Genomic DNA, 268,703 nt, shown 5'->3' with positions numbered 1-268,703 from the left:
CAATCTAGTTTTAACCCATGGATTTGGCTGCTACCTTCTCATTCTGTTTAATGCTCCTGATATTCAACAGGTAAAATACTTTGAACACTTGTATTTGGATATCATGTGATACTGATTTTCTCAGTTGGAGAACAGGCAGGGATTACTAGCAGATTTACTGAAACTACAAAATATATCAATATCACTTCCAAACTGTGGCACATAAATAGCAGTGTCTTGTATCACAAGAATCAGTTTGGGGATGGGGGGATGGCGGTGGGCATGAGTTACTGTGCTATGTATCCTTCTACTCTGATGCAGTTCCAAACCAACCTAAAATAAAGATGTTTGTTTCTATTGTAACTAATCACATAGCACTGTGTGGCCGTGTACACTAATGCGCCTTTGAACACAGATGATTTTAACTGTTTTCTGATTAATATCTTCCAAAATCTTTTGTTATTAAAATACTACATTCCAAAAGGCTTTAGTTTGTCCTTTACCTTTTGGGCAGTAGAATGTTAATTGGATCTACTTTGAGTAAACTTTGTGGACAAAAGATGAAAGCCAGGGATAGCTGGGACGGGCTCTTACTGGACCACAAAAGTGAAGTGTAACACTTCAGGACCCCAGAGAGTCATTCCTTTACACAGGCAAAAACTATAGTCCCAATTCCATAAGCTCACTCTCATAACCACTATATTAAATGAAGTGTATAGTCAAATCCATCAATCCTTAATTGTTTTTCATAATCTCACAATTATTAATATAGTACTCACAGTAGAAGTCTCAATTTAAAAATAAACAACTTCTTCAACTTTGGTGTTCATTCACATTTTGGTACTGTGAGGTAAGCAAGTGAGAAGGCATAGAGCATTTCCCCCCTTGAATTATCCTTCCCCTAGAAGCCTGTGTTTGGCCTCTGTGACAGCATTGATTTTTTTTTTACCTTAACACTTCCTGTTCAAATGAACCCACTGTAACAATGCTCTGAAATGAAGGATATGTTCAGAGTAATCATTGAGGCCATGTAACATATGAGAGTAAAAATAGTACAGAGGTGAGGGTTTCAAACTGTGAACTGTGACTGTACATGACAAAGGGAGACATATCAAAAAGCTTAACTGTGAACATTTACACAGATATACAAACAGAACTAAAATATACCAGTCAGAGACTCATGAATTATGAGACACTTGGAATGCAGAATGTGAGGTCTGAAGACCCCTGATACAAAGGCACCTGGCCTCATGAAAATAATAGTGTCAAAGGGGCCATAGTCTCTTTCCTTCCTCCAATGTTTGTTGTATTTCCCTCTTGTCTTTCTTCTTCTTATGCCACAAACTTTATATTGTTGTTCATCCTTTGGGTTGCAGACACCTTCAGCTACTTGGGTTCTTTCTCTAGTTCCTTCATTAGGGGCACTGTGTTACATCCAATAGATGACTGTGAGCATCCACTTGTGTATTTGCCAGGCACTGGCATCGCCTCACAAGAGACAACTATATAAGGGTCCTGTCAGCAAAATCTTGCCAGCATATGCAATAGTGTAGTCAAGGAAGTTGTACACCTCCTCATACTCTTCCTCTAGATTTCGGTCTGGCCTACATCCCCAATTCTTCCAGACGTCTGTGAGAAGCAAAGTCTCCACTTTCATTCATTGCTCTTTATTCCAGTATGTCTACCACCAAGTGGCTTCCCAGTAACACACTTCATGAAGTTGTACTTTGTTGTTGTTTTGTTTTATTTGGTTTGGTTTTGTTTGATTTTGTGGTGTTTTGTCATCAGGGCCCGGCCTTCCTCTCCAGTCTCTCCAGCTGTGGAATTCTCCTCTGAGCTTATGACTGGAAGGCACCCACGCTCCAAATCTATACACACAAATGCTCTGAAGTCATCACCACGCCCTCTGTCCCTTTTAGACCATTCTTCTTATGCATGACCTCCCAGGTCTCCCCAGTTGACAGTGAACTGAGAATGTTGACCTGGGCTGGGAGTCATGACCACTTCCATTCCTTCTATTTGACATGATCTTGCACTCAGGTAAGACCTGGCCACCTTGGAGGCCTCAGTCTACTTGGGTGTTGTTGTTGTTGTTGTTGTGGCGATGGTGGTAGTTTTTTTTTCTTTTTTGTTTTGGGGTCAGACACTGGTCATTTGCTGTTGAGCAACTGGTGCTAACTGAAGATTCTCCTAGCAGCCCCTGGAATACCATCTCTTAAGTCAGAGTGAGGAAGTTAAGTGTCTGAGCCTAGATAGCTCAGTTTCAAAGTTCACAGGTATAACTAAATTACAACCCCTCCAACTCCTCAAGTCTCCCTACCTTGTGTTCCATGTCCAGGAAGATAGGTATTGGTCATTTTGCCACGCCTTTTTGGAGAGGCAGAAACAGGAGGAGGCAGAGGAGAGTTTCTCAGAGCCATCAGAGCCTCAGCAAACTCCAGCTTCCTCTTCCACTCTATGGCAGCAAAAACAGAATCCTGCTTGGTGGCATCAGGGACCTGCAAAGGAAATGACATTAGAGAATGACACCTTGTAAGCCATACCTCCTTCCACCTGCACAGGAGCCTCTTCAAGTGACCAGGTCCTCCAATCAACACACACCCCACCCCCAGCTTTCTGTTCGTGCCATCCACTAAACTCATTCCCTCCAGAGGACCTGGATCCCACCACTTTGTCAGGACCTGTGGCTGCAGTAGAAGAGGTTCAGGGACTGCACAGTTTTGCACGATCACACTTGAGTATCTGGAAACAAGGACAGGAGTGGTCAGGGGATTAAACCCTCTGATGGACAGCTCCTACCAGAACACTTGGAGGACCAGAGCTTTGGAAATCAAGCTGGGGAAATCTGAATAGCTTGAAAATGTTGGTCTTTTTTATCTAGGCGCCCTCTTAGCCTGCTTTCTTGTCAAACTTTTATATTTTTCTTGAGACACTAATTCATACCATATCCTTCCTCCCAGGGATACTTTGAAGATGATGAAGAATGCAAGGTGACTATATTCTAGTCTGCAAAGCATCTGGAGAGATAAGAGTACCCTCCCTTCTCAGGGACTGACTCTTGCTTCCATTTTGCCCAGTCCTCACTGGTTATGAAGGACAAGCCAGTATATTCTCTAGGAAGTTTTCTCTGCTGGCCTTCACCCTTCCTCTGGGTCTCTGTGGCCCATTCCCATCACGACTTCACATCCCAACAGGATCTTCTCCCATGTCCATCTATAGTCACATCGAATAAGAGGCCAAGCGTGATGAGGGCTTACTGTGTGGTAGGCCTTCTTCTAGTCCTGTTGTCAGTGTTGTAAATGTAACTGGTTTCCCAGAATGAGTACTGGAAACCATATTCTTGGGAAAATGAAATACTTATCCAAACTCTCAAGATTAGGACACCTAAGCACAGGAGTGGTCCTCCCTTCCCTTCTCCTTCTGAGGTGCTGCCTCTTTCACCTCTACATTTCTTCTTCCTTTTCCTCCTTCTTTCTCCTTCATCCACCTCCCGTGGCTTCAACCATACCATAGTTTCAGCATAGAGTACTATGAGACCCGTCTGGCTCTTAATCCTTACTCAACTCACCTTTTGGGCCTGGCAATGGGACCGAGGTTCTTTGCTGAATAAGAAATCACAGATTGCTGCTGCTGGGTCACTGGAGCATAAGGCAGAACGGAAGGTTCTTGTGGCTTGCTGCGCATCAGAGTGTCTTGGGAACTTCCCTGCAGGAGTAGAGACAACAGTAGGAATTTGGGTGTCAGGTCAAGCATGACTCAAGGAGAGATGGGAGTGTTGTAGGAGGAGCAGGGGAACCCAGGATGTCAGAACTTGAAGACCCTGAAGACCAGTGAGGCTTACCTTTAATTTTCAGTTCAAACTGAAAGGTAAGAAGATGTTAATCCCAAGGTCTTATGGGTAGTCATGGTAGATTTGGGGATGGAACTCATGTCATTAGGATACAGTACAGGGGCCTGGGAAGTAGCTTCTCAAAGCAACTCCCATAAGCAACAGGGTCTTCTTACCTCCCGTGGGGTTTTGGGGGGCCTGGTCTCATGCTTGTGCACAGTGCTCTCTTTCCAATCTGTAAAACACCAGGTACAGCTTAGATTTGCCTCACTGTCCCCATCTTTCCAAATATGATGCATATATGTGACAATGTACACTAAGAAGAATTAAAACAATCTTTAAATGCTGAAACACAATACTAAATATAAAGTCATTGAATAATATGTAAATGATTTAAGCTCTAAACACATTTATTTATGAGCAACAAAAATTATCTTAGTAGTATATATATATATTCATATATATCTGTGTGTGTTTCTCTACACATATATATACATATATGTGAGTATGTATATGTATGCACACATATATACATATATGTGAATATGTATGAAACTTAAGACTTATAGAAGGAATTCAAGTGGTACAGGAAAGCATGTAACAATGATGTAAGAAAAATATTTATGTATAAAATTCTCATTAAAATATTTTCAAAATAAAAAATAAAAATATTCTTCTAAAATTAAAGGTTTGAACTCTATGTGCTAATATAAAAATAATATATACTTCTATTTTTCACTAATAAAACTGTTAATGTAAAGATTGATTCTGCAGACATTAGGAAATAGTTTAAATAAGATGCAATCCTGACATCTGTAGTCCTTGCAGTTATGAAGGCAAAGAGATGATAGATTGAGTCCAGAGTTAAGACCAACATAGGCAATAACGGAAGCCCTATTGTCACATTAAACATGCACAAAGCAGGTATTAGTTGATAAATTTTTCAGAGTTAAAAATTATGTTTTTTATGTTATTATATTATGTCTTAGATATTGTTCTATCATCATGTCAAACCCACGACCAAGGCAACCTATAGAATGTAATTGGAGGGTTGCTCTCATTTTTTAGGTTAGGTTGGTGTGTTAACATTAGCATGGAGAATGTATCAGGAGATAGCAAGCATGGTGCTAGAGCAGTAGCTGAGCTCTTATATCCAAACTACAAATATTAAGCAGAGAAAGGGAGACTGGGTCTGGCATGGGCTATTGAAACATCAAAGCGGGTTCCCCACCTCCATGGCTCAGTAACACACCTTCTCTAAAAAGGCCTTAATTCTTCCTCAGTCCACCAACTGAAAACCAGACACTTAAAAATATATACCTATACGGTTCATTTTCACTCAAACCACCATAGATTATAATATCATCACCTTATTTCTCTCCTTACTTTCCTTCCCCTCCTTGGTCCTTTTCAAATTCATGACCTTTCTCTTTTCATTTTCCCAAAGAAGTCAACATCCTTTGTAAAATAAACATATTTATTAAGAGATCTAAATGGTGAAATTGAATGAAGAAAAGTCAAATCTTTTTATGGAACTCTGTAACTATGAGTGTGTGTGTGTGTGTGTGTGTGTGTGTGTGTGTGTGTGTTTGTGTAGTGTCCAACAGTGCATATATAGAAAAGAGGTAAAGTGCTAGTGAAAAACACTTCTTAATATTTTATTTTGTGACAATTTCATGTGAGTACTGTGTTAACACTGTTGACTTGGGGGACCGTGAAAGGTAGCCTGTTGCAGGTCGACCAGCGGCTTGCAAGGAACAGTAAGACTGAGATGGCAGCTCGAGCTGAAAGAAAAGAACTAGGCGGAGAGAAGAAAGAACGGAGCCAAGTCAAGGCAGATTCCGATCAAAGCTCAATTTTACTATTCCAACATGCAGTTATGAAGGAGGGGAAGGGGTATGATTCCCACCAAATAATCCTGGGGTCCGGTAACAGGGTGACCACGTGTATGGCTCCGGAACAGCAAAGTGGCGGGCTCCAGAATAGCAAAGTGGCAGGCTCCAGCAGTGGGCGTGGCAGAACGATTGAGCAGCAAGCTCCACCACCACCCCATGTAAACAGTGAAGCCTGAGCAGGCAGGTTTCAGGCTGGGGAGGGGGCGCTACATCTCCTCCCTGTTGTTAATAAAAAAAAAAAAAAAAAGAAAAGGCTGGCCTGAGGCATAAAATTTATTTATGCTCAATAGTTCTGCCTGAATTCTTAGGGCTAAAGAAAAAACCCATATCCGTGGGATTTCCTAACTTTTCTTATGGTAAACCGTAGCTGATAAGACTGTCCTTTTTGTCCTAGTAAACAACTAACAGATTAGCCCTGAGCTGTAGGCTCTGACTTTATAATGCTAATTAGTACTGAATAGGTAACTTCCTAGTTGAATTTTAAAGTAGTCAGCTACAGGCTGTTGGAACCCTGGTGAAGGTTGACTGTACAAATTGAAAGGCACTTTATTATGAATAACACTGAAGGAGAGTATGTGGATATTCCTCCACATTCTTGGATGACAGGTGGGGAACAGGGAGGAGGGGGTTACAACCGGCTCCATAGTACAAGGCAAATTGGCTTTTTTAGGGTGGGAAGCTGTGAAGGGCTTGCCTTTCCAACAGTACGGTCTCCAACCTCTCTCCCCACCTCTATTAATTAAGTTTAATAAGGCCACACTTAACTGAGGTGATCAAATGATTTTCTCATCTGTAGATGAGTGGGCTTTTAACCTTGGCTTGGGGGGAAATTGACCTGATTCCTCCCGTGGGTGCTGTCACAACCCACACTTGTGGCTCTTGGTATCTTTTGGGGAGGGGAGGCAGAGCCTTAGAAAGATATTTTTGGTTGTAACTGGAAATAGATATCAACCTCCATCCAAACCGGGTGTATCTCACAGAGAACCCAGAAATGGTTAAGCTGGACCTTCCCCTGCAGTAAATCTCTGCACCCAAGCGGTACCCATACTGTATTCCTATGATCATGAATCAGTATGCACAGTTCTGAGTACTGTGCAGCTCCTAAAGGAGAATTGTCAACCTCAGATTTTAGCAAGGCTTAGACAAGAATTATGTCATTAGTAACACCATGATTTGTGGCTAAAATAGGAGCTGGAAGTCATCCTCCTCATTTCTGTTATTCCCACAGCCTGAGGAACTAAGGGGACCTTGCAATAACAGCAAGGGTGGAAAACCAGAGGCCAGCTAAGACTAAGCCTGTCTATCAGAATAAAAACCAATCTCTTCTAGTATTAGAAATATCTGCCTTTCTAGCCCTAGTAGTAAACCTAAATCTCAAATCAGACCCAAGGCCACAAGACATGCTGGAATGTCCTTCAAATGAAAATAGCAGTCACCACCTGTACACTCTCGGGGTTGGGGATGCGCGCCCACTGCAGTCCAGCTGGAGGATGTTGATTGAGAAATTGAGATCTAGACAATGAGAAGGTAGCAATGCAAATCTTCTTTTGGGGAAGTCCAGGTACTTTATTCAGTTGCAAATTGTAAAGCTAAAGCTCAGAGTAGCAAGAAAACAGCTTTTCTGGGAGCCTGAGTTCCCAACTGAATTCTAAGCAAAAGAGGAATTTTAGTCCTCAGAGTGATACTTACAAGAAGATTCAGGATCTGTGTTCAACTGACGAATTAATCTCTCAGGCAACCACTGCGCTCCATCTTCTTCTCGTGAAAAAACACAAACTGAGCCCCTTCCCCGGATTAGAACCGGATCTGGACCCTTCCATTCGTTAGTTAATGGGTCCTTCCATTTTACCAATGCATAAGAATTAGAAGTAACTGGATGCCAGTGGTGATCCGCTGCAGACTGACCTTTAATATCAGTTTGCAAAAAAATTAGAACAAATAAAGTAAAGGCAAGATGTGCCTTTGGTGACCTTGGGGGATATAACTGCCCCTATTTTGTCTTAAAAAGCCAATTCTTTAAGGTTCAATGAGCACGTTCAATTATTCCTTGTCCCATGGGGTTATAAGGAATTCCAGGTTTATGTTTAATACCGAATTCCTTACAGAATGAAATAAAATTTTTACTAGAATAGGATGGCCCGTTATCTGTCTTAATAAGTTTAGGCAATCCCATGGCATTAAAGGCAATGATCAATTACGTTTTTAGAAGCCTCTCCTGTATGCAGAGAGGCAAAAAGAAATCCTGAACAAGTATCGATACAAACATGTATATATTTTAGTTTTCCAAATTCTGCTTAATGGGTTATATCCATTTGCCAAATATGATTAGGCATAAGGCCTCTAGGATTGACTCCTAAATGTGGCACTGGAGATAATGTAATACATTTAGGATATTGTTTTACAATCATTCTCGCTTGCTCCTTAGTGATCTTATGTTGGAGCCTTAGGGTATGGCTAGAGAGATGAAACCTTTTATGATCACGTTTGGCCAAAGCAACAGGATCTGAAATTAAGGCTTCTCCTATTAGAGCTCTGTCAATGCAATCATTGCCTTCAGCTAAAGGTCCAGGAAGACCAGAGTGAGATCGTATGTGGCCAATATAAAACGGATTTTTCCGGACGAGAATGATGTTTTGCAATTCTGAAAATAAAGATCCTGACGGTGTATTGATGTTAAACGTACCACGGGTCTCCAATAAGGGTACTGATTATGCAACATATGAACTGTCACTAAAGATATTAAAAGCCTCATGTACAGACTGAAAGACCTTTAGTACTGCTGTTAATTCGGCTGACTGAGCCAAAAGGCCAGGAGTCTCTATGATAACTTGTTGATTATTAATAAGATATCCAGTTCGCCCTTTAGAGGAGCCACCAGTAAAAATCAATAGAGCATTATATAAAGGCTGTAAGGAAGTCATTTTAGGAAATATCACATCATGTACATTTAAAATTTTTATCAACCTATCTTGGGAGTAGTGGCTATCTATAGTTCCGTTAAACCCTATTTGTTCAAGCAACCAATCTGTACTATGCTGTTTCAGCCAAGTGTCCTCACTTATGCTGTAAGGCTGAACAATGATATCTGGCTCTTTGCCGAAATAAGTTAATGCCTGCCTTCTTCCGGTGATAATCATCTGTGCCACTGCTTCATGATATGGCAAGATATTACGTTTAGGAGAAATCCTCGAATGTACCCACACTATAGGAAATTTTTGCCATAGTAGTCCTGTAGGCACATGAGTCGTATTAAAGATTAACAGATGCAGCACAAGAAGTAATCTATATAAGTGACAAATTGCTCTTCAATAGCTTTTTCCACTAGCTGTAAGGCCAGCAATCCTTCTGAGGTTAGGAATCTAGGGGAAGTGGGATGAGAACTCCCTTTAAGAATATCAAATAAAGGTTTCAACTCCCCTGTAGTAAGCTTTAAATAGGGGCGAAGCCAATTAATATCACTTAACAATTTTTGAAAACCATTTAAGGTCCTTAAGTTATCTCTATGAATAACAATCTTCTGGGGAAAAACAGCTTGATCAGTGAGTCTAAAACGCAAATAATTGTAAGGATCCTGAGTTTGTATCTTTTCAGAAGCAATTTGCAATCCCTTATCAGCTAAGACTTTTTGTAAGCCCTTGTAACACAAAAGCAAACCCTGGGGGTCCTTTCCCGCCATCAAGACATCATCTGTGAAATGAATGATGTAAATATTTGGCCATTGTTGCCTAACAGGCTGAATGGCTTGTGCCACAAACTTTTGGCATAACGTGGGACTATTACCCATCACCTGAGGGAGAACTGTCCATTGATATCTTTTCATGGGTTCCTTGGAATTTATAGAAGGAACACTAAAAGCAAATCTTTCACAATCCTTTGGATGCAAAGGAATGGTAAAGAAACAATCTTTCAAATATATAACAATCTTATAGTATCCCTTAGGAATGGCTACTGGGGAGGGAAGCCCCAGTTGTAAAGTTTCCATAAGTACCATGGTTTCATTAACTTTTCTTAAATCTTGTAACAGTCTCCATTTACCCGATTTCTTCCTGATAATGAAAATTGGTGTATTCCAAGGAGAATGAGACTCCACCAAATGTCCTGCTTCTAACTGCTCCTGCACTAGCAAAGAAGAGGCCTCTATTTTCTCTTTAGGTAAAGACCACTGATCTACTCACACCGGAATATCATTAAGCCATTGGATTTTTTCGGCGTGGGATGCAGGTAAGATAGTGGCCACTACTGAAAATACTTTAAACCTCTTGTGTTAGAGTGAGGCTTAGGATCCTCAAAATTCTTAATTCCCTGTCCCTTCTTTATTAGTCCATGACCATGCAGGGGTCCCTGCCTGAATGTCTGCTTAGTCACCATCTCCTTAGAACTGCACATAATAACTCCCATCATTACATCGGCCCCAGTATCTATTAATCCTTCAAAGCTTTTTCCATCAAACGTCAAATTAAGGTTAGGTCTCTGATTAGTAGACTAATAGATTGCACCCAATTTATGCCAGAGGAGTCAAAGTATTTTGTCCTCTCTCATTTTTAAAGAATTTATACAGTGACTGACATAAAGGGATCAAAGTAAGTTGAGCAATTCTCTGATTAGTGGGTACAGTTATAACACCATGAGGGGAAGCAGCTATGATTTTAATTTCTCCCTCATAATCATTTATAACACCTGGATAAATTTGTAGGCCTTTTACAATAGAACTGCTTCGTCCTAAAAGAAAGCCACAGGTTTCTTTTTTTTTTTAATTTATTTTTTTATTAGGTATTTTCCTCATTTACATTTCCAATGCTATCCCAAAAGTCCCCCATACTCACCCCTCCCCCCGATCACCTACCCTCCCACTCCCCCTTTTTGGCCCTGGCGTTCCCCTGTACTGGGGCATATAAAGTTTGTAAGTCCAAAGGGCCTCTCTTTCCAGTGATGGCTGATTAGGCCATCTTTTGATACATATGCAGCTAGAGACAAGAGCTCCGGGGTACTGGTTAGTTCATACTGTTGTTCCACCTATAGGGTTCCAGTTCCCCTTAGCTCCTTGGGTACTTTCTCTAGCTCTTCCATTGGGGGCCGTGTGACCCATCCACTAGCTGACTGTGAACATCCACTTCTGTGTTTGCTAGGCCCCGGCATAGTCTCACAAGACACAGCTATATCTGGGTCCTTTCAGCAATATCTTGCTAGTGTATGCAATGGTGTCAGCGTTTGGAAGCTGATTATGGGATGGATCCCTGCATATGGCAATCACTAGATGGCCCATCCTTTCGTCACAGCTCCAAATTTTGTCTCTGTAACTCCTTCCATGGGTGTTTTGTTCCCATTTCTAGGAAGGAGCAAAGTGTCCACACTTTGGTCTTCATTCTTCTTGAGTTTCATGAGTTTAACAAATTATATCTTATATCTTGTGTATCCAAAGTTTCTGGGCCAATATCCACTTATCAGTGAGTACATATTGTGCGAGTTCCTTTGTGATTGGGTTACCTCACTCAGGATGATACCCTCCAGGTCCATCCATTTGCCTAGGAATTTCATAAATTCATTTTTTTAATAGCTGAGTAGTATTCCATTGTGTAAATGTACCACATTTTCTGTATCCATTCCTCTGTTGGGGGGCATCTGGATTCTTTCCAGCTTCTGGCTATTATAAATAAGGCTGCTATGAACATAGTGGAGCATGTGTCCTTCTTACCGGTTGGGACATCTTCTGGATATATGCCCAGGAGAGGTATTGCGGGATCCTCCAGTAGTACTATGTCCAATTTTCTGAGGAACCGCCAGACTGATTTCCAGAGTGGTTGTACAAGCTTGCAATCCCACCAACAATGGAGGAGTGTTCCTCTTTCTCCACATCCTCGCCAGCATCTGCTGTCACCTGAATTTTTGATCTTAGCCATTCTGACTGGTGTGAGGTGGAATCTCAGGGTTGTTTTGATTTGCATTTCCCTGATGATTAAGGATGTTGAACATTTTTTCAGGTGCTTCTCTGCCATTCGGTATTCCTCAGGTGAGAATTCTTTGTTCAGCTCAGAGCCCCATTTTTTAATGGGGTTATTGGATTTTTCTGGAGCCCACCTTCTTGAGTTCTTTATATATATATTGGATATTAGTCCCCTATCCGATTTGGGATATGTAAAGATCTTTTCCCAATCTGTTGGTGGTCTTTTTGTCTTATTGACGGTGTCTTTTGCTTTGCAGAAGCTTTGCAATTTTATGAGGTCCCATTTATCGATTCTCGATCTTACAGCACAAGCCATTGCTGTTCTATTCAGGAATTTTTCCCCTGTACCCAAATCTTAGAGGCTTTTCCCTACTTTCTCCTCTATAAGTTTCAGTGTCTCCGGTTTTATGTGAAGTTCCTTGATCCACTTAGATTTGACCTTAGTACAAGGAAATAGGAATGGATCGATTCGCATTCTTCTACATGATAACAACCAGTTGTGCCAGCACCATTTGTTGAAAATGCTGTCTTTCTTCCACTGGATGGTTTTAGCTCCCTTGTCAAAGATCAAGTGACCATAGGTGTGAGGGTTCATTTCTGGGTCTTCAATTCTATTCCATTGGTCTACTTGTCTGTCACTATACCAGTACCATGCAGTTTTTATCACAATTGCTCTGTAGTACAGCTTTAGGTCAGGCATGGTGATTCCACCAGAGGTTCTTTTATCCTTGAGAAGAGTTTTTGCTATCCTAGGTTTTTTGTTATTCCAGATGAATTTGCAGATTGCCCTTTCTAATTCGTTGAAGAATTGAGTTGGAATTTTGATGGGGATTGCATTGAATCTTTAGATTGCTTTTGGCAAGATAGCCATTTTTACTATATTGATCCTGCCAATCCATGAGCATGGGAGATCTTTCCATCTTCCGAGATCTTCTTTAATTTCCTTCTTCAGAGACTTGAAGTTCTTATCATACAAATCTTTCACTGCCTTAGTTAGAGTCACGCCAAGGTATTTTATATTATTTGTGACTATTGAGAAGGGTGTTGTTTCCTTAACTTCTTTCTCAGCCTGTTTATTCTTTGTGTAGAGAAAGGCCATTGACTTGTTTGAGTTAATTTTATATCCAGCTACTTCACTGAAGCTGTTTATCAGGCTTAGGAGTTCTCTGGTGGAATTTTTAGGGTCACTTATATATACTATCATATCATCTGCAAAAAGTGATATTTTGACTTCTTCCTTTCCAATTTGTATCCCCTTGATCTCCTTTTGCTGTCTAATTGCTCTGGCTAGGACTTCAAGTACAATGTTGAATAGGTAGGGAGAGAGTGGACAGCCTTGTCTAGTCCCTGATTTTAGTGGGATTGCTCCCAGCTTCTCACCATTTACTTTGATGTTGGCTACTGGTTTGCTGTAGATTGCTTTTATCATGTTTAGGTATGGGCCTTGAATTCCTGATCTTTCCAAGACTTTTATCATGAATGGATGTTGGATTTTGTCAAATGCTTTCTCTGCATCTAACGAGATAATCATGTGGTTTTTGTCTTTGAGTTTGTTTATATACTGGATTACCTTGATGGATTTCCGTATATTGAACCATCCCTGCATCCCTGGGATGAAACCTACTTGGTCAGGATAAGCCACAGGTTTCTACAGGTAGCGGTCCAAAGACTCCAGTAGGCAGAGTTTGGACTCCCATTTCTGGGGCTAATACTGCGTGGATGGTGGAATAGAAGTCCAGTCTTACATTTCCTGGGTTTGACCTGACAAGCTCAAAAACTGATCTTGTTGGCTGGGCAGCAGATTTATTTAGCCCCATAAGCTGTTTTCTTTGAGTAAGTTGTGGTCTGGGGCTGACCCCTTCCCTCGTTTCCCGGCACCGGGTGGCTCAAAACGCCTGGTTTAGACTTGCATTCTCTTGCCCAGTGGCGCCACTTCCCACATCGGGGACAAATTCCTGGGACACAGCCTGCTTGTCTAACCTCAGCACCTTTGTTCTTAGGACAATTACTTTTAAAATGATCCAAACTTCCACATTTAAAACATGCATTATTCCCTCGTTTCTGCGAGAACATTGCTTGTAAGTGGGTCCCCTGTGAAATTGCGCAGTATGGCCCGATGTCTGCGCAAAGAGGGACATATCCCACCAAATCTGTCTATCCCTTATGCGGTTGAATCGCAGCTCGGCACATTGCGTTAGCATTCTCATAAGCCAATTGCATAACAAAAGGACTTCCCGTGTCCGAACTTCCAAGGATTCTACTAGCTGAAATCAATAGCCTGTCCACAAAGTTCTGATATGGTTCATCAGAACTCTGCCGAATGCTATCTAAACTTCCACCAATATCTCCTTTGACTGGCAACCGTCCCCAAGCATGGCCTGCAGCTGTAGCAATCTGCGTGTACACTGCAACGGGAAAATCAATCTGATTTGTCTGTCCCTCATATGGACCCTCTCCTAAAAGCATGTTGCTATCCCAGTCTAAATTACCAGCCTGAAATTAAAGCGGCAGTTTTATTACTGGTGTCTCGCCATTCAGAATCCCAAAGCAAAAAATCTCCTGACAGAGTAGCCTTACAAAGAGTCTTCCAATCTAAGGGAGTTAAGTGTGACTCCATGACTGTATCCAATAAAGCTTGAGTGAATGGGGCTGAAGGGCCATATTGCACAACAGCCGTTTTTAACTCTTTCATCAACTTGAAATCCAAAGTCTGGTAATGTCTAGCCCTAGTATCTTGCTGATCAACTGCCTCGACCACAGGAAAGGCTAGCGTATCAGACCTATTCTGTCCTCGCCCACAAGCCTGACTCACAGCTTTTTCTAGTGGCACCTGGTGAACTTCAGAAGAGTTACTCTTCTCCACATCTCTTTTAGCTCCCGAAGCTCATTAGTCAACCTCTGAAGCTTGATTTCAAACTCTAATTTGCTTAGTCACGTGTCCCTATGAGTAGCACCTCCCAAGTTGGGGAGCATAGGTGGAGCAGGAGACTCGAAAGAAAAGCAATTCTCATCAATATAATGGGCAGCTCCTCTATCTGAGTGATTTTTGTTAGAAATCAGTTCATTGTCAGAGTTTCCACATTTATCAATTTTTGAGGTAAGAGGACCCTTTTCTGAGGAAGCCCTCTCTGATAGGCACTCCTCCTGAGATTCTACAAGCTCTGCCTGGGTACAATTTAACCCTGGAGAAGTGGCATTTTTTTATAGCATCATTTACAAGTGCCCAGAGGCCTAAGGTAAAATTGTCTGCCTGAGTGATTTTTAAGGCCTCACCAACTTTCTCCCAGGTTCCGCAATCTACTGTTTCTTCTTCCTTGAACCATGGGCAACAGCTATCTATCCTACCTAAAAAATTTCTTACCAGTTGTACTTCAAGCCTTACTCCTCTGGCCTGAAACAGCTCCTGAAAACTACGGACAACCGCCTGATCCATAATTTTAAACCCTACCTTCTCCCGCCTGAAACAGCTCCTAAAATCTGTGAATGACCTCCTGATTCCAGTTTCTAGTTCCGATTAATATGCTGCTGACCAAAGCAGAACCAGCATTGGGTTAGCACCGATTCAAGCTTAGTTCGTATCCTACCACACTCTCAGCAACACTTTACAAAAATGAAATTTTAAGCTAGCGCTAGCATATGTACCTGTTCGTTGCTCCAGTGCCTGATATGAAGACCCTTTGCTTTTCCCGTGGACCTCCACACGGACAGCATTCTCTCGCGTCCTTCTGCCATTCTTCAGATCCCTGTTCTGGCACCAAACTGTTGCGGGCCAACAAGTGGCTCACAAGGAACTGTATGACTGAGATGGCAGCTCGAGCTGAAAGAAAAGAACTACACAGAGGGAAGAAAGAACAGAGCCAAGTCAAGGCAGATTCTGATCAAAGCTCAATTTTACTATTCCAACAGGCAGTTATGAAAGAGGGGAAGGGGCCCAATTCCCGCCAAATAATCCTGGAGTCCAGTAGCAGGGTGACCACGTGTATGGCTCCAGAACAGCAAAGCAGCAGGATCCAGTAGTGGGCGAGGCCGAATGATTGAGCAGCAAGCTCCACCCCTATGTAAACAGTGAAACCTGAGCAGGCAGGTTAAAGGCTGGGGAGGGGAGACTACAGTAGCCTTATTGCCACTTAAGCTAAAGCTGAAAACACCAGTGATCATGAAGGGACAGTAGGCCTGATTTCCAGGTACCAGGTCCCTGTCAGTAGCTGCATTTCCCCATGGATTTATGGCCTTCACTCCTGTAAGGAGAATGCCCCAAACCCCTCCACATGAGGTCACATAGGCTCAACAAAGATCTCTATTTTAATGAGGCCTGGAGACTTAGCCCATAAGCTTTCCTTCCCAGACACTCCTTCCTGCAAAAGGTATTTAACCTCAGGACTGCCCTGAGAAATACGGTTCAGTTTTATTCATCCAACTTTTCACCATGACAATAATGTCTTAAAACCACAGACTGCCTATTTTCACCGGGATCCACAGTGGGGATTCATGGAGAAGGCCTCTGCACTCCCACCCACCATCATGACTAAGAAAAGCCCAAGCCCAAACAAACCACTGCCAGGCCAAGAAATCACAAGCAGGAGACACCCCCTCCTTTTCCCCCTCTGTGTCAGGCCAGATCCAGCCTGAGGGCAGGGGCCCTCTGCTCTCAGCTCTTCTGCTGCTCCCAGAGGCACCTGGGTTTCTGAGATCCTGAGAACTAGATAGCCTGGTCTCCTTGCAGGCCTGGGGACACCTGAGCCAGCTCAAGCTGTCCTGGGCCTCAGACTGTGCTTCCTCATCACCATAGTGATGTCCTCAGGGCTGACCGGTGGCCCAACACCTGCCAGGCTGGCGCCAGAGTGGGGTAAGCACAGTAAACTTCCCCTGGAGCAGCCAAGCCCTGTGGCAGAGCGAATGTGAGACCCCATAACCCTACATTGCCTTCTTCCTTTTCACTCCTCCTGTGTTGCTTTCATTCCTCATCAAATTCATTAATTTATCTTCTTTAAATACAGTTGTTTCATATGTATGTGTGTGTTCATGTAAGTCTATGCACACAGCCTGCTGAGATCATTTAGTTTTGCTCATATGTGTTTGTGTTTAGGCCCTGGGAAAAACCAATTTTCCTTCTCTCAGCAACCATTAATTATCTGTATTTCTTCTTCTAGGGGCAAAGCCTTGTGAGAATATTCCCCCCATTTACATTCACATGTCAACCAGTGTTGCCATTTTTTATGTCTTGTTTACCAACCATACAGTTGAGGTGTTCTGTCACTCATAGAATACATTGTCTCACAATAGACATCCCTCCCTAGTCCCCTGACTCTTACAGTCTCTCCCTCCTCCACAATGTTCCCTAGGCCTTAGATGTGGGTTGTGTTATACATGTATCAATTAGGGCTGGCTATCCCACACTGCATTGTTCTTTATATTTTGACCAGTTATGGCTTTCTGTAATAGTCTTCATCTGCTGCAAAAGAAAATTGTTTGGTGAGGAGTCAGAGGTACTTATTTATGGATATGAGGATCCGTATTTAGAATGAAGTTAGAAACTATACTGGTTTAAGAAAGGGACAGTACTAGGTACTCCTCTAGAGTTCATGGCTTCACCAGCTAGGAGGAGTGGTCTAGGTTTAGAGTACAGAGCCTGTATTCCCACCTACTGAGTGGTTCTTAAGTCCATTTAGAGATCTTGTCATTCTGGTCATTGTTGGGGTTCATAGGCATTACAGCTGGGAGAAATTTGATTGCTTATCTCCTTTGTCAACATGCATAGCTCTTTCCAGTACTGTATGGGTTAGTCTTCAGGAAGGAGACTTTCATGTCAATTCTACCTCAATTCCTCCAAGTGGTCTGCCCAAAGTATATTGTGTAATAGGGTCAACCTTTTAACTTTGGGGAGGCAGCCAAGGCCAATGGCCATTGTTAACTTACAGGTGATTCTACTAGAAATCTCCCATGGGACTTCAAAATGCTTTCCATCATCATCTGACTGACACAAGCTGGTGCTTCATGTGTGTGCTACATGGCTCTGCTCCCATCTGTCTCTCTGCTTGTCTACATGTTCACTTATCTGCTTCTAACCCTTCTCCAGGTCCTTACCCTTCTTACCTTCGCCCATCAAACCTCTTTTATACCAGATCTATTGCATGGTGTAATTATTTAGGACCACACCTTGGCATGGGGCTGTCAGGTACCCCTCACCCCCATTTTTGCCTTCTCAATTAGGTCTCCCTGGGTTTCCTGGAATGCAGGGTAACATGCTTGGGACTTATTTATACCTTTTCCATCTTAACTGAGTCCAGCTACACCTAGCTTCTTAATTGATCAAACCAGGCCACAGTATACCACCCAACATGGAAAAATTCTCCATTCTTTATTCCTTGTGTCTTGTCTCCGTTCCCACACCACTTAAACTCTCGTCTGTAACTTACAACATGTCAGGGCCAGGTGGAACCACACACATCCCTCCAACAGCTGCTGCAAACCAAAATCACTCCTGAGGTATGCACAGATCATGTGTTCGGGAATTTGATTCCATACTCTACCTGAAGTCCAATTCCTCCACATGGCTCTGGCTCTTAGCCTCCCTACATGGGCTGTAGGCCCCACCTCCTCCTGCAGCAGCCCTGCACTAAGAATGCTCTCTTAGCTCTGCCAGTGCCTGACAAATACAGAAGTGGGTGCTCACAGCCATCCATAGGACAGAGCACAGGGTCCAATGAAGGAGCTAGAGAAAGGACCCAAGGAGCAGAAGGGGTTTGTAGCCCCGTAGGAGGAACAACAATATGAACTAACCAGTACCCCCAGAGCTCCCAGGGACTATCCCACCAACTATAGAGTACACGTGGTGGGACTCATGGCTCCATATACATATGTACCAGATGATGGCCTAGTCAGACATCAATGGGAGGAGAGGCCCCTGGTCCTGTAAAGGCTTTCTGCCCCAAGTGTGGGGGAATGCCAGGTCCAGGAAGCTGGAGTATGGGGGTTGGTAATCAGGGGGAGGAGGGACAGGATACAGGGAGGGAGCTTTTGGAGGGGAAACCAGGAAAGAAGATAGCATTTGAAATGTAAATAAAGAAAATATCTAATAAAAAACAATGCTATCTCTCCCTTCATTACAAATTGACACATCTGACTTGCAGATTCTCCCTGCCACACACAAATGATTCCCAGATTTCTGATTATGCAAACATAATCTGCTCTACACTTAAGGGTATACTCCCCCATTCTTAAAAGCTTTTATCCTCAATTTCTTTACATTCTGCTCTGAAATGAAAAAATAATATCATAAAAGTATGCTGTTAACTCTTATCTAAGAATTTATAAGTTCCTTGTCAGATATGGGTTAAAACCTGTATAATCTGCAACGATATTTGTCTTTTTTCAGTTCTTGTTAAGGACATATATATGTATATATGTAAACAAATTCAACTCTGTGTGTAAGTTGGGATGCACTCCATATAGGTATAGTTGCATATAATTTGGTGCAACTCTCATTGTGTGTGTGTGTGTGTGTGTGTGTGTGTGTGTGTGTGTGTGTATAAAAGGTTAAGCCAGTGGAGGAATATGAATATATATGTATATATGTGTGTAAATATGTGTATAAATATATATGTAAAAATATATATGTATTAATATATTCATATATATGTATATATATATATATGTATATATGTAAAGTGAGCTACATGGCTTGCAACCTGCCATGTGACTTCCCCATCTTAACATGACCACATGGTATACAGCAACAATTATAAAACTTCTTAGATGTTGAAATTACATCTGATTCTTTCTCCCAGTCCTATGTTCCCAAAAATAAGACTCATACTCAAAATATATTTACAAATACCTTGCCCATATAGCTAAGCTGTTCTCTGACTAGAATCATAACTTAAAGTAATCCATTTATTTTGATCTACATTCTGTCATGTGTCCGGTTACCCATGCTCAGGTACCATGCATCTGTCTTCTCACATTTCCCTGGGTGGATCTCCTGAATGGCTCTATCCCAGAATTCTGTCTGCCTTCTGGATGTTCTGTCTTCTATATTCTGCCTTAGCTATAGACTATCAGATTTATTATTGATGGGTGCCCTATCCATAAGACTAAGATATTCTCTCTACAATTCATTTTTTGAGCCCAATGAAGGACTTTTTTCTCAAATATTAACTGAATACAATAAAAAGCAATGGAGATAGTTATGAAAATTTTGCAGAAGATTTACATTTATAATGTCCAGTCCATTTATATTTGGCAACTTAATGTATTCTTACATTAATCCCATCTTGGCGAGTTTAGAGTTCTGTATCTAAATCATTTTCTATAGTAACTTGTACTACCATTCTAAAAACAACTTCTTAGCCCAGAACTTCTGACAGACCTTAAGTGAAGCAGGATTATGAACGATTTGCCTACACTGTCTTGGCACAGCTTGGCAGTCAAACTCACTGTCTCTGTTTGTCTTTTATGAACACCATTTTGTCTACAGATGAATTTAGGTGGTTAGCTTGCCACAGTTGAAGCAACTTCATATGGAGGCTTTTGATGCTCACTATCTTCTTTGAAGTACAATGTGGGTGCTGTCAGGAGCAAATGTGTCTCATAGTCCAAAGATATTTTAATAATGTCTCTCAGGTTCAAATGAAAATTATGTAGGCCTCTAACCATCGCTGGCATCCAAACCCACCACTGTTTATTCAAATACTGTTACGGCAACTATTTCACCCGTCCATTTCTATCCTTGTGTGATTCTGATACCTGAAACTGGGTGATTTGTGAATTAAAGACATTTATTTGGGCTTAAGTCCAGGAGTCTGTAAGACAGAGCTTGGGCGGTGACCTCTACTTGGGGGCTGAGCCACTTTTGGCACACTTAAGAATGCAAACACAAAGGGACACAGATAGAAGACACAAAGGCTCACTTCCCAGCAACCCACTCGTGATAAGTTTGCCTATTTCTTTCTCCTATCACCGAGTAATAATACAAGAAGCCCAGAGCTTCAGAAACAAAGAAAGAAGAAACAAACAAACAACCAAGACTGGAAGCCACCCCCATGTCCCAAACAAGAGGCAGGCCACAAGAGGGAGGCAATAGCCCGGGAAAGAACATCAGGCCTGGAGCCTCTAGGTGACCTTGCTTCCTATACTGTGGGCAGCACTGGTCTGCATTTCTTCAGAGAATCAGTAGAGGACTGAAGGTTTAGTGCAAAACCATCTGATGGGGTGGGGGGCAAGACACTGTCTCCTCCCAAGGTAAACTGGGGCAGTCTTAGCAGGGCCAGGGCAGGTCATCTTAGAGAGGCATCTCAATGGCTGGTACTCCTATCACCACACTGCCCACAGCAGCCACGCCCCAAGTATTTTGCATTGGTACCTCTGACTTTTGATGCCACAAGCTTATTTGGACCACACCTGTCCAGCACAGTTCCTCAAACAAGGTATTACTACAACATGTTGTGGTAGGTCATGAGACCACAACTTAAGACGGGATTCCTTGGTTTCTGTAAACGATGAGAATAATGAGGTATGCCATGGGTTGGATGCTGTTGACTAGTGAACAGTACCTTGTGATGGGCTTTTCGTGGTGAGTACTGTTGCTGACTTCCTCTTTGGCTAGATTTGGGGGTTTGCTTTTTGGTTAGTTTGGTTTGGTTTGGTTTCTGGGTTTGTTTGGTTTTTTTCTCTGAAAACCTTAGGTTCAGGAAGGCTTTGAGTCACCTCAGGGTCTGGTCTTCCTCTGATTATGTGAATCCTGCTGGACAGGTTTCCCACCTGTCCTCTGGATACTTTCCTGGTCAGGCCTGGCTCCTTGGGGTTTCTGTATTTTAGGTTTCTCCTCTTTCTTAGCTTCAGAGGAGGCCATACACGTTCTCACCTCTCACCTGGATGAGAGTCATCTTTCTTTAAGCAAGATGTTTTGAGTAAAAGGCTCCCTACATTAATTAATTTTTCTCAAGAAGCCAGGACACATGTGCAGGAAGCTATTCGAGATGCAGAATCCCGAAACATCTGCCTTCTTATAAGGTTAAAATGCTGTTGCCAGAGATAATTTCCCTCCCTATTCCTGCAAAGACTGGCGATTTTACTGGTTAATACACCATCCTGTAAACCTAGTCCTTTCTGCTTGTGGTCAAACAGCTCTTGCAGTCATTTCTGACGCGCATTACCGTATCATGACTTAACAATTTTTGTTTCTTGGGTTTCTGTGGCTTTTTGCTTCTTTGTTTGTTGTTTTGTTATTGTTGCTGTCCTTTCCTTAGTCATTTCAAAAAGGATGAAGCAGGTTCTGGGTGTCGGGGGGAAGCAAGCTTCTTTTCCATACCCTCCTCCTTTAAGCCAACTTAGACATAAAATTGTATTGGAAGATATGCATGTGTAATGGCTAGCAGTTTCCATGAACTTTGTAGAAGGATTGATTTCTTTGATAGGACTGTACTTGTTCATGAGACACACGGTTCCTTCTAAAATTGAGGTTAAAATACACAGGGCTGTGTTGGGTGTAAACAAATGGTTACAAAAACACAGTGCCAAACAACTTTTAAGTTGTGTCTGGTCAAAAGGTTTGCTGTTGTCACTCTAAAGTTGAAAAAGGTTTGCGTTTGGTGATGTATAGCAGGGAAGTCTAGAATGATAATCAGTGTGCACATTGAAAACCCAGTGACATACATAGCTGTGCATTAGTGGAATGTGATTCTTGCCACCATATGATTAGAGTTGCAGAAGGCTACATCCTAAGAGCAAAAGCAAGGTGTGGTTGAAAGTTTTGCAACACACCCTCAGACACAGTACTAACAGCTCTGAGGATGTGTTACTAGACACCCAGGCAGGAATGATATGCTTTCTGCCCAAGTCTCGACTGACTCTGCTTACGCATGTAGTCAACACAGAAATAGCATGGCACAAGGAAAATCCCTTTTTTGGAGGTCTCACAGGATCGAGTCAGTAAGCAAGGAAGGGGGCCATGCACGTCCAACAAAGCCTTCTACCCAAAGTCTGCCACTCTTTGTGCCTTAATAACTAACACACTGAATATATTATTAGACAGCTTAGGGCCAGAGAAAGAAAAGCTCTCTCCCCAATATCTGGCCTACATTTTCAAAGAAGCAGCCAATACTTCTCAGTGCTTTCCCACAGGGATACTTTATTCAGGCTCTCATGTACAGTATCCGAGGCACGGGTGAGCATCCTGATGTATCTAAAGGCATGGCTACACACAAGAATAGCCACGTATGCAAACCATGATGAGACAAAAGAAAATGAAAAAATAGAGAAGAAAAGAAATGCTGCCTTAGGAATAAGCTCAGATTCTTCTGAACAGACAGTTCAAAATATGCTATGTTGTGCAGCATTAATGACACCCAGAAAGATCCAAGTCTTCCAAAGGAAAAAAAATTAATGCAAGGTCTAGAGCATACAGCCACAGTTAGAACATTTTCCTACCTCGTGCTAAGGTGTTGAAGACCCTACAATGCAAAAGCATGAAGGAGGAGAATCTGATTTTGGCCAGGAACTACATTACAAGTTAAGAAACAGAAACAAAGCAGGCAGTCCTCCATGAGGCCACATTTTTGGCTCTCTTAGTGACAGACTGGGATGGGAACCTGATGACCAGTTGTCAGTCAGTGAAGCTGAGCTTGTGGCCTGAGGTGACAAGGACAGGCAGAATAGCCTCAGTCTTCACTCTCCATCAGGACCTGCAGACAGTAATGCAAAGGCCATGTCAGATCACAGATATGTCCTTACATGGCTCTGCAGGGGTAACATTGTGTTCCAAGCCAACTAAGATCTTCATTGTGACCAAGGACCACACCTGACCTACCTGAATTCCTTCTCTCTAATACTGGCTTCTCCAACAGTCCCAGCCATAAGTATCATTTTTTCAAGCCCAGGGTCCCTGAGTATGATAAAGGACTCTTTGCCTGGAGTCTGTTATTGTTTCACAATGGCAGACACACCACGTTCTGGCATAGCATACATTCCCCACCCAGATAGACCCCTGAGAGAAGCAAGTTTCCTGGCTCCACTCAGCATCCTTTGAACCAGGATATCCAACCAGAGTGGCTTGTCACTCACACAGTGCTACTCCTTGGCTGTTTTTACCGAGCAGCCTTCTTTCCAGCCTCCCTAGCTATGAGATTCTCCCCATCAACTCACAAAGTCCTTCCTTGATGGAGACCTGAGATCTGCTTGTAAAATTCAGCCTGGGAAGTTTTCACCATTCCATGTTCACATAGAGAGTGCCTTGAGCTGGCATGGAGATCTCTCTCCATCCCAGACCCTTTTGCCCTGTGCTTCTCCTCTGAGGCCTTCTCACTATGCTGAGGGCTGCTGCACACCTATGGGCTGGGAGTCATTTTACCTGGATCTCTCCATTTTCCTTCCACTTCATATGCTGCCCACCCTCCCACAATACTTTGCCAACTGGAGGGCCTCACAGTCTCCTGACTTCAGGGTACTTAATGGCCCACTGCTGTTGAGTAAAAACCTTGAAAACTGAAGATAGACTGAGCAGTCCCTGGTTGCTGCTTCTCAACCACACAGAAGAGCTGGAGGCTCTGGCCTCAGAGAAGAGAAAACCACCAACAGCAGTCACTCCTCTGGCAGCACAAGCCCTCCTGTTTGCCCACAATCTCCATCACCCCCTTGCCCCTTTTTCCTCATCCAAGGATCCAGGTATGTACCTGGGGTGGTGCTAGTCTCTTGCAGTGCCTCCTGGGAGTTATGCAGAATCAGGAGAGCCTCAGCAGCATCCATGACCTTCTGCCTGTGTTCCTCAGCAGATGTGCTGCCCTGGGTGGAGGTGACTGGGCCCTGGGTGTAGACTTCAGGGACCTGGTTGAACGTGTTACTCTGGGCCCAGATGACAGGGACCTGGTTAGCAGTGGCAGGGTGCTGGGAAGAGATGTTGGAGTCCTGAAAAGTAATAGAGTGAGAGAATGAATTCTAACAAAACACACTGCCCTCCCCCAAGATAACAGACCCTTCAGCCCCCATTTCTTCCCAACAAACACCCATCTCTAAGAGGTTCTTCTCTTTCCATCCCTTCCCTTCCAGAGACCTTGTCCCCGCTCATTTACCAGGACCTGTGCCAGCACAACAGGGGCGGCAGTGCTGGTACTGGGCTGCATGATCACATTAGGGAACCTGAGAAAGAGGAGAGTAGAAGCCAGGGTGTTAAACATTCTCGGTGGGCACAACTGCAAGTACTCATGAAGAGCCGGGGTCCCTGCAAGACCAGGCTCGGGACATGTGAATATCTGCAGACAGTAGGACAGATGGCACTGGCCTTTTGCGTTTGGAATGGATCCTCCCCTGGTTCGATCCCCATCTTCCTTCCAACCTCCTTCCATATCTCTTCTCGAGACACTACTCTCGAGAGTGAACTCTTTTCCACGCATACAAGGAAGATGGCCAAGGGCTGCTGGAATGTGCAATGCACCAGGAGGGAAATGAAGCAGTCGTCTTCAGAGTCTGACACTTGCCTCCACATTGCCACTGCCCACCAGTCATGAAGGATATGCTAAGCTCATGTGGCAGTACACACATTCTCCAAAGGCCTGCAACAGTTCCTCGGCCTCTGTGACCCTTCCGGTTGTGCCTCCAGATCTCAGCAGAACCTTTCCCCATGCCCATTCCCCTCAGTGTGGATCATTAGTTCAACGTGTTTGAAAGCCAACTGTGTGGTCTATGCACTGTGCTTGTCCTCTTTAAAGCCCCTGGGCAGACTACTTTCCACACATTCACACAGGGAGTAAACACCACAGAACGATATCTCCAAGTGTGTCACACAGGAAGTAGTAAATGTCTGAGGCCTATGTCCTTGCAAGGTAGGGTGCAATGCTACTTTGTTGTTCCACCATGATTTTCCTTTCTTTTCCTTTCCCTTCCCTTCCTTTCCTTTCTTTTCCTTTCCCTTCCCTTCCCTCCCTTCCCTTCCCTTCCCTTCCCTTCCCTTCCCTTCCCTTCCCTTCCCTTCCCTTCCCTTCCCTTCCCTTTCCTTTCCTTCCCTTTCCTTTCCAATTTTTCCTTTTCCTTTTCCTTTTCCTTTTCCTTTTCCTTTTCCTTTTTCTTTTCCTTTTTCCTTTTTCCTTTTTTCCTTTTCCTTTCCTCTCCTCTCCTCCCCTCCCTTCCTCTGCCCTCCCCTCCCCTCCCCTCTCCTCTCCTCTCCTCTCCTCTCCTCTCCTCTCCTCTCCTCTCCTCTCCTCTCCTGTCCTCTCTTCTCCTGACCTTCCTTCCTTTTTTCCTTCCATCACCCATTTCCTCAATCATTCTTTCTTTCCCTCCTCCTGCTTACCTCTCTGTACCCTTCCACTATGCTTCCTTTTTCTTGCTTCCCAGAGTTCTATAGCACCAAGAACAAGTGTTGACACACAGGGCCAGGACCAAAGCCACAGCTGACTCCGTGGTCTTTTTTGTTTTTTTAATACTCACAGACAGGGAATAGCCATGGGCTGGCTGGGATTCCATGGGAAAGAAGGGATCATTTGAAGGTTCAGAATCACCGGAATACAGGACATATTGATGACTGTTGTGGGCAAGCTCAACATCAGAGGCACTTGAGGCACTTGGAAGATTCCCTGAAAGGACAGACATCCCTTTTAAACATCAGATCTGATAACTGAGACAGAAAGATGGGAATGTTTTAAGGACATGAATGCCATGAACCACCACAGAGCTCTCTAAAACTTGGTGATCAAAATCTCGCTGCTTTGTTTGTCTGTTTGTTTGTTGCTGCTGTTTGTTTTTCTTTTGGGGGGGCTTTTTTTTGCTTCTTTTTCTGCATTTGGTGTTACTGAGGCCCAAATAGAAGTGAAGCCTTTCCAAAGCCTACAATGCAAGTACCAGACAGGATTGTTGTTGAATCTCAGAGTTGAGGACAGTTAAAACTCTCCAGAAAATGACTGCCTGCTTGGTGCCTCTCCATGTAGCAACGAATTTTCCTTACCTGTTGGGGATCTGTGTGAAGCAGGACTTCAGGCTGGTCAAGAGGATACAGGTGCTGATCTGTAATAGAACATAGAGAGCTTGGCTGAAACTCCCTTCCCACCACTCTGCTGAAAGCACTGCTCCCATTTGAAGCCTCGTGTTCCTGTCAATCTCTTTTCAATACCTCACACACAACATTTCTGTTTTCTGTAAACAGGAGACACTTCTCGCTGACGGGACCTCTTATACCTTGGACAGGTTAAGGGGGAGGAAGGTTTGCCTAAGTTCTAGTGGCGATTCTGTGGTCCTAATGGTGCCAGAAACCCTTGGGCTTACCACACCAGAATTGAGACCACCCCTACCTGGCCAGAGACACTCACCCATGACAGCTGAACTGGGGGGACACTGCAGGGCACTCATAGGAGTACTGAAGGCGTCAGCCATTCTTCTTGGGCCTCAAGCTTGATGCCTCTTTCTAGGTGTCCACTGCTCTTCTTCCCAAAACTTTCAGTGCACTAGGCTCTACCAGATTCTCTAACAGAGGAGATTGAAGGACTCATGTTAGTCACACATATGAGAAAGTGGCTCTTGTAGGTCTGGAAGATCTTGGCAGGAATGTGCTTCACCCCAGTTGTTTCTGATTCTCCCATCAGGGTGGCACTTTCAGAGCAAAGTACAGGTTCTCTGAGACCAAGTTTGCCCCCAACCCCACACCTGTCTTTGCTCATCTGGTCCCATACCCTCGATTCAGGTAGAGTCAGAATTCCAGGAGAAACAGATCATATCTGTATTTAGGTTTCAAATTCCATGGTTTAGAGTTAGGGGCAGTGACCAAAAATGGCCGCTGGAATTCCTTCCCCCAGTGTACTTACCCTACTGCCAGGCACCTCTATCTCTAGTGCCTACAAGTCTCCTGTGGTCCTTCCAGCACACTTGCAGAATCACTTCTCTGGAACACAGCCTTCTCCTAAGGAGCTGCTCTCCTAAGACCCACAACAATACCGCCTGATCCCGACTGTCCCTGCTCACCATCTCCTGCTCTTTCACTCACTCACTCACTTGCTCACATCAAGTCCCCGGTGAGGAGCCGACAGATGTCCCTGTATCTCCCTCAGCAATCACCACTCTCAGCTATCTTGCATCATCCTGTGCTCTGCCGACGCCAAAGGCTAGTCCTGCTTTTTCTGTGAACTTCTACCTGTCTCCCTAAAGTCCTGTATTCAGTGACTGCCCCCGTAGAAGTGAGTGAACTTAGTTGCTAGCTTCAGGGGAAACCATAAATCCCCATTCTAGCTGCATTAGTTTTATATTCAAGCCCAGCCTTAATCTTAATAATTCCGTTGATCCCCTTGGAAAGTGCTGACCACTTGCTCCTCCTCAGACCATGCTGTCATCTCCACAAAAAGCTTGGCCAATCCATGCCAGAAATACCAGTGCCTGGGAGGCTGAGGCAGGACAGTGGTGAGGTGGACAACAGCTCATAGCTCTGGCACAGCCTGTCACCCATAATAACCACATCAAAGACAATAATAATAATAATAATAATAATTATTATTATAATAAGACTACACTACTCTAGAATCTTGGACCACTTACATTTATGTATCTTCCTGCATCCTACATTTTCCTCATTTCACCAACTTCTCCAACTGAAAAAGGATTTTTGTCCCCGGGTGTAATGTTATGCCCTGTTTGAGCCAGGGGGGCCATAGCTAGGAGATAGAGCCTCCTCTGGGGGCTGTTTGTCTCAGGACAAATGCTATGCCCTGTTTAAGTCATGAGGAGATAGCTAGGAGATAGCTCCTCCTCAGCAGGCTGTTGTTCTCAGGGCAAGTGCTATGCCCTCCTTGTTCTCGCTAGGAGATAGCTAGGAGATAGCTCTTCCTCAAAAAGCCATTTAAGCTTTTTTACCTCTTCTAAAGACTCCCCTCTGTTTCTGTCTCTGTCTCTCTGTCTCTCTCTCTTTCTCTCTGTCTCTCTGTCTCTCTCTCTCTCTCCCTCTCTGTTTCTCTCTGTCTCTGGTCTGGAGACTTGGCTCAACTGTTAAGAGCTCTGGCTGCTCTTCCAGAACACCTGGGTTCAGTTCCCAACAACTCTATGTTGGCTCACAACTGTATTTATCTGAAGTTCCAAAGTTTCTGAAGCCATCACACATATAGGCACGCAAAAAAACAATGCATGTAAAATAACAATAAAAATAACCTTAAAAATGTAGTCTGTCTGGTGTCATGAAAACAGGTGCCACAGTCTTTGGTCAACCTTTTAGATGGTTCCCCACACTTCACTAATGGCACCTGAGCACATAACTTCTCCTCTTTCTTGGTAGTCCCTCCTTATGTCTGTAGTCCTGTGGCAGTTCAAAAGAGCACAGGTTCTCCTCAGGAAACCCAGTCATCCCTTTCGCCCCACCAGAGGCAAAAATAGCAATAGCTTCCCTCATGGTCACTCAGCTGCAACCCTTGGAGCCAGAGCCCCAGTGAGGGGGCAGGGTAGGCTAGGCAGTCCTGGGCTAACCTGCATCTCTGGCCTCGCCCTGTAGACCTGCTTGAGGAGGCTGAAGGATGAAGGAATTGGGTAGCCAGATATAGTGGGTAGGGTGGGGTAGGGTGAGACGGGAATCAGGACAGGGAATGTGCCCATCGTACTCTTGATGCCAATATTATTCTAATATAGTTACCTCAGTGTCCATTGCCTGAGAATCATGAAGTTGAGTTGTGAGGGAATATGCACTTCCTCCCGCTGCCACCTCAATTTGACACCAAGGAGCTGCCAGGGCTTCCTTTTCTCTCCTCTGCACCTGTTTCTAGACCAATGAGCTTGCTCCCCTCATACAACTTCCATGCCAACCTTGTGGTTCCTCTGTGACCCATACTGACCCCTCCACCCCAGTGACCCCTGTTCTTCCCTGTAAGAACCAAGTGACTCCCTCTAGAGGAAAACCAAGATTGCACCCTCTAGTGGCCTTTACCTGGGTTTCTGCCATTTTTGTGGTGCCAGCATTTTCAGGCCACCTACTTGCCACGCCCTGCTTGACCTCTCCAAAGTGCAGCAGTTCAGGGCTAAGGCCAGTGCCTTGCTATCAATTGTCCCTCATCCCAGTACAGGGTAGACAGAGGCAGTTGGAGCCAGAGTTTCACGCCACCTGCTTGTTCTACAGAGAGAGTTCCTGGAGAGCCAGGGCTGCACAGAGAAACCCTGTCTGCAAGAAAAGTCAGCAATATTTCAGGCTGTATATAATAACAGAATCCCAAAACACGGATAAAACTGCCTGTTGTGTAAGCAGAGACGTGTAATCCCAAGAATGGGGAGGCAGAGACATAAGGGTCCCTGGGGCTTGCTTTTCCATTTAAAAAAATCAGTGAGATCCAGGTTCAGGGAAATGGGTGCCTCAAGAAACCTGGAGAGGGCTGGGAAGTGTTGGCTCATCCCTTTAATCCCAGCACTTGGGAAGGCAGAGGCATGCAGATTTCTGAATTTGAGGACAGCCTAGTCTACAGAGTAAGTTCCAGGATAGCCAGCGCTACACAGAGAAACTATAAAAAGAAAAGAAAAGAAAAGAAAAAGTTGGGTGGGTGGGTGGGTTGGTGGAGAGGGATACAGCGACTGACTCAAAGTCCACCTCTGGAGCCATCAGAAATATGCAGAGAGGGGAGTGTGGATACACACACAGACACACATACACACACACAAACCACACACACACACACCACTTTCCTCTGTTTGGCGTGATATCATGCAAGTATGAATAGTTTTTATGCAGGCCCTATAAACTACCAGATATTTCATATCTATAGAGCAGTGATCCTAGATTATTGCCTAACCTCAGACTCATACTTGTAGGTTTTTAGGTTTCTGATTTTTCCTTTTCTTTTGTCATGTTTTCAAATTTATTTCAAGATTGACTGATTGATTTGTTGTGTCTAGGTGGTTTAAATGCATATGTGTCTGTGCACCACATGTGTGCAATTCCCTCAGGAACCCAAAGGGCTTTTGGACCCCCGGGATTCAATTTATTGTAGATGGTTAGTAGCTGTCATGTGGGTGTTGGGAACCAAGCCCAGATCCTCGGGAACAGCAGCCTGTGCTCTTAGCTGCCTAGCCATCTCTCTAGACCATAAACATTGTACTGAAACATGGTCTTACTATGTAACTCTGGATGGTCTCCAATGCACGGGTGATGCCCAGGCTGTACTTTAATCCCAGCTGTCTTCATGCCTCAGCCTTCTGTGTGCTGGGATTATAGAGAGGAGCCCCATGGCAAGCTCCCAGTGTTCTTTATTACACAGTGTTGAGCTCCATATTTGTAGTCTCAGATGAGGAGACCAGGCTTCAGATTCAGAATTTGACATTGGGAGGCTCTGTTCTCTCTACTGATGGTGGTGGTGTTTGTCGGTGGGGACGTCCTTACTGATCCAGTGGAAGAGAAAGGACAGTAGTTACCCACTTTCTGCTGCCTTAATACCTCGGGCAAATCTCCTTTCATGTATGCCTGTGCTCACCTTATTTCCCAGATGATTTCCAAGCACATTTCATTAAGAATGGTCATGTACAGCTTTAAATAAGAGCAACAGTCTGTCACCTTCACCTTCTTTAGCCTGAGAAGACACGGCTGATGACAAATACAGTGACCATCCCTTTATCTAAATCATGTACATGCATTGCTTTGTCTGTCTGGGTTATTACAGGAGTTGAAGCCTCACCTTGCCTTTTCAGAGTTTCAAGGACTTGCCTTCAATTGCCTTGGCATGTATCTTCTACAGACTGTATCCCATTCCTAGGAAAACACAATAACGTGATCTCACCAAGAAAGTCTGTTAAACTCAAGTAGCATCTAGGTTGCCAGACAGTCCGTATTTAAATTCTCTTACCTGCCCTGTTATATTTTCAGAGGAATTTTACCCTACTTCCTCTTTGTTGTTTTTAATGGGATCTTCCATAATGTTGCAAAGAATTTTGCTCCATGTGGACAGTAGCAGCATGTCTTTAATTATTTCCTTACCCTATAATTCTTCCATAATGCTACAATTCAGCATCAGTTTAGTTCCAGAAAATCAGCTAACTTTGTTTTTCATGTCCTCCAGTCAAGTAAGTCTGTTAGAAAAGAAATTCAGACCAAGAATGGAAAGAGAGACAAGTAGAAAAGCCAGGGCTACATATGGACAATCTCTCCTTGGAGTTCATCAAAATTTAGGCTCTGAAAATTCATCTCTGGTGTCCATACAAATACATTTTTGGTACACTGTAAATGCTGAGTTGCCAGGCATGGTGGCACAGCACGTCATTATCCTAGCACTAGGGAGGCAGAGGCAGGCGAATTTCTGTGTTCTCGGCCAGGCTGGTCTACAAAGTGAGTTCCTGGACAGCCAGGGCTATACAGAGAAACCCTGTCTCGAAAAACCAAGAAATAAATAAGTAAGTAAATAAATAAATGAATAAATACTGTTTAAAAGTCCATAATTGTCTATAACAACAACAAAAAAGTTCAGTTTGACAACAACAAACAAGAGGACACATAAGCTGGCCTAATGGTAAAAGTCAAGTTTTTAGTCATCTGCTCAAGAGTTGGCAAATTCCAGACCTACTTAAGATACTTAGTGAGTTCCTGGCTTGCAAGCTTCATGGAGAAATACTTTGTGCCTCAATGAAATAAACAGAGATTTCGATTGTGTTCTGCATTACAGTGCTTATCTTGCATGGGTACAGCTTTGGGGTTGAATACACAATCTCTCTGGTCCTCTAAAAATGTGTCCTTTCCAGAAACAGGTGACAGCAACTGTTTGTAAGTATACAGTAGGCAGTAGATTTTCCTGTACTGTTTCCAGTATTTTATAAGCAGTTATCATTTATTGTGCTCTCATTGTGAACAATAACTATTTTCCCAAGATCTATTCATATTATCCATGGGATTATGCCCTTGAAAGGCTTGAACATCTCACATCTCTATTTTCAGTTGTGAAAGTCTTCCAGGTCTGAGTGCCTGTCATTCCAGCAGTTTTGCCCTTAATGTTCTCAGATTCAACACGGGTAGCTTGACTCTCTCTTTTCTGCACAAAGGCGTTTATACCAAAGCACAAGTAGTGGCAGCTGTCCTTCACCCGATGCAACAGTTAATATTTCCCACCAACTTGATTACATTAAGAAGTGCCTAGGATGTGAACAGCTCATCCATGAATGTGTCTGTGAGGATGCTTCCAGAGAGGCTTCACTTAGGTTACAACATCTGTCCAGAACCTGGGTGTTCCCACCCCAAGGTCTGTGGTGACAGACATTAAAACAGCGGGAGTAGGGACAAAGTCATCAGAAAGGTACTCTCTTTTCCCTATACCCTGGTCAGAGCCACAGACCAAGTTCAGTGCCAGTCCCAGTGCTCGGCATGATGGAATATATTCCTTCAAACTCTCACCCCAAATAAACTGTTACACCCTCAAGTCATTTTTTGTCAGTTATTTGAAAAAAAATTACCAATAAAGTATACAGCAGAAAAACTCCCTTTTTCTCATAAGAATGCAAGCTATGCCCATTTGAGACTGTACACTGAGAGACAGTGACTACCTAGCTCCCTTGCACAGGCCCTGGGCTGCCTGGAACTTTTCTCCTCAGAATGTCTGAAGTCCTGCTCCAGCTCACACCCACACTGAGGGGGGGACTAGCTGGGTGTCCAGGGAAGACACACAGAGAGGCCAGTGAACTTAGGTCTTCAGTAAGAGACTTGAGCCAGGATCCATAGGGGGGCAGGATTTGATGTGAGTGGATTCTGTCACTAGACATTGGTTTTCTTCTAGCTAGGGGCCAGCATTCTCTCACCTCCACAGGTGGGTGTGTACCTTCCTCCTAGTCCTTTGGAGGTTGATTATTCTGGGACCTAACACCAACGTGTGTAACAGTGCCGATCTACATGTAAACCTCATCCACAGAGCTCTGATTGGAGGAACAACTCAAATGCACCCTCGTTCGTGCAGGAGCATAGAATTTGATGTGCCACACACCTCCAGCACTTCCAAGGTGCCATTCCTAATAATATGTACAAAGGTTAATCTAGGTGTCAGCAAAGTAATGAAGTAGCGTATATCACATTCGATTTTGGTTTTAAAAATAATTTGGGGTTAAAGTGGTTGTTAAATAAAGAAAAAATGAGGAAAAGTATCATGGGCAGAACTTTTCTACAAAACTATGAAAATGAACTCTCAAGAGATAATAGAAGGTGAGAAAGCAAGAGAGAGAGAGAGAGAGAGAGAGAGAGAGAGATGTATATATGTATCAAGATGGGGGAGCAGAAAGAAATGGAGAGAGGAGGGAGAAAGAGACGATTTCTAGGCATTAAGGAGGTATTAACTGCTTTCTTAGAGAACTCAGGTTCAATTACTAGCACTTACGTGCATCTAGCCAATGTCTCAAACTCCAGTTCCATTAGATCTGATAGCTTAGTCTGCCTCCTGTGGACATACATGAAAGAAAAACATGAATACACATGAAATAAAACAAGCCATAGTATTTCCAATCTCTATGAAACAATTATTTGGAGCACCACTAAAACAAAATGTTGATATTAACAAAAGACTATGGGAATAGACAGTGGTGCTTAAAATAATTGTTAATATTATCCAAAGACTGGGAATAGAAAGTGGTGCTATATATAGTTTTATATTGTGTAAGGGTGTGGTGTATGTGTGTTGATGTGTGTGTGTGTGTAGTGTCCAACAGTACATATATAGAAAAGAGGTAAGGTGTTAGTGAAAAAAACTTCTTAATATTATATTTTGTGACAATTTCATGTCAGTACTGTGTTAACACTGTTGACTTGGGGGACTGTGAAAAGTAGCCTCATTGCCAGTTAAGCTAAGGCTCAAAATCAGTGATCATGAAGGGACAGTAGGCCTTGTTCCCAGGTACCAGGTCCCTGTCAGTAGGTGAGTTTCCCCATGGATTTATGGCCGTCACTCATGTAAGGAGGATGCCCCAAACCCCTCCACATGAGGTCACATAGGCTCAACAAAGATCTCTATTTTAATGAGGCCTGGAGACTTAGCCCATAAGCTTTCCTTCCCAGACACTCCTTCCTGCAAAAGGTATTTAACTTCAGGACTTCCCCGAAAAATAAGGTTCAGTTTTATTCATCCAACTTTTCACCATGACAATAATGTCTTAAAACCACAGACTGCCTATTTTCACCGGGATCCACAGTAGGGATTCATGGAGAAGGCCTCTGCACTCCCAGCCACCATCATGACTAAGAACAGCCCAAGCCCAAACCACTGAGTCAAGTCAAAACCACCACCACCAAGCCAAGAAATCACAAGCAGGAGACACCCCCTCCTTTTCCCCCTCTGTGTCAGGCCAGATCCAGCCTGAGGGCAGGGGCCCTCTGCTCTCAGCTCTTCTGCTGCTCCCAGAGGCACCTGGGTTTCTGAGATCCTGAGAACTAGATAGCCTGGTCTCCTTGCAGGCCTGGGGACACCTGAGCCAGCTCAAGCTGTCCTGGGCCTCAGACTGTGCTTCCCCATCACCATAGTGATGTCCTCAGGGCTGACCGGTGGCCCAATACCTGCCAGGCTGGCGCCAGAGTGGGGTAAGCACAGTAAACTTCCCCTGGAGCAGCCAAGCCCTGTGGCAGAGCGAATGTGAGACCCCATAACCCTACATTGCCTTCTTCCTTTTCACTCCTCCTGTGTTGCTTTCATTCCTCATCAAATTCATTAATTTATCTTCTTTAAATACAGTTGTTTCATATGTATGTGTGTGTTCATGTAAGTCTATGCACACAGCCTGCTGAGATCATTTAGTTTTGCTCATATGTGTTTGTGTTTAGGCCCTGGGGAAAATCAATTTTCCTTCTCTCAGCAACCATTAATTATCTGTATTTCTTTTCTAGGGGTAAAGCCTTGTGAGAATCCCCCCCCCCATTTATATTCACATGTCAACCAGTGTTGCCATTTTTTATGTCTTGTTTACCAACCATACAGTTGAGGTTTTCTGTCACTCATAGAATACATTGTCTCACAATAGACATCCCTCCCTTGTCTCCTGACTCTTACAGTCTCTCCCTCCTCCACAATGTTCCCTAGGCCTTAGATGTGGGTTGTGTTATACATGTATCAATTAGGGCTGGCTATCCCACACTGCATTGTTCTTTATATTTTGACCAGTTATGGCTTTCTGTAATAGTCTTCATCTGCTGCAAAAGAAAATTGTTTGGTGAGGAGTCAGAGGTACTTATTTATGGATATGAGGATCCGTATTTAGAATGAAGTTAGAAACTATACTGGTTTAAGAAAGGGACAGTACTAGGTACTCCTCTAGAGTTCATGGCTTCACCAGCTAGGAGGAGTGGTCTAGGTTTAGAGTACAGAGCCTGTATTCCCACCTACTGAGTGGTTCTTAAGTCCATTTAGAGATCTTGTCATTCTGGTCATTGTTGGGGTTCATAGGCATTACAGCTGGGAGAAATTTGATTGCTTATCTCCTTTGTCAACATGCATAGCTCTTTCCAGTACTGTATGGGTTAGTCTTCAGGAAGGAGACTTTCATGTCAATTCTACCTCAATTCCTCCAAGTGGTCTGCCCAAAGTATATTGTGTAATAGGGTCAACCTTTTAACTTTGGGGAGGCAGCCAAGGCCAATGGCCATTGTTAACTTACAGGTGATTCTACTAGAAATCTCCCATGGGACTTCAAAATGCTTTCCATCATCATCTGACTGACACAAGCTGGTGCTTCATGTGTGTGCTACATGGCTCTGCTCCCATCTGTCTCTCTGCTTGTCTACATGTTCACTTATCTGCTTCTAACCCTTCTCCAGGTCCTTACCCTTCTTACCTTCGCCCATCAAACCTCTTTTATACCAGATCTATTTCATGGTGTAACTATTTAGGGCCACACCTTGGCAAGGGTCTGTCAGGTACCCCTCACCCCCATTGTTGCCTTCTCAATTAGGTCCCCCTGGGTTTCCTGGAATGCAGGGTACCATGCTTGGGACTTATTTATACCTTATCCATTTGAACTGAGTCAAGCTACACCTAGCCTCTTAATTTATCAAATCTGGCCACAGTATACCACCCAACATGGAAAAATTCTCCATTCTTTATTCCTTTGTGTCTTGTCTCCGTTCCCACACCACTTAAACTCTCGTCTGTAACTTACAACATGTCAGGGCCAGGTGGAACCACACACATCCCTCCAACAGCTGCTGCAAACCAAAATCACTCCTGAGGTATGCACAGATCATGTGTTCGGGAATTTGATTCCATACTCTACCTGAAGTCCAATTCCTCCACATGGCTCTGGCTCTTAGCCTCCCTACATGGGCTGTAGGCCCCACCTCCTCCTGCAGCAGCCCTGCACTAAGAATGCTCTCTTAGCTCTGCCAGTGCCTGACAAATACAGAAGTGGGTGCTCACAGCCATCCATAGGACAGAGCACAGGGTCCAATGAAGGAGCTAGAGAAAGGACCCAAGGAGCAGAAGGGGTTTGTAGCCCCGTAGGAGGAACAACAATATGAACTAACCAGTACCCCCAGAGCTCCCAGGGACTAACCCACCAACCATAGAGTACACGTGGTGGGACTCATGGCTCCATATACATATGTACCAGATGATGGCCTAGTCAGACATCAATGGGAGGAGAGGCCCCTGGTCCTGTAAAGGCTTTCTGCCCCAAGTGTGGGGGAATGCCAGGTCCAGGAAGCTGGAGTATGGGGGTTGGTAATCAGGGGGAGGAGGGACAGGATACAGGGAGGGAGCTTTTGGAGGGGAAACCAGGAAAGAAGATAGCATTTGAAATGTAAATAAAGAAAATATCTAATAAAAAACAATGCTATCTCTCCCTTCATGGATTACAAATTGACACATCTGACTTGCAGATTCTCCCTGCCACACACAAATGATTCCCAGATTTCTGTATATGCAAACATAATCTGCTCTACACTTAAGGGTATACTCCCCCATTCTTATAAGCTTTTATCCTCAATTTCTTTACATTCTGCTCTGAAATGAAAATAAAATATCATAAAAGTATGCTGTTAACTCTTATCTAAGAATTTATTTTTTTCCATTTTTTATTAGGTATTTAGCTCATTTACATTTCCAATGCTATACCAAAAGTCCCCCATACCCACCCACCCCCTCTCCCCTACCCACCCACTCCCCCTTTTTGGCCCTGGCGTTCCCCTGTACTGGGGCATATAAAGTTGTGTGTCCAATGGGCCTCTCTTTCCAGTGATTGCCAACTAGGCCATCTTTTGATACATATGCAGCTAGAGTTATCTAAGAATTTATAAGTTGCTTGTTGGATATGGGTTAAAACCTGTATAATCTGCAACAATATTTGTCTTTTTTCAGCTCTTATTAAGGACATATATATGTATATATGTAATCAAGTTCAACTCTGTGTGTAAGTTGGGTTTAACTCCATATAGGTATAGTTGCATATACTTTGGATGCAACTCTCAGTTTGTGTGTGTGTGTGTGTGTGTCTGTTTGTGTGTGTATAAAATGTTAAGCCAGTGGAGGAATATGAATATATATATATATATATATATATATATATATATATATATATATATACATATATATATATATATATATATATATATATATATATATATATCAAGTGAGCTACATGGCTTGCAACCTGCCATGTGACTTCCCCATCTTAATATGACCACGTGGTATACAGCAACAATTATAAAACTTCTTAGATGTTGAAATTACATCTGATTCTTTCTCCCAGTCCTATGTTCCCAAAAATAAGACTCATACTCAAAATATATTTACAAATACCTTGCCCCTATAGCTAAGCTGTTCTCTGACTAGAATCATAACTTAAAGTAATCCATTTATTTTGATCTACATTCTGTCATGTGTCCGGTTACCCATGCTCAGGTACCATGCATCTGTCTTCTCACATTTCCCTGGGTGGATCTCCTGAATGGCTCTATCCCAGAATTCTGTCTGCCTTCTGATTGTTCTGTCTTCTATATTCTGCCTAAGCCATAGGCTATCAGATTTATTATTGATGGGTGCCCTATCCATAAGACTAAGATATTCTCTCTACAATTCATTTTTTGAGCCCAATAAAGAGCTCTTTTCTCAAATATTAACTGAATACAATAAAAAGCAATGGAGATAGTTATGAAAATTTTGCAGAAGATTTACATTTATAATGTCCAGTCCATTTATATTTGGCAACTTAATGTATTCTTACATTAATCCCATCTTGGCGAGTTTAGAGTTCTGTATCTAAATCATTTTCTATAGTAACTTGTACTACCATTCTAAAAACAACTTCTTAGCCCAGAACTTCTGACAGACCTTAAGTGAAGCAGGATTATGAAGGATTTGCCTACACTGTCTTGGCACAGCTTGGCAGTCAAATTCACTGTCTCTGTTTGTCTTTTATGAACACCATTTTGTCTACAGATGAATTTAGGTGGTTAGCTTGCCACAGTTGAAGCAACTTCATATGGAGGCTTTTGATGCTCACTATCTTCTTTGAAGTACAATGTGGGTGCTGTCAGGAGCAAATGTGTCTCATAGTCCAAAGATATTTTAATAAAGTCTCTCAGGTTCAAATGAAAATTATGTAGGCCTCTAACCATCGCTGGCATCCAAACCCACCACTGTTTATTCAAATACTGTTACGGCAACTATTTCACCTGTCCATTTCTATCCTTGTGTGATTCTGATACCTGAAACTGGGTGATTTGTGAATTAAAGACATTTATTTGGGCTTAAGTCCAGGAGTCTGTAAAACAGAGCTTGGGCGATGACCTCTACTTGGGGGCTGCTGCCACATTTGGCACACTTAATAATGCAAACACAAAGGGACACAGATAGAAGACACAAAGGCTCACTTCCCAGCAACCCACTCGTGATAAGTTTGCCTATTTCTTTCTCCTATCACCGAGCAATAATACAAGAAACCCAGAGCTTCAGAAACAAACAAAGAAGAAACAAACAAACAACCAAGACTGGAAGCCACCCCCATGTCCCAAACAAGAGGCAGACCATAAGGGGGAGGCAATAACATGGGAAAGAACATCAGGCCCAGAGCCTTTAGGTGACCTTGCTTCCTATACTGTGGGCAGCACTGGTCTGCATTTCTTCAGAGAATCAGTAGAGGACTGAAGGTTTAGTGCAAAACTATCTGATGGGGTGGGGGGCGAGACACTGTCTCCTCCCAAGGTTCACTGGGGCAGTCTTAGCAGGGCCAGGGCAGGTCATCTTAGAGAGGCATCTCAATGGCTGGTACTCCTGTCATCACACTGCCCACAGCAGCCATGCCCCAAGTATTTTGCATTGGTACCACTGACTTCTGATGCCACAAGCTTATTTGGACCACACCTGTCCAGCACAGTTCCTCAAACAAGGTATTACTACAACATGTTGTGGTAGGTCATGAGACCACAACTTAAGACGGGATTCCTTGGTTTCTGTAAACGATGAGAATAATGAGGTATGCCATGGGTTGGATGCTGTTGACTAGTGAACAGTACCTTGTGATGGGCTTTTCGTGGTGAGTACTGTTGCTGACTTCCTCTTTGGCTAGATTTGGGGGTTTGCTTTTTGGTTAGTTTGGTTTGGTTTGGTTTCTGGGTTTGTTTGGTTTTTTTCTCTGAAAACCTTAGGTTCAGGAAGGCTTTGAGTCACCTCAGGGTCTGGTCTTCCTCTGATTATGTGAATCCTGCTGGACAGGTTTCCCACCTGTCCTCTGGATACTTTCCTGGTCAGGCCTGGCTCCTTGGGGTTTCTGTATTTTAGGTTTCTCCTCTTTCTTAGCTTCAGAGGAGGCCATACACGTTCTCACCTCTCACCTGGATGAGAGTCATCTTTCTTTAAGCAAGATGTTTCGAGTAAAAAGCTCCCTACATTAATTAATTTTTCTCAAGAAGCCAGGACACATGTGCAGGAAGCTATTCGAGATGCAGAATCCCGAAACATCTGCCTTCTTATAAGGTTAAAATGCTGTTGCCAGAGATAATTCCCCTCCCTATTCCTGCAAAGACTGGCGATTTTACTGGTTAATACACCATCCTGTAAACCTAGTCCTTTCTGCTTGTGGTCAAACAGCTCTTGCAGTCATTTCTGACGCGCATTACCGTATCATGACTTAACAATTTTTGTTTCTTGGGTTTCTGTGGCTTTTTGCTTCTTTGTTTGTTGTTTTGTTATTGTTGCTGTCCTTTCCTTAGTCATTTCAAAAAGGATGAAGCAGGTTCTGGGTGTCGGGGGGAAGCAAGCTTCTTTTCCATACCCTCCTCCTTTAAGCCAACTTAGACATAAAATTGTATTGGAAGATATGCATGTGTAATGGCTAGCAGTTTCCATGAACTTTGTAGAAGGATTGATTTCTTTGATAGGACTGTACTTGTTCATGAGACACACGGTTCCTTCTAAAATTGAGGTTAAAATACACAGGGCTGTGTTGGGTGTAAACAAATGGTTACAAAAACACAGTGCCAAACAACTTTTAAGTTGTGTCTGGTCAAAAGGTTTGCTGTTGTCACTCTAAAGTTGAAAAAGGTTTGCGTTTGGTGATGTATAGCAGGGAAGTCTAGAATGATAATCAGTGTGCACATTGAAAACCCAGTGACATACATAGCTGTGCATTAGTGGAATGTGATTCTTGCCACCATATGATTAGAGTTGCAGAAGGCTACATCCTAAGAGCAAAAGCAAGGTGTGGTTGAAAGTTTTGCAACACACCCTCAGACACAGTACTAACAGCTCTGAGGATGTGTTACTAGACACCCAGGCAGGAATGATATGCTTTCTGCCCAAGTCTCGACTGACTCTGCTTACGCATGTAGTCAACACAGAAATAGCATGGCACAAGGAAAATCCCTTTTTTGGAGGTCTCACAGGATCGAGTCAGTAAGCAAGGAAGGGGGCCATGCACGTCCAACAAAGCCTTCTACCCAAAGTCTGCCACTCTTTGTGCCTTAATAACTAACACACTGAATATATTATTAGACAGCTTAGGGCCAGAGAAAGAAAAGCTCTCTCCCCAATATCTGGCCTACATTTTCAAAGAAGCAGCCAATACTTCTCAGTGCTTTCCCACAGGGATACTTTATTCAGGCTCTCATGTACAGTATCCGAGGCACGGGTGAGCATCCTGATGTATCTAAAGGCATGGCTACACACAAGAATAGCCACATATGCAAACCATGATGAGACAATAAAAAAAAGAAAAATAGAGAAGAAAAGAAATGCTGCCTTAGGAATAACCTCAGAACATTGTGAACAGACAGTTCAAAATATGCTACGTGGTGCAGCATTAATGACACCCAGAAAGATCCAAGTTTTCCAAGGAAAAAAATTATTGCAAGGTCTAGAGCATACAGCCACAGTTAGAACATTTTCCTACCTCGTGCTAAGGTGTTGAAGACCCTAAAATGCAAAAGCATGAAGGAGGAGTTTCTGATTTTGGCCAGGAACTACATTACAAGTTAAGAAACAGAAACAAAGCAGGCAGTCCTCCGTGAGGCCACCTTTTTGGCTCTCTTTATGACAGAATGGGGTGCGAACCTGATGACCAGTTGTCGGTCAGTGAAGCTGAGCTTGTGGCCTGAGGTGACAAGGACAGTCAGGATAGCCTCAGTCTTCACTCTCCATCAGGACCTGCAGACAGTAATGCAAAGGCCATGTCAGATCACAGATATGTCCTTACATGGCTCTGCAGGGGTAACATTGTGTTCCAAGCCAACTAAGATCTTCATTGTGACCAACGACCACACCTGATCCTACCTGAATTCCTTCTCTCTAATACTGGCTTCTCCAACAGTCCCAGCCTTAAGTCCCATTTTTTCAAGCCCAGGGTCCCTGAGCACGATAAAGGACTCTTTGCCTGGAGTCTGTTATTGTTTCACAATGGCAGGCACCACACGTTCTGGCATAGCATACATTCCCCACCCAGATAGACCCCTGAGAGAAGCAAGTTTCCTGGCTCCACTCAGCATCCTTTGAACCAGGATATCCAACCAGAGTGGCTTGTCACTCACACAGTGCTACTCCTTGGCTGTTTTTACCGAGCAGCCTTCCTTCCAGCCTCCCTAGCTATGAGATTCTCCCCATCAACTCACAAAGCCCTTCCTTGATGGAGACCTGAGATCTGCTTGTAAAATTCAGCCTGGGAAGGCTTCACCATTCCACATTCACATGGAGAATGCCTTGAGCTGGCATGGAGATCTCTCTCCATCCCAGACCCTTTTGCCCTGTGCTTCTCCTCTGAGGCCTTCTCACTATGCTGAGGGCTGCTGCACACCTATGGGCTGGGAGTCATTTTACCTGGATCTCTCCATTTTCCTTCCACTTCATATGCTGCCCACCCTCCCACAATACTTTGCCAACTGGAGGGCCTCACAGTCTCCTGACTTCAGGGTACTTAATGGCCCACTGCTGTTGAGCAAAAGCCTTGAAAACTGAAGATAGACTGAGCAGTCCCTGGTTGCTGCTTCTCAACCACACAGAAGAGCTGGAGGCTCTGACCTCAGAGAAGAGAAAACCACCAACAGCAGTCACTCCTCTGTCAGCACAAGCCCTCCTGTTTGCCCACCCTCTCCAGCACCCCACCCTTGCCCCTTGTTCCTCATCCAAGGATCCAGGTATGTACCTGGGGTGGTGCTAGTCTCTTGCAGTGCCTCCTGGGAGTTATGCAGAATCAGGAGAGCCTCGGCAGCATCCATGACCTTCTGCCTGTGTTCCTCAGCAGATGAGCTGCCCTGGGTGGAGGTGACTGGGCCCTGGGTGTAGACTTCAGGGACCTGGTTGAACGTGTTACTCTGGGCCCAGATGACAGGGACCTGGTTAGCAGTGGCAGGGTGCTGGGAAGAGATGTTGGAGTCCTGAAAAGTAATAGAGTGAGAGAATGAATTCTAACAAAACACACTGCCCTCCCCCAAGATAACAGACCCTTCAGCCCCCATTCCTTCCCAACAAACACCCATCTCTAAGAGGTTCTTCTCTTTCCATCCCTTCCCTTCCAGAGACCTTGTCCCCGCTCATTTACCAGGACCTGTGCCAGCATAACAGGGGTGGCAGTGTTGGTACTGGGGTGCATGATCACATTAGGGAACCTGAGAAAGAGGAGAGTAGAAGCCAGGGTGTTAAACATTCTAGATGGCCACAACTGCAAGTACTCATGAAGAGCCGGGGTCCCTGCAAGACCAGGCTCGGGACATGTGAATATCTGCAGACAGTAGGACAGATGGCACTGGCTTTTTGCGTTTGGAATGGATCCTCCCCTGGTTCGATCCCCATCTTCCTTCCAACCTCCTTCCATATCCCTTCTCGAGACACTACTCTAGAGAGTGAACTCTTTTCCCCGGGTACAAGGAAGATAGCCAAGGGCTGTTGGAATGTGCAATGCACCAGGAGGGAAATGAAGCAGTCCTCTTCAGAGTCTGACACTTGCCTCCACATTGCCACTGCCCACCAGTCATGAAGGATATGCTAAGCTCATGTGGCAGTAGACATATTCTCCAAAGGCCTGGGACAGTTCCTCCCCCTCTGTGACCCTTCTGGTGATCCTTCCAGATCTCAGCAGAACCTTTCCCCATGGCCATTCCCCTCAGAGTGGATCAATAGTTCAAAATGTTTGAAAGCCAACTGTGTGGTCTATGCACTGTGCTTGTCCTCTTTAAAGCCCCTGGGCAGACTACTTTCCACACATTCACACAGGGAGTGAACACCACAGAAAGATATCTCCAAGTGTGTCACACAGGAAGTAGTAAATGTCTGAGGCCTATGACCTTGCAAGGTAGGGTGCAATGCTACTCTGTTGTTCCACCATGATTTTCCTTTTCCTTTCCTTTCCTTTCCTTTCCTTTCCTTTCCTTTCCTTTCCTTTCCTTTCCTTTCCTTCCCTTCCCTTCCCTTCCCTTCCCTTCCCTTCCCTTCCCTTCCCTTTCGTTTCCCATTTTTCCTTTTCCTTTTCCTTTTCCTTTTCCTTTTTCTTTTCCTTTTCCTTTTCCTTTTTCTTTTCCTATTTCTTTTCCTTTTTCTTTTCCTTTTTCCTTTTTTCCTTTTCCTTTCCTCTACTCTCCTCCCCTCCCTTCCTCTGCCCTCACCTCTCCTCTCCTCTCCTCTCTTCTCCTGACCTTCCTTCCTTTTTTCCTTCCATCACCCATTTCCTCAATCATTCTTTCTTTCCCTCCTCCTGCTTACCTCTCTGTACCCTTCCACTATGCTTCCTTTTTCTTGCTGCTTCCCAGAGTTCTATAGCACCAGGAACAAGTGTTGACACACAGGGCCAGGACCAAAGCCACAGCTGACTCCGTGGTCTTTTTTGTTTTTTTAATACTCACAGGCAGGGAATAGCCATGGGCTGGCTGGGACTCCATGGGAAAGAAGGGATCATTTGAAAGTTCAGAATCACCGGAATGCAGGACATATTGATGACTGTTGTGGGCAAGCTCAACATCAGAGGCACTTGAGGCACTTGGAAGATTCCCTGAAAGGACAGACATCCCTTTTAAACATCAGATCTGATAATTGAGACAGAAAGATGGGAATGTTTTAAGGACATGAATGCCATGAACCACCACAGAGCTCTCTAAAACTTGGTGATCAAAATCTCGCTGCTTTGTTTGTCTGTTTGTTTGTTGCTGCTGTTTGTTTTTCTTTTGGGGGGGCTTTTTTTGCTTCTTTTTCTGCATTTGGTGTTACTGAGGCCCAAATAGAAGTGAAGCCTTTCCAAAGCCTACAATGCAAGTACCAGACAGGATTGTTGTTGAATCTCAGAGTTGAGGACAGTTAAAACTCTCCAGAAAATGACTGCCTGCTTGGTGCCTCTCCATGTAGCAACGAATTTTCCTTACCTGTTGGGGATCTGTGTGAAGCAGGACTTCAGGCTGGTCAAGAGGATACAGGTGCTGATCTGTAATAGAACATAGAGAGCTTGGCTGAAACTCCCTTCCCACCACTCTGCTGAAAGCACTGCTCCCATTTGAGGCCTCATGTTCCAGTCAATTTCTTTTCAATACCTCACACACAACATTTCTGTTTTCTGTAAACAGGAGACACTTCTCGCTGACGGGACCTCTTATACCTTGGACAGGTTAAGGGGGAGGAAGGTTTGCCTAAGTTCTAGTGGCAATTCTGTGGTCCTAATGGTGCCAGAAACCCTTGGGCTTACCACATCAGAATTGATACCACCCCTACCTGGCCAGAGACACTCACCCATGACAGCTGAACTGGGGGGACACTGTTGGGCACTCATAGGAGTGCTGGAGGCGTCAGCCATTCTTCTTGGGCCTCAAGCTTGATGCCTCTTTCTAGGTGTCCACTGCTCTTCTTCCCAAAACTTTCAGTGCACTAGGCTCTACCAGATTCTCTAACAGAGGAGATTGAAGGACTCATGTTAGTTACACATATGAGAAGGTGGCTCTTGCAGGTCTGGAAGATCTTAGCAGCAATGTGCTTCACCCCAGTTGTTTCTGATTCTCCCATCAGGGTGGCACTTTCAGAGCAAAGTACAGGTTCCCTGAGACCAAGTTTGCCCCCAACCCCACACCTGTCTTTGATCATCTGGTCCCATACCCTCGATTTAGGTAGAGTCAGAATTCCAGGAGAAACAGATCATATCTGTATTTAGGTTTCAAATTCCATGGTTGTAGAGTTAGGGGTGGTGACCAAAAATGGCCGCTGGAATTCCTTCCCCCAGTGTACTTACCCTACTGCCAGGCACCTTGATCTCTAGTGCCTACAAGTCTCCTGTGGTCCTTCCAGCACACTGACAGAATCACTTCTCTGGAACACAGCCTTCTCCTAAGGAGCTGCTCTCCTAAGCCCCACAACAATACCGCCTGATCCCGACTGTCCCTGCTCACCATCTCCTGCTCTTTCACTCACTCACTCACTTGCTCACATCAAGTCCCCGGTGAGGAGCCGACAGATGTCCCTTTATCTCCCTCAGCAATCACCACTCTCAGCTATCTTGCATCATCCTGTGCTCTGCCAATGCCAAAGGCTAGTCCTGCTTTTTCTGTGAACTTCTACCTGTTTCCCTAAAGTCCTGTATTCAGTGACTGCCCCCGTAGAAGTGAGTGAACTTAGTCACTAGCTTCAGGGGAAACCATAAATCCCCATTCTAGCTGCATTAGTTTTATACTCAAGCCCAGCCTTAATCTTAATAATTCCGTTGATCCCCGTGGAAAGTGCTGACCACTTGCTCCTCCTCAGACCATGCTGTCATCTCCCCAATAAGCTTGGCCAATCCATGCCAGAAATACCAGTGCCTGGGAGGCTGAGGCAGGACAGTGGTGAGGTGGACAACAGCTCATAGCTCTGGCACAGCCTGTCACCCATAATAACCACATCAAAGACAATAATAATAATAATAATAATAATAATAATAATAATAATAATAAAGACTACACTACTCTAGAATCTTGGACCGCTTACATTTAGGTATCTTCCTGCATCCTACATTTTCCTCATTTTACCAACTTCTCCAACTGAAAAGGGTATTTTTGCCCCTGGTGAAACGCTATGCCCTGTATGAGCCGGGGGGCCATAGCTAGGAGATAGAGCCTCCTCTGGTCGCTGTTTGTCTCAGGACAAATGCTATGCCCTGTTTAAGTCATGAGGAGATAGCTAGGAGATAGCTCCTCCTCAGCAGGCTGTTGTTCTCAGGGCAAGTGCTATGCCCTCCTTGTTCTCACTAGGAGATACCTAGGAGATAGCTCTTCCTCAAAAAGCCATTTAAGCTTTTTTCTCTCTTCTAAAGACTCCCCTCTGTTTCTGTCTCTGTCTCTCTGTCTCTCTCTTTGTCTCTCTCTCTTTCTCTCTGTCTCTCTGTCTCTCTCTCTCTCTCCCTCTCTGTTTCTCTCTGTCTCTGGTCTGGAGAGTTGGCTCAACTGTTAAGAGCTCTGGCTGCTCTTCCAGAACACCTGGGTTCAGTTCCCAACAACTCTATGTTGGCTCACAACTGTATTTATCTGAAGTTCCAAAGTTTCTGAAGCCATCACACATATAGGCAGGGAAAACAACAATGCATGTAAAATAACAATAAAAATAAACTTAAAAATGTAGTCTGTCTGGTGTCATGAAAACAGGTGCCACAGTCTTTGGTCAACCTTTTAGATGGTTCCCCACACTTCACTAATGGCACCTGATCACATGACTTCTCCTCTTTCTTGGTAGTCCCTCCTTATGTCTGTAGTCCTGTGGCAGTTCAAAAGAGCACAGGTTCTCCTCAGGAAACCCAGTCATCCCTTTCGCCCCACCAGAGGCAAAAATAGCAATAGCTTCCCTCATGGTCACTCAGCTGCAACCCTTGGAGCCAGAGCCCCAGTGAGGGGGCAGGGTAGGCTAGGCAGTCCTGGGCTAAACTGAATCTCTGTCCTCGCCCCTCTGGACCTGCTTGAGGAGGCTGAAGGATGAAGGAATTGGGTAGCCAGATATAGTGGGTAGAGTGGGGTAGGGTGAGACGGGAATCAGGACAGGGAATGTGCCCATCGTACTCTTGATGCCAATATTATTCTAACATAGTTACCTCAGTGTCCAGCGGCTGAAAATCAGGAAGTTGAGTTGTGAGGGAAGATGCACTTCCTCCCGCTGCCACCTCAGTTTGCTGCCAAGGAGCTGCCAGGGCTTCCTTTTCTCTCCCCTGCACCTGTTTCTAGACCAATGATCTTGGTCCCCTCATACAATCTCCATCGCCACCTTATGGCTCCTCTGTGATCCAAACTGACACCCCTGACCCACCAGTGACCTCTGTAAGCACCCAGTGACTCCTGTGAGAGCAAAACCAAGATGGCGCTCTCTAGTGGCCTTTACATGGGTTGCCACCATTTTTGTGGTGCCAGCATTTTCAGGCTACCTACTTGACAAGCCTTGAAGCCCGAGCCCCACTGAAGGGGTAGGGTAGGCTAGGTGGTTGCAGGCTAAGCTGAATCTCTGGCCTCGCCCCCGTAGACCTGCTTGAGGAGGCTGAAGGATGAAGGAATTGGGTGCCCAGGGATAGGGGTGGAGTTGGGTATGGTTAGACAGGAATGAGGACAGGGAATGTGCAGATCTTATTTTTGATGCCAATATTATTCTAATATAGTTACTTCAGTATCTAGTGGCTGAGAATCATGAGTTGAGTTGTGAGGGAAGATGTACTTCCTCCCACTGCCACCTCAATTTGACGCCAAGGAGCTGCCAGGGCTTCCTTTTCTCTCCTCTGCACCTGTTTCTAGACCAATGAGCTTGCTCCCCTCATACAACTTCCATGCCAACCTTGTGGCTCCTCTGTGACCCATACTGACCCCTCCACCCCAGTGACCCCTATTCTTCCCTGTAATCACCCAGTGACTCCCTCTACAGGAAAACCAAGATTGCACCCTCTAGTGGCCTTTACCTGGGTTTCTGCCATTTTTGTGGTGCCAGCATTTTCAGGCCACCTACTTGCCACGCCCTGCTTGACCTCTCCAAAGTGCAGCAGTTCAGGGCTAAGGCCAGTGCCTTGCTATCAATTGTCTCTCATCCCAGTACTGGGTAGACAGAGGCAGTTGGAGCCCCAAGTTTGATGCCACCTGCGTGTTCTACAGAGAGAGTTCCAGGACAGCCAGGGCTGCACAGAGAAACCCTGTCTGCAAGAAAAGTCAGCAATATTTCAGGCTGTATATAATAACAGAATCCCGAAACACGGATAAAACTGCCTGTTGTGTAAGCAGAGATGTGTAATCCCAAAAATGGGGAGGCAGAGACATGAGGGTCCCTGGGGCTTGCTTTTCCATTTAAAAAAATCAGTGAGATCCAGGTTCAGGAAAATGGGTGCCTCAAGAAACCTGGAGAGGGCTGGGAAGTGTTGGCTCATCCCTTTAATCCCAGCACTTGGGAAGGCAGAGGCATGCAGATTTCTGAATTTGAGGACAGCCTAGTCTACAGAGTGAGTTCCAGGATAGCCAGCGCTACACAGAGAAACCATTAAAAAAAAAGAAAAGAAAAGAAAAGAAAAAGAAAAAGCTGGGTGGGTGGGTGGGTTGGTGGAGAGGGATACAGCGACTGACTCAAAGTCCACCTCTGGCTCCATCAGAAATATGCAGAGAGGGGAATGTGGCTACACACACACACGCACACACACACACAACATTTTTTCTGTTTGGCATGATATCATGCAAGTATGAATAGTTTTTTTGCAGGCCCTATAAAGTACCTGATCTTTCATTTCTGAAGAGCAGTGATCCTGTTATATTGCCTAACTTCAGACTCACCCTTGTAGGTTTTTAGGTTTCTGATTTTTCCTTTTCTTTTGTCATGTTTTCAAATTTATTTCAAGATTGACTGATTGATTTGTTGTGTCTAGGTGGTTTAAATGCATATGTGTCTGTGCACCACATGTGTGCAATTCCCTCAGGAACCCAAAGGGCTTTTGGACCCCCGGGATTCAATTTATTGTAGATGGTTAGTAGCTGTCATGTGGGTGTTGGGAACCAAGCCCAGATCCTCGGGAACAGCAGCCTGTGCTCTTAGCTGCCTAGCCATCTCTCTAGACCATAAACATTGTACTGAAACATGGTCTTACTATGTAACTCTGGATGGTCTCCAATGCACGGGTGATGCCCAGGCTGTACTTTAATCCCAGCTGTCTTCATGCCTCAGCCTTCTGTGTGCTGGGATTATAGAGAGGAGCCCCATGGCAAGCTCCCAGTGTTCTTTATTACACAGTGTTGAGCTCCATATTTGTAGTCTCAGATGAGGAGACCAGGCTTCAGATTCAGAATTTGACATTGGGAGGCTCTGTTCTCTCTACTGATGGTGGTGGTGTTTGTCGGTGGGGACGTCCTTACTGATCCAGTGGAAGAGAAAGGACAGTAGTTACCCACTTTCTGCTGCCTTAATACCTCGGGCAAATCTCCTTTCATGTATGCCTGTGCTCACCTTATTTCCCAGATGATTTCCAAGCACATTTCATTAAGAATGGTCATGTACAGCTTTAAATAAGAGCAACAGTCTGTCACCTTCACCTTCTTTAGCCTGAGAAGACACGGCTGATGACAAATACAGTGACCATCCCTTTATCTAAATCATGTACATGCATTGCTTTGTCTGTCTGGGTTATTACAGGAGTTGAAGCCTCACCTTGCCTTTTCAGAGTTTCAAGGACTTGCCTTCAATTGCCTTGGCATGTATCTTCTACAGACTGTATCCCATTCCTAGGAAAACACAATAACGTGATCTCACCAAGAAAGTCTGTTAAACTCAAGTAGCATCTAGGTTGCCAGACAGTCCGTATTTAAATTCTCTTACCTGCCCTGTTATATTTTCAGAGGAATTTTACCCTACTTCCTCTTTGTTGTTTTTAATGGGATCTTCCATAATGTTGCAAAGAATTTTGCTCCATGTGGACAGTAGCAGCATGTCTTTAATTATTTCCTTACCCTATAATTCTTCCATAATGCTACAATTCAGCATCAGTTTAGTTCCAGAAAATCAGCTAACTTTGTTTTTCATGTCCTCCAGTCAAGTAAGTCTGTTAGAAAAGAAATTCAGACCAAGAATGGAAAGAGAGACAAGTAGAAAAGCCAGGGCTACATATGGACAATCTCTCCTTGGAGTTCATCAAAATTTAGGCTCTGAAAATTCATCTCTGGTGTCCATACAAATACATTTTTGGTACACTGTAAATGCTGAGTTGCCAGGCATGGTGGCACAGCACGTCATTATCCTAGCACTAGGGAGGCAGAGGCAGGCGAATTTCTGTGTTCTCGGCCAGGCTGGTCTACAAAGTGAGTTCCTGGACAGCCAGGGCTATACAGAGAAACCCTGTCTCGAAAAACCAAGAAATAAATAAGTAAGTAAATAAATAAATGAATAAATACTGTTTAAAAGTCCATAATTGTCTATAACAACAACAAAAAAGTTCAGTTTGACAACAACAAACAAGAGGACACATAAGCTGGCCTAATGGTAAAAGTCAAGTTTTTAGTCATCTGCTCAAGAGTTGGCAAATTCCAGACCTACTTAAGATACTTAGTGAGTTCCTGGCTTGCAAGCTTCATGGAGAAATACTTTGTGCCTCAATGAAATAAACAGAGATTTCGATTGTGTTCTGCATTACAGTGCTTATCTTGCATGGGTACAGCTTTGGGGTTGAATACACAATCTCTCTGGTCCTCTAAAAATGTGTCCTTTCCAGAAACAGGTGACAGCAACTGTTTGTAAGTATACAGTAGGCAGTACATTTTCCTGTAGTGTTTTCTAGTATTTTATAAGCAGTTATCATTTATTGTGCTCTCGTTCTGAACAATAACTATTTTCCCAAGAGCTATTCATATTATTCATGGGATTATGCCCTTGAAAGGCTTGAACATCTCACATCTTTTTTTCAGTTTGGAAAGTCCTCGAGATCTGAGTGCCTGTCATTCCTGCAGCCTTAATGTTCTCAGATTCAACACGGGTAGCTTGACTCTCTCTTTTCTGCACAAAGGCGTTTATACCAAAGCACAAGTAGTGGCAGCTGTCCTTCACCCGATGCAACAGTTAATATTTCCCACCAACTTGATTACATTAAGAAGTGCCTAGGATGTGAACAGCTCATCCATGAATGTGTCTGTGAGGATGCTTCCAGAGAGGCTTCACTTAGGTTACAACATCTGTCCAGAACCTGGGTGTTCCCACCCCAAGGTCTGTGGTGACAGACATTAAAACAGCGGGAGTAGGGACAAAGTCATCAGAAAGGTACTCTCTTTTCCCTATACCCTGGTCAGAGCCACAGACCAAGTTCAGTGCCAGTCCCAGTGCTGGGCATGATGGAATATATTCCTTCAAACTCTCACCCCAAATAAACTGTTACACCCTCAAGTCATTTTTTGTCAGTTATTTGAAAAAAAATTACCAATAAAGTATACAGCAGGAAAACTCCCTTTTTCTCATAAGAATGCAAGCTATCCCTGTTTAAGACTGTGCACTGAGAGACAGTGACTACCCAGCTCCCTTGCACAGGCCCTGGGCTGCCTGGAACTTTTCTCCTCAGAATGTCTGAAGTCCTGCTCCAGCTCACACCCACACTGAGGGAGGGACTAGCTGGGTGTCCAGGGAAGACACACAGAGAGGCCAGTGAACTTAGGTCTTCAGTAAGAGACTTGAGCCAGGATCCATAGGGGGGCAGGAGCTGGCGAGGGTGGATTCTGTCACTAGACATTGGTTTTCTTCTAGCTAAGGGCTAACACTCTCTCGCCTCCACAGGTGGGTGTGTGTACCTTCCTCCTAGTCCTTGGAGGTTGATTATTCTGGGCCCTAACACCAAAGTGTGCACCAGTGCCGAGCTACATGTAAACCTCATCCACAGAGCTCTGATTGGAGGAACAACTCAAATGCACCCTCGTTCGTGCAGGAGCATAGAATTTGATGTGCCACACACCTCCAGCACTTCCAAGGTGCCATTCCTAATAATATGTACAAAGGTTAATCTAGGTGTCAGCAAAGTAATGAAGTAGCGTATATCACATTCGATTTTGGTTTTAAAAATAATTTGGGGTTAAAGTGGTTGTTAAATAAAGAAAAAATGAGGAAAAGTATCATGGGCAGAACTTTTCTACAAAACTATGAAAATGAACTCTCAAGAGATAATAGAAGGTGAGAAAGCAAGAGAGAGAGAGAGAGAGAGAGAGAGAGAGATATGTATATATGTATCAAGATGGGGGAGCAGAAAGAAATGGAGAGAGGAGGGAGAAAGAGAAGATTTCTAGGCATTAAGGAGGTATTAACTGCTTTCTTAGAGAACTCAGGTTCAATTACTAGCACTTACGTGCATCTAGCCAATGTCTCAAACTCAAGTTCCTTTAGATCTGATAGCTTCATCTGCCTCCTGTGGATATACATGAAAGAAAAACATGAATACACATGAAATAAAACAGGCCATAGTATTTCCAATCGCTATGAAACAATTAATTGGAGCACCATTAAAACAAATTGATATTAACAAAAAAACTATGGGAATGGAGAATAGTGCTTAAAATAATTGTTAATATTAAGGAAAGACTATGGTAATAGAAAGTGGTGCTATATATAGTTTTATATTGTGTAATGGTGTGGTGTATGTGTGTGTTTATGTGTGTGTGTGTGTGTGTGTAGCATATTGTGCTTTTATATGTGTGTATTATCAACCCTACAAGATCTATAATCACCCGTGATATAAGCCTGTGAGGGAGTTTCTTGAGTAGCATATTTTTAATAGGAAAGCCCACCTTGAATGTGGGCAGCTCTGTCTGCAAGCTGCCCAGATAGAAAGAAGGGAAAGGTTTGGATTTCAGTTGGCTTGCCTTTGTGTTCCTGGCACGTTTCTAGTGCTGACACTACTGGTGTGACCACTTATGTTATCATCATTGACTGACATTAGAACCCAGTTAATTCCACCTTTAGGAGTCCTCCAGGCCTTCAGTATCACGTACCAGTGGCTGGGGGCACCACAAGTTGAGGAACTTCATTAAGGGGCCACTTTATTAGGAAAGTTGGGAACCACTGGTCCAGGGCCTTAAAAGTTTAATTTATGTCTAATACTGAAAGTGAACCTCTATCAACATGAGCTAAATTCTGTTCAGTAAAACTATTACTTGCCGGTGTGACACAAATGTTAACATACCAATTCAAGCATGTAATAAAGAAATGTTATACATTGGACCTTTGAAAGGTCTGCCAAAATCTCATGACTTGAAAGGCTTGGTCTTCAAGGCAGCTGCCATCAGCGGTGGAACCTTTGGCAGGTGAATGACTTGGGAGGTCTCTGACATTGTGCATGAATTATTGTAGATTCCTATACAGTTGGCTAATGTTATCAACTGGACAGAATCTAAAATTCCCTGAGAAATGGCTTCTGGGCATGCCTCTGAGGGATTATCTTGATTGTGTTAATAGAGAGGAAATGTTCTGCCAACTGTGGGCAGCACCTTCCCCTGGCTAGCACCCTGGACTATATAAAGAGAGAAAAGTAAATAAGCAAGAGCCACCTGTCTATGCTCCCTAATAATGGATGTGGTGTGGTCAACTGTCCCAGGCTCCTGCTGCTGCTTTGACTTCTGTATCCTTGAGCTTGGACGTGAAATAAATCCTTTCTCCCCTGAGTTTCTTTGATCAGGATATTGCAGCACAGCAACGGGAAAAAGAAACCAAGGCAATACTTCGATGGTCTATAGGAAGGTAGTAGAAAGGGCTAAGGACGACTTGAGGGAAGTAGGCTATGAAAGGATGTCCTCAGCAGGTGCCTTGACTTTGCACCCTCTCCCTTCCTACCTACCATAATGAACCAGTTTGCTTCACTATGGGCTCCTCACCATGATACTCAAATTAGAAAACCTGTTTTTAAATTACTTGTAGCTTAGTACCAGGAGCACACAGCAGACCTCAGAGCAGAGGTTCCTGGGCATGTCTACGAACACTGTTTGTTTACCTTACTTAAATGTAAGAAGCTCCAGCTACCATAGCCTTCCTCGGCCATCAAGATCTCAAACAAGTGTAGCGAGGCTGAGAAAAAGGGAATATCCAGTCTCCTCGATCCTTTTTAGCTATACTCTTTGCACTACAGTCAGTGGCACAGGAAGAAGTGTCCAGACGACAATCCATAAACAACACAGAAAACTAGAAGACAGAAGACTAGAAGAAGACAGGGACTAGAGAGATCGTTCAGCATTTAAGAACACTTGTTGCTCATGGAGAGGGCCCAGTACAGTTTGCACCACACACACTGCAGTTTCTAATGATCTGTGACTCCAATTCCTGGGGCCGGGATTCCTTTTTCTAGCCTTTGCAGGGACCAGGCATGCATGAGGTGCACATGCATATGCACACACACACACACACACACACACACACACACACACACACACACTCAAGCAAATATTCATAGTAAAGTAACGTCTGCCTGGAAACACAGCTGTTCTCAAGGTTCACTCAGCAGGATAACTATATTCTGGCCCTTTTAGGCCACATCACAACGTGTCGAGTCCTTTTTTAAAAATGAAAATTCACATCTCATCAGAATAAAAATCTTTCAAGAAAACAAGCTAGTTCTACCAGAAAAATGATTATTGATATATTTTTATATTCTGATGTAGGTAAACGTGTTTCCCGATGTCTGTTTCATGCATATCTAGCTCTCTTGGACTGTTTGCACACACCGGCTTCTCTATCCCAATTCCTTGTCCCTCTTCCCACGTGTATACATGTTGATCTTAGAATCCCCCTTCCCGGTCAGTCCCTGCAGCTGCCACCGCAGGCCGCCCTCAGCCAGCAGCTCTGCACCACCACCGGTTGGCGTCTGAGGAGGGCTCGAAGAGGCGGCTGATGGGGAGGCGGCGGAGGGAGGACTGACGGATGGACGGGCGCTCCTCGGGGTTTGGCAGCGCCTCCATGGGTCAGGCCAGCTGGGCCACCGTGCTGTGAGTGTTTCCACCACTCCAAGGAGGCAGCATTCAGAGTTCTTGGCTAAGTCGACCTTGTGAGGAGCTGGCGATAATTTGATTCCATCTTCAGGTTTCCTGTCACATCGAGAACCATGAGCAGCTTTACTAAGGACGAGTTTGACTGCCACATCCTTGATGAAGGCTTTACTGCTAAGGACATTCTGGACCAAAAAATCAATGAAGTCTCTTCCTCTGACGATAAGGATGCGTTCTATGTTGCGGACCTCGGAGACATTCTAAAGAAGCAGCAGAGGTGGCTAAAAGCTCTTCCCCGCTTTACTCCCTTTTACGCAGTCAAGTGTAACGATAGCAGAGCCATAGTGAGCACCCTAGCTGCCATTGGGACAGGATTTGACTGTGCAAGCAAGACTGAAAAACAGTTGGTACAGGGGCCTGGGGTGCCTCCAGAGAGGATTATCTATGCAAATCCTTGTAAACAAGTCTCTCAAATCAAGTATGCTGCCAGTAACGGAGTCCAGATGATGACTTTTGACAGTGAAATTGAATTGATGAAAGTCGCCAGAGCACATCCAAAGGCAAAGTTGGTTCTGCGGATTGCCACTGATGATTCCAAAGCCGTCTGTCGCCTCAGTGTTAAGTTTGGTGCCACACTCAAAACCAGCAGGCTTCTCTTGGAACGGGCAAAAGAGCTAAATATTGACGTCATTGGTGTGAGCTTCCATGTGGGCAGTGGATGTACTGACCCCGATACCTTCGTGCAGGCAGTGTCGGATGCCCGCTGTGTGTTTGACATGGCAACAGAAGTTGGTTTCAGCATGCATCTGCTTGATATTGGTGGTGGCTTTCCTAGATCTGAAGATACAAAGCTTAAATTTGAAGAGATCACCAGTGTAATCACCCCAGCTCTGGACAAGTACTTCCCATCAGACTCTGGAGTGAGAATCAGAGCTGAGCCAGGCAAATACTATGTCGCATCAGCTTTCACGCTTGCAGTCAACATCATTGCAAAAAAAAAAAAAAAAAAACATGTGGAAGGAGCAGCCCGGCTCTGACGATGAAGATGAGTCAAATGAGCAAACCTTCATGTATTATGTGAATGATGGAGTGTACGGATCATTTAACTGCATTCTTTATGATCATGCCCATGTGAAGGCCCTGCTGCAGAAGAGACCCAAGCCAGATGAGAAGTATTACTCATCCAGCATCTGGGGGCCAACATGTGATGGCCTTGATCGGATTGTGGAGCGCTGTAACCTGCCTGAAATGCATGTGGGTGATTGAATGCTGTTTGAGAACATGGGTGCATACACCGTTGCTGCTGCTTCTACTTTCAATGGGTTCCAGAGGCCAAACTTCTACTATGTAATGTCACGGCCAATGTGGCAACTCATGAAACAGATCCAGAGCCATGGCTTCCCGCCGGAGGTGGAGGAGCAGGATGATGGCACTCTGCCCATGTCTTGTGCCAGGAGAGCGGGATGGGCCGTCACCCTGCAGCCTGTGCTTCTGCTAGGATCAATGTGTAGATGCCATTCTTGTAGCTCTTGCCTGCAAGTTTAGCTTGAATTAAGGCATTTGGGGGGACCATTTAACTTACTGCTAGTTTGGGATGTCTTTGTGAGAGTAGGGTTGGCACCAATGCAGTATGGAAGGCTAGGAGATGGGGGGTCACACTTACTGTGTTCCTATGGAAACTTTTAATATTTGTATTACATGGATTTTTATTCACTTTTCAGACATGATACTAACGTGTGCCCCTCAGCTGCTGAGCAAGCATTTGTAGCTTGTACATTGGCAGAATGGGCCAGAAGCTTATGTTGTGACCCATTGTGAAAATAAAGTATCTTGAAATAACTGGGCATCGGGGAATGTTTGCAAGTATCCTTAAAGAAGGCACCAACATCTGCACAGGCTGCTGTGTCATGGAGAGACCCACTGCCTGTGGATCTGAAGGTTGAGCTAGCCCCGCATAGCACAGAGGAGAGGTGGATGGCACAAGGCTGTGCCCTCTCTGTACAACATCAGTCTGCTTAGCTCATCCCAAGTGTGCAGTTGGCTGAGAATTTTGGTGCCCAGAGTCTGTTGGTGAGGAATGTCATCTGCCTAGTGACCAGTTGGCATGGCCACTTCCTAGGGAGGTCATCTGAAGTTCTTTGAACCTTCCTGCAGAAACCCTGACTGTTCCCTCAACCCTTGACTCCATTTGCATCACCACCTAGTAACAGTTGGAAGTATCATACAGCATCGGCAGTCAACTTCCTGTAATAAATTCAACAACAGCAAAAAAAAAAAAAAAAAAAAAAAGAATCCCCCTTCCACTTTCATGTCACAGATATGCTATTACCTTCTTTATCCTCTCCTTGAATATTCTTTTTCCCCCTCTAACGGGCTCTTTTCTAATTTTCTTATCTCTGCCTACACTCATGTGTGCATGTGTGTGTGCAAGTGCGTGTGCAAGTGTGAGTGTGTGTGTGGGTGTGTGTGTGTGTGTGTGTGTGTTAAAAGGATCCAATTATGAGATTAACCTGAAGTACTGTATATCTGACGTAGATTTCCTCAAAGTATAGTATTTTCCAATTCTTTCCATTTTCTGGTAAATTTCCCTTATAGCTGAACAAAATCTGATTTTGTGTCCTACTATATATTCACTACACATTAACCTGTTGATGGCCATCCACACTGGTTTCATTTCCTCATTACTGTAGAATTGAGTAACAGTTAGCATAGACATCCAGTTCTCTCAGAGATAGGAGATGGTGGCTACACACCTAGAAGTGACACAGCTGCCGTTTTTCATATGCAAACTTATAGTTTGAGCTCCTTGGGAAACCTGCACACTGATTCCCGCAGTGGCTGCATCAGCTTATATTTGCACTGACAGTGAGGGTGAGGTGATGCATAGATAGCAAGGTCTAGGTTTAGTGAGAGTCCCTTTAAAAAAATAACATGGAGGGGGTGAAGACATGGCTCAGGGGATAACAGCACTGGCTGCTCTTGCAGAGGACCCAGGTTCTCTTCCTAGCACACAAGTTGTAGTTGGTCACATCCAAAACTCCAGTTCCAGAGCATCCTAATGCTACTTCTGACTTCCAAGGGCACCAGAAACACACATGGTATATATATTCACACACACTTGCAAGCCAAACACTTATACACATAAAATGCAATATTTTAAGGTAGTATGTGATAGAAGTAAACACTCAACATACTTCCCTGGCCTACATCCACACACATAAACACATAGCCAGGCAAGACCATCCGTACACATGCAGACAACACATAAAGAGACAAATATACTCCTCATACAATGCATGCAACACACACACACACACACACACACACACACACACACACACACATACACATACACACATACACACATAGACACGAAAGCATCATCTTCTCGGTGCAGAGTTGGAAAGACTATGAAGACTTACATCACCGAAAGAACAGGATTTCTAGACAGTGGGTATTGTGGGTATTTCAGGCTTTGGTGGAAATTCATTAAAGACATTAATATGAATCAGACTTTAAGCCTCTTGGAGGCCTTCTCTGCATCATAGGAAGACTCCACAGTATCACCTGAAGGATTACTGAAATAGTGAGTGAAGAAAAGAACAAGAGAGCAGGCCCAACAATGTCATCCTCACCAGAGACAAGAGCTCACACATACTGCATGTGTAGATCCTATAGTAGTGACCATGGGATTCCAGAACTCCTATGGAGTGGGAAGGTGCTGAGAAATAGGGTTTGAGAAAGCAAGAGGGACCAGCGAGGCAGGACATACATCTGGATAACAGAGCAAAACTGCACAATTACTAGGACCCTAGAGATGACAGCAAGGGAGTGAAGAAAGAAGCTGAGTGAATTCTGGTTACTGTCTCGACCTTTGAGTAGTTAGGTAATTCCCTTACACATGAGCGTGAGTTTTCAGGGATAGGAAATGAACTACCCAACAGAGCTGCAGGGCTCATGGGCTTGCCTCTTACAGATTTGGTAGATGTGTAGGACTGTTTGCATCATCTATTCATCATGGGCTCTTTATACTTTTGGGATAAAGGTATAACTTTACATATTTGAAAAATATATGTTATTAAGTCTGTTTTTTCTCAACCCAACATTACCGTCTCAAGATTGCTTCAGACTTGGGAAAGTACAAATGTTTACAAATCCCGATTCTGAATTTGAATTGACAATTTATGTTATAGAGTTTTTGAAAGTGTAATCGGGTGAGAAGGAGGAGGGGGAGGGGATAGGGGATTTCAGAGGGGAAACCAGGGAAGGGGACAACATTTGAAATGTAAATAAAGTAAATGTCTCATAAAAATATGAATTGGACAAAAAAGCAAGTGTAAAGTGCACAAGTTCTTGAATGAGTAGTAGCAGATCAAAATATACACACATATAAATACTGTTAAAATTTTGCTAGTCTTTTTGATTCTCCAAGAGGATCTCTTCACCTGCTACTTCTTGCAGATGTAGGGCACCAGATCCTCACATTCACCTTAATGTGACATCAGAGAGTCCACAGAGATTCCCAATACTGCTGCAGGTTCAAATCAAATACCTACCATGAGACTGACATATGACTGTCTGTGCTTCTGCAAGACCTTGCCCATGCGGGTTCTCACCATTTGCTGGCAACTCTAGAAATGTCAGTGTCTTCATGTGTGGGTGACTTCACTAGGAATGATGATAGGAATTCCATAATCTACCAATTCTGGATGAAGAAGTCCAATTCAGAATTATTCTGTTGCTTCATTCCTGGGATCCTATGACTTGAGATGTGTAGTGAAGCCAGTCCCTGATTTGCTCCAGTGCCCTCTGCATCTCTGCCAGGGTTCTCCCTCTAGTCACCCATCTATCCCCCTTCAACCACATTATCCTTCTCCTCCCAGGGGTGTGCAAGTGTCTCAGGAATTTCCTGGCAGGGGTGCTGTTCCTGCTTTTGTGAACTCTGCATTACATGATGCAATCTAGTTTTAACCCATGGATTTGGCTGCTACCTTCTCATTCTGTTTAATGCTCCTGATTTTCAACAGGTAAACACTTTGAACACTTGTATTTGGATATCATGTGATACTGATTTTCTCAGTTGGAGAACAGGCAGGGATTACTAGCAGATTTACTGAAACTACAAAATATATCAATATCACTTCCAAACTGTGGCACATAAATAGCAGTGTCTTGTATCACAAGAATCAGTGTGGGAATGGGGGGTGGGGTGGGCATGAGTTACTGTGCTATGTATCCTTCTACTCTGATGCAGTTCCAAACCAACCTAAAATAAAGATGTTTGTTTCTATTGTAACTAATCACAAAGCACTGTGTGGCCGTGTACACTAATGTGCCTTTGAACATAGATGATTTTAACTATTTTCTGAAAAATATCTTCCAAAACCTTTTGTTATGAAAGTACTACATTCCAAAAGGCTTTAGTCTGTCCTTTGCCTTTTGGGCAGTAGAATGTTAATTGGATCTACTTTGAGTAAACTTTGTGGACAAAAGAGGAAAGCCGGGAACAGCTGGGACGGGCTCTTACTGGACCACAACAGTGAAATGTTACACTTCAGGACCCCAGAGAGTCATTCCTTTACACAGGCAAAAACTATATAGTCCCAATTCCATAAGCTCACTCTCATAACCACTATATTAAATGAAGTGTGTAGTCAAAATCCATCAATCCTTAATTGTTTTTCATAATCTCACGATTATTAATATAGTACTCACAGTAGCAGTCTGAATTAAAAAAAAAAAACAACTTCTTCAACTTTGATGTTCATTCACATTCTGGTACTGTAAGGTAAGCAAGTGAGAAGGCATAGAGCATTTCCCCCCTTGAACTACCCTTCCCCTAGAAGCCTGTGTTTGGCCTGTGACAGCATAGATTTTTTTTTTTACCTTAACACTTCCTGTTCAAATGATCCCACTGTAACAATGCTCTAAAATGAAGGATATATTCAGAATAATCATTGAGGCCATGTAACATATGAGAGTAAAAATAGTACAGAGGTGAGGGTTTCAAACTGTGAACTGTGACTCTACTTGAAAATGGGAGACATATCAAAAAGCTTAACAGTGAACATTTACACAGATATACAAAGAGAGCTAAAATATACTGGTCAGAGACTCATGAATTTTTAGATATTTGGAATGGAGAATGTCAGGTCTCAAGACTCCTGATACAAAGGCACCTGGCCTCATGAAAATAATAGAGTCCAGGTGCCTTAGTCTCTTTCCTACCTCCAATGTTTGTTGTATTTCCCTGTTGTCTTTCTTCTTCTTATGCCACGATCTTTTACCAAAAAACCTTTCCCCTTTTACTTAACTATGGAAACAAGGTGTGGCTTTGCCATCATAATACTGCAGGAACATGGGGGCATATTCATATATCACCAAAGGATGATAGACTTTGGGATTAAGGGAAGAAAGAAGGTATGTGATGGATGTCAGCCCAGCTTAATTCTCAAAATCCTCAGTGATTTATGTGCTCATTTCTCTGCCATTACAAGGGGAATATAAGAATGCTGACATCTCAGAGCCTCAGAAAATTAAGGAATTGTGAACATTGGATAGCATAGCATGAGACACGTGTCATTACAAATATGAGCAGGAAGCCAGACATTGTGAGGTATACCTATATGAGAGGCCAAGTTAGAAAGGTTATCATAGGATATTTGCCAGTGAACCTGAGGTAGGTACACAGTGAATTCAAGGCCAGCTGGCACTTCATAGTTAGATCCTGATTTTTTTTAATGAGGCAGTGAAGAAAGGAAGGAAGTCAAGGAACAACAAAAAAAGTCTACACCCAGCTAGTTTCTTAGCTGTCTGCCTGGTGGGGCCAGCAGTTGGAAAGTTAGCAGAAGTCTTGGAGTACTTGGGCTTTGAAACTGTTCCTATCAATCCTTGTACATGTTACCCTGGGTAGCAAATAAAGGGTGCTTTTGGGAAAGCCTTCTGACTGATGCCTGTTGTGCATAGCCCTGGGGCTAATTATATTTGATGCTAAATCTCTTCTCCTGTGAGGGGTTTTGAACAAGGAATGAGTCAGCACTCAGGTGATTTCCTGTAAACCTGCTTCCCACCTTAATTTGTAAAATAAAGGAGAGCTGATGAATAGGCAGATAAAAGGGAAGGTGGAGCAGAAGGTAAGAGAGAGAGAGAGAGAGAGAGAGAGAGAGAGAGAGAGAGAGAGAGAGAGAGAGAGAGAGAGAGGAAGGGAGGAAGGAAGGAAGGAAGGAAGGAAGGAAGGAAGGAAGGAAGGAAGGAAGGAGAAATGGAAAAGGGAGAGGATGCAGAGGAGAAGAAGAAGAAAAGCAGAGCAGAAGCACATGGCCTGGAGAAACCTCAAGTTCTAAGGGGTCTCATAAGCTATGGAAGATAGTAGTATAGCAGTAGATCTGCGCAATCTAGGCATGCAGCATGTAATCATATTAACTGTGTTGTGTTTTCATTGCTGGGGCATATTTGGGAGGAGAGTTACCGCAACAAAATGGTGCTCAATGTATTGATTTGAATTCAACTAACCTGAGATAAAAATTCACTGACCACCCCCCAACCCCTAAATTGGGCTTGGGCAGTGACCTAGGCTGTAGCAGTATGGATTTGAGGGTGACTAGATTTAAGGGGCCTACAGAGAACAGCAGAGAGTCATCTATGCCTGAGAGAGCCTTTCTGTGTTTGTTTCCCTGTATCTTTCACTCCCCACCCTGCCTCCCCCATCTCCAAACAGGGACATAGACAACTCGGATCTTTTTACACTCAGCTTCTCCCTGTGAATAAATAATTGGGAGACAAGGGTACAAAGGACTCCGGACCAGGTAATTCATTTCTATAAAGAGAGAAATATAACCATTTGATACTTGAAGAAGGTATAAAGATATAGTGTTCTAACAAGTCTCTCGGGATAGTCATATTCTGTCTAACATGGGCTCCACAGATTTTGGGTTTAAATCCTGGTTTGACAAGCTGCCTCTTATAAGTAGGTGTAGTACCTAAACATGGGAAATTTTACCTGCCGTTCAGAACCAGATAGGGAATATTAGTAGAGAGAGCAGTGATAATCACCTGCTATAAACAGGTATTAAGTAATAGAAGTCTGTGGCTCCAGGTAGAGAGCATAACAGATATAATAATGGGTATTAATTAAATAAATGTCTATGGCTCAAGGTACAGAGTGCCCTAATAAGTCTTACAGGATACTCATATTCTGTCTAACGTGGGCTCCACAGGAAATTTGGGTTTAAATCCTGGTTTGACAAGCTGCTTCTTATAAGCAGGTAGGAAAGGGAAAGGAAAGGGAAAGAAGGGAAAGGGAAAGAAGGGAAACGGAAAGGGAAACGGACACAGAAGTGTGAATTAATTGTTTTAAAGATGATATAATAAAGTCTGCAGGAGAGTTGTATTCTGTCTAACATGGGCTCCACAGAAATTTGGGGTTTAATTCCTGACATGACAAATTAGAAAGGCCTAAATAGACTAAAATATGTGTGATTTTGAGTATTGTGGTGGTTTTATTGTTCCTCTGGAACAGAGGGCAAGCTACAGGTTTTCCTGGTTATGGGCTGAAGGAGATGCTGATTTGGGGAAAAGGTTTTGTCTTTGTGTTTTTGGACAAGGTGATTAAGGTATTTACAACTTCCAGAGTTATATGGATCAGATTTGATAGGGGGAGACCCCCTGAGAACTAGATTCCAGAGAATGAAACAAAAAGTTTATCTTGATGATACTAAAATTTTGTTTTGAGATTTATATATTATATAATATACAGCCTTGGTGAATTTCATCATCAGATATGCTGAACTGACCTGCCTGAACCCCTGATGTCTTCGTTTTTCATCTGGATCCAGTCAGGATGCAGACATCAGAGACTAATACAATCATTGGTGTGGCCTTCTTAAAGCCAACTAACTCTCCCATTTTCTTACCTTTCCCCCTCCCTTTAAAATACCCCAAGCCCATATTCAGCTTGAAGAAGATATGAAGAGTCGTTGTCCCAGTTCCCTAGGTTTTGGGACTGGGGGTGGTTATTATAGGTTATCTTTGATACTAAAAATTTTGAAGTACAAGGCTTGAGGCCAGTCCTTCTATTACTGCTATTATAAACAGATTTGAGATGTTTAAGCCTGTGAGGTAAGGGCCCAATAGGAAATTCATGGCTCTCAGTTTATTGTTAGGGTGTTCTCAATTATTTTAATTAGAAGTGGCTGAGAGTAGTTAGAGAACAGTCAAGATTACATAGATAGTTGGTTTTCAAAAACATCAGAAGTCCACAGAATGTGCCGTTTAATGCTATTTATTCACTTGTTGTTGAGACCAGGCTGCTCCTGACAGCTTTCCCTGTCTTGAATTCAAAGAAGAAACTGAGCATCTTTGAGTTACTCCAGTTGTGGTGAAACAGACACTAGGCAAGAATTGCCTCATTCATCTACAGTCATAATACTGTACAAAGAAAGGACACAGTTACAGGTTAGGACAGCTTGATTCTGCCGAGACAGAGTAGGCTAGTCCTTGATATTCCTGTTTCTCTAAGTCCGTCGGATGACCCAGGCCAATAAGCTGAAGACCGATGCTCCAACATGCTGAAGTAAGGGGCTGTCCAGGTGATCAGTGGTCTCTATGGATTGGCTAAGTTTTGGAAGCTGTTTTAGGCTTCCTATATATTTTCAGTTAATATCAGTTGTTCTTGGATTTCTGGTGGGGATGAAAAACTACATAGTCTCCTAACCAACCCAGGCTTTTTATTTTGAGAGGAACAGTTTTGAGAGGATGGTTTTCAGATGGCATTCAATCTAAAGCCAAGACATAGGCAGATATAGGATTATAAGTCTTTTAAGTAAGGGTAGATGACAGAGGTTCTGTTTAATTAACAAACATGATGGACTGGGTGTTAGGTCTCTTGTACGTTATAGATTACAAAATAGTAATAGTTATGTTCAAATATGTCTGAGAGAAAATGGACTTTTAATTGGACAGAGAGGGGGAAATGTTGTGGATAGCCCTGGAGCTAATATATTTGATGTTAATTCTGTTCTCCTGTGACTGGCTGTGAACAAGTGATTTCCTGTAAACCTGCTTCCCAACTTAATTTGTAAAATAAAGGAGAGCTGATGATTGGGCAGATAAAAGGGAAGGTGGAGCAGAAGATGACAGAAGAAGGAGAAAATGGAGGAGAGAAAGGATGCAGAGGAGGAGGAAGAAGAAGAAGAAAAGCAGAGCAAAAGCACATAGCCTGGAGAAACCTAAGTTCTAAGGGGTCTCATAAGCTGTAGAAGATGGTAGTATAGCGGTAGATCTATGAAATCTAGGCACGCAGCATGTTCTCATATTAACTGTATTGTGTTTTCATTGCTGGGGCATATTTGGGAGGAGATTTACCACAACAGATGTCTGCTGCATCAACGTCTGAATTTTCATTCAATACACAATTAAAAAATAATAATAATGATTAGGTAACCTGAGGACTTGGTGGAAGCCAACAATCCTCCTTGATATTTTTCTTATGTAGTTTTCACAAACAACTCACATTTTTTAATGCCTACAGCACGTGTTTATTATTTGCACCCCCAAACATACGCACACCTAGACACAGTGACAAATCTTCATGATTCTACATGGATGATGGTATACAGGGGCATGACATTTTGTGTACAATCACAGGACAAATGAAAATGCTGGCATACAAACCCACTCGGAATCCCACTGATTGATCACATTAGGTCCTACAATACTGATTTTTTTACTAAGAGGGATAGCAAGAAATTATTCCAGAAGAGTACTAAATAGAGGTTAACATCAAACCTCAATCAAGTAAATGCCCTACACCATGAAAAGGGTTTGAAAGCTTACAAAACTCCTGAAAACTTAAAACTAATTAAAAAAAAAAAAGCCAGGCATGGTAGCACAGTCCTATAATCCCAGGACTTTAGAAGTGGAGAAAATCAGGAGTTCAAAGTCATGATTGGCTGTATACTGAAACCAAGGCCAGGCTGGCTACATGAGAACTCATCCCAAAAGTTAAAAAATTTTTAAAAACACTTTTCACTTTAGACATGAAACAGGATACCAAACAGGCAGTGCTGTAGTGAGACCTCCCACTCTGGTCTCTTAGGTGAAGAAGGACATGCAGTCCAGACTTCCAGTCAGTGAGGCAGAGTTGGCAGACCGTGGTGGCACATAGCGGCTAGGAGGCTGCTGCCCTCTCTTTCCAGCAGAACCTGAGAACAGAAAAGGAAAGGCCAGAGCCAAATCACATGTGTGTCACCACCCAGGTAACCCTTACACTTTGGTGTCCCACCCAGTCTAAGAGCTGTCCCTGAAAGCAGGGACAGACACACTCCCTTATCTGTGATCTGGGCTCCTCCATCTCTCGATCACAGTTGCCAAAATCCCACTTAGTCAAACCATGGGTCTAAGGTATGATCCTCACTGTGTCAGGGAAGTTGTGCACCTCCTCATACTCTTCCCCTAGATTTCGGTCTGGGCTACATCCCCAATTCTTCCAGACGTCTGTGAGAAGCAAAGTCTCCACTTTCATTCATTGCTCTTTATTCCAGTATGTCTACCACCAAGTGGCTTCCCAGTAACACACTTCATGAGGTTGTACTTTGTTGTTCTTTTGTTTTACTTTGGTTTGGTTTTGTTTGATTGTGTGGTGTTTGTCATCAGGGCCCGGCCTTCCTCTCCAGTCTCTCCGGCTTTGAAATTCTCCTCTGAGCTCATGACTGGAAGGCACCCAGGCTCCACATCTATACACACAAATGCTCTGAAGTCATCACCACGCCCTCTGTCCCTTTTAGACCATCCTTCCTATGCATGACCTCCCAGGCCTCCCAAGTTGACAGTGAACTGAGGATGTTGACCTGGGCTGGGAGTCATGACCACTTCTATTCCTTCTATTTGACATGCTCTTGCACTCAGGTAAGACCTGGCCACGTTGGGGGCCTCAGTCTACTGGGTTGTGGTTATTGTTGTTGTTGATGTTGTTGTTGTTGGTGGTGGTGGTGGTATTGTTGTTGTTGTGGCAATGGTGGTTTTGTTCTGTTTTGTTTTGGGGTCAGACACTGTCCATTTGCTGTTGAGCAACTGTTGCTAACTGAAGATTCCCCTAGCAGCCCCTGGAATATCATCTCTTAAGTCAGAGTGAGGAAGGTAAGTATCTGAGCCTAGACAGCTCAGTTTCAAAGTTCCCAGGTATAACTAAATTACAACTCCTCCAACTCCCCAACTCTCCCTACCTTGTGTTCCATGTCCAGGAAGATAGCTATTGGTCATTTTGCCATGCCTTTTTGGAGAGGCAGAAACAGGAGGAGGCAGAGGAGAGTTTCTCAGAGCCAACAGAGCCTCAGCAGCCTCCAGCTTCCTCTGCCACTCTACGGCAGCAGCAACAGAATCGTGCTTGGTGGCATTAGGGACCTGCAAAGGAAATGACATTAGAGAATGATACCTTGGAAGCGACACCTCCTCCCACCTGCACAGGAGCCCCTTCAAGTGCCCAGCTCCTCCAATCAACACCCCCCCCAGCTTTCTGTTCTTCCCATCCACTAAACTCATTCCCTCCAGGGGACCTGGATCCCACTACTTTGTCAGGACCTGTGGCTGCAGTAGAAGAGGATCAGTGACTGCATGGTTTTTCACGATCACACTTGAGTATCTGGAAACAAGGACAGGAGAGGCCAGGGGATTAAACCCTCTGGTGGACAGCTCCTACCAGAACACTTGGAGGACCAGAGATTTGGAAATCAGGCTGGGGAAATCTGAATAGCTTGAAAATGTTGGTCTTTTTGATCTAGGTGCCCTCTTAGCCTGCTTCCTTGTCAAACATACCAGATCTTTCCTCCCAGGGCTACCTTGAAGATGATGAAGAATCCAAGGTGACTATATTCTAGTCTGCAAAGCATCTGGAAAGATAAGAGTACCCTCCCTTCTCAGGGACTGACTCTTGCTTCCATTTTGCCCAGTCCTCACTGGTTATGAAGGACAAGCCAGGATCTTCTCTAGGAAGTTTTCTCTGCTGGCCTTCAGCCTCCTCTGGGTCTCTGTGGCCCATTCCCATCACGACTTCACATCCCAACAGGATCTTCTCCCATGTCCATCTATAGTCACATCGAATAAGAGGCCAAGCGTGATGAGGGCTTACTGTGTGGTAGGCCTTCTTCTAGTCCTGTTGTCAGTGTTGTAAATGTAACTGGTTTCCCAGAATGAGTACTGGAAACCATATTCTTGGGAAAATGAAATACTTATCCAAACTCTCAAGATTAGGACACCTAAGCACAGGAGTGGTCCTCCCTTCCCTTCTCCTTCTGAGGTGCTGCCTCTTTCACCTCTACATTTCTTCTTCCTTTTCCTCCTTCTTTCTCCTTCATCCACCTCCCGTGGCATCAACCATACCATAGTTTCAGCATAGAGTACTATGAGACCCGTCTGGCTCTTAATCCTTACTCAACTCACCTTTTGGGCCTGGCAATGGGACCGAGGTTCTTTGCTGAATAAGAAATCACAGATTGCTGCTGCTGGGTCACTGGAGCATAAGGCAGAACGGAAGGTTCTTGTGGCTTGCTGCGCATCAGAGTGCCTTGGGAACTTCCCTGCAGGAGTAGAGACAACAGTAGGAATTTGGGTGTCAGGTCAAGCATGACTCAAGGAGAGATGGGAGTGTTGTAGGAGGAGCAGGGGAACCCAGGATGTCAGAACTTGAAGACCCTGAAGACCAGTGAGGCTTACCTTTAATTTTCAGTTCAAACTGAAATGTAAGAAGATGTTAATCCCAAGGTCTTATGGGTAGTCATGGTAGATTTGGGGATGGAACTCATGTCATTAGGACACGGTACAGGGGGCCTGGGAAGTAGCTTCTCAAAGCAACTCCCATAAGCAACAGGGTCTTCTTACCTCCCGTGGGGTTTTGGGGGGCCTGGTCTCATGCTTGTGCATAGTGCTCTCTTTCCAATCTGTAAAACACCAGGTACAGTTTACATGAGCCTCACTGTCCCCATCTTTCCAAATATTCCACTCATGTTCTGGAGGTTTTTCTCTCACTATGTATCTTTCCTAGCTTTGGGATAACTTACTTTTTCTAGTGAATGGCCACAAGGTAGCCTATGCAGGAGGATCATTTGTATAAAAATACTTTGGGCTAACTAGCAAGATAGTGCCCCCAAAACAACAAACTTAACAACAAAACTCTACTTACATAAAGCCAAAACAAAGAACTTAAACAGATAGCTCTCTAAAGCATCTAATTCCTAATATTGATATGATACATGAGTACCAACTTTCATACTGCAATTTCAAAACAGGGAGGCTAACAGAATGCTCATGCTCCCTCCACCTAAACTTGGGTTCTTTCCCCAGACAAAGACACTCACTGGGTTTTTCTGCTTCAACAGCCAACCTCTTGCCATGCTTGTGAAATTTAGGAGTACAGGCCATATTCTTTATCACTCCTTGATCCAGGGGCCTCTTCAGCCTTGTGCCCTGCTCCTTTTTTGGGGCACTCACTGCAGGCAAGAGCCCATGCTGTTCCCTGAAGTGAAGGATTTAAGGCCCAAGGTTAGTAACATGTAAGAGGTCTGACGTTTACTTACCCTATCAGACATGATACTCACAAGAAGGTATTGCCACTGTGACATTTGTTGGCCTGAAAGAGGCAGAAATGTTTTTTAACCCCTGGTTTGGATAGTGATGCAATGGTTGTAGAAATTGTCATAGTGACCTACAGGTCTTCTCCAGCCGAATTCAAGGTCCCCCAGGGAGCTCTGATGTCTACTGTTGTATGTGGAGTCTGAATGGCAGCTGGGTACATCAGGTATGTTTGTGTTCCATGGCTTTAGGGTCTGTAGTGGAGGTCAAATTGCACCTAGATCCTCTTCTGGCCTTCATGGACACCAGCACACACATTCATAAAGCTCCACATACATACACATAAATAGTAATTCTAACAACAACAAAAATGGCAAGTAGTTGGAGAGGTAGAAAGTTCTGTAGGGAGATGGGGAGTTAGGAGTGGGTCTGGAAGGAATTAAGGGGAAAAGTTGAGGGCAAATGTGATCAAAATACATTGGATAAAATTCTATCAATAAAAAAACAATAAGAATTTTAAAAAGCACAAGAAATGTTACAAACCACCATTATTCATGAACATAGGACAAACCTCTCTCATGAAATTTTAGCAGTTTGAATCAGTATGTGAAAAACATTCATAACAAGCATAGTTTAGTCTAGAAATGCAAGGCCATTTTACCTTTATTTTTTCTTAGATTTAATTAATTTATTATTCATTTTTATAAGAGTGTGCATGTTCTACAAGAATGTATGTATGTGTATCCCATACCTAGAGCCTACAGATGTCAGAGCAGGGCATTATATTCCCTGGAACTGGAGTTGCAGGGAGTTATAAGCCACTATGGGAGTTCTAGGAAATGAACCCTGATCCCCTGCAAGAGTTCATTACTCCTGAGCTGTCACTCCAGCCCCTATTCTGACATTTAAATACCACAAATGAAGCTGGCCTGGTGGTGTATTCCTGTAATATTAGCACCCAGAGAGCTGTAGCAAGAGGATCCACATAGGCTGGAGGCCAGACTGGGCTGCACTGTGAGCTCCAGAACAGCATCTGCTACACAATAAGAACCTGGAGAGGGGAAGAGGGGGAGGGAGAGGGAGGGAGGGAGGGAGGGAGGGAGAGGGAGAGAGGAAGGAGGAAGAAGAGGGGAGGGGAAGGGAGGGGAGGGGAGGGGGGATGGAGGGGAGGGGGAAGGGGAAAGGGAGGGGAGGGGGAAGGGAGGGAAGGGGAAAAGAAGGGAAGGGAAGGGGAGAAGCCCATGGAAGTGTTTGGTTGTCTTAATGGGATAAAAGAAGAAGAGTAGTTAGTGAGATGTGTGACAGGAGATGATTTAATAACATAAAAAATCCACAGATGATAAAAATCAAATATGAAAGTGTGATAATTTGGGAATATAAGGGAATAGTCTCAATCCAATAATGTATAACTGCCAAAAGGAAAGCCTGCTGGAAATGCTTGATGCTAACAAGTGAAATTCGTTTCTAGTACTTGTTATGGTATCACTGCTAAGTTATTTCTATTTAACATGTAAAATGATGGCTATTATACCATGTTCACAAAGAAATACTATTTCACATTGCTCATATTCATCCCTCTTATGCTGTTGATCTCTCTCCATCCAGACCTCTTCCTCTGCATAAAAAGGTCTCCTTTGTACTTTCATGTCATATACACACTTATACACATTTACAGTTGAAAGTTGATTCCACATGAAAAAAACCATACATTTGTTGCTATTTTCCTGTTCCCTTTTAAAAAAAAACATTTACATTCCCTTCTTCCCTCTCACTTTTCTTGTCAATACCTTAAAAATATGGCAAAATATTTGTCTAGATACCCAAAATATGCACAAAGCACTATACTTTAGACTGTAACTGAGTCAACGATAGAGAAAAGTAAATAAAGGCATAAAGATTGAAAATGACATATTAAAATACTATATGTGGGAGGGGAAATCTGGGAGGTGTTGAGGTGGGGAAAGAATGTGATGATAAATAATTATGAAATTTGCATAGAATAAATTTTAATAATACTTTACATAGGAAACACTCCATACTTTAGAAGAGTCATCACCTGGTGGTCACAAATAATTTTAACAAAGCTGGAAAATATGACAGTATGCCATAAAAACCATATTAAGTCAATAAACTAGAAACAAGTAAATTAAAACAGAAATCTGTTAATGGAATCTTCAGTAACATTACAATAGACAAAGTATCTGTTGAGAATATTGACACAATCACTGAAAGACTCGATTAGAGAAATTATTAAAATCTGGCTAAGAAAAATTAAAATAAAAGGAAGTATGAAGCTCTTCAATCAAAAACATCAAAAGGTCAGGATTGTCACTCGCTGTAAACATTCACAAAAGGAAAAGTGGTTGCTCAGAGTTCGATGTCAATGTGTAGGATCCAAAATGGCTAACACCATGTGATGGAGGACAAAGATGGAAGAGTGAACTCCAGAAAAAAAAAAGTCAGTACACTTAGTCACCTTAAGACAGAACATACAGACCAGGGAATTCCAAGGAAGACCACAACCTACACTGCCAAATCTCTACATAAATTATATCAGGAAATAGCACAGGAAAAAAAAAAAACAGATCCCCTAATGAAATTTTTTTAAAAGCAAATAACCCTCAATGGTTATAACAACTGGCCATAGAGATAACACAAAATGAGACACAGATCTAAGTTTAAACTGGTAACTTTTTTTTTCTTTTTTAAAGATTTATTTATTTATTTATTTATTTATTTTGGTTTTTTTTTTAAATTAGGTATTTTCCTCATTTACATTTCCAATGCTATCCCAAAAGTCCCCCATACCCCCCACTCCCCTACCCACCCACTCCCACTTTTTGGCCCTGGCGTTCCCCTGTACTGGGGCATATAAAGTTTGCAAATCCAATGGGACTCTCTTTCCAGTGATGGCCAACTAGGCCATCTTTTGATACATATGCAGCTAAAGACAAGAGCTCCCGGGTACTGGTTAGTTCATAATGTTGTTCCACCTATAGGGTTGCAGATCCCTTTAGGTCCTTGGGTAATTTCTCTAGCTCCTCCATTAGGGGCCCTATGATCTGTGTCTAGCCCTTGCAACTGCGCTGCATATTATAGAAATGTACCTGGCCCCAAAATATTTTACCATCCACCAGAAGGTGTCACACAGGAGCAGTTATGTGCAAGACCTGCTGAGAGCAATCTCCTCAGGGAGGAAAGCTAGAAGAGGCCTCAGGGCGCCATGGCCCGCACAGACTCCGGCCTTGGAGAAAGCATTTGGACCCTGCACCTCCTGAGAGCCATGAGAAACATCACAGTCCTAACTGGACGGGGAGACCACAGACAGGCCTCAGGAGCACTTCTGTCTGTGGAAACCCCTCAGAAGGGCCACTCACCAGGAACCCGAAGACCGCTGCATTTTCAGTTCAGCCAGGGGACCTTGTGTTCAGGCTGCTGGGCTGTCCAGAGTGAGGACGAGCAGCAAAGACAGTAATAAGACAGTTCGGAGGGGCGGGAATTAGGACACAGGCCACTCAGAGAAATGTATCCACTGGTTGAGCACGCTGGACTAGGCTGAAACAGGGAGGAACCAGGTGATTGGGGCTGAGAGCTAAGGACGGGGCGGGGTTTGAGCAGTGCAGGGGCCAGGCTAGACACTCCACACCCAGCACGGTGGGCAGCTCAGCAGATCTGTGCAGAGAACTCCTGGAGTCAGCTGTCTGTCCCTGGAGCAATCACACAGGCTGTTGGGAGGATGAACTTAGTCCCCTACTTTCCGCCTTCTGGGCAGGTAAGTCTCTTACTATGTGGTCTGGAAGACCCTCCAGGGGGCTGGGGTTTGAACAGGGCAGGTGGCCCTTCTTGTCCTCAGCACCTCGACCAGCTGTGCAGATGCACATCACAGTAGCCAAATGGGGTCGTGGGCAACAGCCATGTTGGGACTGAGTACAGCCTTAACTCTCTTTTTCAGAATGTGAGAAACATAATACATTACACCCAGGACAGTGTGACCTTTGCTCACACCATGGAGAACTCATCCAGCAGCCCAAGAGAGACCAGGGAGCCTGCTCCTCCCACAAGGTCCTGGAGGGGCCGCTTGCAGAGAGCTCTGGCACGCTTGTCCAAGTTCTTCAGGTGAGGGCCCCAAGCCAGCCCCTGCCTCTCTCCACTCACAGCAAGCCAGGCTGTCCCACTTGTGCTCCCCCACACGGAAGCCGAACCCTATTCTCAGTTCCATGAGGCCTTCCAAGGGTCCACATGTCTGTCTGTTTCTCCCTTAGGAGGGGACGCTGTACGACCAGAGGCTGAGACCACAGGAATCCTAGACATGGGGGCCATGCGCAGTGATCAAGATCTATGGCAGCGCAGGCCCCTGCTCTCAAGGAATCTTGTCCAGTGATGTTGAAATAAATGCTGGCAGACTTTCAATTTTTCTTTGACTTCGTGAAAATTCTTTCCCATTGCATACTCACCTCAACTTAAGAAGTGCTGGAATGATGTTTTGCTGATGCGGGTGGGAATAGCTGGGAGGGGAGAGAGAGAATATTTCTGCCTACCCCCAAGACGACCAGGTTGCCTCCTTGAGAAAATGAGGCCTGCTCAGCGGGGTGGGGGTGTGGGGAGGCATGTGTTACAACGCAGTCTCCACTCAGGAGTGTTTTTTCTCACAGACTGCCATCCAGCCAGGACCCTTGTACTCTAAGCAAGCTTCAAAGCTGAAAACCTTAAACAGTGTTTGTGAAGGGGGTGGCGCCCACAGACAAGGAATCTATACTGACTCTAAAGGGGCTTTAGACTTCATGATCACTAACAGTATCCCTGCACACACAGCTCCTCAAGACAAGAGAACACCCCACACCCACACCCACACCCACCCCACCCACCCACCCACCTACCCCCATTCCCCCAAGAAGTAACCTTGTTTCCAGCTACACAAGGTTTCTCTCCATGTGATGAGGGTTTCTTGACTTCCTACTGTGACCTTGGGAGTTACTGAAACATAGTTTCCTCAGGGCAAACCTGCAAGGAAGGACAGAGCACAGCTGCTCTTTTACCCTAAGGTGGAAAAGCAGCCAGGCAGTTTCACTAAATTGTGAAATAGCCCTGTAAGAGAAGATAAACAGCCTATAGAACAACTCACAAGCCTTTCCCCCTTTAAGTAACATATTCTTCTGTATGCCACACATGAATAAAGTAAAAAACTGCTTGGTTGGGGCCAGCTGACCCTCCTCCTTTCTTCCTGGGGGGCAGGGTGTCTTCTCAGAGGTACTATACAAGCAGACAGCAGCATTTCATATCCCAAATCCTTGTTCTCAACTCCTGTAGAAGAGCCAGGGTGAAACTCAGAGGGAGAGACTAGTTGGAGCTCTTATTGCTCATGCACGTCATTGCTTTCAAAAATAGCTCACAAGGCCTGTATCTCAGCTCACTGAGTAAAATGTACAGTCCCAGGGCTGGAGAAATGGCTCAGAGGTTAAGAGCGCTGACTGCTCTTCCAGAGACCCTGATTTCAATTGCCAGCAACCACATGGTACACACAATCATCTGTAATGGGGTCCGATGCCTTCTTCTGGTGTGTCTGAAGACAGCCACAGTGTTCTCATATATTTGAAATAAATAAATTTCTATTTATTTTTCTTTAAAAAAAAAAAAAGCACAATACGGCCTGGAACTAGTGTGTGGTAGATCACGGTGGCAGGCACAGGGACCTTTCCCAGGTTTCACAACAGGGAAAAAATGGCCCCATAGAGAGGAGACAATGGCATTTCTGTTTCCTTTTTTTATTGAACCCTCAAATAAAATCCATGTAATGGCATAGCCCACACTCACAGACAGTCCACCTCTCCTTAGGAGCATTGTTCTGGAAATATCTTCATAGGCATATCCAGAGATACATCTTCCAGTTGATTCACAATACAGTCAGATCCACAGTGAAGATTGGCTATAACCATGTTTTTATCCAAGAGACTTAGATGCATTCTTTCTGTGGCACATTTGGTACTCTGAGCATCATCTGTCCTCACCAGTGCTTTGTCTACTGACTTGGGCTCCATGACACTTGGTTTCCTATTGTTGTGAATAGCACCATAGACCTAAATCAAGCTGGGGAGGAAAGGGCCTGTTTCATCCCACAATTTAGGATCCTATACTTAAATTGACTGGGGAAGACAGGAACTCAAGGCAGGAGCTGAAGCAGAGGCTACAGAGAAAGGCTGCTTGCTGCCTAGTTCTTGTTCTTCCTACTCTCTTACATAACCCAAGGCCACTGGCCTAGGGATTGCACTGCCCAGTGGACTGGGCCCTCCATTATCACTGGTTAATCAAGAAAATAAAGATACCAGTCTGACGGAATGATTACCCCAACTGAGGTTTCCTCTTGCCAGATGACCTTAGTTTGTCAAAAAGGTAACTAAAGCAGGCTGAACCTCAGTTGGGAAGCTGAGCTCTGTGCCACAACTTATCAAGTTCTAGTTGAACTTCACTCCAAGTGCTCAGCTCCACCAACCCAAAAGAGGAGAAGAAGTTTCAACTTCCAGAAAAGAGGTAGTCTGCCCAGTGGTTATGCCTTCTTAGTTTATAAATCTATGGATGTTCATGTGAGTGAGCATGTGTGGGTGTGTGTGTCTGTGTGTGTGTGTGTGTGTGTCTGTGTGTGTGTTTCTGTGTGTGTGTCTGTGTGTGTGTGTTTGTGTGTGTCTGTGTGTGTGTGTCTGTGTGTGTGTCTCTGTATGTGTGTGTGTGTGTGAGAGAGAGAGAGAGAGAGAACACTGGTGTCTATTGAAATATTTAGTGAAATGTAGTTTGATGCAGCAGCAACACTAGGAAGAGGAAGAACAAAGGCAGCTGGATTGACCCATGAGGAGCCTCCATAGGTGCTCCTCTTCTCATCCCATACCCAATCTGACTAGCACTCTCCAGGCTGACTCCTATCATGGCCACAGAACAATCTGCACACTGACCACAAGACACTCACTTGTATCATTCAACAGTACCCAGATATTTTTATCTCCCAAATATCCCACCTCTTACCACAATCACCCATCAAATCCTTCTAGGCCAGTGCTTCTCAACCTGTGGGTGGAGACCCCCATGGGGGTTGTATACCATGAATATCAGACACTTTCGCTATGGCTCATAACAGTAAAACCTTAAAGTTCTGAAGTGGCGATGAAATAATATCATGGTTGGGCATGTCCCTGCATTCAGAAGGTTGAGAACCACTGTACTAGGCTCTGAAGGACCTGTCTCTTCCCTCCCACTCTGTACAGAGCTACAAGTCATGGCTTCAAAGGAGAAGATACTTTTGTCTGCCATGCTGTGCTCACAAGTGATTCTCTGTACACTCACCAATAAGACTGCTCTTCTCCTAGCCTGAGACCCTGGACATGGTCCAGTGAAAGTGTTGGCTCTTCCCAGGGCTGAGAACATATGGAGATGTGTCCCTCGGTTCTCATTGCTGTATGGATGCATTTACACTAATATTCTCAAAGAAAGCTCAAAATAAAAATTGTGTGCAATTAAGGTTTACAAGTATATGAAATATTGTGAAATGACTATGATCAAGCTAAATAGCTCTTTGGTTCTCCCCCAGAGTAACCATTATTCCTTTGTGATGAAATCACTCAGACTTCCATCTTGATCGTTTCAAAGGAACAGTAAAGTCTTAAACAACAACAACAATTATATATATGTGTGTGTGTGTGTGTGTGTGTAACATAAGTATTTGATACAGATTTAACTTACAATTGTGTATCATGGAAGAACCCCAAGAAATAGATAAGGTTTATGTGTTTTAAAAGTTATAAGCAACTAAGGCAGCCTATTTATCATGTACTTCATAGATCACATACAGCACATATACAACCTATATCTGTGAATACTATTAACCACGACCACCAAAGTGTACATTATATTCATATGATAAAAAATATGTTTTGCCTGTATATGGTCCCCTTCCCATTTTCCATCTGTACCTCTCAGACACTGGCAACCACTGGCACTTTTCTCTACTTAGGAGATAGTAGGTAACACATTTGTCCATTTTTGTAAATCTCAGTGTAGCTTAGTATTACTTCATCCATGTTATTGAACAACAGCCAACTAAAAGGCATGACACGTTTTCTGTCTGTTTGTGACTAGACGATGGTCCATGTCTTTGTGCACATATGTCTCTGTGTGTGAGAATGGGTATTTTTTAAAGTTGCTGTGGACTGAACATCAGGCTTTTCACTTGGTAAGTAAACAGTCTCCCCCTTGGCCCATCCCCAGCCCATCTTAAAAGGTGAAAGAAATTTAACCGCATCTGCTGAGTTTCACCATGCTGTATTTAAACTTCTTCTCTAGCACACGCAAGTCTTCTACTTGTCATCCCTCTGAATCAGCTTCACAAGTCCCTGGAAATGGAGTCTTTGCCTTCCCACACTTAATTCCAGCTATATTGGTGATCTATTTGTCCACTAACAGACATTTAGATTATGTCTGCTCAAACAAGTATCACAGGTATTGCTTCACCCGGCCTGGGAATGCAGACATTTCTTGGAGTGATTGATTTTATTTCTCTTGGACACACCATCAGTACAGGTGCAGCTAGAAGGTATAGCAGTTCTAAATTTAATGATTTGGGAAACTTTCATGGTGTTTTCAATAGTTGTTGTGCCAATTCCCTCCTTAAGAGTGTTGTACAAGGGGTAATTTGCTCCTTGTTGGCACTAATTCCCGTCTCTGTTGATTTGTTAATGTAAACAAAGGTGAGTTGATGTCTCGCTTTGACTTTCATTCACCTTTTCCCGATGATTATGCTTGAGAACTTTTGTCTATATCGGTTGGCTTTATGTATATCTCCTTTCAACAATGTCTATTCAGGTCCTTAGTCCATTTGTGAACATGGGTATCTGTGGGTTTGTTCTGCTATTGAATTCTGTGCCTTCCAGATGTTTTTGATATTTATCACCCATTGATGCCGACATAAATTCCTGACAACATTGGCACTCTACAGGACAGAGACCTATCACTTTGAAGATTCTGTGCTGGCTAAGTAGTTGCCTGAGGGATGGCCAAAACTTTTCACCTCAGCTGAGACCACATGATTATCTGCCCCTCGTCCTTTGGGGCTGCAGTGAAAACCTTAGTCTCCTAGAGGGAAGGACCTGGAGAGGAAACTACTAAATAACAGTCAAGGCCAAAGGTGAATCTCTCCCTGCCTATTCCCCATACATCTTGAGGCTAAAACAGGGTCCTGTCCAGCACAACCCATTCTCGGGGCAATTCTGAGATGTTTTGTCTCATGGGATTTGGTGGAAGTCAGACACTTATAAGGATGTGAGGACAGTTGACTGGAGTTTTTATAATAGTGATCTAGGATTGTTGGCAGTTGATCCAGAGCTTTGGTTGGTTGTTTTCATGTGAGTTGGGAATGTTTCTGGGTTTTTTTTTTCTTTTACATAATTTCTCACTATATTCAGCAGGTATGGCCTTGTTGGAGTATGAGAGTCACTAGGAGTGGGCTTTGTGGTTTCAATAGCTCTCACCACCATAAGTGAGTGGCTCAGGCTTTCTCTGAACCCTGCTTATGGTCTCAATGTGTTAGCTCACAGCTACTGCTCCAGCACCATGCCTGCCTGCTGCCTGCTAAGCACGATGTCTGTCTGCCTGCTGCCTGCTCCCTGCCATGATTTTCATGACAACTTCTGAAATGGTAAGCAAACCCCCAGCAAAGCACTTCTTTCTTTGGTAAGTTCCATTGCTCATGGTGTCTCCTCATAACGTTAGAGAAGTAGATAAAACACTTGCTGTACATCATTCTAACCTCGAACTTCCAATGCTCCAGCCTTGGTCTCCTGTAATGAGATGGCAGGAATGTGCTCACATGCCAGGCTTATGTGAGTCAGCCTGTTACATGTGTTAGCCATCCACAGTTGAGAGGAAGTAGGTGTGGAGCAGAGGTAATAATGGGAACAATCTACATGGGCCAAGGCCCTTGCATACTACTTGGAGCACTCTCTCTCTCTCTCTCTCTCTCTCTCTCTCTCTCTCTCTCTCTCACACACACACACACACACACACACACACACACACACACACACACACACACAAACACTCTAAAATCAGTTGGCTGTCCCCATACACTTGTATAGATGATCTTGGGACAATGTTCAGCAAAGATTTCTCTACTTTAAAACTGTTTCCCTGTGGTGCAACTCCAAATTCTTTCTTCTCCTACTGAAGATCAAAATCATGCAGTTGGCTGTCTTGCTTCATGCTTGTATACTCAGTGATAATGAGGCTGAGGCAGAAAATTATGAGTTCAAGACCTGCCTGAGTTACATACGGTGACACTCTCCACAAGAGCTACAACAAAGAAAGCAGCTGCTTTGTACACCTATGTCATGGGTCTCCGTTGCCATGACCTCAGGAACAAGCATCATGTTCTAGCAACTTTTCACCAGCTCTGCTACATGCAAGGCCAAGGCACTCTCCCGGTCAGCACCATGGAGAGTTGCCCAGGAATTGGGGCCCTTTTCTAGACTCAAAACTAGATGTGGATCTTCTGCCAAAAGTGGTTAGTGAAGATTTTCTCCCATTCTGTATGCTGTCTCTTCAGTGGATTGGATGCTCTTTGCTGTTGGTATCATTGGTAAAGAAGGCCAAATCTTTATAGGAACTCCTTGTCTCTGGTGATATCTGACTCAAGCACTTTCAGAGTTTCAGGTCTGACATTAAGGCTAGTCAATACTTTGCCATGAATTTCTCCACAGACAGGTGTGGGCTAACATCAGTCTTCTGCAATTGGGGTGTACAATTTCATGTGAATTCAGTATGACAGGAAAAATCTTGCATGCTTTTTTCAACGTGAGGACCACGAGAATATATAGATACATAAAATCATGGGCGTGCTTCTATTAAAGTAGAAAGGAGGCAGTCTAGAAAGAACTTAGGGATTATCAAATGTGGGAGGGAAACAACTTGAGAGTAAGTGGTTGTGGTGGGCTTACTCATGCATGACACTGTCTGCATGAAACTCAGTTATGCAGACCACAAGGAGATACCACTTAAGAAACAAAATATCTACTAGCATGTTGAGCATGTCAAAGAGAAGAATGCTTTCAGGGAAAGGCTTCAGGGGTCTCTCTGAGACAGTTTCTGCCTGTGTGTTTCCCCGTGGTAACCCTTGGCTTCCACTAGTTCGTGGAGGAGAAACCTGGAGTTTGATTACAGATCTATCCTTGGTGGACATGGGGTGTTAAATATGGAGAGCTTATGGGCCGACTCCTAGACCAAGAAGAGCCTCTCTATATGGTCACTGAATTTCCCAACAAAAGGGTGGAAAAAATCTTGCATGTTTTTCAAATTGGGGACCACAAGAATATATAGATACATAAAATTGTGGAAGGGTCGATGCTTCTGTTAAATTAGAAAGGAAGCAATCTAGAAAGAACTTAGGGATTACCAAATGTGGGAGAGAAAAAAATTGAGAGTAAGTGGTTGTGGTGGGCTTACACATGCATGACACTGTCTGCATGAAACTCAGTTCTGTGAACCACAAAGAGATACCACTTAAGACACAAAATGTCTACTGGCATGTTGAGCATGTCAAAGAGAAGAATGCTTTCAGGGAAAGGCTTCACGAGGTCTCTCTGAGACAGTTTCTGCCTGTGTGTTTCCCCGTGGTAACCCTTGGCTTCCACCAGTTCATGGAGGAGAAACCTGGAGTTTGGTTACAGATCTATCCTTGGTGGACCTGGGGTGTTAAACAAGGAAAGTTTATGGGCCATCTCAGAGACCAGGAAGAGCCTCCCTGTATGTTCACTGCATTTGCCAACATAAGGATGGACCTGCAAACTAGAAATATACAAGTGACAAGTGAATGTGATGTGTTTCAGTAAATGCAATGTCAACCATGCAAAATTGCCTTTTCCCTAAGTCTTAAGCTAGACGATTTATAAGCACCACTCTGAATAAGTCACTTCATTGTGGGCCTTGGTGTACTGTGCTCGGAAGAAACTCTTGATTAGAATGGGCTTGGAGGAGAAAGGAGGGAAGGACAAGAAACAGATATGCAAGTTGGGGAGGAATTCCCATGGCTCAACCAAGTGAGGAGAATGTATCAAGTTCCTGGCCAGCATTTACTTATCTGCAGAAGGGGCTGTGGAAAACTGGGCCAGAGGCATGGGGATGAAAGTTTCATAGGGAACAGAACCTCAGCCTTCAAAACACAATGAGATGAATTGGTTTGTGTACCCGTGACACCAACTCCTTTCATATGCCCTATGAACATCACTCTTCTGGAAGGATCTGAATGAGTCTGCACACTGCTGTGGTTGAGACAAGACCTTCCTATATGAAGGAGGAAAACTGAGTCTCCCTGGAGACTCTCCCCATGCAACTGAAAGGGGGTGGGGGTCCTAGAATTAGAGGATAGGTGGCTGGATCTCCCTTCCTTCACCATGATGAGCAAATCAAAAACATGTGGGGTCAGTTTCCATTCAGTGTGAATGATTGGTTCCCACAAAAGGCTAGTGAGCCAGGTCTTTAAGTGTCAGTGCTGTGTAGAATGAATATAGGACTTGACTGACTGTGGTGGTAGGATAGGTTAAAGTCACACAGGCAGGCTGATCAGGAAGCTGAGCCCACTCTCTCTACAGAAAGCTCCCAATCAGGGAAGGCCAGAAGTATCAACACTAGGCCTGAGGATTAACCTGGCAAGGACTGGCTATGCTTAAAACATAGCACTTTCTCTTTTATTATTATTTTATTAATCAATTGTTTCATTTAATTACTTCCCAACTGTTGGTCACACCTCACAGAGTTTTTCAACAGTTCCCTTTCATCTGTGCCTCTGACTAGATGCTTTATCACAGCAACCTCCCTCACTGTGCCTACAAGTATCTACAGAATTAGGCGCATCCTCTCCCACTGAGGCCAGACAAAGCAGTGTTGTGCTACATGTGTACCAGGGGCCTCAGACCAGCCCAGTGTTTGCTCTTTGGCTGCAGTCTTAATCTCTGGGGTCTCCAAGGGGTCACAATTATCTGACACTGGTGGTCTTCCTATGGAGTTGCCATCCCCTTCAGTTCCTTAGTCATCAGGGAAATGCAAATCCAAATGATGCTGAGATTCCACCTTACGCCAATCAGAATGGAAAAGATCCAAGCCCCAAGTGACAGCATATGCTGGTGAGGATGTGCAGAAAGAGGAACACTTCTCCATTGCTGGTGGGATTGAAAGCTGGTACAACCACTCTGGAAATCAAACTGGTGGCTCGTCAGAAAATTGGAAGTAGTTCTTCCTGAACGTCCATCTATATCGCTCCTGCAACGCAAAAGATGCTCCACTATACAAGGACACATGTTCCAGTATGTTCACAGCAGCATTATTCACAATGGATAGAAAGTAGAAGCATTCCAGATGTCTGTCCCTCAACTGAAGCATGGATACAGAAAATGTGGTTCTTCTACACAATGGAATACTATTCAGCTATTAAAAACATGAACATCATGAATCTGTCAGGTAAATGGATAGAAACAGAAAATAATATCCTGAGTGAGGTAACTAAATCCCAAAAGGACATGAATGTTATGCACACACTGGTAAGTGAATGTTTGCCCAAAAGTGCAGAATATCCATGATACAACCCACGGGCCCTGAGAAATTAAACAAGAAGGAAGGCCCAATTGAAGATGCTTGAATCCCACTTAGAAGGGGGATCAAGATAAGCATGGGAGGCAGAGAGAGGAAGGAACCTAGGTGAGAGATGGGAAGGAGAAGGCAAAGAGAAAGCAGGATGTGGGAAGAGATAGGATGAGGCCCAGAGAGCCAGGAGAATGAATGGAAAATGCAGCCATGGGGAGAAGTGTGGGAGGTTGGGGGAACCTTAGGAAAGTCACAGAGACCTGGAATGGGGAGACTCCCAGGACTCAGTGAGGATGACATTAGCCGAAATGCCAATAGTGGGACTGTGGAACCTGAAGAGACCACCCCCAGTAGTTAGACAGTACCCCCAGTGGAGGGACGGTGACACCAACACACCTTCAAAATATTTGAACCAAAATTACTCTTGTCTTTAAAAATTCAGGGACATAAATGGAACAGCGACCAAAGGAATAGCCAAACAGTGACCTGCCCAATTTGGGATCCATCCCATGGGTAGGTACCAATCCCTGAAATTATTATAGATGTTATGGTGTGCTTACAGACAGAAGCCTAGCATGGCTTTCCTCTGAGAGGGTCTACCAGCAGCTGACTGAGACAGATACACACAACCTAGCATTGGACTGAGGTCCTGACCCCTATGGGGAATAGTTAGGAAGGCGGTTGAAACACTGTACTGTCTATCCCCGGGTCTCTCTCCCTCTCTCCTCTTATTTCTCCCTTTCCTGCCTTCATCTTTGTTACTAGCCAAGGTCTTAGTCATGTGCTGGCATATTCAACACTATCACGTCCTTGAGCTTCTGAACTTCCTGCTTCCACCTTCTAAGTTTTATTTATAAAATTTTAGATATGTGTGACCACACCTAGTTTATGGGGTGGCATGGATAAATCCTCTGGCCACATACATGCAAGGAGAGCCCTGTGGCAACAAAGCTATATCCCCAGACCCAATATGCCCTTTGATCAACACCAAAGTACATTTACATAAGCCATATTGGCTAAGGAAGCTCAATCTTTACCCAGAGTTTTGGTGGACTCCTTTAGGCAGTAGATAGATGATATCTGAGCTGGGGTGCATCATGCAGGCACCCAGCCAGTCCCTGCATCTCTCAAAGCACCAAGCCCAGCTTTCCATCTCACCAGGAGAACTCTAGCAAGGGCCACAAATTCTCCAATTGCTCAAGGATCACTTATCCCTCTATCCTCCTCCCCAAGGGAGGCAAATGAGGAACTCAGATAACAACAGAGCCACAAACATGGAGTCACAGGGGATGATCAAGTTCTGTCTGCTGCTCCCAGGCCCTTCCTTTCCAAGTTTCTCAACTGCTAAGCTCATTTCAGGGGTGTGGTTTTGGGATATTTGTTGTCCCGGCACACAGGACTGTCTAGCATCTTTGTATATGGTTTGTTTTCTCACTGTGGTTGAATAATATTCGTCATCCCTGCTCACGAGACTGTCTGCCTTCTGTTTAAATGGTTTGCATGTTTTGTAGGAGGTGACAGTAAGTGACCAAGACATTAAGGTTACCATAGTACTTCTTTCTGTTACTTTATTCTGAGTGGTTGATACCATCAGGGACTGAGGGACAGCTGTAGTGCTGAGCGAGATGACTGTGGGTGGAAGGTTACAGAGGTGGATCAATAGGAGCCATTCTGTCCCAGAAACCACATTAGGGCTTAGAGGGAAGTAGTAACTTATACCACCAACCTGACCAGAGATAGTTCCATACAGCAAGGTGTCACCCATCAGCTCTGGTTATTGATGTCACAATGTGTCACCCCGTCTGTTTCTGCCACTTGGAAGAATTCAGTAAAATAACAGCAGGGCATGGTTACAGGTGCTGAGAAAATTCAGAGGCACAAAACTGGATGTCAGAGGTTAAGGCTTTGATTGGGAATTTTGGCTTCCTGGATAATGGGAATCATGCCAAATGGATGTGTTGGGCTCATGTTACTGCCTCCAGCTCAAAATCCCCCCCTCATGAAGGTTCTAGTGCTGGAACGATGTGTACAGAAGCCATGGGAGCTCCCTTTGTCTTCTGTTTTCCATGTCTAGAATGTTCTCCACTGAAACACCCCCGTAAAAAAAAATCCCCAGAAAATCAAAAAGAACAAGAGGGCTACCCCACTGCTTGCGTAATTGTGTGTGGCTGTAAGGGCTACTGCATTCTTGTAACTGTCCCCTAGGTATTGGAAGTTGCTGAGTGCTCTCTCATCTATATTCCATGCTATGCTGAGCTCCACACCCACGCCCTGACTACATATTTCAAGTAGGTGCAGCAACACGAGTCTAAGAACTCTTCTAGAACAGCCCCCAGGGACAACCTCCTTGTGGGCACTAGTGACCCCATGAAATGGGCCCAACAATAGGCCTTGCTTCTGGCCATCAGGATTTGGAAATAAGACACTAAAACCTTCCCGCTCAAGAGCTGGCTATTTCAAGACTATGCCTTCCATCTTTAGGAAGATTTCCTCCCCCTGCACTAACTGCACACAGTCCTGGTGGAGATGGGCAGCTGCCACTGAGCTAGTGGCAGTATATGTCTAACAGCCAGAAACAAGCAGAGTCCCTCATGAGACTGCCCATGAGGAACTGGATCCTGCCAATAGTTGGTTCACCTTCAGTGCAGCCTATGGGATAGGCACCACTGTCTCTGGGCATTTGAGACCTTGATTGCAACGGGGTTTCAAAAAGGCTGAGAAGTGGAGGACCCACACAAGTCATGCGGAGTCCCTGATGCACCAAACTCTGAGAGGAAAAGTTTATGTTCTGTTAAGCTGTGATGTTTGGGGTGGTTTGCTACAGATCAGTTACTGATGTGGACGACCACAGGCTGGGCTTGGGACTGGGTGCAAGTAAGAGAAGGCCTGAGACAGCCTCAGAGGGTTTCCTTTGACCCAGGAGGCACAGAATGTCCCCAACTCTCAGACAGACTCCAGGTGGAGTCCCAGGTTTGCAGTGAGTCATCTGGGTGGCTGTCAACAAACTCTTGATGCTCCTTAACCTGTGTTAGTGCTTCAGTGAAATCAACTGAAAAGGACCTTTCAAGGCTTGGAAAGAATACACCAATTTAAATAGCTATGTTGATATGGAATCCTCCAGGCACTTAGGAAGTAGTAGGCTCTACTACTAAGGTAGATGACCCCGTTCCTTCCCACCATCCACCTCTCAGGACTTTTCCCATTGACGCAGAAGGCTCCTGGTGCTGAAAATGTATCTGCAGACAAAAGATTTCTCCAGTATGGCAAAAAAAAAAAAAAAAAAAAAAAAAGAAAGAAAGAAAGAAAGAAAGAAAGAAAGAAAGAAAGAAAGAAAGAAAGAAAGAAAGAAAGAAAGAAAGAAAGACAAACCTGTGTTCTTCTGTTCTTCTGGCAGGGAGGCAGATCAGAGAGGATACATTTCTATAGACAATTTTACTGTGAAGAAGAGAGCGCCAGAGTTATCAGAGCAGAGAATGAGGCCGTATGGTGTGGAGAGAGGTCAGATATGCTCCTTCCGTGGCCTCCGTGCCCTTTGCCTCTCCTGCATCCTCCCATCAGTCCCAGCTGAAATTGGCTGTTGGCCTCGACATACAGGTTCAGGGTCCTTCCTGGTCCCCTAATTCTGCCACTTGTCAAGCATTTCCTGTGTGTTGGGACCCTGTCCTTACTTTTGCAGCGAGGCTGAGACACCAATTAAGTCCTATCCATGTCCCAGTGCCATGGCCTCTCCCAGCTCCACCAAGCTTCAGAGGAGAGGTTCTGGGAGCTCGTGCAGACACACACATGCGCATCACTTTGGCATTTCAGCCAAGACTTGAGAGGGTTCATTAAGAAACCCCGCATATGCACTGCAGGAAATCCCGGGAAGTAGTCCTAACCAGCCTTGTCTATCAGACATTTCCAAATGAAAAGGTTTTGTAAGAGAATTTGCCTCTCTTTCATATGCCTTCCATATCCCCCACAGTCTCAGGATTCACCACAGTAGTCTCAACTCTGCCTTCACTCAACAAAGAGAACCTCCAATACTCCTTTCCCTGGGGCCTTCGCACTTAGAGCTCCTCTCTGGACCCACCATTCTTTACAGGGCGTTCATTTGCTTTCTGGGTCTGTGAGGCTGAAAATTAATTGCAGGCAAAAGATCTCCCCAGCACACACCACAAAAGCAATTGTTCTCCCAGAAAGGGGGCAGATCAGAGTGGATACTTTTTGAAGGAATTCCGGGATAGAGGAAGGGCCTTATCAAACCAGAATGGGGCCGTGACATCAATGCGGAGGGCAGAAGTTTTCTCTATCTCCTCTTAGAATCCTCTAGTCTTCCCTCCTTTCCCTTGCTGCTTGTCCCCCCATTCCATCCCAATCCCCTCCCCAACACGTTCCTTCTTGCTACATCACTGCAGGTTTGAGGACATTTTCTGTTTCTGCTCCAATGAATGCACACAAACCTGTACACACCCACTCACACGCAAGCAATGTACTCTTGTCCACATAGCTGTTGCACACTGACCTGTGGCCTCCAGGAGGGACATTGTTGAAATTGCCCATATTTAGACACTGCCCTAGGGAAGAGCTTTGCCTTTGTGACCTGGTAACCAGCAGCCCCTGTCTTAGGAATCTGGGAAAAGGGTACACACTTCCCTTTTGCTGGCCCCAACAAGAAACCCAGGCATCCATAGTGCAGAAGACAGACCAACTGTATGGTTGGAGAGAAACCTGATGAAAAGGCTTTGGAGAAATCCAGAAATGGCTGTGGAATGTTCAAATGAACACTGGGTAGTGCACGAGATAGAGTTTGAGGAGAGGGAGGCGAAGATAAAGAGTGACAGAGAGACAGAGGAGGAGAGAGATGAGGTTCTGATGCCTCTTGTTCCTGTCAGCTCTTCAGGACACTGCTGGAAGAAGACACTTTGGTGGGACTGTATCACTCTCCAACTCATAAGATGGCTAGGGAAGTGCTGAGACTTACCACAGCCCAAACCCAACAGGCCATGAAGGGATTTCATGGAGTGGGGGCTTCACGATAAAGTGCCCTCACCTCTCTCTCCCTGCCCAGCACACAGAGAAAGCCATATACAGAACCCCCATTCTCTACCCTGCAGAAACTGATGCCGAGCTATACCACCTCTCTCCTGATTGATTTGGCAGAAGGCTACTGCTTTTGGTGCCATACCTGACTGGCACAACCCCCCCTGATTGTCTGTTCCATGATGCACGCCTCATGGTCCCTTAGTTTCTTTACCCTGTCAGTTGCTTGGAGGCATGATTCTTTTGTCACCTCTAATTACAATCAGTGTTGTCACTTGGCTATCTTGCCAATGTTAGCTTCTATCTATTGTAACCATAAAGAAGGGGAAACTGTTTCCAGAACGGTTCCATTCCCTATCATCTCTGTACAGTGAAATCTTTCAGTGAGAGATCTATGAATTTCTGTGCAGCTGCACAGTCTTTGATTCCAAATCCCAGGGGACTAGTACAGGGCAGTGTGGTGGCAAACTTCATAAGGCCATCGCTATCAGAAAGGGCTGTCGCCAATTTGTAGCTCTCCATGTCCCCATCAGCAGTGACACTTTGTGTCACCCTGACTTGCTCCTATCGTCATGTCCAAATGGTCAATTTTCAAAGCCCAGTGCAAAAATATGGGTGGACTTAATAGCCTCAGTCAGACAGGTCCTTAGGGCACCATCACCCCTGAAGTCACAAGACAGACCTCCCGCATAGAGACCAGTCTGATCATTTCTGCAAATTTCTCAAGGGCCAAACACTGCTGAACAACCCTGCGCCAGAAATCAGTGTATCCATTTTACTTGAAGCTGGACTCTGCTAACTCCTGGTAGCCACGTTTAAATGCTGAAAACTCAAGGGAGAGAAAGCAGCAGCTGCTCATTTGTGGTTTCAAAGGTCACTGCAGCTGCCTGGTATTGTTCCTCCAGAGTTCTCCCCCCACAACCCCCTGCACCATAGAATCCCTATCCTCAACAGTGAGCCAATCCTCTGCAAAACATCCCTGAATCCATGACAACCGCCAAGGCTGAAGAGTTCTCTGACTGAGCTAGCAATCCCATGGTCCCTGAGCTTCTCGCACCCCCTCTGCTGTCTGTGTAGCTCTCTTGATCTCAGCCCAACACAGGTACTGGAGACCAGCTCTGAGTCCTTCCTGCCAGGAATGATCCCCCTGCCCCAGGAGCTCAGCTTGTGTCAAAGAGCCATTTTCTCAACATCTCTCATATGTCAGCCATCAAAGTGGCAAAATTTAAGGGTGCAGCATCAGCAAAATCAAGGCCGAAGGGCAAGAAACACCAAGGTGGGCCTGATCAATGAACAACTCCTCCATGGAGATACGCCCCTCAATGGTTTCTTGATGTTTTCATGTAACTTTACGGAGGCCTCCAAATTCTGTTTCCACATTTTTTTTCTAGAGAAACAGTCTCTGTATGCTTGAGAAGGTCGTGAAAATGTGAACTCTAAAGAGGCAGGAGAAAGGTCCTTCCATGTGGACACGAAGAAAGCTAGTATGTTGCTTGAGTGACAAACATGCAGGGCTTGAAACCCATGGGCACACAGCTTTCTATGGGTTGACTGGGAACTTCTCCCAGTCCTCAGGTAAAAGAAAATAAAATAAAAACAAAATTGCGTTCCATTGTGTGCAATGTGGCCGTATGTCAAGGAAAGGCAGACCCACGTGTCCCCGTGGGGCCACACCGAGGCTTTAAATGCATGTTTGCAGAAATCTCCAAGTCACACTGCAACCGAGTAACAGGACTGGTGATGGTGGAAGCCACGTAGAGGGACTATTCTTTCGTCTGTCAGCTCTCTGGTGTTCTTGGGTGAGAAGGTACAGAAGGACAATGTGTGAGCGAGACAAGATTTAAATCAGGACCATTGTCATGTGTCCTGTGGAAAGGACCAGTGAGCACTGTGATAAGCCAAGGGCCTCCGTCTTTCTAGGAGCTTCTGAGAAGCTGCTTGCCAGTCATGCAGCTTTACTGGGACCCTCCTGTGCACACAGTGCTTCCCACAAACAGTTACCTGTAATTCATCCGGTTCTTTCTCTGCGCTGACAGCATCCTGCTGACTTCTGCTCTCTGGAACAAACACTACAATGGAAAATTTGAACCCTCTCTTTCCTCCCTGTACCCTTTGCTATCGTGGCACATGATAAAGCCTAGGCTGCCCCCCCCCCCAACTGCTTTCTTCTTTTCACGTAGAATGTTTTAATAACTCAATGAAATTTCCAACATAGAGTAAACATTCCTACTCACAGTGGGAGAATCTCTTTAACATGACACAGCCTCTCCCACACCCCAGAGAACTCAGGGACCCTTCAAAGCAGCTGCGTGGAGATTGCTTTTGTTCTTCACGAGGCTCCTAAGGGGGAAAACACCCATGCTGCACACACAGCTTTGGTCTCCCGAAATGCAAGCTACCCGGTACTTATCCACGTGACCCCCAGGTTCATTCTTCAGAGAATCCCAACAATGGGAACATTGGTAAACTTTGTGGACTGACATGAAAATAGTGCCAAAGACAAGATGATTGGAACAACAGAGATTTATTTCCTGATGGTTCTGCAAGCTGGCAAGTCAAAGATCCAAGTGTTTCTCAGCTTGGCTTCTGTGGAACATTCTAGCTTAGTCTTCTTCTCACCGAGTCGTCACACGGCATCTCCTTCAAGCATCCGTGCATGTGCAGAGCATGTCCTCTGGTGTCTCCTCACATGATACCATTAATCCTTTTAAGTCAGCTAGCTTCCTACCTATGACTAAGGTCCATCTTAATTCCACACTAAAGGTTCCAAACCCATTAGGCTCTGGGTCAAGGCTTCAAAACAACAACAGCAAAAAATGTGAGGAGAAATCATTCAGTCTAAGGCAGACAGAGAAGTGTCCTGTGGCAGAAAATGACCTGACCTTCTGCTGTTCCTGAATCCATGGTGTCAAGTGACTGACACGGGTATACTACCTTGAGACAGTGACAGATACTACTTATCCTGCTTAGGCAGCCAAATTCCACATTGCCATGCTGGTAAGGCAATGGACCTGCAGGCCTCCCCATGGGAGTCAGTCCCTCAAGCATCACTGCAGATATTAGCACCTCCCAACCTGGCCCTGTCTTCAGGCAGTTTACAGGAAAAAATCTTGGCATGAGCCCTTAGCTTAGGACTGATTCCTGGCTCCTGGAAACCTCATCCAGATGCTGCATCAGAGACAGCTCAGGGGTTCTGTCTGAGACAGTTCTCCCATCTTGTTCTGCCCCCTAGTGGTAGCTCAGGATGTCAGCACGTGCAGGCCAAGGAACCTTTGGTTGCAGGACCAAAAGGTGGGCCTTTCTCCTCATTAGCATAGGAGTCTTTGCAGGAGGTTGGATCCATGGACAGGAAAGGGACAGACACGTGGAGGGCGAGGAAACACATTCACTTCGGAGGGGGAACCATGACAGTTGTGAGCTTTGGGCTAAAATGTACATGGTGATTTCTAAACTCCACTGCAGTGCTTGGGTAAAAAACGGATAGTACATATGAACACTCTGGGCTCACTGCCTCTTTGAATAGGCTCTGCTGACACCCTGCCCGCTAGGGCAGTGGGCACACCTGTTTGCACACCGCCCAGGACTGCTGGTCAGCACCTCAGAGACTAGAGATGGCCGATCTGGAGAGAAAGGCTTTTCTGGCAAATTTCACCTCCAGTCAGCTCCATGGCAAGCATCTCTCCAAATCTTCCCCCAAAGTCTCTCCCACTCCAGGTCCACCTTCAACTCTGTAGTGATGCCCCTGGGGACCATTGAAGAAAAGTGATGGCCTACGACCTCAGATACCTTTACACAGCAATTTAGTCAAAGGCCAAAGTCGCCGTTCTCCGTTTCCTCCACACTGTGAAGGTACAAACGCATTGAGTAGCCTTCCGTGCCACAAAAATGCCACAGCTTCATCATAAGCATCCCTCATGACTTCACCTACAAGATTTCACAACTCAGTGTGTGAAACCCAGCACAGACTCTATGGCGAGAGTTCTATGGTTGTGGCATCTGCTTGAGGCACAACATAAATTGTTTAAGTGGCCCTAGAACATTCTCTAGGACAAAGGAAAGAATCTAGGAAACCTGACTGGTGCACACTGGGACAAGGGAAGTCTACTGAGGTCACAGGATCAAGTAGTGTTACCCCAAGTGAGGTATGGCTAAAACATAGGCATGCTTTCTTCTCACAGTGGGACGCCTCAGTGCATCTCTGCTCAGGAAGAGTGCATGCTTGGAGCCTGCTAGTGGGACAGAAGAGGTGAAGAGCAGGGGTGGGGGGGGGTTGTGGGGGGTGTGCCATGCACACTCCAGTGAAGTCTGCTTGACAGTCTGGGATTCCTGGGAGCACTCACAAGGCATATAGTTTCAAAAAGAACTCACCTCCTGGAGCTTTGGCATTCTCACACCCATATACCCACACCCTATCCCTGTGTTAGTCTAGTGTATGGATCCACGTGCTCTCTTTTAGTATTATCTTATTATAAGTGCCCTTTAAGATTGAATTCTGACATAGCCAGAGCCTTCGCCAGTGTTCAAATATCCTAGAAAATGCTTGAAGTCGAGAAGCTTGGTAAAGACAGTGAATTGAATTAAGCATTAAAAAAGACAGAGCCAGCAGCTCAGGGCTGGTCTGCAGAGTGTTGACTAAAGATAGTAGCCAATCTCACCCAAAGAAGGAAATACCATGAAAGAGCCAGGGAATCCCACTAAGATAGAAATCTTCAGTACAGGCTACATTGCATATTAGAAGCAAGTTGGTGAATTCTTCTGACAAATGGAGATTCTACAGATACTTAAAAGTTACACTCATTTAAGAATTTAGCAAGGCCTAGGAAATAGGAGGGTTGTGGTATTGCATTATTCATGAGAAGGTCAGCTATGAGCAGAACCCCCAGTGCTAACCTTCACAAGGCTCAAAGGAATAGCACTAGGGTGTGAAATTCTTACCTGTCACTAAGCTGACCCTAGGCAGGACTGCTTTATCTTTACTGTAAACATTTACCTTGTTCCTTAAGTCCCTTTGTAGTCATTCCTTGTGTCAGGTAACTTCAATGTGCTTTGCCTGCTGTGACTTCATACCCCTTTTATTTTCTGTACTATATAAGACTGGTGTTCACTTTGTGACAATACATTCAGATTCTACACAATCTCCTGTGTGCATCTGTCTGTCATTTGCCAACTCCTTGCCCATCTGCACCCAGAGACCCGTCCAAGAACACAAAGGGACCCAGAGGGTCTGTGGCAGGGGGGGGAGAAAGAGAGAGACAGAGAGACAGAGGTGGGTGGGAAAGTCTAAGTGAGGTTGGAAGAGAACTTTGGGAGGAACAAAGAGGAGATTGAGATACAATGGGAATGGAAGGGAGGAAGGAACCTTGGAGAGGTGGGAGTGAGAAGCACAGGAAAAGAAAAGAGGTCACTTATCAAAACTGTATCCCCTGGTTGGGCTGAATGTACCCTACTGAAGTAGGCAGGAACCATGGGCAGGGGCAGAGTGGGCAGGCATGGGAAGTGGCAGAATGGGCAGGCACAGGGAGGGGCAGAGTGGAGAGCCCTGAACTGGGACAGAGTGGACAGGCGCAGGCCAGGTCAGAGTAGGCAGGCACTGTGACTGGGCGTGCTTAGCATTTATACTCAGCAGAGAGGTCAGCTCCACAGATCACTGCAAGAAGTCCTAGGAGTCACTCCAGCCGGAAGAGACACTCCGGGGAGCATGATCGTCATGCACTTGGTTGGGCATCCTCAGCTGGTAAGTCTCTTACTATGTGACCTGGAAGACCTTCCAGGGGGGATTGGGGTGTGAACAGGGCAGGTAGCCCCTCTTGTCGATCCTCCTTGGCACCTTGACCAGCTGTGCAGATGCACATCACAGTAGCCGAATGGGGTTGTGGGCAGCATCCATGTTGGGACTGAGTGAGGCCTTAACTCTCTTTTTCAGACTGGAACGGAAGGTGTGGCTACGGAAGGTGTGGCCACTGCTCACACCATGCTCACATCCAGGGGCCCAAGAGACACCAGGGAGCCTGCTCCTCCCACAAGGTCCTGGAGGAGCCGCTTCCAGAGAGCTCTGGCACGCGTGTCCAAGTTCTTCAGGTGAGGGCCCCAAGCCAGCCCCTGCCTCTCTCACCACTCACAGTAAGCCAGACTGTCCCCCTTGGGCCCCCCACACACACACACAGAACACGAACCCTCTTCTCAGTTCCATGAGGCCTTCTAAAGATCCACCTGTCTGTCTGTTTCTCCTTTAGGAGAGGACGCCGAACGGCCCGAGGCTGAGACCACTGGAACCCTAGACATGGGGGCCATGCGCAGTGATCAAGATCTATGGCAGCGCAGGCCCCTGCTTTCAAGGAATCTTGTCCAGTGATGTTGAAATAAATGCTGGCAGATTTTCAAATTTTCTTTGACTGTGTGAAATTTCCTTCACATTTCACAGTGATACTCACCTTAGAGGAATGACTGGGCTTTGAGGTTTGGTGACACTTAGGGCATTGTGGGTGTGAATGGCAGGAACTAGTGTCTTTCTTTGTTCAGGAATGCTACTCTTTTGGGTGCTTGCATGGTAATGGTGGCATCCTTGTTCAATTCAGAGACCAATCAACAAGGAATTTCCCACAGATCTGAACCCAAGGGGCACCCGCATGTTTCCAGCAACCTGTGGAGGAAATAGCATGTGTCTCTGCCCCCTTGCATTGCAAAAATATCCTCATATGGGAAGATCCTGGGCCTTCTTTATGAATTGCTCATGGAGGGGTATATGGGGGAGGACTACTGGGAGGAGTGGGCATGAACAGGGGGTGTGGGTTGGCACTTGTAGGAAGACTCTCTGGATCCTGTAACAGGGCTCTAGACTTCTGTGCTTGCAAACACTTCCCAGTCAACACACTGCTCATCTAGAGACAGCCTGCAAGAGAAAACCTTCTTGCCAACTACACATGTTTTTTCTTCCTGTGTGGGCATTTCTTGCCTTTCCTTGGTGACCTTGAATGGTAATGAAACATAGTTTCCCAGGGACAAGGCTCCAAGGGAAGACAGTGAACAGCTGAATCCTTAATCTCCTATGGAGGTGGCCAAGTTAGAAATTTCAACCCCTCAGTTGGACAGATGGCTCAATGGCTGAGAGGACCTGGGTATGATTCTCACAACGTAGACTATGGCTCAGAACTGAGCATAACTCCAAGTCCAAGAGACTGATGTCAACACCCTTTTGACCTCTGTGGGCACCAGGCACACACCAGGTGCATAGATGTATGCAATACAGTCATAAAGTGAAAATAAAAATAATAATGATAAATAAATTGCAAGACCAGGTAGAAGAGAATGGGGCAATAACATCCTAGACTTCAGGAACTATGGGGAGTTGGAATTCATGGGGGACTCTCAAAATACTTTGGTTTCTTTTCTGTATAAATGGGGGCCTAGATCACACAGTGCCACCCAGAGTGCTGTCTGGCCTTGTAGAAATGGGGGGAAATATTGTGTCCACTTGTTCAGGGGTGTTGAGAGCTGGTCCGTGGATCACATGGACGGGGTTTCACCTGGGAGGCAAGTTGGGGCTGAAAAGAAAGGGGAACTAGGTGGTCAAGGGAAAAATGGAGCTAAGTCAAGATTCCTGATCAAAGCTCAAATGTTTAATAGAAAACTGTGCTTATAAAGGTGGGGAGGCCCATCCCCGGATAATCCATTCTTGGAGCCTGGAAACAGCTGCAGGTGATGATGTGCAGGATAGGGTGTAGTCTCCTGAATAGCTCAGCGGCCTCTCAGCAGGTAGCAGTGTCTTGAAGGAGAACAGCAGCAGTGGCTGAACAATAGAGCCACCTAAGCAGGAAGGCTCCACCCTAGGTAATCTCCTTAGTGGCAGCAATGTCAAGGTCTGGATCAGCCTGCTTCAGGCTGGGGGGGGGGAATCTACACAGGCGAGAGCAGCACTCTGAGGGACCCCTTTTAACATAGGCTCAACCTTTTCCATTCTGATCCATCTGGCTTTCTCTTGCTTCTTTCCCATTTGGTGGAAATATATCTTGTTATATCTGGTGGGTTCTGTAACGGTAGTGTTCCTGCACCATTCCCACCGACACCGCAAAAAAAAAAAACAAACAAACAAACAAAAAAAAAAAAACAAAAAAAACCAGCCAGGTGAGATGGACTTGCTATTTGGAGACAGAGATCACTCAAGGATATATGCAAGTAGCAAGTGGATGAAAGACATCCTTAGTGCTTCACATAGGGCAGAATAGCTTGCTAAGGTACTTATTAGGATGGTGGGCTATAGATAGTGCATCTCCATGGTTATTGGTGGGGGGGGGAGAACTAATATAAATATATATGGTATCGACTACACAGTGTTCACCACTGACAAAGGGCTGTGTGCTGATAGGAGAATGGGGACGTCTGGCACACCAAAGAAAGGGCTTAGACTGACTTCCACGTATTCGCCCCCAAGAGCCCCACTTCAGGGAAAAACAGAGAACATTCCCACATTCCCCACTACACTCATACTCAGATTCTAGTATTATGGTCACCTCGACCCCACCTGCAGACACTTCTCCTCTATGTCTGTACAGAAGTGAAAGAATGGGGAATTTTAGATGCAATGCTTTCTGGACTCCTTATATCCCAGGGGAGGTCCCAGATCTGCTGATTGTTTTGTCTAGAGACCAGGAGGATTACAAGGCACAGCAGCACTCAAGAGAAAAGTGACCAGCAGCCTGTAAAGGTCGAAGTCAGCTCCAGGGCCAGCTATCACGCTCCTGATATCCACTGGAAGCTAGCCTAACTTAGCATAGGACACGTGGCTCCTTCAAATGCCATGCCAAGCAGGCCTTCATAACTGAGCAGGGCTATACTTTTGTCAGGTCCCTCTCTACCCAAAGAACTTCTGTAGCTCATCTACATGGGACTGGGCCTTGGTCTGGCGATCAAGGCACAAACTAGCTCTGCTCAGGCTAAGACACACTTGTCTCCACAGTGAGACAACACCACACAACACCAACAGAATCCTTTACAGCTGTTTACATGGGCTGTTGTCTTTCTGTTTTAATTCATGGACCTTCACTGGAATCCTACCAATGCCCTCATAAAGCACTGAGCTCTCGCTCTCCCAAGCCTTGAGAGACAACCTCTGCTTTGTGCCTTTGCTTCAGGGGACAATCTCTGTCCAGTGAATAGACACTTGCTCCCTTCCTGTTACTCCCTAGAAATGACAGATGAAAGGACCCAGAGTGTGTGGTGTACAAGCTGCACAGGTGCCAGAATCCAGAGCAGCTTCCATAGCCGCTAGAGGTAGACCTTCTCTCTGGCTCAACTCAGAGCCAAGAGTGCCCAATCCCTGTTGATTCTAACCTCTCTCTCCTCTTACAGGCACAACTAAAAGTTGTATCGTTTGTCTGTCCCTCACATCACCCCTCCAGTATCCTTCCAATCCTGTGGAAGCATGGAGACCTCCAGGTATCCCCAATATCCAAGAGGGATTGTTCAGCAGTTTACCCATCTCTAGTGCTGCAGGTCCCGGGTGCTGCTACCTGACTGCAATGAAGCCTGCTGCTCCCCAGATGCACCCATCCCACATTTCCATACCTTTCCCCTGGGCTCCCTGACCACCTGGTTCACATGATCACCCCGTTACAGCTGACTGCCACATCTACCTAAGTTATTCACACCGAGAGCCCCGACTAGACTCTCAGATGTGTGGCAGAGGCTAAGTCTGGTATATCTTCAGACTGGCAGTGCCCTGTAGAGTGCCTTGCATATGGTAACGAGTCACTAGATTCATGTTAAATAAATGAGTCCATGAGCAAGGTGTCTAATTCAATTTTATTTTTCCCTACATTCCAGAGCTCTGGGTTAACACAAATAAATGTCAGCTGGTTTTGCTGTGTGTCAGATTTTGGCCACATTTGTGCTTTTCCTCTTAATATCTGCAGCAAGGAATCACTGTGCTGGAAATTTCCATCAACATCTCAGAAAGAACCACTGACTCTGCTGTAGTATATTTCAGATCTAAAATGGCAGTGTGTCACAAGCGTTTTGTGTAAATGAACAAACCTCTCCTAAATAAGGAACAAGGAAACACTGCTGCAAGCCAACTGTGGAAGTAGATGCTCCTACTTAATCACATGCCTTAGAAAAGCAAGGATCGGGAAAGGATTTTAGGATGCCTTTACTTCCATGCTGCTCTGACACAGTTCAAGGCGAGTCCCCTTTCAACTGTTTTACTTTATGGTTCCTGGGATGGAGCCCATAGCCATCCCCAATCGAGAAAAGTCTTCCACCACTCAACCACATCCTCAGCCTTCATCACTCGATCCCTCCTAACTGTTTATCAACTGGAAAGGAGGTAGCCACAAAGCAAGCAGGACTTTGCAGTGTGCCGATTGAGCGCCAAGTCACCACCAAGCTCAGAACAGGAGTGCAATGCTATCCCTGCCCCTGCTCTGCCCCTGCACTCTTCATACAGCAGGGCCTCAGGGCCCACTGCTCCTGCATCCCTTGGACTACCACAACCAAAGCAAGGAAGTCTTAGCAGCAGCTATCTCTGGTGTCAGCAGAAGCCCTGACTCTGGCCTGAGATTGTGACTGGCACCAATACTGTCCCCAGTAAAATAAAAATAAAATTATACAAAAATAAAAGTATAGCTGAGTACAGACTTGTGTGAAGGTAACTTGGTACTGAGGTGACTCAAACTAAAGTGTCAGTTACATACTCTAAAATGCACAAATCCAGCTGGTAAGTCTAGAGAGAGCTGATTATTGCAAGATGCACTGGACCTTGTAGGAAAGCACAGATCAGAATACAGATAATGTCAGTCACTCCCAGGAAGTCCCCTGCGTTCCTTTCTAATCAGCACCCACTGCTTTGCTCAGGTACAGCTACCTTTATTCTTTGCATCAGCTTAGACTCGTTTTGCCCATTCCGTGCCTGTTTACGTACTGAACCATCAGATGTTCTTTTACCTGACTTCTTTTCTTAGTATGCTGACTTTGAGATTCATCCACACCACTTTCCCTATTTCATTTTTTTTATCCATAATAATACATTAATTTTATTCAATAACATTTTTTCAATATTTTATTAGGTATTTTCTTCATTTACATTTCAAATGCTATCTCGAAAGTCCCTCTATACCCTCCCCCCGCCCTGCTCCCCTACCCACCCACTCCCCTTTTTGGCCCTGGCGTTCCCCTGTACTGGGACATATAAAGTTTGCGTGTCTAATGGGCCTCTCTTTTCAGTGATGGCCGACTAGGCCATCTTTTGATACATATGCAGCTAGAATCAAGAGCTCCGGGGTACTGGTTAGTTCATATTGTTGTTCCACCTATAGGGTTGAAGATCCCTTTAGCTCCTTGGGTACTTTCTCTAGCTCCTCCATTGGGAGCCCTGTGATCCATCCATTAGCTGACTGTGAGCATCCACTTCTGTGTTTGCTAGGCCCCGGCATAGTCTCACAAGAGACAGCTACATCTAGGTCCTTTCGATAAAATCTTGGTAGTGTGTGTAATGGTGTCAGCGTTTGGATGCTGATTATGGGGTGGATCCCCGGGTGGGGTAGTCTCTGGATGGTCCATCCTTTCATCTTAAAGAACCCAGATGTCCCCCAACAGATGAATGGATACAGAAAATGTGGTACATTTACAAAATGGAGTACTACTCAGCTATTAAAAACAATGAATTTATGAAATTCTTGGGCAAATAGATATATCTGGAGGATATCACCAGGCCTGAGGTTTCCATGGTGGAAACTGGGGGATAGGAGCCTGTTCCTGCTCAAATATTCTACTGCTAGGATTTCTTTCATGTGTGGGGGAAAGAAAATATTCTGTAACCAGGAGAAACCAAATAACCATGTATATTTAGGTAGTGCCTGACACATACTCACAACAACGATGAAGGTGACTTGATCCTGAGAGCAGGTGGGAGGTCTGGCATTAGGAGATGCAGCTTCAGTGATGTTTACGTGTTGATTGGCACAGTTAGGCCTAAGCAGTAGCTTCTCCATGTGAGGTCCAAGGGGCAAGATGTAGTCCTACTGTTAATGAGGTTTCATTCCTAACATGGGAGTGAACATGCCACTTCCGGTGTGGTTTGCTGTTTGTGATTTGAACAACAGGATCAAAGAAGGTAGTCTTCCAAGAGCTTAGAGGAACAGCTAGAATATGGGTGTTTCTGAGCCATATCCACCAATTGGGATATAAAGGTTGGCTGGCTGTGAAATGGGCTGTAAAGGCCAATACAACTCTTGGGCCAGATGCAGGACACAGTCAAATCCAGAAAGTTTATCATCAACACTAATATGAAGATAAGTCAAAGCGTTACTACAAAACTGGACCAAGTTATTTCTTGTTCAGCCTGATGTTCAGCCTGATAGTGCCACAATGTGCCCTGCCTGTGGTAGTGTAGAGGAATAGCTATACCATAGTGACAGAGATACTGTTGAAGAGTCTAGGTGGGCTAGCGATTAGGAAAACCAGGCCCTAGATACAAGCCATAAAGCAGTGAGTACCACCAGGCCAGTGCTGGCTGTAAAGATCTGCATGAATAATTACAAAATTTTAGAGTTTGCTTAGAATCTTGGGGGTCTACCTAGAGCTATAGTGGCCTTCTGTATTTGGGGGCTATGAAAGACAGCACAGATTTAGGACTGTGGGTGTTGAATGAATAGCATCAGGCATGCTTATGAAATATTGACATCAGGGTCACGTTGGGGGCTGTTTTATGTCTCTGCAAGACTTGCATGCTGTTAGGCACTGCTATATGTACAAATATCAATACTTCCTGGGATCAAGGACTTGACATCAGTTAATCTTTAGACCCATCATAGCTGGTGAAAGTTTTAGAATAGTAGCACTTACTTCCTAGAGATTTACTGCCAGGTTTGTCCTGTTCCATCTGTGGGGAGGTTGCCCCAGTGTCCTACATACACTGGTACAAGTGTCGTGCCTTTCTGAATTAGGCTAGGATTGAGACAGAATACAAACTCCAGGAGGGCAATTATAGTATGGTGGTGCACAAGAGAGATGCCAGAGCATGGAGGCCCAAAATGTGTCTATTGGGGGTTCAAATTTTGCAAATGTGAAATATCCCACTCAGGTTCGTTTGGCTTGCCCAATAGTTGGCAGTGGATTTTTATTTACCATAGCTTCCTTCACATAGCATCAACTTGGGACCAAATTCTCAGTACAAGAGCCTTGCGAGGGGTAGGGGTGAGAATCACATCTAACCCATAACGGGTGTTGCTGAAGAATCTTACATGGCCTTTATCACTGGTGGTGCAAAAGGCATCCCCTGTTTGAATTTGGATGCATCCACAAAAATGCATGAGATTTGAAGATCTTTAAAAATTAATGCCAGAAAGTGTTGCACATAATGAAAGCTCCAATGGATCACCAAAGTTACAAAGGTCAAGTGACCCTAGGTGGCACATGAACTACTGAGGTCCCGTTCATTATGTAGAGAGATGGTATCACTGAGAAGTCTGGGGGAAGCTAGAATGGCTATGTGGTGGAAGACTATTTTGGAATTTATGTCCGATGCTTGTCCCAGAAAATAGGACTTGAAGATCGTCGGTTACCTCAATCAATGATGTACAACAAATGTAAAACAGGGTTTTCCTGGCACTAATGAGGCTGGAACAACCTCAATGTGTGGTATCCATTCTAAGAGCCAAAGGATTTTGGGGGATATATGGTGATCTGAGTTCTAAAAGTGATTATGTGTACCTCTTCAGAAACCCTTTTGTTTAAAGGGGCTACTTTGTGTTTGAGCTCAGCAAGCAGTTGAGTCCAGGACAGCCTCCTGGCTGGCCAACAAATAAAATCATCCAGGCGGTTCTTCCTTTACATTTGTACCAATGCAATGAAGTTTGAGGTCTGGTCTCACAAAATAGGCACGTTCTCTCTGCACTTAGCAGGCTTGCCTAAGATCAAAAGAACATTTATTCCACGTGTAGCAAATATCTCAAAGTATTGCAAATATTCCAAAGTAGCAAACTTCTTGGAACTACTAGATTTTGCAGAACTTTATTGTTCCTTCAAACCAAGCTCAGCTAACATCGATCCAAAATGAAGTGTCCCAGTGATCTGCTCACAAGTCTGTAAAACATAAATGTAGGAGGGAAAATTGGGTACTTGTCTGGGGACTACAGTGTTCTAGCAGGACCATTGCAAGAGATCAGAAGGGACAGTCACCAGCTCATTAACCAGGAGATCACAGGAAATACAATCTGATTCATTTTTAGAATGGGATAACTGTCACTCAAAAGTAGTGCTGAAAAGGAATAATAGCCCATCAGACCCCTTCCCTGGCTGAATGGAATATTTCAACATTATAATATTGAATTGCGATGATTAGAGAGTTGATCTTTTTTATTTTTACAAATAAATTTTATTATATATATATATATATATATATAAGCAAATTAAAAGAATTACCACACACCTAAATTATGCAGTCACAAGTTCTTCACAACTTAATGAACTTACAATCAGAACCAGCATCCAAAAGGGAATCTGTGAAGCATCACATTAAATCTTATACTTTTAGTATCATATACATTTTATCAAAATATCCAGAAATTATTGATATGTGTTGGCTAGTTTCATGTCAATTTCATACAACCTAGAGTCATTTTTGAAGAGGAAAACTTGATTGAGAAAATGCCCCATTATTTTGGCCTGTGATGCATTTCCTTGATTGATGGTTGATGTCAGAGTTCCCACCCCAGTGTGGATGAGGCCATTCCTGGACTGGTAGTCCTGAGTTCTACAGGAGAGCAGGCTGAGCAAGCCATGAGGAATAATCCATTAAACAACACCCCTCCTTGGCCTCTGTGTCAGCTCCTACCTCCAGGTTCTTGCCCTGTTTGATTGAATTCTTGTCCTAATTTTCTTTGATGATTGCCAGGGATATGGAAGTGGAAATAAAATAAACCATTTCCTCCCTGAGTTGTTTCTGGTCATGGTGTTTTGTCACAGCAATAGAAAAGCTAGCTAAGACACTATTGCCACACCCACTCCAGTGAAGTCTGAGCAGCAAGTCCAAAACTTGGCTGCAGTCATGAGGCAAAAAGTTTCATGGAAACTTAGTCTCCTGGAGAGTCTCTGGTGTCCCATAACCAGATTTGTCCCTGCGATAGAGTGGAGTGTCTTGCATGCATTCTTGCAGTATTTTACTGAATAAGAGATAAAAATCTCAGGGCTAGTTCAACAAAGTAAACTTAGAATAACAGCTGAGTTACTCCAATATGCAGGAATTTACAATGGTATAAGAAGAAAGAGGGTTGTGGTTTAAGGGGGAACTAGAGTATTGTATTGTTCATGAAAAGGTTAGCAGAACGGAACTTCCCTGGTGCATGCTTTTCACTAGGCCCAGAGGAATAGCATAATTAGGAATTTACTAAGGGACCCCTCATGTCCCTTAATAATAGACTAGTATTGCCCCTGGGCATATTAGCCCTTTAATCTGGCTCCTGTGAATATCTGATTTTAGATAAGGCTGATCTTATCTCAGTTGTAAACACTGCCTGGTTCCTGTTAGATTTTATGTATCCATTTTTCTCTGTTTTGTGTAAAGAGCCATTATGCATCTCAACATACCTTGGCTGATTTATCGCCTAGCTTCCTTGTCTTTCTTCTGTATTATAAGTCTGATGCTCACTTTGAGAAATTACATTCACATACATCACTTTCTCTAGTGTCTGTCTGTCATTTTCAGAGATTCTTCTGAGTTTTGAGGTACCAACTGATTCCAGTCCCCAGCAACTATGGCAAAATTAAGTCCAGAAGAGAAATTATCTTAATATCCTCCTTCATATTTAATGTGTGCACTCCTTCCTTATCCCCTAATACCATGCCTTTTTTGGTCTCCTTCCTTCACATTCTGCTCTACTGAACATGTCTGCTTTACTACCAGCTGTATTTTCTTTCCTGTTTTTATACCTTTTGAAATGAATGTATAAATAAAATAACTTGTCATGTGTATATATCTTATGATCATGAATACCAAGGGCAATGCAGGAATAAGGACAAATGCCATTAGAACTCTTGGAATCCAGCTCACTGTTTAGCACAATCAAGATGGGTATGCCTCGGTTGAGGCATGGCCCCAAAGACTAAGTGTTCTGAGGACATCATGCTATTATGGAGTTCTGCTCTGCTTGCTGTCCTCATCCCTCTTGATCCACTAATTGCATAAAAACTCTCAGGCGTCTTTAGCCCCTCACTGGGCAGTATCACAATTCACATAATAGTGCTTAGTCTGTTTCAGGCATTGCTGCTGGAGCTTAGACATGTAAATTGTCAGCAGTGAACAACACTCTTAGAAAGTATTTGGAAAAATAAAATTGTTAGTCAAGCTAGGTTAAGAAGTTTTGCTACTGGTTGTGATGTAGAAAATCTTAGGGAACAATGTGAAGTTCAGAAAGGCAAACTCTTCACTCCACCCCATCCTGCCCACACCCAGAGACAATTTGACCCCCAGAAGTTGTAACACCTCCAGGCTCACAGGTGAATTCCCAATGCCTAGCCTAACTGGGAATTCCCAGGACCCAAAGGACTCAGGACCTCCAGCCTTGCCAAAGACAACCCTTCCTTCTGGTTCTCAAGTGCCCACAGGACTAGATTTTGTACTCTAGCATCCTCCCCAACCTGCCGACAACCAGAGTCAGCTTGACTCCAAGAAGTTCTGCTACACCAGAATCACAGATCAGGTGTTCCAGAACCCCTCCCACACCCAGAGACAGCCTGACCCAAGGAGGCCCAACATAACCAGACTCACAGGAGGAACAGGCTCCAGTCAGAGACAACAAGGCCAGTTAACTCCAGAGATAACCAGAGAAGCAATTGAAAGAACATAAGCAACAGAATCCAATGTCACTTAGCAACATCAGAACCCAGTTCTCCCAGCACATCTAGTTCTAACACACCTGAAAAGCAAGAGTATGATCTAAAAATCCCATCTCATATAGATGATATAACTCCCTTAAAGAAATAGAGGAGACCCCAGAGCTGAGCCTGTGCCACAGCTCTCCATAACCAAATTCCTCCCGGAGAGAACTGCTCTCCCAGGAGTACTGACACACAGCCTTGCAGGAGGGAAAAGCCACAGTCAGAGACAGTAAGAACAATTAAAACCAGAGATAACCAGATGTCAAGAGGCAAGGGTAAGAACATAAGCAACAGAAACCAAGGCTACTTGGAATAATCAGAAACCAGTTCTCCCAGCACAGTGAGCCCTGGATACTCCAACATAAAAAAAAAAAAAAAAAAAAAAAGCAAAACTCTGATTTAAAATCACATCTCATGATGATGATAGAGGACTTTAAGGAGAACATAAATAATTCCTTTAAAGAAATACAGGAGAGCACAGGTAAACAGGTAGAAGCCCTTAAAGAGGAAACACATAAATCCCTTAAAATATTGCAGGAAAACACAAGCAAACAGGTGAAGGAATTGAACAAAACCATTCAAGATCTAACAATGGAAATACAAACAATCAAGAAATCACAAAGTGAGATAACCCTGGAGGTAGAAAACCTAGGAAAGAGATCAGGAGTTTTAGATGCAAACATCACCAACAGAATACAAGAGATAGAAGAGAGAATCTCAGGTGCAGAAGATACCATAGAATACATTGACACAACAGTCAAAGAAATTGCAAAAAACAAAGAACTTCTAACCTAAAATGTCCAGGAAATTCAGGACACAATGAAAAGACCAACCCTAAGAATAATAGGTAGAGAGTCAAGATTCCCAATTAAAAGGGCCTTCAACAAAATGGTAAAACAAAACTTCCCTAACCTAAAGAAATAGATGCCCATGAACATACAAAAAGCCTACAGAACTCCCAATAGACTGGGCCAGAAAAGAAATTCCTCCCATCACATAACAATCAAAACACCAAATGCCCTAAACAAAGGAAGAATATTAAAAGCAGTAAGGGAAAAAGGTCAAGTAACATATAAAGGCAGACCTATCAGAAGTACACCAGACTTCTCACCAGAGACTATGAAAGCCAAAAGATCCTGGAAAGATGTTATACAGACACTAAGAGAACACAAATGCCAGCCCAGACTACTATAACCAGCAAAACTGTCAATTACCATAGATGGAGAAACCAATATATTCCATGACAAAAACAAATTTAAACAATATATTTCCACTAAACCAGCCCTACAGAGAATGACAGAAGGAAAACTCCAACACAGGGAGGGAAACTACACCCAAGAAAAACTAAGAAATTAATTTTCTCACAACAAACCCAAAAGAAGAGAACCACATAAATATAGTTTCATCTATAAAAACAAAAATAACAGATAGCAACATTCATTGGTCTTTAATATCTCTCAACATCAATCGACTCAATTCCCCAATAAAAAGACATAGAATAACAGACTGGATATGTAAACAGAGCCCAGCAATTTCTGCATACAGGAAACATACCTCAGTGACAAAGACAGACACTATTTCAGAGTAAAAAGCTGGGAAAAAGCATTTCCAAGCAAATGGTCTCAAGAAACAATCTGGAGTAGCCATTTTAATATCCAAAAAAATAGACTTCCAACCAAAAGTTATCAAGAAAGATAAGGAGAGACATTTCATACTCATCAAAGGTAAAATCTACCAAGATGAACTCTCAATTCAGAACATCTATGCTCCAAATGCAAGGGCATCCACATTCATAAAAGAAATTTTACTAAAAGTCAAAGCACACATTGCACCTCACACAATAATAGGAGGAGACTTCAACATCCCACTCTCAACAGTCATGGAAACAGGATCTAAACAGACACAGTGAAACTAACAGAATGTATGAACCAAATGAATTTAACAGATATCTACAGAACATTTCACCATACAACAAAAGAATGTACCTTCTTCTCAGCAGCTCATGGTACCTTCTCCAAATCTGAGCATATAATCTGTCACAAATCAGACCTCAACAGATATAAGAAAATAGAAATAATCCTATGACTCATATCATATCTCTATGGATTAATTCTGGTCTTCAATAGCAACAAAATCAACATAAAGCCCATATACACATAGAAGTTGAACAATGCTCTGCTCAATGATAACTTTATCAGTAAAGAAATGAAGGAAGAAAGTAAAGACTTTTTAGAATTTAATGAAAATGAAGGTACAACATGCCCAAACTTTTGGGACACAATGAAAGCAGTGGTAAGAGGAAAACTTATAGCTCTAGGTGCTTTAAAAAGAAATTGGAGAGACCCTACATTATCAGCTTGACAGCACACCTGAAAGCTCTAGAACAAAGAGAAGCAAATACATCCCAGAGGAGTAGACAGCTGGAAATAACCAAACTCAGGGTTGAAATCAACCAAGTGGAAACAAAAAGAAGTATACAAAGTATCAACCAAACCAGGAGCTGGTTCTTTGAGAAAAATCAACAAGATAGATAAACCCTTAGCCAGAGTAACCAGAGAGCACAGTGTCAGTATCCAAATTAATAAAATCAGAAATGAAAAGGGAGACATAACAATAGAAAGTGAGGAAATTCAAAAAAATTGTCAGATACTACTACAAAAGCCTATACTCAACAAAACTGAAAAATCCAGATGAAATGGATGATTTTTGAGACAGATATCAGGTACCAAAGTTAAATCAGGATCAGGTGAACCATCTAAACAGTCCCATAGCCCTTAAGGAAATAGAAGCAGTCATTAAATGTCTCACAACCCAATAAATAAATAAATAAATAAATAAATAAATAAATAAATAAATGCCCAGGAGCAGATTGTTTTAGTGCAGAATTATAGCAGACCTACAAAGAAGACCTAATACCAACACTTCTCAAACTGTTCCACAAAATAGAAACAGAAGGAACACTACCTAATTCATTCTATGATGCCATAGTTACACAAAGACTCAACAAAGAAAGAGAAATCAGACCAATTTCCCTCATGGATAGCGATGCAAAAATACTCAATAAAATTCTCACAAACTGAATCCAAGAACACATCAAAACGATCATTCACCATGATCAAGTAGGCTTCATCCTAGGGATGCAGAGATGGTTCAATATAGGGAAGTCCTCAAAGTAATCCATTATATAAACAAACTCAAAGAAAAAAAAACACATGATAACCTCATTAGATGCTGAAAAAGTCTTTGAAAAAATACAACACCACTTCATGTTTTTAAAAGTCTTGGAAAGATCAGGAATTCAAGGCACATTCATAAACATAATAAAAGCAATATACAGCAAACTGATAGTGAACATCAAACTAAATGAAGAGACATTTGAAGCAATCCCACCAAACTCACAAGACAAGGCTGCCCACTCTTTCCCTATTCATTCAATATGCTACTCAAAAATCTAGCTAGAGCAATTAGACAACAAGAGGAGGACAAAGGGATACTTATTGGAAAGAAAGAAGTCAAGGTATCACTGTTTGCAGATGATATGGTCGTATACATAAATGACCCCAAAAATTCTACCAGCTAACTCCTACAGCTGATAAACAACTTTGGCTCAAACAAATTAGTAGCCTTCCTCTACACAAAGGAAAAATTTAGGGAAACAACACCCTTAAAAATAGGGGAAAATGAGGGAAACAACACCGTCAAAATAGTCACAATATAAAATATCTTGGTATGACTCTAAACAAGTGAATGATCTATATGACAAGAAGTCTCTGAAGAAAGAAATCAAAGAAGACCTCGGAAGAAAGAAAGATATCCCATGGTCATGAATTGGTGGGCTTTAAAAAAAAAGACTTATTTATTTTATGTATATGAGAACAGTGTAGCTGTAAAGATGGTTATGAGCCTTCATGTGGTTGTTGGGAATTGAATGTAGGGTCTCTGCTCCCTCAAGTCAGCTCCCAAAGATTTATTTATTATTATAAATAAGTACACTGTAGCTGTCTTTAGCACTAGAGGAGGGCGTCAGATATCATTAAGGGTGGTTGTGAACCATCATGTGGTTGCTAGGATTTGAAGTCAGGACCTTCAGAAGAGCAGTCAGTGTTCTTACCTGCTGAATCATCTCGCCAGCCTGGTTGGCAGGATTAATATAGTAAAAATGGCCATCTTGCTGAAAGCAATCTCCAGATTCAAGCAATTCCCCATCAAAATTCCAAACCAATTCTTTACAGAGATAGAAAAAGCAATTCTCAAATTTATCTGGAACAACAAAATCTCAGGATGGCAAAAAAATTTCTTAATAATAAAAGAACTTCTGGGCAGTCATGCCACCAGCTGTGGGAAGGGAAAATAGGCTACCCAGGCTATTGTTACCAGGTGCTCCGGTGTGTGCTGAATGGGCTCAGACCAGGGATCAGGAGTGCTTCTGGAAGCACAGGCACTTGGCAGTTGGGAGTTGAGGACCAGGTTGGTTGACTCACCCTGAGGGAAACACCCTCGCTGATCAGACTGCCTCTACAGAAGCATTCACAGCCTCTGTTGAGTAACCAGATCAATTTCAAACACACACACACACACACACACACACACACACACACACACACACACATGTAAAAGGGCTTGATACTCATTTCAATTTCACAGGATAATAAAAACATGCTCCTGCTGTGCATCCCTTATTACTACCTCAAATTTACAAACTATGGCCTCTAACCCCTAAGGTCTCAAATTCAATGCCCTTTGGTAAATTAATGTCACCCACATCCCCCAATTCAGCCACCAAAAACATGTCTTTATCACTGTTGGCACATACTCACATTTCATATGGACTGCAGCCCAAATGGGAGAAAGCTCAAAATGATTGATTTATAACATATCCTCCACGTTTGCTGTCATGGACATTCCTCAACAAATTAAAACTGATAAATGCCCTGTTTGTACTAGCTCCCAATTCAAGACCTTCTGTTCATAATAGGAGGTTGCCTATGACACTGGGATTCCTTACAGTCCCCAGAAGGGGACCAAGGAATCATAGAAATAACACATCAAACTCTAAAAGCCCAACTTAAAAACAAGGAAAGAACAATCACCTACCCCCTAACATACAAATAGCAATGGCCCTAGCAACTCTAAATATATTTAATATTTACAAAGACTGCAAATATCTTCTTATTTATCTCCACTGGCACACACCCGGAGTAACTCCTACCATCCTGGTATGATGGCCTGATCCCTTAGACAGAATATGGAAGGGACCAAAACCTCTCCTCATTACAAGAAGGGACTTTGCTTGTATCTTTCTACAGGACATGCTGAGGCCTATATGGGTCCCAGCCAGGAATGTCTGATATCAACCCCACCAACCAAGAAGTTGGCCAGTCTATCACTGACAGGTAAAGGACTCATGAGGTTGACAAAGACCCCACCCACAAAGGGACAATGAGATCTTCTCAAAGGACATCTATAACCCGGTGACCTAAGCTCAGGCCATGTGTCCCCCAAGAGGCCTCTCTTTCCTCCATTCTTATGGCTGTTTTATTATTATTCATAATAATAATCTTCTAATACCCACTACTGGAGTTTTTTGTTAGAGAAACCTATTACAGGTATAACAAAATTATAAGAAAGAGGATAGGACTCCAAAACAGTGCCAGGAACCTTTAAGAATCCCAATATATTCAGACTCTCTTGGCCTTTATCACCCCCTTGCCTGCTTCCAATATTAGTGATCAAACAGGGAAAAATGTCCCCAAGATGTTAACACCTATGGGAGTTGTCACTACTGGAATTGCAAAATAGATATATACTTGAACCAACAACCAAGCCCCCAGAAGCTATGTATCTCAGATCCCTGGAAGTAACATGGAAGGACAGGAGCATTCAGCAAATTAAAAAATGTGATTTGCACATTGCTTGACATTGTTCTGGCTCCACAACCAGCCCTAGTCTACGAATGAATTGTGAACCAGGAAATCAAAGTCACCGAGGAGTTCCAAACCACTCTTTCCTGGTTACAATACATCCAGTACATGGCTGACCTTCTTCCCCTAACAACTCACCCAATTCCTCCCAGTGCTTTTTTCTGTGCCTTTTTCCTGGTTATTGTTGCCAGCTGTTCCCATTAAAATCCCACTTCATGAACCCCATGGGCCCTCACAGTCACAAAAGTTACCAAACATTCCTTTTTTTAATCTATTCTTCTCCTTTTGCCTCCTAGGGCCCTCTTCCAGGTCCCGTTCTGTATATTCCCTTAACATCATCGACACCAAGCCTAGTGTGTTAGCCCCATCCCATACTCTTCTCTAGTTCAATAACATCATCAGTCCCTGTGCTAACTCCTCACTCCAAGGTATTTGCATCCCAGTAGTGATTACCCCACAGGTCTACCTGTGCATGTCTGAAGAAATAGCCGGCAGCTAGGAGGGGAACTGGAGAGAGAGAGAGAGAGAGAGAGAGAGAGAGAGAGAGAGAGAGAGAGAGAGAGAGAGAGATCCCCATGCCTGTCCTGGCCATCACAGCAGTAGTAGCTGTGGTGACCTTGGCACAGACACGACACCTGGCTGACAACTTCCAGGACAAGCGTGACCATGCCATGCATGACCTTATGAACAGGAGATGCTGGCAACTGAGCAAAAAGGGACTTATGTTGTAGTGGGGGGGGGGGGATCTTGTTTCTATTAATGAATCTGGCTTAGTAGAACAAAACATACCAGTACTTAAGGATCTCTGGGCCCACTATGCATCGGGCACCTCCACACCATGGTACTCAAACCTTCTGCTGGCTCCCTCCTGGTCCCCTGTTTCCAATTTTTAAAACAGCAACTAAGCAGAACTGCCAAAATCACTACTGACCAGGGTCTGGTTCAGTACCAAACCACTGCCAATTTGCCCTGAATAAAACTGAAAGGGGGAGATGTGATACTGGGAAGCCATGGGGCCATTAACAGCAGGACTGGAGCAAGAATGGAGTCAAGGCATGTTCAAATCCTGGAAATCTCCTGAGATTGGCAGGAGTAGGATTGCTCCCCCATTGTCTCAGGCCTGTGTGTCCCAGAGCACATAGACCTGTGCCCCAACTTTGCCCCACTGGAGAAGGTCACATAGCCAGATAGTCAGGATAAACTTCCTCTCCCCTTATAAGGCCATGTCCAGCACCACCTCAAATTCTTCCTTATGAAAATGAGGCATCTCTAGGACCCTGGCCCTGGTCAATGATGTACACTCACCCCATAGCCACTACTCAACCTCAAAGGTTTAAAGAGCCTTTGTTTCCCTCATTAAATGAGCTGTCTCACTGAAGCTGTCTCCCAAAAGACTATTCTCGTCACACTCACTCTTACCTAAAGTCGTTCAACCCTTAGGTGTTCCAGCCCTGCTCCCCAGCTCAGGATCCACCATTTGCAATCACAGGCTGATCATGATGCTGTGGGGTAGAGCCTGAATGGCAGTGTAGACTAAGCAGGTTATATTTATACAAGTGTATGTGTGTGTATGTAACAACAATTAATAAAAAAAGAGGCGATGAACATGGAAGAGAGCAAGGGAGCATTAAGGAGGGAGGAAGGTTTGGAAGGAGGAAAAAGAAAAGGGAAATGATGTAATTATACTCTCAAAAAAGTAATTTAAAAAAATCTCAACATGTGTATATGAATCAAAATCCTCTACATCAATCGAGTGCTAAATCAATGGTTAAGAGCACTGGCTGCTCTTTCATAAGACCCCAGTTCAATTTTCAGCACACACATGGATGCTTACAACCTTTTATAATTCAAGTTCCAGGGAACCAATACCTTGTCTGGCCTCCACAGACAATGCATGCAAGTGACACACAGACATACGTTCAGGCACAACACTCATACACATAAACAATGAAGAAAAATCTCAAAAATACCTACTCTGCAACAGAAGCACTTCTTTCAATGTGATAAAGGAAAGGTCAGAGGAAATATCTCATTAAAAAAATCAAAACTTATACTTCGTTGAAATTAAAACCTTCTTTCAGAGACCTTATTAAGAGAATGAAAAGTAAGGCATGTGGGTAGTAAATATTTTGGTGCATATACTTGATAAAGGGATTTCACTTAGAATATGTTCCAAACACTCATGGCTCAGATATAAGAAAGCTAGGAATCCACTTTTAAGAGTGGCAATTTATTTGAAGAGACATATTACCAAAGAAGATACTTGGATTTTAAGGTGTGCAAAAGACAAGATGCACATTATGGTAATGTAAGTTAAAACAACAGTATCACATTCCAGGATGAACACGGTCCAGAACTCCCTTAATGTAGAGGAATTTCAGTCTCTTGCTGCTGTGGCCAGGGATCACATCCAAACACCTAGGTCTGTGTGATTCAGCTGGAATGTGAATCACACATCCCACTGGCTGGAATATAAACACACCCTTAGTATACATCTTTAAGATAAAATTAGTTTGTAGAAGGAAGCAACCATGATTGAAAGTGACATCTAATTGAGAGACAGACATAGTGATAAATGAGAGAAAGGCTTGACAGGTGAGTCACAGATAGGGCAGGCCCAACCCTCCTGAGAGAGACAGGAAGAGCTAAAGGAGGCTATTTATGTGCAATACAGGAAGAGACGGGACTCACTGCAGTGAGTGCAATACAGTGGAATGGAGTTCCTGCAGGGAAGCAGAGACAGTTGAAGCCAGAGAATGAGAAGGAGCCAGAAGATGAGAGCAAATTGGCAAGTTAGTTTGAGTCCAAGCAGAGCTATTCAATGAAAAACTGAGAGGAGCCAGGTTGAATCACTCATCTTGGAGAGGACATTGAGCCAGGACAGCTGAGTTGAACCAGCCAGCCAGAGTTCAGAAAGAGCAAGAAAGGGTGAGTTTATTCAGCAGTACATGTCCAAGAAGACGATTCATCTGGTGAATGAAAGTTCCTTTTACACCTTACAAGGCTGGTGGGGTAACCACAGAGAATGTTGGCAGTACCTTCAGAATTAAGCATACACATACCACACCAATTAGTCATTCTCTTCCTATGTCTCTACCCATGAGAAATGAAAGCACGCACTTTTACCATCACTTCCCCACAAATGCTCATAGCTGTTCACTTGGAAAAGCTAAAGACCCAAAACAGGCTCCTACTGTGTTGCCCTAGTTTCCCACAGTTTCCTTTGTGGCAAGTGTGTTCTAAACTACACATGGCCTTCTGCTGACGTTGTGTAAAAGCAATTCACACAAAGGTAGTTTCCCAAGAGTCAGCAGGAGCACTCATTGTGTTGGCCTCCATAACAGGGTGCATACCCTAGTCCCCTTAGTCCCTGTATGTTGGTGGTGCATCTGATTCACGACTTGTGGAGATACATGCAGAATTCACCCGCAGTATTGTTGAATCTCTTCGATGTTGCTTTCATTTTTTTCAAAGGATTCAGGTTCCTTAGGATTTATTTGTGTGTGAAACCAGAATCGTGTTGTTCCATGTCAAATGCTTTTCTAGCTTCTAACAGCCACTCTTAGGTAGTTGGTGTCTTGAGTGGCATTTGTACATAAGATTAAATAGTTGGTCGGGTGAAAGGGGCAAACACCAGGTCAGTTCTATCCTCAAGGAAGCACTGTGCTGGGGAGCTGCAAGGACTCGCAAGGCAATGACTTTTGTTGCTCAAATAGCAATGACAAGCTCACCCAGACTTCTCTTGTCCTGTGTTGATGTTCAAAAAACTAATCAATTCACTTTCCCTCATCCAGAACCCAGTGTTTCTACCCCCACCTCAAGTCCTTAACCAGTGATAATTGGCCTTCTACCAAATTCCATAGGTACCAATTTACACAGGTACCATCCTGGCACAGTATCGGTCACATGGTGGCATATCATCTAAAGCTGCATTGCTTCCAGGACAAATACCTCTTTAGTTCCTGTATTCTTGTTACAAAGTTAACAAGTGCACCTATCCCTAATTTTTATGATCTCTCTAGAGAAGATTTTACATGGCTATGGTTTTCCTATGGGTGCTTCAACATGACACAAAATTTGTTTTTCAGAGACATCTTAAAACAAGAAGTAAATAAATCTTCACACAGAGGTTGTTCTTACTGTTTCTTCATAGGAGAGTTGACTTCACTAAATACAGGAGCAGTTCCTTCTTTATTTCTGTCCTTTTGGATGTTAATACCATTGGTAATTTGGCCGCCATGCTGTGTGACTAGCTCAGGGATAGGTAGCAGAGGTGGGGGTCGTACAGGCTACAGACACCTGAGCTTGCAGTCCCAGAACAGAAAAAGAACAGCTTTCACTCCTGCTGATCTTAAAATGAGATGGGGGTGTGTGGACACATCTGGGTCCCACTCTTTCTCTGCCCCTCCTCCTCTCTGGCTTGGTCACCCAGCTTACTTTCCCCACAGAAAGCAGCCTTGGCAACTAGTCTGACACTTAGGGTCATTGCTTATAGCTGAAGATATGATGTTTTCTGCCTAAACGAAGCAATCACACAGAGTACTCACATTAAACAAGGTCATAACAAAACCCCAAAATGAAAGCATCCCCCCTCTTTCTACCAGTATTGGTAACTACTATTTTTCCCATTGAGAGCTCTAGCCTGAAGTTCTTCTTCCTTCCTGCTAGATAAAAGTCATCATGAAGGGTTGTCTCAGCAGTTAAAGGCATTTGTTACTCTTGTAAGGGATCCAGGTTTGGTACCCAGCACCCACGTGGCAGCTCATAACTGTTTGTCACTCCAGTTCCAGAGGATCTGATTGCCTCCCCTGGCCTCCATAGATACCAGGCTTTCAAGTAGTACTTGTGTGCCTATGCAGGCAGAACATATGCATGTCATAAACATAAAAGTTGGATAGATGTTTAAAATTTACTATGATGCTTACTTATAAGATCTCCCTTGTTTTTAACAACATCCCATCATAAGTGAAGCCCAAGTTGACTCCAATAGTTAAGTCTTTTCTGATACCATTGTCCTCAGTTCCTGCTTTGCTCCCATGGGTGCATTTGATCTTGTTTCAGATACAGGCATTTGTGTGGTTTGAAAAAAATGGTCCCCATAGGCTCACAGGCAGCTGGCACTATTAGGAGGTGTGGCCTTGTTGGAGTAGGTGTGGCCTTGTTGAAGGAAGTGTGTCACTGGGGGATGGGCTTTAAGGTCTCAGATGCTGAAGTCAGGTCAGCAGCTCATGTTCTCTTCCCGCAGCCTGCAGATGCAGTTGTAGAATACTCAACACCTTCTCCAGCACCATGTCTGTCTGCATGTCGCCATGCTTCCTGTCATAACAATGAACTGAACCTCTGAACCTGTAAGCCAGCCCCAATTAAATGCTGTCCTTAATAAGAATTGCTGTGGTCCTAAAGTTTCTTCACAGCAATAGAAACCCAAACTAAGACAGGCATGCCCCTGGTACCAGTGCTGAGTGAGTATCTGATGGAGGATTAGCTGTATGGAAGGAAGGGTAACTATAAATGAGGAACAAATATGGGGATATGGAAAGGAAGAAAAGGAAAGAAACGGGAATGTAAGCGAAATATGGAGGGAAAAGAAGAGGAAGAGGATGAAGCAGCAATTCAGGTCTTTCTGCTCAGTCCCTTGGGCCAAGTAATTCTTGACACCTTTGTTCATTGCATCATTTCCAAAGGGACCCGCCACAGCTGTATGAGTATTATTATTATTATTATTATTATTATTATTATTATTATTATATTTTCTTTATTTACATTTCAAATGTTATCCCTTTTCCTGGTTTCCTCTCTGAAAATTCCCTATCCACTCCCCTCTCCCCCTGCTCCCCAACCCACCTACTCCTGCTTCCTGGTCCTAGCATTCCCCTATACTGGTGCATAGAACCTCCACAAGACCAAGGGCCTCTCTTCCCATTGATGCCTGACTAGGCCATCCTCTGCTACATATGCAGCTAGAGATATGAGTCTCACCATACATCTTCTTTGATTGGTGGTTTTGTCCCAGGGAGCTCTGAGGGGGTACTGGTTAGTTCATATTGTTGTTCCTCCTATAGAGTTGCTAACCCCTTCAGCTCCTTGGGTACTTTCTCTAGCTCATTCATTGGGGCCCCTGTAATCCATCCAATGGATGACTGTGAGCATCCATTTCTGTATTTGCCAGGCACTGGCAGAGCCTCACAGGAGACAGCTATATCAGGCTCCTGTCAGCAGGCTTTTGTTGGCATCTGCAATAGTGTCTGGGTTTGGTGGTTGTTTATGGGATAGATCCCTAGGTGGGGCAGCCTCTGGATGGTCATTCCTTCAGTCTCTGCACCGAACTTTGTCTCCATAACTCCTCCCATGGGTATTTTGTTCCCCCTTCTAAGAGGAATCGAAGTATCTATACTTTGGTCTTCCTTCTTGAGTTTCATGTGTTTTGCAAATTGTATCTTGGGTATTTTGAGCTTCTGGGCTAATATCCACTTATCAGTGAGTGCATAGCATGTGTGTTCTTTTGTGACTGGGTTACTTCGCTAAAGATGATATCCTCCAGATATCCTGAATTTCATGAATTCATTGTTTTTAATAGCTAAGTAGTACTCCATTGTGTAAATGTACAACATTTTCTTTGTCCATTCCTCTGTTGAGGGACATCTGGGTTCTTTCCATCTCCTGACTATTATAAATAAGGTTGCTATGAACATAGTGGAGCATGTGGCCTTATTACAAGTTGGAGCATCTTCTGGGTATATGCCCAGGATGGGTATTGCTGGATCTTCTGGTAATACTATGTCCAATTTTCTGAGGAACCGTCAGACTGATTTCTAGAGTGGTTGTACCAGCTTGCTATCCCACCAGCAATGGAGGAGTGTTCCGCTTTCTCCACATCCTCGCCAGCATCTGCTGTCACCTGAATTTTTTATCTTAGCCATTCTGACTGGTGTGAGGTGGAATCTCAGGATTGTTTTGATTTGCATTTTCCTGATGATTAAGGATGTTGAACATTTTTTTAGGTGCTTCTTGGCCATTCAGTATTCCTCAGTTAAGAATTATTTGTTTAGCTCTGTACCCCATTTTTGATAGGGTTCTTTGATTTTCAGGAGTTCAACTTCTGGATATATATATATTGGATATATATATATTGGATATTAGTCCCTATCTGATTTAGGATTGGTAAAGATCTTTTCCCAATCTGTTGGTTGCTCTTTTGTCTTATTGACAATGTCCTTTGCCTTACAGAAGCTTTGCAATTTTATGAGGTCCCATTTGTCAATTCTTGATCTTACAGCACAAGCCATTGGTGTTCTGTTCAGGAATTTTCCCCTGTACCCATATCTTCAAGGCTCTTCCCCTCTTTCTTCTCTATAAGTTTCAGTATCTCTGGTTTTATGTTGAGTTCCTTGATCCACTTAGACTTGAGCTTTGTAAAAGGAGATGATAAGAATGGATCAATTTGCATTCTTCTAAATGCTAACCGCCAGTTGAGCCAGCACCATTTGTTGAAAATGCTGGCTTTTTTTTCCACTGGATGGTTTTAGCTCCTTTGTCAAAGATCATGTGACCATAGGTGTGTGGGTTCATTTTTGGGTCTTCAATTCTATTCCATTGATCTACCTGTCTGCCGCTGTACCAGTACCATGCAGTTTTTACCACAATTGCTCTGTAGTACAGCTTGAGGTCAGGCATGGTGATTCCACCAGAGGCTCTTTTATTGTCAAGAAGAGCTTTTGCACTGGGCAGTGGTGGCACATGCCTTTAATCCTCAGAAAATTGGACATAGTACTACCGGAGGATCTAGCAATACCTCTCCTGGGCATATATCCAGAAGATGCCCCAACTGGTAAGAAGGACACATGCTCCACTATGTTCATAGCAGCCTTATTTATAATAGCCAGAAGCTGGAAAGAACCCAGATGCCCCTCAACAGAGGAATGGATACAGAAAATGTGGTACATCTACACAATGGAGTACTACTCAGCTATTAAAAAGAATGAATTTATGAAATTCCTAGGCAAATGGATGGACCTGGAGGGCATCATCCTGAGTGAGGTAACACATTCACAAAGGAACTCACACAATATGTACTCACTGATAAGTGGATATTAGCCCAAAACCTAGGATACCCAAGATATAAGATACAATTTCCTAAACACATGAAACTCAAGAAAAATGAAGACTGAAGTGTGGACACTATGCCCCTCCTTAGAAGTGGGAACAAAACACCCTTGGAAGGAGTTACAGAGACAAAGTTTGGAGCTGAGATGAAAGGATGGTCCATGTAGAGAGTTCCATATCCAGGGATCCACCCCATAATCAGCATCCAAACGCTGACATCATTGCATACACTAGCAAGATTTTATCGAAAGGACCCAGATGTAGCTGTCTCTTGTGAGACTATGCCAGGGCCTAGCAAACACAGAAGTGGATGCTCACAGTCAGCTAATGGATGGATCACAGGGCTCCCAATGGAGGAGCTAGAGAAAGTAGCCAAGGAGCTAAAGGGATCTGCAACCCTATAGGCGGAACAACATTATGAACTAACCAGTACCCCGGAGCTCTTGACTCTAGCTGCATATGTATCAAAAGATGGCCTAGTCGGCCATCACTGGAAAGAGAGGCCCATTGGACACGCAAACTTTATATGCCCCAGTACAGGGGAACGCCAGGGCTAAAAAGGGGGCGTGGGTGGGTAGGGGATTGGGGGTGGGTGGGTATGGGGGACTTTTGGTATAGCATTGGAAATGTAAATGAGCTAAATACCTAATAAAAATGGAAAAAAAAAGAAGAGAAAGTAGGAAATAATCTTGAACTCATTGGCACAGGAAAAGATTTTGTAAACAGAACACCATTAGAATAAAGAACTGAAAAAAAAACCCCACTGGACAACAAAAAAACAAAAACCCAATTTTCTTTTGTTAGTCTCTTGGAACCACAGCCTCTTTCCCAGGCACAGTTCTATATGCCTCTTTAAACCACATGATGGCGCTCAAGCGGAGAGAAATGAGGACATGGTTTTTCTAGTTCAGGTCTGGTCACTAGCCACATTCTGACTTCTGTTTTTTGTTGTTGTTGTTGTTGTTGTTGTTGTTGTTGTTGTTCTTACTACACAGCTCCTTAGTTGTATTCTAATGAGGCTTGTGGTTTCTGTCGTCATGAATTTTGTTCCTCAGAGGAGCAGTGGGTAGAGGAAAGATCAGTAGAAAGCAGCCACAACCATAGTAGTAACATAATTGTGGAGGGTTCCTAGCTGTTAGCACCAAAATTGAGACATGTTTTGTGTTACCTCATTTAAAGTTGATCCTCTCAACCAGTACCCCCAGAGCTCATGTCTCTAGCTGCATATGTAGCAGAAGACGGCCTAGTAGGCCATCATTGGGAAGAGAGGCCCCTTGGTCTTGCAAACTTTATATGCCTCAGTACAGGGGAACGCCAGGGCCAGGAAGCGGGAGTGGGTGGGTAAAGGAGCAGGGCGGGGGAAGGGTATACGGGACTTTCAGGATAGCATTTGAAATGTAAATGAAGAAAATATCTAGTAAAAAATTGAAAAAAGGAAATAAAGGTGTTAGAAAAAAATAAAGTTGATCCTCTCTTCAGGGAGACAGGCTTATTATCCTTACTTATATTAAGGACACAAGTTTACCAAGATTAATTTAATGGCTAATGTCACACAAATAGTGGAAATAGCCGATCTGAACCCAGATGTATTACCATAGCATTAGCTCTTAGCTTCAGTATTATAGCTAAGAAAATTATCTAGAAAAAGTTAAGGTAATGGTTTCTCTCCATCAGGTCTCCATAGGACAAGGGCTGGACCACAAAAGAACTATTTACTGGAAAACTCTGTAGAGGCATGGTGTCTATAGGTGAACTTAACCAAAATTAGAAATGAGATCTACCTATTTTTTTTATTATTCAGTAAGACCTAGAGCAACCACTAGAAACATAGCAGAGTTCATCAGAAGGATCTTTTAAAGCATTAAATTAAAGGGAAGATTACACTCAAAAAGAAGCCTAGAGGAAAAATAACCAGATAGTACTACATTTAGCCAATATCTGAGAGGAAGGAAGGCCTGAAGCTTGTTAGTATCTGGTAGTCTCAAGTTACCAAGCAGAAGAAACTCTGGTTAAAATTGGTCTGTGCTGGTGCAGCAATGTTCTGGAAGACTTTGGCAGCCTAGTGATTGTAAGTGGGTGGCTATAACAGAGGTCACTGCCCAGGGATCAAAAGTAAACTTTAGTGAAAAAATATGATTCTTCTATCTGTGAAAGAGCAGCAAGGTCATGGCATATGTTTCTTGCTCTACTGTTGCTGTTGTCTTAGGAGCATAGTACATACATATCATTCATATTTGGAGTGTCTCTGGAGCAAAGGCCTTAGCATTTGCTATAGTTCTCCAGTCAATATTGCTAAGAACCCATTTGTCATCCCATTCAGAGAGCTGGGAAATTGTAACCTTCCAAGGATTATAGAAATTTACCCTTTTGGCAAAGACAGGACATAGAACACTTAAGAGAAAATATAACACAAGAGACCACAGATCTCTGAGGGTAAATTGATATCTAGATGTAGGAAGGGGGAGCAGAATATGAGCATATTTTCTGGGTCATATTATTGCTTAAAAGCAGAATTTTTTAGGGATTCTAGTAAGATTAATCATGATTATTCCAGACAAAAAAGTCTAAAACTTAGAGTTGTTTATTATTATTATTATCATTATTATCACTATTATTATTATTTTCAAGACAGGTTTTTCTATGTAGGCCTGGCTATCCTGGAATTTGATTTGTACACTAGGTTGGCCTCAAGCTCTGCCTCTGCCTCTGCCTCTGCCTCTGCCTCTGCCTCTGCCTCTGCCTCTGCCTCTGCCTCTGCCTCTGCCTCTGCCTCTGCCTCTGCCTCTGCCTCTGCCTCTGCCTCTGCCTCTGCCTCTGCCTCTGCCTCTGCCTCTGCCTCTGCCTCTGCCTCTGCCTCTGCCTCTCAAGTTCTGGGATTAAAGCCTGCGTCTTCATGCCTGGGTTGTGCAAGCTTTTTTTTTTTCTTCTTCTTCTTCTGGGAGAATACTCCAGGGCAGCAACTAGACTGACATGGCAATAATATTGGCTCAAGACTCTCATTTGTTAAAATAAAATTGGAGTCTCTTCAAAAATATGGAAGATAAAGAGATTACAAATGGGGCTTGGTGTAATAGGCAGAGGCAGGTGGATCTCTGTGAGATGGAGGCCTAATCTACTGCAGTGAGTTCCAAAATAGTGAGCTACACAATGAGATGCTGTCTTAAAAAAAAAAAAAAAAAAAGATTAGGAGTATGAGCTTCCCAGAGACAGGACTTGACCAGATGGTCACTGACCAACTCTGTGCCTCAAAGAGGAAAAAAAAAATCAAATAAACATGGGTAAAGGAGATCTTTTTTTTTTTAGGTTGAGACAAGTTTATTTCAAGAAATAAAAATTTTATACATTTATCAAAACAGAAGGCATGGTGATTGCCATGGTATAATGGCAGACACAAGTTAGACAATTAATGACAAAACTACATGCTTTGCTGATTTCTTTTTTGAGATCTTAAGAAGCCAAAAGGCAAAGTGTCTTCATATGCATTGCTGTACAAATCTGTCAGGAGGAGCACAAGAATCAGTTCCAGATGCTTCCGTCAGATCCTTGGGGTTCTCTCTAAAAAATGCTCAGAAAGATGGAAGACCATGTCTGCTAAAGAAAAGGGGAAAATTGAAGACATGGAAATGTTATTGTGCAAACCTACACCCTTCCCCACACAGGAAACCAAACAAACAAACAAATAAAATCCCAGTGCACCCATGAGCCCTCCTTCAGCCTTCTTGTTCTGTTCTGAATACCATCCAACGATCAAAGGCGAGCATCCTGGCTTATCCATTGGTGATGTTGCAAAGAAACTAGGAGAGATGTGGAACAACACTGCAGCAGAAGACAAGCAGCCCTATGAGAAGAAGGCTGCCAAGCTGAAGTAGAAGTAAGAAAAGGATATTCCTGCCTAGAGAGCTAAGGGAAAACATGATGCAGTGAAAAAGGGGGTGGTCAAGGCTGAAAAGAGCAAGAAAAAGAAGGAAGAGGAAGATGATAAGAATTAAAAGGATGAGAAACAGGGGGAAGAGGAGGACAAGAATGAAGATGATTAAGTTGGTTCTAGAAGATTTTTCTTGTTTATAAAGAACCACTACTCACCCCCTTTAAAGAAAAAAGAACTGAAATGTAAGGCTGCATAGGGTTTTGTTTGTTTGTTTGTTTGTTTGTTTGTTTTAAACTGTACAGTGCCTTAACACACTACCCAATGTGTTTTTAGGTAGCCCTGTCATCATGGTATTTTCAATAGCCACTAACCTTGCCTTCTTTTGGTCTTTGTTTTTGTTTTGTTTTGTTTTGTTTTTCATCTTCAGTTATCTCTGGTGCAGCATATATATGAAGATAAATACCATTCAGTTAACCGAATACTACTCTACAATTGAAAAAAAAAACTCAGCTGTTTTGTAGAAATTCTGAATGCTTCTAAATAACCTTTTTTTTCACTTTATTCTTAAGTTTGTACTTTACAAAACCTCAAGGAAGAAGTCCCCGAGGGAAAGGTATGGAGATGGGAAGGGGATGAGGAACAAGCCCGCTCATCTGGGGTATCAGGCAGATGCTAGGTCCAGGCAGGCGCAGTAGGGCCTTGCATACTGGCTGCACAAAGGTCAGCTGAGTGGCCTGAAAGTGTTTCAGCCCTGAGACTGTTGTCATTTGATAGGCAGCCTCTGGACAAAGCTTCAAAGAACATGGACTTCTGCTAGGCCAGGGGGATGGCCAGCAGCAGGTAAGGCTACCCATCTAGGAGCTTCAGGATGCTTTCCCGCTCCTTCAGTGTCTTCCAGGCCTGGTCCTTTTCCTTCTTTGTAGGGGTGCACTTCTTCTGCCAGGCAGCCATGATCTTTCTGAAGGCATCCATGACCTCATTGTCTGCCATGTGGACCCGCTGCCTTAGCTCCTGCCGGCTCACCTCCTCCTTTGCCAGCCTCAGCGGGTCGTGTTTCTTGGTGCAGTTGTGTGCACTGAGTGCCTTCAGCTCAGACGGCTGTTTGTGCAGCTCAGCAAGGACCTCATCCTCTGAGTCCTCCGCGGCCGGTCCTCGAACTCCAGGAGGCCCTGGGCAATCAGCTCCTCCTTGATGCGGCTCTCAAGGGACTTGGTATGTGGCACACTGAAAGGTTTGTTCTGATTGCGGGGATTGGGGGGTGCTTGCTCCATCTGCCCCTGACTCTTTCCCAGATATGTCAGGAATAGGAGAGTCCTCCATAGGGGAAATAATATTTTCCTCCACTAGGACCTGCAGCAGGTGCTGTGTCAGGGCACCGAAGGGACACCCGTCTTCTGACTGTTCATGCTGGGCCTCAGACTTCTTCAGCAGAGCATCCACATCTTTTGTGTCCAGTTCTGTCAGTGGTCCCTTGAGGCCTTTCTTCTTGTCAGCCACAGCTGCTGCCCGAGCCCGTCCTTCTGCTCTAGCAGATCCTCTTGGGTCCAGCGCTGAGAGTAGTGTTTCCCTAGTGGGGGAATCTTATAATGTTCAGCTTCATCTTCTGGGGGCTTCAGGAGTTCCTCTAGTGTTCGTACCTCCTCATTGGTGATGTCGGCACAATAGGGCTCCACAGAGGCCCAGAACCTGTTGGGAGCATCATTCTTGGGGATCCAAGGCACGTCGATTGGGTCACCAGTAAATTCATATTCCTGGATCTTGGATTGAACGTTTTTGGATTTGGGTTGTCCTGGGCCAGGGACTGGCCATGTCCTGTCTTCCCTTCCAGTTTCTGCTTCTTGGGTTTCCCTTGGTTGGGGGGAGTACCAAGCTCATGGTCTCGACCTAGCTTCATGAATCGTCGGTCCCCTTTCTTATCCTGCCAGTCAGTGAGGATCTGGGTTCAACTTCCAGTTGCCTGCTTGCAGGGAGCACCAAGTTCATGGTCTCGACCTAGCTTCAGGAATCGTCGGTCCCCTTTCTTACCCTGCCAGTCAGTGAGGATCTGGGTTTCAGCTTCCAGTACATGCAGTTGCCTGCTTACAGAAGACAGCAGGGTCTCAAGCTCCAGCTGCAGGGTATCCAGCTCCTCAGTACCAATGCTATCGTCCTCAGAGTGGGCCAGCACTGCCGTGTAGTGGAGACAGACCTTCAGGTGGTCCACAGACTTGAAGTCATGAAACTGCAGTGGGCACTCCTTCAGCTCGCTCAAGGCCCAGAATGTGGGACCCTCCCTGGAATGTTCTGAGGATTAAGAGGTGATGCTCATCAAGTACCCTGTTCAATGCCTGGCACAGAAGTGGGCCTAAATAACTTTTTTAATTTAAAAAAAGGTTACAAAAGACAGAGAAGAGAACTGTCACTTATAAGAACAAAAGTGTTGTCTATTTCTTTTTCTTTTTCTTTGTATTACAATTAACATCATAAGAGAAAAGGACTGAAGCTAGGAAGAAAGCTCACTTTATGAAGTGTTTGTCCCATGTCTTAGTTAGGGTTTTACTGCTGTGAACAGACACCATGACCAAGGCAACTCTTATAAAGGACATTTAGTTGGAGCTGACTTACAGGTTCAGAGGTCCAGTCCATTATCATCTAGGCAGGCATGATGCAGGAGGAGCTGAGAGATCTACATCTTCATCTGAAGGCTGCTAGTGAAAGACTGGCCTCCAGGCAGCTAGAATGAGGGTCTTAAAGTAGACACCCATAGTGACACACCTACTCCAACATGGTCACACTTACCCCAACAGGGCCACACCTCCACTCCCTGCACCAAGCATATACAAACCATCACATCCCATAAACACGAGGATCTGAGTTTGATCCTCAGAATCAAACTAAATTTCAGGCACAATAGTATGGTTTGTGATCTCAGCTCAGGGAATATGGAGACAGGTGGATCCCTTGGGGCTCACAGATCAGCCAGTCTATGCTAATCAGAGAGCTCCAGGGTTGTCTCCGAAATCAAGATGTATAGCACCCGAAGAACATCTGGTACTCATGTACATGTGTACACCCATCCCACCATACATAGAAAAGAAAAATCATAAAAACTATTACACTAGCCAATTGGACCACAACTATATCTTTTTAAAATTAGTACAGAGGAAAAAAATCTTTGGTTAATTTTTAATAAAAACAAAGTAACAAGTTTCATATGACATTTTCATTTTCATACATAATTTTTTTTATCCTTTTTGCTCAATATGCTGACCCATCCCCTGCACTCTCTTGAATCATCCCACTCCAGGAATCCTCTTTCAGCTTTCAGGGTATTATTACCCTTTTTTTTTTTTTTTTTTTTTGGTATTTTGCCTGAATGTATGTATGTGTACCACATGCATTTGTGGTGTCCAAGGAGGTCAGAAGAGGGTATCTAATCCCCTGAAGCTGGAGTTAAAGATGTTTGTAAAACATCTCAGTTTAAGAATGTGAGTGCTTAGAACGAAACCCAGGCCCACTGTAAGAACAATGCATGCTGTGAGCCATCTCCCAGAAAACCTGCCCATTTTTTTTAAATTTGGTGTTATTTTTTGTTTTGTTTTTAAAGGCAAGGTTTTCTCTGTGAAGCCATGGCTGTCCTGGAACTTGCTCTGTGTACCAGGTTGACCTCAAACTTAGAGATCCACCTGCCTCTGCCACTTCTTAGCAATGTGTAGCCCAGGCTGGCCTCAAATGCGTGATGAACCCCCTACCTCCTCCTCCTTAAGCAAATCCTACCAGTGTGTCCCACTACAATCAGTTCTTTTTTATTTACTGATAATAAATGATACGGAATTTTAAAAAGATTTTATGTATATGAGTACACTGTAGCTATCCTCGGACACACCAGGAGAGGGCATCCGATCCCATGGATCCCATTGTGAGCCACCATGTGAGCCAGTTGATTGCTGGGAATTGAACTCAGAACATCTAGAAGAGCAACCAGTGCTCATAGCCACTGAGCCATCTCTCCATCCCCTGAGAAATTTATTTTAAGCCAACACTTTGATATTAATATGACTTATCATTTATTTTTCTATTTTTTCTTTTATTGAAAATAGATTTTTGCCTCATGTAATATATCCTGATTACTGTTTCCCCTTCTTCTATTCATCCCAGTCCTCATTTCCTGTACCATCCAGATCTTCTCCTTGTCTGTCTCTCATTAGAAAGCAGTCTTCTAAAGGATAATGATAAAATAAAATACAATAAGATAAAACAAAGAATTGAACCGAAGAAACAAATAGAAGAAAAGAGCCCAAGAGAAGGCACAAGAAATAGAGACTAACCCATTCACACAATCAGGAATGCCATCAGAACAGTTAACTGGAAACCATGATATATATATACACAGAGGACCTGGTGCAGACCCATGAGGGCCCTTACATGCTGCCTCAGTCTGCAAATTCATATGTCCTTTGATTACGTTCATTTAGAAGGCCTTGATTTTCTTTTATGTCCTCCATCTACTCTGGCTCTTAACACTTTCTGCCTTCTCTTATGTAGGGTTCCCTGAGACCTGAGGGGAATGATCTGCTGTAGACATCCTGTTTAGGACTAGGTGTTCTAACATCTCACTCTCTGCATTATGTTTGGCTGTGGGTCTTTGCATTTGTTCCTATCTGTTGCAGGAGGAAGCTTCTCTGTTGATGGCTGAGTAAGGCACTAATCTATGAGTACAACAGAATGTCACTAGGAGTCATTGCATTGCTCCTTTTTTTAGAACAGTAGTAGTACTTGGTCTTACCCTAACCCCTGGAGCTATCTAGTCCCATGTTCTTGGACACCCAAAGTTATTATTGATTACTCTCATAATATTTGTGCCACCATTGCTGTGGTGGCTATTCTCAGTTGCCAAGTTGACTGTATCTGGAATGAACTACAGTCCAGAAATTGAGAACACACCTGTGACCCAGATCTTGACGTGGGAATGACTCACACTTTTAATCTGGATCAACACACACCTTTAATTCAGATCTTGAGGCATGCCTTTAATCTGGGCCATGCCTTCTTCTGGAGGCCTATATAAGGACCATGGAAGAAGGAAGGGTTTATTCCTTCTTTGCCTGTTTGTACTTACTTTGCCAGCTTATCTGTTGGAGCCTACTTATACAGGATTCCTGCTTATACAGAAGACCGGTTGAAACACTCAGCTTCATGGGACTGAGCAACTAGTAGTTTCTTGGACTTTCCATTCACAGCTGCCCATTGTTGGGTTAGTTGGAATGCAGCCTGTAAATCATTCCAATAAATTCCCTTCATACACACACACACACACACACACACACACACACACACACACACATTCATTCCATAGTTCTGTGACTCTAGAAAGCCCTGGCTAATACAAGACACCATTGCCAATCAAAAGGTTTATTGGGTTGGTGTTTACATTTTTCTTTTGGAAGTGTGCAGAGAACCTTCCTCTACCAAAAACTCTAGAACACAGACCATAGTACATGTACACACTGTACTGGCTCAACTTCTCCATAGTCAGTAATTTGTGTAGATGTTGTATTCAGCAATAGGGCCTTGCTGACAGCTTGTGGAAAGCAACCTGTAGACTTGGTAGCAGCCTGGATTGTTTGAAGATTACAATGGGACACCCCATTGGCCAGCAACTCAATTAGATGTATGTGATCCTCCCTGTCCCCAGGGATTGTTATGCCTCAATCAAGAGACCACCAGGGACCACAACTCTGATGCAAGCACATGACAGTCTTTATTCAAGTTTGGTCTTGAGTCACAAACCTTCCTGATGCAACAAGTTAGGAAAGTTACACCCATGTCTAGGGACTTAGGGTTTATATAGGGAAAAAATTGGAAGCAGGGACTTCCAAGCCTTGGTATTACATGATTGGGTATGTGGGTAAAGGAATGTTGGCCTTTAAACTGATTGGTGCATAACATATGTTCAAACAAGGAGAGACCACACATCTAAAAGGGGCATCTTGACCTAGGAACAACTCATGTTTTCTTAACTCATCCTATTATTGTGACCAGATTATCCTGTTAGTGTAAGCTGACCACAGCTGGTATGTCTATTTTCAACTGCTGAAAACACTTTGTGGTCTCTTTCTCTAGGGGCCCAAGGGTGGGGGCCATGTCACTCTGTGGACAAGTAACTTAAAATGGAGTTTGGAGAGCAAGATGGAGTTTGTCCTGCTATTTTGATCTCTTCAGAATCATAATTAGCCCACAAGGGCAAAGGGAACAGAGACAATGGATGGAGGAGGGATGGTGGTCAGAAGTCCAGTGAGTACATAAGAAAAGTGACACCTGGACCAGGAAGAATAACTTTTCTGGGGGTGATTCAAGGCTTATATAATTTGGGGATGGGGGATCAGAATATTCAGGATGGACAGAATATTCAGGATTGGTTGAAGGCTTATGATACTCAAATGCATACAGAAGGATTTCAGGAATTTCAGGTGCTAGCCCAACAGGTTCTTTTGAGGAGAAAGTAAGTTGAACATGTAATCTTAACCAAGGCTATGTGACATTCTGCAGATAGAGATGTGTGGGATTTTTGAACTCCCCAGACAAGGTCAGAGAAGAGAAGCCCTGCCAATGAAAGTAGTCCTCCATTATACACCAAGTTCAAAATGTTATCCCGTCAGTGGTAGACTTCCACCTTAATTAGCAGGAGTTTCCCATAGATTTACCCCAATTCTGGCACTTGAAGCTTCTTGTGGTGGCAAAAGATGGTTTGGTCTCCCCCATTATTTGGTGATTTTATTTAGATCACTTTCATATGTGTTTGTATTTTAGGAAGCTTCTACTGTAATAGGTTTCCATACTACCCTTCCAATGTCCCTTAATTTTAGTGGTCTCTACCCGTCTTCACTCCCTAATTTTTCTCTCCCCTCCCCACTTGATCTTCCTATTTCATCCCCCATCCATTTATAGTTATTTCACTTTCTTAGACAGATTTGTCATCTCTAGTCCCTTACTCTACACCTAACTTCTGTGGTTCTATACAGACAGTATTTGGTTATCATTGACTTGACAGCTAATATCCACATATAAGCAATAACATACCATATTTGTTATTCTGGGACTAGGTTACCTCACTCAGGATATTATTTTCTAGTTCTGTCCATTTACCTGTGAACTTCATAATTTTATTTCTTTTAAAGGCTGAAATAATATTCAATTTTGTAAATATTCCACATTTTTCTTTATCCATTCTTTTGTTGTGGGACATTGTTAAGGCCTGGGTAATGCCTGCCTGTCTAGCCAGCCATCTTATGCTGTTACTAATGTTATAAGAAAACTTTCTCCTGTGCAATTACTAGGAAATTTTCTTATGCCCACGTTGGTTGCATATTCTGTTATACAGGTCAGTTAGAACTGCTCTGTATAGGTAGCTACAATAAGCTTGGACCCAAACCAACCACCCAACAGCACTTCCTGCACCTGTGTATGAGCTTTTATGGTTTTTGCCTTTATAAACTGACCCTGGGATGGACCTCAACATAAGAAAATATCTGTACCAATGTAAGAAGCCATCTGAAGTAAAATTTCCATTTTGACTAGAGGTTGAGAAAAGTTTTAAGTTCTGAAGAACTCCCTGGGAATTAACATCTTACTTGGCAGAAAGAGTTGTATATATGAAATCGTGGTTGGCAAGTTAAGATATGAATGTTAGGCAAGGTAAGTCCCCTGCCACAGTTGAAACTCTCAACTAGTGGGAACAGGATACGTATACAACAAAGACATGTTCCTAAAGTCTTCTATCCCTAAATCCTGATTGGTGAAATAACTTGGCACAGATGTTTGTGGATTTCAGGCTTAAAAGCCCTGTAGGATTCTGGCTCATAGTCAGTCACAGTCAGCTCCTGATTATAGTCTGCGGTCCAGGAGAGAATGCTCGATAACCTATCCCCGTGTGACTGAGATTGGTGTACGTGTGGTTTGTGGAGCAACTCCTGGACCCCAACAGACATCTAGGCTGTTTCTAATTTCTGGTTAATTTGAATAGAGCCACAATGAACATGTTTGATCAAATGTTTGTGGTGGTATAGGTGGATCTTGAGGTAGTTCAAATCCCATCTTTCAGAGGAAACAACACAGTGATTTCCATAGTGGCTGTACAAGTTTGTACTTTCACCAGCAATGAATGAATATTCCTCTCATTCCACATCCTTGGTAGCATAAACTGTCATTTGTTATATTGATCTTTGACATTCTGGGAGTAAGATGAAATCTTAAAGTAGTTTTGATTTGAATTTCCCTTATGTCTAAGGGTATTGACCATTTCTTTAAGTATCACTCTGTCATTTGAGTTTCTTGTTTTGGGAATTCTCTGTTTAGACCTGTACCCTATTTTTTAAATAGGTTATTTGTTTTATTGATGTCTAGGGTTTTTAGTTATTTTTATTTTACTTTATTTTTTAAAGTATATTTTGGATATTAGTCCTCTGTCAGATGTGGAGTTGGTAAAAATCTTTTACCATTCTATAGGCTGCCACTTTGTTCAAATGATGGTGTGATGGCTATTCCCAATTGCTAACTTGGCGGCTATATCTGGAATAAAGTACAATCCAGAAATTGAGGGCAAACCTGTGACTCAGATTTTGAGGCTGGAAGACACATGTGTTTGTTGTTGTGGTTGTTGTTTATTAGGTATTTTCTTCACTTACATTTCAAATGCTATACCAAAAGTCCCCCATACCCTCCCCCCCAACTCCCCTATACACCCACTCCCACTTCTTGTCCCTGGCGTTACCCTTTACTGAGGCATATAAAGTTTGCAAGACCAAGGGGCCTCTCTTCCCAGTGATGGCCGACTAGGCCATCTTCTGCTACATACGCAGCTAGAGACACGAGCTCCTGGGGTACTGGTTAGTTCATATTGTTGTTTCACCTATAGAATTGCAGACCCCTTTAGCTCCTTGGGTACTTTCTCTAGCTCCTCCATTGGGGGTTCTGTGTTCCATCCAATAGCTGACTGTGAGCATCCACTTCTGTGTTTGTTAGGCCCCTGCATAGTCTCACAAGAGACAGCTATATCAGGGTCCTTTCAGCAAAATCTTGCTGGTGTATGCAATGGTGTCAGCGTTTGGAGGCTGATTATGTGATGGATCCCCGGGTGTGGCAGTCTCTAGATGGTCCATCCTTTCATCTCAGCTCCAAACTTTGTCTCTGTAACTCCTTCCATGGGTGTTTTGTTCCCAACTCTAAGAAGGGGCAAAGTATACCCACTTTGGTCTTCGTTCTTCTTGAGTTTCATGTGTTTTGCAAATGACACATGTGCTTTTAACCAAGATCTTGAAGCACACCTTTAATCTGGGCCAAATCTTCTGCAAGAGGCCTGCATAAGGACACTGGAAGAAGAAAGGCTCACTCTTCTCTGCTTGCTGCACTTACTTGCCAGAACATCTGTTGGAGCCTACTTCTTCAGGATTCCAGCTTATAATAGAAGACCAGCTGAAACACCCAGCCTCATGGTTCTGAGCAACTACTAGTTTCTTGAACTTCACATTTATAGCTGCCTATTTTTTGATTAGTTGGCCTGAAGCCTGTAAGTCATTCATATATATATATATATATATATATATATATATATATATATATGAGCTCCTGAAACATCTCCACCCACCTCACTAAGTTCTCATTGGTGGGTCACTACCATGCCAGCCCCATGGTTCAAATCCCCCTGGCCTTTGTGATGCATAGCTGGCAAACCCACACTTTGCCTCTGTACCTTTCTCTCTTGAACCCAGTTGAACTGCTGTGTGAAGGAAAACACAACACAAACTTAGTTCAGAAATGACAGTAACAGCCAGGCATGGTGGTACACACCTTTAATCACAGCACTCGGGAGGCAGAGGCAGGTGGATTTCTGAGTTTGAGGCCAGCCTGATCTACAGAGTGAGTTCCAGGACAGCCAGGGTTATACAGAGAAACCCTGTCTCAAAAAAAAACAAAAACAAAAAACAAAAACAAACAAACAAACAACAACAAAAATGACAGTAACTCAATCGCTGGGTGCAGCAACTAAAATTCTAATCTTGTAAGCCTTATTAAATCTAAACCCTTTGGTGGCAAATCCTGACAGATCTATCACTGAAACTGGGAGACACTCATAGCTACATCTTGTCCTCACGCTATCCCTGTCCAAAAGGACCTAATTCTCTCCTGCTTCCTCTCTTCCTCCGACCAACCAGGAAGTCCCTCCTACTCTCCCAGTGATTGGCTCCTTTATTCATTAGGGGATTGGTTCACAAGAAGTCTCCTGAGTATGCTCCTTGTCTGCAACCCTTCCCAGGAGAGTGGAATTAGCATCAAAATACAAACAGCACCAGGTCCATCCACAACATTTCCATCTTCTGATATCTTCTCTAATTTCTCCTTCAATGTCTTAAAGTTTTTAAGTTTACAAGACTTTTACTTGTTTGATAGAGTTACCCCAAATAGTTTATATCATTTGAGGCTATTGTGAAGTATATTGTTTCCCTGGTTTCTTTCTTGGTTCATTTGTCATTTGTATATAATAGGAATACTAATTTTTCTGATTTAATTTTATATCTGACTACTTTGTGGGAAGTATTTATGAGCTGTAGGTGTTTCCTAGTGGAATTTTTAGGGTAACTATGTATACTATCATATCATCTACAAATAAAGATACTTTGACTTCTTTTCCTATTCGTATCCCTTTGATCTCCTGCAGTTGTCTTAATTCTCTAGCTAAGACTTTAAGTATTGTGTAAGTTTGAATTATCCTGGTCTACTTGGCGAGTTCCAGACCAGCCTGGTCTACATAGTGAGCTCCAGGCTATTCAAGAATGTAAAGAGACTCTGACTCAAACAAACAAACAAACAATTAAAAGAAAAGGGAAGAAAAAAGGAGTTCTGGGAGATGGCTCAGATATTCAGACCCCCTGAACCTATGTATAAGCTTGATGTGGCTGTGTTCAACTGTAACCCTAGCACTAGGGGGAAGGAAACAGGTGGATACTTGCTAGAAACCTAAAATAGTGAGTTCTAGCTTCAGTGAGAAAGCTCCTCTCAATACATAAGGTGGCAAGTGAAAGAAAAGGACAGCCACCTTCAACCTCTGGTTTATTTTTTTCTCTCTCTTCTCTCTCTCTCTCTCTCTCTCTCTCTCTCTCTCTCTCTGTCTCTCTTTCATCTCTCTCTTACACACACACACACACACAAGATGCACATGTACAGATGCATGTGTACAAATACAAACACACAAAATAAAGAAATAGCAAAATTTTAAAAATACAAACAAAGCAATAGTACATTTTATATGCATATTTCCAAATAAATATATTAAGAATCAACTTGAAAGGATACAAATCAATCCAATAATGGTGGCTACTTTCAGAAGGGGAACAAAGAAGACTATGGTAGAAGATATTAAACAGAGAGAACTGGATTTAACTTTATTTGTAATATTGAAACTCTTAGGAAGAGTTAACTTTCATATTATTTTGAACACTATACAACATGGACATGCATCAAAAACATCACACAGTATCCCATAAATATGTACAACTTTTACATGTTGATGATTTTAAAAAGAAGCAATGACTTCAGACTGACAACTATAATTTGATTTATAATTAGATATATCTAAAAAATAAGTGCCTGTGAGACCTGGAAACATATATAAAAGGAGTCAACGAAACCAACATGGAAGATCACACTTCCAACTAGTTAATTTTTATGTGTCTTCATTTCTCCACCTCTAAGATAGGTTTAATTATTAATACATTTCAATGAAACCCCCTATTTTGTACAACTAATATATATTAATCAGAAGTTTATCTACTTAACAGGGCCATTATATAAGGTATATAATAAAAATTCCAACTTATTAAAGGGAGAAAATGTAGTGTTCGGGTTAACATAAGCTGTTACAGTTTTGTTTCTCAATATCAAACAGCATCCTGGTTTTCATGCACCAAGCTCTTGTGAGGTAGTCAGCATGAGTCAGCCTCCTGGGTCTTACTGGTTCTGGGACACTGAGCAGATCAAGTTTCTAAGACTACAAGACTGAAAGTCTAAATTGGACCAAGGATAAAAGCACCAGGGCAATGCCAGCCAACAGGGTCTGCTGATAGCCAGCTAGCTATCATTCTTAGTGATGCCACACCTCTGCCATTCCTAATCCAGTCATGCTATCATGAGGTGAAGGGAGGTCTATGCATAAGGAATATAAAGAGTAGAAAGAAGATAGTGGTGTGGGGAATTATGATTTCAATATTTTATTTCACCTTTTTGTATTTTGCAATTTTTCTTTAATGATCATATACTACTTTAATGTTTGAAAATGTGCTTAAATATCAAGGTGAAGAAAAACTAGACGACAGACACTTGAAGGGGACCAGGGTAGAGAAAAAGGTTTCTGAGCCTATAGTCTGAGTGAGGGCAAGATATCAGGGAGTTAGGGGCATAGGCAGGAGGGTGTTCTCTCCAAACCGAACTCCCTTTCCCAGTGTACTAAGGACATGAAGTGCTGTACTGGCCAGCCATCGCATTTGCGTAGGTTGTGACTGCAATGGGAAACTATTTGCTGGAGAAGTCCGTGCCACTGTGTTGAACTGCATCATTGACTGGCTGTTCAACCTGAGCACTTGAGCACTCACCTTTCATCACCATTATCAGATATTCACTAGTCACCTTCCAAGGTGCCTGACTATACGCTATACTGCCTGAGGAAGAAGCTGCAGCAGAGACAAAGGTGGCAGTGGCGCAGAGGCAGCTTGTAAGAAGAGAAGAAACTTAGGAGAGGAAAAAAAAAATAGAACGAAAATGCAAAATCACTGTGGGCAGAGTGAGGTGGCCAAGGAAGGCTTAGATTTAGAACTTGAAAGGTCAAGAGACAGTCTTATTCTCTTACCCGGCAAATCAGAAAGCAGGTGGTACTCCTGCTGAGCCCAGAAGAAGTTTGGGAGGGCTATGAGTAAAGGTTAGGGGTTGGGACAGTAGAGCTCGGAAGCATAAGCCCTTTGGGGACCGCCTGCCAGAGGCAGATTCCTCAAGCTCCTCACTGTATCCTCGGCAGCCTTCTTCCCCAGCCCTCCTCAGTCACTTTAATTTCAGCTGAATGTTTGTTCTTTGGGCCTAGTCACCTATACTTTACGAGGAAGCTTTCCAAAGCAGATAACTCCCACTGTCAGCTGTCCCATCAAGAGCACCCTCAGCCACTGCTTGGCTCCCTATTCTGCTCTCAGCCTGCCTGACACTTGCTTCCTCAAAGCTCCCTAACCGCTGCGGATTCGCGCATCTTTAAGGAGGAGCTAAAGAACTCCTTAGGGAGCTGGGGGTTTTTGTTTGTGTGTTTATTTGGTTGGTTGGTTGGTTGGTTGGTTTCAGAGTGTGGCGCTTAATCCGACTTTTTGCTCCTGAAGATCCGGAAATGGAATCGTTCAGTCCCAGTCTCTCAGTTTTGAAGAGTTCCTGAGGGTTCCTAAAACTAGTCCTTCAGAAGTAAGAGCAACAGCCTGTGCGCACAACCGTGCAAAATTAAAATAGTCACTTGTAGTGTTTCGAAAATAACTCCCCCGGGGGGGCGGGGAGAGCACAGCGCCTCGGGCGACACATTCTGGGCGGAGGGTGGCGGGCTACTGGCCCGTGGGCGTAGCGCGCAGCTGCAGGACCCACGCCCCGCCCCCGCACGCTCGCCAAGGGAGGCGGCACCCGGGGCGCTGACCCGCTGCTGTCGCCGGCCTTCAGTCTCAGGGCCGCCCCGGTCTCCTTCAGTCAAGCGGAGGATGCCGGTGCGCCACCCGGGGACCACGGGAGACTGAGTGGAGACGGGGTCTTTGCCGGCCGAAGCCTAGACCGCGGGAGGCTGAGCCGCGGCCTGAAGTGGACTCTGAGGCCGCCGGAACCAGGTGACGCGCGGGAACCATTGGCCACACGAGCAAGGGAGCGTTTAGAAGGTTTCCGTAGGCCTGGCGTCCGAGCTTCCCGTGTGTGCAGTGGGGGATTAGGGACGTGGCACCATGAGGAGCCGCAGTAACTCGGGAGTCCGCCTGGACGGCTATGCTCGGCTGGTGCATCAGACCATCCTGTGCCATCAGGTAAGTGTAGGTAAGGGTGAAGTGTGAGCTCCGGACACTGACTCTGGGTGAACCCTGAACGCATTTGTCTCTGGAGAGACCTTAAAGGATCCCGAAGGAAAGTTGCATGTTGAACTTGGAGTAAAATCAAAGTGTGGCATGGAGAATCACAATCCCCCACCCTCGACCCCTCTGCAGTGATTCCAGAGTGATGGTTTCTGAGCTCAGACAGAATGCCACCCCTTCCCCCAACTCCCCACCCTCCCAACTATGGCAGGATTCCAGGGACAGAGTTTCAAGAAATAACACTTTTTTATTGCCCTCACCCCAGGTTTGGGCCATCTACTTCCACTCCACTTCCCCAAAGATGTATGAGAACATAGAGCATCCTAAGAGACCTTAGACTACTGTGAAGGTCAAGGCACTTTGTACATACTTTTAAACAGTTTTGCACAGTGGCTCAGGCTGGCCTTGAACTTGGGATTTTCCTGCCATAGCCTTCACAGTTTGGACAACAGACCACAAGCCAGTGGGTTTTTTTGTTTGTTTCCTAAGCCGTTGTTGTTTTATTTCTTCCTTTGTTGAGAGGATTTTACCTTGTAGCCCATGCTGACCTCAAACTCCCCATCCTCGAGCTTCATCTCCCCATTGCTGGGGTAACAGGTATGCGCCACTGCACCTGGTTTATATGTGCTCTTTGGAGTTGTTGGTTTTTGAAACCAAGTCTGTCTTTGTAGCCCACGATGGCCTGAAACTCACTATGTAGCTGGCCTCGAAGGAGCGTCAGTCTGGAGAATTATAGGCTATAAGGCACTGCACCTGGCTGTATATATTTCTAGATTTCTTTCCTACTCCTTTACTTCAGACTTTTCGTTGCTAGTTGAATTTAACTTTTATATTTATTTTTCTTTTAAAATGCACTTAGTGGCATCCTTAGTACTACATTTGATAATACCCCTAATAATGCCTTTATTTTAATAATACCTGTGTTTTGGACTTGTAAGCTTTCAGCCAGCTCTTTCCTTATTCTTAAGATAGTGCATGGAAATAGAAGAAACTTTCTCATCTCATATAAATATGTTCTGCAATGCTGATTAGCAGCAGTAGCAGCACACTGACTAGTCCATACTACTTTATTATATATATATATATAGTTGAAACTTGCTGAGAGAGGAGATCCCTCCTATCAAAAAGTGAGGTAATAGATGTATTAACTTGATTGTCATTTCACAGTACATTCATGTATGTATCAAATCGTCATGTTGTATACAGTAAATATGTACAGCTTTTATTGTCAGTTATAACTCAGTAAAGCTGGGGGATAGTATCTACCTGCAACTGGTTAAAAGAGAAGAAAGGTCGAAAATTTGAGAATGGGGAAGTAGGAGAAAGACTAAAGTTTCTAAGTAAAATATTCCCTAGATTTTGTTCCCTTTAACATTCTGAGGTTAGTTGCCTGTCCTCTCTCTCTCTTAATTGATCTTGCAGAATCCAGTGACAGGCTTGCTTCCAGCCAGCTATGATCAAAAAGATGCCTGGGTCCGAGATAATGTGTACAGTATCCTGGCTGTGTGGGGTTTGGGCCTGGCATATCGCAAAAATGCTGACCGTGATGAGGACAAGGCAAAGGCCTATGAACTGGAGCAGGTAATCAAAACAAAACTATACAGAGATGTGGGGCTCTGTGTGGGTGTAATGGGGGAGCAGGAATTGAAGGAAAAATAGCCCTTGTGCCACCTTGCTCAAATTGCATTCTATAAGGTTTTCCTACTATTGTATCTGCAGTGGGTTTGGTTTGGTCTGATGTGGTCTGCTCTGGTTTGGTTATTGTGGTGGAAACTTGAAAACTATAATTCAGGGAAGAGGGCTCAGACTATTTATTACTTTACTTTTGAAAATCCTACTTGGATATATTTCCCAAGATTAATAATTCTCTAAGTGTATTTTCAGGTTCTACCATTTTATTTTCATTGCAAGGAATATTTGGGAGCAAATGTGTATTATTTTATTTCTCTCTCTCTCTCTCTCTCTCTCTCTCTCTCTCTCTCTCTCTCTCTCTCTCTCCCTCCCTCCCTCCCTCCCTCCCCAAAGTGTACTATTTTATCTCCCCCCTCTCTCTTTTGAAAATAATTGTGGTATCTGTATGAGTGGACCTGACAGATCAACAGGTTTTCTTCATTAGACAAAAATAATGACTTCGTTGATCTTTATAACTATGACCACAATTTTAGAGAGCCTGTTGCCTGGGGTCAAATTGAGGTCAGAGTCAGCAGATGACTTTAAGCCAACTTTTAAGGCACCTTCCCCTCAATAAATTAGTATCCTTTCTAGAACTTCTGAACAGAAAGGAACTACTTCATCTTAAGTGTTTAAAAAGGCAATCATTTGGCATCATTTGAATTACACAAGACCTTTAATGATAAAGTACTATGCTAGTTGTAAGTATACGTAGATCTTTTCCCATTAGTGAGAAGGAGCCTTACCACAGCAGCTGTTTCTCCTATCGTCTTCCTTGAACTTAAGAAATCTGAGCTCCACTTCTGATTTACAAATCAGGTTATTGGGATCTGGTTATTTTTAAAAGCAGCAACATATTCAGAAGTTGTTCTTGGGAGTGGGACAAGTCTCACTGTATTATCTTCAGCATCAGTAGCCATTTGGAATTCCTTCAAGCCATTACTGAGAGATACAAAAGAGTTTTTGCTCTAGTGAAGCAAGTACAGACTTTTATAGAAATAATGCCATAATAGAAATTTGGAAGACATAGAGTGTATTTTTTTTTAAGAAAACCTCTCTAGTCCGATATCCTATCCTGAATGTTTTGCTGTTTTGATCTCAGTTGTTTGTTCCTTGTTTTGATTTGCTATACATTAATATCAGAATAACTTCAGTTATGTGCCTGATATAATTTGATCAAAAATTTTCAGTATTATAAGAATAAATCTGTTGTTCCATCATTCATTGGAATTACTTGGAAAGCTTTTCATCGATATCCTAACTGGATAGACCTCACTTTAAAACAGTTTAAGTAAGAATTTAAAAATTATATCCATGAGCACTGGTCTTTTTCAAATTACCTAGGTGATTCTGATAATGTGCTGAGATAATAACCGATGTAAAACTAGTAAGTGAACATAGATTAAGTCCAATACATCCACAGATTAAATTTCTACCTGCTGCCAACTTGCCATTACTGTGTGGATTTCCCCCAAAGCATTGTTAGTCATTTATATACCCTTTCTTCCAACTCTCGTTTTTGCTTCTCTTTCATAAAATCAGAAAACCAATAAGAATAGCAGATGGAAATAAGAAATGGGTTTAACTAACTTCCTTAATCTATATTGTAAATAGAATTATACACAAATATATATTTACAGATTCCCTCCTTTCTTGATCACATAGATAAAAAACAAGTCTCAGGGCTGGAGAGATGGCTCAGTGGTTAAGAGCACTGACTGCTCTTCCAGAGGTCCTGAGTTCAAATCCCAGCAACCACATGGTAGCTCACAACCATCCGTAATGAGATCTGATGTCCTCTTCTGGTTCATCTGAAGACAGCTACAGTGTACTTATTTATAATAATAAATAAAAGAATATTTAGGCCAGAGCAAGCAGGGCCAACTGGAGCAAGTGGGGTCGACCGGAGTGAGTGGGGTTGACTGGAACGAGCAGAGGTCCTAAAAAAATTCAATTCCCAGCAATCACATGAAGGCTCATAGCCATCTGTTCAGCTACAGTGTACACATATACATAAAATAAATAAATCTTTAAAAAATGTCTTATAGCTATAAAAATAAACACTCAGGCAGATCACCATCTCTTTGGCTGCCCCCACTTCTGGTTCTTAGTTTCTTCTCTTTGTATTGTCTCTCATCTGTTTCTCATGGGTTTTCCATTACCTTTTTAGGAATGATTTCCAGCTCTCTTCCTTTAGCTCTGACCTCAGTTGAGATCCAAATGCCAGTTTTTATGTCTCTTCTTACTAGTTTTCCCTGTGTGTCCTGTGGTTCTTTAAACTCTGTGTGCCTGAGAGCCCACCTTTCCAAGTAAAACACAATACAACACTGTACGAAACAGTAGTAACTTGCCACTGTGTTTCTCTTAACAGTGTTCTTAATTTACAGTCGCCCTCACAGTATTACTTGGAAAATTTTCTCATAGTATGGTCTGTGGAACACAAAGATGACTTAAGATCTTCTAGACTGTAAAACAGAAAGATTTGTAGAGAATTGGGGAAGCTGTTCCATGCTGTGATGTTCTAAAACATACTCCCTACTCATGCCAGGTGTGCATGAGATGTACACATATACATATAATCAAAACACTCATACAGATGGAATGAAAAAATGAGTCTTTAAAAATAAAATGAGATTTTAACTAAGAAGATGCCATCAAGGCTAGAGGGCATATACTGGCGGAGCCTTAGAGCCCGGGGAGTGAGCTAACTTGCGCCTTTTCTCTAGGTGGATTCTCAACTATTAGATGGTTGGCTCATTTTTAGGTAAAAGTGCCTTAGAGTTTTTATATTAGTACTTAAATTCAAGGGATCATAAAGCATGGCTTTTGATTTAACTTTTAGCTGCAGTCTGTTTTGTGTGCCTATAAAGTAAATGCCATGCAAGTAGAGCCCAGGATAGGGTTACTAGTTCTCAAAGGTCATGTACTGACCGAAGCTGCTGAATAAGTGTTCTTGTATCTCGGTATGTTTATAACCGTCTGGTTTCCATTTATTTTTGCAGAGTGTAGTGAAGTTAATGAGGGGACTGCTGCACTGCATGATCAGACAGGTATGGCACTGGTAACAACTTCTGATAAAACATAACATCTTAATGATGCTTATAACCTTTTATTCAGATTCACAAATTGTAGTCTCTAATTTTAGAAGGTTCAGAACTCTGGGATGGGCATGGTACACAGACCCTGTTACAACTAGAATTATTTCCTTTCAGTCTTTTTCCTCCCCTTATGAATGATTTTTCTCAAAAAGAATCATTATCCTATTTGCAGTTATGCGCACTAGATAAAGCATGATACAGGTTTTTTTTTTTTAATCTTATCTGAAACTTTTAGGCCCACATCCCTTCTAAAACTAATACATTTTCAGATTTTTAAAAAGATAAGCACACTGCACGTTATATAATTTCTCATGTCTTCAGTAGATAGAGAAAATACTCTAAGGAGCTGAAGTGGTTTGCAACTCCATAAGAAGAACAACAATACCAACCAACCAGACCCCCTCCCCAGATCTCCAAGGGACTAAACCACCAACCAAATAGGGAGCCTTGGCTCCAGCTGCATATGTAGTAGAGGATGGCCTTGACATGCATCAATGGGAGGAGAGGCCCTTGGTCCTGTGGAGGCTCAATGCACTAGTGTAGGGGGATGCCAGGGCAGTGAGGTGGGAGTTGGTGGGTGGTTGGGGGAGCACCTTCATAGAAGCAAGGGGGGATGAAATAGGGGGTTTCTGGAGGGGAAACTGGGAACATTTGAAATGTAAATAAATAAAATATCCAATTAAAAAATAAATAAATAAAGCTGTGTACCACCACACAAAAAAAGAAAATACTCTGAAATTAAAAAAAAAAAAAACTCTCTCTAGGAAAACATTCCTTACACACTAAATGGGATAAGGCCTATAAAGAACCAGATGTTGATTTGAATTTAGTGTTTACACCTAATTTAGTGTTTGAAGTTTGAATTTTGAGTTTTGATACAAAATTTACGTGGAAAAAATCATTCAAAGTATTCTCAATTTTAAGATTGGGGCAAAGGAATCTTGAACTTCAAATAATTGGTCTTCCCTGGCCTTGTGTGTAGCTAAACATCCTTTTATATGTGAATTGAAAATTTGCAGTTCCTTACTGGTGAATTACCTGCTAGAGCTTTGCCTCTTTGTAGGTTGTCTGTTTCTTGCTTATTGACTTCTTGTGTATTATGGATGTTAATCATTTGTACATTGCAAATATGTTTATAGTCTACCATTTACATTTTGAGTTTATGGCATTTTTCCACACAAAAGTATTTTACTAAGAAACCTATATTCTGAGATCTTAAAACATATTGAACCTGAGTTAATTAGAGCAAAGTAGAAAGGAACAGATCTCAACTTCTAAACTTCATGATTTTTAAATGAATATGAAGTTATTTATTGTATGTATCTCTTTACTAGTCTCACATATATCACTTTGTGTCTTTATACTTTATTTATATTTTAGATAGTTATGCTTTGTCCTGTTAAATAGATATAGTCACAAATTTCATGAACCATATTTAAGATTATCATACATCAGAGACATAAATAATCATATCTACATATCAGGAACTAGGTTAGAAACTAGTTGCCTGTTATCTAAGGTCTGGATTTCTGCTCTGTGTGTGTGTGTGTGTGTGTGTGTGTGTGTGTGTGTGTGTGTGTGTTAGGGATTGGACCCAGGGCCTTATGCATCCTCAGATTACAGTACCGCTGAGGTATATCCCCAGCTCCCAATGAGCCTCTTCTAATTAGTTTTCTATAATACCAGTTTTGTGACTCTATATGGCTCTCATTAACTCTTTTTATGGCATCTTCAAAATTTATCCTCTTGGGGTTAGAGAGATGGCTTAATGGTTAAGAGCACATATTGCTCTTGCAGAAGACCTGAGTTTGGTTCCTAATACTCACTTTTGTTGGGTGGCTTACAACTCTTATAACTTCAGCTCCAAAGAGTCGAATGCCCTCTTCTGGCCTCTGGGGGTACCCACACCCACAAACAACTATGCACAGGTACATTAATAAAAATACCCTCATCTGTCAATTTATCTGCACATTCCTACTTTAAATTCAAGAACAAATGTATAGCACTGCATTTTCTCACTAAACTGTTCTTATACATTTGAGCGTCCAGTTTCTCTACAATATGACAAAGTAACCATTTGAAAAGCATAGAAAAGAGGAAATGAACAAGAAATAGGTGGGTTTTTAAAAACTATTTCTTATTTTTTATTAAAAATGCTAGATTTCCCCAGTGTAGAAAAAAAGCAGGTAATAGTATATTTCCCATATTCACAATTTCCTGAAGGCAGAGTATGGTGATGTGTATGTCAGAGCCCTACAGATAGATGCATAGCATATAGGTTGATTTATCTGACTGGCCATTTTATACTGTTTCCTTGTCAGGTGGATAAAGTAGAGTCCTTCAAGTACAGTCAGAGTACTAAAGATAGCCTCCATGCCAAGTACAACACCAAAACTTGTGCCACTGTGGTGGGTGATGACCAGTGGGGACACCTGCAGTTGGATGCTACTTCTGTGTACCTGCTCTTCCTAGCACAAATGACTGCCTCAGGTCAGTACAAGAAGAGAATAACTGCATGCTTGTAAGTTTGGATCATCTCTGGTTCATCTACTTTCTCTGTAGGGATTGACTAGAAAATAAAGTATCTGTTTAGGGTACTCAATGAAGCAAATTGCAAATAACAATAGTTTGTAAGTTTGCTATAGCTAGATAACTTTTTTTGAGGTATAGGCAATATCTTATTTTATTGAGAAGCAAATTTGCAGTTCTAATTAATACTCTTTTGAAATGGGAACCCAGAAAAGTGGGCTAGATCTTTAGCTAGGTTTTTTATTATTATTTATTAATTCTCAGATGCCAGGAGATGGGAAGGAAGGGCAAAGGTTTGTTTTTTTTTTAATTTTCATATTCTACACCAGTATGCCTTTGGTCACTGTGGCTACAGAACCACCCAGTTTATATATTCTTTATTAGTATGATCTGAATCTAAATGTGTATGTTTCATTATTAAGCAGTATTCTATTTAAGTAGTTTTGTGATAATAGTTAGATGCCTGATATGTAAAAGAAAATTAAAAAAAATATAGTAGCTCACATCTCTCTGTATCCTAGCACTTGGGAGGCAGATATAGGCCAGCCCTAGTTTACATACTAACTTCTAGGTCATTCAAAACTACATAAAGTGATGCTTTATAGATGTAAAATTGGAGGTGAAAACAATTCTATTATATGGAGTTCCTAAACTTAATAAGAACATTTCCAGATCATTCAGAGTAAGTTAATGTATTTACAATACTATGTTTTCTGTGGTGTTGGGGTTTCAAAGAAGGGAATCATGCATGCCAAACAAGCACTCTACCACTAAGCTAAAATCTTTTTTTTAATTTCTTTCTTTTTTTTTTCCTTTTTTTAAAATTAGGTATTTTCCTCATTTACATTTCCCAATGCTATCCCCAAAGTCCCCCATACCCACCCCCCCACTCCTCTACCCACGAAGCTAAAATCTTAACCCTTTACATTTTTTTTGAGAGAGGATCTCACTAAATTGTCCAGGCCAGAGAGTTCCTTGATATTAAAGGAAACAAATCTCTCTCTCTCTCTCTCTCTCTCTCTCTCTCTCTCTCTCTCTCTCTGCCTCTCTGCAAATAAATGTTTGGTAATAAACTCCTTAACTTTTTTCTTTTTACACCCTAGAGTTTGAATAAGCTTTCTTTGAAATTATGAGTTGATCATCCAATTAATCTCCTTTTGGAGGAGAAATTTCTTCCACAACAAATTTAATTTTGTTTTATTTCTTTAAGTAGAATGGTAGTTATAATTTCACTTTGAATAATATTTTTATTTCAACTCTGAAAGCTGTTTACCATTTTTAATTTTTAAATTTAAAAAAATTGGGGTGGGTGGTATTTTGAGACAGGGTTTCTCTGTGTAGCTCTGGTTGCCTTGGAACTCACTCTGTAGACCAGGCTGGCTTCAAACTCGGAGATCTCCCTGCCTCTGCCTCCCGAGTACTGGGGATTAGAGGCATGTGGCACCACTGCCTGGCTCCCTTGGGTATTCGATGGCTAGTGTTTTTAAGCTCCCAAGTATTCTGACCTGATAGAGTTGTAAAGTAAGTATGACGTTGCCACCTTCACCTAGCTTTTTATTTTCTCTCTTTAAAGCAGGCACTGACTAAATATCCCTGATGGTTTTTAAATATGATTCCCCAAAATGGAAGCAAAGATAGATTAAAACATTTCATGAGGACTTCTATAGCATGCTAAATATTTTAGAATTATATTCTGCAACCAGTAGAGATGTTTGATGTGGATAATCAAGGGATGGTTCATTCTAGTAGCAGGAAGATAGGTTGCATGAGATAGATTAGATAAAGAACAAAATTAAGGTAGAAGACTAGTAAAGAAGTCAGTGAAATACTTTAGCAATAAATAATACAAATTTTGTATAATGCATTTGGATTGAAGTTAAAAAGCAACATTGTGGTGAAAAGAATATAATAAAAGATCTTCATAGAGAACTAGCAATAGCTTGAATGTTCTTGAATACTTAGTTATTGCCCGAGCTTTTGTTCCACCGGCAAGAACACGCTCAGAACAACCGGAATCTTCTGCGGCAAAAGCTTTATTGCTTACTTCTTCAGGAGGAAGAGAGAAAATGGCAAAACCCCGTCCCTTTTAAGGAGACTTATCCTCCGCCTAGGACGTGTCGCTCCCTGATTGGCTGCAGCCCATTGGCCGAGTTGTCGTCACAGGGAAGGCAGAGCACATGGAGTGAAAAACTACCCCTGGCACATGCGCAGATTATTTGTTTACTACTTAGAACACAGGATGTCAGCGCCATCTTGTAATGGCGAATGTGAGGGCAGCTCCCCACACTTAGTGAAGATAGATTTAGGCAGAAATTGAATGAAATTTATAGAATAGTAGCATGAAGAGCTCCAGCAAAACAGCCAAAGATGCTGGAAATTTAAGAACAAACCAATACTTTGAAATTGTCCATTGGATATTGTTCAAAAGGATTTGCAGTAAGTAGAGAAGCACTCAAAAAACCCCTAATTATTAAGAACATCAAGGGACTGAGGTATCTGGCCTCAGCTTAACCTCCTATCCCAACTCAGGATAATAGAAGCACTATTCCAGGCTGTATAGACAGAACACAGGCTTCCTCTCTCCTAAGCTCTAGTTTAGTGGTTCTCAACCTTCCTTTAACTTCTTTTTTTTTAAGATTCATTCATTCATTCATTCATTATATATAAGTACACTGTAGCTGTCTTCAGACACACCAGAAGAGGGCATCAGATCTTGTTACAGATGTTTGTGAGCCACCATGTGGTTGCTGGGATTTGAACTCAGGACCTTTGGAAGAGCAGTCAGTGCTCATAACCACTGAGCCATCTCTCCAGCCCTGGTTCTCAACCTTCCTAATGCTTGAGATCCTTTAATACAGTTCCTTATGTGGGAGTGACTCACAACCATAAACTAGTTTTTATGGCTACTTCATTTTGCGACTGTTATTAATCATAATGTAAACATCTGTGTTTTTAAATGGCCTTTGGGAGTCATGATCCCCATGTTGAGAATCACCATGTTGAGTTTAAGGTTCCTGAATGTCCCTCAGAAAACAAGCTGGCATCATTTATTACCCTTCCAAGCTCTGTATTGCAAGCCCTAGTCCAGGCAAGTACAGCTTTAGGATCCCCCATATCCCCAGACACTTAGGAAATAGGATCTCCCTTAGATAGAGCAGAGTGAGACCACTATGTCATCTACTTCTTGACTGAGGCAAACATCCTACACTGGAATATGCAAGCTGGGAAGATCAGAAGCTACCACTCTGTCCAGAGCTTAGTGTCTAAAACAGGAATGCCATTCCAAAAGAAATGGTCTGCAGCACTGGCATGAATATTCTCATGGAAGGTAGCAACACACTGTAAAAACAAAGCTCCTTAACTCTTCTGAAGAAAATTGCCTTTACAAATGAAGTGTGAGAAAATTAGATAATTACTTAGTAATTATGATGTAGGGCTGGAGAGGTGGCTACTCTTCTAGAGGATCTGGGCTTGATTCTCAACATCTACGTGATGGCTCACAACCGTTTGTAACTCTAGTTCCAGGGGGATTCCATGTCCCTTCTGGCCTCTGCAGGCATTGCACGTACATGGTACACAGATATCATACAGGAAAAACACCCACACACATCAAAGGTGGTCTTAGTAAAAACACATCTAAATAATTAAGATGAAGTTAATTGTTCAGTAACAGCAAGAAACTAAGAAAAAGATTAGCTAGAAATTTTTAAAAATCCAAAGAAAGCTAAGGAGTCCTTTTAAGTGTAAGAACAAGTATCAAAGACTTGACTCAAAGATTGTACCAGAAAGGACCTGAGTCTAATTGTTTAAAACGATAGAGAAATTTATTTTTGAGGATTCGACAAAATCATTAAACAATCAGTTGAAACCAGGGGTTGGGCCTTAGCTTCATACCAGCAGAGACAGCCATCTACTAGATCTTGGAAAGAATTTTTTGTTTGTTTGCTTTTTAGGTGAAGGATGTCCTTTTTTCTTTTTCTTTTTATTGAATATTTTATTTATTTACATTTCAAATGCTATCCCCTTTCCTGATTCCCCTCCCCTGAGGAACCCCCTATCCCATCCACCCTCCACCTGTTTCTATGAGTGTGCTCCCCCACTCACATCCTTGCCAACATGTGTTGTCACTTGATCTTAGCCATTTTTTTGATAGAACATGATTTTAATATTTTCAACTGTTAATATTCAACAAACAGAATAATTGTTTTAAGATATAGTTTGTTGTTATGTCTCCCTTTTCATTTCTGATTTTATTAATTTGGATACTGTCTTTGTGCCCTCTGGTTAGTCTGAAAAGGGTTTATCTATCTTGATTTTCTCAAAGAACCAGCTCCTCCTGGTTTTGTTGATTCTTTGTGTAGTTCTTTTTGTTTCCACTTGGTTGATTTCAGCCCTAAGTTTGATTATTTCCTGCCGCCTACTACTCTTGGGTGAATTTGCTTCCTTTTGTTTTAGAGCTTTTAGGTGTGCTGTCAGATTGCTAGTGTATGCTCTCTCCAGTTTCTTTTTGGAGGCACTCAGAGCTATGAGTTTTCCTCTTACCACTGCTTTCATTGTGTCCCATGAGTTTTGTTATGATGTATCTTCATTTTCATTAAATTCTAAAAAGTCTTTAATTTCTTTATTTCTTCCTTGACCAAGTTATCATTGAGTAGAACATTGTTCAGCTTTCACATGTATGTGTGCTTTCCATTGTTTTTGTTGGTATTTAAGACCAGCCGTAGTCTGAGCTGATCTGATAGGGTGCATGGGATTATTTCAGTTTTCTTGTATCTGTTGAGGCCTGTTTTGTGACCAGTTATATGGTGAACTTTGGAGAAGGTACTGTGAGGGGCTGAGAAGAAGGTATATTCTTTTGCTTTAGGATGAAATGTTCTATAAATATCTGTTAGATACATTTGGCTTATAACTTCTGTTAGTTTCACTGTGTCTCTGTTTAGTTTCTGTTCCCATGATCTGTCCATTGGTGAGTAGGATGTTGAAGTCTCCCACTCTTATTGAGTGGGGTGCAATGTGTGCTTTGAGCTTTAGTAAAGTTTCTTTTATGAATGTGGGTGCCCTTGCATTTGGAACATAGATATTCAGAATTGAGAGTTCCTCTTGGAGGATTTTACCTTTGATGAGTATGAAGTGCCCCTCCTTGTCTTTTTTGAGAACTTTAGGTTGAGAGTTGATTTTATTCGATATTAGAATGGCTACTCCAGCTTGTTTCTTGGGACCATTTGCTTGGAAAATTGTTTTCCAGCCTTTCACTCTAAAGTAGTGTCTGTCTTTGCCCCTGAGGTGGGTTTCCTATATGCACCAAAATGTTAGGTTCTGTTTACGTAACCAGTCAGTTAGTCTCTGCCTTTTTATTGGGTAATTGAGTCCATTGATTAAGAGATATTAAGGAAAAGTAATTGTTTCTTCCTGTTATTTTTGTTGTTAGAGTTGGAATTCTGTTCATGTGGCTATCTTCTTTAGGTTTGTTGAAAGATTACTTTCTTGCTTTTTCTCGAGTTTATTTTCCCTCTTTGTGTTGGTGTTTTCCATCTACTATCCTTTGTAGGGATGGATTTGTGGAAAGATAATGTGTAGATTTGGTTTTGTCATGGAATATCTTGGTTTCTCCATTTATGGTAATTGAGATTTTGCTCGGTATAGTAGCCTGGGCTGGCATTGTTGTTCTCTTAGGGTCTGTGTGACATCTGTCCAGGATCTTCTAGCTTTCATAGACTGTGGTGAGAAGTCTGGTGTAATTCTGATAGGCCTGCCTTTATATGTTACTTGACTTTTGCCCTCACTGCCTTTAATATTCTTTATTTACTGCATTTGGTGTTTTGATTATTATGTGATGAGAGGAATTTCTTTTCTGGTCCAGTCTATTTGGAGTTCTGTAGGCTTCTTTTATGTTCATGGGCATCTGTTTCTTTAGGTTAGGGAAGTTTTCTTCTATAATTTTGTTGAAGATATTAGCTGGCCCTTTAAGTTGGGAATCTTCACTCTTTTCTATACCTATTATCCTTAGGTTTGGTCTTCTCATTGTGTCCTGGATTTCCTGGATGTTTTTGGTTAGAAGTTTTTGCATTTTGCATTCTGCATTTTTTGTCTGTTGTGTCAATGTTTTCTATGGTATCCTCTGCACCTTAGATTCTCTCTTCCATCTCTTGTATTCTGTTGGTGATGTTTGCATCTATGACTCCTGATCTCTTTCCTAGGTTTTCTATCTCCAGGGTTGTCTCCCTTTGTGATTTCCTTATTGTGTTTGTTTTGAGTTTTAGATCCTGGATGATTTTGTTCATTTCCTTCACCTGTTTGATTGTGTTTTCCTGTAATTCTTTAAGGGACTTTTGTGTTTCCTCTTTAAGGGCTTTTAGCTGTTTACCTGTGTTCTCCTGTATTTCTTTAAGGGAGTTATTTATGACCTCCTTAAAGTCCTCTATCACCATCATGGGAGTAGTTTTAGATCCGAATCTTGTTTTTCCAGTGTGGTGGTGTATCCAGGACTTGCTGTGGTGGGAGAATTAGGTTCTGATGATATCAGGTAATCCTGGTCTCTGCTGCTTGTGTTCGTACACTTGCCTCCTGCCATCTGATTATCTCTAGTGCTACCTGCCCTCCGTATATCTGACAGGAGCCTGTTCTTCCTGTGATCCTGGTTGTGTCAGAGCTCCTCAGAGTTCAGCTGTCTCTGTGATCCTGTTATTATGGGATTCTGTGATCCTGAGATCCTGGGTGTGTCAGAGCTCCTGGGACTCAAGCTGCCTCTGAGACCTTGGGATCCTGGTGTGAGCAAGCTCCTGGGATCCTGTTATCCTGTGGTCTTGGGTGCGTTAGAGCGCTTGGGAATGGATCTTCCTCTGGGTGTTGTGGGAATGGCTCTCATCCTATGATCCTGTGTAGGGCTGTGGGTGTGTCGGAAGAGGGGAGTTGGAGAGAGTGCCTGCATCCCGCCCGAGTTCTGGTGTTCTGGGCAGGCAGATGAGCACATGCTTTCTATGCAGCCCCGGGTGGGCATCTGGCTGTTTGAAGCCACTGACCCCACAAGGCAGGGGTTGGACAAGGGGCAGCCCCCGGTACCAGATTCTCAGCCTCCAGCATCCCAAGCTGGATACTGCCGAGAAGCTGAGAACAGAATAGGGGCCCTGGGGTGGCACTTGGCCCCAGAGATACGGGGAGAGAGGGCAGGGGGAAAGAGGGGTGCTGGGTGGTTTCCACGCAGGTGAGAGTCCTTCAGAGACAGTCTATAGTTTTAGAGCTTTATTATAGAAAGGCAGGGAGAAAGAGAAAAGGTAGAAGGAGAGAGGGAGAGGCCAGCCATGGCCACGAGGAGAGAAGGGGGAAGAGAGAGAGAGAGAGAGAGAGAGAGAGAGAGAGAGAGAGAGAGAGAAGGCTAGAGAGTAAGAGAGGTAAAAGCTTAGAGAGTAAGAAAGCTTAGAGAGTGAGGAGGGGCCAAGCAGCCCCTCTTATAGTGGGCTTTGTTATCTTGCTGTTGCTAGGTAGCTGTGGAGGAGTCTAGCCAGAAGGCCATTGGGACATTGTCTACCTGACTAATAGCCACATGCCTCTCCTGTGGGGGCTATAGGGGCGGTAACTTCGACAGGAGCCAGGGGTCCAGGAGACATGAGGGAACGCCTACCATCCCATGTAGGTGGAAATTACCACACATAGGGTACCGCTGGGGTTCAATGGAGACCAGGCTGTCTGTCCTATAATCCTGGGATTGTTAGAGTGTCTGGATGTAGATCTTCCTCTGGGTGTTGTGGGACTGGCTCTGATCCTGGGTGTGTTAGAGTGCCTGGGGTGGATCTTCCTCTGGGTGTTGTGGGATTTGTGGTGGAGTTTGCACCCAATGTCTGACAGGAAGGAGCACATGCTACTGAATGGGCAGAATTCCTAGTTGCCTGGGTCCTGCTGGTCTCAGTTATTTCCAGTGTTGGGGCAGATGTGTCTTTCTCACCTCTGATCCTATGATCCTGGGAGTGTTAGAGCGCCTGGGAGTAGAGCTTCCTCCAGTGTTGTGGGACTGGCTGTGGAGTTTGCACCCAAGGTCTGCTCAGGGCAGTGGCCCAGACAGAAAAGAGGAAAGAAATTGTTAACGAGCTCCAATAACATCATCTTAGAGTGACAGTTCATGTTCCTAAGACTGTGTCTTCTGATGGCTACCAGAGGCTGCATGTTATGGGGGAATAGATTGTACTGAATTAGTTCAGTTAAACCTCTAAATAAATAGAAACAGTCTCCAGAGAATAGTCTCGGATCTTGCATTCTCACAACATACTAACATATAATACTACCCAGTTTTCAACCTAAAAATTTAGATGCAAAGGAACAAGAAAATAGAAATATATAGTGGTACACACCTATATCCTAGCACTCAGGAGGCAGAGAAAGGAGGATTATGAGTTTGATGCTACCTGGGATATATATCATGGCCCTGTCAAAGAAAGTGGGGAGAGGAAAAGAGAGAAAAGGTTGAAAAGAGTGGAAGAGGGAGGGTAGAAGGGAGGACAGGCGTGGGGGCACACACCTGTAATCCCAGTGCTTGAGAGGTAGACACAAGAGGATTGGGAATCCAAAGCCGGGGTTGGTTACATAGTGAGTTTAAAGCCATCTTTGGATACACGAGACTCTTCTCATAAAACAGAAACAATATAAATAAATAACAGCAAAGGGAAGCAGGAGTGAATGTTCTCTTGGATATGATGCCAAATGTATAAACAGCTAAAGAAGAAAATCGTAATTGCAATTTACCAAAATTAACATCAAGGACCCATCTAAGAAAGTAAAAAAGAATCTGTGTATAGTATGATGTCTGCTTGTAATCCGAGCACTTGGGAGGTGAGGGTGGGATCCAGAGTTGAAGTTCATCTTCAGCTAATAGCAAATTTGATGCTAACCTATGAGACCCTATTTATTTATTTATTTATTTATTTATTTATTTATTTATTTATGGAAGCAATGGTAATTCAATCTCTGGGTGCAACAACTAAAACCCAATTGTGTAAGCCTTTAATCTGACTCCTCCAGTGGCGAATCCTGATGGATTCACCATGATACCAGGAAACTCTAGCAGCTACATCTTGCCCTTATGCTATTCCTGTTCCAAAAAGCTGAGAACCCATTAAAAAAAAACACCCAGCCTTTCTCAGTGTGTGTGTGTGTATGTATGATATATGTATGTATGTATGTATGTGTATTGTGTGTAGTGTGTATGTATGTAAAATCAACCTATATAGAAGGAAATATTTGCAATCATATATAAGCTATTTATATTGAGTAGAAAGAATTCTCACAACTCATTGTTTAGAAAATATCAGAATAACTAAGTCAGATATGTTGGGGTGGTATATGCTTTTAAACCTAATAGAAGGCAAAGGTGTGAGGATCTCAAATTTAAGGTCATCCTATGATGACACTGTCTCAGAGAGAGAGAGAGAGAGAGAGAGAGAGAGAGAGAGAGAGAGAGAGAGAGAGAGAGAGGGAGGGAGGGAGAGAGAGAGAGGGAGAGAGAGAGAGAGAAATAGCCTCCTTTAAAATGGCTAGAGTGGGCTAGAGAGATGGGCTGCTCTTCTAGAGGACGTGGGTTCAATTCATGGCACCCACATGACAGGTCAGAACTATCTGTAACTCCAGTTCCAGGCAATATGATGTCTTCTTCTGGACTAAACAGACAGAGCATGCATGAAGCACACAGACATATATGTAGGCAAAAACACTCATACACCAAAAAGCTCAATTTATTTTATAAAAAGTGGCTAGAGGATATGAACTGGATTTTCCTCTATGGAGTTTGTAGAAATAACCATTAAGTACATTACAAAATGCTGTGCATCATCAGTCACTAGAGGAATACTGACCTGAATAACTGTAATGACCACTTCAGCCACAACAGAATGGCAGGAATCAAGATGACAGATTAAAAGGTGTTGCTGAAGATATTGAGAAGTTGGAACCTTTGTTCACTACTCTGGGAAATGTAAAATAAGAGCAAAGGATATGTCTCAGCAGGTATAAGTACTTGCTACTAAGTCTGACAACCTGAATGCAATACCTGGATCCATATGGTGGAGGGAGAGAACCAACTACCCTTAGTTGTCCTGACTTCCTTGTGTACCATGGCATGCACACACATAAATAAATAGATAAATAACTAAGTAAAGAAATTTAAGTTTTAATGTAAAATAATACAATCACTTTGAAGAGCAGTCTAGCAATGCCTCAGAGGCTTAAATATAGAGTTACCATATGATCCAGCAGTTTCTCTCCTAAGCGTGTGTGTATGCATATATGTGTATGTATGAATATGTATATATATGTATGTATGAAAAATATGTCCACATACACAAAAAGTATATATGAATATTTATAGCAGCATTATTTACGATAGCTACAAAGTAGAAACAACAACAAGGTCTATCACCTGATGATTGGATAATTTAAATATGGTGCGTTCACACAATTAATATTTTTTGGCAATAAAAGAAGTACTAATGCATCCCACAACACAAAGGGAGCTTCAAAATATTGTGTTCAGTAAACAAACACTGATAACATAATATACTTCTCAGTTTATATGAACGCCCAATGAGTAAAGAATTCCTTCTTGTGATGATGAATATGTCCCAGAATTGATGTAATAGATATATACTGTAATACAATAACAACCATTATATTATATGAATTACACGATAAGTTATATGAAAGGTCTATCTCAGTTTATAAAAATACATGTGCTGGTCAGGTCAGTAAAGGCAATTGAAGTGAAGTTGATTGAAGCAGAGTTCACTGAGTCATTTCCATTTTGGGGCAGGAGGCTGAAGTGATAACCAACTAACTGTCTTTTTCCCTCAGGACTCCATATCATCCACAGCCTAGACGAAGTCAATTTTATACAGAACCTCGTGTTTTACATTGAAGCTGCATATAAAACTGCTGTAAGTACTTACTTTAGAATGAACTTAAACATAGAATGTTTTTGTTTCCAAAACACCAAACAACTCACTTCTCCTTATAATGAACGAATCAAAAAGGCTCATGACAAAACCATTTTCAGTTTCTTTACTAAGACCTTCATTCCCCTGTTTGCCCTGTCGTCAATGTGTTACAGAGATAAATGCTGTGGTTTCAGTTCCTTCAAATCTTATTCTTCATAGTATGTGCTTGGCAATGGAACTAATTTGTAGTCATTTTATTATATTACTATTTTCATTTAATATATTTTATTAGAGCATCTCTAGGCTAGGCTCATCCTGAACTCAATACATGAAGGTGATCTTAAGCTTCTGATTCTTCCGTCTCTACCTCCCGAGTGTGTTGGAGTTATAGGCATAAGCTACCATGATCAGTTTTATGTGGTGATAGGATTTGAGCCCTAGCAAGCACTCAACCAACTGAGATCTGTCCCCAGCCTCTACTAGTCTTATTTTAACTGAAACCTTTAAAAGAAGCATGATAACTGAGTAATGTTATGGGCCATTTGGCTGTACACAAATAAAATTTATTCATGTTTTTGTTGTTGATCTAGTGTACAAAAAGTTTTTCCCCTTATGAACTACCATATGAAGTAGGTTCATATTAAATGTCATCAATAATATTTTCTCTGTATAAAATGTTGCATTGGACACTACAGAAATGCATTTTTCCTTTAGTCTAATATGAAGGGTTTTGTTGCTGTTGTTCATTGACACTTTCCTTATAATCTCCCAATCTTCAAATCATCCAAATGCCCAGGAACAAATACAAGGGATAAACAAATTGCAGTGTTCATGAAAGGTCATTTTGTTCAACAAGAAAAAAAATGAACTGTGAGCCATGCAAAAACGTGAATAAATCTAAAATGCATAATGGTTAGTAGAAGAAATTTCATAGAAAATGTACACAAGCCCGGGCATGGTGGTGTGTAAGCCTTTAATCTCAGCATTTGGGAGAGGCAGAGACAGGTGGATCTCTGTGAATTTGAGGCTAGCCTAGTCTGAATAGCAAGGCCCAAGCCAGCCAGAACTACATAGTAAGAGCCTCTCTTTAAATGTGTGTGTGTACATGTGTGCATACATGCTTGTATGTGTATTATATATATATATGTGTATGTATTATACACATACATACAAGATAATTACACTAACAAAATTCTAGACATCTGTAATGACAGTAAGCAGATTTGTGATTGCTTTATAACAGGGGCAGAGGAAGAAATGGATTTTGGAAGCCAGGAAGAGACTTTGGAAGTTTTTGAACCTATCTTTTATTGTGACAATAGATTCACATATATAAATATAATTAATTAATCACAGTGGTACCAGCTAGTTTGTTCAGTGGTTAAAGGTGTTCTCTGCCAAGACTGATGTTCTGAGCAAGATCTCTCTCTTCCTCTCTCTGTCTCTCTGTCTGTCTCTGTCTCTGTCTCTGTTTCTCTCTCTCACACACAACTGTACTAAACATTTTAAAAGAGGAATCATATAGTTTAACTATATTCCGGTTTAACTACACCATTATACATCAATAAAGATATAAAACTACTGTTGTGGAATGGATGAATACAATCACTCTAAGATTGGACAAATACTACACTTGTCTCTGATTGTGCTTTTAGTATGTGTCCATTGTTACTGACTAACCCCCTTGTATTTAACATACCTCTTTTCTTTTATTTTTTGTGGTGCTAGGATTAAACAAAAGTCCTTACACATGATTGGCAGATACTCTGAAACCGAACTCTATCTCCACTCAGAATTCTTTTTCACTTTCAAGTGTCATATTATTTTAAAAGATACTACTTTAAAATGCATTTATCACTTTTGATAATGTTCATTTCTCCATGCATATGTATATGTAACTTTACCCATTTCTTTTTTGATGGACATACAGTCTGCTTCTGTAACTTAACTTTTGTAAATAGTGCTATAGTAAATGTGGGTATGTACGTAATATGTGTGTGGTATGCTGGCTGATTAGATTCCATTGGCTCTATTTCTGGAAGTGGTATAGCTGGATCAGATGGCAGATCTATTTTTAGTTTTTAAAGGCACTCCCATACTGATTTTCATAGTGCTGGACTAATTTACATGCCCAACAGCAGTGTGTAACATTTTCTTACATTTGTTGTTAGTTATTTTTCTGATGATAGATATTCTGAATGGGGTGAGATGAAATCTCAATGTAGGTTAGGTTTGGTTTGGTTTGGCTTGGTTTGGTTTGGTTTTTTGAGACAGGGTTTCTCTGGATAGCCCTGGCTGTCCTAGAATTTGCTCTGCAGACCAGGATGACCTAGAACTTAAAGATCCATCTGCCTCTGACTCCCAAGTACTGGGGTTATAGGCATACTGCACCACTGCCTGCATGTGGATTCAGAGGTCTGCTTACTTCTTTCCCGTGAGTGCTGGGATTAAAAGTGTGTGCCATTACACCCGCCTAAATCCATAGTCAAGGTTGAGATTGAAGCATCTTGTAGTACTAAACACTCCAGAAGTATTCAGGGAGGAACAGGGAATGTCAAAAGTACACTAGAAAATGTCAGAACCAAGAGGCACAGGAGCCTACCAGTGGCTAGACCTGGAACAATTAACAATGTAGGCAGCAAAATAATGATAGCATTCCATAATAAACCAGCAAACATACACACACCAATAAATAAACAACTGAAAAAGAAAAAAAACAAGGAATAATGGACTGCCTTCCTTGGAGAAGGATTATAATTAATGACCATAGAGGTAGCAAGGAAAATAGATTAAAATTATCATCAAAACTATACTTATTGTAAGCAATTAAGGCAGAATGCTGAATTGGTGGATGGTTGTTTAAGGAGAAGCAAACTATTTACATGATCATCTTGTTTTTCTGAGATAGAGTCTCATCTCAGGTTTGCAACAAGGAGCAACCCCACCTAGTGATATATTTATATAATATTGAACAATCTCTCAAAGTATTTACTAATTAAAAAGAGAAAAGTAAAATGGAAAATGCCAATGCGAACCAAACTGTTTAGCTTTCAGTAGTTTTTACTTAGGATCAAGGTCACAAAGGATAAGATTTGAGAAAGCACTATTGATTGGAAGTCACTAAGGAGACATGGCAGGGATGAAATTGAATCTTGGAATATATAAAAAGCACCAGTCAGGCATGGTTGTGTACACTTACAATTCCAGCTCTTGGAAAGTATGGGCATGAAGTCCATAGTTAACTCAGTTGCTTAGTTGAGTTGAGTCCTTAGCTTTAGCAGTTGTCCTGTGGTTATGGTCAATGTTAACATTAGGCAAAACTAAGTCATAGGTGTTAGGGATTCATTGTACTATTTTTGCAATTTTGTGTAATTCTGAAGTTTTTTTTAAAAAAATAAAAAGTATTAAAATTAATTTTAAATATTTTATATTGCCTAGGGAATGTTTATAGCTATGGCTAGGAGTAGGTTTTGGTGTGAAATTCCTTAGAATGTACTCTGGATTCTGTCACTTACCAAGTATACAACCGTGGGTTAGTTACTTACTGTCATTCTTGTAATTTAGTTTCATCATCTGTAAAATGTAAAGATTAAGGGTAGAGAGATGGCTTGGTTAAGAGCACTTCCAGAGAACCCAGGTTCAATTCCCAGCACCCACACAGCAGCTCACAACTCTTTGTAACTCCTGTTCCAGGCATTCTGACACCTTTTTCAGATATACATGCAGGCATAGCATCAATATACATAGAATAAAAATAAAAAGCATATTTTTAAAAAGTAAGCATTAAGGTAGATAATGCATGTATTGTAAATTTTAAGAACCAAGAGATTAAGATAAGAATGTAAGTTTCACATAAAAATACCAACTGTTGCTTAGCCTCTATGTGTTAGACTTCATGGGAATCTCCTTTAGGGAAAACTTGAGAAGTGTTTCTAGATGATCTGATTAAGTGTTGAAGAGACTCACAACTTTTTAGAGGCCCCAATTTAACTTAGGTCATCATCTGCTCCTTAATAGCCTATACAGAGGCTATTAAGTGAGTGAGTATATGAGAGTGTATGTAAAAATTTGCTGCTATTAATATTTTTATTAAAGGATTATACATCTAATGAATGTTTAGTGGTTATAATTTGATTGTAATGAGTTATATCTTGATTATTTTTTGCTAGGACTTTGGGATATGGGAACGTGGCGATAAGACAAACCAAGGCATCTCGGAATTGAATGCGAGTTCAGTTGGAATGGCCAAGGTACATTTTCTTTCTTATTTTTACCAAGTCTTGTCAATGGAGTTTAGTTTATCTTTGTGATAGATAAAATCTTAATGTACATGTTGACCCATCAAATTGTTCTTTAAACCACAAACAAAATTTAGATTCCTCCATGAAACTATGAATATATAATTTGAAACTTTTTATAAGTTTCAAATTTGAATCATATGGCTTTTAAGGCATGTCTCTGCTTATATTTCCTATTAGAATAACAAATTTTAAACTGTACTCACCATTTTTGCCATTGCATAAACTAAGGGAAGCTCTTTCCCTTCCAACAGTCCAGTCACCCAAGCTCAGTATCAGATAGCCACCTCACGGTCCTCCATCCTCTGTACTCTCCTCAATCTCCCATATCACCAGCACCTTTCCACTTGGCCATATTTCTAGAAAGAGTAAGAATGTATAAAATAGGATAGCAGGAGAAAGTTCAAACATTATTATGTTAAATGTACATGGATCAGCCACTTGTACTAAACAGGAAAATGCAGATTTTTTTAAAAGAAGTATACTTCTTATATCATAATGATACTGAAAGTTTAAAACCAAGTTAGGAGAAGTAAAATATAGAGACTAAAAAGAAATGAAATAACGATTCAAGGCAAAAAATATTACATGGAATAAAGTGGACAAGAGGGTTATGATAGAATTTTGACATAACCTATAATGAGACAATATGGTCTGGAATGTAGTTCCAATTAATACAGAACACAATATATTTGAAATACAAGACAGATGTAGTTGCATAAAGAAATAACTTGCTGGACAGTGGTGGCACACGCCTTTAATCCCAGCACTTGGGAGGCAGAGGCAGGCAGATTTCTGAGTTCAAGGCCAGCCTGGTCTATAGAGTGAGTTCCAGGACAGCCAGGGCTAAACCCTGTCTCGAAAAAAAAAAAGAAAGAAAGAAAGAAAAGAAAGAAAAGGAAGAAAAGGAAGAAAAGGAAGAAAAGGAAGAAAGGAAGAAAGGAAGAAAGAAAGAAAGAAAGAAAGAAAGAAAGAAAGAAAGAAAGAAAAAATAATTTAACAGCAAGACTGTGATACATGTAGAAAACCCCAAACAAATCATAGAAAAGTTCTATACAAGTTTTCCACTGCTGAGTTCTATCTATTGCTCCTTCCTTTTTTATTTTGAAATAATTTTAAACTAAAGAAAACAATTTAAGAATGTTAGGGGGAAAATTCCATACATCATTCATGCAAGGTTTATTGATATTTGCTTTATCTTTCCGTCTACTGTGTTAGACATTCATACACATGCATGCTTGTGCACAAACACACACTTTTTCCTGAACTAGTTGAAAATACACAAACTATGGACATGATGAAGTACTACTACAACTCAACATTTCATTGTGCACTTCCTCAAAGACTGTTGTAACCATGGTATGATTATCAAAACCAGGAACTAAGTGATTACACATACCACAGGACCTATTCAGTTTTTTAAAATTATCCCAATAATGTTAATATAGGCTTTTGTAATAGAATCTGATGATTTTTTTTTGCATTTCCTCAGATTCTGTTGTTATGTCTCCCTTTTCATTTCTGATTTTTTAAATTAGGATGCTGTCCCTATACCCTCTAGTGAGTCTGGCTAAGGGTTTATCTATCTTGTTGATTTTCTCAAAGAACCAGCTCCTCGTTTGGTTAATTCTTTGAATATTTCTTGTTTCCACTTGGTTGATTTCACCCCTGAGTTTGATTATTTCCTGCTGTCTACTCCTCTTGGATGAATTTGCTTCCTTTTGTTCTAGAGCTTTTAGGTGTGTTGTCAAGCTGCTAATGTGTGCTCTCTCTAGTTTCTTTTTGGAGGCACTCAGAGCTATGAGTTTTCCTCTTAGAAATGCTTTCATTGTGTCCCATAAGTTTGGGTACGTTGTGGCTTCATTTTCATTAAACTCTAAAAATCTTTAATTTCTTTCTTTATTTTTTCCTTGACCAAGGTATAATTGAGTATAGTGTTGTTCAGATTCCATGTGTATTTGGGCTTTCTATTATTTATGTTGTTATTGAAAATCAGCCTTAGTCTGTGGTGATCTGATAGGATGCATGAGATAATTTCAATATTTTTGTATCTGTAGAGGCCTGTTTTTTTAATATTCACTTTCTCTTATTGTGGTACTGGTAACTGAATTCAGGATCTTGTGCGTGCTAGACAGGTACTTTACCACAGAGTTATACCCTCAGCCCAACACACCTACCATTTTAAAACAACAGGATGCTATGAAGTACACAATAACATCGCTATTTTTTTTAAGATTTATTTTTTATTAGATGTTTTCTTCATTTACATTTCAAATGCTATCCCCTTTCCTAGTTTGACCAATTATACGGTCAATTTTGGAGAAGGTACCATGAGGTGCTAAGAAGAAGCACTTCTTGTTTTGGATAAAATGTTCTATAGAGATCTGTACAATCTATTTAGGTCATAACTTCTGTTAGTTTCACTGTGTCTCTGTTTAGTTTCTGTTTCCAGGATCTGTCCATTGCTGAAAGTGGGGTGGTAAAGTCTCTCACTATTGTTGTGTGAGGTGCAATGTGTGCTTTGAGTTTTAGCAAAGTTTCTCTAATGAATGCGGATGCCCTTGCATTTGGAGCATAGATGAATTGAGAGTTCATCTTGGTAGATTTTACCTTTGATGCCACACTTTGGTTTTCCTTCTTGAGTTTCATGTGGTTTGTGTTTCATGTGGTTTGTGAATTGTATCTTGGGTATTCCGAGCTTCTAGGCTAATATCCACTTATCAGTGAGTGTATATCTTTCTAAATCTTGGAAGGTAAGAGTTCACCTGAATAGCGGCCTCTTTTTGTCAGTTGAGTCCACAAATACACTGAAATCTCACATGGCTGGTTGGCTTTATCTCTTGCCACTACTATGCCCCGTTCTTCTTCCCTGAGTCACGGGGATTCTCTTCCATTCCTCTTTTCATTCTAGCCTGCACAACTCTAAGTGTCCACCCCATGTCCAGCCATTGGCTGTTAGCATCTTTATTGATGGATCACAAACCAATTTGGGACAAGAACCTTCAGTGTTTGGCTGGACACGCAGATTCCAGATTGAATCAAAGCCTTAGAACCAGTCTCCAACAGGTATCCCTCATTGGATTGAAGAAATTTCTTTCTATTGTTGATTTTTAAAATTTGTAAACATGTATTGAATTTTATCCAGGGTTGACAGCAAGCTGTAAAATCCTTGCTTTTTTTCTTGTGACGGTTATCTAGTCTTGGAGCATACCTGTTCCATGTGTGTCCTCATGGTGAATCTTCCTGGTCCTTCTCTGCTTCCTCCTTTCTGCTTCTCTCCTTTTGTTTGGGACCAAGATACCTTATATTAAGAAGAATATTGTCATATACTGAGAGTGATGCATTATATTGATATAATATGCATAAAAAGCAATCTAGCATTGTATCTCAATAATCGTTCACATACTTTAAGCCACAGATTATCTACTTTAAGAAAGTAATGCTTGGGAGAACTGGCCATTTCTCTCGCCAGCCACAACACTCAGGAGAGGGGGCCTGCACCTTGCCTGAGCAGCAGAGTAGAACTGGCCCTGGTTGCTGGGGCTGCCTGTGATCTGGCCTGAGGGCATGAGAGCAGCTTGACTGGATAGTGATACAAACTCCATTTTAATTTTCCCTGGGCACTGTGGGAGGCAAAGTGCAAATCCCAAGCTCCTAGGAATAAGGAATGTTATTTTATTTTCTATTTCATTAAATATATTCAAAAGCAACATCATGTAACATTTATAAGATACTAAGAAGAAAATATGTATAATATATCTCATTCTTGATTTTCTTTCTTTTTTTTTTCAGTTCTGGGATTTGAACCCTGGGCCTTGCATATACTAAGCATGTGTTCTGCCACTGAAGTCCTCTCTTCCATTGCTTCTTACAGGCAGCCCTGGAAGCACTAGATGAATTAGACTTGTTTGGTGTGAAAGGTGGGCCACAATCAGTTATCCATGTCCTGGCTGATGAAGTCCAACACTGCCAGGTAAAGAAAGAATGGACCATATCATAGCAAGTCTTATTCTTGCTCAGAGTCAGACTTAGCATGAGATTTAGCTTAAAGAGAGCAACCCATCTTGTGACTATTACCATGTGATCAGAAATGTCTTTATCAAGCATTCTATAGTGAGATAAACCTGATATAGCATGAGCTATAATATAGATTATGGATATCTTAGTTAGGGTTTTACTGCTGTGAACAGACACCACGACCAAGGCAACTCTGATAAAGGACAACATTTAATTGGGGCTGGCTTACAGTTCAGAGGTTTAGTCCATTATCATGGTGGAAAGCATGGTAGTGTCCAGGCAGGCATCGTGCTTGAGAGGTAGGTGAGAGTTCTATATCTGGTAAAACTTCATTCTTAGTTTTGTTTATAATTGCTCCCTATATTGAAAGTTTCTTTTCTCTGGTATATGAAGTTTCTCCCTTTCTTCAAACCCTGATTATGTCCTATGATATCCCAGTGAATATAAATTAAACTTCTAATTTTGAAAATAGTTTTTGTGGATAAAGTATGTCATGGAAGAAGCAGGGAGAGCTTTTGTGGCTAGGAAGGAGGCTAGTGGGACTGCTGCGGGGGCAGGGAGAATTCTAGAGAGGAAATATGTGCAAAGTGCAATGAGACGTGGCTGCAAATAGAAAGAAGCCTAGTATTCCCCATACTTGATGAAAATTAATTTGAAAACATCTCAGAAGCATAGCGATCCTTCTCTAGTCTGCCCAACTGCTGTATTTTGTCTTAGTTTTATTATTTTAAAATTTTTATAATTTTTGTGTATGGAATTTTTCCCTGAATGTATACCTGCACCATATTCATTCATGGTGCTCATGAGGCCATAAAGAGATGTTGGCATTATGGATGGTTGTTAGCTACCCAATCCTCTAGAAGAATAGACAGTGCTCTTAACCACTGATTATGTTTCTAGCATCTCTCTCCCTCTCTCTCTCTCTTTTTTTTAACCTAGATGCTAGCAACCAACAGAACTGTGTGCATCCCACAGATGTTAGAGTCTTTATCTATGAACAGCAGCTCTGCAATCAGGATGGGGAAACACTGAAACAGGATTAAGAAAAGAGATGCTATACCAAGCAAACTACTTGTTTAAGAGTCTGGCTATTTAATAGAGTTTGGCTTATTCTTTCCGATATCTTTTGTTTCCACATCAATCATTTGGAACCAAAGTTTCACTTTAAAACCAAGGTATTTAGTAACAAACCCTATTTTGCTACTTTTCTCTTAGTCTATCCTGAATTCACTACTGCCCAGGGCTTCAACATCCAAAGAAGTTGATGCCAGTCTGCTCTCAGTGGTCTCTTTCCCAGCCTTTGCTGTAGAGGACAGCCATTTGGTGGAGCTCACCAAACAGGAGATCATCACCAAGCTTCAGGTATGGCCATGTGTGACTTTCTTCTCTTTAGGGCTGTGACTTGAAAGGGAGATTCTAGGGGCCATGAGTGTAAACTTATGCCAGGAACCTCCCCTCTTCCTAGGTTACACTCTCATAAGTATTTTTTTTGTTTGTTTGTTTGTTTTTACAAATTGTCAAAAGCTTCTGCAGTCGTTACAATTGTAAGTGGTATATCCACTTAGGAAAACAGTTGGTATATTCTTAGGAATTTAAACATATATGTAACATGTGATCCAACAAACATCCTATCTATGTACTGAGGTTATCCAGATCTTGATTTTTAAATAATAGTCTTGATAAATGGTTGATTTGAGGATCAAACTAGGGATGATACAAAGGATCCTGAAGCATCTGAAAATTTTAGAAGGTAAAAACTTCAAAAGGATTTGGGTGTGGCTAGGCTTGGTGGGACAAGCCTTTAATCCCAGCATCTGAGAGGCAGCATCTGTTAATTCAACAGCAGCCTGCAGAGTGAGTTCCTGGACAGCCAGGACAACACAGAGAGTCAGACCAACCCCAAAAGAAGACACTTAATGTCAAATTTCTTCTTGCTGTAGAAGTCAATTAACACAGAGACTCATAACTGGACAATGTGTAGAGAGTGAGAGCCTTTGTATTGCTCAGCCCTAAATAGGATGGTTTTGTCAAAGCCCTAAGCACATGACCCAGGAACCTATGTGGAAGAGGACATAGAAAGAGTTTAGGAGCCAGAGATGATGAGTGACTCAAAGAAAACAGTGACATCTAGACATGATAGGACTGATAGACACATGAGCTCACAGAAACTGTGACAGCACACACAAGACCTGCACAGGTTCAAACCAGACAAAATCCTAGCATGGAGAAGGGAAACTAGACACAAAATTCACATCCTTCATAGTTACAGTTTCTATTGCTGTGACAAATACCATGCACAAAAAGCAAGTTGGGGAGAAAAATGTTTATTTGGCTTACACTTCCAAAGCTGTGTTCTTCATTGAAGTAAGCCAGGACATGAATTCAAGCAGGGCAGGAATCCGGAGGCAGGAGCTGATGCAGAGGACATAGAGGAGTACTGCTTGCTGGACTGATTTGCATGGCTTTCTCAGCTTGCTTTCTTATAGAACCCAGGACCACTAGCTCAGTGATGGCCCCACCCACATGGGCTGGTCCCTCTCTTATAGATCACTAATTGAGAAAATGCCTTACAGCTGGATCTCATGGAGGCATTTCCTCAATGGCTCCTTCCTTTCTTATGACTCTAGCTTGTGTCAAGTTGACACACAAAACCAGCCAGCACACTGTTGTTAAACAAGAAGCTATTTGCAGCTGGTATCTGCTAGGAAAGGAACAATCAATTTTCTCCAATGGCGTGACAGGGGATATCTTCATCACACTCCAAGGCAGGTCCCATACCCAGTGTTGGGGTTTGGGAATTGACACTTAAACTAAATAAACATTGATCTCAGTTAAGTAAGAATAGTTTATTGAACACACACCATAAAACTGGACTTTCAGGACCTCAGAAGGACTCAGGGGCCTAATTGTAGTATTAGTCTGCTCTTCAGGGTAGACTTTTTATAGGAAAAACTAGGTTAAAAGTTCAAAAGGCAAGGAGGGGAGCAGTTGGCTTCTTAGACAAAATATCATCAGCTAACCTTTAATCTGATTGCTCCTGAGTAAGGGAAGGGTGGTGGTGGATGGGTGGTGAACAAGGGAATCAGAGCATTAGTATTGTAATCATAACTTTTTGGCTTATGAGTAACATTCTTCAGTGTCAGCCAGAAAAAAAACCCCACAGTGATACATAGGTGTAGGAAGTGCTGCCGGTGGCCAGCTCTGACTTAAGATAGTTTAGATATCGAGTTCATATTGACCTTCAATTTGATAGGTCCTATGTAAAACTTTGTGGAATTTCTTAAGATTAGCAAACCACATACAGAACATACAGAATAGACAGGGTATGTGCTCAGCATGTCCTTGAGCCAAGTCACTTCTGTGTTACTAACCTGTAGGCATGTTAAAGCAACAAGATGAAATAGCTAGCAGGTATGGAGCAAATGGCTACAGATATTCTGGGGGGAGGGAGGTCAGACCATAACACCAGGACAACACAAAATGGAGTTTTGGGGGGGTTTAGTACTTATTATTTTATTGCTTTTTAAAATTTTATTTTGATGTTCTTTTTTGTTTATTTTTCTTTCTTAGAGAGACAACATAAAGTTGGGTGGGTAATGAGGAGGTAGAGAGGATCTGGGAGGAGTTGGTGGACAGCAAAGAAAATGATCAAAATATACTATATTGAAAAAAATGCACCTGAAAAACTGCAAGAGCCAGAGGAACAGGGAGTTAGCTCTAAGATTCTGTTTTCTAGGAATATCAGAAGCTGCACTTATAAATTCTTACCAACATGTCTGCTTAAACATGACCCAAACCCGGGGAAAGCCTACAAGGCCTCTAAGTCACACAAAGAACTACAAGAAACTAAGGAATGGGAAAAACAGAAGATGTCTTCCCTAAGGAAGAGCAAACCAGTACCAAGTGCTCAGCCCTGAAAACACTCATATACACCATAGAGACTGAGCAGGTTGAATTTATAGATTTAAGAATACATGTTTGTGTGTGCTTGTGTATAATATGTATGTAAGTAACAATGATTAATGAAAAAAGAGACCATGAATTTGAAAGAGATCAAGGAGGAGTGTATGGAAGAGTTTGGAACAGGAAGGGGTATATTTATATTACTATCTAAAGAAAAGAAATTATTTTAAAAATAAAGTACCAAAAGATATTTGTAAACATTAATTATCAAAGTATTAAAACACATTATTAAATCAAATAAAGAGCAGTCTTTACCCAATTTGGGGGAATGATAAAATGAAATGAAAAGATGTGTAACTTTACTTTTTTCAAACCTTACTTTTAATGATGGTTCCTAAATGCTTTAACCTCCCTTGTAGCCCACCATACACCAGAGGGAATGGGAAAAAAAGGATACAGGGGAAGTGGAAGGGACCTATCATGCCCCCTGAAAGACCCAGCAAGCAGCTGAAAGAGTCAGATGCAGATATCTGCACCCAACCAATGGACAGAAGCAGCTGACCCCTGTTGTTGAATTAGGGAAGGCTGAAAGAAACTGAGGAGAAGGGCAATCCTGTAGGAGGACCAGCAGTCTCAATTAATCTGGACCCCCGAGATCTCTCAAACACTAGATCACCAAACAGACAGCATACACCAGCTGATATGAGGCCCCCAAAACACATACAGTAGAGGACTTCTGGGTCTCTGTTCATTCAGAGATGATGCACCTAACCCTCAAGAGACTGGAGGCCCCAGGAAGTTTAGATGGCAGGTGGGGTGGAGAGTGGGGACATCCACATAGAGACAGGGGGTGGGGAGGAGGTATGGGGTGTGGAACAGTCAGAGGGTAGATGGGTGGCAATAAAATGTGAAGTGTAAAAGATAAATTAATTTAAAAAAAATAAGAAATTAAAAAAAAAGAAAGGTTCTTTGAAGCAACTCCAGTCTGTGTTGTCTGGAAATCAGCAGTTCATTTCACAGGTTAGCGGGCAACTTGATCTGCTTGTAAACACTTCATGGCTACACCAGCAGTCCAGTTCACTAGAGTTGGGTTAACAAACAGGAATCAGCAGTGGTAGCATAACCTAGCAGAGATAGCCAGGCCTCAGCCTCAGCACAAGTCAGCAGGAGGGACCGGGAGGGACAGCAGGAGAAGTTCTCCTTGTGCCTCTCTCAGAAGAGAGATCAGTGAAGACTCGAAACCCAGAAGCATTGTACAGAAACACTGCTCTATAAGCAAGCCAAGCTCAGCCTCTATTACTCTGTAGAGACCCATTTATACCCTCCAAATAGCACGTGCCTTCAATCAGTGAGTCCACAGAAGTGGCAAGAAACTGCCCCACACCAACAGATGTTTTTTGGTGCATTTCTCTCTATGGAGTTCTGACAGATGCAGCTCAACTATGCAGCAGATGGCAGACCAATACATGCATGTCTTTAACAAAGAATTCTTCATCACATGTCCTTTCATATACTTGCCTTAGCAGAACATCCTCTCTCCTGTGTCTGCTTCAGGGAAATGTCCTTCAGGAGTCTGGCTTAGCCTTTCACAACTGTGTCCTCTTTAGCAAAGTGTTCCTTCCCGTGTTTGCCCATCCAACCAACTTTCCAAAGAACCCTTCTGTTTCCACTTCATAGATTAATTACTGATAAGTATGAGAAGAAAAGAAAGTAAGTAGAAGACAGAAAGAAGTCATTCTGGAATAGAGTGGCCCTTCTGACTTACACTGTGACTTATACATAACTTAGAATTGCTGCAAAAATGAGACAAACTTTTAGGAAAGAGAAAGGAATTTCCAAACAGCTTTAGTAGCTTTGCCACAACAATCCTCTGCCAAATCACAGCCCAAACAAGAAATTCTATTTCCTTTTGGTGCTCTCTCCTTTACCAGCAAATATTGCATTGTTTATGTGAAAACAAGCAGGCACACCCATTCGATCAGTTATAAACAGTCAAATGTAGAATAAAATTCTTTGTTTTTATCATTAAATACTAAACAGAAAAAAGGGATAGTTAAAGTCGAGGAGCCACAGAAACCAACTGGAAAGGAACCCTGATGCACAGAGTGAAGACAATTAAAAAAAACCACTTATAACTCAAGTCTTGTAACTCAAAGAAGAAATGAAGTTACCTCTGAGTCTATACAGAGAACAATAAATATAGTTACAAGAGTGAAAGTTATAGTGAAGAAATCTAGGATCTGCCACATTAAACAAATGATTAGGTTTAATATCACCATTAATAGGACAAGTGCCCTGTCAAACATCAACTAGATTCAGCTAGACTTGCCAGGAACCCCCAGGAATCCTCCCATTCCTGTCTCTCCAGCATTGGAATGATAAGAACTGCCACCACACCTGGCTTTCCACCTGGGTGCTGGAGATCTGAACTTAGGTTCTTACATTTGCACAGCAAACACATTACCCACTGGGACATCTCTTGAGTCCTGTAGTGTGGGGCTTTAAATTGGATCCTAGAACAGAATAATAAAGGACAGTGGTGGGAAACCCAGTGAAAGCTAAATAGGCTTTATAATTTAATTAATATTAGTATATTGTAACTATACTTTTGGCTACTTTATTGGGTTCTTATTCCTATTCCTCTTTCCATCCCAATCCCTTCCAAACCCCAACACTAGGTAGGTGAGAAAGAAGGTTAGAGGGAAAGGGGCTGTAGATCTCTTTAGACTACTTCCTGCCGGTTAGGAGTTCCTAGGGGCAAGTCAAATTTCCTTTGTCAGGATATCCAACTAGCAATCCAGCAAAACAGCAAAAGAGGCAGAGGCAGATGGAGCAGCAGGAGCAGCAGCCTCTGAGGGCTCTGCCATTTTTAATACTCTCTTAGGAGCTGCATTACTATGGAGTAGACTGTGCAGTAATTAGCTTGTTGCAGGTTTGGCCTGAGGTGGACAGCCATGGAAAAGATACTGCTGGCAATGCTGCTTTGAAGAAGAACCTATAACAACACATTTCTTGCTTGAAAGGGTATTGCTGGTGCTGCTGAGCTGTCTTTGAATACTATGCATTTGTGAGATGTTGATACATAAAGATGTTCGAGAATATTTCTTCTTAATTATAGAGTCACACAGATGTACAAGATTCAGGGCCTTTTTCTCTGTCCCCAGGGTCGTTATGGTTGCTGTCGTTTTCTGCGAGATGGATATAAAACTCCTAAAGAGGTATGTTTCTTTTCACCACAGGGAAATAGGGTGGAATTGTTCTTACTCTTTGTAGCTTTATTCAGAGATAACAGTTACGTCATTGATGGAATTTTTGCAGATCATTAAAAAATAATAAGTGATGTTTGCTGTATTTGTTGGGCTTTGCTGCCAAGTTCTAACATTGATGGTAAATAAACTAACAGTAAAATGTCAAAAAAATAAATATAAAAAGGAAAGGCATTCTTTTCTTTCAGCTGGTTAGTGTAAACACAAGTTTTAAACACAAACAGTGTTTACATAATCTCCAACCCCCACTCCAATATTTAATCAATACAAATGGAAAGGCATCTTTTCATCAGTACATCTTTTTAACTACCTGTCATAGTCCATTTTCTGTTATCAGTGACAAAGTACCAAAAACTGAGTATAGCTCAGTGCTTTGAGGGTCGCAATTCTATTGGCACAAAATGAAGGGGTCCACATCTGATGATTGCCTTCTTACTGACAGAGTCCCAAGTGTGGTTCAAGTACCTTATGGCAAAAGATAGGAATCACTAGTGCGCCTCTTCTGGTCTCTCTCCTGACAAAACCAGGGATTTAGTCTCCACTCTAATGGCCTCATTGAATCCTGAATGCTGCTTTGGGGAAGAACCTATAACACACTTCTTGCTTGAGTGAATATTGCTGCTACTGCTGAGCTGTTTTTGAGTACTATGTCTGTGTTGGTGAGAGATTGATAGATGTGGATGTCTGAGGATTTGGTTCTGCTTAATTACAGATTAGTTTATCAATGGACCTCATTATCCCCAAACTAGTAGTTAGAAGTTGCTTCATAGAGCACTTGCCAGGGGAGGGGAGTATGAGTATGTACTTACTGCCTTTCCTGATGCTGTCTTTGAAACAAATAGGCTGCTGTAAAACTCCTATTATAATACCTCTAAACTAAGGATATACGTCTAATCTCTGAGTGACAGGACAGCCTTTGTCTATTATATTTTTATTCAGGATCCCAATCGCCTATACTATGAACCAGCTGAGCTGAAGCTATTTGAAAACATTGAGTGCGAATGGCCATTGTTCTGGACATACTTTATCCTTGATGGGATCTTCAGTGGCAACGTAGAACAGGTAATGATCTGGGAGAAGAGCTCTTAGCAAGCTGCTCTTGTATTGTCTTTTGACTAATGGCTGTATGTTTTTACTGACTAAGTGGGAGTCTTCCTATGAGGGAAGAGATGGAGTTGTCTCCTAGATACTTATAGCTGATAGTAGTGAATTAAGAGTTGGGAGACTCAGATTGTTCTTTTCTTCAATCCTGACCATTGAGTAATCCAAGTATAGTCATTAAGTTCTTCAGTTTCAGTGTCTCTGTAGGTGAGGAAACATTTTATTTTTCATTAAAGATTATCAAGTAAGGATGTTAAAATAGGTACACCAATGTAACTATAAGCTGATGTCGTCTGGAAACTTAACTCTTTCTTACTGTTTTGTACTAATAAGTGCTGGTTTCTTATTTTGTAATGCTTACTATTTGTGCTTTAATAAGCACTGGCTTCTTACTATTTGTGTTTTAATAAGTGCCGGTTTCTTACTCTGTAACTTACTATTTGTGCTTTCATAAGTGTTGGTTTCTTACTCTACCTCTGTTGCTTAAGGACCTCTCTCTGGCCAGGCAAGAGGCTTCGATTCATTTAACTCTTCATGAACCAGGAAGAAAAGAAAGAAAATCTTTTACATAGGCAATATGCACAGATACACATGCACTCATACACACACAAATTTTGGTCGGGCCCAACCACATGTCCCATCAGCTTCATAAGTATTCATACATACACACATACCTACACATATATGTAAATAAATATATATAGGCAAACAGATATATGTACATTTGAATGGATGGGGCAGAGCCCACCAAGCTACCACCTTATTTCTTCTCTCTGGCCTATTTATATCTTTTTAGACAAAAGTTCTTTAGAAAATTACCTCATAGATAAAATGTTACAAAAAAGAGGAGTTACAGAAGGACATTGAAAGTCAGTACAAAGGAGTGTTTTCAATCTCTATCGTTTGTTTGTTTGTTTGTTTTTTGGTTTTTTGAGACAGGGTTTCTCTGTATAGCCCTGGCTGTCCTGGAACTCACTCTGTAGACCAGGCTGGCCTCGAACTCAAAGATCCACCTGCCTCTGCCTCCCAAGTGCTGGGATTAAAGGCATGCACCACCACCGCCAGGCTTTTTTTATTTTATTTATTTTTTATTTTTTTAAATCTCTATCATTATAAGTTCCAAGCAACAGTTTCACATGGTCTCACTTTATCATAGTATACACCTGTGGCTTCATCTTTCAATCTGACCTAGAATGAATGTTTTTCTTTGGTTACAAATTTGTCCCAAGCCCATTTCTCTCTTTAGTGTACTTGTGAAAGCTCATTGTATTCTTTATTATGTATCCTTTACTTACTATTTTATGAGGAGTGGGTATTTTTTATTCTTAATTCTAACTTTATTATATCTTTTTGGCAAAGCAATTAAAATAATCTCTTAAACCTTTCTTCCTAAAATTATTTTAATCAAATTAGAAATTCTATAAAAGCATTAATTCGTCTAGAAAGCATTAATTCATGAAACTTTATTTTTATGTTGATATGCAGGAAATCTGCTCAATAGGTGGAATTCTAGGAATCCTTAGGCTATGTAATAATGACAGGAGAGGCATATCAGTAGCAAGAAGCAATCCTGGAATGAAGTCTCCAACGACCCTGCTCACTCATTCTTAAAGCTCACCCATCATAGGCCATACAGAAATGTGAGCCACCTTCAGGAAACTCACCTGCTAGCCTTAACCTATCCTCAATGGATCCGGACAGGAGAAAAAGAAGGTTGGAGAAGAAAGAGAACATATATCTCTTTAGACTACTTCCTGCTGATTAGGGATATTAACTTCATTAGGACAAGTCAAATCTTTGTAGTCAGGATATCTCCAACTTGTTCCGGTCTCTCTGCTGTTTTTAATTAGGTATTTTCTTCATTTACATTTCCAATGCTATCCCAAAAGTCCCCCCATACCTTCCCCCCCCCACTACCCTTCCCCCTACTCCCACTTCTTGACCCTGGCGTTCCCCTGTACTGAGGCATATAAAGTTTGCAAGACCAATGGGCCTCTCTTTCCAATGATGGACGACTAGGCCATCTTCTGATACATATGCAGCTAGAGATACAAGCTCTGGGGGAGTACTGTTTGGTTCATATTGTTGTTCCACCTATAAGGTTGCAGACCCCTTTAGCTCCTTGGGTGCTTTCTCTAGCTCCTCCATTGGGGGACCTGTGTTCCATCCAATAGCTGACTGTGAGCATCCAATTCTGTATTTGCCAGGCACTGGCATAGCCTCACAAGAGGCAGCTATATCTGGGTCCTTTCAGCAAAATCTTGCTAGTGTATACAATGGTGTCAGCGTTTGGAGGCTGATTATGGGGTGGATCCCTGGATATGGCAGTCTTTACGTGGTCCATCCTTTCATCTCAGCTCCAAACTTTGTCTTTGTAACTCCTTCCATGGGTGTTTTGTTCTCAATTCTAAGAAGGGGCAAAGTGTCCACAATTTGGTCTTCGTTCTTCTTGAGTTTCATGTGTTTTGCAGATTGTATCTTGTATCTTGAGTATTCCAAGTTTATGGGCTAATATCCACTTATCAGTGAGTACATATCATGTGAGTTCTTTTATAATTGGGTTACCTCACTCAGGATGATGCCCTCCAGGTCGGGTCCAACAGAGTGGTTGTAAAAGCTTGCAATCCCACCAACAATGGAGGAGTGTTCCTCTTTCTCCACATCCTTGCCAGCATCTGCTGTCACCATTTGCCTAGGAATTTCATAAATTCATTCATTTTAATAGCTGAGTAGTACTCCATTGTGTAAATGTACCACATTTCTGTATCCATTCCTCTGTTGAGGGGCATCTGGGTTCTTTCCAGCTTCTGGCTATTAAATAAGGCTGCTATGAACATAGTGGAGCATGTGGCCTTCTTACAAGTTGGAACATCTTCTGGATATATGCCCAGGGGAGGTATTGCTGGATCCTCTAGTAGTACTATGTCCAATTTTCTGAGAAACTGCCAGACTGATTTCCAGAGTGGTTGTAAAAGCTTGCAATCCCACCAACAATGGAGGAGTGTTCCTCTTTCTCCACATCCTTGCCAGCATCTGCTGTCACCTGAATTTTTTATCTTAGCCATTCTGACTGGTGAGAGGTGGAATCTCGGGGTTGCTTTGATTTGCATTTCCCTGATGATTAAGGATGTTGAACATTTTTTCAGGTACTTCTCAGCCATTCGGTATTCCTCAGGTGAGAATTCTTTGTTTAGCTCTGAGCTCCATTTTTAATGGGGTTATTTGATTTACTGGGGTCCAGCTTCTTGAGTGCTTTGTATATATTGGATATTAGTCCCCTATTTGATTTAGGATAGGTAAAGATCCTTTACCAATCTGTTGGTGGCCTTTTTGTCTTATTGATAGTGTCTTTTGCCTTACAGAAGCTTTGCAATTTTATGAGGTCCCATTTGTCGATTCTCGATCTTACATACAGCACAAGCCATTGCTGTTCTATTCAGGAATTTTTCCCCTAAGCCCATATCTTCGAGGCTTTTCCCCACTTTCTCCTCTATAAGTTTCACTGTCTCTGGTTTTATGTGGAGTTCCTTGATCCACTTAGATTTGAACTTAGTACAAGGAGATAGGAATGGATCAATTCGCATACTTCTACATGATAACTGCCAGTTTGGCTGGGTATAGTAGCCTGGGCTGGCATTTGTGTTGTCTTAGTGTCTGTATAACATCTGTCCAGGATCTTCTGGCTTTCATAGTCTCTGGTGAAAATTCTGGTGTAATTCTGATAGCCCTACCTTTATATGTTACTTGACCCTTTTCCCTTACTGCTTTTAATATTCAATCTTTATTTAGTGTATTTGTTGTTCTGATTATTATGTGTTGGGAGGAATTTCTTTTCTGGTCCAGTCTATTTGGAGTTCTGTAGGCTTCTTGTAAGTTCATGGGCATCTCTTTCTTTAGTTTTCTTCTATAATTTTGTTGAAGATATTTATTAGCCCTTTGTTGAAATTTTTCATTCTCATCTACTCCTATTATCCATAGGTTTGGTCTTCTCATTGTATCCTGGATTTCCTGGATGTTTTGAGTTAGGATCTTTTTGCATTTTGCATTTTCTATGATTGTTGTGCTGATGTTCTCTATGGAATCTTCTGCACCTGAGATTCTCTCTTTTGTCTCTTGTATTCTTTTGCTGATGCTCACATCTATGGTTCCAGATCTTTCCTAGTTTTTCTCTCTCCAGTGTTGCCTCACTTTGGGTTTTCTTTATTGTGTCTTCTTCCCTTTTTAGGTCTAGTATTGTTTTGTTCATTTCCATCACCTGGTTGGATGTGTTTTCCTGTTTTTCTTTACGGACTTCTACCTGTTTGGTTGTGTTTTCCTATTTTTCTTTAAGGATTTGTAACTCTTTAGCAGTGTTCTCCTGTATTTCTTTAAGTGAGTTATTAAAGTTCTTCTTGATGTCCTCTATCATCATCATGAGATATGCTTTTAAATCCGGGTCTAGCTTTTCGGGTGTGTTGGGGTGCCCAGGTCTGGCTGAGGTGGGAGTGCTGCGTTCTGATGATGGTGAGTAGTCTTGGTTTCTGTTAGTAAGATTCTTACGTTTGCCTTTCGCCATCTGGTATTCGCTGGAGTTAGTTGTTATAGTTGTCTCTGGTTAGATAGAGATTGTTCCTCTCATGATTCTGTTAGCCTCTATCAGCAGACCTGGGAGACTAGCTCTATCCTCTGAGTTTCAGTGGTCAGAGGACTCTCTGCAGGCAAGCTCTCCTCTTACAGGGAAGGTGCACAGATATCTGGCATTCGGACCTCCCTCCTGGCAGAAGATGAAGGCCAGAAACGGGACCTGTCCCAGAAGCTGTGTTGCTTTGGCCTGTCACAGAAGCTGTTAGCTTCTGTAGTCCACACTCTCACCTGCACAGACTAGTCTCAGAGGGATCCGGGAATCAAGATGGCTCCCCCAGGTGCTCTGGCAAAGCCCTCCTAGGCAGGGCGGACACCTCTCCTCTGGCAGGGAAGGTGCCTGGATGTCTAGAGCCTGAAACGGGGTCTGTCTCAGAAGCTGTCCTCTAGGGACCTTGGTGTTGTCCGCCGACTCAGTGCCCAAGGTGACCAGGTGCTGGCACCTACCAGAAGGGACTTGTGACCCTGGTCAGGTTGGGTTTCCTGCTTTCCTAATGCTGTCTCAGGTCCCACGCGATTGGATTGGAACAGAAGTTGTGTTCCACTCACTGGTGGTCCTAAGATCATGTGGAGAGTCCTCTAGGGAACCTTGGGGGTGTCCACCTACTCCGCGCCCAAGGTGACCCGGTGCTGGCGCCTACCAGAAGGGACTTGTGACCCTGGTCAAGCCGGGTTTCCTGCTTTCCTAATGCTGTCTCAGGTCCCAGGCGATTGGATTGGAACAGAAGTTGTGTTCCATTCACCGGTGGTCCTAAGATTGCCTGGAGAGTCCTCTAGGGGACCTTGGGTGTCTGCCGACTCTGCGCCCAAGGTGACCCAGTGCTGGTGTCAACTGGAAGGACTTGTGACCCTGCCTGATCTCTCTGTTTACAAAACTTTGACAAACTGCAACAACAGCAGTCAGGAGCAGCAGCTGCCTCAGAGTGTCCCAGGCCATCTCAGAACTCTGGCATTTATATCCTCTGAAGAGTCCCCAGAATTCCAAATGTAAACTATCTGCAGCTGGCAAAACCATGTCACTGCTAATGCATGAGGCAAATCATAATCACTCGTGAAGCAGCCACTTCTCCCACACCTGGGATTAAAACAAAAACATATTCATGGAACATAAATAACCAGGTTTTTGAAGAAACCAAAACTCCCACTTACATTTCCCCCATTTAGTCCAAAATGGCTTTTTTCTAACATCAATAAACTATATGCAATAAGAACAATTATGAGAACTATCAAGTAAGAATTTTGTTTACAATGTCCAGTCTATATGTATTTGGCAGTCTTGAAGAAAGCACTGCACTATCTATCCTATCCTATTGAGTCTAAAGTTTTGAATCTAAATTACTTTCATAAATTTCTTCTATCAAACTATAAACATCTTTTTAAACCTTAAAGCATTTCCTTAGATTCTAAACAACTTAAGCTTTTCTGTGTTTAATCTTTAATAAGGAAGATTGTAAGACTGTTAACTATATAGTCTTCAACCCTGTCAGCGACCTGAGTAAGCAGGAAGTTCCAAGCAAGCAGCTTCCAAAACTGTAGAGGTTCTTCATGCCCAACATTTTCTTTGAAGAAGATTGGGGGGTGCTTCCAGGAGCAGATGTGTTGCTCTGTGAAAAAAACCCTTTTATTATTAAAAAATCTTTTTATTATTAAACCAACTTAAATGCCATATTCTCTAGATCTCTGAAGTGTTTGCAGACCACCTATTTATCCCAGTATATCTTAATAGCCAAACATTATTTGCTTCTAGCTATTTACTCTCTGTTTAACTTTGAAAACATATACAAGACTAAATAAAGCTTATTTCTGTAATTAACTGAACTAGTACCTAACAAGACAACAAAGTAAGATTATTTATAGGTGACTAACTACTTACTAACTTACATTTCTAATTATCCTAAACAGTTTGCAATAGTAGCTGTTATAAGACTAGAACTTTACATTACATTTTTAAGTGAGTTGTATATGTACAATACATTAAGCAAGATTTGAACAAAATAAGCTTAAATTTCTAACAACAATACAATAATTCATATCAATGTAAAATACTTGAGAGTAGTAGATTTAGTAATGTACCTTTTATCCTGTCATACTGTACTTCTTGCTGCTGAGCCTTGAGCTGGGGCCACAAAGCAAAATATTAATAGCAAAATATTATATAGTATATCCCTCCTGGCTGTAACAAAAGGATGGACCATCTAGAGACTGCCATATCCGGGGATCCATCTCATAATCAGCTTCCAAACACTGACACCATTGCATACACTAGCAAGATTTTGCTGAAAGGACCCAGATAGAGCTGTCTCTTGTGAGACTATGCTGGTGCCTAGCAAACACAGAAGTGGATGCTCAGAGTCAGCTATTGGATGGATCACAGGGCCCCCAATGGAGGAGCTAAAGGGATCTGCAACCCTATAGGTGGAACAACAATATGAACTAACCAGTACCCCGAAGCTCTTGACTCTAGCTACATATGTATCAAAAGATGGCCTAGTCGGCCATCACTGGAAAGAGAGGCCCATTGGACATACAAACTTTATCTGCCTCAGTACAGGGGAACGACAGGGCCAAGAAGTGGGAGTGGGGGGGGGGCGTGTGGGGGACTTTTGGGATAGCATTGGAAATGTAAATAAAATAAATACCCAATTAAAAAAAAAGTATATCCCTCCTGTCCCTGCACTCACTTGTTCAGTGGGAAGCATCTACAAACTCTGGGAAGCCTCAGCTTTCTTACTGAGGACACATTGCTCCCAGAAAGGGCTCATTAGTGTCTGTGGACAAAGTACTCTGTTTCTCAGAGTTAATACACAGGCTATTTTGATCTCTGAGACTTTTAGCGGCTTGGTTACAGTTTCTTTTCAAATGACCAAATTTACCACAGTTGAAGCACTGGGAAGGGTAGTGGTAGTAATCTCATAACCCCAGACTGCCGCTCTGGTGCAGTTGGTTAGAAAGATAAGCACTGGAGAAGCCAGGAAAAGTTAAACACACAGCTGGAGTCTCCTAAGGGAGAAGATATTTGGCTGTTCTCCCAGAAGTGCTGGGGAAAAATGTAGTTTACAGCCTGGTAATCCTTTGGTACCTGTTGAGCCAGTCTCCTCCCATATCACCCAGGATATTATGCTTGTTTATCCCAGACTCCTAAATCCTTGAGCATTACTTCTTGGCCATAAAACTTACCATTGTGAGAGATGTCATTTGTAATTTATAACAAGCTCAGTAACTTTTGTGTTGTATTATGTTCATTTCCATTACTCTCCTTAGACCCTTATCCTGAGCATTGTTTCTGAAGTCAAGAAGAAGTCATCTTACAGATAAAGCCCTATGTATGCCCTTTGTAAAGAACTTCAGTGTGAACACGTCTTAAGCTTTTAAACCCTGTATTCACAGGGCTGAGTTAATTGTTATTTGATTTTTTCCAAAATAGAGCTGTATTTAAATATGGCTAAAGTAAAATGAACTGGGTCAGACTCGAGAAGTCCTGGGCCAGGACTGGTTACCAAAATTGGGCTGATCCTAGTTTCATTCTTACTTTACCCTGATCATTTTTCACTGCTTGCCTTAAAGCCTCTAGGAACCCCTCCACAATACTCAAACCATGCCCCAATCTATTAAACACATTTGGACAAATTTGTGACTTTGTCAATATCCTATTTATACCATGAAGCAGCTTGGATGAAGCTATTGTGTTAAAGAACTATGTAATATGTTTTCTGCCATAAATTATAGGTGTGTGTTGTGTGTGTTCATTTTTGTTTTACTTCTTTTGAGCCCAAGGCCTTGTGTATGTATATACTAGGCCCACTGAGCTGTATCCTGACCCTTCCCTTTTATATAGTTTAATGTATTATTATGTTTCAGCAAATGCTAAGTAAATAACATAATCCTAACATAATAAATAACATAACAGCAGCCAAATCTAGAGAGGAGAGATGACAGGGGTAATGGGAAGGTATTTATAATCAAAGTATAGTGACATATACATATGAAATGTCATAACAAATTCCATTATTTTATATACTAATTAACAAAAGTAATTCATAAAAATGTAGGTTTAAAATCCTAGTCAATGGTCTGGAGAGATTTCTCAGTGGTTATAAACATTTGCTGCTCTTGCAGATGACCAAAGTTCAGATCCCAGCACCCACATCAGAAAGCTCAGAACCAGTTCCAGGGGATACTAGGCCTTCTTCTGACCTCAGCAGGTGTGTGCACATGCACATGTGCATATACATGCAAACACAAACACACACTCAGATGGATATACATGCATAAATAAAAATAAAACTTAAAAAGAAATGAAGTATGAGCCAAGTTAAGGACTTGTGAGATAGCTCCATGATTAAGAAGAGCACATAATGGTTTTCCAGAAGACCCAAGTCTAATTCTCAGCAAACTTTGTCATAAGGTTCACAACACTTGTAGGTGGTACAGTCACGCCTCCAAGGGTACATGTTCATATACTCACACAAAAACACATATGCATACATATTATTTTTAAAAAAATAATTTTTACCATGGATAGTGGCACATATCCTTAATCCTAATACATGGAAGGCAGAAGCAGACAGATCTCTGAGTCTAAGGCCAGCCTGGTCTACAGCATGAATTCCAGAACAGGCAGAGCTACATAGTATGACCCTGTTTTCAAAACAAAACAAAAGCAAACAAAAAGCATCATTTACAAGTATTTTTAATTGAAATAGAATTGTACCACATTCCCCACGTCCTTTCCTTCTTCATACCCCTCCCAGCTTCTGTCTTTCAAGCCTCACCCAACTTCTCTCAAGTTGATACCTTCTTTAAAACAATACATGTTTACAGACAAAAGTCAGGGGGCTGGAGAGATGGCTGCTCTTCCAGAGGACCTGTGTTCAATTTCCAGCACCCACATGGCAGCTCACAACTATCTGTAACTCCAGTTCCAGGAGATCTGACATGCCCTACACAGACATACATGCAAGCAAGACACCAATGCACATAAAAAATAAAATGTATCATTAAAATTTTTAATTCAAAAATTCTTAGTAAATTAAGTGCTTATTAGTAAACTACAGGTTTGGAACCTCTTTAAACATAATCCTTATGTTGATGGACTTCAATTGCAAATACCTACTACAATGAAATGCATATTAAATGCATTAAAATATGCACAATTTCCATGATACATTTAATGAGTACCTACCTTAGTTAGGATGCTACTGCTGTGAAAAAACCCCATGCCTAATGCAGCTTGGGGAGGAAAGGGTTTATTTCCATATCCTGAATTACAGTGCATGGAGGGAAGCCAAGGCAGGAACTCAAACCCATTAGGAACCTGGAGGCAGGCGCTGATGCAGAGGCCATAGAGGAGTACTGCTTACTGGCTTGCTCCTCATGCCTTGCTCAGCCTGTTTTCTCATAGAACCAGAGTAAGGGATCTTGGAATCAGGACAGAACACACCCAGACACCAAATTTTTCGCACAAAGGAACAGTTTGTGCAGGAGTGGTTTATAAAGAGAGAAAAGGGGAAGCCAGTGTTCGGATGAGTTGGTGTGCCCTGATTGGACATGTTAGCCAGTATAGCCAAATAATAGAATTTGATTGTTGGACCTTGTCATTTTGACTCTTGAACCTTGGTGATCAGTCTCAGGAATGAGTCAGTGACTAAATAAGGGAATGTACATTGGGAGCTAGCTTTCGGAAAGTAATCTAACAGTTTAGCAAGAGAGAGGGTAAGGGGAAGGCGAGGCCTGCCAGTGTCATGGTTGCAATGCTTGAGCCTGTTAAAAAGCTATTTACCCAGGACCACTAGCCCAGGGATGGCACCACTTGCAATGGGCTGGGCTTTCCCCCATCAATCGCTGACTAAGAAAGTGCTTTACAGGCTTGCCTGCAGCCTAATCTTATGGAGGCATTTTTATTTTCCACTGAGGGCCCCTCCTCTCAGATGATTCTAGTGTGTATCAAGTTGACACAGTACCATTCTCCCTTTCCTTTCCTTTTTACTTGGTTAAATAAGCTCTGTTGTAATTGTGCTTTTTTTTTCTTTATCCTTCTGCTCTGATTCCCATATAAAGTCTCTAAAATTTTGGTTTTCTACTTTTCTTTTCTTTTTCTGCAGGTTCAAGAATATAGAGAGGCTCTTGATGCAGTCCTCATCAAGGGCAAAAATGGAGTCCCTCTTCTTCCAGAGCTGTACAGTGTCCCTCCTGACAGGGTGAGTTGGATAGTGCTGGACCATTGACGGGAAAGGAACCATGTTTCTATGATACTGACTCATCTGAGTCACGGTGTTTGTGACTTTGTATCTTGGGACTTTAATATTCTAAGGTTTTGGTTTTCACAGTAGGACAACAGAAACAATTTCCTTCAGAAATAAATTGTTAAAACAGTCTCAATTATGGTGCTGTTGTACAATGAGATGTAAATGAAAGCAGATATAAATTCTGAGAATGATGTACAGATCAGTATGTGGAACCAGAGTGGTGTTCCGTGTCAGCTTGTTATCTTCTGAAGCCAGTAATCTTAAGATGGCTGGTGTAAATCAGACTTAGAAAAATCAGACTTCGCCATTGTGAAGGAGAATTAGACATGGTAGCAATACAGCCTTACATTCTGGTGGGGATTTGGAGAACATTTGCTAACAGCATCCAGTGTCACCTGAGAATTTATTACAAAAACTTTCATCCACACCTACCGTACCTATTCAGTCTGCATTTTCATAAGATTTTTGGGTGATCTGTTCATATATCACATCTTGAACACTGTCCTACTTAGCTTTTCAATCCATTGCCTATAAACTATAAATCAAACTAGACGCCAGTCTTTTATCGTCTAGTGTCTTAAGCTTTCCAGTATTGCCTCTCATTTGACCTCTTTATCTCGTCATTTAGGTTGATGAAGAGTATCAAAATCCCCACACTGTGGATCGAGTCCCTATGGGAAAATTGCCTCACATGTGGGGTCAGTCTCTATACATTTTAGGAAGCTTGATGGCAGAGGTAAGGGAAGATTTCAAAGCTATCCCACCTTTTATTGGTTTGTTTACCATAGTCACTATAATAATCAGATTTGCAATGAGCTGAAGTCAAAGGATTTCTTCATCCTTTTATACTTTGACTTAATTACAGCCTTTCCTCTAGCTTGTCTGCATGGGCTATGGCCATTGCTTGACAAAAAGTTCTTGCTCCCTGTCTGTTATGCTGCCCATAGCTCCCTACTTGGGCATTGTACTTGGTGCTGTTCAGGAATCAAGTTGTGCATCTTTCCCTTTCAAAACTCCCCTAGGTGACTTGCCTGGTGACTAAGCAATTACTGGTGATAGATTAAATGCCAACCTTCCTAAGCATCATAAGATTTTATTCCCTAATTGAATTAAGTGATCATTCGGGGCACTTTGACTTGCTTGGTAATAACAATGTGGTCTTTCTGTTTTGTTAGTTAATGGGTTTTTGTTGTTCTTATTGTGTTTTTGTTTGTTTGTTTTTGTTTTTTACTTTTTGGAATGGAACTTCCAATGTCAAACTCTGTTAAGACAGCTCTTAATGAAGCACAATTTTGTATCCAGTTTCTGGGGGTTGCATTTTGAGCCTACACAGAAGGCTATTTCTTCTAAAAAAGTTTTCTAGTCCTTTCTGAAAACTCTATTTTCAACACTGTAGGTTATGTTTAAGAGCCAAGGTCTTACTATGTAGCAGTAGTAGCTGGTCTTGAACTTGCCACATAGACCAGGCTGGCCTTGAACTTGCAGTGATTCTTCTGTGTTTGTTTCCTGAGTTCTGGGATTACAAGTGTGTTCTATCATGCCTAGCATGGCTGTTTTGATGTGAGAGACCCAAGTTCTTAGAGAATCTAGTTTGGAACTTAGCTGGCATTTCTGAGTAAGATATTTTCCTGTTTATATGGCCATTTATTTTCTACAGCTGTGTTTTTGTTTTGTTTTGTTTTGTTTTTTCCCTGTGGCCATGGCTGTTTGATAATCTTGAATTGACATGACTTTGGATTTAGCAATAATGGGCATAATGCTTCAAAGTAATCCGTGTCCAGTAACTTTCTTGTCTGACAATAAATGAAATGGGACAAAAAGGAAGGATTCAGTATTATCAAGGAAAAAGATGAGTGAGCTCATTTTATTTAACAACATATGGAAACTAAGTAAAAAGATTTCCACTAATCAAAATGTACAGCGGGCACATGGACAAACAAGCAAACAGTGCTTACTATCAATTTTTAAAAATATTTTTTATTATTACGTATTTTCCTCAATTACATTTAGAATGCTATCCCAAAAGTCCCCCATACCCTCCCCCCCACTCCCCTACCCACCCATTCCCATTTTTTGGCCCTGGTGTTTCCCTGTACTGGGGCATATAAAGTTTGCATGTCCAATGGGCCTCTCTTTCCAGTGATGGCCAACTAGGCCATCTTTTGATACATATGCAGCTAGAGTCAAGAGCTCCGGGTTACTGGTTAGTTCATAATGTTGTTGCACCTACAGGGTTGCAGATCTCTTTAGCTCCTTGGATACTTTCTCTAGCTCCTCCATTGGGGGCCCTGTGATCCATCCAATAGCTGACTGTGAGCATCCACTTCTGTGTTTGCTAGGCCCTGGCCTAGTCTCACAAGAGACAGCTATATCAGGGTCCTTTCAGCAAAATCTTGCTAGTGTATGCAATGGTGTCAGCGTTTGGAAACTGATTATGGGATGGATCTCTGGATATGGCAGTCTCTAGATGGTCCATTCTTTTGTCTCAGCTCCAAACTTTGTCTCTGTAACCCCTTCCGTGGGTGATTGTTTCTAATTCTAAGAAGGGGCAAAGTGTCCACACTTTGGTCTTCATTCTTCTTCAGTTACATGTGTTTTGCAAATTGTATCTTATATCTCGGGTATACTAAGTTTCTGGGCTAATATCCACTTATCAGTGAGTACATATCATTTGAATTCTTTTGTGATTGTGTTACCTCACTCAGGATGATGCCCTCCAGGTCCATTCATTTGCTTAGGAATTTCATAAATTCATTCTTTTTAATAGTTGAGTGGTACTCCATTGTGTAAATGTACCACATTTTTTTGTATCCATTCCTCTGTTGAGGGGCATCTGGGTTCTTTCCAGCTTCTGGCTATTATAAATAAGGCTGCTATGAACATAGTGGAGCATGCGTCCTTCTTACCGGTTGGGACATCTTCTGGATATATGCCCAGGATTTAACATATTTTGAGAATTCCATGTATGTGTGCTGCTTTTATATTATTTTCACTTCTTGCTCCTTTTCACATACAGAGACTGCCAAGTCCATTTAGTGGTACTTATATGTGTATTTAGGATTGACCACTTGGGACTGGATACCCTGTCAGGGGGCTCATTCCTGGAGAAGACTGGTTCTCCCTGTCTCAGCAGCCATTAATTGCCTATAGATCTTTGTCTAGAGTCCCTGAGATTTTTCTCCATTCATGTTGCCATGTCTATTGGTGGTGTCATTGTGGAGGCCTTACTTAGGTGACCGTGGTTTTTAAACTTTCATGCATGTATGCAGCTTCCCTGTCATATATAGGAAGTACAATATATTGCAGCAGAAGTCCTGGTCCCCTAGCTCTCAAAATCCTTCCACTTGCTCTTCCATTATGTTCCCTGAGCCTTAGGTATAGGGGTAATGTGCATTTTGTCTATAGGGGTTGGGTACCCCAAAGTCATTTGTTCTCTGCATTTTAACCACTTGTGGTTTTCTGTAATGGTCTCTGTCTGCTGCAAAGAAAAGCTTCTTTGATGAGTGGTGAGAGCTACATGTACCTGTGCGGATAAGGATGGGTACTTAGAATCCAGTTAGGAATTAATACTGGTTCAGGAAAGTGGCAGTAGTAGGTTCTCCTCTAAGTTCGTGACCCCAACAGCCAAGGGTAATTGGCTAGGTTTCCAGTATTAGACATGGGTTCCTTCCTATTGAGTAGTCCAATTCGACAACCATTGGTTGCCTCTATGAGATAAGTACAAATATTGGACCCTTGGGGCTATCTTACCATACTGGTCGTAATTGTGGTTCATAGGTTTCAAAACTGGCCAGGACTATTGATTGTTTTCCTCCCTTGGCAGTTTGTTTAGCACTTTTGGTCGTTAGAAGGCTAATTATGAGGTAGGAAGCTTTCTGGTCAGTTCCAGCTTAATTCCTTCCAGTCCTGTGTCTAAGGATATGGTGTCTTCAGCTATTAGATCTCACCTTAAAGTTCTGTGAGGCAACCAAGGAAAATAGCAGTAGCCTACATTTATACTGTGGAGCCTCTATCTCTCTCTCTGTCTGTCTCTGTCTGTATCTGTCTCTGTCTGTCTGTCTGTCTGTCTGTCTGTCTCTCTCTCTCTCTCATTCTCTCTCTCTCTGCTTAAAGAAATATAAAATGTTTCCCTTTGGCTCTTCCAAACATGTTTAGTATTATTTATCCCTTTGCCATCCTTCTCCCTTTCCAGTTAAATCTCCACCCCCTATTTTTCCCATTTCCCTCTTTTTAAAAAACATTACATTAGGTTGTTTTTCCCTCATTTATCTGTTATGCCATATAAACATATCCAGAAAAGATAGTGGAATAACCAGAAACTTCCTATTTATTTATAATTTATAACCTGCTTTTCTTCTAAAAAATAAGGATTTGTGGCACCCACTAAATATAAACCAGACAAAATTAATTTGGAGATGAATTCTGGGTTTTCAAGCATTTTTATACAGAGCAACTGTTTGTCTTTTGTCATTTCCCCCTAAAATACTAACTTTACTTTTTTTTTAACTATTTTTAAATTTTATTTTATTATTATTTTTATTTGCTTACTCTATGTGTGGATGCTTTTTATACTATGTACCATATGTGTATAGTGCCTGTGGAGGGAGAAGAGGCATCAGCTTACCTAAAACTGGTATTAGACAGTTGTGAGCTTCCAGGTGGGTGCTGGGAATGGAACTCAGGTCTTCTGGAATGCCAGTCTACATACAGGGTGCTATCTGAGGGGATCCAGGAGGCTCTGGCCCAGCCACAGCAGCCAGAGGGTTACAGCTCTCTGACAGGAAGCCAGAGTGTGGTGGGCTGCTGGGCCTCTTCTGTGGCCACAGCTTCCCTGGAGTTGGTGACAGACAGTGGAATACAGCAGACATCTAGGGGCCAAGGTCAGGGCCACCAAGCTTGTGGAAGTGGCTGTGGTCAGGTTCACACACCTGTCTGGTTGGGCTATGTCGAGGTCCAGCTTTGGGAGGGAAAGCTTTTCCCTGGAGTGTTATAGCTTGATAAAAGAGGCACTCTCAGATGATCTTTATTCCCTGTAGATAGGAACTTATAAACCTTTGGGGGTAGGTTGGGATCTAGAGGCAGATGCTTTCTAGTGGCTTGGTTTGAGATATTAGGAATGCCTCATCTGCTTGTGGAAGGACTTCAGGTATTGTCCCTTATGTGACTGATTGTGATGGTCCTCTCAATGGGGTGTCATGGTTATGTATGCCAGGACAGGAACCCGGTCAGGAATATATTTAAATGCCTACTAAACATGTACTGTTCTCAATGATGAGAATTGCAGGGGTTTCTGAATATGCTCTGCCTTACTTACATAGTCCACTGCCCCACACTGGAAGAGCAGCCAGTGTTCTTAACTGCAGGGCCATCTCTCCAGTGCCCCAGCTTTATTTTTGAGGCTTATTAATTTTGTTTTTATGGATTTCCTTCAGGGATTTTTAGCTCCTGGAGAAATTGATCCCCTGAATCGTAGGTTTTCTACTGTGCCAAAGCCAGATGTGGTGGTTCAAGGTATGTATTACTCTTAGCAACAGAAATATTGTACTAAAGGTCTGATTAGGCAAAGAGATTTGGGGGCTTTGTGTTGGGCTTCAAGTCTGTAACAAATTTGGTTTAGTTTGGTTTCAAAATTGCTGTTAATAATAAATCAATGAAAGATGATCTCAGAGGATTGTAAAATTCTTTTTGACATACCTCATTTCTGGGAATTATTTTCTCTAAAATTCCATGACATTTTATTCCACTGGTTACTGTTACATTCTTTTAAATCACATTTTCTGAGCTTTTGCTGCTAGTATACCTTTCTTTTCATAACCTCCTATGCATTAACATCCTGCCTGCATTAGGCTGTTAAGGCCTGTTTCCCTCATAGTACATTTGTTTCTAATCATTACTTACTAGGAAGTATATCTAAAAGTTTTCTGTTAAGAATTAACTTAAATGTGAGAGTATCTACAGTATGCAAACACTGAACTGAGTTCTCTAAATATTAAGAATCCAAGTAGGGCTGGAGAGATGGCCCAGCTGTTAAAGGCTAGGCTCATCACCAAAAATATAAGAATCCAAGCCTTTGGCTGGGTGTAGTAGTACATGTGTTTAATCCCAGCAGTGGGAAGCCAGAGGCAGGCAGATCACTGAATTCAATTTTAGCTTCTTTTATATCAGGAGTTCAAGGCTAGGGTTTCTATTGCTTTCAAGAGACACCATGCTATCTACTATTTTTATCCTTAATATTTTTAAATATCCACGACGCTAGTACCCTCTAATTAGGGCTGGCTTACACTTCAGAGGTTTAGTCCATTATTGTTATGATGGGAAGCATGGCAGCATGCAGGCAGACAGGATGCTAGAGAGGTAGCTGAGAATTCTACATCCAGATCAGCAGACAACAGGAAGACAGAGAGACTGGGTCTGACTTAAGCTTCTGAAACCTCCAAGCCTACCTCCAGTGATACATTTCTTCCAACAAGGCCACACATCCAAATCCTATCAAATAATGCCATGCTTTACAAACCTATGGGAGCCATTTTCACTTAAACTATCACAGAGATCCTGTCTGAAAAAATTCCTAGTCAGAATTTCAATGAATGAACTCTGTGTTAAACACAAAAAACACAAAGCTGGTCTCTTTCCTATCTATCCTTCTTACTTCCCCCAAAGTTGTTGATATTTTTACCTTCCTTGTTTCTTTCAATATTTCCATTATCCTGGTTTTTGGTTTTAGACATCTTGATGTGAATTTTCATTCAACATCACTCTTCAATATGGTGTCAAGTTCTACTATAAAAATTCTTTAAGATATTCCTAGTCATTTGGATTTTTGATTCTGTATGGAAAATCAGCCTATTTTCTAAAGCTGCTTATACTTGATTCTCTGTGTGATAATATAGGTGGTCTTTGCTTCTTGTTGCTACTAGCAATGAGAAACTATTGTTCTTCATCCCCCATAAGAAGGCATGTTTTCCTCTGAGGTTTAAACGTTCTTGCTATGCTGATCTTCTATTTGTTCTAATTCATATATTTATGACTTTGAAGCTCAACTCACAGTCTTCTTTCTCCTCCCAAAATTCTGTCATAAAACTAGATTTCAGCATTGGTGTAGGTGATAGCTACTATTTTTACCCTTAATATTTTTAAATATTCATGACACTAGTACCCTTTTTCTGTATCTCTAGGTTACATACCATGTCTTGGTTACTTTTCTATTGCTGTGACAAAACACCATGATAATTTGGGGCTTGCAGTTCCAGAGGTTAGAGACCATGGCCAAGATGACAGGGAGCATGGCAACAGGCAAGCATGATGCTGAAGCAGTAGCTGAGGGCTTACATCCTTATCTGCAGTTAGGAGACAGACAGAGAGACAGAGAGAGGGGAGAGAGAGAGACAGAGACAGAGAGGGGGAGAGGAGAGAGAGAATATGAACTAACTGGGAACAATGTGGACTTTTGCTACCTCCACTGACACGCTTCCTCTGAGGAGGCCACATCTCTTAATCCTTCCCTCCAGCTGAGGACTAAGCACTTAAATAAAGGCTATAGGGGCCCTTGTCATTCAAAACTCCACACAAACCATGGGTCAAACTTTTGGACCTTATAGGTGTGTCATTCTTGTGTTCTGCTAACAATGGATCATGGCTTTTCCCTCCTTCCTATTTGTTTCTGATTCCTCCTAGTCTATTCTTTTCTACCTCATGTTTGATCATCTGAATATCCCATTCACCATTGCATCATATTGTTTCTCTATCTACCAGAACTATTATAGTTCAAGCTTAATTGTATAGGCTCCACTTTCTGATCCTAAACCTACTAAAAAGCATGATGGGGAAAAATACATGAGAAGCAGAGTGGTGGCAGTGGGTGTCCATAGTCTCCAACTCAGCTTCCCAGTAGATTTTGTTCTTATTATTAGACAGCATTTTCATATTTTTCAGCTATGCCCTTTGTTTTCAGCCTATTATTCAGACTGCTATTTCATGCCAGATCATTTTCATATTCTGATGTCTTTTAGTTTACCAACTCTCCCACCCCAATAATCTTACCCATACATACTTGCTTCCTTTTCTTTCTCCTATTCAAGACGAATTCCCCTATTGGTACTTGATCCTATAATCTTCTTTACAAATAATCTGTTTTGAAATATTCAGATTTCCCCATTTCAGTTTCTTTATCTATTGTTATATTAATCTCCATCTGGATTTCAGAGGTGGCTTGTTTTCACATTCATGTTTCTGCCTCTTTATAATCCATTAATTCTCCAGTTCGTTATAGTGTGGTTTAATACTCAAATACTCTTGCTTAGTTTTCAGAGGCCTTGGCATTGTCAGTCTTAGATATTTTATAATCAGTATATTAGCAGATTTTTTAGATCAACTTGTCATATATCTTTCTAGAAACTTAATTTCTACAATGTTCATGATGATATATGTATTTGTAGATCTTCTTCAATCTATTTGAAGTACTTTTCTACCTTATTCTTGGCTTTCTCTTTTATTTCCCTTGAGCTGTTGGTATTCCTGAGAGTTCTGTCCATAGCCTATCATTTGTCTTGTTCTGAATAATGGGTCACGTTCCCGAATCTCATTTCAAACCCTTTCTCTTTTCCCTCACCCCCACATGATGACCCCATGTTCTCTGCCATAGAAAAAAATAAGACATGATACAAGAACTTCCCCCTTGTCCCAGGCTTATCCTTATCAATCTATTCCTGAGTTTTCTCAAAGTGATATTCCACATCCTCTTTTCTTGACTTTATATTCTCTTCCCATCTCATCTGTTTCTAATGACTTCTGACTTGAATGTGTCTATGCACTGTAGACTCAACTAAAACAGATCAGCTGGATCCTCCTAATATACCAGCTAATCCTGCTATCCCTTCTGTGTCTGTATCATTAAATACTCCCAGCACAGGGAAATGAACACCCAAAGAACACCTTTCAATTCCTATTTATTCCTCTCTGATTTCCTGTGTTTATATAACAAGTTCTGGCTCCTTTACTTCCCAAGTCACTCTAAAATCCATCCTGTTTTGACAGTGTCAGTAGCGTGATTGTAATGTAAGCTATCAACACGCACACCCCCCCTTACTTCACTGCTTTCCTTTTGAACTGATATTTCTGTCTCCAGTCTAGGCCCAATACAGTCAGGGAGTTTCTTATTTTGTTTTTTAAAAATCACTGTTGCCTACACAAAGAAACGTCCATTCATTCTTTAATTATTAACTTGAGTGTACTCTTTTTAAGATGCAACATGGGTATATTATTCCTCTGCAGGAACTTCCTATTTCAGTTCTTTTGACATGGCTTACAAAGACTCTTTGTAGTTTACTCTATTTCTCTTTACTGCTCCTTCACAGTCATTATTCCTACTACAAAGAACTTGGTTTACAGGCTGAGGGTGTAGCTTAGTGGTACAAGTGACTGGCTGTTTGTGAAGGCCTGGCTCCATTCCCCAGCACAACAGGAAGCAAAGCAGTGAAAGCCAACTTTGTAACTTTGTTCATGCTGTGTCTCTTATCTGAAACAGATTCTCTTTTACTCTTACCATCACCTCTATCAGATTAACTTCTTTCTGCCCTCCATCAGGACTCATTTTGTCCATTATGTACCCCTTGCATCTGACATCAAACTCTCAGTATTTTATAAATATAAACAAAAATTTAGTTGCTTGGGTTGAATGTACTCCCGGAAACTCAAAGGGCTGTTTACCTTGATTCTCCTTTAGTCCATTTTACTCCTGTAACCAACTTATTGCTCCCTGTAGAACCCTTAAGTTTTATAGAATGCAGCTTGGGAAACAATGCCCAACAATAATATACAAAACCTTAAAGTAACACCTATCCTTCCATGATGAGCTAATAACCCTGTCTACCTTTTCACTTTCATTTATTTTACTGCTTAGTAAAATCATGCCATAACATTGAAGCTTATATAGTTTGCTGCTGCCTCCCCAACCTTTAGACTAGAATAACTATCCTCTTGTGATTTAATTTTTTTAAAAAAGCATATCAGTAAGGCCCATTGGACACGCAAACTTTATATGCCCCAGTACAGGGGAACGCCAGGGCCAAAAAGGGGGAGTGGGTGGGTAGGGGAGTGGGGGTGGGTGGGTATGGGGGACTTTTGGTATAGCATTGGAAATGTAAATGAGGTAAATACCTAATAAAAATGGAAAAAAAAAGTAAAAAAAAAAAAGCATATCAGCATTTTGCTTGCATGTGTCTTTGTGTGGCAAGTGAGTGTCTGGTGCCTATGGAGGCCAGAAGAAGGCATTGGATCCTCTCTTCATTACGGTTTACATTATGACCAAGGCAACTCATAAACAACAACATTTAACTGGGGCTGACTAACAGATTCAGAGGTTCAGTCCATTATCATCAAAGTGGGAGCATGGCAGTGCCCAGGCAGACGTGGGACTGATGGAGCTGAGAGTTCTATATCTTCATCGAAAGATAGACAGGAGAAGACTAGCTTCCAGGCAGCTAGGAGGAGTGTCTCGAAGCCCACCCACACAATGACACACTTCTTCCAACAAGGCCACACCTCTTAATACTCTCTGGGCCAAGCATATTTCAACTACCACATTTCCTCTGGAACTGGATTTAAAGAATTTTGTGAGCCACCATGTAGGTACTGGAAACTGAACCTGGGTCCTCTGGATGAGAAGCTCCTCTTAACTGATAGTGAGTTGTCTCTCCAGCACTCCATTCACCTTTCCAATTTACTCATGATTTCAAGTGCAGTTAGCTACCAGCTCTTTCAGGCTACTTTATTTTACTTGATTTTTTAAAATTTAATAATATAGTTGTTTTATTTGAATATACATCTGAGCACCAACATGTGTTTCTGGTGCCCTCAAATGGCATTGGATCCCCTGGAAATGGAGTTATAGATGGAGTTATAAGCCATATGTACAGAAAGATATTGGTAACTGAATCTGGGTCCTCTAGAAAAGCAGCCAGTGCTCTTAACTACTGAGCCATCTCTTCTGCCCCCAAGTCTACCTTTCTTGAAGCCAACCTTCCTAACTCCAGACTAGGTAAATGCCACTTCTATGTGGTCTCATGATATTCTATACATATCTCCATTTACCTAGGAGGTCATTTTCTATTGAATTCATATGCCCCTCTACCATAACACTAAGAGATTCTTACAGGAGAAACTACTTTATTCATCTCTATATCTCTAGTACCTTAACCACCATCCCTGCAAACCCACAACTGTCAGGCCTGTATACAGCTGACTCAGACCTTCCTCCTCAGTTTACTCTCCTTCTTCCATTGTCTAGCTATAGGACAACTCTGGTGTTTCAGATGTTCTATACTACCCTCATACTCCTAGCACTGACATTAAGTGTACGTATATTGAAGAGCCTGGACAGTCAGCTTTCACCAGCACTATCAGAAAAAGACTCATGATTAAAATTTCCCATTTCAACATGGAATCTGATAAATACCCAAAGAGCCATCCAGTAGGCACATATAGATACCTAACCAAAAAGCTCAGTCTCATATTCTAATCATGTTTTTTCCTTCCTAGTTATGTAATTTTTAAAATCTAGAATAATCCCTGATTCATTAGAATTCCTCAATAATACTTTCCTCTTTCCCTCTCCAAAGAAATTATGCACTTTAAAATATTTCTAGGGGTCTGGAGAGATGGCTCAGCAATTAAGAGCACTTGTTCTTGCAGAAGACTCAGGTTCACTTCTCAGAACCCACATGGTGGCTTATAACTGTATATAAATCCAATTTTAGGGGATCTGATGCACTCTTCAGACCTCCATGGGCACCAGACGTTTATGTGGTCCATAGACATGCTTGTGATCAAAACACTCATACACATCAAATAAATAAATCTAAAAGATATTTTTAAAGTTTCTATTGAACTAAAAATCTTCTGTTGACCTCATCTTCTTTCTTTCCTATAGTCTCCATTCTGGCTGAAACAGAAGAAATCAAGGCCATTTTGAAGGACAAAGGAATTGATGTGGAGACCATTGCTGAAGTGTACCCCATAAGAGTACAGCCAGCTCGTATTCTCAGCCATATTTATTCTAGTCTAGGTAAGGAGATTGACTAGTGTTATGTGATGCTGGCTGATTGCTTTCCATTCCCCATCCTGACTCCCACTTCTTTAGCTTGTAATGCTTTATTACATTGGAATCCAAGTTTCTGAACTAATGTTTTATGAGCAGGCTTAATAATTTTAGGTGTGTGTTTTTTTTAGATTTATTTATTATTATATGTAAGTACACTGTAGCTGTCTTCAGATACACCAGAAGAGGGAGTTAGATCTTGTTACGGATGGTTGTGAGCCACCATGTGGTTGCTGGGATTTGAACTCTGGACCTTCGGAAGAGCAGTCGGGTGCTCTTACCCACTGAGCCATCTCACCAGCCCCCATTTAGGTGTGTTTTATACATACTTTGGTATGCAGGACAAGTTTGATTCCAGACAATATTATATCCTTCTTCTAAATGTATAGTCAACTAGCATGTTTTCCACTTTCTCGGAAACTATATTTCTGTTATGAATACATGCTAATTTTATATAGAGTAGTAATCAAGGAACTTATTTTATGCTTTGTTGTGTAATGAACTAATTATTAAAAAATTAATACCCTTTTCTAAATAGTTATATTTATTCTTTTTATTAAATTTAATGATGGAATTTTATATTAAACAAATTACTGCACTGTTAACTAACAAAAAAATATGGGTGCTGGTAGTCTGTAGCTCAGTGACAGACCCCTTGTATATACTGTGTATACTGACCCTGAGTTCCAACCTTATTACCAAAAAATAAAGGGATATGCAAATTTCTGAACTACCTTTTTTTTTCTTTTTTTTTTTTTAATTTTTTATTAGGTATTTAGCTCATTTACATTTCCAATGCTATACCAAAAGTCCGCCATACCCACCCACCCCCACTCCCCTACCCACCCACTCCCCCTTTTTGGCCCTGGCGTTCCCCTGTACTGGGGCATATAAAGTTTGCGTGTCCAATGGGCCTCTCTTTCCAGTGATGGCCGACTCGGCCATCTTTTGATACATATGCAGCTAGAGTCAAGAGCTCTGGGGTACTGGTTAGTTCATAATGTTGTTCCACCTATAGGGTTGCAGATCCCTTTAGCTCCTTGGCTACTTTCTCTAGCTCCTCCATTGGGAGCCCTGTGATCCATCCATTAGCTGACTGTGAGCATCCACTTCTGTGTTTGCTAGGCCCCGGCATAGTCTCACAAGAGACAGCTACATCTGGGTCCTTTCAGCAAAATCTTGCTAGTGTATACAATGGTGTCAGCGTTTGGATGCTGATTATGGGGTGGATCCCTGGATATGGCAGTCTCTACATGGTCCATCCTTTCATCTCAGCTCCAAACTTTGTCTCTGTAACTCCTTCCAAGGGTGTTTTGTTCCCACTTCTAAGGAGGGGCATAGTGTCCACACTTCAGTCTTCATTTTTCTTGAGTTTCATGTGTTTAGGAAATTGTATCTTATATCTTGGGTATCCTAGGTTTTGGGCTAATATCCACTTATCAGTGAGTACATATTGTTTGAGTTCCTTTGTGAATGTGTTACCTCACTCAGGATGATGCCCTCCAGGTCCATCCATTTGGCTAGGAATTTCATAAATTCATTCTTTTTAATAGCTGAGTAGTACTCCATTGTGTAGATGTACCACATTTTCTGTATCCGTTCCCCTGTTGAGGGGCATCTGGGTTCTTTCCAGCTTCTGGCTATTATAAATAAGGCTGCTATGAACATAGTGGAGCATGTGTCCTTCTTACCAGTTGGGGCATCTTCTGGATATATGCCCAGGAGAGGTATTGCTGGATCCTCCGGTAGTACTATGTCCAATTTTCTGAGGAACCGCCAGACTGATTTCCAGAGTGGTTGTACAAGCCTGCAATCCCACCAACAATGGAGGAGTGTTCTTCTTTCTCCACATCCACGCCAGCATCTGCTGTCACCTGAATTTTTGATCTTAGACATTCTGACTGGGGTGAGGTGGAATCTCAGGGTTGTTTTGATTTGCATTTCCCTGATGATTAAGGATGTTGAACATTTTTTCAGGTGCTTCTCTGCCATTCGGTATTCCTCAGGTGAGAATTCTTTGTTCAGTTCTGAGCCCCATTTTTTAATGGGGTTATTTGATTTTCTGAAGTCCACCTTCTTGAGTTCTTTATATATGTTGGATATTAGTCCCCTATCTGATTTAGGATAGGTAAAGATACTTTCCCAATCTGTTGGTGGTCTTTTTGTCTTATTGACAGTGTCTTTTGCCTTGCAGAAACTTTGGAGTTTCATTAGGTCCCATTTGTCAATTCTCGATCTTACAGCACAAGCCATTGCTGTTCTGTTCAGGAATTTTTCCCCTGTGCCCATATCTTCAAGGCTTTTCCCCACTTTCTCCTCTATAAGTTTCAGTGTCTCTGGTTTTAAGTGAAGTTCCTTGATCCACTTAGATTTGACCTTAGTACAAGGAGATAAGTATGGATCGATTCGCATTCTTCTACATGATAACAACCAGTTGTGCCAGCACCAATTGTTGAAAATGCTGTCTTTCTTCCACTGGATGGTTTTAGCTCCCTTGTCGAAGATCAAGTGACCATAGGTGTGTGGGTTCATTTCTGGGTCTTCAATTCTATTCCATTGGTCTACTTGTCTGTCTCTATACCAGTACCATGCAGTTTTTATCACAATTGCTCTGTAGTAAAGCTTTAGGTCAGGCATGGTGATTCCACCAGAGGTTCTTTTATCCTTGAGAAGAGTTTTTGCTATCCTAGGTTTTTTGTTATTCCAGATGAATTTGCAAATTGCTCCTTCTAATTCGTTGAAGAATTGAGTTGGAATTTTGATGGGGATTGCATTGAATCTGTAGATTGCTTTTGGCAAGATAGCCATTTTTACAATGTTGATCCTGCCAATCCATGAGCATGGGAGATCTTTCCATCTTCTGAGATCTTCTTTAATTTCTTTCTTCAGAGATTTGAAGTTCTTATCATACAGATCTTTCACTTCCTTAGTTAGAGTCACGCCGAGATATTTTATATTATTTGTGACTATTGAGAAGGGTGTTGTTTCCCTAATTTCTTTCTCAGCCTGTTTATTCTTTGTGTAGAGAAAGGCCATTGACTTGTTTGAGTTAATTTTATATCCAGCTACTTCACCGAAGCTGTTTATCAGGTTTAGGAGTTCTCTGGTGGAATTTTTGGGGTCACTTATATATACGATCATATCATCTGCAAAAAGTGATATTTTGACTTCCTCTTTTCCAATTTGTATCCCCTTGATCTCCTTTTGTTGTCGAATTGCTCTGGCTAATACTTCAAGTACTATGTTGAAAAGGTAGGGAGAAAGTGGGCAGCCTTGTCTAGTCCCTGATTTTAGTGGGATTGCTTCCAGCTTCTCTCCATTTACTTTGATGTTGGCTACTGGTTTGCTGTAGATTGCTTTTATCATGTTTAGGTATGGGCCTTGAATTCCTGATCTTTCCAGAACTTTTATCATGAATGGGTGTTGGATCTTGTCAAATGCTTTTTCTGCATCTAACGAGATGTGAACTACCTTTGCAAGAGACTGAATAACCATCCTTCCCTCAAAATATCCGGGTTCTGATCTTTAGTACCTATGAACATTACATTATATGGCAGAAATAACTTTGCAAATGTGGTTAAATTAAGGAACTTGAGATAAGAACGATTGAGGTGGACCTCAAATACAATCATAGGGACAGGACAGGCTACAGAAGCAGCTGTGATATATTTGGGGTTTATTAGAATGACTTACAGATTGTGGTCCAGTGACTCCAACAATGACTACCTATAAAAGTAAGGTCCATGCATCCAGGTAGTGTTTTAGTTCACAAGGCTGGATGTCTCAGCTGGTCTTCAGTGTACACTGAAATCCCAAAAAAAGTAGGCTCTAATGACAGTGAAAAAAGAGAAAGCAGGCAAAGAGAGCAAGTTTCCTTCTTCCATGTGGATATCTATCCATTGTACAACTGCAAACACATCATAAATTTAGAATAAGTGGCAACGTCACTTGAGGGCCGTCCTCTTAGTATCTCAAACGTAAGTATGCTAACAATTGATATTCTCTTAATTGATGTTACATGGCCTGATAAATTGAGGAAAGACCTGGGTGGTGATGGTCCATGCCTTTAATCCCAGCACTTGGAAGGCAAAGGCAGCCTGGACTACAGAGTGAGTTCCAGGATAGCCAGTGCTACACAGAGAAATACTGTCAAAAACAAACAACCAAAAACACAAAATAAAGAAGAAATTGAAGAAAGAAAACACAAATGCATTCTTAACAAAATATGACAGAAATACTCATGTCAATTATAATCCTCATTTTTGCAACTGGTCACATGGCCTTAGCTGGTATTTAAATTATCTTCTACTATGCATTCTGTATATCCTCCACTCTCAGCAAGTCCCTGAGGTCTTGACTCTTTTTCTGGACGAGTGACCAATTCCCTCATTCTTGAAGGGTCTGTGTTCTTTGTCATCTTGCCAGAATTACGTGCTTATAGTTTCCCATTGGCAACATAGAAGATGGTAGGACCTAGAGACACCCTGAAGGATCTCCTACATTCCAGACATAATCTTTCTTAGCTCTATTTTGGAGAAGCGATCCAATTTCCCCCTGGTAATCTGGATCAATCACCCATCCTAAGACTGGCATTACTTTCTTGGCCTGTTGGCTTAAGGTCACCAAAAACCCAAAGTTGCCAGTACAGGGTCTAAGTTTACAGTTCAGTTGAATATTTGTTATGGTTCCTGGCAGGAATGCTCCCTCAGGCTGGAACCAAAACTTCTAGGCCAGAAGAATTAGAGGTCACAGGAACAGGAAGCAAAAATTTTCCTACTGGGTCACTAGGGGGTTAAAGTAAGTGGAACTAATCCCTTTTCTATCCCTTGATTCCTGGACCCATGGATCCTTGCTATGGTTGTACCATATACTAGATGCTAATTCAAAGCATATACCACCTTTTGGAGAATCCTGTCCCAGCCCTTGAGGCTGCTGCCACTTCATTGGCATGTAACTTTGTGTTCAAAAGACTATTCCACCTTTCTTCCTTTTTCAAAATTTTTATTAGATATTTTCTTTATTTACATTTCAAATGTTATCCCTTTCCTAGTTTACTCTCTGAAAATCCCCTATCCCCTCCCCTTGCTTCCCAACCCACTCACTCCCATTCCTGGTCTTGGCATTCCCCTAGACTGGGGCATAGAACCTTCACAGGACCAAGGGCCTCTCCTCCCATTGATGACTGACTAGACCATCCTCTGCTACATATACAGCTAGAGCTACAAGTTCCATCATGTGTTTTCTTTGATAGGTGGTATAGTTCCAAGGACTTCTGGGGGTACTGGTTAGTTCATATTGATGTTCCTCCTATGGGGCTTCAGACCCCTTCAGCTCCCTGGGTATTTCTATAGCTCCTTCATTGGGGATCTTTTGCTTCATCTAATGGATGGCTGTGAGCATCCACTTCTGTATTTGCCAGGCACTGGCAGAGCCTCAGAGGAGACAGCTATATCAGGCTCCTGTCAGCAGGCTCTTGTTGGCATCTGCTTAGTGTCTGGGTTTGGTGGTTGTTTATGAGATGGATCCCCAAGTGGGGCAGTCTCTGGATGGTCGTTCATTCAGGCTCTGCTCCAAACTTTATCTCTGTAACTCCTTCCATGGGTGTTTTGTTCCCCCTTCTAAGAAGGATTCTGAGCTTCTGGGCTATCAGTGAGTGCATGTTTTGTGAGTTCTTTTGTGGTTGAGTTACCTCACTCAAGATGATATCCTCCAAAATATCATGAATTTCATGAATTCATTGTTTTTAATAGCTAAGTAGTACTCCATTGTATAAATGTACCACATTTTCTGTATCCATTCCTCTGTATAGGGACATCTGGGTTCTTTCTAGCTTCTGACTATTATAAATAAGGCTGCTATGAACATAGTGGAGCATGTGGCCTTATTACATGTTGGAGCATCTGCTGGGTATATGCCCAGGAGTGGTATTGCTGGATCTTCTGGTAGTACTATGTCCAGTTTTCTGAGAAACTACCAAACTGATTTCCAGAGTGATTGTACCACCTTGCAGTCCCACCAGCAATGGAGGAGTGCTCCGCTTTCTCCACATCCTTGCCAGCATCTGCTGTCACCTGAGTTTTTGATCTTAGCCATTCTGACTGGTGTGAGGTGGAATCTCAGGGTTGTTTTGATTTGCATTTCCCTGATGATTAAGGATATTGAACATTTTTAGGTGCTTCTCAGCCATTCAATATTCCTCAGTTGAGGATTCTTTGTTTAGCTCTGTACCCCATTTTTAATAGGGTTGTTTAGTTATCTAGAGTCCAACTCCTTGAGTTCTTTATATATATATTGGATATTAACCCCTTATTGGATTTAGGATTGGTAAAGATCTTTTCCCAATCTGTTGGTTGTCTTTTGGTCTTATTGACAGTGTCCTTTGCCTTACAGAAGCTTTGCAATTTTATGAGGTCCCATTTGTTGATTCTCAATCTTACAGCACAAGCCATTGCTGTTCTGTTCAGGAATTTTTCCCCTGTGCCCATATCTTCAAGGCTTTTCCCCACTTTCTCCTCTATAAGTTTCACTGTCTCTGGTTTTATGTGGAGTTCTTTGATCCAGTTAGACTTGAGCTTTGTACAAGGAGATAAGAATGGATCAATTCTTATTCTTCTACATGATAACCGCCAGTTTAGCCAGCACCATTTGTTGAAGATGCTGTCTTTTTTCCAATGGATGGTTTTAGCTCCCTTGTCAAAGATCAAGTGACCATAGGTGTGTGGGTTCATTTCTGGCTCTTCACTTCTGTTCCACTGATCTGCCTGTCTGTCACTGTACCAGTACCATGCAGTTTTTATCACAATTGCTCTGTAGTACAGCTTGAGTTCAGGGATTGTGATTCTACCAGAGGTTCTTTTATTGTTGAGAAGAGTTTTTGCTATCCTAGGATTTTTGTTACTTCAGATGCATTTGCAAATTGCCCTTTCTAACTTGGTGAAGAATTGAGTTGGAATTTTGATGGAGATTTCATTGAATCTGTAGATTGCTTTCGGCAAGATAGCCATTTTGACTATATTAATCCTGCCAATCTATGAGCATGGGAGATCTTTCCATCTTCTGAGATCTTCTTTGATTTCTTTCTTCAGACACTTGACGTTCTTATCATACAGATCTTTCACTTCCTTAGAGTCACACCAAGGTATTTTATATTATTTGTGACTATTTTGAATGGTGTTATTTTTCTAATTTCTTTCTCAGCCTGTTTATTCTTTGTGTAGAGAAAGGCCACTGACTTGTTTGAGTTAATTTTATATCCAGCTACTTCACCGAAGCTGTTTATCAGGTTTAGGAGTTCTCTGGTGAAATTTTTGGGGTCACTAATATATACTATCATCTGCAAATAGTGATATTTTGACTTCTTCCTTTCCAATTTGTATTCCTTTGATCTCCTTTTGTTGTCTAATTGCTCTGGCTTGGACTTCAAGTACTATATTGAATAGGTAGGGAGAGAGTGGGCAGCCTTGTCTAGTCCCCGATTTTAGTGGGATTGCTTCAAGTTTCTTTCCATTTAGTTTGATGTTGACTACTGGTTTGCTGTATTTTGCTTTTGTTATGTTTAGGTATGAGCCTTAAATTCCTGATCTTTCCAAGACTTTTATCATGAATGGGTGTTGGACTTTGTCGAATGCTTTCTCAGCATCTAATGAGATGATTATGTGGTTTTTGTCTTTGAGTTTGTTTTTATAGTGGATTACTTTGATGGATTTCAGTATATTGAACCATCCTTGAATCCCTGGAATGAAACCTACTTGGTCAGGATGGATGATTGTTTTGATGTGTTCTTGTATTCCGTTTGCAAGAATTTTATTGAGTATTTTTGCATCAATATTCATAAGGGAAATCTACCTGAAGTTCTCTTTCTTTGTTGGATCTTTGTGTGGTTTAGGTATCAGAGTAATTGTGGCATCATAGAATGAATTGGGTAGAGTACCTTCTCTTTCTATTTTGTGGAATAGTTTGAGGAGAGTTGGAATTAGGTCTTCTTTGAAGGTCTGATAGAACTCTGCACTAAACCCATCTGGTCCTGGGCTATTTTTGGTTGGGAGACTCTTAATGACTGCTTCTATTTCTTTAGGGGGCTTTTTAGATCATTAATCTGATCCTGATTTAACTTTGGTACCTGGTATCTGTCTAGGAAGTTGTCCATTTCATCCAGGTTTTCCAGTTTTGTTGAGTATAGCCTTTTGTAGTAGGATCTGATGACGCTTTGGATTTCCTCAGGTTCTGTTGTTATGTCTCCCTTTTCATTTCTGATTTTGTTAATTGGGATACTGTTCCTGTGCCCTCTAGTTAGTCTGGCTAAGGGTTTATCTATCTTATTGATTTTCTCAAAACAAACAACAACAACAACAACAACAACAACAACAAAAAAAACAGCTCCTGGTTTGGTTGATTCTTTTTTTCTTTTTCTTTTCGTTTTTCGATACAGTGTTTCTCTGTGTAGCCCTGGCTGTCCTGGAACTCACTATGTAGACCAGGCTGGCCTCCAACTCAGAAATCCACCTGCCTCTGCCTCCCAAGAGCTGGGATCAAAAGCTACAGGCAACTAATGGCTGGGAAATGAGTGAGAACCAGGATTCTCTGGGGACAACCCCTTGATAGGTTTTCTGATCCCATATTGTCAGCCTTGAACACATACATATAGACAACATTAAATGGACTCAATAAGATGTGCTTTTATGGGCCGGTGAGATGGCTCAGCCGTTAAGAGCATTGACTGCTTTTCCGATGGTCCTGAGTTCAAATCCCAGCAACCACATGGTGCCTCACAACCACCTGTAATGAGATCCGACACCCTCTTCTGTTGTGTCTGATGACAGAGACAGTGTACTTATGAATAATAATAAATAAATCTTTTAAAAAGATTGCTTTATATATGCATATGCATGTATATACACATATGTGTGCATGTATAAAAATAATAATAAAGAGGCTATGAGTTTGAATGTGAGGAACAGAGGAGTTCAAAGGAGTGAAAAATATGCAAATACAGTATTTGTGTGAAATTCTAAAAAAAAAAAAAAAAACCAAAGTTAAAAAAAAAAACAGATCAGTAGGGATACTGGACTCACAATACATGCATATACATAGAACAAAAAGAAGTCTTTTTTTCAAGTTAAACATAGAACTGGTATATATTTCAGGAATTCTAAGTATATGCACAAAAGGGAATGGAATGAGAACGATGAATAGATATTTTCTACATTATTCGCCAATATTGTTTATAATAGCCAGAAAATGTGAACATCTGCAATGTTCATCAACAATTGAATAGAAAAGCAAAGGTTGCTGGCAAGATGACTCAGCAGTTAAGAGCACTGACTGCTCTTCTGAAAGTCCTGAGTTCAGAAATCCCAGCAACCACATGGTGGTTCACAAGCACCCGTAATGAGATCTGACGCCCTCTTCTGGCGTGTCTGAAGACAGTGTACTTATGTGTAATAATAAATAAATCTTTAAAAAAAAGAAAAGAAAAGAAAAGAAAAGAAAAGGTGGCATATACAGGGGGTGGAATATGTGACCTGGGAGGGAAACTTTAATATGTGCTATTATAAGTATGAACTTTGAAGATACTGTGCTGATTGAAATAAACCAATTAGTTATAAAAGAAAAGGATTCTAGTCAATATCAGATATTTTGAGTAGTCAAATTCATAGATGCAAAGTAGAAATTTGTTGTCAGAGACTGGGAGGAGAAGGAACCTTAGTGTTTAATGGGTGTGGAGTTTCAGTTTGGAGACATGAAATAGTCTGGAGAGGTGAATAGCGGTGGCATTTACACAATGATATATTCAAAGGAAGTTACTAAACTGTACACTTAAAATATTAAAATGATAAATTTTATGTTACACATAAAATAATACTATCAAAGGCCCTCATGATGGTAAAAGCACTTGTCACTTAAGCCTGATAACTTGAGTTTGATCCTAGAAACTCTAAGTGAGTTCAGTCTCAGACCCAAAGGATTGAGCACCAACTCACAAAGGTTGCCCTGTGGCCTCCATGTGTGTCATGTCATGAGTGTGCATGCACACATACACAACATATACAATAAATAATCATTAAGATCTTACTAACAAGAATTCGTGAATAAAACTGGTTTTGCTATTAATCCTAGAGCAAATATGAGAGTTATTCAGTGGAACTTGGAATATGGCCAAGGCATTGAGCATTCTCTGGTCTGTTCCTTTACAAGTTGAAGCAACTCTGAAAATGTAATGTTTGTGTGTGGGGGTGTGTGGTTAATAGGTAAAACTCTTCCCTTATAATCATGAGGACTTGGCGTCTTTGATTCCCTGAATATATATGAAATTGTCAGGAATGGTATGCATGCTTACGATCCCAACAGTGAGGTGCAGCTCACTCACTGTTAAGCAAGTCTAGCCTAATTGGTGGATTCTCCGTCAGTGAGAGACCCAAGCTGGAAAGGAGATGAATTACATTGATGAGGATGACACCTGAAGGGTTCCACTTGCCTGCATATACTTACACATGTTCGTGAGAAGGTTCATGTCCGTGCAGTTAACAAATCAAGTACTTATAAAAATATAGTGTAGCCAAAATCATGTAGTAGGGGTTCTCTCAGTAGTGACAAGAAAGAATAGTCAACATATCTTGGAGGTAAACAGTTTTAGAACAATATGTGAAGTATTTTTCCCCTCTGATGAAGGAAAAATTTATGTCAGTGAATGAACAATTCCCTTATTGTACCTTAAACAATATTTAATGTAGTTTTCTATTTATATATAATATATAGTTATATATGTATATAGTTTATTTAACACAGATATGGATTGCGAGGTAGATTCTGATTTTAGAAAGCTAAACTGTAAAAGGAAGACATCTCAAACTGAAGGAAATGAGGTGGTTGTGAGTCTATGCATATATGTACATTGTATTATCTGTATTAATAAATACTGCTTTAATTTGTACACTAAGAATTTCCTGATCGTTTCTCAATTCTGTGTCAGGATGCAACAGTAGAATGAAACTCAGTGGACGACCCTACAGGCTCATGGGTGTGCTTGGAACATCAAAACTTTATGACATTCGCAAAACTATCTTTACTTTCACTCCACAGGTGAGTGGGATAAGCTGTAAAATTCATAGAGATGAATGGAAATGAGAGAGAGAGGGAGGGGGAGGGGAGAGGGAGAGGGAGAGAGAATGAGAACACAGATCACAGAAGCAAAGCATTTGCTAGAATTGGATTAGTCAGAGTCCCACAGGGCCTTGCATATCTTAAATGGCTCAATAAGTGTTTGTTGAATTGAACCAAATTGAACTTGCAGCATAGAAAATTGCCAAGTGACTGTTATTACCAACAGTAGTCCCGGGTGGTAAATTGTGTTTGGGATTTTCTAAATGTTCAGGTCCTTACACAGTTTTTCTTATTTTTTGGAAGTTAAATGAAGACTGTATTTATCCTTTATAAGTGAAACACAGTCGTTTTATTTAAGTGCTAAATTAAGTTTTTCCTGTGGGGAAGGAGCCCTTTCATTTGCATAGAAAACTTCAGTGCCCTTTAAAGAAAAAGATCAGGACTGTTAAGCTGTAATTATACATATTGGCGGCCTGACATTTGTTAGCTACATAATAATAGATCTAAGTTCAATTGCACGTGGGTATGGTAGTAGAAATGATTTTCTGGTGCCACATGCTTGTAATCCCAGCACTTAGGAGGGTGAGGCAAGAGACTTGTGTTCAGAGCCTCCAACCTGAGCAACATGGTTAGCAAGGTCATTATGAACTCCACAGGAGTATTCTGTCTCACCCAAGAGCTGAAGCTCGAGCTCAGGGCTGAGTATTCCCTAAGTATGTGCTAGGACCAGGGTTTAGCTCTAGCACCACAGTGAATATTTTCTGAAAGGAAAATTTAAGTACCTTGTCATATCTAAAACAGTGCAGCTGAGACAAACATAAAAAATGATGAAGTGACTCTAGACTCATATTTCTGATTTTTCCATTTGCTAATGAGATGTGTGTGCTAGTTCATATACTGTCTCTGAGTCTTTTTCTTCATATTAAAAGAAAAACAGCAAGTTGGGAATAGTGGTGAATGCCTGTAACCCAGGACTCAGGAATTCTCAAGCAGGGGGTTATGAGTTCAAACCAGCTTAGGCTGCAAAATGAGAAACTAGGGAGAAAAAGAAAAGGGAAGGAGGAGCTGCCTACACTAGGTGGTTATAGGATTAAATGAAATTACATATTTGAACAGATTTCTAGGCACTCACACACTTCAAAATTATCAGAAACTATTGTGCCTACTATTGGCCAACATGTACTTTAGAAATTATTAGCCACTAAATTTGAGAGTACTGGGTTTTTTTTTTCTGTGATATGTATGCCTTATAAATAAATGAACATTGAAAAATATTATTTGATATTTGTGAGAGCAAAACTTCCTGAACGATGGTTTTTTTCTTTTCTCAGTTTATAGACCAGCAACAGTTCTACCTGGCTCTGGACAACCAGATGATAGTAGAAATGCTCAGAACAGACCTTTCCTACCTCTGTAGCCGCTGGAGGATGACAGGCCAGCCCACGATCACTTTCCCTATCTCGCACACCATGCTTGGTAAGGGCTGAATAAAGCAGGAAAGTAAGTCACATGTGTAGTTAGTTCTTCAGTGTCCCACTGTAGAGCTACTTCTTACAGTAGTACTCACCAGTTTTCTAAACTCTGCACAGAGTGGGTGATAGGCAGGTATGGTTTCTGCTCTATTTAAGCTTATGTTTCAGGAAGTGAAGACAGTAAGTATGAAACAAATGGATACCTAAGAATATATAGCTTTGAGAGAATAAATAGCTTTCCAGAATGATTTTTGAGGCACTTTTCCAAAAAAACTGTATTCTACAATTCTTCTTAAAGACAGTACTAGTACACCTACATCTATTTTATCCCAGTGGATCATCAAGATTTCTAGGGAAGTTCCCAAGTTCTCTCGGGAAGCTTGTCTTAGGGAAACAGGAAGGTCTAGCATGGGGAAAGTGCAAAGGCTTTCGGTTTGTACTAGGGGCAAGGAGAGGTGCTTCCTCACAAGGAAAGACTCTAGTGTTCTGAGCTCCTGCAGGATTAAAAGACAGAGGCTGTTTCTTTCTTTCTGTGTCTCTGCTGTTGCTTCCAAAGGACTGCATGTACTGCCAAAGTGCATAAAATTCTGTTTCATTAAAAAGAACCATTTATCATGAATCATTTAAAATCCAGACAGACTGGGAAGAATTTTGGTCGCATCTGAAAAGGGCTTAAAAATTAGAAGAGAAAAAGAGCTGAGAAAGTAGGGTAGTCTTTGTTCTTTTTGTCTTTTTCCCTTACTTGAGATGATTAACAAGTGTCTGTTTAATAATGAATATATTCTCACAATTGTCTTCAAATAGTACACAGTCTAATTTAGAAGGCAAAGTTAATGGATGATGATGATGATGATGATGATGATGATGATGATAATAATAATAATAATAATAATAATAGAAGACAAATTCAAGACAGTAGATTAGGAAGTACTGAAGCACTGAAGGTTACCACAGTGCCAAAGAAAAAATTCAGCTGATGTGAGACTTAAGTTTTTGGAATTGCTTTTATTTTTTTCTTTTTAACAAGATTTTAATATATGTGAGGGTACATATATGTCCACAGAGATCAAAAGAGGGCATTGATAATAAGCCAACTGAAGCCAAATTAAAGTATAAAGGCAGGTTTATTGGGGGCAGCTGATCTCACAGGGGGAGGTCAGGGAAGTTTGCCCCACAGACAGGAAAACAGAAAAGGGGATGGGGTGCAGAGAGAGAAAGTGCACTAGCACTACAAAGGAAAAATGCAGATAGAGGCCAAAGTGTCTGAAGTATATAATGAAGACCTGAGCCTCTGGCTTGGAAACTTCAGGGTAGAAGGCAAAGTATGTCAGCCAGGCCTTGAACAGGGATTCTGGGAGAACATGAAGGCCAGGTCTGCTTTAGTATGTTAAATATGCACCTCCGCGCCCCTTCTCCTGAGTCTGAAACCCAGCAGGTATCAGATCCCCTGGTTTTGTTAAGCACCTGATGTGGTGGTGGGTGGTGGTGGTGGTTTCGAGACAGGGTTTCTCTGTGTAACCCTGGCTGTCCTGGAACTCACTCTGTAGACCAGGCTGGCCTCGAACTCGGAAATTCGCCTGCCTCTGCCTCCCAAGTGCTGGGATCAAAGGCGTGCGCCACCACCACTATTAAATTGTTAATCTTCACATAGGAGGAGGAAAGAAGAATGAGATCTCAACTGGGTTTGGGGCTGCCTTGAGTGAGGCCTGGAGAGAGGAATGAGCCTGTGTGTGAGGCTGGTGACAAGGCCAACTTGAACATATTAGAGTACTATGATGAACAAAACTGGCAAAGTAAGGTAGGCTCAGGTTATGAAGACATACTTCGAAAATCAGCAGAGAGATTTAAAACAAGTTATATTAGAAGTTACATAAGAGGTTGAAGCTTTCCAAAGTTTTTGAGTAAGGAGTGATGTGGGGAGACCCTGCCAACTTGTTCAGATGCTCCTCTGAGCTCTGCATAAAAATGGAGGATTTCCTTTACCAGCTGGCCTTGCCCTGTCTGGGGAACCTGACCCTCCCCCCACTGTCTCCCTGCAGAACGTTGGGTGTAGCCTTGTTGAGATTACATGTTTAAGCTTCCTTTCTCCCAATAAGAACCTGTCCAACAACTACCTGAAATTCTTGGAATGCCTCTCCAGGCAAACAAGGCATTCTTCAGTATGCAAACTCTAGCTAATGAAACTTACTCACCCTGAAAACCCTGCCCCCTTCAAAAGAACCAAAAAACCTGATATACCACTTGATTTAGTCCAAATAAAGTTAGGCTTTCTCTTTGAAGATAATTGTCCTCATGGCTGGTGGCCAACAACCTCTGGGGAGAAGGGAGGACCACAGAATGACATGAAACAAGTTGTATTTAGTAGATTTTAGTTGTTGACAATAGTTCTGTTGTCACAGTACACTAACATCAAGAAAACAAGTGACCATGTGAGGTGAGGAGATAATATTCTGCATTGGTGGTATTGAAAATTGAAGAAAGATGATACAAAGCCATTTTGCTTTGTTCTGTTTGATGTTTCCTTTCTTTTCTTTTGCTCTTTAATTCTTTTGACGCAGAATTCTACTCTATGGCCCTGGCTGGCTACAATCTCACTAAGATGATTTGAACTCATAGCAGTCTTCCTGCTGTAGCCTCCCAAATGCTAAGATCACAGCCATTTGCCACTATATCAAGCTATTTTATTCCATGTGTTTATTCTTGTTTTGCTTGATTTACATATGGATGTTTGTAAATATTTATATATTTATTTATTTGTTGTATGTGCACATACACAGGCATGTAGTGGCTCTTGTGTGGAAGTCAGAGAACAGTTTGCAGAAATTGGGCCTCTCCCTCTATCATGTGGGTTCCTTGGATCAAACTCAGGTTATCAGTGTTGGCAGCAAGTGCTTTTACCCGTTATGCCATCTCACTTTCTCAGTTTGATTTCTGAGACTAGGTCTTATATAGTATAAGCTGTCATCAAACATGATATATAGCAAAGGTTGGCTTTGAACTCCTGATCTTCCTATATCTACCTCTCAAGTACTGAAATTACAGATGTGCACCACTATGCCTGGCTTTTATTGGTTTTTGTTATTTTGTTTTGTGTTTTGAAGCAAAGTCTCACAATATACTCAGGCTATTGTGGAGCTCATTATATAAATCAGCCTGGCCTTGAACTCATGGTCCTCCTGCCTCTGCATCCTGAGTGCTGTCAGAAAGAACAAATTGGAAAAGGCAAATCACAAGATTATCATCAGTTTCATAAAAAGGAGGTAATTAGTACCCTTCTAAAGGATTTTAAGTGTATATATACACATTCACACATACATTTGCACACACCAAGGCTCATTGTGAGTGATACCATCTATGAGATACTTATCATAATGATAATCCCAATGATGCAAGGCGAACAGACACTGACCCATATCATCATGGTCAGATTAATGAAAGCAAGCAATTAATTAAAGCAAGCTCTTTTTATTCATGTGAATAGGCTGCCTCCCCCTAAAGTGTGGTTTAAGAGGTCAGCCTTGGACATGGGCAAGGTATGGCTTTTATCAGGGATAGGAGGTTTCCAAATGGGGGTTTTGACAGACTAATAGGCGGGGTTACAGGAACAGCATAACAAAGTAGTCATAACAGCCTTTTGAAACAAAGGTAAGGTTGCACGATGGTCATAACAACTTTTTGAAACAAAAACATGATTGCAATGTCCTGGAACAGGCAGTACAAACCCATTTGTAGTTAAGGTTATAGGTGGGTGGGCATAGTCCAGTCCTTGAGAAACAAAGATTTGATTATAAACAGGAAGTAACCTAGTTTACCTTTAATATAAGATAACTTTCAAGCCTAAGATGGAGGTGGGCTGGTTCATCAATAGTATGTGTCATAAACATTTGGTAAATAGTGCTGGGTACTTGTGATAAACAAGATAATTCCTTTGAAGAACGTAATCTTTACCACTTGTCCATTCTACAGCGATGTTGATTCTCACATTAATAGTTGAAGCACAGAGTACCTGTACGATGTTAGTTTGAAATAATTGAAATATTTCCCCTTAGTTCTAAGATAAAATGACAAATAATTGTTTTTTTTTTAAATCTTTCCTTTTAAAGATGAAGATGGAACCAGCTTGAATTCAAGTATCTTGGCAGCACTCCGAAAAATGCAGGATGGCTATTTTGGTGGGGCCAGGTAATTGACATATATATATACCCTGAACCAGGAGAGATGGAGCACAAGAAACTGTCAGTAATGCTTAGCCCTACTTATAATATGAGAAAGTTAAATTTAGATCCAAATAGATGCTGAAACAACACATACAAATATAAGAATTCACTGCAGTCTTTCCCAAGACATCATTCCTGAAAGCACTTGAGGTGGGTTAGTCATTATGAACGATATGCTCTCAGTTTTAGTGCTGTTCACCAAGTGTCTTCAGATCCTTTTGGTGGGTCAAAAATGGGGTCTTACATCTGGCCCAGGGCTTGGGCCACTGGATGAGGTGGATTCAGGGAGTTTGACTGCGGCACCCCCACAAAACTGCAGGTCAGGTGTCGGGCTATGTGAAGCCACAGGACCCCTTTCCAGATATGGGGAAGGCACAGTCTGAGGTCCCCGTGGACCTGCCGGAGTGGAGTAGGGAGTTGGGCTCAGACTCTCAGGTAACACAGATGCTGCTGGGTACCACAAAAGAGCCGGTTCGGGGGTCCCTGGGCTGCAAGAAGGCCAGGGACTTCAGGTTCTGGGTCTTTGACACCACAGACACTGCTGGATGTCTCAGAAGAGCTGAGAACAGAGCGGGGGAGGGGGCACAGGCAGACTCTGGCCCAGAGCCTGAAGGGAAAAGGGGCAGGGAGGAGAGCTTTGGCTGGGTTCCTTAGGGAGGAAAGTCCTTGGCTTGCTCATTGGTGGCTTGGGTTGTGACTGGAGTGCAGGGAGGCCTCCCAGTGGGAGGTTAGATACATGGCTTGTTAGGGGAAGACCTGCTCCATTGCTCCTGCATGGTGGATCCCAATGAAAAGAGGCAGTCCATAGTTTTAAGGCATTTATTGTAGAAAATCAGAGAGGGGGAGAGAGTAGAGAAGCAGAGGTGAGCCATGGCCACATGGAGAGAGGGGCAAAGGGAAGGCAGAGACAGGGAGAGCAAGGGAGCAAGAGTAAGAGCAAGAGAATAAGAGGATAAGAGAGGGAGGAGGGGGCAAACAGCTCCTTTTATAGTGGGCCTGGCCTACCTGGCTGTTGCCAGGTAACTGTGGGGAGGAGCATACCTGGCTGTTGCCAGGTAACTGTGGGGGTGGAGTCCAGACAGAATACCAGGAGCTTGGGGCATTGCCTACATGACTGATGGCCACACATGCCTCTCTGCCTGGTGGGGGCAGGAGGGTCTTTGGGAGGCTGTAGCCGGAACAGGAGCCAGGGTCCCAGGAGGTGTGGCTGAACACCTGCAGTCCCTTAGCATCACCAGGGTTCAAGGTCTGTGTTTGACCAGGACCAGGCTGTCTGTGCACAGCTCACTGCCCTATACCTTTTCTCAAAAGTCTTTGAGCAAATGGTGCTGGCTTCCATTGATTCTTGCATGCAAGACTTATTACTAAGTCTTGCGCGCGCCCAACTGGCCAGGAAGAACGACGCTGCAACAGGATCCTTCTGCACACGTTTATTCAGTCCTGTTTCTTCTTGTTTATATCTCCCTTGTTTATATCTCCCTTGTTTATACCTCCCCCGAACCCTGGGCCTCTCACTCTTTTATACTCTCAGTTCCCATCCACGCACAGCAGGCCACGCCACTTCACCAGGCACGCAGCTTCAGCTAATCAGGGCAGCAGGGGCATATCTCCATCAAAATGGATTCGCCGGTATCCTGGTACACCTGCGCAGCTCTCAAGATGTTTGTGGCTTATATGAGGAAGTCAGGTGCAAGTCATACGACTTAGCTGCAGTCCCTAGCGCCTTTGGGACTGCCGCCACACCCGTTCCCCACATCTCCGTTATAAAATAGTCTTCTAGAAATTTGTCTGCATATATACATATATATAAACCAAGGTTCATTTGACAGTGTTTCTATCACTTTGTGTACATCTAGAATTAGAATTCTTATATAAAAAAACTTATTTTGTGGCTTATGATTAATATATATTCTTTGGATTCTTATTTTATTCAACATGTCATGGCCCATTCTTTTTTTTTTTTTTTTATATTTTTTTTCCATTTTTTATTAGGTATTTAACTCATTTACATTTCCAATGCTATACCAAAAGTCCCCCATATCCACCCACCCCCACTCCCCTGCCCACCCACTCCCCCTTTTTGGCCCTGGTATTCCCCTGTACTGGGGCATATAAAGTTTGCAAGTCCAATGGGCCTCTCTTTCCAGTGATGGCCGACTAGGCCATCTTTTGATATATATGCAGCTAGAGTCAAGAGCTCCGGGGTACTGGTTAGCTCATAATGTTGTTCCACCTATAGGGTTGCAGATCCCTTTAGCTCCTTGGCTACTTTCTCTAGCTCCTCCGTTGGGAGCCCTATGATCCATCCATTAGCTGACTGTGAGCATCCACTTCTGTGTTTGCTGGGCCCCGGAATAGTCTCACAAGAGACAGCTACATCTGCGTCCTTTCAATAAAATCTTGCTAGTGTATGCAATGGTGTCAGCGTTTGGATGCTGATTATGGGGTGGATCCCTGGCTATGGCAGTCTCTCCATGGTCCATCCTTTCATCTCAGCTCCAAACTCCGTCTCTGTAACTCCTTCCATGGGTGTTTTGTTCCCAAATCTAAGGAGGGGCATAGTGTCCACACTTCAGTCTTCATTCTCCTTGAGTTTCATGTGTTTAGCAAATTATATCTTATATCTTGGGTATCCTAGGTTTGGGGCTAATATCCACTTATCAGTGAATACATATTGTGTGAGTTCCTTTGTGAATGTGTTACCTCACTCAGGATGATGCCCTCCAGGTCCATCCATTTGGCTAGGAATTTCATAAATTCATTCTTTTTAATAGCTGAGTAGTACTCCATTGTGTAGATGTACCACATTTTCTGTATCCATTCCTCTGTTGAGGGGCATCTAGGTTCTTTCCAGCTTCTGGCTATTATAAATAAGGCTGCTATGAACATAGTGGAGCATGTGTCCTTCTTACCTGTTGGGGCATCTTCTGGATATATGCCCAGGAGAGGTATTGCTGGATCCTCCGGTAGTACTATGTCCAGTTTTCTGAGGAACCGCCAGACTGATTTCCAGAGTGGTTGTACAAGCCTGCACTCCCACCAACAATGGAGGAGTGTTCCTCTTTCTCCACATCCTCGCCAGCATCTGCTGTCACCTGAATTTTTGATCTTAGCCATTCTGACTGGTGTGAGGTGGAATCTCAGGGTTGTTTTGATTTGCATTTCCCTGATGATTAAGGATGTTGAACATTTTTTCAAGTGCTTCTCTGCCATTCGGTATTCCTCAGGTGAGAATTCTTTGTTCAGTTCTGAGCCCCATTTTTTAATGGGGTTATTTGATTTTCTGAAGTCCACCTTCTTGAGTTCTTTATATATGTTGGATATTAGTCCCCTATCTGATTTAGGATAGGTAAAGATCCTTTCCCAATCTGTTGGTGGTCTTTTTGTCTTATTGACGGTGTCTTTTGCCTTGCAGAAACTTTGGAGTTTCATTAGGTCCCATTTGTCGATTCTCGATCTTACAGCACAAGCCATTGCTGTTCTGTTCAGGAATTTTTCCCCTGTGCCCATATCTTCAAGGCTTTTCCCCACTTTCTCCTCTATAAGTTTCAGTGTCTCTGGTTTTATGTGAAGTTCCTTGATCCACTTAGATTTGACCTTAGTACAAGGAGATAAGTATGGATCGATTCGCATTCTTCTACACGATAACAACCAGTTGTGCCAGCACCAATTGTTGAAAATGCTGTCTTTCTTCCACTGGATGGTTTTAGCTCCCTTGTCGAAGATCAAGTGACCATAGGTGTGTGGGTTCATTTCTGGATCTTCAATTCTATTCCATTGGTCTACTTGTCTGTCTCTATACCAGTACCATGCAGTTTTTATCACAATTGTTCTGTAGTAAAGCTTTAGGTCTGGCATGGTGATTCCGCCAGAAGTTCTTTTATCCTTGAGAAGACTTTTTGCTATCCTAGGTTTTTTGTTATTCCAGACAAATTTGCAAATTGCTCCTTCCAATTCGTTGAAGAATTGAGTTGGAATTTTGATGGGGATTGCATTGAATCTGTAGATTGCTTTTGGCAAGATAGCCATTTTTACAATGTTGATCCTGCCAATCCATGAGCATGGGAGATCTTTCCATCTTCTGAGATCTTCTTTAATTTCTTTCTTCAGAGATTTGAAGTTTTTATCATACAGATCTTTCACCTCCTTAGTTAGAGTCACGCCAAGATATTTTATATTATTTGTGACTATTGAGAAGGGTGTTGTTTCCCTAATTTCTTTCTCAGCCTGTTTATTCTTTGTATAGAGAAAGGCCATTGACTTGTTTGAGTTTATTTTATATCCAGCTACTTCACCGAAGCTGTTTATCAGGTTTAGGAGTTCTCTGGTAGAATTTTTAGGGTCACTTATATATACTATCATATCATCTGCAAAAAGTGATATTTTGACTTCCTCTTTTCCAATTTGTATCCCCTTGATCTCCTTTTGTTGTCGAATTGCTCTGGCTAATACTTCAAGTACTATGTTGAAAAGGTAGGGAGAAAGTGGGCAGCCTTGTCTAGTCCCTGATTTTAGTGGGATTGCTTCCAGCTTCTCTCCATTTACTTTGATGTTGGCTACTGGTTTGCTGTAGATTGCTTTTATCATGTTTAGGTATGGGCCTTGAATTCCTGATCTTTCCAAAACTTTTATCATGAATGGGTGTTGGATCTTGTCAAATGCTTTTTCTGCATCTAACGAGATGATCATGTGGTTTTTGTCTTTGAGTTTGTTTATATAATGGATTACATTGATGGATTTTCGTATATTAAACCATCCCTGCATCCCTGGAATAAAACCTACTTGGTCAGGATGGATGATTGCTTTAATGTGTTCTTGGATTCGGTTAGCGAGAATTTTATTGAGGATTTTTGCATCGATATTCATAAGAGAAATTGGTCTGAAGTTCTCTATCTTTGTTGGATCTTTCTGTGGTTTAGGTATCAGAGTAATAGTGGCTTCATAAAATGAGTTGGGTAGAGTACCTTCTACTTCTATTTTGTGAAATAGTTTGTGCAGAATTGGAATTAGATCTTCTTTGAAGGTCTGATAGAACTCTGCACTAAACCCATCTGGTCCTGGGCTTTTTTTGGTTGGGAGACTATTAATAACTGCTTCTATTTCTTTAGGTGATATGGGACTGTTTAGATGGTCAACTTGATCCTGATTCAACTTTGGTACCTGGTATCTGTCCAGAAATTTGTCCATTTCGTCCAGGTTTTCCAGTTTTGTTGAGTATAGCCTTTTGTAGAAGGATCTGATGGTGTTTTGGATTTCTTCAGGATCTGTTGTTATGTCTCCCTTTTCATTTCTGATTTTGTTAATTAGGATTTTGTCCCTGTGCCCTTTAGTGAGTCTAGCTAAGGGTTTATCTATCTTGTTGATTTTCTCAAAGAACCAACTCCTCGTTTGGTTGATTCTTTGAATAGTTCTTCTTGTTTCCACTTGGTTGATTTCACCCCTGAGTTTGATTATTTCCTGCCGTCTACTCCTCTTGGGTGAATTTGCTTCCTTTTTTTCTAGGGCTTTTAGATGTGTTGTCGAGCTGCTAGTATGTGCTGTCTCCCGTTTCTTCTTGGAGGCACTCAGCGCTATGAGTTTCCCTCTTAGAAATGCTTTCATTGTGTCCCATAGGTTTGGGTACGTTGTGGCTTCATTTTCATTAAACTCTAAAAAGTCTTTAATTTCTTTCTTTATTCCTTCCTTGACCAAGGTATCATTGAGAAGAGTGTTATTCAGTTTCCACGTGAATGTTGGCTTTCCATTATTTATGTTGTTATTGAAGATCAGTCTTAGGCCATGGTGGTCTGATAGGATACATGGGACAATTTCAATATTTTTGTATCTATTGAGGCCTGTTTTGTGACCAATTATATGGTCAATTTTGGAGAAGGTCCCGTGAGGTGCTGAGAAGAAGGTATATCCTTTTGTTTTAGGATAAAATGTTCTGTAGATATCTGTCAGGTCCATTTGTTTCATAACTTCTGTTAGTTTCACTGTGTCCCTGTTTAGTTTCTGTTTCCACGATCTGTCCTTTGAAGAAAGTGGTGTGTTGAAGTCTCCCACTATTATTGTGTGAGGTGCAATGTATGCTTTGAGCTTTACTAAAGTGTCTCTAATGAATGTGGCTGCCCTTGCATTTGGTGCGTAGATATTCAGAATTGAGAGTTCCTCTTGGAGGATTTTACCTTTGATGAGTATGAAGTGTCCCTCCTTGTCTTTTTTGATAAATTTGGGTTGGAAGTCGATTTTATCCGATATTAAAATGGCTACTCCAGCTCGTTTCTTCAGTCCATTTGCTTGGAAAATTGTTTTCCAGCCTTTCACTCTGAGGTAGTGTCTGTCTTTTTCCCTGAGATGGGTTTCCTGTAAGCAGCAGAATGTTGGGTCCTGTTTGTGTAGCCAGTCTGTTAGTCTATGTCTTTTTATTGGGGAATTGAGCCCATTGATATTAAGAGATATTAAGGAAAAGTAATTGTTGCTCCCTTTTATTTTTGTTGTTAGAGTTGGCATTCTGTTCTTGTGGCTGTCTTCTTTTTGGTTTGTTGAATGATTACTTTCTTGGTTGTTCTAGGGCGTGATTTCCGTCCTTGTATTGCTTCTTTTCTGTTATTATCCTTTGAAGGGCTGGATTCGTGGAAAGATATTGTGTGAACTTGGTTTTGTCGTGGAATACTTTGGTTTCTCCATCTATGGTAATTGAGAGTTTGGCCGGGTATAGTAGCCTGGGCTGGCATTTGTGTTCTCTTAGTGTCTGTATAACATCTGTCCAGGCTCTTCTGGCTTTCATAGTCTCTGGTGAAAAGTCTGGTGTAATTCTGATAGGCCTTCCTTTATATGTTACTTGACCTTTCTCCCTTACTGCTTTTAATATTCTATCTTTATTTAGTGCATTTGTTGTTCTGATTATTATGTGTCGGGAGGAATTTCTTTTCTGGTCCAGTCTATTTGGAGTTCTGTATGCTTCTTGTATGATCATGGGCATCTCTTTTTTTATGTTTGGGAAGTTTTCTTCTATTATTTTGTTGAAGATATTAGCTGGCCCTTTAAGTTGAAAATCTTCATTCTCATCAATTCCTATTATCCGTAGGTTTGGTCTTCTCATTGTGTCCTGGATTACCTGGATGTTTTGAGTTAGGATCCTTTTGCATTTTGTATTTTCTTTGACTGTTGTGTCGATGTTCTCTATGGAATCTTCTGCACCTGAGATTCTCTCTTCCATTTCTTGTATTCTGTTGCTGATGCTCGCATCTATGGTTCCAGATCTCTTTCCTAGGGTTTCTATCTCCAGCGTTGCCTCGCTTTGGGTTTTCTTTATTGTGTCTACTTCCCCTTTTAGTTCTAGTATGGTTTTGTTCATTTCCATCACCTGTTTGGCTGTGTTTTCCTGCTTTTCTTTAAGAGCCTGTAACTCTTTAGCAGTGCTCTCCTGTAAATCTTTAAGTGACTTATGAAAGTCCTTCTTGATGTCCTCTATCATCATCATGAGAAATGTTTTTAAATCTGGGTCTAGATTTTCGGTTGTGTTGGGGTGCCCAGGACTAGGTGGGGTGGGAGTGCTGCGTTCTGATGATGGTGAGTGGTCTTGATTTCTGTTAGTAGGATTCTTACGTTTGCCTTTCGCCATCTGGTAATCTCTGAAGCTAGCTGTTTTAGTTGTCACTGTTAAGAGCTTGTTCTTCAGGTGACTCTGTTAGCCTCTATGAGCAGACCTGGAGGGTAGCACTCTCCTTAGTTTCAGTGGGCAGAGTATTCTCTGCAGGCAAGCTCTCTTCTTGCAAGGCAGGTACCCAGATATCTGGTGTTCGAACCAGACTCCTGGCAGAAGTTGTGTTCCACTCACTAGAGGTCTTAGGATCACGTGTGGAATCCTGTGTGGGCCCTTGCGGGTGTCAGGCGACTCAGCTGGCAAGGTAGCCGGGGCTCGAGTGGAGTGGAAGGGGTTTGTGCCCCAGATCAAGCCCGGGTAGCCTGCTTCCCTATGTACCGCAGTCTCAAGTTCCACGCGATTGGATTGGGGCAGGCACTGTGATCCACTCACCAGAGGTCTTAGGGTCCCGTGGGGAGTCCTGTGTGGACCCTTGCGGGTGTTGGGCAAGACTCTGCTGGCAAGGTAGCCCGGGGCTCGAGTCCCGAGTCGAGCGGAAGGGACTTGTGCCCCAGATCAGGCCCGGGTAGCCTGCTTCCCTATGTACCGCAGTCTCAAGTTCCGCGCAATTGGATTGGGGCAGGCACTGTGATCCACTCACCAGAGGTCTTAGGGTCCCGTGGGGAGTCCCGTGTGGACCCTTGCGGGTGTTGGGCAAGACTCTGCTGGCAAGGTAGCCCGGGGCTCGAGTCCCGAGTCGAGCGGAAGGGACTTGTGCCCCAGATCAGGCCCGGGTAGCCTGCTTCCCTATGTACCGCAGTCTCGAGTTCCGCGCGATTGGATTGGGGCAGGCACTGTGATCCACTCACCAGAGGTCTTAGGGTCCCGTGGGGAGTCCTGTGTGGACCCTTGCGGGTGTTGGGCAAGACTCTGCTGGCAAGGTAGCCCGGGGCTCGAGTCCCGAGTCGAGCGGAAGGGACTTGTCATGGCCCATTCTTGTCATTATTTCTTTTATTTTTCAAATTATCCAAGGTCTGGCCATTGGTAGCCCCTTTAAGCTGGCTTCCTTAGAAAATTAATACCACTAGGCAGATCTCTGAGTTCAAAGCCAGTCTGGTCTATCAAGTAAGTTCCAGGAGAGCCAGGGCTACACAGAGAAACCCTGTCTCAAAAACAGACAAAAAAGAAAATTAGTAGTACTAACTTCATTTGGAGTTTTGGAATTGGCTTATTAAGTAGAAACTGATATGGCTCAACTTAATTTATTACAATGTATATAATTTTCAGATACTGTCTTTTATGTCCAAAATGGTCCTTTGATAGTATTTTAAAAACTTTTTGAGATTTCTTTTTATTTTTCTTCTATGTGTATGGGAGTTTTGCCTGCAAGTATGTCTGTGCATTGTGTGTGTGTGCCTGGTACCTACAGAGGCCAGCAAACGGTATCAGATCCCTTCAAATTGGAGTTAGAGACAGTTCTAAGCCATTATATGGTTACTGGGAATTAAACCCAGGTCCTTTGGAAGAGCAGTCAGTGCTCTTAACCACTTAGCAGTCTCTCCAGCCCGATAGTATTTTTAAAATGATGTTATAGATTTGTGTGATTTATCCTCATTCCCCATCTATGTCTCTAATAGCTAATACAGGTTTTTAGCAGACATTCAACATAGTGTACAGCAATGGAAGAACATAGAAATAATCTGTTGGAGGACTGTAAACTTTAATTTGTGGCCTTTCTTTTAAAATCTCCCCAACATGCTTAAAATATGCTTAGCATTCCTTTATTTACAAGTGTGGCTTATTTGTTCCTCTGTTTAATTTTTGGAGTTGAGCAAAGGGTTTTGTTCATGCTAGGCATGTACTTTACCAATTGAGCTATACTGCTAAAATTGTGTTACTTTAAAAAAGATATTCTCTAAGTTTCTTTTTTTCTCTGTACCCTGTAATTGTAAGGATCCAAACAGGTAAATTGTCAGAGTTTTTGACAACATCTTGCTGCACACACTTAAGCTTCATGGACCCTGGACCTGAGGGTAAGCTGTACAGTGAAGATTATGATGAAGACTATGAAGATGATTTGGACTCTGGCAACTGGATGGACAGCTATGATTCAACAAGTAATGGTAAGGAGGCTTTAAACAGCGCTGCATGGCCAGACAGTAATACAAATGACTGTTTAGCTTCATTGTTAAAATTCAGGCTTCCAGCCATCTCATGTGAATCATCCTCACTCCTCTTTAATACATCTAGATTTCTACTGTTGTTTGGCTTCATTTTTCTTCCCTCTACTTCTCTTTGGTTTCTGGTCTAATAACTCTGTGGTGACTGATTATGGAGTGTGGGGTTAGAATATGCCTTACTAAGATTGGGGGGGGGGTTCTTTCTTTGTAGTAGCTGATGATTTGATATGAAAGAAACAATGGTGAGTAAAGTTTATTAAATCAGTTGTGCAGTTGAAAATATCATACATACACGTATACAAACATACATGCATTTGTATATATTACTTTTGGTATTAAGAATAAGTAAATATGGCCGGGTGTGGTGGCACATGCCTTTAATCCCAGCACTCGGGAGGCAGAGGCAGGAGGATTTCTGAGTTTGAGGCCAGCCTGGTCTACAGAGTGAGTTCCAGGACAGCCAGGGCCGCACAGAGAAACTCTGTCTTGAAAAAATAAAAAATAAAAAAATAAAATAAAGAATAAGTAAATATGAAATTTGATTAGAGTTATTTTAAAGTTTCTCATAATTCAAGGTATTATATTTTATGTATCATTAGAGGCATATATTGGTAGTTGTGAGGTCTGTATAGTTTGAAAAAATCTAGTCAGAATGCCTGTTGCTTTATGTGACACACTAGACAAATAATGTGTATTTAATAAGTGCTAAAGATATGAACATAGTGCCATGAGAAAGCACTCTGATAGCATGTATTTAAAATGACTGAGAAACACTGACTGGGGTGTCAAAGTACTGACCTATGCAAGTCAAGAATTACATTGTTTGAATCCCCATAAGAGAATGGTCAATAAGAGAATGATTCTTCTAACTATCTAAATTTTGGTGGACCTGTTTTTGTTGTCTGGGTATTTGACTGTTAGCATCTATCTTAAGATACTAACAAACATAATCTCATATATAATAAAAGCCAACACATTAGAAGTACTAAGTACTACTTTTTTTTATTTGCACTCAACATTTACTATATATCCCTCTTTGTTTGCTTAGTGTTTCTTTTTTTTTTTAATAAACCATTTTTTAACTTAAATGGAACTGATATCTCTTTACTCAAGTATTTGGATTATATTGAAGATTAAGATACCTGTCACTGGGATGCCATTGAATATGAGTTCTAGTTGTGCAGCTCTGCTAGTTTCCACTAGTCACATTGGATCACTGAGGGACTTCTGGAGAGGTCACTGGAGATTGCCCAGAACCTGATGATGCATGACTTTGGTACTGATCCCAGCACCATGTTTCTCTAACTATAACATTACAGATGCTTATAAGCTATGACATTTCCATTATCTGAATTCAGAGATGATTCTAGGTGGGTCCAGCCTTTGGACAGGGTGGCATGATGTCATTATCTACAAAGTTCATGCTCAAGAATTATACCATAGAGTTACAGAAAAAAACCCTCATATTTTGAGTAAGTTCATAATTTTATATCAGGCCTTATTCATAGCTTTCCTTGGCTTCATGAAGCCATGGGGCTGGAGATCCTTGTAAGATGGATACCTGTAAGAGAGTGAGTCCAAGAGAATACAGAGGATATATACTTTCTATAACAATTCTCAGTGCCTTGGACACTGCCTGTTCTATAGTAACAACACATATTTGGTGAATAAATAAGTAAATAAATATTGACTAAAAGGCAGTTTGTGGTCGATAGTCCTATTTCACCAATAGCATATAAAGACGCTTTTTGGCTAGTGATTAGAACTATTGTTTGTACATTCTGTTTACAACTAACTCAGTATTTGGTGGAAGATTTTTGCCCTTTCCTGGCCTTCACCAAAATGTCTTCTACTTGTGGGACTTGAAGGGGCCTGTCCTGCTCCTTCTCCACTGTTGTCCCCCTTCTGCCACCACTGTTGTCACACAGAAATAATGAAATACTTGCTCTGCTTGTTCTGAAACAAACTCATACTGCTTTTAGCTTTCAGTAACTTTTCCTGTGTCCCAGAACAGTGGAAGAGCAGGTGGTTCCCGGAAAATGGCCATAACCTCTAACTCTCAATCTGTGAGGTTGTATAATGATCGGAAGCTCGTTTTCCTCCATGAGCTAAGAACAGAGTGCTTCTGACAGTGTTTTAGGTACAAGAGCCAGTCGTTCTGACTGCTGGGCTAGATTTTGAAATAACTAAAATGTTCCTTTTTTGTCTCTTCCCCTTTCCCAACTAACCTTGCAGCTCGCTGTGGTGATGAAGTTGCCCGTTATTTAGACCGCCTTTTGGCACACACTGTTCCCCATCCTAAACTAGCTCCTACCTCACGGAAGGGAGGGCTAGATCGGTTCCGAGCTGCTGTGCAAACAACTTGCGACTTAATGTCCTTGGTGGCCAAGGCCAAGGAGCTGCATATACAGAGTGAGTAATGCCATTAGTCCCTAGTGTCAGACACAAGGTGGCATGAAGCCCAAGTTGGGGGCAGGACATTGATTACATCATAAGCAGGAAGTTGGGATTATTCACTGCTTTGTTCCTGGCCTCTTGGGCAGCACCTAGAATTTTGTAGGCACTCAAATGCTTATGAAGTCAAGGAATTAGATAGAGTCATGATATGGATATTGTCACATAATCTGGTGTAACCAGGAAAACAGCACGACACAGAACAAAAGAGTATATTCAATTTTAATATAGGAGTAAGATGTGGAAGAATCTGGAATAATTACTTCTTTGGCAGTAATTTTATTTAAAGAGAAAGCATCATTAGACTACTACAAAACAGGAGGGACAGACACAGAGACTTTCTTTAAGCTATAACTGGTTCTCCTTTTATGCCCACTATAATTGTGCACCCAGTTGTTCTAGGCATGCTGTCTCAGATAGAAAACTCATTCTTCTCAGTATTGCCACAGTCCTCTCCATAACCAGTACCCTCCTTTAGTAGTGTTTTCAGAGGAGGACACCTTCTGAATATTTGAATAGTAGCCATGGTTCCTAAACTTGTTCAGTATTTCTATGGTTGCTACATGTGGAGGGAGAGAAGGGCTCCTTGGCCACACCTACATGACTTTAATGTTACATTATATAAGGATGAGAATGATTGAGATGCATGTTCTTGCTACCTAAATCTTCATTGACCGTTACTAACCAGATACTAAAAGTGAGCACAAGGGTATTGTTTAACATTGAGAATAGGGAAAAGCTTAGTGTACCCATTGGTTATGTTCCGTATAGAAAGGGTTTATGCAAGGACATGAACTTTAAGTTCATTAAGTTGCATTTATCATTTGTGAATTAGAAAACCAGAATTTAATTTCCAGAAGTGTTATTTACTTGTTTGGCTAGTTATAGCTCTGAGTAGTCTCTGTATAAAATGGTGAAAATGACATGCAGCTCTCTCCTTGGAGGTTATGGTAAGTATTTTAACTATGTAAGTAAAACATCTTTGGAACATCTCAAAGTTCATCAGCCACTACTTGTTTTTGATTCCCTAGATAGATTTCATCCAGTCCCAACCTCTACAAGTCAAATATTAGCCTAGGAAAGCCCAGAAAAAGTAAAATGTAACAGAGTTCTTTGTCTATGTGTTTTATTATATGAAAATATCATTGATAGCATCTTTTTGATAGTGATCATATTACTAAACATAACATCCCATGTCTAGTTGATGGTACAATTAAAGAAAATCCTTTCAAAATCATAGAAATAGTCACTGATTATTTTAAAAATTATTTAATATCTTACATTTCTTTTTTTGAAGTCAGTGAAGGAAGTTCGCATCATTTCTCTTCTGTAAAGAAATAGCCCGTGTGTTACCTTCTTGCTGCTGTCAGCGATGGATGGGTTTTAGGACTTTCCTACAGATCTTAACTTTTCCCGTAAATGTCAACTTCTTGCAGATGTTCACATGTATCTTCCTACAAAGTTATTTCAGCCTTCTCGTCCTTCACTCAACTTACTTGACTCCCCTGAGTCTCCACAAGATAGCCAGGTAACTGTGCACATATTTCTGTAAGCTTTTTGTAAAACTCTGTCATTTTTATTGGACATAATACAACTAGCCAGTATGATTTCTGGTGTTAAACAAAACAGTATCAAATGAAATGCATGCCTTTTAAAGGTTACTCTTTAAGTAGGCAAGGTTTTCTTCTTGGACTTTGAGAAAACTACTTAGCTCTATCATAGGGCTTGTTGGTTTTGTTGGTTTGGCCTTGCTTTTCATCAACAGTTTTGGGGAGAAAAATTGAGGCAGAGTCATAGGTAACCCAGACTGGCCTTAAAAGTTACTATGTAGATGAGGATGTCCTGGAATTCCTGATCCTATTGCCTTGGTCTCCCAAATGCTAGGGTTACAGTTGTGTACTAGCACATCTGGGGAGCATTTAGAAAATTCTTATAGAAAAGGTTTCCAGGTGGAAAGATAACTCATTCTAGGGCATCATCTACTTAAGCACTGTTAACCTAGTTTCTTTTCATCATTGCTTATTCCAAAGGTTCCTTCCGTTCATGTAGAAGTGCATCTTCCTAGGGACCAGTCTGGGGAAGTGGACTTCCAGTCATTGGTTTCACAGTTGAAGGAGACCTCAAGCTTACAGGAGCAAGCTGATATACTCTACATGCTGTATTCAATGAAGTAAGTGATGGATATTATTGATATACTTTAAGGTACATATTGTGAGGACATATAACATGTTAGTAAGCTTTCTATACTATAACAAATACCTGGGATAATCAGTTTAACAAAAGAAAATGTTTATTTAAAGCTCAATTGCTTATTTTAGTACTTATATTTTTAAAATATTTTATTATGTATATACGTGTTTTGCTTGCATGTATGTCTACGCACTCCAAGGCCAGAAGCGAGTGCCAAATCTCCTGGAACTGAAGTTATAGATGGCTGTGAGCCACCATGTTGGTGCTGGGATCTGAACCCTGGTCCCCTGGAAGAGCAGCCAAATGCTTGTAACTGCTGAACAAACTCTACCCTAACTTGTCTTCATTTTATTGTTTTTTTTTCTGTTTCAAACTCAAGTTTTAACATAGTTCAGAAAAATATTTTGTTGATTGTAAGGAGGGTACAACAAAGAATTTAACAGTTTGTATTTTCTTCTACAGAATGATCATGTTTCTACTCATGTTTAATATAGTTTTGTACTATGGTAGATACATAGCTCTCCTGAATTATTTATTATTCAAGGGTTAAGGGTTTAAAAATCCTCTAAATAATAACCTGAATTTTATTGTTGATTATTTTAGCTATATAAAATTGCTCTTTTTTTCATATGAAAAAAAAAAAAAAGAAACAGGTTTTATTTTGGTAGTTTCATTCCATGATTAGTTGTCCCTATTGCTTTGGGGTCTGTAATGACATACCAGATTATGGCAGCAGCAGAGGCTAAACCATTCATCTAATAACTGGTTTGCAAGAGGGAAAAAGTAATAGAACAGTGTCCTAGTATCTGCTGCCTAGTGGGTCAAGAGTTTAGGCACTGAGTGAGGGTCAGCAGGGTCAGAGGCCGCATCGGGAATGGAAACTGAGTGACCCTTTCCCTCTCTAGGGTGATACAGGAAAAAGCCTCATGGGGAGCCACCCTCTTTCAGCAGTGATAGGACACTCCTGCATATCAAGGGCAAGCTGAATGGGGAAGCTACAGTTCATCTCCAGAAAGCAATAGTAAGGCAGCATCCCTTTCCCTAGTAGTACATTATCAGAAAAGGCCTGCTGGGATGGGGTTAGTAAGTTCTACATTATTCTAACATACTATACAGAGTCCAGGGTACCAGGGAAAATTGATTGTCACCAAGAACCAGGAATTCCTCATCTTGAATGTGCAAAAGGAATTGATAGAGGCAGCAGAGATAAGGCAGATGCTAGGATTAAACAAGAAAGCTTGTAGAGGGACTATTAAAATGCTTCAACAAATAATTATAAATACCCCAGAAACAAATGAAAAACAAAATACAGTGAAGTCTCAGTAAAGAAGTAGAAAGCACAAAGGAATCCTAAATGGAAATTTTAAAAATTAAAAATACAAATCTACACACTGGTCTTTTTAATGTGCTCATTTTAACAAGTTCATTGCCTGTTGAAAATTCTCCTATTTGTTTCTCTTAATCAAAAGCAAAAAAGCTTAAGAGTTAGTATAGCATACAGAAGCCTCTATGATAAAGTTCCTGCCTGCTTCTGGACCCCTCTTCCACCATCCTGTTGTTCTGCAATTGGGGGTGTAGCAATACCATGCCATTTCTCACATCTCTGCTCTCCCTTCTTTCCCTTCTCTCCCTTCTCCTCCTCCTCCCCCTTCTCCTCTCCCCTGTCCCTCCATAGATGTGATCCCCATTTACTCGCAAATATTCATTCCGGCTCTATTTTCTAAAACCTGTAAACCTTTTGCATAAGCAGAGTAGAATGATTAAAATTTATTCTATCTGTGGGGACCTTCTTGTCTTCCTTCTTCAGGCTGATTGACAGGTTCTGACATAGCCTTAAAGAAGCTAGCTTGAAACCTGTCCTCTTCTGAACCGCTGGTTCCTTAGGCAGCCATCTACCATAGTACACGTGACTGTTGCTGTATTGTTTTGCTATTTTCATGCATTTATCTCACCCCTCAACATGAAACACCTTGAGTTCAGGGACATTCTTTTATTTATTTAAGCTGCAGTGCCTGCTACGTGTAAGTATTTTGGACAAATGAATGAACACCCTTATTCAGTCCTCATACTTTTTAATGAGGGGGGTTACTTAGTAGTAAGTACAAAGCCCTGGGTTTAGCTCCTAGCACAGAAAAAAAAACAAAAAACAAAAAAAGAGGGACTTATTAAAATGAGAAATTCAGTACCTACATTTATTATAAATGTAGAAATCAGTTTGGAAAGGTGGATCAATTTAGTCAAGGTCACACAGCTAGGGAAATAGATCAGATGAGAAGCATTTTTTTTACCTAACATTATTTAATGAGAAAGTAAAAACACAAAGATATTCCTATTATCTGAAACTTCACATGCTGTTTTTACAGTGCTCAGGATCAAACTGAGGACTTGTTCATGCAAGGCAAATCATCTATGTGGAGCTGCCCCCTGAGGCCTTGGCTCTTACATTTTCCCATTGCTAAGCTTCAACAACTGTTAAGCAAATCTGACTGTTATAAAGACTGACTTTGACAAGTCAAGATATGATTTAAAAGCCATGCATCCTAAAGTCATGAAGTTGTACTTAAGACAGTAATAGTCCCATATTAAGCTAGTTGCAAATCAAAAGAATTACTAACCAGGTACTTTGGCATTTACCTCTAATCGCAGCACTTAGGAGGTTGAGGCAGGAATATTTCAAGTTAAAAGCCAGCCTGAGCAATATAGCCAGACCCCATGTCAAATAAACAGTAAAAAATAAAATAAAATAAAAATAACCCCCAAAAGTCATATTTTCAGTCATGTTGGGCTGTCCTGGTCTTTATACACCCCCCCACCTTACTTGTTAGCAATAACTAAGGTGTGAGCCATGAATTTTTTCTCTCAGAAATAGCCAGTCAGATCTCCTCCAAGGCTGCTGAGGGATATCATCCTATGTCCCCAACTCCCTGCTCCCTTTGAGAGTTCCCTTGCCTTATGCTCTTCTGGGGGACAGAACTTGAGCCAAAATTCTTTGCATACCCAGTCACTACTTGCTAGAATTCTCTCCACCATTAAAACCTACTTCATCAGTCACTCCCATGGTGCCATGTCTGGTTTCTAATAATAAGCAGATAATAGATTATGAGATATCACCAAACCTTTTTCACATCTTAAACTTATTTTGACAATTTCAGAGTTAGAGGAAAGTTGTAAATATAGATAGAACAAGATATTTGGATATCCTTTATTCGGATCCCGCAAATGTTTCCACCCAGCTTGTCTCTGTATCTCTGTCCATCTCTGGTTCTTCTTCCTCCTCTCTCTTCTCTTCACTTGTCACTCTGCTCTATTCTCTCTCTCTTCCTCTCCCCATCCTTCTCTCCCTTCTCCTCCTCTCCCCTGCCCCTTCATAGATGTGATCCCCATTAACTCCTAAATATTCATTCAGGCTCTATTTTCTAAAACCTGTAATCCTCAAATCAGAAAATTTAAGCAATGCTATCATCAATTTGTATGAATTGTAAAAACAAAATCTTAAATTGCGTGTTTTATTTAGTTCTCATGTGTCCTGTGTCTTCACTGATCTGGAACAGTTCCAAAATTAAGATAACTAGGACCATTTGTTTCTAAATGACCCTACCTTTTGGGTTTGGGACATTCCTCCCTAAGTAGAATCGAGTGATGCATTTTTATTTTCTGCAGGCCTGCTACTTAAGTTCCTTTCTGTGAAAGCACTGCCAGTGGCACTGCTGATGCTGTTGCTTTTCATCACTTGACTTGATCCTTTATTAAGGAAGTACCTTCCAGTTTACTTCCTTTGCAATTAAGAACATTCTCTGAAGATAGATACACTTTTGAGCCTATATAAGTAGCCTTTACTTTTTAAAACTTGCAATTGCTCATTTTGTACCCATTTGACTTTTTAGGCACTTCTTATTTCATGTTTTTTAAAGTTGATATTTGAATAGATAATAATTCTTACAGGTCAACTTTTTTGGATTTACGTTATTTTATGTGAATGATTATATGAGTTTTTGCCTGAATGCATGCATGTATGCATGTGCATACCTGGTGCTTGCAGAAGTCAGAAGAAGGCATCATGTCTCCTGGAACTGGAATTCTGGATGGTTGTAAGCCATTATGTGGGTGTGAAAAACTGAACCCCTATTCTCTGTGAGGGCAATACATGCTCTTAACTACTGAGCCTTGTCTCCAGAGCCTAATTTTCAAAATATATAGTGAAAAGGTCAAATATTTTCCCTACCTGTTTCTGAATACCCAAATTTTTCATGGGCAACGTTATTTTTGTTTGTGTATTCTCCTAGGTACGCTCTATACATGTATATGTAAATATAGACATATATGTGGATATTTGTAGCCCTATGTGCCCAAAGTTAGCATAATAATAGATTGTTCTATACTCTTTATCACTAATACTGTATATCTTAAAGATCACTGCATATATATTCCAGTTACCTATTGATTCATTTTTAAAAAATTCACCTTAACACCCAGTGGCTTGAGCAGGAGGATAGCATGATAAGAATGTACAACTTTAACAGTTCTTGGATTGAGTGGTCTTGACGAGGCAGTTCTTGCCCAAGGTCTCTCATTTGGTTTTTGTCAGACACTGATTCATGAATGAAGATAGCCAAGGTTTGCTCACTCACGTACTCAAGAGTAGATACAGGCTGTTAACTCCAGTCCCATTACCTACATCTCTAATACCTTCAAATCCTCACAGCATGATGACAAGGGGCTCTTAGAGTGTCACAAGAGAAGACAAGGTGAAAACTGTATTTAAAACTAACTTAGCAGCAGAAATTACTTAGTCCCTCTTTTACCCTAGTCACAAGCATACATGGTGTCTGCTGTTTTTGTTTGGTTGGTTTGGTGTTTGTGTTAGGCCCAGTTTTCCAGAAACACAGGAGACCTCCAGAGATCAGGACACTGAGGCAAACACTCAAAAGTCTTTATTCCAAGTCCGAACTTGGGACACAACCTTCCCTGCTCTGCAGGTTAGGAATGCAACACCCAGGTCTAGGGGCTCAGGGTTTATATATAGGAGATGCATACGCTGGGGCTTTCAAGCCTTGGCGTTACATGATTGTGTGAGGGGTAAAGCAATGATACCCTTGAAAATCAATCACATCTCTTCAGACAAGGAGGGACCGTACATCTGCAAAAGGACCTTTTTGACCTGGGATGAAATGACTCATTTTGTTATCAGTGACCAGTGCATTTTTACAAGCCGGCCACAGCTGTCTGGGACTGTTTGGTTGTCTCTTTCCCATAGCTTAAGAGTGGGACCTTATCACTTCAAGGGCATTAATTTTCTGCCTCCTTCAAAGGCAGGAGACATGTGCACAGGGTGGGGATGGGGAGTCCTGGCTGTTTAACTAGCACTAGGACTAACACAGAAGGGAGTGCTAAACTCGGTGCCAAGGGCTAACACAGAGATGAGGGCAGGCTGCAAGAACAGGCTGTCTTTTGTCTCTTTATTTGTGTCAACTTAACCTGAGCTAGAGTTACCTGAGAAGGGAAAGGAACCTCAGCTGAGAAAACACTTTCATCAGATTTGCCTGTAGGCACGTCTGTAGGATATTTTATTGATTTATAATTGGTGTGGAAGGACCCAGCTCAGTGTGAGCAGTGTCACTCCTGGGCACATAGTCCCTAGCTATATAAGAAAGTAAGCAGAGCAAGCTATGAAGAGCAAGCCAGTAAATGGCACTCCTCCATGATCTCTGCTTCAGTTCCTGTCTTGACTTCCCTCAATGATGAATTGTTACCTATACATCTAAAATGAACTAAACCCTTTCCCCCACAAGCTGCTTTTGGTCATGGTTTTTATCACAGCAACAGAAAGCTAATTAAGGCAACTGGATTTAAAGGGAGGGCTGAGGGAAGAAGTGTAAGAATTACATTGTAAGAAGAGCATATTGAATGAAAAATTGTTGATGGACATTTCAGAAATATGATCTGATAGTACATAAATCTACCTTACATTTCTCCTTTTCTCTTTGAATTTTTATTAGTGTATGTTAATTATATACTGTAGATTTTATATGTCGTTTTCACACATGCATATAATGTATTTTGACTATACACACCCCAACCTCTTACCTTCCTTTGCCCCTTGCCTGCTAATCCTATCCTTTTTCCCAACTAGTCCCCTTACTCTTCCATGTTTTATGTTTTTGTTTTTTTTTTTTTGAGACAGGGTCTCAGTATGTAGCCCTGGCTAGTCAGGAGCTTTCTATGTAGATTAGTCTGGTCTTGAACTCAGAGATATCTCCCTACTTCTGCTTCTTGAATGCTGGGGTTAAAGGGGGAGGTGTGCACTGTGCTCAGCTCTTCCATGTCTTTTTGTTGATGACCCAGTAAATTATATTAGGACTGCTTGTAGGAGCATCGGTACCTGCCTTGCCTTACCTCGCCTCGCCCGCCTCTCCTTTTCTTCCTTCCTTCCTTCCTTCCTTCCTTCCTTCCTTCCTTCCTTTCTCTATCTCTATCTCTCTCTCTCTCTCTCTCTTTTCTTTTTTTCTTTCTTCCTTCCTTCCTTTCTTTCTTTCTTTTTTGGGGTTGTTTGTTTTCAAGACCTTTCTTAGCCCTGGCTCTCTTAGAACTAGTTCTGTAGACCAGGCTGGCCTTGAACTCACAGAGATCTGTCTGCCTCTGCCTCCCAGTGCTGGGATTAAAAACATGTGTTACAGCTTGTACAACCACTCTGGAAAGTAGTCTGGCGGTTCCTTAGAAAATTGGACATAGTACTACCGGAGGATCCAGCAATACCTCTCCTGGGCATATATCCAGAAGATGTCCCAACCGGTAAGAAGGACACATGCTCCACTATGTTCATAGCAGCCTTATTTATAATAGCCAGAAGCTGGAAAGAGCCCAGATGCCCCTCAACAGAGGAATGGATACAGAAAATGTGGTACATTTACACAATGGAATACTACTCAGCTATTAAAAAGAATGAATTTATGAAATTCCTAGCCAAATGGATGGACCTGGAGGGCATCATCCTGAGTGAGGTAACACAATCACAAAAGAACTCACATAATATGTACTCACTGCTAAGTGGATATTAGCCCAAAACTTAGGATACCCAAGATATAAGATACAATTTGCTAAACGCATGAAACTCAAGAAGAATGAAGACCAAAGTGTGGACACTGTGCCCCTTCTTAGAATTGAGAACAAAACACCCATGGAAGGAGTTACAAAGTTTGGAGCTGTGACGAAAGGATGGACCATCTAGAGACTGCCATATCCAGGGATCCACCCCATAATCAGTTTCCAAACGCTGACACCATTGCATACACTAGCAAGATTTTGCTGAAAGGACCCAGATATAGCTGTCTCTTGTGAGACTATGCCAGGGCCTAGCAAACACAGAAGTGGATGCTCACAGTCAGCTATTGGATGGATCACAGGGCTCCCAATGGAGGAGCTAGAGAAAGTACCCAAGGAGCTAAAGGGATCTGCAACCCTATAGGTGGAACAACATTATGAACTAACCAGTACCCCCGGAGCTCTGGACTCTAGCTGCATATGTATCAAAAGATGGCCTAGTCGGCCATCGCTGGAAAGAGAGGCCCATTGGACTCGCAAACTTTATATGCCCCAGTACAGGGGAATGCCAGGGCCAAAAAGTGGGAATGGGTGGGTAGGGGAGTGGGGGGAGGGTATGGGGGACTTTTGGGATAGCATTGGAAATGTAATGGAGGAAAATACGTAATAAAAAAAAAGATCAGGAGTTCAAGAAAGAAAAACAAAACAAAACAAAAAAAACCCCATGTGTTACCATGCCCAGCCTTTTATTTTCTTAATAGATATGTTAAAATGTATTATTTAAGTATATCATAATTTATTTGGCCATTTTCCTAATGATGGACATTTGGGCATTTTGTAGTCACTATAACAAACTGTTTATAGTAAATAACCTCTTAACCAACATTCTTTCACACACATGGAAGGAATTCATCTTACAGTTAAACCACAACTTGAATTGATTGGCAGAGCAAAATATATAGGTATTTTACACAGGCTTAGTGGTACATGTCTGTAATTTTGGCACTTGAGAGTTGGAAGGCAGGAGAGTCCTTCGGAGGTCATCCTTGACTAGTATTTGCAAGGTTTGTCTCCATGCTGTAGCATATGTCAAAACTTCAGTTCGTTGCTGTCAGATACTACTTGTATGGCCGGAGCACAGTTCCTTTATTCATCACCTGATGGGCACTTGGGTGGTTTTTACTTTTCAGCTTTTGTGACTAATAGTGGTGTAAATATCTGTGTACAAGTTAACACAACCGTGTTTTCATTTTTTCTTGGATACATAACCAAGAGTAGAACTACTGAACTGAATGGTTAACTGGGAACTGGTAGGAACTGCTGGTTGATTCCTACATCCGTGTGTGCTGATGTTTATTCTGCTCAATTTTCTTTTGTCTTTATCTGTTAGAGTTCTTTATCTTTTTAGCAGAATTGATGGAGGAATTTAAAATATTTATTATTTTATAATTTGTCCTACACTTTGCTTAGTTCTTTTCAGTAATACCTCTTTATTGTTTTATTTAAGTAAATGTATTACACTACTCTTTATGGCTTCTGGTGACGTTTCATGCTTAGAAAATCCCCTTCCTTCCTTCCTTCCAACATTATGAGCTAATTTTCCCATGTGTTTTTTTAGCACTTTAATATTTATATGTCATTACAGTTAGACTGTCAGGCATAGGCATATTTTTTTCTGATAGCTACTTGATGCTTTTAACATCATTTAATAAATTATCTACATTTGTCATATAATAAATTCCAGATTTCAGATAAGTTTCTTCATCTCTAGGTTGATTTGTGTAACAGTAATTCATAACAGTCATGCATCTGGATCCTTTCAACACAAATTCTAATACCATTTAGTTCTTAAAATACAGTATGCTTTCACAATTTGGAGTAGTTAAACCTGTTTATAATTTCAACCGTGTTGAAGCTTGGGATATAGGTAAAAGAACACATTGTTTAAAAGCTAAATTACAAAATTTGTGTCTGGACATTTAGATTTCAAGATTGTCTTTTTTTTTTTTTTTTTTTTTTGGTTTTTCGAGACAGGGTTTCTGTGTTAGTCCTAGTGCTTTCTTTCTTTCTCCCCCCCCCCCCCGAGACAGGGTTTCTCTGTATAGCCCTGGCTGTCCTGGGACTCACTTTGTAGACCAGGCTGGCCTCGAACTCAGAAATCTGCCTGCCTCTGCCTCCTGAGTGCTGGGATTAAAGGCATGCACCACCACGCCCGGCTCAAGATTGACTCTTAATTACAGCTTTTAAGAGTTTTTACTAAATAGTTTTCTACTAAAGGAGGTTACAACAAGCATATCCATTATAATACTAAGATAAAATATTTTTCTCATAATTAATATACTTCCATCTTTAAAATCCCAGAGGACCTGACTGGAACACTGAATTGTATGAAGAAGGGGGGGCTACTGTCAGAGAGCTTCTTAGTGAACTGTATGTCAAAGTTGGTGAAATTCGGCACTGGGGTCTGATCCGATATATCTCTGGGATCTTACGGAAGAAAGTGGAGGCACTTGATGAGGTACTAATAAGTTCTTGGATGTATACATAATCTAAATGGGGGGTGCACTTTTAAAGTTACTACGTGCTGGGAGTATAGCTCAGTGGTAGGGTACTGTCTAGCATTCCTGGGATCCTGGGTTCAATTCTTTGCACTACATGAGGAGAAAAGCTTGATTTTCCTATGTTGTTGTTGTTTAAAGCAATCACAACTTCTAGGGTTTTTTTTTTTTAGCACATCTATAAAGTTTCTGGTATTCAGTTAGCCTTTTATTCGTGAGTGGCAATTATATGTTACTGAACCACAAGAACTGCAGACTATAAAGGTGTTGTAAGCCAGAAGAGTTTGAGATCTTAGTGAGTTTACACTGAGCTGAAAGTCTCTGCCTTCTAGAAGGTGGAAGTGCCTCCTGATTTCTTCCTGGAAATCTGTCTTCTGATCATGTTTCATGAGAAGGAGAGCTTGGTGTACGGCTGTAAATTAAGGGGGATTAAGTTTTGTTGGCTGACAGGAAAAATGTTTAGAAATATGAAGGTTTCTTTTTGAAAAGGGTAAGCTTTGCTACCTCTGCCTAGGCCTGCACAGACCTTCTGTCCTACCAGAAACACCTGACAGTAGGACTTCCTCCAGAACCTCGAGAGAAGACCATCTCTGCGTGAGTGGGTCATGTGGTTGGGTTTGATAGAGTTTCTCTGCACCTTTAAGAAATTGTGTGGGCTTGGCACAGTTTTCTCACCCTACTTTGTAGAATATCTTATATGCAAGGCTGCAGCACAGGAGAATGACAGGGTACAGGTAAGTTAAAGAGAGTGTTTATAGGAAGTAATAATCAAAGTTTTCTTACTGACTTTTCCTCAATCCCCCCTATTATTCATTTAATGTATGTGAGTACACTGTAGCTCTCTTCAGACACACCAGAAGAGGGCATCGGATCCCATTACAGATGGTTGTGAGCCACCATGTGGTTACTGGGAATTGAACTCAGGACCTCTGGAATAGCAGTCAGTGCTTTTAACCGCTGAGCCATCTCTCCAGTCTCAAATTCCTTAATTCTACTTTTTTAAACACACACACACATATCCCACACCACACCACACCAGGAGATCAGGAATTAGCAACATAAAAGACAACCTTAGTCTAAAAGAGAAATAGAAGAAAGTATGTAGTTAGAGCATTGGGTTGCTATTGATATAGCTCCATGCTGCTGAAGAACAAATCAAAGGTGTGCGTTTTATGTTTGGTGGAGGTGTGGGGGAAGGGGGTGCCTCTGCAGGCCCATGCTGAGGCATGCCTTCCCTGTAAGGGACCAGCCACATGATGGTATAGCATAGAATAGAGTTTATTCAGTGCATGGGTAGGGAAGTTGAAGGAGTAGAGGAAGAGAAAGGCAGAGAGGGGAGAGAGGGAGAGAGAATAGAGGAGTGAAGGCCTGCCATGAGCATGTGGAGAGAGAAGAGGGAGGGGAATGGGAAGGGGAAGGAACAAAAGGACTGAACAAGAGCAAGAAGACAAGAGAGTGAGGAGGGGGCAAGCAGCCCCTTTTATAGTGAGTCAGACATACCTGGCTTGTTGCCAGGTAACTGTGGGGCGGAGCCTAGACTAAAGGTGTGAAGGTCAAAGCTGAAAGGGAAAATGAGCAGCAGCCTGAGGTGGCATGTCTGCAAGAACACTGTCATCAGATTGCCACTGGCCCAGTTTACTGTAGCTTCTGAATAGCAGTAGTCCCCTGGGATAGACTGAGACAAGAGGGTGAGGAGTGGAAGTTTAATCCCTACCCATAGTAGTCACTTACCACTAGCCACACCAGTAAAGTTTATCTGCACTAAGTCTATCTAAGTTCATGCGATGATAGTGCCGATATTTAAATCTACAAGCAGATGGTATTTAAAAGAAATATTTTTAGAATTATTCTAACTTCATAAGTGATCAAAAGTAAATCTGGTTTTCTATGAAAGAATTACCTAAAAAAAAAAAAAAACAGCATGTCTCCCCAACTGCCAGTTCTACTACAATAACCAGTGTAGTAAAAATGTTTTTTTAATTGACTTATTTTTTTGAGACAGTATTACCATATGTTCCAGTCTTGTCTGTAACATGCAATCCTTTTACACCTCAGTCCCCTTATTATACGATTATAGGTATGCACCACCATGCCTAGCTAGTGAGCTTAACCAGGGATTGACAAGAGAGAACACTTAGCAGGGATGCTTCGGTGGTATCTGCAGACTACCCTGTTTCCAGTTCATATATATAAGATTTCAGCTGCCTGTAAGGTCCAGTACTGGATGGAGGCTTAGAGAGACATTTGCCACAGATTCTATATGTAACGTCTTAGTTATACTTTAGGAAAATAGTTTGGCTAACTTTCTTCTACTGCCATGACAAATATCATAGACTGGATGTTTAAATGACAGCAATTGATTCTGGCAGTTTTACAGTGTCAACAGGATTGGTTTCTTCTGAAGGCTGTCAAGGACTTCATTCTAGGCATCTTCTTGGCTTGTATATGGCTGTTTTCCCCTATGTCTCCTGATATTTTCCCATCCTATACATGTCTCTGTGTCCAAAATGTCCCATTTTTATAAGGACACTAGTCATATTAGATCAGGAACTATCTTAATAACTTCACTTTAATCACTTCTTAAGAGCCCACTTTTCATTAAAATCCATTAAAATCTGAGGTACTAAAGATGTTGACTGAATTTCAACATCTGAGTGATGAAGGACACAGTTTAACCTGTAAGGCCTTGCTTTTAGTAAACACAACCTTGTATCACAAATAAGATCACTTTTGTGTCACTAGAAGCATTTCAAAAGAATATGCCCTGACACATGCTTGCTAAGCACACCATGTCAAGACTGGAGAGATGGCTCAACAGATAAGATTGAATTCTGCTCCTACAGGACCTGTTTGTTTCCTAGCACCCAAGTCAGACAGCTCACAACCCATTGTAACTTCAGCTCCAGAGGTTGGGGAATGATGTAACACCTTTGACCTCTGAGGGCACCTGCTACACATCCCCCCCCCCACATACACACACACAAACTTAATTAAAATAAAATCTTATGTCATGTCAATGGGAGAGAGTCATAGGGTTTGACCAGTTGTGGTGATATGTGGCTCTAATTCCAATGCTCAGAGGCCTGAGGCAAGCAGATAAAAAATGTAATGCCAGCCTGAGCTACATAATAAAATCCTATTTAAAAAAAAAACAAATGACTCTCCCCACAAAAATACACAATAAAAAGGCTACTCCCACAAAAGTTTGAGAGTCACAAATATGAATGTGTATATATACCTGTGTGTATGTGTGTTTGCAACTATAGCTGAACTGATGGAACTATTTAAAATATCAATATACCGGGGCTGGAGTGATGCCTCAGTGATTAAGAGCACTGACTGTTCTTCCAGAGGTCCTGAGTTCAAATCCCAGCAACCACATGGTGGTTCACAACCATCTGTAATGGAATCTGATGCCCTCTCCTGGTGTGTCTGAAGACAGCTACAGTGTATGCACTTTAAATAAATAAATAAATCTTTAAAAAAATAAATAAAATATCAATATAACCCTATAAGATGTGACTATAAAGTAATAAAATGGTTTCCAAAGGACACAGCTGAAAGTAAATTTCTTTGTAGCTATTATGCTTACTTGTTCCATGTTGAAGACAAATTATAAAACACTAGTCTGGAAAGACATTGAAGGGTGAGGTTTAATGGAGTCAGAGTGGGCCACAGATGTAGTGAATGAGCTTTTTGTTCTGATGATGATGGGCTAAGGCAGTGGCTTGGACTTGTGGTGAGTTTTTACTCTCTAAAGTCTATTTAGGTTACGTTATTGTAGAAGTTGATCTTTAGTCACTGTTTTCTTCTCTAGGCCTCTACCGTACGAGGCACTCACTAAGCTGATAGATGAAGCCAGTGAAGGCGACATGAGCATCTCAACCCTTACACAGGTGGGCAGTGATTAAAGCCTAGCCTGGCAGTTGATAAGTCACTATTTGTAACTGACCTGACGATTTACAAAGGCAACAAACACACTGTGAAACCTGTGCTAACACTTGTTTATCTCCATTCTTTACACAGGAAATAATGGTCTATCTTGCCATGTATATGAGAACTCAGCCTGGCCTCTTTGCAGAAATGTTCAGACTTCGAATCGGTTTGATCATACAAGTTATGGCAACAGAACTAGCACACTCTCTTCGATGTTCAGGTATTTCTTTAATTCACAGTAACTAGTTTTAGGTGGAATTCACTTCTCGTGCAGATCCTTGGAGTTTGGAAGAGACATGGAAAGGAAGATACAGAGCTGTGTGAGGCTTTTTTTTTTCTGAATTTATTGGTCACTAACAAAGGGAGCAAAAAAAAATGGTATATTGTGTACTGGCTCAGCAGCTTCAAAGATCCCTCGGAGACTCTGCATTTCACAGTCTTCTTAACTAAGTCCTTTCAACTAACTTCTTCCTAACACCTTAAGGGCTTTGGAGATTGACATACTGTGTTGGATTCTGACTCAAAGAAGGAAGCTCCTGGACACCAAGTGTGAGTCACTCACTAAAGTGCATCATAGTGGTAGTGGTCTCTCAATATCATGATCAAACAAGGAAGGAAGGATTTTATCAACGTTTTTCTAACAAGACTCTAAAGTATTTATAGGTTTATTTGTCAGCATAACAATTTCAGTTGAGAAAATAATTTTGGCCCGAGGAAGCTATACAGCAGAATTGTCTCACAGGTTTATCTACCTTTTGATGGTGCTTTCTAACCTTGCCACCTATGACTTTCACACTTGAGAACCATGTACTTGAATTTAAAAAAAAAGCCAGGCCACCTATGACTTTCACACTTGAGAACCATGTACTTGAATTTAAAAAAAAAGCCAGGCACTGGTGGTGCACACCTTTAATCCCAGCATTCAGGAGGCAGAGGCAGACAGAGCTCTGAGTTTAAGGCCAGTCTGATCCACACAGGGCTATATGCTGAGCCCATGTCTCCAAAAATATTTCAAAAATGTTTAAATAGGTTTACAAATTTGTATCAGGACACATTTATAGCTATATGTGACTATGTGTGGTCTGCACAAGGCTGTGCCTAAAGTGTAAAGTATAAAAGAGCTAGAGATGGCATAGAAAATATAATCACTGTGGCAAAACTCAAACTAAAACTCATTTCATGTATATTTCCTAAAATGGCATTTTAACAATTATTTAATTTTAATTATGTGTATATTTGCATGTCTGTTTATGTGTGCGTATGTGAGTACTTGTTCCTATATAGTTCCAAGGATATCAGATCCCCTAGAGCTGGAGTTACAGATGGTTGTGTTATAAGCCACCTGACATGGATGCTAGGAATGAACTCGCTTATAACCACTTAGCCATCTCTCCACTTCCCCACATGGCTTTCAACTTTCTTCTTAGAGGGGCTGGAGAGATGGCTTAGCAATTAAGAGCACTAGCTTCTGTTCCAGAACACATGGGTTTGAATCCTAGCACCCACATAGCAATTAACAGCTCTCTGAATTCCAGTCCCAGGGGATTCATTGCCCTCTTCTAGCTTCTTTAAACACTGCATACACACGATACATAGACATACATGCAGGGAAAACACCAGTACTCATAAAATAGGTAGATATGCTCTACATTTTTTGAGATGTTCCAAGTAGCCCAGGTGAGCCTATAAATTGTGATCCTTCTGCCTTCACCTCTAGAGTACCTGGATTATAGGTAGTCATCATAATGTCTGGTGCACAAAGGCTTTTAATTGATATAGATCATTCAAAATATATATTCACATATATCTTCAAGGATATATATATCCTTCAAGAAGAGAAACAATAATTATTTTATGACTATTATTTATCAGATACTGTTATTTGGTTTTATATTTTTATGTATTATCTTATTTAATCTTTATAACCACCCACTAGAGAATACAATGTAATTCTGTTTCTGCAAATAAAGAAACTGAAAATTTAAAAAAATGAAAGAAAGAAAGAAAGAAAGAAAGAAAGAAAGAAAGAAAGAAAGAAAGAAAAGTATTGGGTAGGACACAGAGGCAGATGGAGGGAAACCTTGTCTCAAACTTTTCCCCCAATAAAAATATTAAATAACCTGCCCAATGTAACATCACCAGTATATAGTATATAGTAGAATTTGATGCCATGTCTGTTTGATTTCAAATGATTTCCAATCAGTACATTTTTAGAAATAAATGTTTTGCATAGGATTTTGCAAGTGTGGTATCAAGGAATGTATTTTTTAGAGGGTTTGTGTCCTAGTTAGGTCTCTATCGTGGCAATAATGTACCATGGCCAAAAGCAACTTCTGGGGAGGAAAAGGGTGATTTCAGCTTACAACTTGAACATGATGACATGAAGGTATGGGGGAGGCAGGGCAGGAACTGAAGCAGGAACCTGGAGGCATGTACTAAAGCAGAGTCTATAGAGGAGCGCTGCTTACTGGCTTGCTCCCCATGCCTTGCTCAGTTTGCTTTCTTACAGAATTCAGAAACACCTGCCCAGGGATGACACCACCCACAGTGACCTAGGCCCTCCCATTATCAATCATTAATCAAAAAGTGCCCCCACAGGACTTGCCAGAGCCACTCCCTCCATTGAGGGTCCCTTTTCCCAGATGCTTCTAGCTCTTACTGGGTTGACCAAAAAACTAAGCAACACAATATAATTATTCAGTAATAAACCTCAGCAATGATAAAACTCTCAGTCATTCTTTACTGTTCCTTGCCTGTAATAGTCTTCCTGTTGGCATCATCAAAATCGTTTGCAGGAGGTGCTTCTGAGTAGCTACTAACTCAGTAGTGCCGCCTGCAAACTAGTTTATCAATCTCTACTCTTGAAGACTGATGTCCCCTCTGATTTCCAAACAGTCACTGATTATATTGCTCACTTAAGCAGTGCTATACACCATATTTTGTTGTTTTTATTTTTTAATTTTATTTTATTTCTCCTGTTTACATGTTCTATCTCTCTAAAATTAATGGTAAACCTTTCAATGTCAGGTGCTGTGTGTCATACTTGCTTGTACTAATATGGCTTAAAATGATGACCTATATGCAGTTCCCTTCAAAAAATGACTACTGTTGATGAACACATTCAAGTTCTCCTTAGTATTCTTAATAAATTCACAGACTCATCTCTGTGAATACCATATACACTGAAAGCTTTTGAGTTTAACTGTGAGCATGTACATTCATTGCTATTTTCTGAATGCCTTCCATTTCTCTTGTTAACTTTCATTCTTTTCACCTTCAAATAAAGACTGTAGGGAGTTATGCAACAGTGTGGAAACAGAATGAAGAAGAAAGTAACGAGACAGCTAATCTACAATCTAGGTAGTCTGTTGTAGCCGTCCAGCAGCCATGGACGAAATGGGTACCTGAAAGGGGAGCTGGAAATAAAAAGGACAGGATGCGAGAGAAGGATGAAGCCGAGACAAAGGTTCTGATCAAGGCTCCAAGTTTAATATTCATCACTGTGTTTATATAGGGAGATCTCACAGACCCATTCTTTGTTTCAGCTGGTTTATGTTGCGAAGCAAGGTCATTGGGCAGTCTATTCTTCTAAGTTCCTATAGGAGTTGCATGTGCAATCACGTAGATCATTAAGCCCATTGTGGCAAGCACTCAAGGTCTGTTCAGCCTGCTTCCCTGCCAAGGCTGGGGAAGGCCACAGTCTGTTCTTAAATAGTAAAAACCTAGTGTTGTATGAACAGGCAATTATCTAGTGTTAGAAATTTGTTATGTAACCCACATCTTCTAAAGTGACTTAGAAATCTGATGAAAGGAAGTAGAGGGTACAACTTCCATCATAGAGGAAAGGAGAGGGCACATCGGCATGAGCAGACCAAGTGTGGTCACCAAGTTCCTGCAATTGTGTCACTTAACAGGCTGAGGCAGGAGGATGATAGGTTTAAGGCTAGCCTAGACTGTGTAGTGAGAGCTTGTTTCAAGGAGAAAATGGAAAACGAGGATGTGGGAAGCAAAGTTGATTTCCTTCTGCCTCAATTTCTGTCCATTAGCTGAGGAAGCCACAGAGGGCCTGATGAATCTCAGTCCTTCAGCCATGAAGAACCTCCTGCATCACATTCTCAGTGGCAAAGAGTTTGGAGTGGAACGAAGCGGTAAGACCCACGCACTGGACTTGTACTTCCGGGAACTGAATTTTAGTCCTCAGTTTTAAAATGTTGCTCTTTATCATAGGAGCTCTTAGTCCCCAAATAAATAGAACTCCAATAAATAAAACATGTAAAAGCAAAACTATCTTTGGAACAATACTTGAAATCTAAAAGAAAAATTCAATTTAACAGAAGGTTTTGGACTAGGGAGAGGGCTGATGGTTTAAGTGTTTGCTGCCCATACTTGATGAGCTGAGTCAGCATCTCTAGTACCCACATAAATGCTGAGCTCAGTACCTTATGTCTGCAATCCCACCTCAGCCATGGCCTAGTTTGCTTTTCTTGCTGTGATAAATACCATGACCAAAAGCAACATGGGACTGAATGGGTTTATTTGGCTTATAAGTCCTGGTCACGGGCCATCACTGAGGGAAGCTAATGCAGGAACGCAAGCAGGCCAGGAACTGCTGTGGAGGCCATGAAGGAATGCTGCTTACTAGTTTGCTCCTCGGGGCTTCCTTGTGGCTCCCTCAGTTTCTTCTTTCTACAACCTAGAATCACTGGTTCCCATTGGCTGGACCTTCCCACATCCACCATTAACCATGAAAAGGCCCTGACAGACTTGCCTACAGGCCAGTCTGTTGGAGGCATTGACTCAGTTGAGCTTTCCTCTTCTCACATGACTCCAGTTTGTGTTAAATTGACAAACAAACAAACAAAAAAAAACCAATAAAAACAAACAAAAAACTAATCGACACACTCCCATATTGAGATGAGAGGCAGAGACAGGGGGCTCTCAGGAAGCCTGTGGGCCAGCTAGTCAATATATGCAGCATTGTGCTAGAAAGACCCTGTCTCAAACAAGGGAGAAGTCAAGGACCTACACGGAAGGTTGTTCTCTCACCTCCACATGCATACCATGGCAGACATGTTTGCTCATTCGCACACGCACTCTGCCTACCTCCCTCTGTCTCTCTGCCCCCCCCCACACACACACATAGCACACGTTTTTTAAAAGATTTGGAAACATACACATTCAGTTCCTATGGAGGCCAGCCAGCGACTTGCAAGACTGGGTTCTCTCCTTCCAACATATGTGTCTCAGGAACTGAACTCAGGTCATTAGACTAGGTAGCAAGGGCTTATACCTGCTGGGCCATCTTGCTGGCCCTCATGTTTCCTTTTTAACTATATAGTAAATTACCTTTCATTTTCCTAATTCAGGAGGACAACTAAAAACCCACAGTATGAATCTCTATTGTATTCAAATTGTCAGTAATTCAGCAGACCTGATAATGTTATGGGTGTGTGTATATTGGTAGTTGCAACATATCTACTATGTCCCTTCAACCTTAAATTATACCTCTAAAGTATCACAACCTAATCTTCATGTACACTTTTAGATTTTAATTAACAGGTGTTAATTTTATATATCACTGAAATTACAAGTATTATTTTATTTTAATACATGTGTACAGCATGTGTCGATCAAAACCATCATGCACTCTGAGTTTTTACAGTATTATTTATGCTGTATACCTAAAGAAGTAGAACAAAAACCTAAAGAAGTGAGAAAAAAGGATTATCTCATATGTTCAATTATTAACTTTAAGTTATACTTTTTCAGGTGGAGGGATGGCCAGACTTTAGCATATTTGGTTTTATTTTTGTTTTGTATTATTTAAGTCTTGCTGTGTCCTTCCATGGCCTCCTGGGAGAGAGCTGACTCAGGTAGTGAGGAAAAGAAGAAAAGACAAGCATGTACAGACAGACAGACACACAGAAAATCTGAAGTCTGTGGATTGGGCTCTGATGAAGAAACTGCAGCATCCCCAAAGTTTATCATGTTTTCTTTTGTTTGTTTGTTTTTGTGGATATTTTATTTATTTATATTTCAAATGTTATCCTCATTCCCTAACCCCCCCCCAGGAGCCCCCTATCCCATTCCCCCCTCCTCCTGCTTATATGAGGGTATTCCCCCACCCACTCACCCATTCCTGCCTCCCCGCCCTCGCATTCCCCTACACTGGGGCATTAAACCTTCACAGGACCAAGGGCCTCTCCTCTCATTGATGCCTAACAAGGCCATCCTCTGCTATATATGCAGCTGGAGCCATGGATCCTACCATGTATACTCCTTGGTTGGTGGTTTAGTCCCAGGGAGCTCTGGGGGTACTGGTTGGTTCATATTGTTGTTCCTCCTATGGGGCTGCAAACCCCTTCAGCTCCTTGGGTACTTTCTCTAGTTCCTCCAATGGGGACCCTGTGCTCAGTCCAATGGTTTGCTGTTAGCATCTGCCTCTGTATTTGTCAGGCTCTGGTAGAGCCTCCCAGAAGACAGCTATATCAGGCTCCTGTCAGCAAGCACTTTTTGGCATCCACGATAATGTCTGCATTTGGTGACTGTATATGTGATGGTCCCCAGGTGGGGCAGTCTCTGGATGGCCTTTCCTTTAGTCTCTGCTCCACACTTTGTCTCTATAACCCCTTCCATGGGTATTTTGATCCCCCATCTAAGGAGGACTGTGGTCTTCCTTCTTCTTGAGCTTCATGTGGTTTGTGAATTGTATATTAGGTATTCTGAGCTTTTGGACTAATATTCACTCGTCAGTGAGTACATACCATGTGTGTTGTTTTGTGTCTGGGTTACCTCACTCAGGATGATATTTTCTAGTTCCATCCATTTGCCTAAGAATTTCATGAAGTCATTCTTTTTAATAGCTGAGTAGTACTCCATTGTGTAAATGTACCACATTTTCTGTCTCCATTCCTCAATTGAGAGACATCTGGGTTCTTTTCAGCTTCTGGCTATTATAAATAAGGCTGCTATGAACATAGTGGAGCATGTGTTCTTGTTATATATTAGAACATCTTTTGGGTATATGCCCAGGAGTGTTATAGCTGTGTCCTCAGATAATACTAAGTCCAGTTTTCTGAGGAACTGTGATTTCCAGATTGGTTGTACCAGCTTGCAATCCTACCAACAATGGAGGAGTGTTCCTCTTTCTTCACTTCCTCTCCAGCATCTGCTGTCACCTGAATTTTTGATCTTAGCCATTCTGACTGGTGTGAGGTGGAATCTCAGGTTGATTTTCATTTCCCTGATGACTAAGGATGTTGAACATTTCTCTTTTTCTTTTTATTGGATATTTTCTTTATTTACATTTCAAATGTTAAACCCTTTCCTAGTTTCCCCCCTCCTGGAACTCCCCTATCCCATCCTCCTTCCCCCTGCTTCTATGAGGGTGTTCCTCCACCCACCCACCCACTCCCACCTCCCTGCCCTCAATTTCCTACACTGGGGCATCTATGGAGCCTTCATAGGACCAAGGACCTCTCCTTCCATTGATGCATGACAAGGCCATCCTCTGCTACATATGCAGCTAGAGCCATGTGTTGATGGCTTAGTCCCAGGGAGCTCTGCGGAGTCTGGTTGATATTGTTGTTCTTCCTATGGGGTTGCAAACCCCTTCAGATGTTGAACATTTCTTTAGGTGCTTTTCAAACCATTCGAGTTTCCTCAGTTGAGAATTCTTTGTTTAGCTCTGTACCCCATTTTTAATAAGGTTATTTGATTGCTGGAGTCTATTTTCTTAAGTTCTTTGTATATATTGGATATTAGCCCTCTATCATATGTAGGATTGGTAAAGATCTTTTCCCAATCTGTTGGTTGCCGTTTTGTCCTATTGACAGTGTTTATCATATACAGTTGAACAGGAGGTGAGGCTATTGCATATGTCTGAACAAGGGGGCTGGGTTAGCGAGTCTCCATAGGAGCAACCTTAAGGCTGTAAACATTGGGGAAAGGCAACTAAGGTAGATATTTTCTGCACACACTATCAATATTCATACTCAGATTCCCAAGGAAGGCTTTGCTAGCCCCTGAACCTCACCTGGGGAAGGTTCTGCTACATGGGGCAGAGGCATTGGAGTCCTTGGCATGGCCATGCCAGTGTCAACAGCACATACTCACTCAGGACTTCATTCCCTTAGCACCCCTCCACTCCCTGCACAAGTTAGAAAACAGGAGCTGGAGAGACTGCATGGCAGTTAAAAGTACTTACTGTTCTTCCAGAGGCTCCAAGTTCAGTTCCTATCACCTATGTAGATCAGCTCACAGCTGCCTGGAACTCCAGCTCCATGGAACACAGCTCCTTCTTCTGCACATGTGGCATACATTTGTTCCTGCACATGTGTACATGCACATACATACACACAACAAACAAATAAAAATCATAAAAGTAGCCAGGTGATGGGGGTACAGACCTTTACTCTCAGCACTCAGGAGGCAGAGGCAGGCAGATCTCTGAGTTGGAGTCCAGCCTGTCTGGAGAGGGAAAACAAGTTTCGGGATACACAGTGAAATCCTGTCTCAAAAACATCATCATCATCACCATCACCATCACCATCATCATCATCGTCTATTTTAAAGTTAGAAAATAGTACTCAGGCTGGAGGTATTTCTAAAGTGAAGATTCTGAAGTAGTCTGAGATTCTGCTATCAGTATCTTCTGTGGTACTGATGCTGCTGGTCCAAGAACCACACTTAAAACAGCAAGGTTATACTAGGTTTTTCTTATGTTAAAAACAAAAGAAGGATGCACATTTAAGTCTTTTTAAAATGATTGAGAAAATGAGACTGATTTTTCTTTTTTCTTTGATTCTATACAGTTCGTCCCACTGATTCAAATGTGAGTCCTGCTATTTCCATCCATGAGATTGGTGCTGTTGGAGCAACAAAAACTGAACGAACTGGAATCATGCAGTTAAAAAGTGAGATAAAGCAGGTAAGATATAACCTGAAAAAGTATGGATGTGGTCATAATTAATAACATTCTTAGCTGGACATGATGGTGCATGCCTATAACCCCACACACAGGGGATACAAGTTGGAGGATCAAGAGGTGAAAGCCAGTCTCGGCAACAGAGGAAGATGGAAGCTGGTCAGGAATACTGGAGACACTCACTGTCCAAAAACAAAATCAAAACCAAAACATCATTTTAAATGAGACTTTGCTGTGCTCATTTCCTTAGTTTCTTATCCTGAGTATAACTTGAACCATTTGTTTTCCAGGTGGAATTTCGTAGGCTGTCTGTCTCGATGGAGAGTCAGGTGAACCAAGACATCTTTCAATGTTGACTGGCTTTCCTAACCCTTTTCGAAGCAGACTTTGTTGTGCTCACATCCTTTGTTTCCCATCCTGAGTATAACTTGAACCATTTTTTCAGGTGGAATTTCATAGGTTGTCTGTCTCAACTGAGAGTCAGGTGAAACAAGGAAGACTTTTTAAACAGACTTTAACTAGCCATAGCATGCATTACCTCACAAACTTTCCACAAGCAATGACACACCATGGAATCTCTCCCATAGCAACCATTTGTAGACAGCACTCCCTTTTGTAGATCAAATGACTTAATTTTAGGAAGAAAGTACCTGGCAACAGGTAGCAAGAAAGTGATGTCCTGAGTTTCCTTATTACAGTTAATGTGCAATTTATAATGGATTTTCTTTATAAAAGTAGACACACTTATTGCTTTTAAGAATAGCTAGCTGGAGAGGTAGCTCAGCAATTAAGAGCAGTGGCTGCTCTTGCAAACAAAGAACCTAGTTTTGTTTTCCAGCATCAACATGGTGGCTCACAACAGTGTGACTCCTTTTCCTGGAGATTTGATGCTTTCTTTTGGCCTCCATGGGTACTGCATGCACATGGTACACAGAAGTACATTCAGGCAAAATATTCATACACATACATGAAAAATAAATACATCTAAAAAAGCAAAACAAACAAACAAACAAAACAAACCATGGGGCCCAGAGAGATGTTTTAGTAGTTAAGAGCATTCCCTGCCTTTATGGAGGAACAAGGTTTAGTTCTCAGCACATACATGACAGCTCACAAGTGTCCTTAACTGTAGTTCCAAAGGATCAGATATCTTCTTCTGGCTCCACAGGCACCAACCACACACATGGTGTACATACATACATGCAGGCAAAAAATGTATACACGTAAAATTTCAAATTATATTCTTCAAAAATTAGAAAAAAAAAGAATAGGTACAAGAGTGTAGGTGAAGGTTTTATTTTTAAATCTTTTTGGAGATTTTAACATGTACAAGCACCATAAACATAAAGGACAATGATGTTTTATTAGATTTTATTCCAAAATTCGACTTTATCAATGCTGAGAGAGGTACATGAGTGCTACTGTGTAGGTGAAGAAGAGCCATGTCTAAACAGACTAGGAATCAACAATATATTAGAGCCTCCTTTCACTGCTGCTAACAATGACTGGCGTGTTGCATTATACAACGGAATGTATACTCTCTTTTAAAGCTGTGGGAAACTGTTTGATTTTAGGATATCTCCATTGAGAAGGTGCTAATGTAAGTCCTTCTAGTACCACTTCGTTTTTGTTTGAGAATCCCACATATGCATATAATACACTTGGATGAAATCTAATCCTCAGTCATTGCCCTCCACCGTCTCCATATCCACCCCCTTCCACTTTCCTCACACAACTTCATGGAGTCCACTTAATGCTACTAGTGTGTGCTAATTCCATGAAGAATGATAGTATTAAGCTCTCACCTAGGGTCTATGACCTAAAGACTATACTTGTAGAGATCACTTATATAGTTATTAATAGCACTTCATAAGAAAGGCTTATAGAATTATAATAGCTTAGAGCATTAAAGCCTCATGGAGAGAAGAAGCAAATGAAGATTTTGTTTCTTTAAAGGGGAGCTCTGAAACCATTTAGGAGAGTTCTTGAAGATTAATTTTGAAGGAAGTTTGGGTACCTTCCTTAAATATCCTTTAGTGTTTGTATTTTATGCAAGGGGAAGACTGATATAAGAAGATGGGCTGGAGAGATGGCTCGGTGGTTAAGAGCACTGGCTGCTCATCCAGAGGTCCTGAGTTCAGTCCCTAGCACCCACATGATGGCTCATAGCATCTGTTACTCCAGACTCAGGGAATCTGGCACCCTTTCTGGCCTCCACAAACACTACATGCATGTGGTCCACAGATATACATATAAGCAACACACACATATACACATGACATACAAATAAAATACCAAATATATTTTAAAAGAAAAAAAAATCGCATGCTACAGTTCTTGCTAGGTAACTTTTTTTTTATCTGAACATTTTCCTATTTGAAAGTGGAAAGGACAACTTCAGTGCTAAATAATTGTTCATTGGTGTGATTGGGTAATAATCCTTGTTTTGGTTGAGGGTGATAGGCTAAGTGCATTATAGTTTTGGGATTTGTTTTGTTTTGTTGCAACAAGGTCTCTATAGGTAACCTGACTATCCTGGAACTCAATATGTAGCTCAGGCAAGCCTTTAAACTCACAGAAACCTGCCTGCCTCTGCCTGTAGACTTCTGGGATTAAATGTGTGTACCATCACACCCAGCTCACATTATAGGTTTGTTTGGTTTTTTTTTATAGACATCTGGTATTACTTACGATTTTTTTTTCATTTTTTTATTAGGTATTTAGCTCATTTACATTTCCAATGCTATACCAAAAGTCCCCCATAGCCACCTACCCCCACTCCCCTACCCACCCAGTCTCCTTTTTTGGCCCTGGCGTTCCCCTGTACTGGGGCATATAAAGTTTGCATGTCCAATGGGCCTCTCTTTCCAGTGATGGCCGCCTAGGCCATCTTTTGATACATATGCAGCTAGAGTCAAGAGCTCCGGGGTACTGGTTAGCTCATAATGTTGTTCCACCTATAGGGTTGCAGATCCCTTTAGCTTCTTGGGTACTTTCTCTAGCTCCTTCATTGGGGGCCATGTGATCCATCCAATAGCCGACTGTGAGCATCCACTTCTATGTTTGCTAGGCCCAGGCATACTCTGACAAGAGACAGCTATATCAGGGTCCTTTCAGCATAATCTTGCTAGTGTATGCAATGGTGTCAGCATTTGGAAGCTGATTATGGGATGGATCCCCGGATATGGCAGTCTCTACATGGTCCATCTTTTTATCTCAGCTCCAAACTTTGTCTCTGTACCTCCTTCCAAGGGTGTTTTGTTCCCACTTCTAAGGAGGGGCATAGTGTCCACACTTCAGTCTTCATTTTTCTTGAGTTTCATGTGTTTAGGAAATTGTATCTTATATCTTGGATATCCTAGGTTTTGGGCTAATATCCACTTATCAGTGAGTACATATTGTGTGAGTTCCTTTGTGAATGTGTTACCTCACTCAGGATGATGCCCTCCAGGTCCATCCATTTGGCTAGGAATTTCATAAATTCATTCTTTTTAATAGCTGAGTAGTACTCCATTGTGTAGATGTACCACATTTTCTGTATCCATTCCTCTGTTGAGGGGCATCTGGGTTCCTTCCAGCTTCTGGCTATTATAAATAAGGCTGCTATGAACATAGTGGAGCATGTGTCCTTCTTACCAGTTGGGGCATCTTCTGGATATATGCCCAGGAGAGGTATTGCTGGATCCTCCGGTAGTACTATGTCCAGTTTTCTGAGGAACCGCCAGACTGATTTCCAGAGTGGTTGTACAAGCCTGCAATCCCACCAACAATGGAGGAGTGTTCCTCTTTCTCCACATCCACGCCAGCATCTGCTGTCACCTGAATTTTTGATCTTAGCCACGATTTTTTTATATTATTGGAACTCAAAGTCCTTGTTGCCATCTAGATTAAAGTCCACCTTTCCAGCTACTCAAGGTTTTTCTCCTACACATTCAGTACCTACAGGTCTTCAATGGAGCCCAAATGCTTAAGACTATAATTTAGAGGATAGGGAAGACTCCGTTATCATTACTTTTTTATTTATAGCATCGCTTTCCATCCTTACATGCCTATGTGGTATTTTGCATTCTTTTCTGCTATTTACCAGAACTTTAATTTCTAGACGAAGTTATTTCAGGGTAGTTTTTCATTTATTTTACCCTTTACCATGGCATTTAGAGGAAACTTATTTCTTGGGCTTTTAATGATAACATGTAGTATACTACTACTAATAGCTTTTTTAGACACAAATAATGCTTGCCTTATCTCACCTCTTTAAAAAAAATTACTTTCTCAATTTCTTTTATAGACTAGTGGTGGTCATCCCTCGGGTGTAGATTTGATGTCGCCATCCTTTCTGGTAACTCCTTTTATGTTATCTCATGTTTCATTCACAAGTGTTTTGATATAATGGTATGTAGATCATAACATAGTATTTGACTATTATAAAACCAAATTGGGGGCTAGAGAGATGGCTCAGTGGTTAAGAACATTTGTTGCTCTTGCAGAAGACCTGCATTCCATTCCCACCATCCATGTTCACAGCCATCTGTAACTTTCAAGTACTCCTGTGGTAGCTATTTATACACACAAAATAAATCTAAAGCTAAAAACCTAAATAAATAAATGGATCCAGAAGTAACATGACTATGAAAGAAGTTCCTACAAAAGGGAGAGGTCTGTTTCTTTCCTGGTAAGTTAGGAAAGGGGGTTCAATCACTTTCTTTTAGGAAGAAAATAAAACAATGTAATAAGTAGTTGTTCTGTGTATATTCATTCTTTGAGCTGTTGCAAGTGTGCATCCCTGTGCATCTAACAGTGGACTAGACAACATGAACATTAGTTTGGAATTTATTTGAAAATCCGAATTTTGGTCTGTATCCTAGTGATGCTAAGGCCCAGCAGTCTGTTCTAATGCGCTCTTTAGGAAATTCTGAGGCACTTAAATTTCAAAGGTACTCTGTTGTAGCTGGTCCCCTGAGATGTAATCCAGTTAGTGAATGAACTAAATGCCAACTTTATGTCATGTATGGGAGATATGGTGTTGAACAAAATGAAAATGATACAATGATGCTCACAATTGAGGAAGATTCTTTTCTAATTAAATTCCTTTCATCTTTGTTTTATCCACTTCATCAGAACATACTAAGCTATGAAGTAATGAGTTTGGTTATGACATTTTCTTATACATAAGATATACTTTAATCATATATATTTTGGTTTAAATCATAGCAAGTTATGATTTCATTTCTCACAAATTGAAGAAGAGAGCTATTAGAAATAATATTTTGGCTAACTTTAAGTGTTAGATTAAGAAGAATTGGCCAGCTTTGTGATTTCCATGTTAATAGTAAGATCATTAGTGATTTAGGAAATTAAAATGACAGAAATTGTTTTCCTAGAAAATATTTCTTTCACCCTTCATTTTTTCTTTATTTCTGAATCTAATCTGTCAAATAATCATTTTAACCAATGAATTTTCTCCTTTATTTAGCTTAATTTTTCAGAGTTTTTATATCATCACACACATTGCTATTTGATTCCTTTTTATTGCACATTCTCTCTATCTGTTGATAATGTCGATATAAACCTTTATGTATAGATTTCTACATAGATATGTGTCTGTAATTACACAGATATGTGCTGTAATTAAAACACCAAAAGCAACTTTAAGAGGATTATTTTATCTTACATCACAGTCCAATTGCAGTCCATCCTTGAGGGAAGTCAGGGCAAGATTTCAAAATCAAACGAGGCAGGAATCTGGAGACAGAAGCTGATGTAGAGACCAGGGAAGAGTTCTGCTTACTGGCTTTGCTCAACCTGGTTTTTATATAGTCCAGGACCACCTCCCCAGGGATGGCACCACACACAAAGGTCTATGCCTTTCTCTAGCAATCACTAATTAAGAAAATGCACTACAGACTTTGCTACAGCCCAATGTTATGGAAACAGTTTTGTGTTTGAGAGTTCCTCTTCCAAAATGACATGTGTATTTCTCATTTCTCTCACATCTATTTCTATGGGGCTGTATTAGTTACTTTTCTGTGTGCTATGACAAAAATACCTAAAAAGTAACTTATAAAAAGTTAAAAGGTGTATTTTGGCTCACAGTTTGAGGGCATAGTCCACCATGTGAGGGGAAACATGGCAACAGGATCATGAAGCATCCGGTCACATTGAACCCACAGTTAGGAGACAGGCGAATGCTGGTTCTCAGCTCCTTTGCTCCTTTTTAAAACCTAGAATTTTACAATTTTCTTTTTTTTTATAACTGCATACATATAACCAATGTATCTTGATTATGGCTATCCCCAACACTCCCTTCCACTCTTCCCAGCCACTGCCAACACATGCGCCTCTCCACTTCACATCCTCTCCATTTTTGCCCTAACCAATGGAATGCTTTTCTTTACTACTACTACTACTACTACTACTACTACTACTATTATTATTATATTTTCTTTATTTCAAATGTTATCCCCTTTCCTCATTTCCCCTCCGAAAACCCCCTATCCCGTCCCCCCTCCCCCTGCTCACCAACCCATCCACTCTTGCTTCCTGCCCCTGGCATTCCCCTACACTGTGGCATTGAGCCTTCACAGGACCAAGGGCCTCTCCTCCCACTTATGACTAACTAGGCCATCCTCTGCTACATATGCAGCTGGAGCCATGGGTCACTCCATCTGTACTCTTTGGTTGGTGATTTACTCCCTGGGAGCTCTGGGGGTACTGGTTAGTTCATATTGTTGTTCCTCCTAGGGGGCTGGAAACTCCTTCAGTTCCTTGGGTCCTTTCTCTAGCTCCTCCAGTGGGGACCCTGTTCTCAGTCCAATGGTTGGCTATGAGCATCCACTTCTGTATTTGTCAGGCACTGGCAGAGCCTCTCAGGAGACAGCTATATGAGGCTCCTGTCAGCAAGCACTTTTTGGCATCCACCATAGTGTCTGGATTTGGGAACGGTATATGGGATGGATCTCCAGGTGGGACAGTTACTGGATGGCTTTTCCTTCAGTTTCTGCTCCAAACATTGTCTCTGTATCTCCTCCCATGGGTATTTTGACCCCCTATCTAAGAAGGACCGAAGTATCCACACTTTAGTCTTCCTTCTTCTTGAACTTCATGTGGTCTGTGAATTGTAACTTGGGTATTCTGAACTTTTAGGCTAATATCCACTTATCAGTGAGTGCATAGCATGCATGTCCTTTTGGGTCTGAGTTACCTCACTCAGGATGATATTTTCCAGTTCTATCCATTTGCCTAAGAATTTCATGAAGTCATTGTTTTTAATAGCTGAGTAGTACTCCATTGTGTAAATATACCACATTTCCTGTATCCATTCTTCTGTTGAGGGACATCTGGGTTCTTTCCAGCTTCTGGCTATTATAAATAAGGCTGCTATGGACATAGTGGAGCATGTGTCCTTATTACATGTTGGAGCATCCTTTGGGTATATTCCCAAGAGTGGTATATCTGGGTCCTCAGATAGATCTATTTCCAATTTTCTGAGGAACCTCCAGACTGATTTCCAGAGTGGTTGTACCATCTTGCAATCCCACCATCAATGGAGGAGTGTTTCTCTTTCTCCACATCCTCTCCAGCATCCGCTGTCACCTGAGTTTTTGATCTTAGCCATTCTGACTGGCATGAGGTAGAATCTAAGGATCGTTTTGATTTTCATTTCCCTGGTGACTAAAGATGTTGAACATTTCTTTAGGTGCTTCTCAGCCATTCCAGTTTCCTCAGTTGAGAATTCTCTGTTCTCCATTCTTTTAAAGATTCATTTATTTATTGTATACATATGAGTACCCCACCATTGTTCTCTTCAGACACACCAGAAGAAGGCACCAGACCCCATTACAGATGGTTGTGAGCCACCATGTGGTTGCTGGGAATTGAACTGAGGACCTATGGAAGAGCAGTCGGTGCTCTTAACCACTGAGCCATCTCTCCAGCCCTGTTCTCCATTTTTAAATAGGGTTATTTGGTTCTTTGTAGTCTAACTTCTTGAGTTCTTTGTATATATTGGATATTAGCCCTCTATCGTATGTAGGGTTACTAAAGATCTTTTCCCAGTCTGTAGGTTGCTGGTTTGTTCTGTTGACAGTGCCCTTTGCCTTACAGAAGCTTTGTAATTTTATGAAATCCCAATCAGTCTTAACCAATGCAGAGGGTTAGGATAATTGTTTAGCATTTTTAGGAACTATTAGACTTCTGCAGAGCTGAACTTCTTCACATCCCATTGTGTAAGCATTTTAATTTCCTCACCCCCTCCCCAGTGCTTATTCTTGTCTTTCTTTTGTTGTTGGCCATCCTAGTGGGGTCTTGTTTTATCATAGCTCTGTGCACAATGATATTGATATGGCCATTTGCTTATGTTTGAAGAAATATTTTATTTCTATCATCTGCCCATTATTTTAATTAGCATACAAAGATTATGTTTCATTGTGACATTTTTCAAACATCCTTTGCTTTTGTTCCTCGTTCTCTTCGCCTCCCTTGCCCATCTCCCTTCCCCTTTGTACCCTTCTATCTCCTGTAGTCTCTTTTCCACTTTCATGTCACCTGTTGTCTCCCTTCCTCTCCTCCCTCAGCACCCCCTTTTCCTCTCATTGTCTCCTTTATAGTTTCATGACCAAGACCCACATTTACACTTACATGTATACAGCCAATTAACTGATAAGGTAGAATTTCAGAGTAGCTTTAATTTGCATTTCCCTGATTCTTTACCCATTTTTAATTGTGTGTTTTATATTTGGGAGTTACAAGGATTCTTTATATATTCTAAATATAACATCCTTACAGAATATTTTTATTCTTACTGATGTTCTTTGAAGAGGTCTGTTTTATCAGAGGTCAGTTTTTCTATTTTTTCTTTTATTGTTCCTATCAAAGAAGGCTTTACCTAAATCAACACTACAAAAATTTAGTGCTATTTTTTTCTTCTAAGGGCTTTGTTAAAATTGTTTTAGCTCGTACATTTGAGACTATGATTATATTGGGAGGTGAAATTCCCTAAAACTATCCACAGCTTCAGCAATTTAGTAGGAGTCACAGGATTAATCACACATTAAAAGACTTAACAACAAAATCAGCAAAAGAAAAGGGTGTACTGGGTGAAACCCATAGAAAAGCACACAAGATTCTAGGAGTACTCCCCAGCAGAGCCATCTATAGGATGTACTAAAATTCCTCCTGTAAATGACTAGTTACAGCAGGTGAAGTGCTGATAACCGAAATAGCTAATTAAAGACCCAGCACAGTACCTAGGGTCTTTGGAGCTAGTCATAAAGAGAGCCTCTGTCTGGCATTCCCCAAACTCTAGACTCCCAGGAGGAAAGAAGGTGTTCTAAATAAACTAGTGTCGATACAAGCAATTTATGAGTGGTGATTAGTTTGAGGAATGGTGATATCCATCTGAACGCCCACATTTCCAGACTCCAGATGAAGTACCAAGCCTGTAACAAATGACTTTTCAAAAACAGCACACTTGTCTTCTGGTCTGGTCTGCTGTGCTGACTGTTTTTTAACACTCTCCAGGGCAGGCCCCATGCAAATACAAAATCAACTCCATGGGCTTTTTGGAGGATTTTTTTTATTTTATTTGGGAGGAGGGCTGTTTTCTTCAGTTTGAGTATGAGCTTTTTGTTTTATTTTGTTTTGGTTTTATCTTATTGGTCTTTTGCTTGTTTGTTTTGATTTCCCTTTTTGTGTTTTTTATTTGGTTTGAGGCTCTTTGTCTTCCCTTTCTTTCTTTTTGCCAAAATTCCAATGGGATTCCCACTTTTTTGCATAGTGTTAAATAGTGTGCTACTTCATTCTCTGCCATGTGGATATCCAGTTGTTCAGCGCCATTTGTTTAAAAGATTATTTTTGCTCCCATTTAATTCTTCTGAAACTTTTATTGAAGATTAATTAAACAAAATGTGATTGATTTATTTCTGAATTTTGTGCTATTGATCTGCAATTGATTTGTGCAATTGATCTGTGGGTCGATCCTATGTCAGTAATTACTACAGCTTTGTACAGTGCATTATGAAATTGAACTCTATGAGTCTTCATACTTTTTTCTTCCTTTTTAAAGATTGTATTGGATAGCATAGGTTCCTTAAATTTTCACAGGAATTTTAGAATTCACTTGTTCATTTCTGCCAAGAATTCAACTGGGACTTTGATAAAGGCTGTGTTCAATCTGTGGATCAAAATTACTCTCTTACTAACGTCCTCTGATCCATGGGTTTCCTTCCATTTGTTTAAGTAGTTTATTTCAGTATATTTTAGAGTTCTCAGACATGCTTTGTTATATTTATTCATACAGTTTGGCCTCATGTTTCTTTAAAAAAAAAATAAAGGCAGGATCTCTGTATGTAGCCCTGCCTGTCCTGAAAGTCACTATGTAGACCAAGTTGGCCTCAAACTCACAAAGATCCACCTGTCTCTGCCTCCCAAGTACTGTGATTAAAGGTGTGCACCAGCAAGCCTGGACCTATTTTTTTCAATACTGTTTTAAAAAGGAATTGATCATTTTCTTAGTATTTTTTTTTCATCAGACTGTTGTCTTCTACTGTTTAAACAGATCTCATCTTTTAAAAATATGTGTAACCTGCTCTATCATTAATGATAGTCCTGAGGGTGTATTTATAAGCCCAATTAAATGGTTTCTTTTAGAAGTTGGTGTAGTCATGGTGTTTTATCTCAGCAGTAGAAAAGTAACATACAGAGGCTTGTGTTAATAGTCATAAAAGTGACAAACAAAACCAGAGAGCAGCTAGACGTTAAACAGATAAAGCCAGATAAGCAGACAGTTGGGAATGTGTTGCTGGCATTTTTATGGTTGTTATTCTGAATCACCAGAGTGCTGTATATAATGATTTCCCCAGGGAACATCACACCAGTTAGTTACCCAATACCAAATGGTCAGCCTTGAGTACACTCATAGAAGTATCATTGTACAGACTGAGCAAATTATTCTTGTGTATATGTATGGGATAAGAATTAATGGAAAAAGGCCATGAATTTGAAAAAGAGCAAGGAAGGATATATGGGAGGGTTTGGGGGGAGGAAGGGGGAAATGAAAGAATTATGTTATAATCTCAAAAATAAAAGAAATAAATTATTTATTTTTTCATTAACTTACTTATTTATTCACTTTACATTCCAATGATTATCTCCTGGTTCCCTCCTCACACAGCCCCTCCCCCAGCCCCTCTTTCCTTTTCTGAGAGGGTGGAGGTCCCCTTGGTTACCGCCCCCCCCCAGGCACTTCAGAGACTATACAGAGTTACAGCACTGCAAGCTGTACAGAGGTTGACTAGCTTTACAGTCATGTCATCCCATTGGCTCTGTCATTTAGTGTGTGCTTCGTCCTTCTATGGAGTATTTACAATTCACTGGGTTACACACTGTTTACAACGTTTAGGTTTTGAAATTAAAATATAGCAGTATTATCCTCAATCACAGGGTAAGAGGTCACTTTTGATTTACATTTGTTCTTCTCCCAAGTCCCCTGCAGCCTGTATTGCTGCAAGTAGTGGATCCTTTCCTACGGTGTGTGATCATCAGACATCTAAAGATAGTCGTCAAGGCCAGTGGCAACGCAGGAGAAGGCTAGATGGAGCACTAAATAGAGTACCAATTGGATTTTATCAAAAAGTATGGAAAATTTTGCAGAAAGTGAGTATAACACAGTGTTATTCTTTATTCCCCTCTTGAACGTCTGAATCTGTCTAGCTAACGTGACATAATCATAGCATGGTTGTAATTATATAGAGATGAAATGCTCAGATAAAGTATAGACAAAAACACAAAGCAATTGATTTATTGTGACATTAATAATTTTAGTCTAATTTCCTTATTGTTACAATGTGTTGTTTCAAATAAGATTTTAAAAATCATAACCTCTCTGCTTTGTGCTATAGTTGAACATTGTAGGATATTGCAACACATTTGCTGCCAGTCAATAATGTGCTGCTAAGTAGCTCGCTTTCTTTGTTGGTATTATGAAAGTGGAGATGTTATTTGTATCTCTCAGCTATTCATCTTTATATGTCACTACAAGAAAACAAATGACCTATGTGGGGAGTTTGTACAGGCAGCTCTTACTTCTATGCTTTCTTAGATGAATACCACTGAACAAATGGAAAGCCACAATGATGCTCTTGTTGTTGATGAAGATGGCTTGTTGTTTGATTTTGTTTTTGCTTTTTGTTTTTATGGGTATATGTGCTTATTTTATATGTATATGTGCCTGTGTATACATATGTTCATGAAGTTCCAGCAGAAGTCAGAAGTTGGCATCAACTCTCTTGGAATTGGAGTTACAGGCAGTTAGTTGTGAACCATCATGTGGGCGGGGTCTTCTGCAAGACTAGTGTCTTAGTTAGGGTTTTACTACTGTCAACAGACGTGATGGCCTAAGAAACTCTTAAAAGAACAATATATAGTTGGGGCTGACCTACAGTTTAGAAATTCAATCCATTATCATCAAGGCAGGAACATGGCAGCATCCAGGATAGCATGGTGCAGATGGAGCTGAGAATTGTACATCTTCATCTGAAGGCTGCTAGCAGAATACTGGATGCCAGGCAGCTAAGATGAGGGTTTTATAGCCCACAGTGACACACCTACTCCAAAAAGGCCACACCTACTCCAACAGGGTCACACCTTCTAATAGTGCTACTCCCTGGCCTGAGCTTATAGAAACCATCACAACTAGTAACTGCTTTTAACCTTTGAGCCATCTCTCCAGCTCTGAATAATTTGTTTTGAGACAGGGTTTGTTATTGTCCAGGCTGGCCTCCAATTCAAGATCCTCCCACCTCAGTTTCTTGGAGTGCTAAGATTGCTGAGATGTACCACCACACCAGGCCTAGATAAAACTCTTGGTGTAGCTACTATTTCTTCTTATTATTTTCTAATAGACATGTAAGGGCATATCACACCATTATGGTGATGCTAATTTTTACAGGGCCAGGAAGACCATAGTGCTCATTGACTGGTCTCATTTATACAAATACAATCTTTTTTCTTGAAATATTTCACCAATGGCATCATAATCTTGAGGTAGGTTTTGACCCTGCCAGGACAGTGATCTTCCAGGGACATATTAGAAACAGCAAAAGTTGATTCCTCAGAGGCTTTGCTCTAGGGACCTTCATTTTATCAATTACTTGGAGTCTGCTCTGTTACAGCTATTATAACATGATAGAGACCACATAGAGATAGTATATATTTTCTCTCTCCAGTTATTCATGGATTACCACAATTCAACATAGTAATAGACATGTATTAGGTGCTCTGTCCACATAAGAACATGTATTCTTTATCATCAAGGAGTTGAATAGTCTTCCTTCAAAGCAACTGTTCTACAAGGCCATACACAGCCGAAATGATTTGTAATAAAGATCCCTAACCACAAGGCAGGCAAAACGATTCTTGCCACCCACCATGACTAACCATCTGAGTTCCATCCAGGGACCCACATGATGGAAAACAAGAACTAACTCCTGCAAGTACCCCTCTGACTTCCACACATTTGTTTACTTGTGCCTGCCCTGACCACCACCACACACAAATACATGTTTGAAAAGGATGTTGTAGGAATAACAAAGGACTGGGTAAGTCTGCCAAGGAAGAATGGGTATTTTTTGGCAGAGTCAAAACCTAGACTTGGTGTCTTAAAGAAGTTAAACCCATGCTTTTCCAGACATGAAAGTAACAATAATTTTTACATGTTTCAAAGCTGGCAATTGAATGTACGGAGATTACTTAGAATCCGGAATATAACACGTAATGGTCCAACAGAGTCGGTAAACCTGTTGGTCATGTGTGGTTGTTTTCTATAGTGTTTTGACTTCTATAAAATCTAAAATAACTGATTAATTTCCACTGCTTTTTAATAGTTGAGTTCATATGCTAGAGAAAGGCAGAGAGTTGCTTGTGTTATCTATTGATCCAGGTATGGTGCTTCACACCTGTACTTGAAAGCACTGAGAAGGTGAAGGCAGAACTTCCAGTGTCCAAGAGCAGCCTCAGCCACATAGTGAATTTTACATAAGATTACGTTACATGTAACCATGTGTCAAATAATGACAATGATAATATTTATTGAGTATCTGCTATGCACCAGAGTGTCTTCTGGTCATTCCCATTACAAAAGACAAAATAGCCAACAATTCTGTCCTTGTGGAGCTTATATTACTCACAATAAGTAATAAACAGCAAATAATATATCTAAAATGTTAAAAAAAAAAGGTGGGAAAATAGGACAGGATAAGCATATTGATAGGTGTGGCATACGTTTTTCCTCTTCTTCCCTATGGTGTTGAGGTGCCATTGCACAGCAGAGGGGGAGGATGGGACAGAACCCTGTTCTGCAGTCCACAGCTTTTCTTGGTAACGTTCAAAACGGGTGGGTCCCAGGACTCCCCACACAGTGTCAGAGAAGGAGAAGCCCTGCTGGTAAAGGGAGTCCTCCAGTTTTGCCAAGCTCAGAAGGCTATCAGAACAATTAGACTTTGACCTTAATCAGCAGTGCCCAACAATGAGGGACTCAACTAGAACGAGTAGGAATGGGTCATTGTACATAAATGTATAATGTGAGTCATTTTTACAGCCTAAGTCTCCTGAAGATCCATTTAATTTCTTAAAATAAATTTTGTGTGTGTGTATGTGTGTGTGTATACGTATACATGATGGTGTGGAGCTCATGCCATAGCATACATGTAGAGGTTAGAGAACAACTTTGTGGATTGTGTTCTCCTTTCCTCCTTTACTTGGGATTATGGGAGTAAAGTCATGTCATTGGACTTGCATGGGGGTGTGAGCCATCTTGCCAGCCTTTGAAGTACACTTAGAAATATGAGGTCTCTCCTCCTGGCCTCCCAGTTGTTAGCTCATCTCTGGTAATAACTGGTTTTTCTATTTCGCAGTGTCATGGGCTTTCTGTGGAAGGTTTTGTTCTTCCCTCTTCAACCACTAGGGAGGTAAGGTTCTGTCTTTTCTATTTACATGAGAGAAAGCTTGCCATCTGAAATTTTTCAGTTATTAGTTATTGAATTAACACTGATTTATAAATCAGCTGAGTGCACTGCATGGAGGAGGTAAAGCTGGAATGGGGACAGTAGACAGTAATAATACGGTGCTGGCGAGCCAGCTCACTTGGCAAACTGCTGTGCCATGCAAGCATGAGCCTTTTTTCCTCTGGATTATTTTCTTTGAGCAGAGTCCCAGAAATAATATTTTAGGTTATAGGACAGTTATACTTTTATGACTCTTATTATGCATTACCAAATTGCCTTCCAAATTGATTAAGCCAATTTATACCATTTCATTAAAGGGGCTGAAGCCATATTGTACTTACAGGGCTTTTTACGGCTTTTCAAAGGAAAGGATTCATGTTCTTGGGTGATGGGATCTTAGAAAGTGATTTGTTTCTTTTTCTGTCACAGATGACCCCAGGTGAGATTAAATTCTCTGTCCATGTGGAGTCTGTCCTGAATCGTGTCCCTCAGCCAGAATACCGCCAACTTCTGGTTGAAGCCATCCTTGTTCTCACCATGCTGGCAGATATTGAAATTCATAGCATTGGGAGCATCATTGCTGTGGAGAAAATAGTTCATATTGCCAACGACTTGTTCCTTCAAGAACAGGTAGGTTGTCCAATGTGGAATACACCTGCAATCACTGCATCTAGGAGTTTGGAGGCCAGAGGATTGGGAGACCAAAGCCAGGCTCAGCTATTTAGTAAGTTCAAGACCGGCTTTAGCTACAGGAGACCCAAAACCTATAACAGGTATTTCCTTCTCTTAACCACTGTGAGAGAAGACAGAAGTATCCAAACAAAATATGAAAGACCCAAGGTGGGGGATCCCAATATAGTCTCACTAGGGTTCTCTCCAAGTGCTAATAACAGAGGATGTTATTAGCAAATGTGACTCACTTAATCAAATTTTAATTGATATTTTATTTTGAAAATGCTTTATAATAGAAAATTCTAAATAGTAATTAAAATAATTTCGGGAGTCTAGTGACAAGTGCTATGTATAGAAGTTCATATCCATCCTGCACAACCCTTCATGTCCCCTTCTGGTTAAACAGCCAGAGAAATGGTGCTGGGGAGGAAGCTCAGAGGCACACTAATTAGAGTTTGACTCAGTAGGATCAGTAATTTTCCCTTTCACTCTGTTTTCCCACCCTTTTAAACCAAATAGAAAACCCTCGGCGCAGATGATACCATGTTGGCAAAGGATCCTGCATCTGGCATCTGTACTCTCCTGTATGACAGTGCACCCAGTGGCAGATTTGGCACCATGACCTACCTCTCCAAGGCAGCTGCCACCTACGTGCAGGAGTTTCTGCCACACAGCCTCTGTGCCATGCAGTGAGGGCTGTGGGTTCTGCCTGTTAGAACACTTCAGTAGCTAGCCCGTCTGGTTGATTGTGCATGGAACTGACATGTTAACACCTGATCACTCCCCCAGGCCCTTTTCCTGCCCCATCCCTCCTAGGAAGAGAGAACTTTGCTGACGATCTCACTACTTTTGAAGAAAAGAAGCCCTATCTGGAGACTTGACTCCAGAGCGAAGCCCTATCTGGAGACTTGACTCCAGAGCGAAGGTTCAACTGCGCCTGCAGTCACTATCCCTACTTTTGTGGTTCATAGAAGTCTGCATGTGCGTTGATTCTGTAGAGCTGTTAGTGGCTTAGTTTTTAAACTCCTATTGGGGAGTAGGTATTAATAACTTATTCCTGTAAGTTGGTTTTCTTATTTGTTGGTTTTTACGTGTGTATATGAGTGGTGGGTATTGATTAGGCCATCATTTCAAGAGAGTAGATGCTAAGTTGGATTTCGTGCTGCTGTAAATTGGAACTGTCGACTCTAAGTGCCTTTACTTAGGAAAAGCCAGTACCACATCATGGCTTCCTTCTTCACTCAAAGGCTGCTTTGCTCTGAGTGGGGAAAGAGTGGGTGTTTTGTAGAAGCATTGCCTTTCATTGTTCTTTCTATATCTGTCCACAATGCCTACTGTCTCTGTGGTGAAATATTAAAATATGTAAGCTCACATGGAAGTTTAAGAATTTCTGTGTTAATACTTGGAATAACCCAGAGAAAAGAAGCCAGAAGCCTAATTCCAGAGAGGAAGGGAAAGAAGTTCTGTAGGTAGTGCTTTACACATAGGGGGCCGAGAGAACATCAGAGGCAGGTAGGTTGCTTGTGGACAGCCTTAGACACCAAATCCTTGCCTCTGGAGTGTAGCCACACACAACACAGAGAGTAACTGAAGCCTATCTTAAGCAAAGAGAAACCACCCGTCCACTCTGGGGCTGCCCTACTGAATGCCCCTTTCCAGGACCTTGGTATTCCTTCTCATTCAGTCCCCAGCACATCCGGCTACCCCTAGCTCTCTCCACATTCATTCCTCAAGTCTCTCATTTACATGGTTTGACTTTTTAATTCTAGTACTTACAACCTTTAATCTTGGTAACTGTGGCCAAATATCTATTGTTATACATATCTCTGAATGTGCTTGTAAGTGGTTAAATAATTTGTAAGCATTTTTGATCTGTCTGTCTGTCTCTACATGGATGGACTGAATAAGAATGTAAATAATATTTATTGCAAAGCAAGCCTGGTCATACTTGCTGCTTGAGAAGCTGAGGCAGGAGGATCATGAATTCAAAGCCAGCCTGGGATACATAGCAAGTTTCAGGGCAGTGTGGGTATGAGGTTGTGTCTCAAAAACATTTGAAAGCATGTTGTGCATGTGTGAGAGAGTGGCGTGGCTGGTCTCAGGCTGACACTCGAAGGGTAGTAGAAATATCCCTTCTGGCCTATTGTCTGCTTCGCTGTGTAGGTAGCCTGACTTGACAGAGGTTTCTCCTGGTTTTCCTTGTTTCTACCCAGAGAATTTCCTACTCCCCTTTCCCTCCAAATGTTAAGGGTTTTCTCCCAGAACAGTAATGGGGCTAAAGGGGCAGTGAGCTCCAAACAGTCACAGAGTGAGGAGTCTTCTGAGCTCCCTGGCTAAGTGCAGCGTGCTAGCAGACAGGCAGGGGATGCAAACGGCTGCCGGGCCACCTCTCCCCTCTCACAAACCATATAAACACAGGGAGGGGCTTTCTCACCACTTCTGAGGAGACTGTACAGCCCGTTTTGTGCCTGTGTGTGTGTTCATGGCCTGTAAGTGTACCCCAAGCACTGTGGGCGGGAGCTACCACTTCTTTGAGAACCTCTGCTTTACGGTTGACACTGATGCTTATCTTTCTCTGGAGTTACGGATTTGCCTGTGGATTTAATGCTCACACCATGCTATTTAATTTTTAAAGTAACTTTTCAGAAAATATTACTGGCGTTTTGTTCATTTTAAGACTGTTAACATGAAGAAAAGTGTGCTAGAACTTTTTAAAAACACATAATGTCTTGAAGTTAGAATAAACACTAAGAAATGACTATGTCTGGTGTTACTGCACAAAAGCTTATCTGGTTTGTGACTGAAGCTAATTCATGATTATTTCACATAACGTTTTGCTATACAGTATACTCAACTGGGTCAAATAAGACTAACATTTATATACTGTACATTATCATACATCATATATCATATATAAAAAAGCCACAGGTTTAGTGCTATCTTTAGACAGACTGCTCACTAAAAACATAAGATGGGTGCTTACTCTATTTCAACTCTATATAAGTGGTATTTCTAAACTATTAGAAAACTAAATAGTTTGCTCTCCTAAGTATTCTCAATATTTCACATATTGTTTAAAATATTCATTGGCTTGAACTTGGTGGTAGAAGCACATGCCTTTAATCCTAGGACTTGGGAGGCAGAGGCAGGTGGCTCTCTGTGAGTTTGAGGCCAGCCTGGTCTACAGAGTGAGTTCCAGGACAGCCAGGACCACATAGAGATACCTTGTCTTAGAAAACAAAAAGCAAAACAGAAATCTCACTAACCATTTCTATAACAAGTGAGTATGTATCCACCAAAGATGAACAGGGTTTCTACATGCCCTGCCTGGGACATACTAGTTAGATGAGGCTGACTGGTCAGTGAACCTCAAGCATCCTTTTGTCTGGGTGCCCAGCACCATGCCAGCTTCTTCCCTGGGTCCTCATGCTCACATAGCTTCTTCCCTGGGTGCTCATGCTCACATAGCTTCTTCCCTGGGTGCTCCTGCTCACATAGCTTCTTCCCTGGGTCCTCCTGCTCACATAGCTTCTTCCCTGGGTGCTCATGCTTACATAGCTTCTTCCCTGGGTGCTCCTGCTCACATAGCTTCTTCCCTGGGTGCTCATGCTTACATAGCTTCTTCCCTGGGTCCTCATGCTCACATAGCTTCTTCC

The 268,703-nt window shown here is 41.9% G+C and overlaps 4 protein-coding genes and 3 pseudogenes across 9 annotated transcripts; 4 read left to right on the top strand and 3 right to left on the bottom strand.

The window, feature by feature from the left end:
* Positions 1-2,285: 2,285 nt before the first annotated feature.
* Positions 2,286-21,528, bottom strand: Gm9119. Its single transcript, XM_030251535.1, has 5 exons — positions 21,507-21,528; positions 3,985-4,043; positions 3,548-3,684; positions 2,661-2,721; positions 2,286-2,477 (listed from the first exon to the last, which is right to left on the bottom strand). Exons 1-5 carry the CDS (start codon positions 21,526-21,528, stop codon positions 2,286-2,288), a joined length of 471 nt encoding a protein of 156 aa, XP_030107395.1.
* A 34,304-nt stretch (positions 21,529-55,832) lies between these two features.
* Gm9115 (predicted gene 9115) lies at positions 55,833-57,624 on the top strand (annotated as a pseudogene).
* An 8,948-nt stretch (positions 57,625-66,572) lies between these two features.
* Positions 66,573-73,901, bottom strand: Dmrtc1b (DMRT-like family C1b). 2 transcript variants are annotated; one of them, NM_001039116.2, is made up of 7 exons: positions 73,856-73,901; positions 70,265-70,422; positions 69,789-69,847; positions 69,351-69,487; positions 68,493-68,553; positions 68,138-68,315; positions 66,573-67,117 (listed from the first exon to the last, which is right to left on the bottom strand). In NM_001039116.2, the coding sequence occupies exons 1-7, from the start codon at positions 73,876-73,878 to the stop codon at positions 67,008-67,010; spliced, it is 726 nt and encodes a 241-aa protein (NP_001034205.2). In that variant the 5' UTR covers positions 73,879-73,901; the 3' UTR covers positions 66,573-67,007. The 2 variants fall into 2 exon arrangements, with proteins under 2 accessions (NP_001034205.2, NP_001297543.1); NM_001310614.1 differs by lacking the exon at positions 73,856-73,901 and adding an exon at positions 70,505-70,605.
* Positions 73,902-74,111: 210 nt separating this feature from the next.
* Gm9112 (predicted gene 9112) lies at positions 74,112-74,894 on the top strand. Its single transcript, NM_001177365.1, has 3 exons — positions 74,112-74,250; positions 74,431-74,594; positions 74,741-74,894. Exons 1-3 carry the CDS (start codon positions 74,215-74,217, stop codon positions 74,766-74,768), a joined length of 228 nt encoding a protein of 75 aa, NP_001170836.1. The 5' UTR covers positions 74,112-74,214; the 3' UTR covers positions 74,769-74,894.
* Positions 123,446-124,238, top strand: Gm14840 (predicted gene 14840; annotated as a pseudogene).
* Positions 124,426-126,148, bottom strand: Gm9109 (predicted gene 9109; annotated as a pseudogene).
* Positions 137,481-267,807, top strand: Phka1 (phosphorylase kinase alpha 1). Of its 5 annotated transcripts, NM_008832.2 has the most exons (33): positions 137,536-137,935; positions 139,403-139,561; positions 142,654-142,701; positions 145,071-145,239; positions 156,112-156,194; positions 160,364-160,444; positions 164,367-164,465; positions 165,725-165,871; positions 171,577-171,630; positions 172,618-172,740; positions 183,501-183,596; positions 184,273-184,380; positions 189,077-189,155; positions 195,571-195,705; positions 206,708-206,817; positions 208,170-208,314; positions 212,414-212,492; positions 222,048-222,217; positions 224,510-224,686; positions 226,165-226,256; positions 226,759-226,898; positions 236,318-236,474; positions 237,029-237,108; positions 240,332-240,410; positions 240,541-240,670; positions 244,497-244,598; positions 249,264-249,379; positions 249,667-249,705; positions 253,665-253,715; positions 260,858-261,028; positions 264,286-264,339; positions 264,805-265,005; positions 265,567-267,807. In NM_008832.2, exons 1-33 carry the CDS (start codon positions 137,858-137,860, stop codon positions 265,738-265,740), a joined length of 3,726 nt encoding a protein of 1,241 aa, NP_032858.2. In that variant the 5' UTR covers positions 137,536-137,857; the 3' UTR covers positions 265,741-267,807. The 5 variants fall into 5 exon arrangements, with proteins under 5 accessions (XP_006527957.1, XP_006527958.1, XP_017173916.1 ...); XM_006527894.4 differs by lacking the exon at positions 249,667-249,705 and having other exon boundaries at positions 137,481-137,935; positions 265,567-267,806; NM_173021.3 differs by lacking the exon at positions 224,510-224,686.
* Positions 267,808-268,703: the final 896 nt, after the last annotated feature.

Source organism: Mus musculus, chromosome X (assembly GCF_000001635.26).
Source record: "Mus musculus strain C57BL/6J chromosome X, GRCm38.p6 C57BL/6J".
Classification (NCBI taxonomy): Eukaryota; Metazoa; Chordata; class Mammalia; order Rodentia; family Muridae; genus Mus; species Mus musculus.
This window is presented reverse-complemented; position numbering and strand designations above follow the sequence as displayed.

Excerpts from the sequence above, each read along its gene's own strand:
- Gm9119 (XM_030251535.1), bottom strand. The coding sequence starts at position 21,528 with ATGACTCTCATCCAGGTGAGAG. Across the intron at positions 4,044-21,506 it reads GACTCTCATCCAGGTGAGAG|ATTGGAAAGAGAGCACTGTG; the intron begins GTGAGAACGTGT and ends GGTGTTTTACAG. Across the intron at positions 2,478-2,660 it reads CTCTTCTACTGCAGCCACAG|GTCCCTGATGCCACCAAGCA; the intron begins GTCCTGACAAAG and ends TTTCCTTTGCAG.
- Dmrtc1b (NM_001310614.1), bottom strand. The coding sequence starts at position 70,605 with ATGACAATTTCTACAACCATTGCATCACTATCCAAACCAGGGGTTAAA. Across the intron at positions 69,848-70,264 it reads TGTTGAAGCAGAAAAACCCA|ATTGGAAAGAGAGCACTATG; the intron begins GTGAGTGTCTTT and ends GGTGTTTTACAG. Across the intron at positions 68,316-68,492 it reads CTCTTCTACTGCAGCCACAG|GTCCCTAATGCCACCAAGCA; the intron begins GTCCTGACAAAG and ends TTTCCTTTGCAG.
- Gm9112 (NM_001177365.1), top strand. The coding sequence starts at position 74,215 with ATGAACTTAGTCCCCTACTTTCCGCCTTCTGGGCAG. Across the intron at positions 74,251-74,430 it reads ACTTTCCGCCTTCTGGGCAG|AATGTGAGAAACATAATACA; the intron begins GTAAGTCTCTTA and ends TCTCTTTTTCAG. Across the intron at positions 74,595-74,740 it reads CGCTTGTCCAAGTTCTTCAG|GAGGGGACGCTGTACGACCA; the intron begins GTGAGGGCCCCA and ends TTTCTCCCTTAG.
- Phka1 (NM_008832.2), top strand. The coding sequence starts at position 137,858 with ATGAGGAGCCGCAGTAACTCGGGAGTCCGCCTGGACGGCTATGCTCGG. Across the intron at positions 236,475-237,028 it reads AAGTGGAGGCACTTGATGAG|GCCTGCACAGACCTTCTGTC; the intron begins GTACTAATAAGT and ends ACCTCTGCCTAG. Across the intron at positions 237,109-240,331 it reads CGAGAGAAGACCATCTCTGC|GCCTCTACCGTACGAGGCAC; the intron begins GTGAGTGGGTCA and ends TTTCTTCTCTAG.